Genomic DNA, 288,358 nt, shown 5'->3' on the forward strand with positions numbered 1-288,358 from the left:
TTATGCAAGATATCAAAAATTATTAGGTCAATTAATAGAACACTCCAATACCTCAGAAACCACCATGCAGCCCCTGCCACACTCTTTCCAGTACCAGCTCCCAAGAATATCCTGAATTAGTTTTGTCTATTTATGAACCTATAAAAATGAAATCACAGAGTATATGGTGTTTTGTGTCGGACTTTTTTTACTTGAGATCATTTTTATGAGATTGATCTACCTTTTGCTTTTGTAATTGCAACTCATTTATCTTCCTTGGTTTATGGCAACAAATGTGGTTCACAGTTTTGTCCCCAGGAGACATCTGGCATTGCTGGGAGACAGTTTGGATTGTCATAACTGGAGGTAGAGGGCACTACTGGTACCCAGTGGGTAAGGTGGGGGAGACTGGTCACAATCCTGCAGTGCATAACAAAGAATCATGTCAGCCTCAGTGTTAGTAGTGCTGAGGCCAAGAAACCCTGCTGTGGGGGCATCTGGCTGGCTCAGTTGGAAAAGCATGCCACTCCTGATTTCCAGGTTGTAAGTTCAAGCCCCATGGTGGGTGTAGAGATCACGTAAAAATAAAATCTTAAAAAAACAAAAACAAACCAAAACCCTGCTCTGTAGTATTCCAGTAGGTCACAATATATCCATTCCTCAAATGATGGGGACACAGAAAGGTTTACAATAGTTATGATTGTGAACAGCCTGAAATGTTCACAACTTAGGGTTTGTCCAAATGACAACGTATTATGCAGTTAAGAGATCTCACATTTACAAAGAGTTCTTTTTTTTTTTTTTTAAGATTTTATTATTTATTTATTTGACAGAAAGAGTTCACAAGGAGGCAGAGAGGCAGGCAGAGAGAGTGAGGGGGAAGCAGGCTCCCCGCTGAGCAAAGAGCCCGGCATGGGGCTCGATCCTAGGACCCGGGATCATGACCCGAGCTGAAGGCAGAGACTTAACCCACTGAGTCACCCAAGTGCCCCACAAAGAGTTTTTAACAGCATTTTGAACAGTTGTAATTGAATAAGAGCTGGATCCAAAAACTGTACGCACATAACATAAACGGGGAAGCCTTTCTGTCATGGTGTCATGCAAACAACACAGGATCTGAAGCAGAGTAGACACTGCCCACCCCCAGGGAACAACGATAGCCAAGAAGGAGCTGGAAAAAAATATATGGAGCTGTTGTAAGATGGGGAGGCATAGTGGTAGTGAAGCGAGGCCTATATTCTACAGTTCTCGTGTCTACCCTTTTATTTTCCAAGTGTTCCATTACAATAATGTAGAGTGATAGGAAAATACAGCAAAGAGTTAAAAAAACAACAATAACACAAAAACCCAGCTACTCACTTCTCCTGGACTCACTGTTGTCCGTGGGAGAGTTTGCCCATAGGGCACTGAGGCTTTCCAGCACTTTCTCCCATGGAGGGCCTTCCCTTGGGTGCCATCATGCTTCTGGGGCCTGGGTGGACTCAGGATCGCTCACACCTCCCCAGCCGCGTGTGCTGCTGTCAGCCTGCAGCGCCAGTCCTCCTTGGTTGAGACCGTGAACCGCAGTCATTTTTCAAACCAGAGTTTACGTGGCCTCCCCTTTCTCTCTAACAGGTACGGCTTCTTAAAAATTGCACTCAATGCTGTAATTGAATGTTATTTTCCACAGTAGCCTGTGAGCCACGTGAGGGGAGGATCGATGTCCTAACATCCCAGGATGGAGTCCGGTCCCTGTGAGAGTAAACCTCGGGGTTGTCTTTGAAAGTCTGAAGAATCTGGGGAGACCCTGCTCGCCATCGAGATGGTCCTGAAATCGTGACCACGATCTACCGCATGGGAAACAAAGCAAATATTGTACTCTTGTCGAAGGATGAGTGTGACTGAGATTTCTGGCTCCTAAAACAGTGCCCGGAATATAATATTTTGATGCCAGCTGGTGGACTAGAGTTCAATTTTGGCCGTAACCACGGAGAGTTAGTGCAGACCCCACTGTTTAAAGGGCGCGCCTCACAGCAATACCGCTATTTCCTACCGCCTGGTTGCAGACCCCGGGGGTTCTCTCGATCCCCCTCAGTTGTGCTAATTTTCTTTAACCAAGCACAGAACTCAGGAAAGCATTACACTTAATGATCACAATTTTATGATACAGGAGACAAATCAGGACCAGCTACACGGAGAGACATATAGGATGAGATCTGGAAAGGTCCCAAATGCATAGCTTCTGTGTGCTCTTTCCAAGGATTAGGGAACATCACTTCCCTAGCACATCACCGACCAGGAAGCTCACTAAGTTTTCATTGGGATTTCCTTAAGTAGGACAGATGGATTAAATCATTGGCCATCCAACTGAACCTAATCTACAGCCTTTTTTCCCTCCTTGGAGGTCAGGTGGGCTCGAAGTTCTGCCTCTCTAATTGTATGGTTGGTCCTTCTGGTGACCAGCTCCCTTCCTGAAGCTACCCAGGAGCCCTCCAAGAGTCACCTCACTAGCAAAACTCCGGTGTCATCTGGAAAGTTCATGAGTAACTACGACACTTCTATCACCTGGGAAATTTCAAGGCTTTTAGAAGCTCCATGCCAGGAACCTGGCACAAATTCTTTATTCTACAACACATAGTAGACACTCAATAAATATTTGCTAAGCGGAAAGAGACACTAAAAATGCCAGAAATTGGCAGGGGAGAGGAAGGCAGTTAGGCTCTTAGATTCTTCCACGTGACAAGTGTATATGCCTATTATGAAGACAGACACATTAGGTTACAAAAAACCAATACCGTCAAACATTCCAATCCTATGACAAACTCCTTCTGCTCTGGTTTATATTACCAAGCACCCTGATGATAATTTGACTTCCCATGTGGCTTGTGTATAGAAAGACAAGGCTAGACGGGCAGACATGAGCATGCCCGTCTGCCTGAGTCAGTTTCTTGTTGCAAATTAATAAAGTGGCATTCTGGCTTACGTGGATCTGTCTCTTTGTGCCTTCCACCTCTAGTGTGGTTGCTGAGCCAGATGCTGCCCAAGACCCAACCCCGGACTCTGGCAAGTTCGTCCAGGCTGATGCCTCCCAGGAAATCTCTAAGAGCCTGTGGGAGCCATCCAGCCGGCTCTCTGCCTCTACATTTCAGGGTGTGGGCTTCGGGGCATTCACAACATTCCTGCAACAGAAGAGTTTCGGGAACACCCCACATTGGATCTGGGTGACTTGAATATAATCTCAAGCAAGCAGGTATGTCTGAGATGTGGTTGTAAATGAGAAAGCTTAAGCCTAATTGATTTTATTCCACTTGACTTAAAGAAAGAGCATGTGAAAGAAGGGGATCTGAGGACATCTGTAAACTGGGCCTCGAGAACACAAGCCTCCAGAGGCTGGAGACACTGACTCTGGCATACACAGGCTTTGCAGTGACTGGAGAGGTTTACTCTTTGGAAGGAAATAGAGAACTCACTCTTCTAAAACCCGAATGAGGAAGATTAGCCCACCATGAGCTGCAATTCAATTTAGTGCTCAACAAGCAAACTTCTGGTTAATAATCAGATTGCTGAATCATCTTTGCTATAGCCTCTCCATTGCAAATTAGTAAGTAATGGTCTGGTTTATACATCTTCTTCTTATGAGTTTGCTTAATATGAGTCAGTCCCACAAATCTGATGCATTGACAGTAGTGAGTTTCAAGCTCAAGAAAGTTGAGGACCAGACTACAGAGGATAGTGACTCCCTCCAACATAAAATCAGCCTGTGACTAGTCAGCCAGCTCCTCTCTGGATGCATATATTTGCTTCACTGTATCTCTCAAACCACAGCACACCTAATTCAGGAAACTCTTCTTCAGTACTTTTAATTAAAAGTTTATTTATTTTTAGTCATCTCTACACCCCACATGGGGCTCGAACTAACACCCAGAGATCAAGAGTTGAGTGTGCTTCCAACTGAGCGAGCCAGGCACCCCTGCCCTACGGTGAATGATAGACATTCTCTTTGGATCCCCACTCTAGCTCCTGTTTTCCCAAGGAAGGATACTTTCCTTCAAAGCAGCTTGCTTTCTTGGAGATCTCGGCTATTAGAATATCTTTTCTTAAATTGGAATTAAACATGTCACCTTATAACTTATAACTGGTTCTTTCACAAAATATCTGCTTAGCCTCAGTTCCTGTGAAGGAACTCGGTGATGGAGCCAAGCCTTCTCACTCCCCTATTGTTCTCCAAGCTTTCCAGTGTCTTTTTTGAAAACATGATCCCCCCTGAATCTGGTCAGTCCACTAGCATTATTATTTTTGAGACACAAGATATTGCTGCAGCAGAAGTTTGTTATTTCTTTTAGCAGCTGCATCTCACTCTGGGCTCATATATTTCAGATAAAATGCCTTCACCTCAGTGCATTTCCCCTTCCTTTTGGGTTTGAGGCTGCTGAAATGAGATACATGTTGGTAAGGCTGTGGTGAGCTGATTTCCCCCCCTGGGTGAATGTTATTTCTGTTCAATCTCAGGAAAAGGGTCCTTTGCTCAGGACTCATATACAGAGTCATTTCAAGAATTCACACCTAAGGAGTGAATGAGTTTATTTTTCTTAGAAAGAAAGAGAGAGAGAGAGAGAAACAAAAGACCTACCTTTCTCTAGGAGAGGAGCCATCACGAGAGAGCCGGGGAGGTGTTTTTCTCATTTTTATCTTCTAGCACCTGGTTGGGTAGAAGGCACTCAGCATGGGCTTGATGAATCTAGCCAAAGAGATACTAATTTCAATTGAGAGAGGAAGGGAAAAAGAAGGAAAGAAAGAAAGGAAGGAAGGAGGAAAAAAGAAGAAAGAAAGAAAAAAAATGGAAAGGAGAAGAAGAGAGACTACTTTGCTCAAGGCTGTTTTTCCTTCTGGTTCTAGAATCTAAAAGTGGCATATATAGTAAAATAGCTTAACCAGACCTAGGCTTGGTTTCTCTCAGACCCCCTGACACATTCCCGGATGAATTTTCCTGTCATCTTGAATCCCTTCCACAAGCCCAAGTTGTCTTCAGCGCTAATCCGCCTATTTGTTGTTGACTTAATCTGGAAAAAACTTCCTATCACTCCTTCTCCCCCACCCTGTCCCTCAGCCCCTCAACACCCTTATTCTCTCCACTTGCCCCACCCTCCCCTCCCCCCGCCCCACTCCAGTCCGCAAACCCACACGGGTTTCAAGTTTAGGATTTGATGTTGTCACTGCCCACAGACATTCGCTGGGACAACTTCGAGAGGCCATGTGCTTGTCCCCCTTAGGAAGTGGGAGAAATCCCTGCAGCTCGGTTTTGTTCCAATGGTCTGTTCAGTGAGTGATTCCCGTTTCCCCAAAGGCTGCCCCTCATTAGCATGAACGGGGGTGGGGGTGTGGAGAAGGGGTGGGGGGAGAGAAAGAGCAAAAGCCCAGGCTCCGTTTTAGAGCCTGGGAACCGTGTCTACGAAAATGACAGCTAGAGCTTTCTGGCTCCTCTGTTTGATCGTTGGATCATCTCCCGAAGCCCCAGTGGCGGAGAGAAAAGGTAAGATCGGGGAAATGCTTGAGTCCTGGGAGAGGAGCAGGGGTGGGGTGGGGGGTTGGGGGGGGGGAAGGGGGAGAAGGCGCGCTGAAGGGCGGGACGAGAAAGGGGTCAGAGTGTGCAGGAGAGGGGTCCGTGTTCGTGTTCGAAAGGAGCAAACTGTGTCCCCAAAATTTTGTGTGTCCTGGCAGCCTTTTCGGAAAGAAGCCAGTTCAGCTACTGAAATGATCTCGAGCGAGCCGGGCAGGCTGGGGAAAACTTTGCATGTTAAGTAGTTGCTCCATCACAGAGGAGGGAAAGTGTCAAAAGGGGTCGCGGCATGCCTTTCGGGCGCCGTGCGGGCCGGGCTCGCAGGACGCGGCGGGCGCCGGGCACCGGGAGGAGCGCGGGGTCCGCCCTGCGCCGGAGCCGGGGTCCCGCGGGCGATCCGAAGCGCTGGGTGCGCCCGCCGCGTCTGAGGGCCAAGAGGAGCCCAAATCGGACATCTCTCCCCTCTGGCTGCAAGCCCCAGCGAATGGCCCGTGGGGGGCGGGGGGAGGGGCGAGTACCTGAGTCTTTAAAACACGCACACACAGTTTCACGCATGATATGAAAATAAGTTACTGAGGGAATGAAATAATGAAATCAGGGATTCTCTGCGGGGAGAGGTTTTTGTTTTGCTTTTCTTTGGATGTTCTTCTGATTCCCTATCTCTGGGAAAAACAGCTTCCGCACCTCACAGGGCAATTTACTTTGGGTTATTTTTCCACATGGAAATTGAATGACTTCAGTGGCATTTAACCCAAATATCAGACAATCTTTCCCATGACAACAGATGGTGATATCAATGGGGAAGCAGTTGTGAGGTCAACAGTTGTCAGGAATTGGATATCTACCAGAACTTTATTCAGCTGTGAATGGGACAACGTTGGACATAATGAGTCAGAATCAACCTCTCTGCAAAAACACGATCTAGAACCAGCTATTACTGCTGGGGGAAAGCTGATTTTAAAGGAGCTTGTCAATTGGGCAAGATAAATCCCTTTACATCAAGTGTTGCAAGAGCTGCACGTGGGCAGACCCAGCTCTTCCATGCAACAAGAGAGAAATGCGGAAAACCAGCCGTTGAGACCACAGAAAAAGAAAAAAGACAGGTTCTTGTGCCTCTTTGGAGGGCACTGGGACCCAGGCAAACGGGGAGGTGATATTGTGTAACTGGGCATGGAAAGTTGCCCAGCTTCCAAGCTGGCTGAAGTTTGCTCACCAACCTGTCTGCAGAGCTGGGGAAAATCATTAATAATTAAAAACAAAATTGTTTTCATGCCATATCATTTAAGAGATTTTTCGCCACCAGGGAAGGGGAAATCTAAGTGGTGCGCGTGTGCTTTTATACTCAACCAGGGGCCTCGGCCTCCCAGCCATGCTTTAAAAAATCTTTCTTAGCTGTAGTTTACTAGTAAGCGGTGTCCAAGAGGCCAGATAAAAATCCACTCACAGAGACCAAGATGACAGTGTAAACACGGATGGGAAAACCAAATAGTTCCGTTGTCAGGGGCGCTTAAACAATTAGGAGAACCTGTAATATGAGACCTTTCCCCCTGGGGTTTGCTCTTGGTACTTTCTCAACAAACTGTACATAGCAAAAAGGCGGATGTTTATATATATATTAAAGAAACGGCAAAAAAGAGTTTGTTATTTAACCACAGTTGACCGTTGTGTTTAGTCCTAGAACAAACAGGTTGTTGCAATTTTAAAAGCTATAGATTTTAAAAGGTTCCTTAACAAAATGAGATGGTCCCATGTGGTGAGAAAATTTTTCTTAGTTGGCCTCACTTTTAGAGGGCAAGACCCTCATCTCAGTCTTCCCCCGGGGCCTAGGAAACCTGTGCTCTACTCGGACCTGAAGCTGAGGCTTCCCTCCCCTTACCACAGGGGCGCCTTCCTCTCCCCCTCCCCTTCCCTGGCCTTCACTTCCAAGTCTCCGGCCCCCCCCCACCCCCCCCCCCCGCCCTCGCTCCTCTCGCAGGTGCTCGCTAAGTTTACATTGTCCCCATCTCCTCTCCCCTCCCAGGGCCTTTTCTTCTCCCGCCCCTCACCCCCCCCCCACCGGCGTCTCAGACCCTCCGCCCGCCTTCCCACCCCTCTCAACCTCTCCCGCTTCTCCTCTCCTCCCCACTCGGCCTCCCCTGCCCTCTCCACAGGGTCTCCCCTCCCCCGCGCCGCTGCGTTCCCACTTGGCTTCTCCCCTCCGCGCCTCTCCTTCCCTGACGGCCTCTCCTCTTTCTTCCCTACAGCGTCGCCGCCCCACAATAGGAAGCCCGACCCCGGCGGCGGCCCGAGTGCGGAGGAGACGCCGGGACCCCGGGCGCAGCCGGTCCCTGAGGTGCCGCGGCGGCCGCGCGCGGCCGAGGCCGCTCCCCGCGCTTGGTCCGACCCGCGACGCCGGAAGCCCCCGCCGCCCGCCGAGAACCGGGCCGGCTTCCGGGAGGCCGCGCGCGCGCCCGCCGGCCCGCCGAGCCCCCGCCTCGCGCAGGCCGAAAACCGCGCCTCGCCGCGCCGCGTGCCCGCGCTGGAGGACTCCCCGCGGCGCTCACGCGCCCGGGCCCTGCGCTTCCCGGCCGCGCGGTCGCTCGCGCGCGCCGCCGAGGCTCCCGCCGGCCCCGCCCACCCCAACCGGCCGCGCGCCGCCGCGCCGCCCCCGGGGCCCGAGCCCGCGCCCGCACCGCCCCCGCGCCTCAGCCCGCCGCAGAGGGACGCGGATCCCGGCGCCGAGCCCTGTGCGCGCGCCTGCAGGGTGGACCTGGACGAGCGCGAGTCCTACTGCGCGAGCGAATTCGGTGAGCCCCGCCCCGCAGCACCTCCCGGGTCCGGGCTGCAGAGCCCAGGCGGCGAGGCGAGCCTTTCCGAGCCCAGGCGCGTGCTGTGCTCGCAGACTGCCCTAGGGGAAACCCTAGAGAAACCCACTCACTCAATTCTGCGGTCCCCAGACCCCTGTGGACTATTTCGTGATGTGTGCAAAACTCGCTGGGGAAAGAGAGGAAATGAGCGTTCTGCATTTCTCCAAACTCTTTGTTTTTTGAAAGCAGCAGTGAACGGAATCGTGCATGACGTGGACGTGCTCGGCACAGGGATCCGGCTGGTGACTCTGCTGGTGGACCGGGATGGGCTGTACAAGATGAACCGCCTGTACATCACTCCGGACGGGTTTTTCTTCCGAGTCCACATACTAGTCCTAGACTCCTCCAGCTGCCATAAGCCATGCCCAGAGTTTAAACCTGGTATTGAAACTGATCTGAACACTTTATATACAGATTTTGTGCCACCACTTGTAACTTGGATGCCACAGCCCGGTCTTTTCGTTACCCCAGTACCGTTTCGGGCGGGGGGAGTAGTATTCTAAAATGGATAGAATTTAGACGACAGGTATTTCTGCCACTCCGATTTCCGCTCCGTCAGCCTCCCGTGCCTCTGGTTAAAGGTGGGAACGCATGGATTGGCACAAAGCGGGCACTCAGATATTTGTTGATACATGGAGTGACGAAAACAACGTTGCTAGAGGGGCACCGAAGAGGCTTTTAGAAAAAGTTTAGAATGTCTTTTTTGGGGGGGGGGTGGAATACCCACTCCCACATCTTTCTAGAGGTGTGCTCTGTTAGATCCTCCTGATTACATTGTGGTTAGGACCTTTGTACTGGGATGTTGGCTGGTAATAATAGGCTGATAAACTGATTATCTTCTAAAGGTCCCTAGACTGTTTCCACCTGTTGTTTGAGGGGGAAACGTCTGAGATTTAACAGGTGCAGCAAGATAACAGATTGAAGCTTAGGCCTTCCTTGACGGCCTTGCATGTTCTTACTGTTTCTTGGCATTTAAGACACTAGCGAATTTACATTTTGGTTACTTTTTTTCAGGAAGCAGGTATATTGTGATGGGCCACATCTACCATAAGAGACGCCAGCTCCCTACAGCTCTGCTCCAGGTCCTGAGAGGACGGCTCCGGCCAGGAGATGGATTGCTCAGGAGTGGCAGCAGCTACGTGAAGAGATTTAACCGAAAAAGGAACGGGCAAGTTCAAAGTGCCGTTCACGCCCAGTGCATTTGAAATGGACCACCCTCGCACTGCTGGATTATAAGAGACGTGTCGCATTCCGCAACAAGATAGGAGAGGTCTGTCTTCACGGAATGGGGTCTTCCTGTGAAGGAGGGCACACAGCTCCTTCTGGAACGGATTGTGGAGTTCCAACTCTAATCTCAAAGTCGCCACTTTCTTATTTGCAAAATGCCTCTTCAGTGGTATGCTTCTGAGGTCCCTGGCAAAGTTATTGGAGTCTAGTGGCATTTATTCACACAGCTCAGATAACTGACCTGTCCAGTTAGCAGATCACTGCTTCAGGTGGTTTATTTTTAATTATTTTAATTTAAATACATTCTTCAGTAGAAATAGTTCACAAAAAAGCATTTCCTTGATTTTAAATGTACAACTTTGAATAGGTTATATCACATTATCAAACCAAGTTTCATACTAAAACCATCACATTTTAAATTCTGTACATAACAGCGCACTAGTCAAAAGACATGTATGAAATGTCATTTAGATCAAAACACTAGGGTCAGAACTCAAGACAAGTATTCAAGTTTTACACTTAGAGTACTAACGGGCTTAATTCAAGCAAAATATTATTCAAACAAGTGTTCCTGATGTACCAAAATGTAAGAAATAGTTTATTCTCTTCCCTCCCTGCTCCTAAAAACAATTTGTGCCAAACTGGCAACTGTCCCAATGCTAAACGTATTCTGGGTGTATCTGATGTCATTTTTCTATTAAGACCGAGTATCCTGTTTGTGTTTGTAAAGTAGTAAATCTTGCCTTGAAATCAGATCTTGGATGCACCTGGTTTTTTTTTTTTTTTTTTAGCCTCATGGAGCTCTACAGGCTTAGGAAAAAGCCTTTCTCAAACTTACTCCAAAAACCCTGGAATGTATATTCAATGACAGCTTGCAAGTATGTGAATTTTAAACATTTTTCCAGTTGGTTTGGAAAAGGTTTAATCACTAGCTGAATTTAAGATTCATTTTATACTTGAGTCCACAAGCCATTTTAAGGTTTTTTTTTCAGAAGACCAAGCTGTACATCAGTTAATTTGGAACACGTGAAGAGAGACATGGATAATCCACAGCTGAAGATGACAGCCTAAGGAAAGATAAACAGGAACTGCACCAAAGAGAAAAAAACAAACCCAGCCTATCCTGGTCTCAGAGGAGAGGTGCTCAGGGAGCTCATGAGGTGTCTTTAGACAGTCTTTAATGGCCACATAGAACAGAAGCACAATACGTCCTAAAAGATGTTTAGGACAGTAGAGCATCCACAAGGAAGCAAGAGTGGAAGACATGACATCTGCCTGTGATGGGAGATACTCTTACCTTATTTGTTCCAGAGGGCAGACAGAAAATAACATGTGAGAGCTCCTGACTCTTCTGTGGTAAAGCATCACTGAGGGAGTTTTGGAGAATTTTCCAAAAGTGAGTTTTGCCCAAACTTACTAAAAATCATTCTAGGATTGCTTCTTGGGAATGAATCAACTGCATTGATTATAACGCGACCTACTGGCAATAGAGTAAGCGGAGATTGAAGAGCTTCTGGCTTGTGTGTGTGTGTGTGTTTAGGATAAACATTAACTGAGACATAAATAGCACCAGTCACAAAAACCAAAGATGAATTTTTAAATGTGAAAAGGCTAAGCGGTGATCTTGAATAACACAGTGATAAAAATTGCAAAATGGCCAAATAGATAAATTACTGGTTGGATGGTCGTGAGTTAGAATGTGAAGAGTTAAATCACTTTTACATAAGCCTGAGGATTAGGGTTTGATTAGACCACTTTGATGATACTAAGTTTCTGAAGAGTTTTGGGAGCACACCCGATGCCAGAATTGTGTAATCTGTATGATAGAGATAGGTCATACGGTTAGTGTGTACACACGGGGAGGGCAAACAAGCAGGCCAGTTTTATAGAAACTGCCCAGAACTATGGCCGTCATTCAAGACCAGGTCTCGATGAGAGACAGGTGAGGCTCAAACGAGGTAGAACAGTGCTGGGCAAGGGGGTCTGTGCCCTGGAGGGAGCGACCAAACCGATCATCCTAGGTTAGGTGAAAAAGGTTACAAAGAATCACCTTTTCAATATTCAATCAGTAGCTTGGATACAGTCTTAACTTTATGCAAAACTGTAAGTAGCAAGTTCATTGTAGTTCTTAATCCTTTTGTCCTACTGGAAGATTTTTCTTAGCACATGGATTTGTGCTCCAAAGACCATAAAAAGCTGTGTGCACGTGTAAGTCCCTCATCAGTAAAATACTCCACTGCCTTCAAGAGGAACCCAACAGCATCCCTCCTTTGAATTAAGCTCTTAGAACTCAAGAAAAAAAGTACTTGTTTTGCTTTTAGGCCTATAAAAATATATACTCTTATTTGGTACAAACTTTTAAGTTTTTTAAGATACCAATTGGCACTGTTTATATTTCCCTTCTATCAATTTTAAAGTTGATCAAACACACGTATGCACAAACACCTAAAAACTGACCCAGCAAATGCCGCCCCATTTCGGGTCCAGAACTTTATCATTTAAAGCTTTTCTTTAAATTTGAATTTGGTCCGAATTGGATCAAATGGGGGTGTGATCATATAAGAAATGTCTTTTCCGGTAGCTTACTCGAAGTATCCCAAAGTATCTCAGAATATTTCATATTATTAAACATACTCAGCTGGCTCTCTCCACACCACCCCCCGCCCCCCAGCCGCCACCCCTCTCCTCCCCTGCCCAAGCACACACAAGACACTGCTCTGTCCACAAGATCGCACCATTCTCACTTTCAGGACAAGAAATTGGAGGCTTCCAAGAGTGGCCTCAGTCACGAAGAGTGGGAGCTACGGTAACCGTGTAGCTAGCCCTGTCTAGCTCAGCCTGTCCGTATGTGCACGTTTAAAAGGTCACCACCAGGCTGGCTCTCTAATATCAGAAATACACACAGATGAATACAAATAAGGAAAGAACCTCAATTTACAGATTCTGGGAAAGTAGATTATGAACAACAGCACATCTCAGGGTCTCTAAATAACACTCCAGACCATTTGAAATATTAAAAGACAATTGTTTTACTTTGGAAAAGATCTCTGGAAGTTCACAATTTTTTTTTTTTTAAACCTATTGCAGGACATTAACTAAAATACAAATCCTGCAAACTCTGGGTGGGAGAAAAAAGCCTTACCAATATTATGAAAATACTGATTAGGAAAGGTTTTCAAGGATTGTGAACTTGGCAGATGAAACATAACAAGCACCGAAAATACTTTTAGCCAAGGAAATCTACTGATGCAAATTACATGTATTTACAAGCTTAAAGACTGGGTAGAAAATCCTAACCATGTATCACAAATGTACAGTCTACTACTTGGATTATTCAAAGTAAAAGAGCTGTGATATGTTTATCTTATTGGATAGCAGGAACTTGTCAAAGAATACTCCTAGAAAAACAGCTTTTGAAACCCATTATGTGTTATAAGAATGTTTTTCAAAAATTACTTCTGAAACAAGACTAAAGCTCTGTAGTTGATAAAACTATAAAATGTCTATATAGTGATAGAAATTGCAAAAGGCTTTATACTATTAAATACACATATGAAATTAGTATCTTCCTGGTCTGAGGATTCCCATAAAATTTATCTTTTTTGGTACAATTTGGCAATGCCAACGGCTCCAGAAAATATATCAACCAACCAAACCACTATTTCATTAGAAACTGCACCAAATCCAATGTCAAAAACATTACTTTATTTTTCTAGGATGAAATGTCCTATTACGTACAAAAGGAATTGCTGTTTAGAATTTGCCACAATCTGTTAAAAACATAGCAATCTATTGCCTACAGGTAGGAAAGTTCTTGCCGCAACAAGTTTTAAATGGTTAAGCCCATATATATCTATATCTCTCTCTATATATATGAATAAATAGTACAGAAATACTGTGACGTGACGAGATGCAGAATGATTTTATAATTCATTAAAATGTAGGATTCTTGCATCAGCACAGTGCATACAATAGGTAACATTTTTTTTTAAAGTAAAAGGACAAAATAACCTGTATTTGACTACTTCCGTGTTAGTTATTTTAAGCAAAACTTTGTTTCCATGTTTTCATATTGAGCAGTTAGTCTCTTTAAGTTTGTAAGCACAGGTTTGTAAGTGACATTTGTATGTACAAAAAGGAATGGGCTTCATGAGATAAAATTAACCCAGAATAACCTGCACACCTGAGTCTGTGATAAGGAAGAACTGGGAACTGGAGCAACATTGTTCGTTCTTTTAAGAAACGAAGGTCCGGGAAAGGTTTTGCATAGCAGGGTGATATTAAACAGAAGGAAACTTTTTAAAAACATGATTTGACAAGTTCCAGAAACTGGCAGGACAAAGCTAACATGAATTAGTGCAAAATCTAGTAAAACTTTTGCAAAGCTGCATAAACCAACTATGGCAGATCTTACAGAAGCTATTATTACAATGCGGTAGGTAATACAACGTGTAAGGTTAGAACACCGAAAGGAAAGACATGCAAAATACACCATCCTCTGCTGTTTCTCCATTTCCCCCCTACTGCTTACACTACTTTTTCTTATGTGGGAAAAAACCCACAAACAACTCAACCAACCAACAAAAAAATACAAAATGGATGAAGTAATTTAAAAAATGCCCCATATAAACTATAAGTAGCTGTCCGTAACTGCTAATTTGCCTGGTATTACGTAATGTACAGATGAAGGCAATGTGTATTTTGCCACATTACCCTTTAGTATGATTAACTGATGCAACAGGATTAGCACCCCTGAAGATTCTTCTCTGATGGATGACAGTGGGCTGGGAACTAGGAAACGAAGGGCCACGACTGCCCTGGGGAAACCCAGGTGCGATTAGATTCTCCAGCCTGTTATGTACCTTGCAGCCCTCCCTTTCCCCTCAAAGGCTGACAGATAATCATTAGCGCACATTCAAAGACACCATCTGTGGGAGAAAAATGATCTCCATTTATTTTGTTTCATATACATCCATAGTTGAATTTTAATACAAAAAGAAAAAAATTAGAATCTGACAAATGTTTACAAACAAGATACCTTCAAATAGATTTTACTCAGTTTAGCCTGGTGCAGAGTAAATGACAAATTGTACTGTTATATTCAAGGCAACAGAGTCTGTAGTCCAGGACCACTTAGCCCAACCTTTATGCAAGCTTAATTTTTATCTACCATGAACAATAAACTCATTGTTGATTCCCAGTTGTGTGTGTGTGTATGTGTGTGTGCACATGTGTACATAGCAGCTCCTTTCATAGAAAGAAAAGACATCTAGAGGTCGTCTTGTACTTTTACCTACAGGAATCATGATAAGATACAGAATGGATTACATGTAACCGGGGCTGGATTTTATAAGAAAAAATAATTAGCTGACAAATGAGGGCAGCAATAAAAAAGCGTCTTTTTTGCAACAATAAATAAATACAGTCAAAAGTTTTCTGTGAGACTCTAAACCAGCTTCTTCACTGAAGAGCAGACGTGGCATTTCCATGGAGTTACACTTGACCCCATATTATCTTTTTTTCTTGCTTTCTTTTTTCTTTTTTTTTTCAATAAACAAAGTTTTCCCGCTTCTGCCACAATAGTAAAACCATTTGATCTTGACAAGATAATGGTGTCGTTGACTTTGCTTTTCCCTTGTCCGTTGGACAAAATTGGCCAAGAATATAATTGGACTGTTATGACCAATAAAAACGAAGTTTAGGTCAAGTCTTGTCAGGATAACCTGACTAAAAACATCTGGCTCCTTAATTTAAAATAGTTCAGACAACCAGATTCTTGCTGTGTTTTATGTTAGGTTAACACGCTGAACTTTAAGAAGCTGTAGACTGCAGTTTGTTGTTATGAGACCTACAGAATACAGAAAAAAGGGAACAATTAAGCACCCTTCATTTTTTAAAACAATGATGCTTTATGTGGATGCCAAGGTCGGTTTGTCTGGGGGAAGCAGCCATGTTCTTTCATTCGCCCTTGGCAAGCAAATATATGAGAATGAGTAAGAAATTTTTAACCTAAAATAGAAATTTTCACTGTACAAAGAAACATGACAGTTCACTGGAAAAGGCCATTATTAAAATATATATATATGTGTGTGTATATATATATCTATATATATCTATATTCATCTAATAAGAGTACACATTTTTAGCCAGAGGGACAGATAGAAACACGTACAGAAGCATTACCATTGTGGCCAAGACATGTGTGTGTGGGTGTGTGTGTGTGTGTGTGGTACGCTTATTTACACTGATTTGGGGGAATATAAAGAAAAAATTATATTAAAAAAAGAAAAATAGCAGTATTAAAAATCACATTTGTCTATTAAAGTCCAGAAAGTCTCCTTTCTAGTTTCACAGTTTTATTCACAACTTTCGTTAGTAAAACCAAATTACTGTACAGTTACCAGGACTAAGTCAAAGTATGGTCTATTGCAATAGTGTATATAAATACAGTATTCCGGGAGTTTACAATTCTTAAATACATTGTTCAACATGGCTGCTAGAATAAACTGTTTACTACTATACATATATTTTTAACATTAAAAAATTATATTAACTAATATGAACTTTTAGGGGGCAATTTTGAATTAGGTAATCACGTGGTACAATAAAAGATAGAGTGACCCCAACATCCAGTTCTGATTCCAGTTAAAAATTCAGACTAAAGATATCAGAATCTGTAAGAAAAGAAAGAACATGGATGGTATAAATGATGAATTATAACAAAGTACAGTAATGAAAATAATGTGCAAACAATGCTGGAGATCATAAATTAAAAATGGGGAAAATATGGCAAAGAAAAAACCCATAAATCAATTAAATTTCAATGAATGGCTACATATTTGTCTCATTCTGCCTTTACCCTGGAAATCAACACAAATTCCCTAAAATTTCACATTTCATAAAATTGGGTAAACTTCTCAATTTGTTCCAATATTTCTTAATGAAAATGATGTAAACTCAAATAAAATAAAAATCTACAAGAAATAACCAGATGGCAGGCTCTCCTAAGTGGCCCCTCTACTGTGTAGAGACTCAGCCCCTGGGCCTCCTCTCCTTTCCCCAATTCCCTCGTTTTGTCACAGGCCTGAAGACGCTCTCCTCTCCGTCAGCTGCTGCCAACCCCACTCTGAGTTCTGCCTGCAAGCCTGGCAGCAGGATGGGATTCAAATTCCCCAATTTCCACCTCACAGTCACCACCAAGGGCTAAAGCTTTTCCAATTAAAAAAAAAAAAAAAAAGCGATTTTAGAAAGAAGAAACGCATGAGGCACAAATAAAAAAGACTTAAAATGAGTTGTGGTCCTCTACGCTACCCTTTACCCCACCTGAAGTCCAGGCTCCCTAGGACCAATTACTTTGAACTTCTTGGGTAGGTAGATTTCTTACACGCTATTTCTTTCTTTTTTTTTTTTTTTTTTTTATCAACTTTGTATTGCTTCAGTCCTGCTGTGGCAAAGGAGAACTAAGCTCACATAATCATTTTCCAACCTCCTTTCCTGAATTCAAGTTTTACTTCTAATTTTAAATTACATCTTTCTGTGCTTTGTCAATAGGTTGGTTCTAAAGGTTGAAAATCAATGTACTGTTTACACTATGAGGACTATGTAAATATTTTTCTCCTTGTGGCACCTACTCGGTTGCTAAGAGGGCATTCTTAGCATTCCTATTCAACTCGTAGTTTTTCATGGAATCTTGAACTGCCTTTCATTTTTCCTCTTACATTCTTAAGCTAATTATCTAATGTATGAATCATTTCTCCTCCCAGACACCTTCCTCTTGGGAGAGTTCCATTCTCCTGCTCCGGTCTGGATGGCTTGCTGCGTTGGCCTACTGCACAAATGACATCCTGGGTCAGAAGAACTCATAGTTTTCTTGAACCTCTTGTTTCTTGGATCTAAGACTTTTTGTTTTCTTGATTTGCTTCTTTATTTTGCTAGCGCACATCTTAAAATAACTTGCTAAGAAAGGACACATGGGAAGGAGGGCCTTTCTGAGCTCATGACTGAAGATGTGCTTTTTCTGCCTCTGCACTGGACTGTTTGGCTGGACACAGAATTCTAGGCCGAAAATCTTGTTTCTTCAGACTTTTAGATTTATTCCGCCAAAGTCCTCTAGCATTCCATGTCGTTAGAGAAAAGGGTGACACCAGTCTAGTTCTTGTTACTTTATAGGTTCTTCCACCTTCTTTAGAAATTCTGAGGGGGGCTTCTTTAAACCTCGGCATCTAGGAATTTTAACTGATTATATGCGGGATGGACTTTTTTCCCTTTGTCCAGCTGGCTTATTATGTTTATCAACTGTCCTCATCATTCCATTCCCCACTCCATCTCCTTACTCCACAAGAATGTAAGCTCCAGAGGAATTCAGTATCGCACACACAGCAGGGTCTCAACAACCATTTGCTGAACGAATGAATGTGTTTTCCTTGGGTTTGAAGTCTTGTGCCTCTCAGCTGCTCAGGGAGTTTTTTCCCTATTAGTCTTTTGATGGTTTCTTCTCCTCAGTCCTCTTTATTCTTCCTTTCTGGAATTTCCACTAAGTGAATACTGGATATGCTACAGTGTATTTTTTCCTTTCATATTTTTTCATCTACTTGTCTTTTTGTTCTTTACATTGAGAAAGTCCTCGATTTTAACTTTCGCTGCTTATAGTTTAGATTTTTTAGATTTGTTTTTCCTAGCCACTCTTTCTGATTTTCCTTTATTCCTAATATCCTGTTAGTCATGTTGTAGATTTAAGATCTTTTTCTTCTTTTTTTAAATAAACTCTACCCCCAATGTGGGCCTTGACCCCAAGATCAAGAATTGCAAGCTCTACAGACTGAGCCAGCCAGGCGCCCCTAAATTCAATTACCTTCTAAAATTTCTCTTGGGACATGATTTAGAGTCTTGCTTTGTCTTTTTCAAGTTCTCTTTTGTTTTCTCTGGAATTTATTTAAATCCTTCTGCTATCCCTTGACCTTTCGCTTTTACACTGCGAGCTTTCCTTATACATCTGGCCATCCCTTGCTGGCTGTTCACACTTAAGACGAGTAAGTTAAGAAGGGGTGGCTGGGTGGCTCAGTCGTTATGCATCTGCCTTCAGCTGAGGTCATGATACCAGGGTCCTGGGATCAAGCCCCACACTGGGCTCCCTGTTCAGTGGGGAGCCTGCTTCTCCCTCTCCCACTCCCCCTGCTTGTGTTCCCTCTCTCGCTGTGTCTCTCTCTGTCGAATAAATAAATTCTTAGAAAAAAAGAAAAGGGGGCACCTAGGTGGCTCAGTGGGTTAAAGGCTCTGCCTTCTGCTCAGGTCATGGTCCCAGGGTCTTGGGATCGAGCCCCACATCGGGCTCTCTGCTCAGCGGGGAGCCTGCTTCCCATCCTCTCTCTCTGCCTACTTGTGATCTGTCAAATAAATAAATAAAATCTTAAAAAAAAAAAAGGAAAAGTAAGTTAAGGGATCAGACAGGTGCCTGCAGAGCCCTACATATGTGTGCAGGGCTGACTGGCAGGTGTTGCCTTAGATGAGGGCTCCTCAGTCTCAACACTACTGACGTTCTGGGGCTGGGGAGTTCTTTGCTGCGGGGGCTGTCTTGTGCACTGAGGATGTTTAGTAGCATCTCTGACCTCTATCTATTAGATGCCAGCACTACTTTCCACCTCTCAGTATGACAAAAAAAAATGTCTCCAGGCACTGCTAAGTATCATGTGGGGGGTATGAGTATGGGCAAATTATCCCCATCGAGAGCCACATCTTTAGGGTGACAGGGCTGTGGACCTAAGCAACCTTAAAAAAAAAAAAAACTAATCGGCTAACCAACTTTTACTGTATTCTTTTCTTATTCTGAGTTCATCCTTTTTATTTCTTTTTTTTTTTTTAAGATTTTATTTTTTATTTGTCAGAGAGAGAGAGCACACATGCAGGCAGAGGCGGAGAGAGAAGCAGGATCCCCACCGAGCAAGGAGCCCGATGCGGGATTCCATCCCAGGACCCTAGGATCATGACCTGAGCCAAAGGCAGCAGCTTAACTGACTGAGCCACCCAGGCGTCCCGCATGCCTTTTTATTTATTATTATTTTACTAGGGGCTTCACCATATTGAGTAAATCCTCTTCCACCTTAGGTTTTACAGCTAATGGGTTAACAGGAGACGATACAAATGGGAAAGTATTACAGATTTTGTAAAATCTCTTCGTCCTTGATCTAGAGGCTGCCTACCTACCTGGTTTTCTACCTTCCTTGCCTACACTTTTTGATTCCTGAGCTTGTCCCTCATCTTTAGTTTATGTAAAGTGATGCTAAAACACAGCTGTTGATCTACCTTGCTGCAGGACAAGGACAGAGACAACACCCTATGGACCGTCCTGAGAGGAAAATAATGAAGCTGAGCACCGCCTCTTACACTTTGGTATGCAGAGCTCACCAGGTAAGAGAGATGGCCAGGTCCCAAACTAGCCAAGATCTACCCAGTCTGGCTATCTAGGGAGGGTCAAGCATGCGAGCTGGTGGATGGGGGATGGTGACCAGCGAATCTCAGGGCTTCGAGGGGTGGCAGTTATCACCAGAAGGAGAACGGGCTTCTGTTGGAAGGAAGGAAGTCATGGGCTTGAGAAGCATGGACTGAAAGTTCAGACACTAGAGGTTGAAAGGAAAGGCCTAGTTTTGCCCACAGAGAAATATCCACAGAAATAAACCATTTTATGACTTCAAAGATACAGCAAACATAAATTAAGAAGAAAGTACTTACATCCCTCTTCCAGGTCTTCCCCTTACTCTACCCTCTACAACAGTCATTTTTATCCTTTTGCAAACTCAATATGGGCAAGGGCTTGGGCTTACTACTACCTCTGTATGTGCCCCCACGGCATTTCCTTAAATAAATAAATAAATAAATAAATAAATAAATTGTATTAGGTAAACTCTATGCCCAATGTGGGGCTCAAATTCCTGACCCTGAGATCAAGAGTCGCAAGCTCCACTGACCGAGCCAGCCAGGCGCTCCTGCCCCACAGCACCTCACATTCCACACGCATCTGGTAAGTGTTTTATTTTAAAAAATAACTTTTAGGGGCGCCTGGGTGGCTCAGTGGGTTAAAGCCCCTGCCTTTGGCTCAGGTCATGATCCCAGGGTCCTGGGATCGAGCCCCACATCGGGCTCTCTGCTCAGCGGGGAGGCTGCTTCCCCCTCTCTCTCTGCCTGCCTGTCTGCCTACTTGTGATCTCTGTCTGTCAAATAAATAAATAAAATCTTAAAAACAAAAAAGAACTTTTAAATTTTAAGCAAATCACAAACTCAACAATGTCTCATGACTGAGTCTGTCTTCTTGTCCTTGGCGGTATGTCATAATGCTAGAGTCTTGATTTTTTTTTTTTCCTTCAAGATTCTTGATTTCAAGGTTCAAATTTACCATAAACAGCACTAATTCCCTAGACAAAACAGTACAGAATTTGAGGAACTGGCTTACTTCCGAACACTGAAGACACATGCTCACCTGCTAGCCTTGAACCCTTTCAATTTCTGTACAAAGAAGGACTCCAGAACTTCCGCACACTGGTAAAAAGGCGAGTCACTCGGATTGTAGTAACGACAGTTATCAAAAATTTTGGTCATATCTGCCACAAATTCCGTCAGCTTTTCATAGTATCGTCTTTGTACTCTTTCTTCCATGGTGGCAAGGTCTTAAAAACACAAAATGTAAAAACATTTTCAAAGCTTTAAGGTAGATCCAATGTGAATATTGCCCACAGTTCTGACTCACAAGAATACAGATTTCCTGCCCAAACAGTCCAGGACTGATACACCAATGGAAACTACTTAACAATTCACGAAGAAAAGAGGAGCGCTTCTCCAATTTTGTTTTTGATTGGGGATTCTAAAATATAAATCTTGGCTACTGTTAAGAAGGTACTTTTATTTTCAGTTAACTACAGAAAACAGTCCTTTATTCAGCTGGGTTGAAATAAAAGAAGCTACACCAACACCATCAATATACATCTAAGTACATTTTTACATGCGAACAATTACCTATATACGTTACATGTACAAAGAGAAAGAGGGAATCCAAAATTACAAACAAAAAATCTTTGTGGTTTTGTGGTATCTGTATATCTGTATTAGATTTTAATAACATAATTTATTATTTATTTTTATTGTTACTGTATATTGGTAACAAGTGATACTGACTTAACACTTAAGGTGGCAAGGATGTAAAATGTCTTTTTAAAGTAAAGGGAAAAATATTAGCTGATATGAATAAAAATAGTATGTTAATAGTAAAGGTAGTATGCTGAAATGACTAAAATAATTCAGGTGGCACACAGGTAAGTGCTTTTGAATATACTGAACTAAATCTACCTGAAATAACATTACATCCTAGGAGAAAGTTGTGGTTGAAGGAAAATTCCATATAGAATTTTTTTTTTTAAAGATTTACTCATTTGAAAGAGAGAGAGAGAGAGAGAGCATGAGAGGGGAGAAGGTCAGAGAGAGAAGCAGACTCCCGTAGAGCTGGGAGCCTGAGGTGGGACTCAATCCCGGAACTCGGGGATCCTGACCTGAGGTGAAGGGAGTTGCTTAACCAACTGAGCCACCCAGGCGCCCTCCATATACAATTTTACATAAAAAGCTGGTGATCTCAAATCAATCCAGGATTGACAAACTCATAGGTTAACAGTTCTAAACTAAATCTCAATAATTATTTTGGAATTTGAGAAAATGACTTTTTTAAAGATTTATTTGAGAGCGTGAGAGAGAGAGAAGAAGAGAGAGAGAGAGGGTGTCTGCAAGTTGGGGGAGGGGCAGGAGAGAGAATCTTCAAGCAGATTTGGTGCTGAGCACGCAGCCCGATGCAGGGCTCAATCTCACAGCCCTGAGATCTGGACCTGAGCCAAAACCAAGAGTCAACTGCCCAACCGACTGAGCCAGGTAGGTGTCCTGAGAAAATGATTTTCAAGTCTAAGTATATCTAAGAAACACTGAACTATAAAAGCAGTAGGAGAGAAGTTAATCTATCAGACATTAAACATATGAAGCTATGATAATGGACAGTGTGGCACGTACAGGACGACACCAACAGTAATGGAACCATACTCAAAACGGGAACAGACCTAACTGCATTCAGTATAAGAACTGTATGTATGTTGACGATGTCATTTCAAATAAGCAGCAGCAGAAAAAAAAATCCCTTAATAAAATGGGTTGAGGCAACCTTCTACATATCTGAAGAAAAAATTCTACCTCACACTAACGCCAAAATAATTCTAGGTGGATTAAAATTTAAGGACAACAACCTGAGGGTTTTGAAGGGGCGGGGGTGGGCGGTGGGAGGCTGGGGGAGCCAGGTGGTGGGCATTAAGGAGGGCACGTATTGCATGGAGCACTGGGTGTGGTGCAAAAACAATGAATACTGTTACGCTGAAAAGAAAAAAAAAAGTTCAAGTAGAGGTTATTATGGATTTTGTTGTATTGAACATCTCACTGTGATGGTAAACAGGTTTTAAAAAGTACATAAAAAATTTGAAAAGAATAAGAATAGTGGGAATGAATTAAAAATAAAAGTTGTATCTATGACATTAAAAAAAAAGAAAAAAAATTTAAGGACAATAGTGAAAATGGTTAAAAGGTACTAAAAGGGGCACCTGTGTGACTCAATGGGTTAAAGCCTCTGCCTTCAGCTCAGGTCATGATCCCAGGGTCCTGGGATCGAGCCCCGCATCGGGCGCTCTGCTCAGCGAGGAGCCTACTTCCCCCCTCTCTGCCTGCCTCTCTGCCTACTTGTGATTTCTCTCTCTCTGTCAAATAAATAAAATCTTTTAGAAAAGTAAAGAAAAATAAAAGGTACTAAAAGACAAACATTGTGAATGTGATTAATCATTGAACTGTGCATATTAAACAGTTGTTATATATATATATATAATATATATACATATATAATTTTTTTTAAAGATTTATTTATTTGAGAGAGGGAAAGAGAGAAAGTGCAAGCAGGAGGAGAGGCAGGGGGAGATGGAGGAGGAGGAACCAGACGCCTGCTGAACATAGAGCCTGACATGGGTCTCGATCTCACAACACTCAGATCATGACCCAGTATCAAGAGTTAGATGCCTAACCAACTGAGTCACCAAGGCTACCCCTGTTATATATATATATATACCCCTGTTATATATATCTTAACACATCCATGCACCCATCTTTGATAGTTCCAGTTTATGTAGATAAGGGAAAAAACATCTGCAAACATGCTCCTAGCCTGATGAAATTTCAAGCAAGGCTTGGGCACATCTGCTGTGTGCGGTAGGTCCAGTAAGCTGTACAGGAAAGAGTAAACACTTAACATAGCACTTAAGTTCTGCGTACTTACTGCCTGGCTAATTTTAATAATGTATGTGAACAGTGCTTGGACATTTTGTGATTCCAACTTAATGAGACAGCCATTAAAAAGAAATTACTAGAGGGGCACCTCAGTGGCACAGTCTGTTAAGTGTATGAATCTTGGTTTTGGCCCAGGTCATGATCTCAGGGCTGTGGTGCAGAGCCCTGCATCAGGCTCTGGGCTCGGTGCAGAGTCCGCTTGAGATGCTCTCTCCTTTTCCCTTCCCTCCCACTTGTGCACTTGCTCTCTCTCAAAGAAACAAAGAAACAATGAAAGAACAATCTAGGAGAACATATAACTGAGTATTTATAAATCTGGGGAAGGGCAGAGGACTAAAGCATGACTCCAGAAGTAGAATTTATAATAGTGAATAGATCTAAATCCAAAAGCGTTAAAAATGATCATATGCTGGGGCGGCTGGGTGGCTCAGTAGGTTAAGTGTCCGACTCTTGATTTCAGCTCACTTCATGATTTCAGGGTTATGGAATTGAGCCCAGTGTTGATTCTGCGCTCAGCAGAGTCTGCTTGTCCCTATCCCTCTGCCCCTCCCTGGGCTCACACATTCTCTCTCTCAAAAAAAGTCAGTATAGGACTTCATTTTGAAGCAGGCTTCAAACTGATCTCATGACCCTGAGACCAAGACTTGAGCTGAAATCAAGAATCCAATGCCCACTGACTGAGCCACCTAAGTCAGTCCTTGGTATATAAAAGAGCCCTTAAGGAACAGTGACAACAATATGAGTATCTAGAGAAAAAAACACAAAATACATAAATAGGAAACTCACATAAAATTCAGACAATAAGTACACATCACTAGTTACTGAAGTCATGCAAAGCCAAAGAACCACTTTCTTTATCCAAGTTAGCAGAAATGAAAAATAACACATCGGCCTCTCTTCAACAATTACCTCCAAGAAAGAGTATGAGTGGCAATACATTTTATACTTTACACTCTGCACCTCTATAACACCTGTACACTAAACATACTGTTTTGAAATAAATATTTTCAAAGAAAATTTTTGAAAAAATATTTTCAAAGAAAATATTTCCTCTCAAAAGTATAATAATACTCAGTGTTTTCAAGAGTAGAGAGGGAAGGATACGTATATATGCTATTACTGGAAACTGGTTCAATTTGCAGAAGTGATATTTGAAAATATTTATCAAAAGCCTAAAAAGTAAATATATATTCTTTTGACCCAGAAATTCTAATTCTAACTCTAGAAAATCTATTTCTAGGAATTTCTTCTCAGAAAACAAACAAGTGCAGGCAAATGCATAAACAAAGATGTTCGCAGAAGTGTTGCTTATAGCAGCAAAAACTGCACACAAGTGAAAAACCCATTAATTGGGGGCGATTAAATAAATTACTTTAATGGAATACGATTAACAACGATGTAGGTCTATACCACATATTTTCACGTGGTATGAAAAAATGTACTGACAAGCTTATAAAGTATGTTATAAAACATGGTCTAATCATATAACCCTATTTCTGTTCAAGAAAATTTATAAAAGCTGCTAATCTTGTTGGCTCCCTCATTCCCTGAAAAGAAACTACGATTTTCAAATTAGCCTCTATCTTTGTACATATCTTCTCTGCATTTCTAAATACATTTATGTGGCCTAGAAAATACAGAATTGTTTGCTGCTTGAAACCCAGGTATTTTTCTGTGACTTTGACTCTGCTTTCACTAGTATGTCCTGGAGATCTGTATTACCTTTGTGTACATACCTAACTACATAAGAGGCTGTTAACATTTTGGTGGTATTAAAAAAAAGAAGAAGGAGGAGGGGAAAAAAAGGACAGAAAATAACCCAGCTCTTAAAGAAAAGAATTATGGTTAAATAAGTTAAGGTATATTCAATTCACAAATTACTGAAAGCCCTTAAAGTCATGTTATTGAAGGTTAACAACACAGGAAGATGTTTGTTAGATGATTATACAAATATATTTTTAAGTTTATTTAATTATTTAAATAATCTCTACACCCAACATGGGGCTCGAACTCACAATGCTGAGATCAAGAGTCCCACGCTCCCCTTACTGATCCAGGTGCCCCTCAAACAAATCATATTGGTCTCAATTTTAATACACACACACACACACACACACACAGCACACCAAAATGGAATTCAGTGAGGAAAAAATAAAGGTACATTTTATCTTTTCTTACTTCTTTTATTTCCTAGATTTTCTATGTTATGTTTAGAAGCAGAATTATCTGTCTAAATAAATATCCCCAGATACTCTCTCAAAAGAGATTATACAAGTCTAAAATACGTACACAGATTAGCTGCCTCTACCTTCGACATCAGAACAGAGGTAATGGCTACTTGTTTATTTTTAGTTTTAACTAAGCTTCACTTATTTCCCCTCCACGTTTTTTCCCCCTCTTTGAAGTTGCGTCAAACACAAACCCTTCTTATTTAAAAAAATTGAGATATAATAGACATATAACATTGTATCAGTTTTAGGTGTACAACATAATTACTTGGTATATCAATATACTGCAAAGTGATTGATTACTCAATAAGTTTAATTAACACCTGTTCCCAACCACATACAGTAAAAAAGCCTTTTTTTTTCTTGTGATGAGAACTTTTCAGGTAACTCTCTTAGCAACTTTCAAATACACAGTAAAATCCTTCCCATTTAAAAAATGCTTAGCTGGCTTTTGAACTACTTCTCATCAGCTAGAGCTAATTCTTACTTTGGCAATTTCAGAAGCTTTTATCTACATTTTAATTTTTATAATTTCATTTGCAGATAAACTATTTTTAGCACAAGCACCTGAAACTGTTCATAACAATACAATCACTTGTGGCTGTTACTTATTACCATTTTTTTTTTTTTTTTTGTCCTGGGAAATAAGGGTATAGTCTCTTGGCTCTCTACTCAGGCCCACCGAACGTGCTTTCCTTCAGGAAAAGATGAGGAAAAGGTGACAGGGAGTGATGAGAGGCTCAGACAGACCCTGATCTGTGCACTGATTTCATTCATCTTTTATATAGCTGCATAGTACTCTGCTCACGTATCATCTGATTCAGCTGTTCCTCTACAGATTTACTGATGGCCCCTGATTTCATTTCTGGTTTTTCCGGACTTACAAACAGTCTGAGACGAACAACATACTTTTGCACATGTAAATCCTAAGAAATGAAATTGCTGGGTCCAAGGGAATGCAGATTTAAACTTTCATACACACTCCCCATTTATCCTACAAGTTACCATGCCAATTTATTCTTCCACCGGCCTTGCTCAACATATCCTCACAATGTATCAGTTTCATGGATGATAATTAACTACTGAGATATCTGAAAACACTCCATATTCAACTCAAGTACCTACCCATAGGTTCCTTAATAACACCGTAATAATCTGGTGCATCATTAGGATCCACTGGTTCAAGGAAAGGCCAGGCCATCTTATGGGCCTATAAGGGGGGGCAGAAAACAACATTATTGTCAGGTGGAAATATTCATTTCATTTAAGTTTCCCAATTGAGTTATTCTATCAATCAACCTCTAAACTCCAGAAGTCAGTTTTAAACCTGAGAGATGAAATTATTTTATAATTATTTTATACTAGAGTTTCACTCTAGTCATCAATCATCTCGGGTGAGCATACTCCGTACTAAGGGTTCTCGAAGGGTGGGCTGAGGACCTCAGCTGGGGTGGGTGGAGCACTAGCTTAGAAGTCAGAAGCTTGTACTCTCATCCCTATGTGATAACCTGTTACCTGTACAGCTAGAGGGAATAGGTTCCAAGTGTGGAATGGTTCCCACTGCTAATGAGGTGACAGAGACATGCTATTAAATAACTTCATCCACATACTGAGACCACTGTTCTCTTTTCAGCCCTTTTTAAAAAATCTGTATTTTCCTTTAAAGATTTTGATTTTGAGTAATCTCTACACCCAAGGCAGGCTCAGACTCACGACCCCAAGATCAAGAGTTGCATGCTCTTCTGACGGAGCTCGCCGGGTGCCCCCTCACTAGGATTTAATCAAATTGTTTTTCAATCTACAGTGGTGAGGTAAACTTGTCTTTAAAAATTAAATCTAGGTTAAAAAAGTGAGTCATTTGGGGCGCCGGGGTGGCTCAGTGGGTTGAGCCTCTGCCTTCGGCTCGGGTCATGATCCCAGGGTCCTGGGATCGAGCCCTGCATCGGGTTCTCTGCTCGGCAGGGAGCCTGCTTCCCCCTCTCTCTCTCTGCCTTCCTCTGCCTACTTGTGATCTCTGTCTGTCAAATAAATAAATAAAACCTTAAAAAAAAAAAGTGAGTCATTTTAAAACCAAGTGTTAAACAACTGTGTTCCTGTGTGGATATGGTTAACCTCATGATATCAGCATGTGAAGGACTGAAGTCTGGAGTACTTCACTAGGCTAGCCAGGAGTCAGGAAATAATCACAGACTCTGTGACTGGAAGGTTCGAACCCTAGAAACGTCTCCAAAGTCACGCTGGTTGACTTCCTCTTCAAACGCTGCGCATAGAGCGGTTTCTCACCTGTAAAGAACGAAGCACCCTTTTTAAACCCTCATAATCTTTCTCTGTCAGCGGCGTGAGCACTGTCATGGCATCCTCTGTTGACTGGCACTGTGGACAGACATACTCGTCAATGAGCTCTGCCTCACTCTGCAAGATGCCAACGCAGCGCCCATGGTACCAATTCTGACACCGATCACAGCCAATATAAAATCTGTAAGATCCGAAATGGAAATGTGAGTTCAAAACAGATGGGATCACATTACACAATTTATTTTAAAGAACACTAAAACATGCACCTGAAAAGATTCTAACTCTGGGTATAAAATAGTTTTAGTATTACAACTGTTTTAATACTTTTGCAGCTTGGCATTCAACTGTGTTAATTTAGTGTTTCTGATGTTAAGAACAAGCAATAAAAGTTTATTAAGAACACTGTGTAGGGGCGCCTGGGTGGCTCAGCTGTTAAGTGTCTGCCTTCGGCTCAGGTCTTGATCCCAGGGTCCTGGGATCAGGCCCGCATCAGGCACCCTGCTCGGCGGAAAGCATGCTTCTCCCTCTCCCACTCCCCCTCTCTCGCTGTGTCTCTCTCTGTCAAATAAATAAAATCTTTACCAAAAAAAAAGAAAAGAAAAAAGAAAGAAAGAAAGAAAGAAAAAAAGAACACTGTGTAATAGTGGAGAATTAATACGAAGAAAAATGCAAAATATTTAATTGACTTTAAAGCTCAAAACAAAATAAACCAAAAATCTTTCAACTAGTACTGTATCAAATGGGAAGCTGGTACTGGCCACCCAACCGGGAGTTCAAAATCCTATAAGCTAATAACAGAGTCTCAGAAATTATACCCAAATTAGTGTTTTTTTTTTCCCCTAACCTACAATAAAGCGCCATTTCAAACACTGATAAAGTCCAAACAAGTCAGGCTATTTTAATCTCATTAATTTCTATGTTACATATTGAAGAATCAAGTCGACCATTAAACCATATTTTCCCCCAATGCATCTCAAACATTCACTATGAAGCAACATAAATTTTGAAGGGGAGGTAAAGAGGGAAAAAAAGAGAAAAAAAATTGGAAAGGAATTTGTAATGTAAGTGTATAATATATGCAGAAAAAGATCTTGCTTTTTATTTTAAAATAAATAAGTAACCAGTCAGAGCAATTTGGCTTCCTAAATTATTAAATATGATGCTCTTATCAGAACTCACTGTGACTCATCATAAGGTGTTCTGCAGATACAGTACAATTCCTCACTGCTGCCCTCTTGTGCCCGTTTACAATCATTACAGATGTACACATCCATTTTCTTAGCCTCCTTTTCTGTGATGCCAACACATTCTCCATGATACCAGTTAGTACAAAGATCACAGCCAATATAGAACCTAAAAGTATTCACAATGAAAATGACAATGTAATTGTCATTTTGAGCTGCATGATACTTAAATCTGTCTTCCCTGTCCTGATTCACTTTCTTACAGGATTACTTTCTGCAATGAGTCAGCTAAACATCCTGCATCCGACCATTCTACGCCTGGCAAACTACAGCATCTGACACTGTATCAAGTGTAGAAACATAAAATCACTCACATCAATTTCAACAAATACACTGTTCAGTGAAATATGGGTCTTTAAAAACATACTGGAATTTGAAAAAATAAACAACACACTGATGGTAATGTCTCCCTCTTAATGAATGTGTATAAAACTGTACAGGCACAAAAACCAAAGCCAAAGAATCAAAGACTTACATCTGTCAAACCTATGCCACAGAAGCCATTTCAAATTCAGGGCTATTTCTTAGATAGGTTTGAAAATGTATCTCACAGATTAAATTTGAAAACAAAGCAAAGCGCAAACACCAAGAAGTTACACTACAAGGAACATGCAGGTCAGCCAGGTGTAGAAGATAAATGGTCAAAATGTGATATGAAGAAGAAATCCAAGAAAAGTATATGTGGTAATTCAATTTCTATTAAGTTTTCTAAATTAACATGGGAATTTAATTATAACAGATTACGACATGGGCCAGTTTTTCAATGTAATGTACGTGACAATGTGGAGAGTGACTAAGTTAATTACCTGGTAAGGAACTGCTTCAACTCAAAACGGGGGAGACACAGTGTGGAGTGTGGTATGAGAACAGGTAGCCAAGACAGCAAGTAATTGGCGAGCTGGGGCGCTATGGGTACGTAACTGAGGGTAATCACATGCAGTTAACCCTCAAGGCTTTTGTAATGTAAGATCCCAAATGACAGAATGAATGAAAAGCATCTCTACGACAAACAGAGTGTATCTAAAAGTGCTGGCAGCGCGATGTAGGAATGCCATGTAAAAATCACAGCAAGAATTAGTGTGGACCCTAAGGGACCTGACTGGCTTGCTGGTGGTGGTTCTACCCAAGTCTTTCTTGGTCGATTCACCTGGAGAAATGGAACTGGTCCTCAAACTAACCTGCCATCTGAACGTAAAGGAGTAATAATATAGGACTGTGTAGTTCATCCTAGTCCCACTAATTTTTTTATTTTGAGAAGTGAGACTCCTGCATGATTTTCACCAGGGGCTGGGCCTTCAGGGTGTTTCTGGATGTGGCCGTCACTGGATGGCGCGCAATGCGTTCTGCAAGTGAGCTCATGACTTGAATTTCAAGTGTTAGTCACTCTCACTAGATTCCCAAACCAGCCTAGTTTGGTACAAGAGATTACCAAGTACTCCTAAAGAACACTAACTCATCCCGACTACAACAGGGAGTGGATGAACTTGGTCTATTGAAATTTTAGTAACAACAAACTGAAAAATAGGAAATACCCACGAGACGATGAGGCGATCGCAGCAGAATGAGGACATGTTCATGCGTGCCTCATTTTAGGCAACGTAAGTATGACAAAACCGTGTGTGAGATGAATCTCTGTGATCTGAATATTTTAAATAAGCCAAAGAAGTCTAATTATTTAAATGAAGTCCATAAGCGGATATTTTTGTAAAGAAAGTAGATCATGTTCTGTTTTGTTCTGTAAATCGCTGAGTATTCTTGTGCTTAAAGGGAGGCATGCTTGTTGTAGACTAAGGGCAAAATCAGTTAGCAGGGCCCCACTTTCCACATTATCTGTCATTTCCAATAAAGACAATGAAAAGGGAAGATGCCAAAACTGAGGTGCTTAATTCAACACACAGCTAAATCTAGCAATAGAAAGTGTTGATCTAGCACCTGGTTATAATTTTAAATAGCACCGCCAAAGCAGCTTCAAAGTTGCAACTTAAAAAACGTCATTAAAAAGATCACTATTTTATTTTATAAATTGATTAGGCATCCACTGAAGGTAGATATTAAGCATGGCTAACTCTAAATAATCATGTATTTTTAGCACAAACTTCTTGGTACTGCAAAAAACACTAGTTAGCCTGACTTTAAAAAGCTGGCCTATATTTAAATACTCAAAATGAAAGCTAAATACTTTGTTGAATGATAATGATAAAAAAAAAGAAACTGCATTAATGGATTAGTGTTTTTAAAATCTTGTATAGATCACCAAATACAAGTCACAACAGCCAAAAACAGCTTCCAGCTGCCATGCTTTATTATCACATTTTTGAGTGTCATTCTTGAAGACTGAGTGAAAAGAACACTCCAGCTTTTGTCCCCAAAAAGAAAGTGGGAACTTTGACAAAAATAATATTGTCAGTATTACAATACCAAAAACATAGAATTGCTTAAAATTGAACAATAAAAAACCAGAACCACTCAAACTTGAAACCTTGTGCACCATTCATATCAGATAGTGGCTAAGATTTGATGTAATCATAAGGTTGTGAACAGGTTCCAGAAAGGCTGCTCTCAGCTTTGGGCAGCAGTAATAAGAGACCTCCTTCTCCAGACAACATTACTAATTGATTTGGAGTTAATCCAGAGAGAAGAGGAGAAAGCAAAAGAGCAACAGAAAGCTTGTTTTTGACAGAAAAGAATACGATGAAGAACAAACATGAATCATGAACACGTAAAATACAAAAATTTTTACTTCTCAAGTTTAAGAACATCAGCTACAAGACCACATATGAAACATCATTACCCTTACTTTCAACTACTTTCATTGACATTGCTACCAATACACTCATTTTCTTCGCAACTGGAAATTTAACAGCTAAACTTTTAAGAAAATAAACTAGAGCCCGAAAAGATCTACTCACTTAGATTCATCATAAGGCGTTTTACAGATACAGTAAAGCTTTGTGTCCTTCTTAGTTTCCTTTGAGGTAGTAGAGATCATTTTCTTCTTCTTGGACTTGGAGCTTGAGTCTCTTTCTTCTTCTCGCTTCCTCTTCTGGGAAGCCGCAGGCAGTGTGGCCGTGGCTGTGGCTGTGGCCGTGGCCAGGGGGCCTGTGTGCTGCGGGGGAGGCGGAGGCGGGGGTGAAGGCGGAGGGGCTGGAGGCGCAGGCGGCGCTGCAGGCGAGGTGGCCGCCACTGCTGTGGCCTGCACCATGTCTTTCTCTTTCTTAATTTTCAAGTCTCTCTTGAGTTCTTCCTGTTGTCAATTAAAGACAATACAAGACTGTCACTGGACTTAATGTAAATGCACAACGTGGTCAGAGGACTTTACATGATCTTCCTGGACTTACCTCCCTTGTCGGAGCCGCTCCACAGTTCAGCCTAGTGTGAGGGAGGTGAGTAACGAGTGTCCTAACCATACGCTGAACCCAATCAAATCCACGAGAAATATAAAGAGAAGATAATGCAACAACTGGAAAGCTGCTATCTTCAAAGAAGATCTGACAGAAAGATGACCAAGTTTCTGAAAACAATGCCCCTCCTGGCTTGCCTGTGTTGTGTCAGTTGTTGCTCAGAATGGGATTCAAGTGTCCTCACCCACCGGCTGCTTCCTTCTGGCTGCTCTCTGTCTGTGTCCTTGGAGCGAGACCCACCAAGAACTGAACATGACACTCAAGATGTGGTCTTTGACCAGCCCAAAAACTGAATGAGAGACAGACTTGCCTTGTTTATTATGCTCCTATGTCTAGAACTGAAGAATGCAGGGAAAGCGATTTTAGCAATACGCATTTTGACATAAATTAATATCCTTACTTCTCTTCATGTGAAATAATTCATAGACACACCTAGTGCTACAACTTATTCTTTGAAATGCTTATTTCCCTAGAGAAAGAAAAGCTATTGTCATTGGCATCCATGTATAAACTTGGTTTAATGAATTTTTTTTTCTATCTAACATCTAGATAGTCTTGTGAGAAGGTAAAGCTGTATGACTATTCAGCAACCCTTCTCTATTATTTTTTTTTTGAAGATTTTATTTATTTATTTATTTGACAGATAGAGATCACAAGTAGGCAGAGAGGCAGTCGGAGAGAGAGGAGAGAGGAGGAAGCAGGCCCCTCCCCGAGCAGAGAACCCGATGCGGGGCTCGATCCCAGGACCCTGGAATCATAACCTGAGCCGAAGGCAGAGGCTTAACCCACTGAGCCACCCAGGCACTCCTGATGTTGCTTTTTAAAAGAAATCCTTGATAATTTTTTTTTTAATTTTTAGGGATTTTATTTATTTGCAACAGAAAGATGCAGAGGGAGAGAGCATGAGCAGGGGGAGAGGCAGAGGCAGAGGGAGAGGGAGAAGCAGACTCCCTGCTGAGCCAGAAGCCTGATGTGGGGCTTGGTCCCAGGACCCCAGGATTAAGACCTGAGCCGAAGGCAGACGCTTAACCATCTGAGCCACCCAGGTGCCCCAACCCTTCTCTCTTTAAAAATGAAGCCTAAACTTCTTCTGAGGGAAGAAAGTAAATTGTGGGTGCCATTGTCCCAGTTAATATGATGTGTTTATAACATAATGAAATAGATTTTAGAAAGATCAAGATGGTGTAGTGGGGTGGGGTGCCTGGCTGGCTCAGTTGGTAGAGCATGCGTCTCTTGACCTCACGGCTGTGACTTTGAGCCCCATGCTGGACACAGAAGTCACTTAAAGAAAAAAAAGTTACAGTGCTTACACACTTTGATCCCCTGCTTCAGGAACATACCAATGATAGTAAAATACAAAACAGAGAAGACTGAAAAGACAGACCCATGCTTGAGTAAGATATAAACGTCTCTATGAAATGGAAACACAAAACTGTGCACAGGGCTGAAACTGCAGGCCTGCGGGATTCCAGATTCAGAACTAGGAGGTGGAAGCCCAACAACAACCCGCTTCTGCAGAGAGAAGGGGACTCGCATGCTTCGTGGGAGTGGGCCTCCAGAACAGGCTCCCGGCTTGATGGAAGGGTTGGCTGGTCTGCTGGGCCTCCAGAGAGGAAACAAAAAGAAAACTCACTTCAGTGCAGATGCTGTGCACCTGGGTGGCTCAGTCGGTTGAGTGTCTGACCCTTGACTGTGGCTCAGGTCATGATCTAGAGCTGTGAGATGGAGCCCCACATCGGGCTCTGTGCTGGGGGTGAAACCTGCTTAAGATTCTCTCTCTCCCTCTGCACCCCACTAACCTGCTCCCACTCTCTCGAAAAAAGAGAAGAAATAACTGAATCTGAATTCATTCCAAATGCAATTTTATAGAACAATTTGGCAAAAACTTTGTAATAATTATGTTTGAGACGTTCAAAGAGCTAAATGAAGGTTTAATTTAATAAGAAATTATTTTAACTTAATAAGAAATTATTTTGTCAATAAGAGAAGCAAAGGCGGATGGAAGAGAGATAAAAATGTGGAACACAGGATATTTTTAGGGCAGTGGAATTATTCTGTATGATACTATAATGGTAGAATTCTGTATTCTGTATGTAAGATGGCTAAATGACATGATACATTTGTCAAACTCCTAGAACTGCGTAACACAAAGAATGAAACAATGTAAACATGGACTTTATTTAATGATAATGTATCAATATTGGCTCATCAGCTGTAAAACATGGCCACACTAATGGTAATAGAGGAAACTGGGGTGTGTGTGTGGGTGGGTGGGGGAAACAGTATACAAGAACTCTTTCTGCATAATTTTTCTGTAAATTTACACTGCTCTAAAAAATAGTCTATTTAACAAGAGACAAACAAATCATACAAGAACACGGAAGACAAATCACATATATCGAAAATAAAAAATTAATTTATAATTAAAAATTACTTTAAAAATATGCTAGTACATATACATTTGAATATTGCCCTTCAAAGCAAATTATATTAGCCATAAATTCTATTAGTTAAAATAATGGTGAATGTCTTCTTTCTAAAAGTATAATAACTTTTCTTCCTTATTAGATTATGTAATATACTGTCAAGAAGACCACACTGTAGGATGTTTACAGCAGAAATATTTTTAGGGTACCTGGGTGGCTCAGTGGGTTAAGCCTCTGCCTACAGCTCAGGTCATGATCTCAGGGTCCTGGGATCGAGACCCATGTTGGGCTCTCTGCTTGGTGGGGAGCCTGCCTCCCCCCGCCCCGACTCTCTGCCTGCCTCTCTGCCACTTGTGATCTCTCTCTCTGTGTCAAATAGATAAATAAAATCTTAAAAAAAAAAAAAGAAATATTTTTAAATGGCTATAAAGTATAATGAATGCAGAAAAATGTTCAGTATATGTTGTCTCCAGTGTGATTCTATTTCTGTATAAATTACGTTTATATAAGAATATATCTATTAAAAATAATATATACAAGATATATTCTAAGAATTATTTTAAAATGGTCATCTTTGGAGGGGGGCACACTGACTTACACATTATTTTTACTTGTTGGCCAAGCTAATTACTTTGAAAGACATCTGAATGTACATGTCCAATTTATTTACTTATATGTAAAGAATACAGACTATTAGCAGAACATGGAGTGGGAATAGCGCATGACACACGTTAGATGTGAAATAAACGGCTACTGAGTGAACTGAATGGATAAGTCACGTTATATATACGATTCTGCAACCTGAATTTTTTATTTAGTCATTTATCACTGAGAATTTCCCCAAAGAATTAAAAACAAAAAGGACCAATCCTACACACACCCTTTTGTTAAAATGGGAGTCCACTGTGTGGACACTCCCAAATATATTTAATCCAGTGGTTCCCAGCTGAGGGTGGTGCTGGTGCCTCAAGTACGTGAGAATGTAGGTGGAGGAGACAAGGTCATTTCTTGGGTTGGAGGCGATGATAAAGAGCATTTAGTACCCAATCTTATACTTTCTACAATATGTAAAAATCTGGCCTGTAGAAAAGGCCTGAAGTACTTCTGTTGAGAAATACTGATTACCAATCTTTTCTCTGTGGATTTCAGACAGATTCCAAAATTTTGTTATAAAGATCGGCATTCATTATCCCCTTGCTCATGTATCTTGCCTGTTTCTTAGATGAGTTTCTAGAACTGAAATTACGGAGTATCAGAATATCCACATTTTAGAGTCTTTTGCTACACACTGATGTAATGTTTTCCAGAAATACATAATATTTTCTCTGGAAAAAGTCTTTTCATTTCACTCCTTAGTATTTAGATTGATTATCCTTTTTTAAAAAAATCTTTCGGGGCGCCTGGGTGGCTCAGTGGGTTAAAGCCTCTGCCTTCGGCTCAGGTCATGATCCCAGGGTCCTGGGATCGAGCCCCACATCGGGCTCTCTGCTCCATGGAGAGCCTGCTTTCTCCTCTCTCTCTCTGCCTGCCTCTCTGCCTACTTGTGATCTCTGTCAAATAAATAAATAAAATCTTAAAAAAAAAAAAAAATCTTTCCCCTCCAAGATTTTATTTGACAGAAAGAATGCACAAGCAGAAGGACAGGGAGAAGTAGGCCTCCCGTTGAGCAGGGAATCCAATGTGGGGCTCGATCCTAGGATCACCTGAGCTGAATCAGGCACTTAACCAACTGAGCCACCCACGCATCCCTAGGTTGACTATCTTTTTATATGTTTACTGGTATCTGGCATTTTTAAATTTGAAAACCGCTTATTTGTATGTCTTACACATTCTTGTACTAGAGTGTTCTTTTCTCTTATCTAGTTAAGTGATACTCATCGTTTTCTTACTGACCTTAAGTCGGTAAGGTCAGTAAGACCTTACTCTTTAAATTTTAGGAATACAAATTGTCATCAATGTCACAAAACTTTTTTCCTGTTTGTTACCTGTTTTTCAATATTGTTTATGGTATTTTCTTTCTTTCTATATAAAGCTTTTTCTTTTGTCATCAAATCTTTTTCCTTTGTGGCATCTGAAATCTGCAATGCGCAAAAGTGGTTTTCCCCACCCTGAGATCACAAAAATGACAATCTTGTTTTCTTCTATTATTTCTGTGGTTTTCTTTTGCACATTAGAATTTTTTATCTGAAGCAGATCTTAAGTTAAGATGAGGGGTAATATCTGCTACTATGAATTGGCTCTTTTGTTTGACACTTTTCGCAGCGCCTGTAGTCTCAACATGTGTAGTGTGTGACCACCTCACTGAAATCTCTAACAAAATTTTTCTTTTGGGGTTTTGATATAATAATCCTACCATATACAGTAAGAATTTTATCTCCTTTTTTTTTTCTTTTCTTGACTTAATGCACTAGAAATTTTTGGAGGTGATAAATAATGATGTTGGTTTTTGACAATGTCATCTGGTTTCTGACTTTAGTGGGAAGATACCTCATGTTTCAGAGTTGTGTAATGTTGGTTGGTGGGCTGATCAGCTTTCTAAAAATATTTCTCATCTTGTTACAATATACAAGGTGCTTCTAGGGATGCTTTAAATAGCCTACTTCTCTTTACGAAGCTGTTCAAATATATGTGAATAGATGTCTTCTTTCATTTTTCAATAAATCCTCTAAGGAAGCAGAGGATTAGCAATGCCTACACAATCAGTTACATATTAAGGAGGAAGTGTCTTATTTAATGGGCAACTCTTTATTTTCCATTCTTCCAACACTGGTTTGCAGTTCTTGGTCTACCTTTCTTATGAAACGTGGCTCCTGATAACTACTGGGGAGACTATGTCATAGAGCATAAAAGCTATCCCCAAGAGGGTTCCCAAAATGTTTTAAATCGATAGACCTCTTAGAGTGGCTACGTTAGAGATTACGATATACCTTCAGATATAAAACCTCTGTCCTGTTTCAAAAGACACACGTCCCACTGTTTTTAGTCTCTGTACAAAAATGTAAGTTCTAGACACAAGCTGACATTTAAAGGTTAACCAAAGTTGCAGGGGGAAGTAAGAAAATAAAGTTAAATGCTAAATGTTGGACACAGAAGGAAAGGAAATACCTTCTTACCTGCACTTCAATCTGTAGGTCTTTGTCCAGGAGCGCTCTCTTTTTTAGTATTTCAGCTTTGAGTTGCTCTTTGTGTTTGAAGAGCAGCGCAGAGAGCTTGGTGGCATTCTGCTTGCTACGTTTCTGTTCCACGCTCTCTTCACGCTTCCGTTTTTTTGCTGCCTGTTTTTCTTCTTTATCTATCTTATCCAAAATATACTTCATCACCTGGTTACACACAATCATTCTAGAGAGAAATATACAATCCATGTGATGCTGAGCATTTCATTCCGAAATGGCTTAAGAAATCATTTTTCTGTATCTCTATGGTTGATACACAAACTTTCTATGATTGGAAAGTTTCAAAGAGTGATTCAAACCAGTCATGAGCAGCTAGTAGTGCCAAGTGTTCTCATTTAACGAACTTCAGCCAAGATTAAAAAAAACAACAACTGCAAACTCAGACCTCCTGTGCATGTGCATGCTAAAGAGGAAAGGCTGGTATTCAACGAGTCCCTGTGTTCCTGGGTTTTAACATTTCTCCCTACCTTTGATTCTCTTCTCTTTCGGCTGGAGTCATGGTCTTTTTCTGCTTTAAATGTTCTATTACAGCATTATGCTTCATCACCACCTTCAGGACAGAACAAAATCCCAAAGTGCATATTTTATATAATGACTGCAAGTTGGTATACAGAAAACAACAGCAGAAATCTGAGCATGTGTATGTTTCCCAAAGAAGCTGTAAGAATTTTATATCCTAATACAAATAAGATTAGAGCTACAACAATATGGCCTGAGTGCTTACCGTGTACTGGGCATTGTGCTAAGTAAGCACTGGACATTACCTCAATTAGTCCTCCTAACAACACTGAAGGGGATCATTTTATAGAAGAGATTCTGAGACATGAAAAACCGAATTCACTTGTTTGAGATTAAGTACTATAAGCTGTAATTTTTACCCAGCTATCATTCTCCAACAGCCATTTTTTTTAAACATTACGCTCTCTTCCTTGGAATCAATTTCAGATTCTTTCCCCTCCTTCCCCGTCCCACTTTGTACAGAGATTAAGATAAAGACAGACATTGTAATAATTCTCAATTTACAGACTACACAATACTAAAAGCTGGGTAATGATGCATTTGAACATATACATGACATCAAGTTATAAGAATATTTCCATACATGTTTAAAATCCCTTTGCTGTTTAAAAAGTGCTTCTAACCATGTTGTATTAGAATCACCAAACGTGCTAAGAGACCAGGTCTGAACTATTCGCCACCTAAAACGAAATGATGCTCTTATGACGTGACAGAGGTGCTGACTATCGCCACAATGGCGATCATGTTCCAAGTAGCAGTCTATCAAATCAACATACTGTACACCTTAAATTTATACAATGCTACACGTTGAACATATCCCAATAAAGAATAAAAAATACTTCTACATACATGACCTCATTCAATCATTACAATAATCCTGTATGGCTGGAAAGAGAGGGAGTATTAATGAGGATATAGAGCTCAGAAGGGAGAGATGAGTTTCACAGACTGTGAATGGAAGACCCCGGAACCGAACGCAGGTCTCATTGACTTGGGAACACTTGAAATCCACACTCAAACTCCTCACATAAGGCTGTCGATGCAAAGACGGTTTTCTCCAGTGATGCTACAGGATCTTATACGTGTGACTTCACTTTAAGTAGAATAATTCTAACTCCTCTAAACGGCCTTACTTCACTAAGACGCTACTGGAGGATGACACTTTTTATTTAAGCTATGGAACAGAAGAACATCAACCTTTTACGAGGGTGTGGTTAGAAATGCAAATGAGCCCCCACTGTCTATAATTTGCTTGGCCTACATGCAAACTAAGGAGCGACAATTGCAAATAACTTCAAACAAAGGGCTATGGCGCCTAAAGTGGCTTTGAGCTGGGCAGACCTTCAAGTTTTGTATTCAGGGGTACTTAACCTCCTAACTCCATTCTTCCCATCTTAGTTCTCCTGGAATACAGGTAGTTCTTCTAATAAGCACTGATTGTTTACATCCAACCAAGAGTTTCAAGCCCCGGTAGTCTTTCGTTATACCTCGTCAATCCAGTGCTGCTTCTAAATTGAACCATCAATGCCTTTTGTCTCATGTCGGAAACCTAACACAGCCAACACTAGGTCTACTGCACAGCACAACCATTCAAGCTACTGAACATGCTGCTTTTACTTAATAACTTTACCTGTTTCTGAATGATTTCACTTTGATTAGAAGCTTGGAGGGTGTGTTCCCGCTTAATTTCTATCTGTTGCTGCTTCTTCTTTTGCTGCTGATCCCTGAGTTGCTGAACCCTTTGCAACTGCTCTTGCACACTGGCTGCCTGCACTGTAACCACATTCTGAATCGGGTGAGTCTGCACAGGACTGCTTTGCTGAATTTGAATAGGTAACTGGAGTTTGATTTGCTGGGGCACACCACCTTGCTGAGCCTGTATCTGAGCCACAACCTGCGACTGGATCTGAGAGAGAACCTGGACTTGTTGCAGCTGAGGCACAGCAATGACTTGGGGCTGTGGCTGCTGTATCTGGAGCTGAGGACGGGATGGGGATGAAACAGTAACTTGACTTAACGTCTGTCCTGATGAAAGAGTTTGAGTTGGAGACTGTACCTGGGGTTGTGATTGTGGCTGGCCCTGGGAAGGTATCGGAAGAGATGTATGTGGCTGAATTGGAATCGGTTGTGAGGTTGTAGTCTGAACCTGGGATTGCTGTCCAGGAGACACTTGGGATGGAGTCGATGGACGTATTCGAGTCTGTGGTGGACTTTGGACGCGAGCAGGAGACTGTCCTTGGACATGACTTTGAGGCTGACACTGTACTGCGACCTGGGGTTTGGATGACTGTGCTTGGGTGGGTTGTGCTTCAGAAGGGACATGGGATGCAACAGTTGTTTGGGTCTGAACTTCAGGCTGAGTCTGAACTTCAGGCTGAGCTGGGGACGGGGGCTGGGTTTGGGGCTGGGGCTGAGCTGAAGGCTGAGCAGTCTGTGGCTGGGCTTCTGGAGGACTCACACTTGATGACTGAGCTGGCGGCAGGGTTTTGGCTTGTTGCACCTGTGTCGGGGGTGATAATTTACTCTGTCTTTGTTGTTCACTTGTACCTGTGAAAAAGAAAGGCCAAATATTTCTATTACTCTAGAACACAGGACCTTGGTAAAGAAGAATTTGAAGGGGATTTTCTAAAGGTGAGAATTCTGAATTTCAGTATAGAAGACTGATGCCTTAGAAATGCGTTCCACAAACACACCTGAGTTAGGATTCTCCTAACTGGGGAGCCAGGTCTGCTTCAAGGCTGCCCTCTGCACATGCTGCTCACTCTCCAGAGCGCTGGGTTTTAAAGCAAAGTGCCATCTCTGGAAATCAGTCAGGACTTCTGGCACAGGCTAATGCTAAACCCTCATTTTTCTCCTATGGCATGGTGAGGGCGGCTTGTAGGAGGCGGCTAGCGAAGTGGTTCTGGACCTGCAGCTCTCAGATGTAGGCTATGAGGTGGACAGACAGACCCAGCTTCCCTGAGATTATCTGCAAGATTCAATCAGTGCCTACAAGGCTGGGCAAGAAGTAAGTGTGGGCATAGTTACCATGACAGCCACAATTTTTTTGCTCCGTACCCCAATTTTCTGTATTTTTTATGGGGGGATGGAGGGGACAGGGAGGAATAAGAGACACTGAGGGTGACCAGTCATCTCATAAGCTCACTGGCTTGAGGCATATCCCCCCAAAGATAAGCAGTGGGCCTCCCATCCCTCTATTAGCCCAGCCACTGGAGTAAGAACATGCAGCATTGCTGGTAACCCCAAGTTCTACCTGCTGCTGTCGTGGAGACGGTGGTGGTGGTGGTGCTGGCTGCTGTGGCTGTTGTTGCCAAAGGTGTAAAGAGGAACCGCTGAACGGTACCATTTGGCATGGCAGCTTGCATCAGCTGTTGTCCTGGACCCGGAAGTATAGTCACCCCCTGAGGTATCAACTGCAACTGTCCAGTCGTTTGACCTTGTCCTTGAATTACTACTGTCAAACCTTGATTGCCACCCTGTGGAGAAGAACAGACAACATATAAACAGTGTTCACTGGGACACCTGGGTGGCTCAGTTGGTTAAGCGGCTGCCTTCGGCTCAGGTCATGATCCCAGCGTCCTGGGATCAAGTCCCACATTGGGCTCCTTGCTCTGCAGGGAGCCTGCTTCTCCCTCTACTACTCTGTCTGCCTGTGCTTTTGCTCGCTTGCTCTCTCTCTCTCTCTCTGACAAATAAATAAATAAAATCTTTAAAAAAATAAAATAAATAGTGTTCCCGGCATCAATTTGTAAGTATACCACTTCTACGGTGGAAAGATCCTTTAACATAATGAAAACATATATGTGGATGTGTACTGAACTGCATCAGAAGGAATTCATCTAAGCTAAAATAAGAATATTTATGTGGAGGGCACGGATTGCATGGAGCACTGGGTGTGGTGAAAAAACAATGAATACTGTTATGCTGAAAATAAATTAAAAAAAAATAAGTAAAAAAAAAAAAAGAATATTTATGTGGAAAGACTGATGTTGTATAGTGGAAAAAACATGAACTAACAACCCAGAGTTCCAGTCCAACCTCTCCAAATGGACAGCCAGGTATCTGTCCACAAGTAACATTACTCTTCCAGACCTGAATTTCCCCAATCTATAAAATAAGGGCACTGAGATAAATGGCTAACGCCTCCACAAAATTCCGATTATTTATATCATGTTATTATATATTATATCATCATATTATTTTATAATTTTCAAAGCATCTTTATAGATACTGTCTTGTTTGATCTTCACGATCAACTTGTGACTTTGTGGAGTAGGAGAGAAAATATTACTATGATCTTATCATTAATTAGAAATTCAAGGTTACAAAGCTCAAGTCACTTGCCCAAAGTTAGAGACCAAGTTAAAGGTAAGATAAAATGAGGAGCCTAGGTCTCCTGGTTTCAGTTTTTCAGCATGTACCAGATGACCCATGGTGTGTGTCTGTGTGTGCTTGGGGTATAGACAGGAAATGCTAACACCAAGTTAGGAGGTTGCTAATGTCTACAGAGTTGTCAAAATGGGGACCAGGAAGTAAAAACTCTGTATGTACTACCTCCTGGACACGTGTGTGCACATATCCTCAACTTTGCTAGATAATGCTAGGAGTTTTCCAAATGACTAAACCAGTTTATACTATTAGCAGTTGTGCATGAAAGTTCTTTGTTTCACGTCTTTGCCAATTTTTGATCCTGACATTTTAATTTATACTAAGCTCTTATGTACTTTTTTTTTTTTTAATAATTTTATTTTATTTATTTGACAGACCAAGATCACAAGTAGGCAGAGAGTCAGGCAGAGGGAGAGGGAGAAGCAGGCTCCCCACTGAGCAGGGAGCCCGATGTGGGGCTCGATCCCAGGACCCTGAGATCATGACCTGAGCTGAAGGCAGAGGTTTAACCCACTGAGCCACCCAGGCGCCCCTGTACTTAGTTTTAATATGCATTTCCCTCATTACTAATAGAGTTCAGTACTTTTTTTCATTTTGAACATTTAGATTTCCACTTTCCTCTTCAAGTTTGTCTTTTTTTTACAACTGAACTTTCTTTTTGCCTCCTTGATTTTTAGTAATTCTTCATGTATTTTGTATAATAGTCTTTATTTGACTGTATTTGTATTTTCTCATTCTTTTCACTTTTATAATGTTCGCTGAACTGAAGTTCTTATTCTTGATGTAGATGAATTTATAAATCTTTTCCTTTACCATTAGTGTTTTTTTTTTTTGGTTGTTTTTTGGTTTTTTTTTTTTTTTTTAAGTAAGAAAGCCTTTCTTTTCCTACCTTAGGTTATGAAGGTTTTCTTCTATCATATCTTCTGAAAGTATTATAGCTTTACCTTTCACAGGTAGGGCTTTTATCCTCCTGGAATTGAGTTTATGCGTGAGGTAGTGGCCTAGTTTCACAGCTTCCCATATAAACTTAATTGTCCCAACACCACTTACTGAACAATCTATCCTTTTCTCAGTGACCTGCAATGACACCTCTATCATAGAAGAAGTGTCCACATATGTATGGGTCACTTTCTGTATTCTCTATTGGGCTACTGGTGTGTCTTTGTTGTCTGTACCTTTCTCTGTTAACGAGGAGGGAGCATAATAAGTTTTGCTACCAGGTTATCACATAGGGCAAAACCTCCTGTTCTTCAAAAGTGTTATAAGCTATTCCTTCTTCTTTGCACTTTCACATAAATTTTTAAACATCAGCCTGTCAAGTTCCACAAAAAAAAAATCTCCTGGGATTTTTATAGGAACTGCATTCAACTGATTACTACTAGAAGAACCGATAATGATAACAATCTTACAAGACAGCAACTTACGTAGTCAAATTTTATTTTTCCCATGGAAACTGGTCAACTAGTAATGTTTTGGGGGTTAAAAAGATTATCCATCTGGCTGTTTTAGTTTACAGTCTGAAGACTCTAGATAACTGAAATTTATTTTATCTCTCCTTTGAGAAGTATTTTTGTTCGACTCTAGGAAGCAGCCATTTCTTTAAAAAATGCATTACAAACTTCTGAGAATAAGTACATGGCTGTTTTTGTTTTAAATATATTTTAGAGAGGGGCACCTGGGTGGCTCAGTGGGTTAAGCCCCTGCCTTCGGCTCAGGTCATGATCTCAGGGTCCTGGGATCGAGCCCCACGTCGGGCTCTCTGCTCAGCGGGGAGCCTGCTTCTGCCTCTCTCTCTCTCTGCCTGCCTCCGCCTACTTGTGATCTCTGTCTTTCAAATAAATAAATAAAATCCCTCAAAAAATATATATATATATTTTAGAGAGAGAGAGAGAGAGAGAGAGAGAGGAAGCAGGGGGAGGGAAAGAGGGAGGAGAGAGAGAATCTCGAGCAGATTCCCCACTGAGTGCGGAGCCTGCCCCAAGGATCAATCTCACCATCCCTGAGATCATGACCTGAGCCAAAACCAAGAGTTGGATGCTTAAACAACTAAGTCACACAGACGCCCCAAGTACATGTTTTTAAACTTACTGCAAGAATAAATAAAGGATCACCTCTAAAATTAAAATGAATGTTAAATAAGTGGAATTAAAAACTTAAAGAAAAAAAAGTTAAAATGAAGCTGTGTTACTTACGTGGCCCTGTGTTAACTGAGTGAGCTGAGCCATGGTAAGCTTCACCTGTCCCTGCTGGGGACGAGGGGACTGTGAGGCTGAAGACTGCAGGTTTGTGCTGGGTGTTCCGGAGGTTAATCCCTTCTGCGCTGGCGTCGAGGAAACTGCACTCGGGGCAGAGATGGCGGTGGAGACAGGCTGCCCTCGAATGATCTGAGTCACCACCTGCTGAGGGGCACCTACGGGCACAGCAAAATGTTCTGAATGCTCAGATGCCCTGCGGCAGCATTCTGAGTTGAAATGTTGTTCAACATGTCAGATGAGTGTGTACTTTTCAATTTTCAGAAAGACCTATGTGCCGCTGTCAGCCCAAGGATGCACTCAGACATAAACCCACACCCAGAGTCCCACCTGGCTGTCAGTGAACCTGTTTTCGCTTGGCTCACTGACAACCGTTCCCCAGTTCTTGCTATCTGCAGTAGAGTAAAAACACAGTCAATATTCTTCCTGCAAGTCTAAAGCTAAAATGACAAATAGGGAAGACTGAAGAAAAAAATACATATTAAGAGCCATTTTATGAGGCTGCCTTTCCTTAGGAATATTTAAAATAAGAAGATAATCTAATATAGAATGAATGCATATGAATTTCATATGAATTTTAAATATAACAAACAGAACCTATTCTGAACCAATTATGTTTATAAATGAGCTTTTCTTATAGCTCTTCACCAGTTTGGGAGAACCATGAGGTCAAGGATCACTTTAGCTTCAGTATCAGGGCAAAATGCTCAAAGAATACTTCCAATGCTCACTGTTCAGCATCTACTGAATGAATGAATTTAAATTAGAATGGCTCTACAGCCTTCCAAAAAACTTCCACTTCTCATTTAACTTGCTGAAACTAGAAGAAAAAAAACAGGTGGAATTTTTCCCTTGTGGAACAACTGCAACGAGTAATTACTTGATAGCTAATTTTATATTTACAATGTCCTAATTCATTATTAGTGACTACCATCACATTTCTGAGGTTTTACATTCATTTCCTGTCTTTTTTTCATTGTTGAATATACATTCCTGTAAATATACACAGACATTTCTTTTAATAAATGGTGCTTATGTATCACATTGCACATGTATAACATTTGAAAGTCTGACATTCGGAATACCCTCCCTTTTTATTTTTTAAAAAATAATGCTATGGTGAAATCCCTGTTTATAAATTTTTATGCCCTTCTAGTTATTTCCTTAAAATAAACTCCCCCCTACATTACTGGGTTTCTAGCAGGAAAACAGTACTGAATTGAATTTTAGATAGGTTATACCAAAACACACTCTCACCATCACTGAGTTTCTATTTCACTGAACATTTGCCAACCCTAGGTACTATCACTAAAGTACAATATTCCAGCAACCAAAAATGGTATGACAGCATCGTAGTCTCTGAATTTCTTCAATTACTATAAAGGGTCAGCATTTAAATCCGTGTCAAGTCGTTATGCTTCATCTGTGAACTCTCTCTCCACATTCTTCCCATTTTCCTTTTTTCCTACTTATTTACAGGTGTTTTTTTATAGATTAAGATATAAATTACAACTATGTAGTCTTCCTACTTTGCATTCTGCCTTTTATTTCTTTTTAGATCTCAAATTTCCCCCCCCCCCAATATGTATGTGTGTGTGTTTTTCTTGTTCTGGCTGTAATTTTTTCAGGTTTTCCTGCATTCTCTAATCAGATATATCTTCCCGAGTATGTTCTCAGTCATGGTATGTGTTGGCAGAGGTCTAATGCCCCAACAAAACTATAAACTGATTATTTCAGTATCACTTGCTGTAAGTCCAGTCTTTCCTTCCTAATTCAAAATGACACCTTTGTGACACTGCAGATTCTCAGACATAATGCCTCTTTACTGGCTCTCATTGGTCTAGTTTCCTCTGGTGTCACAGTGCTAATTCTGTGGTGTGCAACGTGCTCTAACAACTAGCAGTGCATATTTTCCATCACTACTTTATCTTCTAAATTTTTCTTAATTAATCTCTCCCATTTATTCTTACGATGAACCAAAACACAGTACACCATCTAAAGTCAAGTGCTTTAATTTGAGAATTTCTGGACCCCACATTATGTCCTTATACTGCAGTTCAAGGAACAATGCATGAAAAATTGCTTTAGTCGATCGCCTGGTACAGGTATGATGCCATCATAAACACAGATGGATTAAAGGGTTGGTGCTGCTCATTCAGATGACCCCCAACATGTACATGTTAATTTGAGATTATCACCGAAATGTAAATAGAAAAATTTTAAAAATGTTATTATATCCAGGAAGTCTGTGGATTCCATTTTGGGAAAGGCTAGTGTGATAGCAGAACAGGGTAAGCTGTTCTACACATAATCAGAGACACACTACACACATCCACCCACCCTCCACCTCTCTGGCCACAACTCCTAGGATTCTTCCACATCTTCACTGGGCCCCACCAGACCCACTGGCCATCTTGCTTTTCTCTGACACATGAGACACACTCATATGTGTAACTACGGATTCACATACGCAAGTCAAACACATAACTGGAGCGACGTAAGGCAATACCGAACAAAGGCTCTATATATCTTGCGATCACCAAATTTTTTCAGTTTTATAAGTATATTATTATTTGTCATCTACAATTTTTTCTCCTTTACATTACTTTTATTGTTCCCTTTAGTTACCTGATAGCTATTTTTAAACAGTAATAGATACTAGACTCTATCAACTGCCCCTGCAGCATTAAGTGAAATAATGGATCTTACTTTCTTTTCCGGGGTAAATCCTGTTTAGACTTTAGAAAATTGCTTTTATTTAAAAAAAAAACCAGTGCTTTATTTCATTTTAGAACTGTGCTAAAATTATAAAATGAATGGAAAAGATTTAATCTTTTCTTTGCCCTGTGCCCTAGAACTTTTTCTTATAAGAAGGAAATTGCTTCCTAATCATTTCAAAGAATTTTACCCATAAAACCATGAGGTCTGGAATTTTCTGTAGGAAATACTATGGCAACTTTCCAAATTTCTTGATATGAGTCATTGAGACTTGAAATTTATAAGCACAGTATATGCTTATATATTTTATATATATATATGTATGTGTATGTATATATATATATGCTAAACTATATACATAGTATATGCCTCATTATTCAAATAGATTTAGTTCCTGAGTATGGGGAGTGAGAATCCTCCGAGGTCTTGCTACAAAGACTCCTATACACAATTCTCTTTTGATTAAAAAAAGTTCATTCTAGGCGCACCTGGAGAGCTCAGTCAGTTAAGCATCTGACTTTGGCTCAGATCATAATCTTGGGGTCCTGGGATCTGGCCCTGCATCAGGCTCCCTGCTCAGCTGGGAGCCTGCCTGTCCCTCTCTCTGTCCTTCCCTTTGCTTATGTTCTCTAATACATAAAGTCTTAAAAAGAAGTTCATTCTATTTTTATAGCACTTTCTCATTACTAATTCTGTAAACCAGCATTTTGTTCCCATTTCTTAAGACTAGACTTGCAAAAGAATGGTTTATTTTATTAACATTTGCCCTTTTCTCTTTTCTTTAAAGATTTTATTTTTTTAGAGCATTTTTTAAAAAAAATTTAAACATTTTTATTTATTTATTTGACAGAGAGAGCTCACATGTAGGGCAGAGAGGCAGGCAGAGAGAGAGAGAGAGAGAGAGAGGGAAGCAGGCTCCCTGCTGAACAGAGAGCCCGATGCGAGGCTCGATCCCAGGACCCTGAGATCACGACCTGAGCTGAAGGCAGAGGCCCAACCCACTGAGCCACCCAGGTGCCTCTAAGATTTTATTTTTAAGTCATCTCTACACCCAACACGGGGCTTGACTCTCAACTCCCAGATCAAGAGTCACATGCTCTACTGACCAAGTTAGCCAGGCACCCGCCCTTTTCTAATTATTACTTATATTTTTATTTTATTTCCTGTTTTCTTTAAGACTTGTTTTGTATATTTTTCTAACTACTGATTAAGACTTAAGAATATGGGTTTTTGGTCTGTTTTATCCTCCAGTGTATTTCAACTGCCTGGAGTAGGTGCTCAAGTAGTTACTGAACAGATATGCCTCTGAGTCCTGCTCTGGCAGAACGACTTAGTTACTACTCGATAATCTGCTTGAACCTACGCATTTGATGTTCCCTTAACTCAAAAGTTACTTATGAGAACATACTTTTTAAAATTTTCAAGCAAGTAAAAATTAGTAGAATAACTTAATTAACTTCTAGCTTTACTACACAGAATGTGGCCTACACACATTCTACTTTTTGGAAGGAATTCACCAGGTTTTACTTATGACTCATTATGTGACCGTTTTTGTACAGAGTCCATATGGACCTAAAACCAATGTGTACTCCTGCAGGTTTAATAGCTGACACAATCCGCTTCTGGTCTACCATGCTTCTGTTGATCCCTCCCTGATATCAAATAGTTCTTGCTTTAAACACACCAATGAAATCTTATTTTTTAAAAGGATTTTATTTTATTTTATTTAAGTTTTTTTTTAAATAAAAAAAGATTTTATTTGACAGAGAGAGACACAGTGAGAGAGGAAACACAAGCAGGGGGAATGAGAGAGGGAGAAGCAGGCCTCTGGCTGAGCAGGGAGCCTGACATGGGGCTTGATCCCAGAACTCTGGGATCATGACCTGAGCTGAAGGCAGATGCTTAATGACTGAGCCAGCCATGCGCCCCAAAGATTTTAAGTAATCTCTACAAATAATGTGGGGCTTGAACCTATAAGCCCAAGATCAAGAGTCATATGCTCCACCAACTAAGCCAGTCACGTGCCCCTTAACTGGTTCTTATCACGTGCCCCTTAACTGGTTCTTAAAGACTCCAAATGGCATCTTTACTTCAACTTTTTATCTTTAAGACAATGTAAAAATCATTGACTTTTGCTCTGTTCAATATTAGTAGGATAATTTTTGTCCTCCCCACCACACCCCATCTCCCTCCTTTCTTACTTGCTATTTTTGGTCTTTATTTCACGTACCTTTGCCCATCTTTTTATTAACCTTTTGTGGTAATTCAACTTTAGATATGTTTCTTATTAATATACAGTTGGATTTTTTCTTCTATCTTTACAGTATTCAACTTGTAAATATGGGAAGTTAAACCTGTTCATATTAACAAAGGGCTGATAATGCCTTTGTAATCTTTTTTTATGCTTTCTGTTTAAATTCTTCTTAGCTGTTTCCTTGATTTTGTCTGTCTTTTGCCACAGAGTATTGTCTTCACTCATTCTCTTTACTCCAGTGATTTGAATTAATGTATCTTCTATTTATTACAGGTTTTTAGAACATTTTTATTAAGCAGAGTTGGATCTATTTTTCCCTTACTGGCAATGCCAGAAATGAAATAATATGGATGTACCCCACAGTGGATTAGAAATTTAGTGTGCTTTTAAGTATTCATTCAAATCGGTATTTTTCAGTATGCAGAGTGGCCAGTACAGAGTATTACAGATTTCCTAGACTGGTTGTATAGGTGTAAAAGGAAAATGCTGTAGGGATGAATACCTGGCTGCACCATCACAGGTGTTCGAATAATTGCCTTTCCTAGTGTGGACTGTTGGAGCGGTGTTCTAATTACCGTCATACCAGGGCGGATCTGAGGCCCTGTGATTACCTATAAATGACACAAAGGACAATGAGTTAAAATGTTTTTAAAAGACTAAGAGCATGACGGACTTTGAACACAGATCTTTAAACATTCTCTATTGATAGGTCTACAGAAATGACAAAGGCTCTTGGACATTACATTTTAAGTTACATTAAGCATCAGAATAAAGATGGAATTCTGAGGGAAGAAAATTTAATTCAAATGAGATCATATGAAATTCCTTGTCACTGACACCAAGTACTGCTTTACAGGCTGGAAGGGAGGGACAAGACCCAGTGAAGCTTTGTTCTATAACCACCATGGTTGCTCACAGGAAAATGCTGAGTCCTATTTTCCCTGAGGTCCAATACGTATCTGTCACCCACAGAATATAACAGTAAGGGTGGAAACCCAATGTTCTTTCATAGTTTTAGAGGAGAGACTACAGAGAAAATTATTTTTAGGTCTATAAAACTTCAAACCTTTTCCATGATACTTAGAGCCAAAGAAACAGCTACACATATCTAATACGTATGCATATCAGCTGATAACAAACTAGTTATAATGCCATGGATTCTATTTTCATTCTACTCTTAGTTGCACAGCAAGTTTCCCTGGGGGCTCCAATGCTGCCCATTGTTTCGTATGAAGGAATTTTCTTTACAAAATCCTAGAAAGCATTTATTATGATTCATAACATATAAAAATATGCTACTAACTAAATGTTAAAAATTGACATTTTGCATATGATTTATGCTTAGAAATACAAAAGATTTTTTAGAAAATCAGTACTTTGTCACAGATTACATAAAAGGCAAAGGGAAATTAGAAGCTGGATTAATCCTGGAAGAGGTTGTTCTAAAAACTTCAACTCAGTGTGCTTAACACTTCAAAGCAAAATAAGCCTGTAAAGAATTCTTACTTGTGAAGTGCTTGTGGTTCCTCCAGAGCCTGAGGTATTGGGCCTAATTGTGACTGTTGCTGTCCTGGGCTGGAATGAAGTAAAGGTCTGCTGACTTGTACCTGTACTTGATGGAATGATACCCAGGACTTTCTGTTGTACTTGAACAACGCCTTAAAGAAAGATGGAGAAGTCATTAACAACTGCCCTTTCAATAAAAAGCATCAGGTGTTGCTGGGTTTCTGAGGAGAAACTACGTGTGGCAGGGTTTTATAGTGGGCTACATAGAATGTGAGATCCGAGGACTGAAATCAGTGAAAAGGAAATGAAAAATAATGGCGACAGTATGATCTGGCAAATGTGAATTAAAACTCTTCACATTTCCCTTACCTCCTTGCGTTGCTGGCACATTTACAGCGACAATCTTGCTGTTTGCAGGAAGTGGCAGTTTGGTAATTACTTTTCCTGCCATAGTGACTGGACTGCCTGTAATTTGGAACGTCTGACCTGTGCTGGCAATGGTTGTAGCAGATGTGGCAGCTGTGCTGGTGGCTAATGGGGTATAAGACATTTAATAAGCTTTAGATTTAAAATAACCAGCAACGTAGTGACTTATAGGAAGGGCACCAATGCATGAAATGTGGCTCATTTTGTATTTTTAAGACAAACATTCCTCTCCACTCAAAGTAAGTGAACTATGTAAATGTTGAAAGTGAAATAATGTAAGAGAGGAGTTTCGCTAATGTAATAATAATGAATACTATTTGTAACAAACCAACTGTTATAGCTTGTTTGCTCAATCAGCTGCAGAAGAAAAATAATTTTCTAAAGAAATGTTCCATTTCAGTAAAGGAATGAAATTTTTTTCCCTGAATGGAAGTAATCTTTTCTTTAATAACAGTTGTGTACCTGAATTTGACTGGCCTTGCTTAACCCACGTAGCAAAGGTCTGATGGAAGTTCTTGTTTTGCTGGAATGTTACTGTAGCTGGAGATCCAACTTTAGTAGTGAGTACCATTTTAGTTCCAGTTGTAACTGAGCCACTTATGGGGGCCACCATAACTTTTTGTGCTGGAGAAATGGTACTAGTTGTACTGTTTGTTGGGGAAGTGGTGGAAGCTGCAATTACTGTAGGCTTCTGCTGTTCCAATCGTTTCTAGAAAAGCCAGGGACAGAAAACATGAACCAAATAGTTCTCAATAAAAATGAGACCATTCTGCAAGAAGTCCAGCCATTTCTCCAAATTTAAGAAACTGGATCAAATTTCTAAAATATTTCTGAAAATATGTTCATATAAATTTGCCCTTAAACTTAATTTCCTGAAGAAGGCCATATTTTAAGGACTCTAAATCACAGCCTGTACAGATGTCCAAGCTTTCAGAATGCAAATAAACGAGACATCGATGATCTCACTGGAGACAGAAACACCTTTTTGCTTGGCGGCAGAACTTAGAGAACAGGGGCAAATGGTAGGAACTGTAAAAGGTTTCCGGTTTACTATAATGTTAACTTATCCAATTATAAAAAAAGTCAATATTTAAATGCTACTATTCAAGCTGACAAACAAGGTAAGCAAGCTGAAAATTATAGTAAAATATCTTCTCTAAACTTCTTACACTACTCACCTCACACATTCTTTTTTTTTTTTTTTTTAAAGATTTTATTTATTTATTTGACAGATCACAAGTAGGCAGAGAGGCAGGCAGAGAGAGAGAAGGGAGGAAGCAGGCTCCCTGCTGAGCAGAGAGCCCGATGCGGGGCTCGATCCCAGGACACTGGGATCATGACCCGAGCCGAAGGCAGCGGCTTTAACCCACTGAGCCACCCAGGCGCCCCCACCTCACACATTCTTATAGAAAAATATTTTAGACTATTTTATGCAGAGAGGTATAATCTGATCAGACTACAAGGTTTTTAAAGACGATCTGTATAGCTTTCATCATAGATTGCTAACACTTCCTGACCTTACCAACACAACGATATAAGCTTCCACAAGTAAGAACAAGGGCAGCACTCATTTCAAACCTGGTGGCAAATGGTTTATCATCATTATCTTATTTAATGCTCAGACCAACCCAAAAGAGTTACTGGTATTTTAACTTAAAGATGACAAAACTGAGACTCAGAGAGATTGTGTAACTGGCCTAGACAGAGCTAGTTAATGGTGGGGCTGAGATGTGTACGAAGATAAAACTGTAATGCTGAACAATCTCCTGCCATTGGAAACTGCTCACCAGTGACATCGTAGCCGAACAATACAGGACTGCTTTTGTAAACATCCTATATGCCTGAATATAATGTGAGGTATTTCACATAGTTTCTCATTGCTCAGAAGAAAAGGAGTTTAGTTTTGGATACTTTGGAGATGTCATCTGACTAAATCAGTTAAAAAAAAAAAAAAAAAAGGAGGCGGGGAAACAAAGAAACTGAACACCTATTTAGCAGTTATCTCCTGAGGGTATGTCTTCAAAATTGGAAATGTTGACTTTATTTGTAAATAAACATTTTAAATAAATATTTAAAAGCAAAACATTAGGTTTCACTATAGAGATGACAAAACATACCCATAAAATGAAAAACAAAACAACTAGCTATTTTTTCTCTGAATGGACAGACATGAAAAATCCAACAGTGTTGTTATCTAAAACTCTGATGTAAGGGAAGACTATGACCTACAGTATACAAAAGAAAAGACGCACAAAAATTTAAAGGAATGTTTTATAAAATGTAAGAGGAAAAAAGTAGCTTGAAATGAATCCTTCGGTTGATATAATACGTAATTTTTAAATATATATAACTAAGTTAGTGATATTGCAAATAGACCTTTATTGATTTCACCTATATCCTGAAAGTTTGCATATTTAAGTTGGCTAAAAACTCTAATAGTATTTTCTCAAGAGAAAATATGTGAGCCCATGATATTTAGGCACATATATTATTTATAGTGTGGAAAAGCAAAGAAACCATCGGTAGCTTAATTATCCTCAATTACAGCAAACTCTTCAAGAGTTTTAGTACAACTTAACTTTTTCATGGCCTACAATTAGAACTTGACAGGACAACATTATCTTTGAAAATTACCCACAAACACCTCAAGCTAATGTTAACACCGTGTGCCGACAATATGTTAATAACAAAAACTTACCCATTGAATTCTAGGGATAATAAATAAAACCACATGAATATATTACTGTGCTTTTGGTGTGCATGAATTTGGCTAAAAATGTCAATTTGCTGCCAGGTGGGACTAGTACCAACTCCCCCACCTGCTGGACAGCCAAGCGCTGCTGTCTGAGGTGAGCCTCCATTTGGGCCTTGAGGTCCTCTGCCTTCTTCTGTTCACTAACCTTAGCCTGTTGCTCAACTGCTTGTGCCTTTTCTTTCTCCACTCTGCAAGGGGAAAAAAAAGGGGGAATTTTATCAGAAACGATACTACTAGACACTGGTATCAAATATTAAGTGAAATCGGGTCGATTTTCAAATATTAAAAAGATACGAAATTATTTCCGTTTAAAAATAAACATTAAATGTAAGATAATCAGAAACTGACAAACAGATACAACACATTAAAATTAGAAACAGGACTTTAAGAAATGATCTATAGCTAGCACTTAAAATCAAGAGGTGAAATAAAATTAACTAGGATATACTGAAGTTAAGCTTCAAATATCTGCTTACATGTGAACCAACTCCTTACCTTTCAGCAAACGCCCTGATCTCCCATAATTCCAACTCTTCCTCGGCTACCCAAGTTTCGATAATAACAGGGCCAGTTTGCTTGGGCGTTTCTGGTCTCTTTGGCCGCAATGCACTTGATCGGAGGCCTTTCCTCTGAGGTGTAGGTGTTTCTTTGGAAAAGAAATCAGAGCATTTTAAGCAAATATAGCTTCTAAAATTACAGTACTTCTGGCATCTCCTCTTATGGCATAAGAAACAGGAGTTGGCAAACTTTTTCTTAAAGGGCCAGATGGTAAATACTTCACACTACGTGGGCCAGATGGTCTCTGTTACAACTATTCAACTGGGCCTTTGTATCATGAAGAGTCAGAAACAATACCTAAGTGAGTATGTATGGCTGTGTTCCAATCAAACTTTATTAACAAAACCAGGTGGTGGGTCAGAGCTCATGGGCCAGGTTTGTAAAGGCCTATGAGCCTTTTTGTAGCCTGTTCTATCTGGCTGTGACCCATTCCTAGCCTCCGTCCCCCTCACTTGACTAACGCCTATTTATCCTTCAGACACCGACATGGATACATGTCCTTCAAGAAGCCTACTGTATTCCTCCCACACCGTTGGGCCGGGTGTTCTTGGCATGTACTACTCTGGCAATGCGTATTTTCCATCACAGCACTGAGAAGGGGGATCTGAAAGTTGCCTGTGTGAAGAACGGATCTGAAACCATTTAGTAGAGGTAAAATCTAATGGTAAGATTTTAAAAATAAAAAGTAGAAAGAGGCAAGCACTGAACCATCCCATTTGTTCAGGGAACAAGGAAGCTGCCGAAGAAAGCAGAAACAGCAGTAGGACCAAGGTTATTCAAAGTGGTAAGAGGCAAAGAAATGTGATCCAAAGAGACTGCAGTGATTTGAAAGCTCTGGGGTCAAGACTGAAGACAGGTCAGAAACCACTTGTTCCATCTGTTTCTCTGCCCATCAATGGCTGTCTCAGTTCCATGACAACACTGTTTTACTTACGCTAATTTTCATCCTCTGCTAGGACCCGTACCCCTTATTGAGGTTCTTTTTAAAAAATCTATTCTCATTGATTCTGCAAGAGGAACTTTTGAATTTAATCAGATTTCAAAGTATAAACCACATACATTTGGAGACAATTAGCTTCTATTATTAAGTAGTACGTTTCTAAGGACAGCATTCTCTTTTTACCCATTTCATAACAGATTTTTTCCCTAGATGTTTTTCTGCACATATGAAATAAAATTATTCATTTTAATCTATCTATATCTCTTGAATCTGGTCACCTCACTGAACTCTTTTTAGCATTAACGGTTTTGATTCCCATGTTATAGAATTTTAATACTATAACCTTTTCTTCACTTCCGTGAGAACAGGGGCTCAATCCCATTCTTCCATGTATTTGCGGTCTAGTTCTTATCATGTAGTTGCTCTGTAACTGTTACGTTATAAATGAATCACTCTTTATGCCTCTTAGGTTGTTTCTACCTGAGAACTGAAGTATTTCACAACAGCTTTAACCCTTGAATCAACAGATGTTCAGTGACCACTCATGTGTCAGATTCTACAACGGGTGTCAGGACAAAAACAAACCAGACAGACTCAGCAGCTACCCTCTTAGGGCTGAAGGTCTGGTATCAGTCACTGTTCCACATCTTAATTATAAGAGGTATTACTATTTTTTTAAGATTTACTTGAGAGAGAGAGAGAGAGCTCTCGTGTGCGCAAGCATGAGCATGAGCAGATAGAGGGGCAGAGGAAGAGAATCTTTCAAGGAGACTTCTTCCTGAGCTACAGCCTGACATGGAGCTCGATCCCACAACCCAGGAGATCGTGGGAAACCAAGTCAGACACTCAACCAACTGAGCCACCCAGGTGCCCCTAGAAAAGGTATTACAGTTCTCTGCACCCTCCCTGTGCTTGGAACAATGCCTATAGATATGTTTGTCTAGTGAAATCCTGTTATGTTTATTACTTAAATACCATTTAAAAAAATGTAATATAAAGATATGTAATGAAAAGATTTTTTTTGTAATGTTATCGTTCATGTAATGAAAAGATATCTTTTTCATAAGTGGAATAAAGAGTTAAGGAAATGATTACAATCAAAAAAATTTTTAAAGATTTTATTTTATTTATTTGTCACAGAGAGAGAAGAGAGAGCACACACAAGCAGGGGCAGGAGCAGAGGCAGAGAGAGAAGCAGGCTCCCCACTGAGCGAGGAGCCCTATGTAGGACTCGATCCCAGGACCCAGGGATCATGAACTGAGCCGAAGGCAGACACTTAACCGACTGAGCCATCCAAATGTCCCTATAATCAAATTTTAATTGGTAAAAGATGTGGTTAACAGGTCAATAACAAAAGAACAGAATTATTTGTATTCCTTACCTTTTGGTGCTTCTGGAACTCCAATGGGGCAAATGATTTTCCGGATACAATATTCAGATCGAATGCCATACGGACCAACATCTCGCCTTTTAATTATCTCTGTTGTTGTGATTTCAGTTTCAGATGTTTCTATGGTGATTTAATCCACACAGTATTAATAACCACCTAAAATATTCAGAAACTAAAAAGGTACAACATCTGGTGCTTTAAAAAGGAGACACACATGGAATAAACTTTTGAAAACATTTGATTAATTAAGGACTTCAGGATCATTGCTAGAGTACAATAATACTGACTTTCTACCTCACTGAAAATTTCTAAACTGAGCAAAATACTATCTGGGGGCAGCTTAGCTTCTGGCAGTGAAACAGTCAAAATACTGTTTGAAAGAAGCAGCAAACACAGGATTCCAGACGTCCTAGTTTAACTGACTTATACTCTACAATAATAAAAATCTTTTTAGAAAAAAGATTTATATTTCAACTTTTTAGATGATTTTGCTGCTTTTGTCATCATGCACATCCACTCAATTTTTTAAATCATGTATGTCAATTTCTTAAAATCATGTATGTTTTCCAGTTCCATTTATCAACTAAAAAAGAGGAAGAAAGAACCAGGAGAAAGAGAAAAATATAAACACAAAGAACTCTCTAGAAAATATACACTAAATGTCAGTGAAAGAAGGCTGCTCAGTAGTTTCACGAGGACAGAAGGGGGAGTGATAACAAAGGGCCATGAGTGGCCTTTTTTTTTTTTTTTTAAAGATTTATTTATTTATTTGACAGAGAGAGAGAGAGAGAGAGAGAGAGAGAGAGAATGAAAGCAGAGAAAGAGGGAGAAGCAGGCTTCCCGCTGAGCAGAAAGCCTGATGCGGGGCCCAATCCTAGGACCCTGGGATCATAACCTGAGCGAAAGGCAGCCACTTAACGACTGAGCCACCCAGGCGCCCCCATGAGTCTGAAAACTTACCAGAATGTGTGTCTTATATATGTGTGCAGTTTGTTTTATGTAAATTATACCATAATAAATCTGTTAAAACTGTACTTATGAGAATACAAAGAAAATAAAGACCAGAATCTGGGGGGAAAAAAAAAAGATTTATATTGTGAGAGTGTGAGCGAGCACATGCATGCAAGTGATCGAGTATTGGGAGTTGGGAGGGCTAGGGGCTGGACGTGGAGGGAGAAACAGAATCTCAAGCAGATTCCCTGCTGAGAGTGGAGCCCAACACGGGGCTCGATCTCATGGCCCCAAGATCATGATCTGAGCTAAAATCAAGAGTCAAATGTTTTCTGACAGCCACCCAGGCACCCCAATAAAGATCTTTTTAAAAATCCAGACTGGTTCACATATAAAAGTGACTCACCTTTTAAATTGACCCCCCTCTTCCCTGCCTGCCCCCAGGATCTTACAACACGTGCTGCCCAACTTCAGCAAAGCTGTATTTTTATACACAAGTGTTATATTTTAATAAATAACAGAAATGCTTAAAATTAAGTGAACTGTCAAGTGATTTTTTTCTCTTTTCAACTTCAAACAGAAAATAAGTAACCCTTACCTGTCCGTGTAGTCCCTCCTCCTGGAGGAGCCTTGGCTGCCATGTCATCCCATCTCAGGCTTGCCCACAGTAACCGTAACATAAGGCTCACTCCAGCTAAGGACTTCACAGTCTGAAGCCTATACCTGAAAGAAAAACCCAAGAAAAACTACATATGTATTGTGTACGTACACGCGCAGGTGTGCACACACACAGACACTCATGTTCTATTATTAAACTGAATGGCTGGTTTCTTGTCTTCATTATGATTTTAATAATGATGATTTTATAAGTACTTTGGCTATTACATGTCCCTTAATAAAATAACCCTTTTGTTCCTACGTGTAACATGCATCTAACAACTTAAAAAGGGTCTGCAGTTGCTTCAAATGCCATATAAATTTGTAAAATGAGCATGTTTCATTTTAAGACTGACATGGCAAGAATTTATGAAGATTTTATACATTTAGCCTAATTTCAAAATATGTGCTGGAGAAATTACAAAGAACAAATACAGGGAAATAATTGTGTTACTAAAGGTGATAAAAGAGTTTTGAAAAAGGATAAAATCGTAACTGATTTATTTGTGCTGAAACAAATTTTCTCAAAACACAAAACAGGGGGAAAAAAAAAAAAAGACCCCCTGCAAATCCAATTAGGCCTTTCCAAATGGACAGAAATTCTGTATCCAAATGGTGGTTCTGCAAAACATGAACTACTGGATGATGAACACCTGCTAATACTAATAAACACTCTAGTCACATTAGTTAATAGTTTTAGAGTTCTGTAACACAATCAGTAATAAAAAAGGATAATACGAGATTAGTTACTGAAAAGGAGACACAGGAATCTCTGTATTCAGGTTTTTTCTAAGTTACTGAACATTCTAGATATTCTTTTAAAAATAATATTGAAGATATATTTCAAAATGAGTTTACAGCTGCAATGAGTATTATGTCCCAAGATGGAACCAACCATAAAATATTGTAAAGCAGCCCTAGAGTATCAATTCTCTGTTAGTGTGTAATTAAATGCTACACGTACTTAAATAAATATAATACTGGCTGACTGCAGTATACAGAAAAATCTATAAAACTAAAATAATTTCCTCCTCTAACAGACATAGAAGGTAAACCTTAAGACAATTTGTATTTGAGAGGCAATGCCTTCTGTTCTAAACATTAAACTGGGAAAATGAACAATGAGAGAAAGGGAATGCTCCAACCAAAAAGTTGCAGCAGCTTCTTAAATTCCCATCTCCACCTGTGACACCAAGATTTCCTTTCTTGTGCTTTCGCCCTGTGAATCCTCTAACCTGGACAGAACAATTCTTTTTTTTTTTTTTAAGATTTTATTTATTTGACAGAGAGAGAGAGAGAGACAGTGAGAGAGGGAACACAAGCAGAGGGGATAGGAGAGGGAGAAACAGGCCTCCCGCTGAGCAGGGAGCCCGATGCGGGGCTCGATCCCAGAAGTCTGGGATCATGACCTGAGCCAAAGGCAGACGCTTATTAACGACTGAGCCACCCAGGCGCCCCTAGACAGAACAATTCTTAAATGGGAGGGGGGAATGTTATCCAGTGCAGGGATGTCCCGAGAAGGGGGGAAAGTATGTGTCACTTTCAGACCATACCCTACAGAAATGCCTAGGGAACTCTGGACACAGCAAATGGGTAAGTATTTGGGAAAAGAAATGTTTCTTATTCACTCTCTTCTTCCTCAGCTCACTCTTTACTGTCAAATAGCAACTTCAGTGCACCCACATTTTGCAACGGAAACACCAGGAGGAGGAGAACACACCAAAAGCCTGTTCATTTACATATTCATTCAAAAAATACGTGAGTGCCTTCTATGTGTGTTAGACTGACTGAAAAGAGCTGGAGACGGAAATGAATCATGATCCGTCCTTGCTTCCTCAGGAGCTGTAACAGAGGGAAGTGTGAGTGGCACCTGACTCGGCTCTGGTTTGGGGATCAGAGCCTTGCCTGGGTCTCGAAGGACAAAGACGGGGAGGTGGCTACAGCTGGGCAAAGGGCACACATCCGCTCAGGAGGAAGGTGTACAACAGCACACTCTTCTTCCCAGCAACCACATCTGCTGTGCTCTGACTGGAGGGAAGGGGCTGGAGGCGTAGCAAGACATGAAGCCGGCAGGAGAGGACGGGAGAGCCAGAACGTGCGGCCACATGGGAGGAGAGAAGAGCATTAAAGGTGAGCTGCTGAAGGCTTCTGAAACGTATCCAGTATAGGATGGGTTGTAAAAGGGAAGTACTTCGCACAGACGTGGTGCACGGGTGACAAACGCTTTCCCCCTCCCAGCCCTGCAGTTGTAGTTAACACGTGGAAGGCTGCTCAGCTCCCACCGAATATTCACAGGATAGATCTGCCTTTCAGGAGAATCCTTTGTTCGGGAGGCACTGTGGAGACCACTACTGGTTCAAAGTGATAATGAAACAGAAGCAGGGCCCCGGAAACAGGAGGTGAGGGAATGGAGAGTGTGGAGGGGAAAAGAAGCCTGAGGAGTTGACAAGTTTCCCTTTTCACTACTGCTCAACCTTAACATGAATAAAGCTCAAACAAGCACCTCTTGGCATTCTTAATGTCTACTCTAAGCATCAGACATATCTTATTCAAGTGTGAATACAAAAATGCATTTCACATCCATGGTTTTTACAGCAATACACCTTTTAAAAATGCATTCTAAAGTCAAGAATATTTTACATATTTACCCATCCTTCTGTTAGATACAAGGGATTCTTGTTATCTTCCCTCAACTTCAGCAAACTGAGCCGTTAGCACATATTTGACAGCAATATCTGTTTAAAATGTACAGGATGGTATTTCCTTCCATTAACAGGTGAGAAATTAACTACACAGGTACCAACTGTGCCCACAGTGCATATTAAAACAATACAAGGCTCCTGAAACCCAGCCGTGCAGATAAGAGCCCTGGGCAACACTCGATAGGAACGGGTTCAGAGAAAAGTGCTTCCCAGTTGAGCCTACCTTCCACTTCGGAAAAGAAAAGAGCAGAAAGGTCGGCCTCCACAACTGCCAGGTCATTTTAATTAAAGTATTTGTACATAGTAACTTTTCCAGTGGGAAAGAAGTTACCTGCAGGACAGTCAAGGATACATTTTGGGACCGCTCTCAATGAAGAAAGCAGAAAAGTGCAGAGTAATCCTATAAATCCATGAACTGTAATGAAGAGTTCCTTGATTCCCTGCAGGATTCTGCAAATCCTTCATTGCAGGCCCTGCAGAGAAATTGTACTTTTCAGCTGTCTCTATTGAATGTGTAATGGAGTGATGATATTTTAATTCAAATCAAAAGATGAGTTATAAAAACCTTGGTTAAACCAACTATGACTGGCCATGTTAGTAAATTAATTCCTTTAGAGAGAATACTCATTTACACTTCGCCTTTTTTTGTTTGTTTGTTTTACAATACTAATTATAATATAAAAGAAACCAAAAAAGGTATGATTTTAACTTAAAGAAACTGGAACCATAATAAAGACACACAGAAATGAAGCCTAGAGTGAAATGAAGTCTGCTCATTTGTTGAAATAACTTCAGGTTCCTATCAAAATCTAGAGGCAATCAAGACTGTTCCTGACTTCCGAGCATGCCCCATAGAACTCTTACGTTTTCAGTCTTTATGTTCTGTCCTTTCCAGTTGTGAGGATGAAAAGATAAAAAGACAAGGACATGAAAAAGGACAAAGCAAGGACAGATGAGTGAAATGTGATAGGGCAGATATAGTACTGGACTGGAATTTAGGAAAACTGGGAACTATTCCTAACTCTGTCCCTCTGTGGCCAGAGGCAAATTATTACACATCTATAAAAGATAAGAATTTCTAAGATCCTTTCCCAATATAAAACTACACGATCTGACAATTGTCAACACTATGTACTATGACTCATCCCCAAAGCTTAATGCATAATGCCCAGAAAATTTTAAATTAAGACTATTTCTGGGTTTAAAAAAAATCCCTAAGGAATCTCAGAGACTACCTCTTCTCACATAAATAAAAGAGAACTCCAAAATAAATGTTTATCATGCAAATAAATTACATTAGGAAGATTTCCATGTTATGATGAACCTTGTGTGATTCACAGGCATGTTTCCTATGTCTTATGTTTCTATGAATTACCTAATAGAAATAAAATACAAACATTCCAGAAAGGTGATTATCCAAGTCTGTAATTCTCTCGTTCCCAAGGCAAACACATGGCAATAATTTGGAAAGTTAAAGCACAAAAACAACTATATTTGACATGTTTCTTCTGTCTTGTGATAAGTAAAACTGAATTTCATTTTAAAGAATTCCCTTACATTTTTTTCAGTTTTTAAACATTTTTCCTTAAGAAACTTGAGTACCTCCAAGCTGGCCAAATTCAAGATTCTATCTTATTTCCATTACTAACTTAGCCCATTAAACTTCTGCTCCCCTATCTCATCTCTTATTATCTCATTTTTTTCTGTAAAAAATGAGATATGCTTACTAGATAACGCTTTTTAAGGCTTTCTCCCTTCCCCAAATACATTTTAAAGTACATACCTCCAAGTGATACCAAACGTTGGTCTAGGAGAAGGATATGGCCATATATCCAAGGCAGGTTTTGCATTGTAATTAAAATAAGGGACTTCTCGAATTCCTCCTTTTCTGGCCAACTTTTTTAAGTCATCATTAGGCAAAACAAATATGCTCTTCTTGCTGCTCTTGGTGATAAACTTTCTATAGGATGGCAGAGCTGTACCTGAACGAGTCTTCTTGGGTCTCGAGAATTTCATGAGTTTCACTTTGTCTCTTGTGGAATATTCTTTGCTCACCGTCATAGATGTCACCAGAGTGCCCCCTGCAGTGGTCAGTGAGTCTGTCACTGTTGTGGTGACCACAGTCTTACTCTGCTCCTTCACGGAGATGATGTCCACACTGCTGCCTGTGGAGGGTGTGGAAAGCTTTGTTACAGTTGTAGTGGTGGTTTTAACAGTGGATTTGGCACAGTTTTCTGTGGAAGAGACCACAGTCTGCTTATCACCTTTTGCTACTTTGATTACGGTTTTTGATTCTGTGGCCACTGTGGATGTCATGGTGGTGACTTCTGTGATGACTGTTTTTCTCTTGGACTCTCCGTTGACATTTTCATCTTTGTGGGCAGGCAGACCATTTTCATCAACAAAATCATTACTGAGGTTAGATTCCTCTCCAGAAGGAACAGGTGAGGGAGTAACTTTCTTAACTTCTGAGGTTTCAACTTCCATATCTTCTACCTGATTCACTGAACTGCTTTCTGGACAAGACAGTGAAGGCATGGTAGCGTGTGCACTCTCACACTCTTTGGTTGATGGCAGGGTCTCCAGGCCATCTTGGTAGTCGCCTTCACCATCTGAAGATCTCCGTAAACATGATTTTGCTTCCGAGTTGTTTTTTTCATTGAAATCTTCCATGATGACATCACCGTTCATGAATGGCTTTACAGCAGATTCTTTAGCAGTCAAAGGCTTAATATCATTTTCAGGAATTATTTTATTTATATTATTAAGCTTTGGTTCAATGTCACCACTTACTACTTTACTCTCAGAGATTTCTTTCAAGCATTCCCCTTTTAAATATGTTTTGGGTTTATTATCTTTTCCATTTATTTGAAAGGTACTTGCTTTCTGTCCTTTCTTTTCAGACTCTCGATTTTCATTATTCTTTTTGTCAGCACTGCTTTTTAGACTGACTTGATCAATACATTTATTAACTGTTCTCTCCTCTAATTTCTGTTCTTGACTTGGCTTTCTACCATTTGCTTCAGTTACCTTACCCTGTGGTCTTTTATCACAGTTTCCAGGGGACCTCTCTGGAACAAACTCCCGTTTCAATGGCTCCAAGCCTTCAATACCTTGTTCTTGAGTTATGAACTGCTCAGAAAGACTTTCATTGCTATTCTGAACAATCATATCTTCTTCACTGCTGTCCTGAATAGACATAGTATCAGAACTATTTTCCAAAGTGCTGTTATATTCAGAGACACATCCTAGTTTTCCTTCAAAGTCCACTACTTTTGACAGCGACGAGAGATCTTTATCATCAGTACTTTTAGGTACTGATGGAAGTGAAGGGCTCTGGGAAGGAGAAACAATGGTGTCATTATCCTCCTGTATGAGTGGCTTTTTATTTTTATAGATCAAAGTACCAATTTCATCTGTGCAGGCTAGTTTGGAGTCACCAATGAGAAAGTCACTTCCTCTTGTTTTAATCTTACTAGGTTCCTGGCCTTGACTCGTAGGTTCAGAGAGACTCTCATCTATGTCATTTCCAACAGAATTTTGTTTCTGACAGTTTGTGTCTGGGCTCTGAATGGAGACATCATCTAACATTTGATCTTTTGGATAAAGTCTCTCTGTTGTACGATCAGGATCACCGATTCCAAGAACCGAGGAATCACTTTGTGAGCATCCCCGAATCACATCTTCAGATTTACCGTTACTTGCATTAGGGCTTTGTTCTTGTCTAAGTGAGTCACTTTGACACCCTTCTTTTGCTTTCATTGTTACTGGTGACTCAGAGAGGCTTTTCAAAGAACTTGCAGAGGTCTTTCCTATACCCTTAATTCCACCCTCCAACTTCATTTTCTCGAGGCGCTGTTTTTCTTCCAGTGTAAACTGTTTAATTCTCCTTTCAAGAAGTCCATCTAGCTTGGATGATTTAATTTTCTTTTTATAACTAGTCCTTAAATGGAAGCCCTCACTGACATTGACCACATCTACTTGAGAACCTTCGTGACAGTTTATACGTGGCTCTGTTTTCACATCATCGTCTATCTCCATTGGTTCTTCCTTAAAGGGTTTCTCATTGTCAGAATCTAAAATTTCTTGCACATCTGTGAAACAAAGACATTTATGTAAGTGTAACTTTTAGTCTCCAATGTGGAATTCACAATATTTTTATTTTAAAAACTAGCAATGTTTTTTATTTTCACTCAAGGGCTTCAATATAAATTAAACTTTATAAAAGGTTTAAAAACATCTAGTAAATATTTAAATATTCTGATTCTTAGTATCTGAAATTAGAATGTCACAGTGAAAAATTACTTAGCATGTGACAGTTACCCCATACACCATACCTTCATGAAGATTTTGTTTAGAATGTTTTGTGGTCATAAAATATCTTAGGGCTCATACATTATCTAGCTTATCTAGTTTTTAAAAAATGACTTTTCACAAAAGACAACGTAAGTTCCTCAGAAGGTTGGACCCAGTAATTCCACTACTAGGTGTTTACCCAAGAGGGATGAAAGCATATATCCATATAAGAACTTGTACACAAATGGCCTTATCAGTATTTGTAACAGCCAAAAAGTAGAAACCCAAACATCCACCAACTGATGACTGGATAAACAAAATGAGGCACAACCAAAAAATGGACTGTTATTCGGAAATAAAAATAAAAAAATGCTGACACATGCTACAACATGGGCGAACCTTGAAAACATTACACAAAGTCAAAGAAACCAGTCCCAAAGGACCACATATTACATGATTTCATTTATACAAAATGTCCAAAATAGGGCAAATTCACAGAGACAGAAAGTAGACTAGTAGGCTGAGGGGGAATTAGGGAGGACTGAAGACTAACTGCTAATGAGTATGAGGTTTCCTTTCGGGGTAATGAGAATGTTCTAAAACTGATAATGGTGATAGTTGAACAGCTCTGTGAAATACTAAAAACCACCGAACTATACATTTTAAATGGGTGAGTTATACAGCACATGAGTTATGATTCAATAAAGTTGCGATCAAAGAAAGACAAGGCAGTACCTCTTCTGCTGTGCGAGTCTGATCCAGTGCAATCTTATCACCCCCAGGCTGCCCTCCACACCGGATACTCTCCTTACCTTGGTCCTTCTTCTCAGTAATCTTGGAAACGTCCATTTCACTTTGGTCTGCTCCTTTGGCAGCATCTGAATCTTTTACCTCGCCTTTCTCAGAATCAGGCTCTGTTTTTATTTTTTTTGGACTCCGTGGACTTTTTCTTCTATCTGATTCATCCATATTTTCATCCACATTATTTTTGGCTAAAAAGAATTGAGTGTGTATATGCGTGTGTATATATATATACACACATACATATATATATAAAATTATGGGTATTCTGAATATTAGCAATTTACTTTAATAAATCTAGTTTAGTGGAAATTATCAAGTAATTTCCAGTATTTATACCATTTTTTTAAATAAAAAAACCACAAAAGTTGACAATAGTCTACACTTTCCTAATATGCTCAGCTGACCAAAAGCATAAAAGGAATGAGTGCATTTTAGAAGTTCTTTAGAATCCTTCACATATGAGACTATTTCAACTGCTCAATGACTCCACTAAGTCTACATCAGTGTTTCTAACATACTTCGTGTTAAAGAATCACATTAGAAGGATAAATACTTAAGTATTTTTCACCCAGAGTCCACGGATAGACTTCAAGGCTATCCAAGAGCCAGTGAAATTAATTACAGAAGTTTGTTTACGTACTTGTTTTTCCCCCTGGGTAGGGAATCAGCATTTATCACAGAATAAAAGAGACTTCAAAGAAATAACCAAATGCAATGTTTGGCCTTGTCTGAACCTAATTTATTGCCAACAGTAAAATGGTGTCTCTGGCACAACTGGGGTAATTGGAATAGGAACTGAGACTCTCAAGATGGATGTGTTAAATACTGTTAGTTCGCTGAACGGGTAATGTCATGATGGTTATGGAATGTCTACTCTAATTAGAGCTATATATGGAACTGGTAAATAGCATGATTTCTAGAATTTGCTCTAAATACATGGGAAAAAAGAACTCATGGAAAAAAGAAGGTAACTAACAGGAGAGTGACAGAAGTTGAATGATGGTTGCATGGGAGTTCATTTTTCTCTTCTCTTTCTACTCTCATGTAGTTTCAAATTTTCCATAAGGGAAAAGAAACAAACAAACAAACAAAAACCAGTCCATGATACAGAACTATTGTTCAGATGAATTTTCTTGGGCCTTACAGGCATTTTCTACCTTTTATTTTCTTCTTTACTTGATCCCAAATATCCCAAGGACTTCTTAATATATACCTACTTCTTATTTAAATAAATGATTCCTTCCAGAAAGATTTGGCTGAGGGAAGGGAAAAGAGTGTAAAATACAAACTCAGTATCTGTCAAGACAGTAGGATACTGGTGAAAGAAGAAAAAAAAAATCACAGAAAATAGTGACAAGATGTGTCTGGACCCCCAGGTACCACAGGACAAAAACTAAGCTGATACTCTCCTTACTCAATGCTTCTTTAAGTTATTTCAGAATAGCTGGGCAATATGTTTTCGATGATTTCAAGTTGCTCAAAGAGAGTTTTATATGATGGCAATAGCCCACTTAAAAGCTTTAAGAATCCAGATACTTAGACAATTGTAAAATATCTGCAATTTCCTCTCCATTAAAGGTCTTCTTGACATACAGACTACTAATTAAGATCCTGTTAATGCCTGCACATCAATACCTTTATTGACACTTATAAACTAATATGCAAAACAAATGCATCCAGTCTGAGTTAGAATGGAGGTTAGAGATAAGGGACGCACACAGTCAGCAGTCAAACAAGTTGAACACTCTAGTCTTCTGATGCTAAGTCAAGATCCCTGAACTGCATTTCTCTCTGGTTTTCTCCAACACATCTGCGCTTCTATCATATGATCAGACTAGATTAGCCATTCTTATAGGGACCAGTAGTTCTGAGACTATAAATTGGTGGTTACTAAGGCCTTCACTGTAATTCCTACTTTGTAGTTAAATTAAGCTAACAATGTGCACTGTGCACTTCTCCCACCTAAGAGGAAAGGCATAAAAGATGCTGGAAGACCAATTTGGTACCTGACTGGATAAAAGCCCAGCACTTGGACAACAGAAACTGTATGCTAAGGAAAGTGGTTATAAGATAAACCTAAAAAGCGTAAATGTTTTGCTTATTGATAATCTGGATTTTACTACACAACACAAACCAGGTCAGGCACAACTGAACAAAAATTCTCTGTAATTCTGAGTGCTATCTGGGTAACTGGAGCAACAAAATGGCAATAAAAAAGTTAACAATCTTTTAGAATTTATTATAAAGGACACTCAGCTTGAATATAATCAGATCAAAATAGAATTTAATGTTGAATAGTTCTATTTGGCAAACAAATACTCACTGAACATCTACTATGTGCAAGATACACAATAGTCCATATAAATTCCAGTGAGCCTTATGAAATACATATTTTTTCTGTTAAAGGGTATAATTCAAAATGATAACTTTACCACATTAACAGTTTCAAATATCTAGGCAGTCCAGGATTCACCAGAAACATTCACAAGAAGTCAAATTAGTTAGCTACGTACGCAAGCAGCAGTCACTATAGCACAGGTTTCATAGGAGAGAACACATCATCACACCACACACGACCAAAATATACCGCAGAGTGAGAACTGCTTTTGAAAACTGCTCAGGTAACAAAAGAGAGATGGCAACGTAGCATACAAAGAGGACGGTGGGAGCGAGGAGACATGGATTCTGGTCAGGGCTCTGTCCTCTGTATCTATGTGAAGTGTATGTAATGTCACATCTTCAGGAAATAATCTGCTCATGGAATGTGAGATTCAAAACAGATGGTCTCTTAATAGGGCAGTTCCCCTCTAGAGTTCTGTGATTCTGAATACCAAAGTTGTTAGTGAATAACACAAATGGAGTTAATACCTCCCTCATTTATGTGGAGGGGTCACGGAAGTCTCTATCATTTCCTTTCTGGCTTTGTCATGTGCTGTAACATTGAGGTTACCAGACAGGTGGTTCCTTAGGAAGTAAGGCAATACTGAATTTAAGATTTCAGAAAAACAAATAGGTGGCTCAGGCCTTTTCTCTCTCTCTTTTTTAAGTAAGTTCTATTCTATCATCTTTAACTGAAATCCTAGATATGAAAATCCCAAGAATAAAGCCAATTTAAAGTATTTTAGGGGGTGCCTGGGTGGCTCAGTGGGTTAAGCCTCTACCTTCAGCTCAGGTCATGATCTCAGGGTCCTGGGAACGAGCCCCACATCGGGCTCTCTGCTCAGCGGGAAGCCTGCTTCCCTTCTCTCTCTGCCTGCCTCTCTGCCTACTTGTGATCTCTGTCTGTCAAATAAATAAATAACATCTTTAAAAAAATATTTTAGAGTTTATTATTAATAAACTACATTGGCAGTTCTGTATGTTCTATTAAAAATTCCAGAAAAGGCACTTTTATCCAAAACATGGACAATGTTCTACAAATTTATAAGAAATAGTACAAAATCAGAAACTATAACAGAGAAAAAAATAACTTCAATTACTTACTTCCTTCTAATGACTTTCTGTAATTCACATTAGTATTGCCTGGCAATTTAGGAACAAACCTATAAACATGAGTTTTACTAATCCAGCTCCAACCACCATATCCTGTTACTCTGTATTCCTCTCCTTTTTGTTTCCAAACCTGGTATAAATGAAAACATTCTGATTAAATGAGAATGAGAATGCTTATAAAGCACATTTGCTTTTATATATTTTCACCAAACAAGATCAACAGTCAGGCAAATAAGTTTACTAATCAATTTTGTTTTCAACAGGAATCAAAAATTTATGAAAAAACTGATTACAGCTGACCCCTGAACAACATGCAGTCAAAAATCCACATATAACTTTTGATTCCCCCAAAACTTAACTACTGATAGCCTTCTGCTGACCAAAGTCTTACCAATAACATAAACGGCTAATTAATACATATTCTGTTGTTATACATATTACATACTGAATTCTTTACAACAAAGTAAGCTAGAGAGAAGAAAATGTCATTAAGAAAATCATAAGGAAGGGGGCACCTGGGTGGTGCAGTCTCTTACTTTTGGTTCAGGTCATGATCTCAGGGTCATGAGATCAAGCCCCGTGCTGGACTCCATGCTCAGAGTGGAGTCGGCTTAAGACTCTCTCTGCCCCTCCACCCCTACCCTTTCTCTAAAATAAATAAAATCTTAAAAAAAAAAGAAAAGAAAAATCAGAAGAAGAAAAATACACTTACAGTACTATACTATATTTACCAGAAAAAAAGTCCGTGCTTAAGTGGACCCATCCAGTTCAAACCCGTGTTTTCCCAAAGTCAATCGTACCCCTTTCTAATATGAAAAATGTAACACACTTTTACAATTTTCTAACAATTTCAACAGATTAGTCTAACGGCCCACCTATATTCTAATAAGATAAATTTATGCTTATAAAATTGCCAGAAAGATTTAGTCGTTCCAACTAGATTAAATAAAAGATTGTGTCAAAAGTAAAACACAATTTAGATATTCAAAGTTGTAGATTACAAGTCTCAGAAATGGCTAAACCTATTCTAAAAGACTATTAGAAAAATTACCTGATGTTTAACTGGAAACGTGTATTTCACCCATGTGGCTTGCTGCATCGTTTCTTCCTCTTCCTGTTTTTTCTCTTTTTTCTTGACTTTCTCCTTTTCTTCTCTTTCAATTGATGTCATCCTGTGCAACCTAAGAGCATATGAACGGAAAGATGAAGTGCATTTAACTTTGAAAAATAAATTAAAAAGACAAAAATACAGTACTCCAAATTAGGAAGACAGAACTGAAGGATGGTTAGCTATAGTCCCATGACCTAGACAACTCCAACTCACAAAAATAGATAGATATATACTTCCATAACAGGAAAAATCAAACAGTAGAAAGAAGCAAAAATATTCCATCCTTCCCGTATGGGTCCCTATAAGAAATACACTCACTTACGGCTTATTCCTGAAACTATTCATATATACACCAACATCATATTTACACAAAGGGGATACTACATTACAATCACAACCACACAGCTTTTAATCAATGATTAACAGCACTAGAAGATCTTTTCATACCAGAAGATACAGATCATTTTAAAGAATTAAATAATATACCCCACTGCATGGACATACTATAATTTATTGAACCAGTCCCCTGTTAAAGAATACATCATTTCCTTCCCACCAAAAAGACCAACAAATCCAAAACTTTTATTTTAACAACCAATATTTCTAATTCTATCTAGCACTGGGGGTTTTAAAGCCATCACGGGGCCCACTAATATAGAATTCAGGCTTTCTACATCCATAGAGAAAAAGGCCCACAAGTCTCCTGCTTTTGGGTGAGGGGAAGGGCTGGAGAAGAAGGACCCACACTGATTCGTGTCCGTCATTAAACACAGGGCATAGGCCACACTCCTTTTTAAGGACGGAAAATGGCTATCATTGCACCCAGCAGTAGGCAAACAGGTGGGCCTGTGGTGAGGCTCTACATTAAGATGATTCGACTGGATTCTTGTGAATGAGAGTATTTCCTATAAACAAGGACACTGACCAAAACCCAGGAAGAGAAGAGTCTGTCTCTAGGAGCTGCAGTGGTAGAAAAACTGCTTTATCACACCCTATCCAGATGTAGCCAATCTTGCATGCATAGCTATGTGAAAAAAAACAAGAGATCTTTTGTCAACTTGGGGGAGGCAGTGGTGCTGGAAAGATGTGCAAGGGGATTTAATTCTTTTTATCTCTATCCTCCCACTAAAAACTCCTTATTTATCTGCATTTTCATGAAAGCTTTGTGTATCTGTGAATATAGGACCCACAATCTAGCTTACCCCAGGCCAAGAGAGCTCATGCCTACTGGCTGCACAGCCACTAGTAGAGCAAAGGATCTTCATTCTCTCACAACTGATGGGAGGAGGGGAAAGGGAGTGGATTCTCACCAGGGACTAACTTAATACCAACCACCACCAATTTGCCACTACTCTTGGAACCAAGGAGTGGGGTAAGCTCTGTAGGTACAGCTTGGTGGATGACCTAAAAGCCTCAGCCAGCTTGAGAAAGGAAAGAGGGACTGAGCCAGGATCAAGTAGTATTTCTGAACACAGTTTTTGTGGGCCACGCTTTAAAACCCTCTGAAAGTTCAGGTCTGACACAGCAACTGAGCGATCTTCACTGACTGTGGCCGGGAACGGGGCACTGACACTCTGGGAGCTCACAGCTGGGCTGGGCGCTCGCACTCTTAGTGTTCACATGGGAAACAGAAATATTTCCATCATCAAATACAAAGGCTTCACTTTGCTGGGATGCCAGGCCAGTGAGTTAGTACTGTAGCTAATCCGTGATGTTTGCTACTCCAGAGTAAATTCTGTTGTTCTCACTGCCACCAAGATAATCCTTAGGTTTTGGCAGCAACAAAGCTCAGCTCCCATTTGCTTGGGAGGAAATCTTGGCTACTGCTGGCAGCCTGGAGGCCCCAGGAAGGAGGGCCGATCAGGCTGGTACTGCGCAGCTTTTGGCTGCCGCTCTACACCCGCAGGCGCACTGGGTGGCAAGTGTTCCTTCCACACCTTCACGGTTCAACTGAGAGCGTCACCAGGAGTAGGGACCAAGCTTCAACTCCACTCCTAATCTCCACATGACGCCCAGGGTCTTGTGCTTATTTTGCTGTTATAAACAAAGCTATAAGAAAAATGTTTTGTGTCTATCTTGGTAAACTTGGAGAGCACCTCCAGTGTCCCCCAGTGGTGGGGTAGCTAGGTCCAAAGGTTCTTGCACTTAAAACGCTGACAAGTAAAGCCACAAAGTTCTTCAGAATTGTACACTTCCCACCGCCATCAATTAAAAAGCCACCCTGCCTTCCCACACCTTCACTCAAGTTAGTACCAAACTTCTAAATTATTAGCCCAACTGAGAGGTAAGAAATTATAGCCCACTGTTTTGATTTACATTTCCTTAATTACGAGAAAAGTAAACATTTCTTTTTTATGTCCACTGGCCTTTCATATTTATTTTTCTGTAAAATGCCTGTTCAAATCCTTTGTCTTGTTTGTACTGGACTATTAGTCCTTTTCATTTATAAAAGATCTTTGTCAATTAAGGTAACTTCCCATTTGTGGTGCAAATATTTTTCCTCAGTTTGTCATCTGTCTTTTGAGTTTGATTATAATATTATTTTTCCACTCAGAATTTTAAATACATATATCCACTCTTTTCCTCTATGGCATCTGGGTTTTACATCTGTTTAAAAAGAAAGTATCACAACAAAAACATAATTAATCCATGGTTTCTTAGTGAAGCTTTTTTAATTTTTGTTGTTGTTGTTGTTTTTTTTTAAAATCTTATTGATCTGAATGTTTTTGCTGAGGCAGGGATCTAGGTAATATTTTCTCCAAAGTATGTCCTCTTTCCTTCTCTTACATGTAATGCTGTCATTGCTAGATGCTCACATGTGTTTAGGTCTATTTCTGGGTTCTTTCTTCTTTCCCGCTACCATAAATCTTATTTTTTAAAATGTTCTAATATCTATTCCCTTTTTTTCTCATATCCACTTCCCTTTTCTTGCAATTAATTTTTCTATCTGAAATGTTAGTATCATTTTGATCAAGCCTGTCTGCCCCCCAAGGAGGGAAAATCCTATTCATAATGCAAATGAACATGAATTTTGATAGATGAAATTAAAATAATTATCATAATGGACGGTTTTCCAAAATGTAGTATACATATCTAAACACATGATGCATCTTTACCTTTTCGGTTTTTTTTTTTTAAAGACTTTATTTATTTATTTATTTGAGAGCGCATAAGTGAGAGCAGAACCAGGGGGAACAGCTCCAATCCCAAAGGGATTGGGAGAAACAGACTCCCTGCTGAGCAGAGAACCCAATGTGGGGCTCGATCCCAGGACCCTGAGCTGAGATCATGACCTGAGCTGAAGGCAGACGCTCAACTGAGCCAGCCAGGTGTCCCTCTTCACCCTTTCATTTACTAAGTATCCCTTCTATCTTTAGTAAAGTTTTAATGATTTCTTTACATGGTCCTAAATATTTCTTGTTAAATTTATTCCTAGATATTTGAGAGTTTTTTGTTGTTATGGGCATCTTTTCTTTCATTATAATTTTTTAAAAAATATGTAAGAAAGAGAACTTTGTATCACTAACCAAATACATCAGAAGCTAGTATGTCATTATCCTGACTTTTGGGTTATCATCTCCATGCTTTTCTTTATAGTTTTATCACCATGTGTATATCCCAAACAGCATAAAGTTTGGCCTTTGAAAATTCAGTAACAAGAATAAAGCTAGCTGCATGAGCAAAAGAGCGATACTTTTACCATTAAAAGACGGTTCCCAGAAAAAATAAATTTGTCACTGGGTTACATTAGCCTCTTCTGGTGGAATCTGAGGGTAAGGGTCTGAGTGACGCCGGAAGACTCTGGGCTCACCATACTCACGGCCATCTGGCAGGACCGGGTGGAAGCAGGTACACTGCACAGATACGATCCAAAATGGACGGCAATGGACTTCCTGCTCCTATGCCTTCTACTGATTCTCTGGGGAGACTTGTGAAAATTCTCCCTTTTCCCTACTGACTTGGGCTTCTTGGGTAGGTTACTATTTGTCCACGGGTATTATTGCTTCCAGGGTTTTACTGCTGGTGTATTATCTGTTGTTCCCCTTTTCTCTGTGGGGTTTTGCTTTAAAAAAATCCCCTTGCCATAGTTTTCAGGGAGTTACGCAGGAAACAAAATTAAATGTATTTAGACAATTTGTTATTTTAACTCAGAACTCCCACAGTATTTTCCACACGGTTACTGTTACACAGAATATATTGCTCAGGAGACAGGGTGGACTAGTTGGTTAAGCGTCTGACTGCGGCTCTGGTCGCCCTGGGACTGAGCCCCACATTCAGTTCCCTGCTCAGCACGGAGTCTGCTTCTCCCTCTCTCTCTCCTCCCCCAACTCTTGCACATGTGCACGTTCTCTCTCTCAAATAAATAAATAAAAACTTTATTTAGTTTTCAGATTGTTTCTGGAAGTTTTTCTATTTTCTTGGGGGTTTCTAAGCATCTAATTAGGTCAACTGCATATAATAATTATGCCTTACCTGAAAACATACGTACACATACACACACTATGTGTGTGTTTTATTTCTCTTGACAAACTACATTAGGTATTACTTTTAAGAAAAGTTAAAAGACAGCATTGGTAGTGAGCATTTTTGTTTTGTTCCACTTGAATGTTAATGGGAACGTATCAAGAAAGCATGATGGTCCAATTTAGAATATATCTTTATGGGGGGAAAAAAAAAGACCATTCTCTATCTGTATTTAATAAGATTTTTTAAACTAAAATTAGTTAACGGACTTAGACCTTCTAGGTATCTAATGAGATGATCAAAGTTTTTGCTCTTTGGCTTCTTAAAACATCATGATATTGATAATCTTCTAAGAGTGGACAAGTCTTCCATGTCTAGGGAAAGCCAATTTAGCCATGGTTTATAATTAAAAAAAAATTTACTCCTGAATATATCTGCTAATGGTTTCAAGAGTACCTGAGTGCACATCTACTTGCCATTATTAACCAACAATAAACATTAATAAAGGAGACAAGGCCATGATTTTCTAGTTATCTTTTGTCCACTTCTATATATCAAGTTTTAGAACAGTGTTATACTAACAAATAACAATCTGCAAGATTTCCTTCTTTTTCCATTTTACAGGAAAGTTTGAAAAGAATTATCTATTACCTGAAATCTGAAGAACTTCCTTTATGAAGTCATCTGGTCCTGCCCACCTCCTTATGATAGGTACAGTGATATCCTTTAAACAGAACCAGAAATCCTTTCCCTGCTTGAGAAGAGAGCCTGGCCTATGCCCTATTGTCCAATAACTGAGATGGGGGTGGGGGACCCTCTTCGCAATCCTTTTACCCAAAACTAGAAGCCCAATGGGCCCTTCCTCTATGGATGTAGGAAGCCTGAATACTACGTTAGAAGACCCTCTCAAGGTTTAAAATCCCTAGTGCCAGCAAGACCAAATCAGAAATACTGATTGGCATAGCCCCTTTTCTATTTTTGATGGTTATTTGTGTATTCCCCCTTATTTTTTCCTTTCCTGATAATCTCATCAGAGATTAATAAATTATAATGGGATAAATTATAATGGGATCTAAGGTATGTTCTCTATTTCATTAAATATTAAATATTCAACAGTTCTTAATATTTCCAGTCTTCAGGGTGACTTCTTGAGATGTGCGCCTAGCTAATTAATCTGCACTTCTTTTCTAATGTAAGCACTGAAGACGACCAAGTTCCCCCAGGTGCTCTTTAGTGGCAACCTGCAAATTTCAATATTATGTAGGAGTCTCGTGAACATTCAATTCAAAGTGTTTTCTAGTCTCCATTACGATTTTTCTATGAACTTTTTTTTTAAAAGATTTTATTTATTTGATAGAGACACACAGTGAGATAGGGAACACAAGCAGGGGGAGTGGGAGAGGGAGAAGCAGGCTTTCTGCCGAGTAGGGAGCCCGACGCCGGGCTCGATCCCAGGACCCTGGGATCATGACCTGAGCCGAAGGCAGACACTTAATGACTGAGCCACCCAGGCGGCCCCGAACAATTGTTATTTATTTATAAGTGTATTTCTTAGGTTTCAAGCATATAGCTCTTACATTTCTTTAAACTTTTACCACAGATGTCTATCCACAAACAGTATTTTTAACGTACTAGAATATATGCTTTTAAACTTAAATAAACAGACTCATATACTACATGTATTTTTAAGAAAAGAACTGTTTTTACTCTATTGTACATTTATGAGATTCAATCTCGTTCACACTTGCTCTAGTTTCACAGCTGTGTAACAGCCCATTATAGAATCACACCATAACTTAAATGTGCCTAATTATGGACAGTTAGGGATTGTTACCAAATTTCACCATTATAAAATACTGTAAGAAACATCTTGGGGTGCCTTGGTGGCTCAGTCAGTTAAGCGGCTGACTCTTGATCTCAGCTCAGGTCTTGATCTCAGGGTTCTGAGTTCAAGCCCTGCACTGGGCTCACAATGGGTGTGGACCCTACTAAAAAAAAAAAAAAAAAAAAAAAAAAAACTACATGTCTTCTCATGTACACATGTAAGGTCTCTTTAAGGTACTGAGTTAGGAGTAGAACTGCATTTTCAACTTTTGTTTTTACCAAATGATTCTTTAACATGGTTGCAGCAACTGTTTCACTCCTTGTTCTATCAGCAGTGTGTCAGAATTCTCTTTCTATTATGTGACATATTTGCCTATATTTTTAAAATTTTTAATAATCCGATGGGTGTGAAATAGTAGTCCCTAGTTTTAATGTGCATTTACCTCACCTTACTGGGAAATTTTCATGTTTTTGGCTATTTGTGTCTCCTGTGTATTATATTTGTATCTTTGGTCTTTTCTCCTACTAAATGGTTTGATTTTTTTCTTACTGAACTATAGAAGTTTTTGAATATATTGTGAATACTAACACTCTTTTGGTTATAGTATGATAAAAAAAAAAAAAACCTTTAACCAGTCTATGACTTGATTTTTTAGGATGACACATTATTATAAAACTCAAATCCACCATTCACTGATCTGTATGTCATAAAACTACATAGTTAAAGAAAAGGTATAACAAAACACAAACTTAAAAATTATGGTTATCTCTCAGGGGAGGCAAGGTAATGTGAATGGAAAGTAGATCCAATAATGATAATGTTCTTATTTTTTAAACTGGTTGATGAATTCACAGGTGTTATTTTACTATGACCCATTCTTGCTTCATACTACAATCTTATGTATGTATCACAATATTAAATATGAAGAAGTAAAGTCACCTGTACTAACGGCAGACACACAGACACATATATGCACACTCATTCTTATCTGATAGATAACAGCTTATAAACAAAGAAATAATGCCACACTTTGGTATGTTCTGAAAGATAATGAATCAGGAAGGAAAGAAAAGAATCAAGAGTAAGAGAAAAGAACGAAGTATGGGAGGATGGAGAGGACGAAGAACAAAACACAGGAAGGAGAGGCAAGAGGAAAAGGGAAATGGGATAGAAAGAAGGAAGGACGGAAGTGGAGGAAATAGGAAGGGAGGAAAGAAGGGAACTTTCTTCATTCCAAAAACATAATCTCATATTTTCTTCCTGGGAGTTCTGCTTTTCACATTTAGGATTCACTCTACCTGGAACGGACTAACTGGGTCCAATTTTCCCCATATAGATAACTCAAATTGTGTCATCAGGCCTGCTACTGAAGAGTTCATCCTTTTTAAAATGCTACTCTGTCATCTATTACATGTCTATACATGGGCTGGTCTCTTCCTGGATGGCTTATTCTGTACCACTGGTCTATTAACCTTTGCATCTATACCACAGTATTATTACAGCTACTGAGTAAGTTTTGTTATGTAGTAGGACAAGTCTTTCTATCCTGTCCTTTTTTTTTTTTTTTTAAAGATTTTATTTGTCAGAGAGATAGAGAGAGATAGAGATAAAGCACAAGCAAGGGGAGTGGCAGGCAAAGGGAGAAGCAGACTTCCCTCCAAGCAGGAAGGCTGATGTGGGACTCAATCCCAGGACCCTGGGGTCATGACCTGAGCTGAAGGCAGACACTTAACTGACTGAGCCACCCAGGCATCCCTCTACCCTGTTCTTTAGATGTAAACCCTACTATTGCCTTTTCTATAAATTTTTTTTAAATCATCTTGTCAAATTCTGCAGAAAACCCAATGATAATTACTAATGCTACTGAAATTAATTTATGTAGTAACATGAGAAAAATTAATACTCTTAGGACACTGAACATTCCTATACATGAACATGAGATATATTTCTATTTACTTAGGTATTCTTCCATACCTAATGTTGTTTTTCAACAAAGACTTTATAATTTTCTCAAAAAAAAAATCTTAGCTTACTACTATTTTTAAAACGTTGTGTAACCGTTAGATATTTAGAAGGCTCTCAAAGCTTCATTGTTGACTATCATAATAAACTATCATTTAATGAATGAAGTAGCTGGCTGAATTTGTAAACAGTTCTTAGGGTCAAGTTTTAGAAGTCTGTCACCTGGAAGTTTTTGACCACAGTACTGACAGAAGTTAGAGTCCTATTATTAATCTCTAATTTTTCTGAATCTCAGTCTCTAATTTTTTAAAAATTCAGAGCATTTTATTTTACTTCATCATATTAAAAAAGACTTCTTTAATCTGTATCACCAGACATGTCATACTAATACAGTTCATGATATAATTTTATAACTCTTAACGAATGCGTTTAGAAGGCTAGTCATTATGACAAACCAGGAAGGAAAAAACCAAACTAGATTTAAAAAATAAAAGGTGAATTACATCTTCCATTGGAATGTTTAAAATTGAGAAATGGGGCGCCCGGGTGACTCAGTTGGTTGAGCAACTGCTTTCGGCTCAGGTCACGGTCCCGGGTCCCTGCTCCACCGGGAGTCTGCTTCTCCCTCTGACCTTCTCCCCTTTCATGCTCTCTCTCACTGTCTCTATCTCAAATAAGTAAATAAAGTCTTTTTTAAAAATTGAGAAATGAATTTATAAAAGGTATGATTTAGTTACTTTAAGTTATGTTTGAGTATTAGAGTTTATTTACCAACATTTAGCTAAGCTTCAGTTGTCGAAGTACTGATCTCTGTCACCAGAGACATGGCTTCTTGGTCCACCAACATTAGGTTCAGGATTATCACTGACATGTTTGGCATGTCTGGAGGTAAATGCAAGAAGGAGCAACAGAAACTCAAAGAGTATTGCTTCACAATTGCCTCTGACTCTCTCCTTGCTCTACACTGATAAAAGAGATCAGTAAGAAATAAAATAGAGGTATGCCAGCCATTCAGCTCTCCTCTCCTAGCATGCACTGTGTAGCACCTGAACTTAACCCTCCTTTCTTAATCCTAGGAAGAATTAAGTCCATGGGACACCTGGGTGGCTCAGTTGGTTAAATGGCTGCCTTCAGCTCAGGTCATGATTCCAGTGGCCTGGGATCGAGTCCCACATCGGGCTCCTTGCTCGGCAGGGAGCCTGCTTCTCCCTCTGCCTCTGCCTGCCACTTTGTCTGCCTGTGCTCGCTTGCTCTCTCTCCCCCTCTCAGTCTCTGATAAATAAATAAATAAAATCTTAAAAAAAAAAAATTAAGTCCATTCCACTTATGGAAGCCTCTATTGGTAGCAGCAATTACATTCAAAACAGGAGGTAGGAAAGAGAGAAAATAAAGTATCTATAAGATTTACATAAGGAGAACACACACACAAAAAACCCTGAGAGCAATCCTTAGCAGATGAAAATTTAGCAGGTGTAAATTACTTTTCTTTTAAAAAAACTTTTCATTATAAAATAAAACACAGATGTGGGAAGCAACACAAAATACATTTATATTAACAAAATAACAGTGTCATACCTTCAGAATGGGCTCCGTAGAGGGGCAGGGAAGGTAAAATGATTCTTTACACTTTGAATAGTAATTTACACTTTTTACCATAAGCTTCTATTAGTTTTTATAGTAACAACTTTTTAAAGACTAAATAAAGTTAAACAAATCCATTAGAATAAAAATGTAGATTCAAGTCACAAAATTTATCAATTTTTTTAACTGTCTGCTGAAGTCACACAACTCTGGGTCTACTCGGGAGCTGAATGATGTTTCGACATTCAAATCTAAGTAAATCAGATCCCTACTACAGTAACCGCAACATTTTAGAATATTCAAAAAATGTGAGTACTCTTTCTATTCAAGAAAATGCTTTTTACTTTAATAGGAAATATTTATTCATATTACATCTCATAGAGAAGGAAAGAAAAAGCCAGAAGAGTTTAATTTGATACATAATATGGCCTCTTAAATACATTAACTTTCATTATTAACGGGCTAATAATATTCGAAAAGGGAGTACAGTACAGCATTTATGAGGCTCAGAACTCACTTACCTGGTGTGTCCTAAAGATTCTCGCCATATTGGTAGCATCACAACAGGTTTGACTGCACACTCCAAAATCGCTAAAGCCAGGGCAAATTCTCTGGGTTTGCTACACATCTGAACTGCTTTGATCCAATTTGCCCTGTATTTCAGAAGGAGGGAAAAAAAGTTACTTCACTTGTTGGTCTTAAATTAAAAGCACAAGAACTATCATTTCTGTCTCCATCTCATAGGATCTATGTTTCTAGGCTAAGCAGGTTTGAATATATTGCTACTGGGTTCCTACCTCACAGAGTCAGATTTTTTCTCTTATTTATTCATCTTTTGGGGTGCAAAATGGTGCTTTTATTAAAGCACGGGGACAGGACCCATGAATCATAGATTTTCAACACTAGAGGAATCCCAGAGGTCAATTAGTCTTCCAACTCCTTAAACCTTCTACAGTGTTCTGGAACTTTGACTAGCCTCCTCCTGACTCCAGAGATGAAGACTCTGCTTTCCAAATGCTAATGCTGGCCCAGTAACTTAGAAGTATCCTCACATCCCTAATGTCCTTAGTGTTTTGCTAACTAAGGCGACTTCATTCAATTCATCGGTAATGAGTTTCAAGTGAGCACCTGCAATAATCATTTCGTACATATTTAGTATATTCATAGCAATAAATGAACCTAAGTTTCCTTTACCTGTGTGAAGCCCAATTTGGATGAAGAAAGGATGAAGGGATATTGTTTTCTAGTTGGGTGATAGTCAGTCTCAGAGTAGATATGGTAAGAACTTTGGACCCATGGACAGAACCATTCCATTTGAACTCTCCTGCTGGAGTCAGACAAAATTTGTGTGCGAGATGTCTTCTCTTATCATGATCTTCTCTGTGCTGGTGCTTATTCAAAGCAAAAGAATTGGTGGAGTACTGATTGTGGTAGACACGATACTTCCCTTCTTGACCCAACTTAAAATAATTGTTGATATTTCCTTTCATGACCACTTCCTTTTTGGTGCTCAACCGTGAAATTTCTCCTTGAGAGTTAACTACCAGTACCTGCTCAAGAAAATGAAAAGACTCATTATTCATATCACATATATAAACCTGATTAGCTGTCTTTCAATAATCTGTAACTTATCATTCCAAATAAAGTTCAGGTATATCTTATGACCAAACTTTTGAAATTTGTAAGTGAAGTTAAAACTGGTTATAATTAAACAACCAAGATTTTCCCATAAAAAGAAGCTTTACTAAATGCCTATTATATATCAGACATTATGAAGTATTTTTGTGTATCTCAAATATCGACACAAAACCACATGTGTACATCATTCACCAATCATTACTTCAAGCTTATAATATAAAGGTAGGGAAAAAAGAAGGCATTACATGTACTATTCCCCAAAAAATATATTCCTAAAAATCTTTTTTTCTGCTCCTTTTATCATTCCAGCTTTAGCATGAGAGTCCATGGATACTTTAAAAGCATGTTTTCAGGGACGCCTGGGTGGCTCAGTGGGTTGGGCCTCTGCCTTCGGCTCAGGTCATGATCCCAGGTCCTGGGATCGAGTTCCGCATAGGGCTCCTTGCTCGTCAGGGAACCTGCTTCTCTCGCTGCCTCTGCCTGCCTCTCGGCCTGCTTGTGTGTACTCCCTCTCTCTCTCTCTCTGGCAAATAAATAAAATCTTGGGAAAAAAAAAAAAAAGCATGTTTGCAAACAGCTGATCCCAATCCTTTTGTAAACCATGAGATCAACAGTGGGTCTTTTTCAACTTAAAAAACAAAGACACAAACAAAATATAACATAATCAACTATAAGAGAAAATACCAGAGTGCTTCCCACCTGGTAAGGCAAAATACTATTTCAGGAAACTTCTGAATGTGTGTACTGGGTTGCTATGAAAAATATCATACAAAAACCAGCTTAGAAGCTATTGCTTTCAAGAAATTCCCAAGAGGGGCACCTGGGTGGCTCAGTGGGTTAAAACCTCTGCCTTCTGCTCAGGTCATGATCTCAGGATCCTGGGATCGAGCCCCGCATCCGGCTCTCTGCTCAGCAGGGAGCCTGCTTCCTCCTCTCTCTCTGCCTGCTTCTCTGCCTACTTGTAATCTCTGTCTGTCAAATAAATAAATAAAATCTAAAAAAAAAAAAAAAAAAAAAAAAAGAAATTCCTAAGATGTTTAGAAAAGGACATTATACATTCTTATATATCTACCTTGCAAATAATTCTTAAATATGGGAGACACCATTGTGGCATTATTCTGCTACCCTGGCTAGCTGGGAAATAGAAATACTGAGTCCTAGCTGGGGTGCCTGGCTGGTTCAGTCAGTAAAGTGTATGACTCTTGATCTTTGGGTTGTGAGTTCGAGCCCCACACTGGGTGTAGAGATTACTTCTTAAGAAATAAAAAATAAAAATAAAAATACTAGGGGCGGCTGGGTGGCTCAGTCGGTTAAGTGTCCAACTCTTGATTTCAGCTCAGGTCATGATTTCAGGGTTGTAAGATCGAGTCCCTCATTGGGTTCCCTGCTCAGTGAGGAGTCTGCTTGAGATGCTCTCTCTTCCCTTCCCTCTGGCCCCCAAGTATGCATACTCTGTCCCTAAAATAATAAATAAAACTTTAAAAGCGGGGGGTGGGGGGGAGAGGGGCACGCCTGGGTGACTCAGTCAGTTAAATGTCTGCCTTCGGCTCCAGTTATGATCTCAGGGTCCAAGGATGCAGCCCTATGTCAGGCTTCCCTGCTCAGCAGGGAGTCTGCTTCACCCTCTCCCTCTGGCCCTTCTCCCTGCTCGTGCTCTCTTTCTCATAAATAAATAAAATCTTTAAAAAAATTATTATAGGAGTGCCTGGGTGGCTCCGTGGGTTAAGTCTCTGCCTTCATCTCTGGTCATGATTCCAGGGTCCTGGGATGGAGCCCTGAGCCAGGCTCTCCGCTCAGTGGGGATCCTGCTTCCCCCTCTCTCTCTGCCTGCCTCTCTGCCTACTTGTGATCTCTCTCTCTGTCAATAAAAAAATCTTAAAAAAAATTATTATAGCTAGAACCGAGCATTAAATTACCCATAACTCTTTACTAAAGCCTACAAATAGTGTACTTTTTATCATATGTGAAAAAGAAGCCTCTATCTCTTTAGAACTACATACAATAAAACTAACCATAGAGTAAGAAAGTAAACCACCCAATTACAGCATTTCCCTGCATGAACTGAAATTCGGGTACGCAACTCTACTTACTGTATAAAATACGTATTATAAACCTAACCACTTTTTTTTTTTAAGATTTTATTTATTTATTTGACAGAGATTACAAGCAAGCAGAGAGGCAGGCAGAGAGAGAGGAAGGGAAGCAGGCTCCCTGCTGAGCAGAGAGCCTGATGCAGGGCTCGATCCCAGGACCCTGGGATCATGACCTGAGCCGAAGGCAGAGGCTTTAACCCACTGAGCCACCCAGGCGCCCCGAAATCTAAGCACTTTTAATCTGCTACCCACTACACTCTTGGAAATAGAAAAATACAATTCAAAAGTAGGTCTACAAACTTCCTGCTCCTATTTCTCAGGTCTGATAAATAAAATTTCACATTCCAGAGATTTTTGTTTTAAACAGAAAGAACATACCTCTTTGCCCTCCTTAAATAATTTATTTGCTTCATGGGCTGCAGCTGCCACCTGTTGGCTCTTCAGCTGGCTAAGTTTGCTGTCTGGATTCCGTAATCTGGTGATAATTCGAGTTGACCCAGATGCCCCTCTTCCAGCTCCAGAAGACTCACTTATTTCCCCATTAGATTTCTCTGATTTGAAATCACCTGTTATCAGATGAAAAGTCAAAAGTAATTGCTAACAGTAAGTTATTTATAACATCTTATCCAAAACGCTTATCTCATTCACATCTAAAAACAAGAAGTCCTTGAATAGCCAAAGCAAATATATTAATTCTTAAAGGTTTTACTTAAAAGAACTTTACTGTGAATCACTCATTATTTTGCAGAAAATTCACACATGCCAGGTTATCTGTTTCAAAGCTCATCTCTGAGAAAACATGAAGGGCTACTACAAATGTATAAGCAACATCATAACTCAAAATGCACACTAATAAAACATTGCCTTATATATTCAATATGGATCCTGTACAAAAAGTAAAGGGTATAATTAATTTTTGAAAGATTTCCATTGAACCTGTTTAAATACCTAATGGTTTAAAGCTTATAAACATAAATGCCAAGTGAATTTTCACCTAAGAAACCTAGAATTGTCTGTGTATGCAAGTAATTATACATGTGAAATAAACTAAATTAGTTTTTTTATTATAATAAAGACCTCTCCTTTTCATAACAATTTTTTAAAGTGACAAACTGCACCACCAAGGGACAATTACTGCTTTGCCATGAATCTCACTTTGGCTGAAAATTTCTCTACATTCTTAAAACTGTCATATCACTATCTAATTTTCACTGGCCAGATAGTTGAACAAGATTTCTCTGTTTAATTTAAACTTCTTTAAAATGAAGAATAGTATGTCACTGTCAAATGAAAGGCCAAACATAAAATTTATTATATATTATAAAGATGATATTTTGAGTAGGGAGAAAAAATTAGATTGAGGAATCTGGCTATTTAAAAAAAAAAAGACAATTCAGGAAACATTTCTTAGTTTTATCTGACCAACACCCTTTCTTTCCTTTGGGAAGATGCTTTTCCTCCACTATAATCATGATTCAATGAGGGCTACAAATCAAGATATCCCACCATATTGGGTGCACAACGTGATCCAGTTTAGCCAGATGGAGCACATCACTGCCTGGCCACAGTGACTGTCCCAGATCTGGCCAAGCCATTCAGCATACTACTCTTAATTTTTAAAATCTGGAGATGGATAAAGGGTCTTGTTTTTTTCTTTTTAAAGTTAAGTTTATTTATTATTTATTTAAGTAATCTCTACACCCAACATGGGGCTTGAACTCACAACCCTGACACCAAGGGTTGTATGCTCTTCCAATTGCGCCAGCCAGGTGCCCTTTGGTTTTTGTGTTAGTGAACAAAAAGGGTATAAATTACAGGCTGTCTACTTTTTATCCCACAACATGGGAAAAAACATTTAATAATACAAGACAATAAGCTCATCATGGGGGCAAGTGGGGGTGAGGGCAGGGTATGGGTATAAGAGGAAGACCTGTGATAACCTCATTTGGCACCCAGGTCTAATAATGCACCTGAAGCTGTCTGTCACTAACTCTAAACTTCCCAATCTAGAATTCCCAAATGGACCAATAAAATTCCCTTTTTTATTTTGAGGGAGTCTGATAGATTTCCATCACTTACAACCAAAAAATTCTAAATAATCCATAGCATTTTAAGATTTCTGACCCCAAAATATGGCACTGACTGAATCAAGATAGGTATGGGATATCAGGGGTTTGTCCATCCCAACCCGGAAAGCTAGAAACCTTCAATGTGTGACAGAAAAGCAATTAATCAGACTATTGACAGTTTTTTCTTGGGTCTCAGATCATGAGTCTACCCATGCTTAAATTTTATGCCAAGATACTGAACTATGGTGGCTACTTCATGGGACCATATATACGGCCCTACAATAAAGACTTTTGGGACAGCATCTGACCTAAGCTGGACTTTCTAAAAGCAGAAAGAGAAGGCACAGTTTAAAAGCCCTTCAATTTAGAGCCAATCATCCAGTACAGCTGGGAGTCAATCCTTTGACACTTGCTAAGGTGTTTTATTTTTAAGTTTATTTATTTATTTAAATAATCTCTACCCTCAACGTGGGGCTCAAACTCATGACCCAGAGATCAAGAGTTGCATGCTCTTTTGACTGAGCCACTCAGGCACCCTGACACTTGCTAAGTTTAATAAAATAAGGGAAAGAGGCAGAAAATTCATCCTTAGAGGTAAGACCTAAAAGGGCCGGGAAAGGGAACAAGGCTTATCTAACACCCCCTGCCCAAAGGCCACATTCCTCCTATTATAAAGGAGTGAATCACTGCCATGCAGTCTGGAGGCAGAGTACAGAGCTGCTTTACTCCAGCCCCTACAGCTCATTGTTTAAGGATGGCAGGAGGCAAAATTCTGCCTAAGCAGGACTTTATTCACCTGAAGGCTAGGAAATTGGGTCTGCAAAGCAGACCAACAGAACAAGTAGAGGGGTTTTACCCTCAGAGACCCTAAGCAGAGTTTCTGGGTACTGGGGATTAGGCTGGGTACCCAGGCAATCTATTAAGGAGTCCTACAGCCCCCAGCAACCCATCCCTGACAACAGCCAGCAGGAACTAAGCTGCTAAAGCAGAATGGCCTTCAGAAGGGGGATCTTCCCATATACTTCTCACCATTTCACCCACAGCCATCCTCCCAAAAAAAAAAAGGGCAGCCAGACGTATCAAAAAACACCCTCCACTATCAAGATAACAAGTGTGACAGGCAGTTAAATTCATAATTTGGCTCGTGGATTGTGAGATTGAGAGAAGCTATATCCAGACCTAATCAGAAATAATACACAACACACAGAAATTCTAAAGTTATAAATACCAGAGGTAATTTTGGGAAGTTTTTGAAAAAACCTCCAGTTGTAGGTGAGATCTTTGCACTGTGTTAGGCAGAAGCATTTTTGAATTTAGGTAAATATGTTTGTGCTGAGCTACCAAAGGGTGTAACTATGGGGGTATTTGTTTCCTATCTCTGCAGCATTCCTCTTTCTTTGGAAAACCATTCCTACCCACTTCAATCATAAACTTTTGCTGGAGCCATCAATTATAATACCTTGCCTGCCCTGGCCACAGGGGTGGGAACAATATGTCCAAGATAGGCCACTCAAATTCCTTCCTCAAGGACTTTTGATTTGGAGCAGGAGTAGGGGCCTTGCCTTTGGGTCACAGACCTTGGAAAGATAGGAATACAAACCGCTGATGCCATCTTCCCTGCCACTTGGAAAAAGCCTGTCTGTATTAGGAGAGAATGAAGTTAACACACAAACATATGCACATCAAAAGGTGGAGAGAAAGAGAGGAAGACAGAAAAGCGCTGATACCTGGGGGTCCAGTTATGCCTCATGATGGTCTGGACTTCCCAATTACATGAGCTAGTTAATTCCCCTTTTCACTTAAGCTAGTTTAAGCTGGTTTGGTAGCTTGCAACTGAAAACAAGTTCTAATTAAAACAGATCTCCATCTCCTACCATACACAAAATTATACAGCAGAATTAAAAACAAAGTTACACAGTATCATGTGAAATTACTGCAAAACATATGTATGTGCTTGGGATAGGATCTTCCTTAGTAAGACACAAAATCCAGACAAACCCTAAAAAAAAGATTAATAAATTTAACTATATAAATATATTAAAATTTCTGTATAACAAGATAACAGGAAGAGTTAAAAACAAGGAATGACTGTATAAATATATACATAAAAACAAAAGATAACAGCCATAATACATAAAGCATTCCTAAGACTCATCAAGAAAAACTATCAAAACGCAACAGGAAAAAATGAGCAAAAGATATGAATAGGCAATTCAGTGAAAGTTCAACAAACACATAAAGAGAAACTAAACCACATTAGTAAGCAGAGATATGCAAATTTTTAAATGAAATACTTTTCATCATTAGCAAAAAAGAGACTGATGTTGAATTTAGGTGAGAGTATGAAAAAATAGGTATGTAAATTATTGGTATAAATCCTTTTTAATGTAAAACTAAGCAGCAGTCATTGCTATTTTAAAAATGTACCTACCATTTGACCCAGCAATTCCACTTACTGTTCCTACAGTGCCAGAAATACTTGCATAAGAAATACTTGCATAAGTACACAGTTATATGCTGAGGATGTTAAAAAAAAAAAAAAAGGCACCACTATAAAAACTGTTAACAGCCTGTATGTCCACTAACAGAGAAATGGTAATGAATTAATGGTCATCCATACTGTGGAGTACCATGCAGCAGTTTAAAAAAAAAAAAAAAAGAAAGAATGAATTCGATTTATATCATGAGAAGATCCCCTACATACATTACTGAGTGAAAAAAAGCAAGATGCAGAACAATGCATGCAGAATGATTCCATTTATGTTAAAAAAATTAAAAAAAAAAACACAAAAACTTTTGGTAAACATACATACATTAATGTAACCACATGGAGAAAGACAGAAAATGTTACACACCAAATTGTTGACAGTGGTTACCTTTGGGGAGGGGGCACTAAAAAGATTTGTTTCTTCCTGTGCATTTGCATTTTTTAAAATAAAAACAATGACAAGTGCTACTTGTGTTCAAAAAAAGGAAAAAAAGGAAAAGAAAATCTAAGTCTTCCCACCCCATCAAACTTTTATTTAAAAAATTAAAAATCAAAAAAATTAAAAAGTTCGCTTTAATGGATGAAGTGTATTCTTACCTATCTCTTCTTGAATAGAGACAGGTGTATGAGACTCTCTTTCTCCATTTTCAGGCTCATCAGCTGCCTTAGCAGATTCACTCTGGGAAGAATTTAGTTCACTGCTGCTGTTACTGTTTTCCAGATTAGGCTGGATGGAGGTAGTGGTAGCACTAGTGTTACTGCTGTCACATGTCTTGTTAGGTTCTTCTAGAAAAATAGAATATCTGATTTTTAGATTAGAAATCACATGAAAAATAACTACTTTGTCAAAAGACATTTAACTGTTTGAGGACTGCATTACAGAGCTAGAATTTAAAAAGAAAAGCTGCTGATGTATGAAGAGTGCAATGTCTGAGATCTATAAGCAACACCCTGTGAGTTATTTTTGAAGTCTCTCAGTCTACCAACTCAGACTCTTATCATCTTAGTCTCTACACAAGGCAGACAATCTTTCAGAAACGCCAGAGCTGAAGAAGAAGAATAAAGTGATATAATTATCCCACAAAATGCAGCAGTGGTTTTGAGACAATCCCTCAAAATCTGAAATTTATACTCTCCCTTCAAAAAAGTAGTCAAACAGTATTAGAAATAGCATTAAACTGGATTATTTATCTCTAAGATTTTCTGCTTGAATTCTGTGCTCCCAAATTAACTAGAAGGTAATGCTGAAGTCATTGTAAATTTTAAGAACAATTTAATAGTTATCACTAAGAAAACTTAGCAATAACTAAGTAATCACTAAGAATACTTAGTGATAGCTAAGTATATCCCTAAAAGTATATAAAAATGAACACGACCATTAACTGAAAGCCTAGGTTTTTCCATGGTAGTTCAGAAATTAAGGGCCTCCTTCCTTCTGTATTTCATTTTGTCACTAAAATATTCTTTAAATCACCTAAGTTAAAAAGTGGTTGGCGGTAAATCACAAAGGCTATCCCTAATGTATACTGAGCTCCTATTATTTTTTTAAGGAAAAAAGTCTCAATAACCTGATAGAAAAATCAAAAAATCTGTAAGAAGTCACAAAGAAATGAAAATGGTCTTTAAAGATTTAGGAAAATGCTCACTAATTCAAACCACAAGAAATGCAAAGTAGAACTATATGGAGCTTCCCAGCTATGTGGCTGGCAAAAATCTAAGACTCACAATACACTCAGGTAAAGAGGCAATTTGTTAATAGGCACTCCCACACAATACAGCAGGAGTGAAAAATGGGGCAAAGTGGATAAAAACAAACTGATAATATATCCACACATGCACTCCCAACCTACCAATCCCAAGTCCTAAAATCTATCCCAAAATACACTGGTAAAAATACTAAGTTTTTTATTTACAGAGCTATTCATCGCAGAATTATTTTTAAGGACAAAAGACCTACACAAAATGTCCATCAATGGGGGCACTCACTGAATAAAAGGTGATATACACAATGAGATATCATGCACCATAACAAGGACTAGGGAGATCACCAGATCCACACATGAATGACTAAATGTAAAAAGTGCAGAAGCAGTTACAGTATCCTAGCTTCTGTGTAAGAAGGGGAGAGAAATATAAATTTATAGGCACATTTTGATTTTATTAACAAAAATTTTAAAACACTGGAAATATAAGCAAAAATTAACAAATGTGGCTACCTATGAGGGAAGGAAAGGAAATGATTACCTAGAGGGAAAGGATGGATATGAAAACTCTCTGTATACAGTTACAGTGTGATTTTGGAATCATGTAGATGTTTTACATTTTTCTAAAAATTAAAATTAGAAATGTAATCCCTAAAAACTAAAAACTGAAACAAATTAACCTATTTGTATATCAAGTTGTTGGCATAACCACACAGAGAAAAAAATTATTTTAAGTGACTTTGGAACACAGTATTTTGACTGTATGTCCTTACTAGAAATATGGCATAAGGATGAATAAAGAACTATAAAAATCATCTTAAATGCTATTCAGTAGTCTTACTGTCAGCAGTAATATTGGTATTACAAAATTACTATAATACATAAGATCATTTCTTATTAATGTACACCACGATGTTAATAAGATATATATTAATGATATATTGTTATTAACGACATCTGTATCAGGACAAAGCAAATGTGTAATTAAGTTACTACATTGCTAGGGACTAAAGTTTTCAGTGTCAGGGAAGAGATACAAGTTTAAAACCAAGGGGGGGAAAAAAGAGAGAAAAAGACAAAACAGAACACCCAAGTATACAATCCTCAATCTGAATCTGAAATGTCAATATGAACTGATGATCTTTTTCTTTTCAAAAATACATTATTTCCTAATACCACCTACCAAAAAAGCCTAAAGGCAATGACAGCCCAACAGCAGTAAATACCTCGGCCCAGATTGTGGTCTCTAAATATCGTTCCTCACTAAAGAGAACCAGAACTTCTTGGGAGGAATGACTGATTCCAGGTCTGGGGTAGGAAATATGTAAGATAAGCCTCATACATCTTACTTTGTCAAAAAGCAGGGAAGCTATCTAAGACTACCAGGGTCATGGAAAAAGGACTCAAAAGTCAACATAAAGGGGCTTGTGCTGGTCAATATAAGCAAAATGAATACCACTGACTAAAACAAATTGAATACATAAAGACCCACAAATTCAAATGGATATTTAAAATGAGAAAGCCATGCTCCTGTATAGAAGTCCCTAACTCATGAATCAACACTGAAAGTAACTGGACACCAACTTCTGATTCTGAAAAATAATTCAACATTTATTCCTGCTCTAACTAGATTTCAAGTATTCAAACAGTCTCAGCTAACGAGGGAAAATTCTTCATGGAATTTCAGTTAAACAAATTCGGAAAAAAGACAGAATTAAAAACCACCACATTATAATCTCTAAACAAGTAACTGATCCTGAAATGATCATCAATGAATGAGAGGTTAACAGGAAACTTTACAATGTCACTACCTGAACTCACTGATCAACTTCAGCATTTGTAAAGGCAGACCATAAAAAGACATCACGAGCCTTTTGATGCTTTATAATATGAAGTACCCAGCACAAAGCTATGGAATATTCTTCCCAAAAATAGTTAAAAATGATTTTAATCAAGATTTTAGAATAAACTGAAGAACACTAAGAGGAAGGGAACAGACAAATCCCAAATGTAGGATATCCCATAGCAAGATACACTACGATTCTTCAACAAGTCAACAGTGTACAGAGGAAAAATGTCAGAGAAGGTGAGAATACTCTAGACTAATAGACTCAAGAGATATAAAATCAACTGTCATGTCATATGGGAACCTTATCTGGCGTTACTACAAACACAACAAATGTAAAAAAAAAAAAATTTTTTTAAGAGAGCAAATTTTAAATAACAGAACAGTAGATGATATTAAGGAATTGCTATCAATTTTATTAAAATGACAATGTAATTATGTAAGAAAATGTTCATATTTTTCATATTTTTTAGAGATGTATGTAAGATTGATAAAACCCAATGTCTGGGATTTGCTTTAAAATACTGCAGTAGGAAAAGAACCCAAAATCGTATTAACGAGAAAGGGGAAAAAAAAAAACCTGTGGTATAGTTGCACAGAGGAATATTACAATGCAATTAGCAACATACAATATTATATTACTATTATAATATAAAGTGAAAAACTGAAGTTCCAAAAAGTTACACTTAACACAATACACTGAAAAATACATATTTAACACTATACACTCATAATAAAGTTTAAAACTAAAAACAGAAATACATAGTTTTTAGCAAATTATGTAAATCAACTCAATGAAGCAAAAGCATGTGAATTACATATCACTTTGTCCAGTATCAACAGTCTTGATTCTACTGTGTATCCCTTATAAAAACAAAAGAAGATGTTAGTGAACACAGGATTCAGAGTGACAACTACTTCAGGTAGGGGAGAAGGAGGCAGGGGATGAACTTGGGAAGGTGATTAAAGATGCAGGTTAGTATCAAAGCAGGACTTAGCTTTTTGTCTGGGTGACAAGTTCCTAGGTGTTTAGTTTCATTATTAAGTAATTTAAAACCTGAATGAATAAATTAAGGGATACTATGCAATGACCAATGATGAGTACTATTAACTAAGGACTGTGATTTAAGTGACAATGTACACCTAGAATCAAAGAGGAAAGTATTTTTTGAGCCAAAAAAAGAAAAAACAAGGAGTTAAAAAAAACATGGGTGAAGCAAGTATGACAAATCTTGATAATTCTTTTTTATGTCAGTATTAGATATATGGTAATGTAGGTGTGGTCATTATACTATTCTCTTAACTTTTATGTATGTTTGAAAATGTCTCTAGTATAAAAAATTTTTATGTAGGATTTCAAAATGCCAAATTTAACATCTGACAGCTCTAAACCAGTAGTAAAATCAACTCAGAAAAATCTGAACAAAAGAAGTCTCTCACAAATAATATCAAATTCTTCACTAACCAATCTTTTCACAGCTGTAAGATCTGTATTTGTGAAGTGTAGTAGTCCTAATGTATAATGGTTTAAATATCATCTTCTCAATATATATAAACTAATATATATACATAAAATAATATAAAGATAATATATAAATAATAATATATAGAGATATCCCCTCATGACCTTAGAGTGCACTGTCCCACAGAATCATAAAAAAAATTCTAGACCAGCCCACCAAAACTTCTTTTAGTATATAATATACTCCAAGTATGGTAAACTAAGAAAATTCTGGGATAGGAACTTAAGAGATTCTGACTATACACATCTTAAAATACTTTAGAGAAAGTGTTTTCTGCTATTGGGGAGATAATGGTACTTCATACAAGAACAGGCAATCAATCCCTTACTAGGTATTCTCATCTAAAAAAGCCAATAACCCACTGAAAGCAAACTGAATTCAGAATGTATCCACTTAAACTCTCAAGGCAATAATAAACTAAAGACTACCACAAATTCATAAAACATAGCTTTTTTGTTAGTTCAGCCAAAGTTAATCTGTCTTAAGTGGAAAACAGTGTTTTCCTCCACTTCAGTTTTAGAATACTGATTTTGGTTGTTGGTTTCTGCTTTTTTTTCTAAAGTAGGCTCCACGCCCAGTGTGGAGCACAAGGCACAGCTCAAACCCATGAACTTGACATCAAGACCTGAGCTGAGATCCAAAGTTGAATGCTTAACCTACTGAGCCACCCAGACGCCCTGGCTATTGTTGTTGTTTTAAATAATTGTTCTAGGGGAGCCTGGCTGGCTCAGTCAGAAGAGCATGTGATTCCTGTTCTTGGGGCCATGGGATTGAGCCCCACATTGGGTGTAGAAATTACTATAAATAAATAAATAAACAAAAAAGCGAACTTTAAATAAACTGTTCTACAACTCTTCACTTCTTTAACTTCATTTGGCTACAGATTGAGGAAATCTGAAGCAGCTGCTTCAAAATATCATCAAGAAGGTATCACCTACCAAGATGTACATTTTAAACTTTGAAGTCCAAATTTCTAGCCATATGGCAATTATTATGGGTTTTGGCATTTATAATACTATTTTCATTAGATATGACAAACACTGTCAACGAATCAATTATAGGATAAGTTTTTCAGTTATCCCTCAAACCAAAATTACATGTAGATCTTGATCTTCAACTTCTGAACAGTAACACCAAAACCTAAAAAACAAAATTCCAAGCAAAAACTACAAAGAAAAAAAGTAATTTTTCTATCTGGTTAAAAGGGGAATTTTTTTAAAGGAAAAAACTGAGGTAAAATAGCTAATCAGAATGTATACAACTAGAAACTAAAACCAAACCTACTAAAAAGGGTAAGAAAGAAAAGATCATTTAACTGCAGAAGCTCAAAAGCTTACGGATCAACTCAGTGAGGCTAATACACTGGTTTAGCATTAACTTAAAACAAATGCTGTCTGCATTGTTTGAATATAAACTCTCAAGAGTGGATTTGACTTTAAGATGCTAGGAAGTCATGTGTCCTTTTCTCCACTTTTCAATTTAAAACTCGACATTCTGGTACAAAAAGGTTCTAATCTAAAATCCAGGAGAAAAGTGTAATTCTGAAACTAAGCCTCTTGTTAATTACAAAGAAGTAATACTAAACGGCATACTTGCTACATGGGGATGTTTTCAGCAACATAACCATTTTCATGAACTAAAGTGAAATGTCTGGAACACAGATGCAAGAAAAAAAATCTAAGGAATAGGTATATTAAAAGATTAGTATTTTTAAGTGATGGCTACTAACCTTCCCCCAAATATGGCCCAACTTTTCAGTTTGATCTTCAATCTTTGCCACATAAAAATCTTTCTGATCACTGATCATACCCAATATGAAATCACATCTGCATGTTTTTTCTCATGCTCTCACTCCCATAGATTTTTTGATGATGAATTTATAATTTTTCCTTTACATAATATCATTTATTGTATCACATAAAAATGACAGTGCTCTCTGATAAGACTTTATGTCAAAATATAGCTTGAAATAATATACATTTACTTTTTTTCTTCTGAAGATTTCTTTAAATTTTTAAACAATCTCTACACCCAACACAGGACTTGAACCCACAACCCCAAGATCAAGAGAGACACTCTTCACTTCATTGATAAATAAGACATTTATCAATATTAACCATATACTGAACCATAAAACCTCAACAATTACTCTGACTGCAGTAGGTTAAGCTAAAAATCAATAGCAAAAAAAAGATAACCAGAATGGGTTAAAAAGAAAACTATCTCATAATGAAAATCAGAAAACATTTTAAACTGAATGACAAAGACAATATATAAGTTTGCAGGATGCAGCTATGGCAGTACATAAAGGGAAAATCATAGCCCTGACAGACTAGAAAAAATAAATAAAAACTAAAAATTATTAAAGCATCCATCTTAAGGAGCCAGAGGAGAAATAATATTGCATCTAAATGTAAGTATCAACTAGGATACTCTTTTGGAGGAACTCTATTTTTTTTTAATAAAACCAAAAACAATGATAAAAATTAAAAATTTTAGGGGCACCTGGGTGGCTCAATCATTAAGTGTCTGCCATTGGCTCAGGTCATGATCTCAGGGTCCTGGGATCGAGCCCCACATCGGGCTCTTTACTCAGGAAGAAGCCTGGTTCCCCTCCCTGCTCCTACTTGTGATCTCTGTCTGTCAAATAAATAAATAAAATCTTAAAAAAAAAATAGGGATGACTTGGTGGCTCAGTTGTTAAACGTCTGCCTTCGGCTCAGGTCATGATCCCAGGGTCCTAGGATCAAGTCCCACATCAGGCTTCTTGCTCAGCAGAGAGCCTGCTTCTTCCTCTGCCTGCTGTTCCCCCTACTTGTGCTCGCTCTCTTGTTCTCTCTCTGACAAATAAATAAGTAAATTAAAAAATCAATGTAAGGGGGTGCCTGGGTGGCTCAGTGGGTTAAGGCCTCTGCCTTCAGCTCGGGTCATGACCCGGGAGTTCTGGGATGGAGGCCCGCATCGGGCTCTCTGCTCAGTGGGGAGCCTGCTTCCTCCTCTCTCTCTGGCTGCCTCTCTGCCTAGTTGTGATCTCTCTGTCAAATAAATAGATAAAATGTTAAAAAAAAAAAAAAATCAATGTAAGTACTTCTGCTTCCAGATGGAGCAGAGGGACTGGAATTAACCGTCTGTCATGGAAACAACCACAAACGAAAAAGACACCACAAAAGAGAAAACAAAGGAACTGACAGGTAGTTTACAAAAAAAGGTAGCCAAATGGCCTGTGGATACAAATATTTAACAAATATGTGCATATACACACAACATACACACACACACACACACAAAAAAGTGCTCAACATCCTTAGTCACAAGTTCAAACCAGATATCCCTACAATGCCATCAGAATGACTAAAATAAAGGAGAAAAAAACAAATGACACTAATGATACCAAGTGTTAGCAAGGATGCAGAGGAGCGAGAACTCTCACAGACCACTGATGAAGTGTGAACTTGTATAACCACTCTAGAAAGCTACCCATTTCTATTAAGATGAGCATGCACAACCCGAATGATCTGGGAAATCCACAGCTAGACTTATACCTCCAGAAAGGCACATATAGGAGCATAAAAAACATGTAAAAGAATATTCACTGTAGCATTATTCACAATGGTCCCCAAATGGGAAACCATTCAAATGCCTATCAACACAGAAAATGAGTAATTATAATTAATTAGTAATTGGTCACTATATATCTCTGTAATAGAATATCATACTGCAATAAAACAGAATGTCCTACTATTACAAGCAACATCTGGATGGCTCTCGTATATTGTTGAGGTAAAAAAGAAACTGGATATCAAAAAGTACATACTGTTTGATACCATTTACGATCTTTTTTAAAGGCAATCCTAACTGACTGTTGTAGAAGTCAAGACAGTAAATGCTTTTGTGGGGATGGGCATAGTGGTGGCTAGGGGGGACATGATGCGGTTATAGAGGTATGTCTTATCAAACTGTTTACTTAATACCTACGCACTTTACCATGTTATATTTTAATGAAAAAGTTTACCAAAAAACATCTTTCCATAAAAAACAACCTTCCAATCTGACAGTCTTCTATTGGTAAGCCTGAGTCATTAAATCAGGTGTCTGAATACATTCTGGAGGTTTGGGAAAGAAAGCCAATGAGATGCTTCCTATCACAGTTACTGTTTCTCATCTACCCAGAATAACCCCCGTCTCCAGTTCTTGTAATACCACATCTCATCTACTGCCCACAGAGAGTGGTCCAGGGATACCACAAAGCACCCAGCACACTGCCAGGCACCTGGCACTCAATAAATACTTGTTGAATAAATGAGTGCATGGAGAAAGAGACAGAAACAGAAGGAAGCAGAGAGTCTTCTATGTAACTACGTTACGGTCTTCCATGAGGATCAGGACTCTACCATTAGGCCCATCTACTGCCCACTAGAAAGGAGAATCCTCAAGGGCCTTGACTTTGTCTGTTTTGGTCACTGATACATTCCCACTAGTGTCATAAATTTTAAAGTCAGGGATCTACTAAAATGTTTGTCTACTTTAAATGTACCAAACTCCTCTTTTAAAACTGGTGTGGTGTGCTTAATATGTGTCTTTAAAAATGCTTTTCACATTGTTTTGGAAACAAGTATGAGACTACCAGGTTTTTAGGTTTAGTTTCATTTTCTAGTCTAGTCAAGGAGAGAGCTGTGATTTACTAAATAGTCAGGTTTTGAATTTATAGCCTCTTCAGCTCTCTGGCACTCTGATCCTGCTAATGAACCCAATCAATTCCAATTACAGCAACTGACAATTGCTATTTGCTCCCACTTCTTGTTCAGGTTCTCATCTAAATCGATTTTTTGTGACCTACACATGAAAAAACCAACTGAATGCAAAGTTTAAATACGAAATTTAAATACTACTACTGAAAAAACCAACTGAACGCAAAGTTTAAACACGAAGTTTAAATACTATTACTGAACCTTAAATGTATAATTCAACTCACCCACTTTGTTATTTTTTACTCGCTAGGCCTTCTCCCTCTTTCAAAGCCTTGACTGTATACAGCAATAACAACAATATCCAGCCTTTACTGAGCAATCAACACGTCAGGTACTACCCTAAGTCTTGTAGATATAGTATTTCATCTGGCAGCCCTTAAAAGTATACCAAGATAAGAGTTTCTCCCTTAAACCATTCTGGTAGCAAAAGAACACATGTCTCAGAGACATTAATAAACTGGCAATAAATAATGTAAAAGCAAATGTCTGCTAAAATCTGTGCACAGCTGTTACTCTACTGTGTTTGGTTTAAGAACCAAACAACTAACCAGTATATAAACCTACTAGTAAGAATAAGGTTTACAATAACTATCAATCTAAAAGCATAAAGAATATTTTAATAAGTATTTACTAAGGATGTAATCATAATTCCAATAAAAATGAAATCCTCTTCACAATTTTGGGGACCTAGTACTCTGCTTCCAAATTCTGACTCATAAAGATATTAAGTCGTAATACTGTAATATTTTAATTGGACAGGACCTAGAGATCTAACCACAGAATTATAGATCTCTGATTCTCCAGTCCATTCAATAAAGGACTTGTGCTGAAATCATCTCTGATAGGTCAGGTAGGTATCAACATTACTTATTCCTTCATGAAATGAAATTACCTCTGATAGGTATTTACTAAATTAATCTAGTAAAAGGGAATTTATTACTTCTATTTTCTAAACAGCTGTAATTTAAAGTGGTTAATATTTACTCATAATATTCCTATTATTTCTACTTATTTGACTTAATATCCTACATCTCAAAGAGAAGTCTAATCCCCCAGCCAACTTCTCAGTGGACAATTACATTATTTTCAATCTAGTTTGCTCTTGATACCAAGTCTATTCTTTTCTAGGCTCAAAATTTTGTTTTATTTCACCAGTTAGCACAGTTTCCAGACTTTTCTTCATCTTAATCAACAATCTCTCATTAGGATAAAATATGGTGACCTTATTATTGTGATTCTTTTGGACCCTACACATACATCTCTGCATGTAATCTAATGTTACATTTGTTACTAATTTAATGTTACTGGTGTTTTCAGCAATAGTTCACTGTTTATAAGTACTCAGTTGAAAGCAGTCATGCAAGAACCGTTAATCATCAAAATCCTTCAAATTATAAAACAGGGACATTGTGGCCTTGCGAGATTAAATATGACATTAACTTAATGGCAGAAGCGGATCTAGAATCAAGCCTTTCAACTGTTAACTAATGCTGTCGTTCTTCCCAACACATCAATATCCTACCCCCAAGAGCAATGACAGTACCACAAGTTGGAAAATACATGATATTCTTATAATATATAGAAAAAAATCATTAAGGACTTCCAGCAAGGTATTAGCTACGATTCTTAATTTGCCGTGGGATTACCAGTGTTTATTTTGTTTTGCTCACCTAAATTTTCTAGTTTGCTTTTTAAAAAATACATATAGCTCTTATAATAAAAATTATTTTTCATAAAAAAAGGCACAAGGAAAGGCATAATGACATTCTTTGCGTGTGATATAAATTACTTCAAGTATAATTTTAATTTTAAAAAGCTTAAAATATGGACTATCGATTAACTTTAACATTTTCAATGTCAAAATATATCTTGCAAAAAATGTTTTGTGACAATGGTTTTCTATCATAACATTATGGTTTGAAATGTTTAAAAAACTACACGAGCACATGCAAACATAAATTAATTTGTTAGTACATACAGAATTGGAATGGTCAAATCATTCAACACGGAGCCATTAGTATGTAAGTACTTAAAACCAAAATATCTGCCACTATGATCTGATGATAAAATATACAAATAAGTCTATTAGTCAAAACCAGCTAAATGAACTTTAAAAAGCATGAAGATTATGATGAGTTTCAAGCACTAACTGCAAGAACATGTGTCAAACTCCAAATGTTAGGTGACAATTTAGCAATCAGGGATGGCACTTAATGTAAGCAAGCAGCATGAATGAACACATACTTTAAAATTTCAGGTGACATTCAGCTTTTACTACAAAAGGGAACGATTCCCCCCATTACAGAGGCATTGATACACTGCCCTCTGTACCTGGCACATCCTGGGGGAGCTCAGATGCCACCTTCTTCTCTGCCATGTTGCTGCTATCGTGGGTTTCTGAGAGACACCCCACGGGACTCCTCCCTTCAGAGGGACTAGTCTCTTCTGAAGAAGCATTTGTTGTGTTGTCGCCAAGATTTGCTGACACAGAGTTACCTTTATCCCCAACTTCTGTTGGCTCTACAGTAAAATGCACAACAAAACTTTAAAGATATCCTTTAAAATTGCTTTAGGACAAATGGCCACATTCAACTACTAAAAATGAATGATCACCAAGAAAACGTGCTTTTATTTGATGGCCATTTTGAAGCAATTAGATTCTGGGATACTTCTGCAGTAAGTAATCCAAAGAGTATTTACGAATATTTAAAATATTAAGAATGTTTAATTAATATAAAAATGAACATATCACATACAAAAGTGAATATTTTGCTATAAAAACAGGGATTTTTCACCAACAAATCTCATAGGAAAAGGGTAGCTTATTAGGAAGTATAAACAGAGATATATATTCTAACCAATCCACCAATATGTAAAACTCATTACAATGATTATACATGTTACAAGGGGAAATGATATCCTCCTTTCTTTAGAAATATAAATTTAAGTAAGTATTAGTAATAAAAAGAGATTCATTTTGAAAGTAAAACTGAAGGTTTCATATATGACACTGATTAAATATCACTTTCTAGCCAAGTAATTTTTTTACCCTCAGATTTTCCTTGCTCAGGATCATCATCCGCTGTTTTGTCGTCACTGTCTTTTTCAAGGGACTGGTCTTCAAACTCCTCTCTGCTTTTCTCAACCTCTTTGGAGTTATTATTCTCAATCTCGTTCTTGTCCTTTTCTACTTCTTCTGGGCTTTTAACAATATCAATATCTCCTTTTTTGGCTCTTATGGATTCCAAAATTTCTTCTGTAATAAAAAACAAAAAGTTTTGCTTCCATGTATACCAGATATAAAAGTACTACAGATGCCACTTAAGAGTTTCAATATAAGTTATTAAAATTAAACATGTTCAAACATTAGAACTAGGAAATAAGGATAAAGATTACCAATACGATGTCAATGCTTATAGAACCCAACCAATTTGGTTATCTTCATTTCTAGAAAATATATGGTAATTACAACTACTTTCTTTTTTCAAAAAAGAAAATCAGTCTAACCTTTGAAGCTGACATGATAGAGATTACTGTCATCTCTTCTACCGTATGAGGAAAACTGTGAGCTGCACAGACCCACAGTTTCAGGCAGTCTGGTACAGCGGTCAAAACCAAGGTACCCATGACCCAGTGCACATCTGACTTGAACTAGCTGTTTAGGCTTACAGTTGCCAAGCTATCTAACCTTTAGGCTCTACTGAAAAACGAGAAAACGAAGTCCCATTTGGAAAAAACATTTCTCTCTGAAGTCCCGTAACTGTTTTGAATATTTCAATAAATCCCTAAGGGCTCTAATCCTCTTTCAATTTGGGTGGAATGATATTATAGTATGATGTAGACCACAAGTATATTGGCACAGACTCTCAGGTATTAATGACATTCTTTGGATTATGATCCAATACTATCATTTTTTATTTTGTTCCTCAAGTTTGTTCCAGCTTTGGCCACTGGAAGCTGAAAGTGAGGCCTGTGTTCTCTGAACACACTTCAATCATTCAGTTGTTCATTCGTTCATTCATTTAGCGTTCCCTTACTTTCTAGTACGACAAGACGCTCCAGGCTCACCTTGTCTTTTCCCTGTCCCAACCCTAGAATCCATGATCTCTGTAAGGACTCTTGGTTCTTTTTTTATTGGAGAATGATATCCAGAAGACATGATCTGGGCTCAGGTGTAATTGTTACTACTACAGTGTCACTATTTCGATACTCAGCCAACAGCTAGGAAATGTTAAGTATATGCATACTAAACAATGTATGTCATACATCTATATTTTTTCTCTATCTTTGTGCGGTGGTTTGTGTGGTCCATTCAAGCATTGCCTTGTTGCTTCTCTGTAACTTTTTTTTTTTAAAGATTTTATTTATTTATTCGACACAGAGAGAGAAATCACAAGTAGGAAGAGAGGCAGGCAGAGAGGGAGGAGGAAGCAGGCTCCCCGCTGAGCAGAGAGCCTGATGCGGGGCTTGATCCCAGGACCCTGGGACCATGACCTGAGCGGAAGGCAGAGGCTTTAACCTACTGAGCCACCCAGGCGCCCCGCTTCTCTGTAACTTCTAACAAGAGAAACCTTGTTCTCATTATCTATAATATATCTACTTATTTGGTCAACTCTAGTATACACAGTAATTTCAGAACTGCTAAACTGTACCCAGATGAGAAATAAATTTACCAACTAGAGTACAGTGTTTGTGAACAAGAAGAAACATTTTTAATGCCATGTAACATGGTAATTTTTTTTTTATTTTTGAATTTCCTTGTTTACATTTCCTTTGTTTAAATCTTCTGTACCTGCATTTTCAACCATGCTTCTTAAATTGTAGGTATCTAGAATGTTTCCTAGGATTAAAAAACCCTAAAAAGTCATCACTGGAAAACACTGATCTTTCTGGTAAAGTGATGACAGCTGAGCTGGCTGGAGTTAATTCCTCACACTCTCTATCACCTTCTCTATTCCGAATTCCTGTAAGAATTCAGAGCCAATCAATATATGAACATCTAAGATAGGTACAGGACAATTTCATATGGAAGAAATTCCAACTGGCACGTTTTCTGTCCTCCTCATCATCCAAGTCTTCCCAGGATCCTTTTGACCTATCTCTTCATATCCCTTTACCTGCCACTTTCAGTTCAATTCACCATAGCTGTGGTTACTCTTGCTAATAAGTACACTAAACTTATCAATGGAAGCATCTCATTTTTTTTTAAAGAACTTTTTATTTAGAAGCCTAGTTTCTAATCACTTGCTCTTCTTAGAGCCATAGTATTTCTCTTTCAAACATAGCTCCACCCTGATTTTCAACTGCCAGCTCTTCTTTTTCCTTTTTTCAAGGAATCTCTATGCCCAATGTGGGGCTTGAACTCATGACCCTGAGATCAAGAGTCACCAGCTCTACCGACTGAGCCAGCCAGGCGCCCCCAACTGCTAGCTTTTCTTCACCTAACTAGTTCAAGTTCCTCCCAACTTTCCTAGTGCCATTTAATGAGAATAAAACAACATTAAAAACAAGACAAAACAAAATAAAACAAAAACAACTACTACCAGGGTGATTGGGTGGCGCAGTCACCCAGTTAAGCATCTGACTCTTGATTTCGGCTCAGGTCATGATCTCACGGTCGTGAGATTAAGCCTTATGTGGGGTTCTGTTCTGGGCATGGAACCTGCTTAAGATTCTCTCTCTCCCTCGTTCTTTGCCCCTCCCCTCCGCACTTTCTCTCTCTCTCTCTCTAAAATAAAATAAAAACCATCTCTACTTAGAAAAATGTATTCCAAAAATAAGCTTCCTTCAAAAACACCAAAATAAAGAATTATAAAATACAATTACCATAAAGGTATATGATAAAGCAAATATAGCAAACTATTTACAACTAAAAATATACAGTAAATTGTATAATCATGATGGACATACAGGTGTTTACTGCACCATTTTTGATCTTTCCATATATTTGAAAATTTTCATAAACTATTAGAAAAAAACAGAAAAGGAAAACTGAACTACCAAAGTAGAATTAAACTCTCCCAAAGTATACATATAAGTATATAAAAACCAAAGGGCTTGGGCGCCTGGGTGGCTCAGTGGGTTAAAGCCTCTGCCTTCAGCTCAGGTCATGATCCCAGGGTCATGGGATCGAGCCCCGCATCAGGCTCTCTGCTCAGCAGGGAGCCTGCTTCCTCCTCTCTCCCTGCCTGCCTCTCTGCCTACTTGTGATCTCTGTCTGTCAAATAAATAAAATCTTTAAAAAAATAAAAAATAATAAAAAAAATAAAAACCAAAGGGCTAAACTTGAAAGGATTTATGCTATTTGCAAGGTTAAGAATGTCGAGTCATTAGAACACACTGTGATGCTGAAACTGATGCCATGATAATGCAAATTACTCCTGGCTATTTCAGAACCCAGTAGTTTCTTTCTGCTGTTTTCCTCTCATAAGATCCCAAGTTAAAGAACACCACAAGAAATTGTTCTAGGTTTTTACCTGGCCTGGATGCTCCTAAATGGACTACCTACCATAGCTCAGATTTTGGTTCCCAGGGAGAGCAAATAAACTTAACAGTGGCAGACCAGCATTTTAATGGGGAATTCTTCTGTCTGAATGTTTAATTCACTGCCAGTATACCCCTTACAAAGCTGTTGAGAGGATTAAAGGCTTGTAAAACATCTAGTTGAACACCAAAGCAGGTACTCAAAAATGCCAGTTTTCAGGATGCTTGGGTGGCTCAGCTGGTTAAACGTCTACCTTCAGCTCAGGTCATGATCCCAAGGTCCTGGGATCAAGTCCCGAACCAGGCTCCTTGCTCAGTGGGAGCACTGATTCTCCTTCTGCCTGCCACTCCCCATGCTTGTGCTCTCTTTCTCTCTGACAAAATCTTAAAAAAAAAAGTCAGTTTTCTCCCCTCTTCCCCATTAATTTTCAATTCTTTTGAGTAAGAGTACCGTGTTGGATGAACCTTAGCAAAGGAGGAGAAGAAGAGAAAAAAAAAAGTGTCACTTTTTATCTAGATCTCCCCATGAAATAAATCCAAGCCACAGTCACTCTTACTTAAATGAACTCCACACTGTATTAAGAGGTAACTACAGGATCAAGACAGTCCCACAGCACATAGGCATTAGCCCCCTAACTGTCTAAGAATATATTCTGGCCTGATGCCCAAAGCTTTCTCTGCTGTTCCTGATTACACAAAAAAGTTTAATTTTTAAAAGTACATTATATGCTGGGCGCCTGGGTGGCTCAGTTGGTTGAGCACCTGACTCTAGGTTTCAGCTTCAGGTCATGATCTCAGAGTTGTGGGACTGATCAAGCCCCTGTCAGGCTCCACACTCAGTGGGGAGTCTGCTTGAGATTCTGTTTCTCCTTCTCCTTCTGCCTCTCTCTCCCCCTAAAAATAAACGAATCTTTAAAAAACAAAAATAAAGCAAAAAAATGCTCATTGTAGGAAATTTGAAAAATATAAATAGGATACCAACTATAATCCTACTATGCTAATTGGTTATTTTTTTAATAAAAGCTGGTGTATTTACCGCGTTGTTTATTTAGAGAAAGAGAATTTAAGTACTTCAAAGACCCAGGTACTGTTCTGGCATGGTACCTTATGTAATTCTCCAAATCTCCAGTCTTCTATAGCATGATAATCCAATTCTTCTATATTGGGCATTTCTAGTTTTTCACATTCCCCTGTATCAGACCACTAAACATTTTGATTACCAATTCCTATTTTGGTTTTGTTCTTTAGTTAAGATGATACTGAGGTGCATGGGTGCCTCAGTTGGTGGAGCGTCTGACTTCGGCTCAGGTCATGACCTCAGGGTCCTGGGATGGAGCCCCATGTCAGACTCTGCACATCAGGCTCTGTGCTCAGCACGAAGTCTACTTGGCCCTCTCCCTCTGCCCTTTCCCCTGCTCAAGTGTACCTCCTAGTCTCTCTCTCATAAGTAAATTAATCTTGAAAAAAAAAAGATGATACCATCTCTACAATTTTGTACACAGGCAAGCTCACTCCAGAAAATACTTCTAATTCAACATACTTGATAAAAACATACATAATACTGCTTCTTAGGGGACTGGACATAGTTCTTTATTATTGTACTAAAAGCTGAGGATGCAAGAAAGTAAAAATAGATTTGTTAATTTTAATGCCATGATTCATGAAAGAAAACCAAGAGGAAAGTAACCTGTCTAAAATTAATAAACTTCCTATTATCTGTTCTATACCATGGAGAAAAAGAAATCAGAAGAGGATACAAACTCCCCCCCCAAATTCTAACAACTGAAATTATCTGATAAAAATGTTACCTATTTTTCTAAACAGATCTAACAGAAAAATACTTCCAACAACCAGATATGAAGAAACACAATCCTTGGTAATTAGTCTGCTAGTTTCTGAAGATGGAGTGCATGTGTATGCAACAGTATTTATACAGGACAATATGACTATCACCCTCAAAAAAACACAGGTGAATTCAAGTGAATGCTGATGTAGAGTATGTGAGAACAAGCTGGGAAATAGCTTAACTAAATATATTAAGTATAGACATTCTATTTTAAGCAAAAGGGAGAATGGGGAAATTTTTTCAGTAAATGGAGACTCGAGAACATTAAGAGGATTTTACGTACAGCAGATAATGTATAAAGAAAAGCAAAACCAGGCGGTTAAAGTGTACTTTCAGAGTCTTACCTAATCATTTTACCTAAGATTTAAGGAAAACACAGGTGATACTTATTAAATATAAAAAAGTGGGAAAAAGAGGTGAAACTGGAGATTACAAAGGAAGTTCACTTTTCATTCTACACCTTTTTGTACTATTTAAACTTTCTTTAAAAAATCATATTTATTCTGTTACACTGAAAAGAAATTAAGTTAAAAAAATCATATTTACTTATTATCTTTTTTTATAAAGCAAAAAGTTGAGCAACAAAGTAAATCAGGTACTACTGAAATATAATCCAAAGTATAAAATAGATATCCATGAGTCCACACTGATATAAATAAATAAACTAGGAGAACAGACAAATCTCCTATGCAGAAAAGTCCCAAATAATTTGTGTAGATAGCTGCTACCCCGGAGTGGAGCCTAAACCCTCCCCACCTGAGTGCAGGCAGTGCACAGTGACTTTCTTCCGAAAAGCCCAGCACAGGTGGGAGCAGTAATCTTACAGGGCAGAAACTCAACAAATGCCACCTGAACCAGATGAACATCATCAGTGACAAGTCACGTGACGGCATGTAGTGCTGGTAGGAGGAGAGTGGTGTGGTCTTCCTTCCAGAATCCGTATCTCAGTTCTGAGAAGAACATGAGACAAATCCATTTGAGGGCCTTCTATTAAATACCTGACCAGTACTCCTCAAAACCGTGAAAGTCATCAAAAATATGAAAAGTCTGAGAAAATGTGACAGTCTAGAGGAACCTAAACAGACGTAAGTAAATACAATGTGGTAGCCTGGATGGGATTGTGAGACAGAGAAAGGTTACCAGTAAAAATAAGAAAATCAGAATAAAGTATAGATTAAGGTATCATAATGTATCAATATAGGTTCACTACTTATGACAAATGTGCCACACCAATGTAAGATGCTAATAGGGGAAACCTGGTGAGGGAATCTGGAACCCTCTGTACTACCTCAGCAACCTTTCTATAACTATAAAACTATTCTTTTTTTTTTTTTTTAAAGATATTATTTATTTATTTGACAGAGAGAGATCACAAGTAGGCAGAGAGGCAGGCAGAGAGAGAGAGAGGGAAGCAAGCTCCCTGCCGAGCAGAGAGCCCGATGCGGGACTCGATCCCAGGACCCTGAGATCATGACCTGAGCCAAAGGCAGCGGCCCAACCCACTGAGCCACCCAGGCGCCCCAACTATAAAACTATTCTAAAATTAAAAGTTTTATTTAAAAAAAAAAGCAAAGACTATCTTTTAGAAGAATACTCTTTCTCATAATTTAAAGTAGGATTCACGGGGTGCCTGGGTCGCTCAGTAGGTTGAGCATCTGCCTTTGGCTCAGGTCACGATCCCAGAGTTCCCAGATTGAGCCCTGAGTCTGGCTCCCTGCTCAGTGGGGAGCCTGCGTCTCCCTCTCTGCTCCTCAACCCCACTCGTGCTCTCTCTCTCTCACTCTCTGCCTCTCTAATAAATAAATAAAATATTTAAATAAATAAATAAATAAAAGTAGGATTCTCAATAAGATACCTGAATTAAAGAAAAACAAAACAAAACAAAACAATTTAGTAATGACCAAGGCAAGATACTAAAGGCTAAAATGCATAAAAATCCCCTAATTTATGTTGCAATGAACAAGATTCCTTAAGAAAAAGAAAATAGAGAACTGAGGTGCCTGGGCGGCTTAGTCAGTTAAATGGCTGCCTTCGCTCAGGTCATCATCCCAGGGTCCTGAGATCGAGCCTCATGTTGGGTTCCCTGCTTAGTGGGGGTCTGCTTCTACATGTCCCTCTGCTGCTCCCCTGCTTGTGCTTTCTTGCTCACTTTCTCAAATAAATAAAATCTTTAAAAAGAAAAAACACAGGGCGCCTGGGTGGCTCAGTGGGTTAAGCCTCTGCCTTCAGCTCGGGTCATGATCTCGGGGTCCTGGGATCGAGTCCCGCATTGGGCTCTCTGCTGGGCAGGGAGCCTGCTTCCTCCTCTCTCTCTGCCTGCCTCTCTGCCTACTTGTGTTCTCTCTCTGTCAAATAAATAAATAAAATCTTTAAAAAAAAAAAAAAAGGAAAAAACACAGAGAATTAAAGTATATATAACTTGAAATTACTAAAATTTCAAGTTTTACAGTGATTTCATAGCAAGAGTTAATCCTAAATTTAATAACAAACAAATTGAGAAAATTTCCCTCTCACCATTAGCTGCCGCCAGAAAGGATTTGTTACTGCCCCGAGCCTTATTGGTCAAGTCTTCGGTTATGTCCATGTGCCGGTGGATTTCTTCCCGCATTTCTTCCAGGATTTTGCAAAGTTCTGCTTCCCAGTAATCTTTATCTAGACAGTCAATTAATTCTGCAAGTTGGACCTTTGTGCTGTAGTACCAAATTTTCTTCTCATTCTCATTTTCTGTATCTTCTTCTCTGTTTAAAAGAAGTACAAGAACACTCTCTGTGTTAGACATCACCGCACTGATCTGACAACTGCCATCTATCCAGTGAAGGTTAAAATATGTAACACAAAGTCTGCCCACTAAAGCTCAGGATATTTGCTTACAAGAAATCCCCTCAAGTCTCATTCAAACTCAAGTCACTTTTACTTTAATTGAGCAAGCTCTAATTATTTTGATTTCCTAGCCCACAGTAGCGTAAGATAAAATAATCCGTGAGAAATAGTGGAGAGAGAGGATGGAGCGCCTGGGATGCTCAGTCGGTTGAGCCTCCAACTCTTGATTTCATCTCAGGTCATGATGTCAGGGTCATGAGATGGAGCCCCACACCGGGTTCAGTGCTCAGTATGGAGTCTGCTTGGGATTCAGTCTCTTTCCCTCTCTCTCTCTGCCCCTCCCCGCTTGTTCTTGCAAAATAAAAATAAAAAGTAAATAAAACCTTTAAGAAACAAAAATAGTGGAAAGAGAGGAATTAGTATAGCAGCAAAGGAAGATTATCAATGGGCGCCTGGGTGGTTCAGTTGGTTTGGCAGTCAGTTCTTGATTTCAGCTCAGGACATGATCTCAGGGTCCTGGGACTGAGGCCTGCGTCAGGCTCCTTGCCCACTGGGGAGTTTGATGGAAGATTCTCTCTCCCCTCTCCCTCTGCTACTCCCCCCACTCGTGTGCGCTCTCCCTCTAAAATAAATAAATAAATCTTGAAAAAAGAAAGAAAGAGGGGCGCCTGGGTGGCGCAGTGGGTTAAGCCTCTGCCTTCGGCTCAGGTCATGGTCTCAGGGTCCTGGGATCCAGCCCCGTAAAGGGCTCTCTGCTCAGCAGGGAGCCTGCTTCCCACCCCACCCCTGCGCTCTGCCTGCCTCTCTGCCTACTTATAATCTCTCTCTCTGTGTCAAATAAATAAAATCTTGAAAGAAAGAGAAGAAAAGAAAGGTAGGTAGATAGATATGTAGAAACACACAGAAACAGGGCCTCACACTTCAGAGTGTGTAAGTACTTGCTGGAAGACAGTCTTGCTTATACATCAGTTGACTCTGAGATCATCAATGAACCACATGAATGGAATCTGAACCAGAAATATTTAAGTTATGGTCAGTGCATGGCAGGAACGGAGCAGGCTGATATTACAATCCAGTTTAGAACATTTCCATCAACATGATATACATGCTCTGCTAAATTCTGGTCCTTGAAGGAGTCAACTCTGTGAGTAATAATGTCTCCTCTCTCTTCCTTTCTTATGGACAAAGTTCAAACTGGAGAGAAGAGCAACTTCCTGTCCTGCCTGCATCTCTCCAAAGGTCCCAATCACTTGTAATGTAGCTGTGGATGTCAACTAAAAACACAAGGTAAATGCATGGCTAGGACCGGACTTTCAGAAATACGTGTGACAGTATTTCTTCTCACATTCAAAAGGAATTCAGGAGCATCTGTGAGCTACCAGATGAGAGAGTCTAACTTTCCTGCCTATTCAATAGCAAACTCACAGAACCCAAAGAACTGGGCTTTAAGAAAGATCTGGTTTCAGGGGCGCCTGGGTGGCTTAGTCCTTAAGCATGTGCCTTCCACTCAGGTCCCAGAACCCTGGGATGGAGCCCTGCAACAGGCTCGCTCAGCTGGAAGCCTGCCTCTCGCTTTCCCATTCTTCATTTGTGTTCCCTTTCTCCCGTGTCTCTCTCTGTCAAATAAATAAATAAAATCAGAAAGAAAGAAAGAAAGAAAGAGAAAGGAAAGAAAAAAGAAAAGAAAAAAAAGAAAAATTTGGCTTTAAAATACTCAGGCATTTGGGGCGCCTGGGTGGCTCAGTGGGTTAAAGCCTCTGCCTTCGGCTCAGGTCATGGTCTCAGGGTCCTGGGATCAAGCCCCGCATCAGGCTCTCTGCTCAGCGGGGAGCCTGCTTCCTCCTCTCTCTCTGCCTGCCTCTCTGACTACTTGTGATCTGACTGTCAAATAAATAAAAATTAAAAAAAAAAATAAAATACTCAGGCATTTATAAGATATGCAAAGGTGGACAAGACACAACTCTCTGGGTTTCTGAGCCATTTTATTTACCTTGCTGATAAAATGGGGATAATGGTAACTCTTTCAGGGCCACTGTAAGAATTAAAGGTATTATAATAAGGCACAGACTGTAAAAAAATAAAATAAAATAAGGCATAGATTGTAGCACCCAGGCACACTGTTAGTAATCAATAAAAATAAAATATTGTTACTATTACGGTAGTAAGTAAATAAAAATTAAGTAGAATTCCAGGAATCAGTAATTCTGAAGAAAGGAGGGACATATTAAGTCATGGATAAACAAATGGATATCAAAATTATCAAAAATGAAAAAAAGGATTAATGAATGTTATCTCACTTTGCTCTTTAAAAAAATTTTTTTTTAATTTATTTAAGTAATCTCTACCCCCAAGGTGGGGCTCGGGCTCAATCTCAAGATCAAGAGTCGCACGCACTCTCAAGCTAGCCCCTCATTTTCTGCTTTCAAATCAGCATCTGCTGACATATGAAATTAGCATATTGTTCTGTTAGAAGCTTTCTAAAAAAACTGCTGAAAATCATTTTTTTAAAAATCTGCTTTCAATTTCTCTCTATAATTGGTATTTCTGACTTACTATGACTGAGTGATGACAGCAGTCTTATTCCAACTTACAGTGTTAAAGATGTCAGAGTCCTCTAATCAAAGAGACTAATAAAATACTTTTAAAAGGCAATACTGTATCAAAAATGTAATTAAGTGAAAATATCAAATCAGAAGTACTTAAGTGAGCTTTGACTGAGTGTAAGAGTTACAGGACAGCCTGGTTATTTTCTAAAAAATTAATCTTAAGGATTCACTTGTTATAAAGATGTTGAATTCTTTCTTTTACTATTTCCTTTTTCCTTTTTACTCAGGAAAATCTACCAAATTTCAATGAAACAAGAAAAACATTCTTGGGGTAGAAAACATAACTTAAAAGTGTAAGATTTCAACACAAAAATGAGATGGTATGGGACCGAACTTATTTAAATGGACATTCCAGTTTTTCAAGTAACTCACATACTATTGAAAGGGTTCCTAACATAGCTGACTTAATCCATACCATCATTTGCATAATCTCTATCTAAACAGAGAATACAGGCACGTGGGTGGCTCAGTGGGTTAAAGCCTCTGCCTCTGGCTCGGGTCATGATCTCAGGGTCCTGGGATTGAGCCCTACATCGGGCTCTCTGCTCTGCGGGGAGCCTGCTTCTCCTTCTCTCTCTGCCTCCCTCTCTGCCTACTTGTAATCTATGTCAAATAAGTAAATAAAATCTTTTAAAAAATAAATAAATAAACAGAGAATACTTAATTTCATTTTTTTAAAAGATTTTATTTATTTATTTGAGAGAGGGGGAGAGAGTGAGCAAGTGAGAGAGTACGAGCCAGGAGGGTGAAGCAAAGGGAAAAGCAGATACCCTGCCTAGCAAGGAACCATGACCTAAGCCAAAGTCAGATGCCCAACCAACTGAGCCACCCAGGGACCCCTTAATTTCAATTTTAATCTTAATTTTCATCTTAAAAGATGAACTCATCTTAAAAGAGAACTCGCTACTTCATATAGCAGAAAGCTCTTCCTTTTTCTTTTTTTTAAAGGTCATGGGGCGTGAACCTCCAACCCTGAGGTCAAGACCTGAGATGAGATCAATAGTCAGACCCTTAACCTACTGAGCCGCCCAGGCACCCCGGAAAGTTCTTCCTTTTAACGAGATAACACAAACCTAGTGTTTCTATCAATTAGTCCTGATTCTGCCTGCTGGAGTTATGTGAAATAAACTTAACACCTCCTCCATACACAATCCTTCAAATTGTTCACAACACCTACAATTTTACTCTCTCTTTTCAGGCCAAACATGCTCAAATACTTTAATCATTTCTTATAGCACATTTTCCAGTCTTCACAAATCTGATATTCTTCACCTCAATGTCCCTCTGTAAGTGTGGCACCCGAAAACTATTTTTGATTCTGTTCAACAGTCACATACAACATTGACAACTTTTTTCTTCTTAAAGCTACAGAAGGATAAATTTGTTAAAAGCATAAAGTAACAAAACAGAGTGAACAACAACTGCTAATGTTTTCAAAGAAAAGCTGGTTTTTTTCTTTTTTTTTTTTTAAATAACATCTGTGCCCAACATGGGGTTCAAACTCATGACCCTGAGATCAAGAGTCGCATGCTCTAATGACTGAGCCAGTCAGGTACCCCATAAAAAGCTGTCCCAATCCTTATGGACTTAGGCACATTAACACAGTTTATATAATCAAAATTATTTGTTCTAATCATAAAAGTGACAAAAGGTTTCCTAAACAAATACACATTGATATGTATATATATTTGGTTTGGGGTTAGAATGTGATTTCTGTAGAAGCTCTGTTCCTACAGTGCCTACAATGTTCCTTCTGTACACCCAAACTGGCCTGGCTTTCAGAAAGACACTAACCAGCTCAAAGGAACTCACAGATGGCAGGAGAAGACAGGTTGGAATGAAAACGTTTGCCAAAAATATAATTAACAGCAAACATAAATATTAAAGGTCTCCATTTTAAAGTTTGTTTGGCTTTTACTTATGTAAGATAAGTAGGAAGTTAATGACTAACAGTAAGTTTCAAGTTTCATTTAAAAAAAAAAACACAAACTTCAGAGTAAGGAACACCAGTAGTGGGTTGAATAGTATCCGTCCAAAATTCATGTCCACCTGAACCTCAGAACCTGACCTTATTTGGAAAAAGGGTCTTTGCAAATATAACTAGCTAAAGATCTTAAAATGAAACCTGGTATCTTTGGGAAGCCTAGGTGGTTCAGCCAATTAAGCACTGGACTCGATTTCGGCTTGGGTCATGATCTCAGGGTCATGAGATCAAGCCCCACTGAGTCTGAATGAGATTCTCTCTCTCCCTCTCCCTCTGCCCTTCCCCCTTCTTGGGCATACACACTCTCTCTAAAATAAATCCTTAAAAACAAACAAACAAAAAAAAAACAGAGGGGACAACTGGGTGGCTCAGTCAGTTAGGCATTCAACTCTTAATTTTGGCTCACGTCATGATCTCAGGGTCATAAGATAGAGGCCCACGTGGGGCTCTGTACTCAACAAGGAGTCTGCTTGGGATTCTGTCTCCCTCTTCCTGTACCCCTCCCCCATTCTCTCTCTCTCTCTCTCTCTCAAATAAATAAATAAATAAATAATAAAAGAAAAATAAATAAATCCTGGAGCGCCTGGGTGGCTCAGTCAGTTAAGCCTCTGCCTTCAGCTCCGGTCATGGTCTCAGGGTCCTGGGACTGAGCCCCACATTGGGCTCTCTGCTTGGTGGGGAGTCTGCTTCTCCTTCTCCCGCTCTGTGAGTCTGCACATATGCTCTCTCTCTCAAATAAGTAAATAAAATCTTTTTTAAAAAGAAAGAAAGAAAATCCTTAAAAAAGAAAGAAAGAAAGAAATCAGGTATCCTTGTAAGTGGAAGAGAAGACACAGAGAAACACACAGGAAAGGTGACGTGAAGGTGCAGGCAGAGATTCATGTGATCCATCTGTCTACAAGCCAAGAAATGTCAAGGAGAGCCAGCGACCACTAGAGCTTGGAACAGTCTCCCTGAGAGTCTCCAGAAAGAACCAATCCTGCTGACACTGAGGTTTTTAAAATTCTGGCCTTCAAAACTGTGAGAGAACAAATTCCTGTTGTTTTTTAAGTGACTCCGTGTATGGTAGTTAGTTACGGCAGCCCTAGGAAACTCAGATTCGGGTGCCGGGGAAATGGGAGTGCTGTTCTAACAAGCACCTAAGAATGAGAAAGTGCCTTTCGAACCGGATGATGGGAAGAGGCTGGAAGAAACTGGAGGTACCAGAAAGAAAAGGCTCAGACCACCTCAAAGAGACAGAGGTAGGCAGAGATGGGAATTATGCTGCTAAGAAGCCGAGAAACACTTGGGCCCCTAGAAGCTGGAAAAGACAAGAGCGGATTCTTTCCTAGAACCTCCAGAAGGAACATGGCCCCACTGATGCCTTGATTTTAGACTTCCAGCCTCCACAACTGTGAGAGAATAAGTTTCTACCACATTGTCCGTGGTCCTTTGTTACTGCAGCCATAAGAAACTAATGCAGGTATCGATTTAGCAATGAAAGCAACAGCCAGGTCGGGCAGCCCGAGTGGGTTAGGACCATACATTCTGGAGCCAGAATCCCTGGGACTGAATCCTGACTCTCCTGCTTACTACTAATTGTGTGGTGCTGAATAAATTATTTAACCTCTCTATGCGTCAACTTCTCCATCTGAATAATGGGGTTACACTACATATATCAAAATGCTGTTGTGAGGATTAAGTAAATCTGAATACTTAAAGCATTTAAAACCCTGGCGGCACCTACGCCTATGGGATGCAATATGCAGAGTTGCTATTATTTTCCTCATCTTATGAAGTATGTGATAATCTACCTTAAAAAAATTAATTACAGGGCACCTGGGTGGCTCAGTCGGTTAAGTGTCTACCTTGCCTCAGGTCCTGATCCCAGGGTCCCTGGATGGACCACACATCAGGCTCCCTGCTCAGCAGGGAGTCAGTCTACTTCTCCCTCTGCCCCTCCCCCTGGCTCTCCCTCTAACCCCTCCCCCCCTCCCCGTGTGCAGTCTCTCTCTCTCTCACACAAAAATAAACTCTTAAAAATAATAATAATAATTACTAGTGGGATGGGGGGTTTTGTTTTTTGTTTTTTTAAAAAAGGAGAAGTCTTTTAGGGTGCAAGAGGGAAAGAGGTTCCGAGAGAGAAAGCCCTAGGAAATGGCATACATAGGCCAGGATGTGAAGGATAAGTGAGCCAAAAAAAGTTTTGAATGTTTTAGTTTGGTTTTTACTTATTGTGTTTTGAGCGGTGGAAAGCAAGAGAATTAAATGTACATACAGAATTAGGGAACTGTGAACTTTCTGTTAACAGCAAATGGAAGCAACTAAAAGGTTTTTCAACTTGAGGGGAAAAGAAACCTGATCAAAACTACTCCTTTAAAAAATCACCAAGAGGCGCCTGGGTGGCTCAGTCAGTTAAGCATCTGCCTTCAGCTCAAGTCATGATCCCGGGGTCCTGGGATCAAGGCCCGCAACCGGCTCTGCTCTCAGTGGGGCGTCTGCTTCTCCTTTTCACCTCCCCCTACCCTGCTCATGCTTGAGCACACTCTCGTTCTCTCTTTCATAAATAAATAAAATCTTAAAAAATAAAAACAGGGGCGCCTGGGTGGCTCAGTGGGTTAAAGCCTCTGCCTTCGGCTCGGGTCATGATCTCAGGGTCCTGGGATCGAGCCCCGAGTCGGGCTCTCTGCTCAGCAGGGAGCCTGCTTCCTCCTCTCTCTCTGCCTGCCTCTGCCTACTTGTGATCTCTGTCAAATAAATAAAATCTTTAAAAAAAAAAAAAAATAAATAAATAAATAAAAACAAATTTTTAAAAAAAATCATCCAGCTATGAAAAAGAGACTAGAACTGGGGAATGGGGAGTTACATATAGACCAGTTTGGAGGCTACTGAAGTAGTCTAATCAAGATCATGTTGGCTTGTATTATAGCAAGGATAGTGAGAATGGAGAAAAACAGATTCAATATTTAAGAGGTAATGAAAAGGTGGGGCGCCTTCGTGGCTCAGTAGGTTAAGCATCGGCCTTCGGCCCAGGTCATGATATCAGGATCCTGGGATGGAGTTCCTAGTCAGGCTCCCTGCTCAGCAGGAAGCCCACATCTCCCTCTCCCTCTGCAGCTCCCCCTGCTTGCGATCTCTCACTCTCTCTGTCAAATAAATAAATAAATCTTTAAAAAAAAAAAAAAAAAAGAGGTAATGAAAAGGTATAATAAACCATACTGGACAAAAGCCTATCCCCGAGTTTCTTGCTTGAACAGCTGGTACAATGGTGATCCCATCTACCATGATGGGATCCATGGATGAAAGGTAGGTAAGGGGTGGAAGTGATGAGTTCAGTTTTGGACAAGTTGTATTTGAGGTGCCTGCTCTGTGAACATGTCCGGAGACTTGGAATATACAGAACTGGACATGGGCAGAAGACTTACGGATATAGGTTTGAAGGCAACTAAGCCAGCAAGTAAACAGGTGGCTTACAGCTAGAATGGGGAGGTACAGGTGCAAAGAAGCATAGGTTTAAGAGTATAATTTAGTCTATTTGAAAAATGGGGAAAAAAAAAGTTTTAAAGTTTATTTATTTATTTAACTAATCTCTAACCCCAATGTGGGGCTCAAACTCATGACCCTGAGATCAAGAGTCACATGCGATGCAACTGAACCAGCCAGGTGCTCCCCTTCAAAACAGCTTTAAGTGTTGTGTTCAAGAAAATTTTATCCAGAATGAATAGTGACAAGAAAAGGTGCTAATCTAATTTGGCAATTCCTATTTTACTAATAGTCCTAATTTTAGAGCAAAGGATAGGATGGATGCCATAATTAAGAAAGACTGGCCTTCTGGGGTGCCTGGGTGGCCCAGTTGGTAAAGCATCTGCCTTCAGCTCAGGCCATGATCTCAGAGTCCTGGGATGGAGCCCTACATGGGGCTCTCTGCTCAACAGGGAATCTACTTCTCCTTCTGTGCTCTATCTCTCAAATAAATAAATAAAATCTTTAAAAAAAGAAAAAGGAAAGATTGGCCTTTTTATATATATTGGATTAAAATCGATCTCTAAATTGATTGCTCAGCGTTTTGGTTCCTTAGGTAGATTCACGTAAGAACCTTTCTTTTATTACATTCTTCACTAACCTATACAAATAACATATTTTTAAATGAGTATTAAACAAATAAAAGCAGTAGCAGAAAAACTTAGTTTGTATAAACTACTAGCATTGCAACTGAAAACTGTTCACCTCTGGGGCATGTGGGTGGCGTGGCTGGTTGAGCGTCCAACTCTTGGTTTCAGCTCAGGTTGTGATCTCAGGGCTGGGAGATCAAGCCCTGGGTTGGGCTCCGTGCTCAGCAGAGTCTGTAATGAGTTTCTCTCTCCCTTTCCCTCTGCCCCTCCCACCATGCATGCAAGTGGGCAACACGCTCCACGCTCTCTCAAATAAATAAATCAATCCTTTTAAAAATATTGTTCACACTCCACACTTTATTTTGGGTATGCCCCCCCTTGGGCAATAGGTCTGTTGACTCATCATTTTAAGCTTCCAGGGAGAGGAAACACCAAATCTCCACCCAGTCAACTGAACAATTTACATGACTTCAAGTTTCACCGGGAGTCCACATATAATCAACCACAAGAGGGCATCAAACTGAAATTGTTTTAATCTAACTTTGAAAAAAAGATGTAAAATCTTTCTGATTTACTTAGATTATTGACATTAATTACCACTAACAATGATATTTAAAGTTCTGTATTTGACTTTATAAAAATAATAGTCAAAAATCACAGCATGAAGAAAAGAAATCCTTATCCCCTAAAATCTTCACTAAATTTTGTGTACTTTATTATGCATCAAGAAAGGCAATTTCAGGGGCACCTGGCTGGCTCCGTAGGTAGAGCACCTAACTCTTGATCTTGGGATCATGAGTTCAAGCCCCATATTAGGCACAAAATATATATACATATTTTAAAGGCATTTTAGGGAATAAGTAAAGCTTTCAAAGAAAATAAATTAAGTGAATAGTTTCACTGCCAAATATAGAACTTAAAGAAGTTTACTGTTCAATTTAGAAATGCAGATTATTTCATCTCATCAGTAATGTACCAAAAATCCATCCACACGGGACACCTGACTCAGGTCATGATCCCAAGGTCCTGGGATTGAATCCAACATCGGGCTCCTTGCTTAGGAGGGAGACTGCTTCTGCCTCTGCCTGCTGTTTTCCCTGCTTGTGCTCACTCTCTTGTTCTGACAAATAAATGAGTAGAATCGTTTAAAAAAAAAAAAATCCATCCACAAGTAATTCAAACGTAACCTAAGTCCTTTGACTCATGTAATTATAAAGGTTTACACACATTTAACTACATTTAAAGAATCTTCTCTCCTACTTGCCTAAGTGTTGTTTTATTTATTTATTTAAGATTTTATTTATTTATTTGACAGACAGAAATCACAAGTAGGCAGAGAAGCAGGCAGAGAGAGAGGGGGAAGCAGGCTCCCCGCCGAGCAGAGAGCCCGATGCGGGGGCTCGATCCCATGACCCCGGGATCATGACCTGAGCCAAAGGCAGAGGCCTTAACCCACTGAGCCACCCAGGCGGCCCCCTGAGTGTTGTTTTAAATACTAATACTGATTTATCAGGGAACAGAACTTCTTTGGAATGCCACTTATATTTTCAAAAAATGCCTCTGTCTCAAATTTTTAAACGTCTCAGAAATACCCAGCCCAGGTATAGCAAAAGTCACTACACTATCTCCACGCACCCCAACCACAGTCATAAGCATTGATTTTAACAACTAAAACAATGTAAGTTGCAGACATCTCAAGAGGATGCCTTGGAAACTACGCAATAGTATACAATTAGTTAAATGAAAATATTTTAATAGGTTCTGAGAAAAAATTCCAGGTCCCACTTACTAACAGTCAGAGTGTCTTGGGCAAGCCCTAGAGCAAGTTATTTAACCTGTATGAGCTTTAGTCTCTTCATCTATAAAATGCAGACAAAAATAATACCTATATTATTGGGCTGTTGCAAGGATTAATGAAAGAAAAACATAAATATAATGCTTAGAACACTATGAGGCACATATTAGTACTCAATAAATGTTTCTGGCTATTCACTACTAGTTCAGCACCTACTGGTTCCACCTTTGGTCCCTAAAATCCTAGGTCTAGACCATACAATTATTTGTAATAAATCTTATAAATGTCAAGGCCAATCAATATTTGAACAAAGCTGAGGCACCTGGGTGGCTCAGAGGGTTAAGCCTCTGCCTTCGGCTCAGGTCATGATCTCAGGGTCCTGGGATCAAGCCCCGCACCGGGCTCTCTGCTTGGCAGGGAGCCTGCTTCCCCCTCTCTCTCTACCTTCCTGCTTGTGATCTCTCTCTCTCTCTCTGTCAAATAAATAAATAAAATCTTTTAAAAAAAATTTTTTTTGTACAAAGAACCCTTCGCATGTCTCTGGCCCAAAAGGGCAGGACAGAGAAGGAAGTGAGAAGCACGAAGAATGAACATCCAAGAGGATGAGGGAGGGCAGGATAGGAAAGAGAAGTATAAGGAGGGAAAACAGGACCACAGAATACATTTCACTTACTTCCTAATTTGTTCAAAGAGATTCCAAGGACTCTGAGGCCTTTTGAGAGGCTATTTGAGACAGAGTCTGAACATGGCCTGTTAACAACTGAATGTCTATAGAAAAGGACATGCACTAGGCTCCCTAATGGGCAGTGTCACTGACTTTTCGCTTAAAATGAAATATAGCATTAAACTTCAACCCAAAACATGGTTACAGTGATCTCACCAGCGGTAATGACCTTGCCAACAAAAAGCTTCCATGCTACTACCTCCACAGCAAGAGGTCAAAAAGATGGTACAATAACCACCATGACCAGGTATGTGGGAGGTAGGGGGAGCAAGACAAAAATATATACAAATTTTTTTAAATCATTAATCCAAATCAAAAGATGCAAAATAGGGGCGCCTGAGTGGCTCTGTGGGTTAGAGCCTCCGCCTTCTGCTCGGGTCATGATCTCAGGTCCTGGGATCGAGCCCCGCATCGAGCTCTCTGCTCGGCAGGGAGCCTGCTTCCCCCTCTCTCTCTGTCTGCCTTTCTGCCTGCTTGTGATCTCTCTCTCTCTCGCTCTCTGTTAAATAAATAAATAAATAAATAAATAAAATCTAAAAAAAAAAAAAAAGATGCAAAATACACATTTTAAAACTTCATATACTCTTTCTCTTACCAGTTTCTGAATTAAGGTAATAGACTAAATCCAAACATCTCATTTTGTTCCCTCTTGAAACCCTCTTAAAACTGCTAAAGAAATATTTGTTAAAACATTAAAGGCACTAGATGTCCATCAACAGATGAATGGATAAAGAAGATGTGGTATATATACACAATGGAATACTATGCAGCCATCAAAAGACATGAAATCTTGCCATTTGCGACGACGTGGATGGAACTAGAGGGTATCATGCTTAGCGAAATAAGTCAATCGGAGAAATATAACTATCGTATGATCTCTTTGATATGAGGAAGTGGAGATGCAAGGTGGGGGGGTTTGGGGGGAGGTAGGAAAAGAAAAAATGAAAAGATGGGATTGGGAGGGAGACAAACCATAAAAGACTCAATCTCAAGAAACAGACTGAGGGTTGCGGGGGGGAAGGGGGACGGGAGAGGGTGGTGGGGAAATGGACATTGGGGAGGGTATGTGCTATGATGAGTGCTGTGAAATGTGTAAACCAGACGATTCACAGACCTGTACCCCTGGGGATAAAAATACATTATATGTTTATTAAAATAAAAAAATTAAAAAAAAAAAACATTAAAGGCACAAGGATAGAGAAAATAGCAGAGACAACAAACAAAATTTGGAAGCAGGAGAAAGCAAATGAACGAGTGATAACTGCCGTTAGCAGAGCCAAGAAAGCCCAAGCCCAAACCAAAAGGGTGACACTGAGAACCAATAATCTCAATCCCCAAAAGACACTGAAAATGGAAAAGGGAGCATCTATAGCAAAGAACTGCTTGAAAGCTGCTTAACGAGCAGATCCCTAGACCATCTATATCCACCCTCTTCAGCCACTACATGCTTAGTCTCTAAAGGAGGGAACACTGAAGTTCTCTGGACTAGGGCTTACCAGTTCTCTGCTTAGGTGTGAACAAAGGTACTAACAGTAGAGAAAATCAAACACTGAGGGGCTATACCAGTCAGATCCTCATGCTCCAAGTAGGACGCCAGAAAGGCCTCTCTGGGCCATCTGTCCAGTTCAAGAAGGATTAAAATCAGTGAATGATATCAGTGATGCCCAATAAAATAGATTAAGAAAATCACCCAGTGGTTAAGCTCAAAATTGGTAAGGCCTACCCTCTTGCTCAGAGCCTCCAATCAGCTATATAACCCCACAATGTTAATTAGGATTAGAAAATTATGAATTAATAATCTGAGGATGGAAGAGACCAAAACAAATCCCAGCAAGAAGCAACTGAGAAGAAAGAGAGACTATGCACAGAGGGGGGAAAAACACACACACACTCATAGACACAAAAGTATCATTAATATCTTCAGGAAGAGAAAAAATTATTCTATCTATGAAACAAAAACAGAATTTTATTACTTTTTTAAAGGAAGAAGATTCTAAGAACAAAAGAGCTCTTAGAAAATAAAAATATGATAGCAAAAAAAAAAAACCCAAACAACCTAAATAGGACTGGAAGACTAAGATAAGGAAATCTAGAAAAACTGAGCAACACCCCCCCCCCACACACACACTCTCTCTCTCTCTCTCACCCCAAAGAACAAAGACAAAGAGGAAAACTGGAGAAAAAAGATAAGAAAATCAGAAGACCAAAATAGGAAGTCCAGTGTTCAATAAAATAATGGGACAAGCTAAAAACAACAGGGAGAAGGGGAGGAGGAAGTCCTCAAGAGAAGTTCTCAACTGAAGGACTCAACTGCCAGATTCAAAGTACCCACCAAACAACCAGTGGATGAGAAAAGACTCACACAACACCATACCACTCTAAAACTGCAAAACACTACAACTAAAGAGGAGGTTCCATAAGCTTCCAGATTAAGTCCAAACCAGTCACATACAATGAATGAACAGATTCAGATTTCTCAAGAGCAACACTGCAAGAAGACAACTGCAAAAAACTCGGAGGATCTCTGCTTACTCTGTACCATTTTTATAATCAAAAGCTCAGCCACCTAAGATTCTTCTCTCTAGCTGGCTTGGCCTGCCCAGGTATTGATGAAGCTCCCGCTCTCTGCTCCATGCCCTGCTCTAATGTTTCATTTCATCCCACCACAGATTTTCTGACTGGACCTAATTCTGAGAGCTGAAAGAAGGCTTTGAAGATTTCAGAAGCTGAAAATACAAAGTAGTCCAATAACTCTGATTATATTTCTACAAGATGTCAAAACCAAGTCCACACTACAAGCCTGCCCAACATCTGACTGAGGGACAAGCTGTGCTCTTCCAGACTACCTCCTGACCTTCCCACTGACCTGCCTGTAAGAGCCTCTTGAAAACCCTCAGAAAAGCAGAAGCCTATGACCGTGAGTCTGTTGAGCTTATCTTCTCCTGCAAGACTACAACCAATAATGAACTAATTGATCTTTCGTAAGACAGCTAGTTTATTCTTGTCAGCCCATTTTACGTATAGATATAGCAAAACTAAAAAGAGAATCAAGAAAATCCTAACATGAAAATTAGGGTGGAGATCACCTCAGGGTAGGCTGTAGGGAACATAACCAGGAAGGGCCCACAGTGGCATCTGCCTCGTAATATTCTAATTTTTCTTTTTTTTCATACATTTTTCATTCTTTGCAATTTAAGAAACTTGTTTTTAGAATTTTTTTAAAGATTTTATTTATTTGTCAGAGAGAGAGAAAGAGAACACACAAGCAGGCAAAGTGGCAGGCAGAGGCAGAGAGAGAAGCAGGCTCCCCGCTGAGCAAGGAACCCAATGTGGGACTCGATCCCAGGACCCTGGGATCAGACGCCAGCCGAAGGCAGCAGCTTAACCAACTAAGCCACCCAGGCGTCCCAATTTAGGAAACTTTTAATGAACGTATTCCTTCAAGTTAGACATTGTTTAACTAGGTAACTCATTATTAAATCACAAAGGTTTATGTTACATCAGCAGCACAGCTCTGTTTTATCAGTCATGAAGAAAACTGGCTTAATTCTAAATACATATAAAAAGTAAGACCAGATTTACTTACATTATGAGTCTTCGGTTTAAGAACCAGTATTTCCTCCGACTCCTGTCATATCCAATAGGTTCATGTCGAATATATGGTTTGTTTTTTTGGATTTCAGCAACACAGTCAGTCACACCAGGCACCTTATGTGCTACACAGACTTCACACTGCCACTCATCCTCCGGGACCTCCTCAAGAGGTGGTTTCACACATTCCAAATGGTATACTGCCGAACATGTCTCACAGCAAAGCAAATCCCCAAGTTTGTGACAAACCCGACAATGGTCGTCATATTGGATCACCCCCTCAGACATCAATTCCTCACGAGCAATATTTGTGGTAAGAAACTGATCAACTAAGAACTGCAGAACTTTGATTTTGTTCTCCACTGGTCCATAGGGATAGTCCTCTGCTTCTTGGTAAGGAAGAACATGATGGTACTCCTTATCACTCTCACAGTACACCCGCAGCACCTCTGGCCACGTCATCCCATCTATGAAATACAGCGTGGAATTAACGCTATCTTTCAGATCAGCAGGTCCAAAGGTAGTATTAGAAGTGTCTTCTTCACGCAAAACCGCTTTCAAAAGCACAACGTGCATCTCCGCCATCAGTGTGCACTGCTCTTGACTCACGAGAGCTGCACAAAAGTCCTCAAAGCGAAAAGGAGATAACCTTAAAACAGTGCCAAAGTTCCGCAGTACCTCATAGATAGCAATAACATTCATTATATGCTCATTAGGCACCATTAAATCCTCAGAGGACTTGGGAAATTCAAGGGGTGGGATGTCTTTTTCTTCTAATATCGGAGAACGAGGCCGATGTACTCTGGGTTTTCGCCTACCTGTTAAAAAAAGAAAAGGCATTATTACATCAGTACATTGGTTGTTTTTTTTTTTAATATTTATTTATTTAAGTAATCTTTACACCCAAAGAGGGGCTCAAACTCACAACTCCGAGGTCAAGTGTCACATGCCCCTCCCACTGAGCTAGCCAGGTGTGCCACAAAATCAGTACATGGTTTCTAAAAACAAGAGTTTTCTAGTTTTTCCTACCTGGACCTCAAAACATAGCTAAGCATACTTTTATGTTTCTAGTAACTGTCAAGTAAAAATAATACCAATGAGTAATGATTTAGTTCTAATTTTTACATCTATAAAAATCTGAATTCAAAGTTTTCCCATTACATTACAAACTACAAGTAAAAAAAATTGCAATTATAAATCAGTTTTCAACTATCTAGAGCGGTTAACTGGTGTAGAGGTAACCATGACAAGAAATAACTGTTTATGAAAGATCTCAAAGATCATAAATGAGAAAAAACGTCCCCCTGTAAGAGAAGAGACACAATAGAGCTCATACTGTTCCCACTGTGATTCACAAATGCCTCTCAACAACCAGACAGGAAGTCCTCTGGTGAAGCACCCCTTTTCCTCTGCCAGAAATGCTTCCTGAGAGCCACGTAGCAGGGGAGTTCCACAGTGAAACACAAAGTTAGGGCTGAAACAGAAAGGAAGGAGGAAGTAGGAGAGGAGGAGAGTCCCAGTGCTGGGAGAAGGAAAAAGGGAGGCTCGGGCAGGAAACAGACAACAGACTATGTACATTTTTTAGCAGTCAGTTGTAGTCAACTCTAGGTGCCTGTTCCCAATTTTTGAGATGTGATGTCCAAGAATATATATGTATACATATAAACATATCAATATACAGCACACTTGAGAACTTAGTTTGTACCAAGCATACAGTTCTCATTTAATTCTCTGAATGAGTCTATGAGGTTTTTTTTTTTTAAAGATTTTATTTATTGGGGCACCTGGGTGGCTCAGTGGGTTAAAGCCTCTGCCTTCGGCTCAGGTCATGATCCCAGGGTCCTGGGATCGAGCCCCGCATCGGGCTCTCTGCTCAGCAGGGAGCCTGCTTCTCCCTCTCTCTCTGCCTGCCTCTGCCTCCTTGTGATCTCCGTCTGTCAAATAAATAAAATCTTAAAAAAAAAAAGATTTTATTTATTTATCTGAGAGAGAGAGAGCATGAGAGAGAAGAAGGTTAGAAGGAGAAGCAGACTCCCCATGGAGCTGGGAGCCCGATGTGGGACTCGATCCTGGGATTCCAGGATCATGACCTGAGCCGAAGGCAGTTGCCTAACCAACTGAGCCACCCAGGCGCCCGCTATGAGGTATTTTAATAAGCCCTTCTATATAAATAAGAACACTTGTTTAAAGAAACTAGTTTCTGGGGCCCCTGGGTGGCTCTGTCAGTTGAGCGTCTGCCTTTGACTCAGGTCATGGTGCTGGGGTCCTAGAATTGAGCCAAGTCGGGTGGGGTCCATGCTCCGCAGGAGCCTGCTTCTCCCTCTCCTGCCTGCTTATGCTCTCTTGCTGTCACTATCTGTCTCTCTCAAATAAATAAATAAAATCTTTTTTTAAAAAAAGAAACAGGGGCACCTGAGTGGCTCAGTGGGCTAAGCCTCTGCTTTCAGCTCAGGTCATGATCTCAGGGTCCTGGGATCGAGCCCCGCATCATCCGACTCTCTGCTCAGCAGGGAGCCTGCTTCCCTCCCTCTCTCTCTCTGCCTGCCTCTCTGCCTACTTGTGATCTTTCTCTGTCAAATAAATAAATAAAATCTTTAAAAAAAAAAAAAAAAAGAGACAAGTTTCTGCTAAATTGCTATGCCTGAATTACTATTATTATTATACTTTCCAATGATGTTTACAGAACAGGAAATGTATCTTTTAAATATCAGAAAAAGGGATGCCTGGGTGGCTCAGTCGGTTAAGAGTCTGCCTTTGGCTCAGGTCATGGTCTCAAGGTCCTGGGATCAAGTCCAGCATTGGGCTCCTTGCTTAGTGGGGAGCCTGCTTCTCCCTCTACCTGCTTCTCCCTCTGTCTGTTGCTCCCCCTGCTTGTGAGTGCTCTGACAAATAAGTAAATAAAATATTTAAGAATAAAAAATAAGTATCAGAAATAATTCTAACAAAATCAATTAGCATTAAATTCATTTTTGTACAATTCACTTTTATCAATCATGATTTTGGGTTACTGGTAAACTCTTAACCGCCTGCTCCCTCCCCCACTCCTGAGCCCTCACTTCTGGCTTTGTCTCATTACCTGCAAACTAAAAGCGTGTATGGTATCAGGAGAAAAAAGTATACTAAAGAATCTAAAAGGTCAAGGTATTTTAATGTATACAATGCACACCCAATATGCATTCACTGAAAAAATTTTCCAAGTAAAAATATATCCATTACTTTCTGCAGAAAAATGTCCAAGAGATCACCCTGGGCCAGACATTGCTGGTAAGCCTATATAGTGAGAAAGGAGCCAACAGTTCAGCAAACTTCCCAAAAGTGACACCAGGTACACAGATGCAGTTTTCACAGATTCAATTAAATCACAGAATCACCATGACAGTAGGCATCATGGTGGGTAATTCAGTCCATTTTCCTGTCTCCCAGAAATTATTTGGGACTTATCTACATAAATATAAATGAGAAAGTAGTAAAAAGAAGACTAAACCTAAAGGAATTCCCTCAAATAAGAGAAGAAACAAAAGTCAGCAGAGACAAAAGTGCTTATAAAACAGTTCCTGCATTCCTCTCAGATGTTTATGCAAAAGGCTGTCAAAGAGCATCCAAGTAAAGAATCTCACAAGGAAAGGCTGGAAAAGCAGTTCTAGGACCGGAAGAATGTAGACATCCTTAAATGTCAGGGTTAGGAGTCCGTATAACACCTTATACTGGCAGTTATGAGGGTTGTTACAGGCTTTCTAAACAGGGCAGGGAAAAGGGTAGAATGTTCCAGAGAGGCTTCTCTGGCTTCACTGCATAGAATGAGACCAGAAGCAGGGCATCTTCTGCAATTAACCACAAGATGAAGACTGGGATTCAGAGTCTGGCGGTGAGAACAACAAAAAGACGGATACAAGTGACCTTATGAAGAAAGAAATCAACTGGTGTGGAATATACCACCATCACCTTGGGATGTAACTCCACATGTTATCATTTCATGCAAAAGCTTATTCTAACCTCCCCAGGCTCTTCTGAATTCCTGTAGCCTTCTTCAAACCATGTTACCTTGTATTATATTATATTACCTTAAAATATAAGGTAACATAATGGTGGAGGGAGCAGGCAGTTAAGAATTTACCAGTAACCCAAAATCATGATTGATAAAAGTGAATTGTACATGGTCACCTTTTCATGGTATCTACGCTATCTCCCCAGCTGAACATCTAACTCTTATTACAAAGAGAATCTGGCATATTTCTTTTACTAGTAAGTATTTGCCCAGCATCATTCCCTATAGAGAATGTCCCTTCCCCCACACCAAGTGATGCTGATGGGGCTCCCAATCAGTATTCCATCTTCTCATCACTGGCATGGAGATATGACCCAGGGCAGCCCAGCAAGACTCTTTGCCTAGGATCTTATATTGAGATGTTAAGTGAGAATGAAGCCCTTTCTTTCCATGAAGGAGGCCAGAGCTGTCCGTGGCTAACCCAACTCTACTTCCCTCATGGAAGAAGGGAATAAGGATGATAGACAGAAGCAGAAGTAAGATATGATCATTCTGGAGCCCCCGGTGGAATGTATCCTTTGATTTTCCCAGCTACAGAAACCAAAATCATTTCCCTTGTGCTTAAGTGAACACCTTGGTTTTCTATCACTTGCAAATAAGAGTACTCATTAAAAAGTATCTGACACTGTATCCAGTAGGCTTTTTATAAGAAACACAATTTACTATTTAAAGTCTATCAATGAAAGTAGTTAATGTTAAAAAAAAAATTGCTGATAGTAATCTATTTGTAAAGCAGTAACAGAAATATTGTCTAAATTAATTAATGTCTAATTTTACTTTTTAAATTATTTTTTTAGGAAGGGGGAGAATGGGAGAGGGAGAGAGAGAATCCTAAGCAGGGTCCACGCCCAGCATGGAGTCCAATGCAGGGCTTGATCTCACGACGCTGAAGTCATTACCTGAGCCAAAATCAAGAGTCCAAGAGCCACCCACACATCCCTAATATCTAAATTTAAAGCATCAGCTTTCACACATTCTGAAAGAGTTTGGATAACCATTGTACAGATCTGATCTTTAACAGTTCATTTAACTTTATATAATAAGCTAAAGCCTGTTCATTTTCTGTTGGTATTAGAGGTAAAAGGAAAAAAGCCAAAAAAGGTCGATAAATTCTACACTCTACACATCTAACTGGAAACCACAAAATACCTTCTATTCGATATATGACCATAGTTATATACATACTGAAAGTGTGAGCACTTTTGAAAGTTAACATTAAACATAGGTCAGTTCCCTCTGAAGCATTACTGGAAAAGTATAAATTGTTTCAATTTTTTACAAGGCAATTTGGCAAAATCTATCTGAATGTATAACCCTTCAGCCCAACAATTCAACCTCCTAGAATTTATCCTACAGATACACACACACACAAACACACATTTAAGTAAGTACAAAAAATGTAATGCAACAGCTTGTAGGAGTTGAAGTTGTGTTTTTTTTTTCTTTTTAACCTAAACAGACATCAATACTTATATGAATTATGAAAATCTACACAATGGAATCTAATCAGGCAGCTGAAAAGAACAATGTACAATTCATATAAGCTGAAATGAAAAATCTTAAAGATACATTATTAAGTGAAGGAAAAAACCAGCAATGGAGAAAACAGAACAATGAATAGAATGTCAATGAGGAACCCCTGGCTGGCTTAGTCCGTAGAGCATAAGGCTCTTGATCTCAGGGTTGTGAGTTCGAGCCCCACACTGGGCATAAAGCTTACTTAATTAAAAAAAAAAAAAAGGAGTGTCATTGAGAAAAGAAATTAGAAACAAAAAGAAAATTAAATAGAAGGGAACAAGGATAATATATTATTTATCTAAGAAGTCATTTAGGGGCACCTGGCCGGCTCAGTCAGTTAAGTATTGGACTCTGGGTTTCGGTTCAGGTTGTGAGATCCAGCTCTGCCACAGTCCCCACACTCAGCGGGGAGTATGCTTGAAGATGCTCTCCTTCTGCACCTCCTCCCTGCTCGCACATGCATATGCACACACACTCTCTAAAATAAATAAATCCTGGGGCGCTTGGGTGGCTCAGTGGGTTAAAGCCTCTGCCTTCGGCTCAGGTCATGATCTCAGGGTCCTGGGATTGAGCCCCGCATCAGACGCTCTGCTCAGCAGGGAGCCTGCTTCCTCCTCTCTCTCTCTGCCTGCTTCTCTGCCTACTTATGACCTCTGCCTGTCAAATAAATAAGTAAAATCTTTTAAAAAAATAAAAAAATAATAAAATAAAATAAAATAAATAAATCTTAAAAAAATCTTTTTAAAGTAGTAGTTTCTGAGAACTGGGGAGGGACAGAAAAAAACTATTGTTTTTCATTTTTTTGTAACTTTCAGTATCATGTGCATGTAATTTTATTTTAATAATTTAAAAAATATTGGGCAGGTATCTGTGCACATATATAAAACAATATTCAAATCAATAAAATGATGTTGCTACAAATGGCTTACTGATGGTCTTACATGAACACAAATATAACATCATTATGCCAAATTCAAAGATTTAGGTTTACAGGGCTGAGCACAGGTAAGAATATATAAAAAGAAAACTCAAAATTAAACCACATAAACCCCTCAACTATCAATCATTAGTATCAGTGAGTAATTTCAACTATTCATAAATATGTATTTATAATGTGCAATTGAAGATGACACTATCATTTTCAACACTGATCTAATATCTAGCAGATAAATTATATTGATGTTCCTATATTTAAAAAAAAAAGGATTGGGGCGCCTGGGTGGCTCAGTGGGTTAAAGCCTCTGCCTTCGGCTCAGGTCATGATCCCAGGGTCCTGGGATTGAGCCCCGCATCGGGCTCTCTGCTCTGTGGAGAGCCTGCTTCCTCCTCTCTCTGCCTGCCTCCCTGCCTACCTGTGATCTCTCTCTCTGTGTCAAATAAATAAATAAAATCTTAAAAAAAAAAAAAAAAAGGATTGACATCAGCCTCACTAGTTATCAGGACAAGGCGAAGTAAAACCACAGTGAAATATTGTTTCATATTCATTAATGCACAAAAATTTTAAAATCCAACTAAACTTTTCCGAAGAACGAAGTACAATGGAAACACCAGTATACCATTAGAGCACTATACACTGGTACTACCACTTTGGAGAGTCATTCAGTAATAGGTTAAGGTTATGCATATAACCACTAGAGAGCAGTTTGCAAATTCTATGCTTACATCCCAAAGTAAAAAATACATTTTACATCCCAATCCAGTATACACGATAACAAAAGTTCTACAAAATACTACTCTTTATGTATGCCTTTAACATCTTATTTTTTTTATTATTAACATATAATATATTGTTTTTTAAGATTTTATTTATTCATTTGACAGAGAGAGACAGTGAGAGAGGGTTCACAAGCAAGGAGAATGGGAGAGGGAGAAGCAGGCTTCCTGCTGAGCAGGGAGCCCGATGCGGGGCTCTCAATCCCAGGACCCGGGGACCATGACCCGAGCTGAAGGCAGATGCTAAACGATTGTGCCACCCAGGTACCCCTATTAATGTAGAATTAGAATTTGTTTCAGGGGTACAGTTCTGTGATTCATTAGTCTTACACAATACATAGCGCTTACCATAACACATACCCTCCCCAATGTCTATTACCCACCCACCCCATTCCCTAACCCCTTCCCCTCCAAAAACCCTCAGTTTATTTCCTGAGATTATGGTTTATCTCCCTCTCTGGTTTCGTCTTGTTTCATTTTTTCCTCTCTTACACTATGATCCTCTCTGCCTTGTTTCTTAAATTCCACATATCAGTGAGATCATATGCAACTGTTTTTTTTTCTGACTTATTTCATTTAGCATAATACCTTCTAGTTCCATCCATGTCGTTACAAATGGCAAGATTTCATTTTTTATGGCTGCTGAATGTTCCACCGTGTATCTGTGTACACACACAATATATGTGATATACATATATATACATGTATGTATGTCACACACACACACACACCCCACATCTTCTTTATCCACCCATCTGTTGATGGACATCTGGGCTCTTTCCACAGTTTGGCTATTGTGGGCATTACTGCTAAGAACATTGGGGTGCAGGTGCCCCTTTGGATCACTACATTTGTATTTCTGGGGTAAGTACCCAGTGGTGCAATTGCTGAGTCACAGGGTAGCTCTATTTTCAACTTTCTGAGGAACCTCCATGCTGTTTTCCAGAGTGGCTGTACCAGCTTGCATTCCCACCAACAGTGTAGGAGAGTCCCCCCTTCTCCACATCCTCATTTCCTGACTTGTTAATTTTAACCATTCTGACTGGTATGAGGTGGTATCTCATTGTAGTTTCGATTTTTATTTCCCTGATGCCGAGTGATGCTGAGCACTTTTTCATGTGTCTGTTGGCATTTGGATGTCTTCTGCCCATTTCTTGATCGGATTATTTATTCCTTGGGTGTTGAGTTTGATAAGTTCTTTATATGCTTTGGACACTAGCGCTTTATCTGATATGTCATTTGCAAATATCTTCTCCCATTCTGTTGGCTGTCTTTTGGTCTTGTTGCTGTGCAAAAGCTTTTTATCTTGATGAAGTCCCAATAGTTCTTTTTTGCCCTTCCTTCCCTTGCCTAGGAAGAAGCTGCTGTGGCTGAGGTCACAGATGGCTGCCTATACTCTCCTCAAGGATTTTGAGAGATTCCTGTCTAATATTGAGATCTTTCATCCATTTTTTAAAAAAGATTTTATTGGGGCGCCTGGGTGGTTCAGTGGGTTGATTCTCTGCCTTTGGCTCAGGTCATGATCGCAGGGCACTGGGATGGAGCCCCGTGTCGGTCTCTCTGCTCGGCTGGGAGCCTGCTTCCCCCCCTCTCTGCCTGCCTCTCTGCCTACTTGTGATCTCTCTCTGTGTCAAATAAATAGATAAAATCTTAAAAAAAAAAAAAAAAGGTTTTTATTTATTTGACAGAGAGAAACAGTGAGAGAGGGAATACTAGCAGGCGGAGTGGGAGAGGGAGAAGCAGGCTCCTTACAGAGCAAGGAACCCAGTGCAGGGCTCCATCCCAGGACCCTCATGACCTGAGTCGAAGGCAGACGTTTAGCAATTGAGCCACCCAGGCGCCCCTGAGGTCTTTCATCCATTTTGAGTCTATTTTTGTGTGTGGTGTAAGGAACTAGTCCAGTTTCATTCTTTTGCATGTGGCTGTCCGATTTTCCCAACACCATTTACTGAAGAGACTGTCTTTTTTTCCATTGGATATTCTTTCCTTCTTTGTCAAAGATTAGTTGACCACAGAGTTGAGGGTCCATTTCTGAGTTCTCTATTTAGTTCTATTGATCTATGCTTCTGTTTTTGTGCCAGTACCATACTGTCTTGATGATTACAGCTTTGTAACAGAGCCTAATCTATTCTGTCAGATTTTAAAACATGCTGCTTGCAGTCCAGTTTGAAAATCACTTCTCTAGAGAAACTTTACTCATGCCTATGCAGAATACTTGATATTGTTTAAAAAGCAAACTAGAAACAACCAACATGTGCATCAACGGGGGAAAATTACATTGTGGAACGTTCATTTGATAGGATTCTATAGAGCAGTCTTTAGTAATTAAAGGCTTCATAGGTCAGCATGAATCAATCTTTTAAAAAAAAAAACCATGAAGGGGCGCCTGGGTGGCTCAGTGGGTTAAGCCTCTGCCTTCGGCTCAGGTCATGATCTCAGGGTCCTAGGATCGAGCCCCACATCGGGCTCTCTGTTCAGCAGGGAGTCTGCTTCTCCCTCTCTCTCTCTCTCTCTATGCCTGCCTCTCTGCCTACTTGGGATCTCTGTCTAATAAATAAATAAAATCTTAAAAAAAAACCCAAAACACCATGAAACAAACAAAAAATTGCTACAAAAGGATAAACAACTTGAAACAATGCCATACAGTTTTACCTACTGCTTATGGGGAGATATATAAATACAAATACATACATACATACATATACCTACATGAAGTAATATTTAACATAACCACAAGAATGTAATCTCCTTAAAGGCAAGAAGTTTTCTTTATGTTGCTTGCTGCTGTGGATAGTGGCTGGCACCTAGTAAGATACCTAATATTTACTGAAAAAATTAGTAGTTTTTAAGTGCTAGCCCATACAATTATACAAGAAAATTGTGTCTCTACAATTATTTGCAGATGCTACAAATGTGCTTTTTTTTTTTTTTAAAGATTTTATTTATTTATTTGACAGAGATCACAAGTAGGCAGAAAGGCAGGCAGAGTGAGAGAGAGAGGAGGAAGCAGGCTCCCTGCCAAGCTGAGAGCCTGATGCGGGACTCGATCCCAGGATCCTGAGATCATGACCTGAGCCGAAGGCAGAGGCTTAACCCGCTGAACCACCCAGGCGCCCTAGAAATGTGCTTTTAATCCTCACTAAGTAAGTAAACAGAGGACTACAATGAGAACTCCTAAAAACAGTGCTCCTCAAACTCTGTACAGCAGAATCACCTAGAAAGCTGATTCTGATTAAAATAGTTTAATAGGTCTCAGAATATGCATTTCCCAGGTGGTGCTAACTGTGCTGGTCTGAGGCTACACTTTAAGAACCACTGCCCTAGAACTTAGAAAGGCTACCCCTCTGAGATCCAGACAAGCAATAATTAATACACATCAGATGAAATTCACTAATTCCAAAAAACCACCTTCAAGCCTTGCTTCTCAAAATGTGACTGGCATCATCTATGATGCTTGCACGAAATTCAGAAGCTCAGACCCCAGGTCTACTACAGAAGGATTTGCAGTTTCTCAAAATCTTCAGGTGATTCATATGTTCACTGAAGTTTGAGAAGCTGCCTGAAATAGACCGTCATAAAACTGGAGATGCAGCAAAGTCACATGTAAAAGTAGAGGGCTAGCATGCCAACCAAATTTACAGAACCCCAAGTTAAGCTCAGTAATCTGTATTTTTATCTTTATATCCAGGTAATTCCTTTGTGCAGTGAAGTTTGAAAATTACTGCTTTAAAGAAATTGGATATTTGAAAACCACTGCTTTACAGAAATTGGATATTTCTCATATCAAACAGAGAGTAAGGCTTTGTGGAAACTTAGGCAAGAAAATGAAGACATGACTAGAATAGGACTGATGTGAAAGAAAGCTGAAGCCTAATAATCAAAGACATCACTAAGCCTACAAAAAAGAAAATGCTAAAGGTAGAAAGTGGTCTTTGTGAATTCTAGGGGGGGAAAAAGAGAACCAAAGAGCAAGAATTTGTCCATGAATATCCAGCACAGACAAGGGAGAGAATCTCTCTCTCTCTTTTTTTTCTTAAGATTTTATTTATTTATTTATTTGACAGAAAGAGAGGGATCACAAGCAGGCAGAGAGGCAGGCAGAGAGAGAGGGGGGAGCAGACTCCCTGTTGAGCAGAGAGCCCGATGCGGGACTCGATCCCAGGACCCTGAGATCATGGCCTGAGCCAAAGGCAGAGGCTTAACCCACTGAGCTACCCAGGCGCCCCAGGAGAGAATCTCTTGACTGAATAACAAAGATTCTGGCCCATTAGATATGTTACTACTGTAACAGAAGAACTGTGTTACTATGTATAGATACTTAAAAAAAAAAAAAAAAAAAAAAAAAGACCTGGCACTTGCAAAACTTTCCACTCTCCTGTACTGCATAATAGAAGTCTAACTTACCAGGGTCCGTAGAGATGCTCTCTTCTTCTAACTCTTCAGAAGAACTGGTCAGCAGTACTCACCAAGTGTGAACTGTTGCTGAGGGGCCCTTTTCTACATACCTAGGCTTTTTAAATATGCATGTGGGCACCGTCTGCATTTGTTTGGCTAATTTCTCTCTCTTTTTAAAAAGATTTTAAGCCATCTCAGGGATGCCTGGGTGGCTCCGTTGGTTAAATATCTGCCTTTGGCTCAGGTCATGATCTCAGGGGATCATGTCCTGGGATCAAGTCCTACACTGGGCTCCTTGTTTAGCGGGAAGTCTGCTTCTCGCTCTGCCTGCTGCTCCCCCTGCCTGCTTGCTCTCTCTCTCTGACAAATAAATAAATGAAATTTAAAAAAAAAAAAAAAAAAAGATTTTAAGTAATCTCCACACCCAACATGGGGCTTGAATTTACAACCCCAACCTCGAGTCATATGCTCCACTGACTGAGCCAGACAGGCCCCCCTAATTTCTTTTTAAATTAAAAATAAAAACAAGGGCCAACCTGGGTGGCTCAGTGGGTTGAGCCTCTGCCTTAGGCCCAGGTCATGATCTCAGGGTCCTGGGATCGAGCCCTGCATCGGGCTCTCTGCTCAGCAGGGAGCCTGCTTCCCTTCCCCTCTCTCTTTCTGCCTCTCTGCCTACTTGTGATATCTGTCAAATAAATAAATAAAATCTTAAAAACAAACATACATACACACACACAACCTTCTCTATACATTCTAAATAGAAAATGCCTTAATTTGCTGAAGTTGTGAGAAATCCCCGACCTTTTCTAAGGGTCTGATCAAAAGTCACCATTTCTCCTCTGTGCCTGCTGGAACTGTGCTTCTCTGGCACTCTGTAGAGCTCTTCATTACAGCTGGCGTACATCTGTATTACAGGCAATCATTCATGCACCCCCAGCTCAGTTGTTAACTTCCTTAGAGCACAAACGTACTAAAACGTATTTGTTCAACTAATGAAACCCAGAAGCAACACTACTTGCAGAAGGTGGAGGTCCAGAGGCAAAGTCATGCCAAGATTAAAACCCTAATGCCACTGTAGATTTTTCAAAACTTGGTTTATAAATTTTTATCATATTAATTCTAAGAAGAACATTTACAGAGTGTTGTCAGACTTCTAGACCTCATAACTCTATACAATGTGTGTTTCTGGAGGAAGAAAATATAATACTGTCTCCCTATTTCTAATCAGCAAATCTGAGAGAAAGACGGACACTCAGTATTAGTATAGGGGGTGAAGGAAGATTGCTTTCATCAGAAGTTAATACTCTAGATCTAAAACAATCTAATTACACATATATAAACTACAAATGGCTTAACAAAAATAAGTCACCTATAATACATTCACTAGTCGTCTTTTAAAAACGATGAAATGTATTTGTCATAAGTAACAAGGATTCCCCCTTTCTTCTGGAATAGTGTCCCGTTCTGGTTTAGTCGGTTGAGCATGTGACTTTCCATCTCAAGGTCATGAGTTCAAGCCCCATACTGGGTACAGAGCTTACTTTAAAAAAAGGGGGGGGGGCACAACTAGCTAGTTCCAGTTGGAAGAGTGTCCCAACCCAGTTTCAAGGTTATTAGGCACAAGGTCATGCTCTTCCATCCAGTGAGTACATTCCATTTGTCTCCATCCCCTATTCTTTCGTGACGTTAATAATATGAAAAACAGCAGCTAGCTTTCAGAGGGCTTCCGATATGGCAGGAAATCGTGCTAATAAGCACATTTAAATGCATTATACCATTTTATCCTCAGATCACCTCCATGAAATAGGTACTAAATTTTATCCTTTTAAAGATGCATACAGGGAAGCCTGGGTGGCTCAGTCGGTTAAGCATCTGCCTTCAGGGCTGGTCATGGTCCCAGGGTCCTAGGATCGAATCCCACATCGGGCTCCTTGCTCAGCAGGGAGCCTGTCTCTCTCTCTCTGCCTGCTGTTCCCTCTGCTTGTGCTCTCTCTGACAGGTGAATAAATAAAATCTTTAAATAAATAAATAAAGTGCATACACGGGGCGCCTGGGTGGCTCAGTGGGTTAAAGCCTCTGCCTTCGGCTCAGGTCATGATCCCAGGGTCCTGGGATTGAGCCTCGCGTCAGGCTCTCTGCTCAGCGGGGAGCCTGCTTCCCCCTCTCTCTCTCTGCCTGCCTCTCTGCCTACTTGTGATCTCTGTCAAAGAAATAAATAAAATCTTTAATAAATAAATAAATAAAGTACACACAGAGGGGTGCCTGGCTGGCTTTTGGTGGAGCATGTGACTCTTGGTCTCAGGGCTGTGAGTCTGAACCCCACCTTGGGTGTAGAGATTACTTAAAATCTTAAAAAAAACTTAATATAAATAAAAATAATCAAAAAATTAAAAATAAAGATGCATACAGAAAAGCTAATCACTTGTCCAAGGTAACACAGCAAGTATCACTAAGAGATAAAACTAAAACAAATCCACCTCTGGGTGGCTGGTGCCTTGGTCAGTTAAGCATCCGACTTGATTTCAGCTCAGGTCATGATCAGGATCGTGGGATTGAGCCCCACCCACATCAGGCTCCATGCTCAGGAAGGAGTTTGCTTGTCCCTCTATCTCTGCCCCTCCCCCAGCCCCATCCCCCCTTCCACCTCACATGTGTGCACGCATATTCTCTCTCTCTCTCTCAGGTAAATAAATAAAATCTTTAAAAACAAACAAATAAACCACAAATCCACCTGTCTCCTAAGCTTGTACTCTTTACATTAGACTTTCTCTCTTGTTAAAAACCAACTGAGTTGGGGCACCTGGGTGGCTCAGTGGTTTAAGCCGCTGCCTTCGGCTCCGGTCGTGATCTCAGGGTCCAGGGATCAAGTCCCGCATCGGGCTCTCTGCTCAGCAGGGAGCCTGCTTCCCTCTCACTCTCTCTGCCTACTTGTGATCTCTCTCTGTCAAATAAATAAATAAAAATCTTAAAAACAAACAAACAAAAAAACACCTGAGTTGACCTCCCAGCAGAAGTGTATTTGAGAAGTAACAGATGTTCTTTGTGCAGGTGGGAGAAACAGCAGATAAAGGAGATCAATCACAAGGTTAGAAAGTATGAGCCCTGAGAGCAAAAGTTTTAACAAGAGCCAACATTTCGACTGCTTAATAGCCGCGGGTAGCTGGCGGCTACGACACTGGACAGCACAGATAAGGCACATTTCCATCATCACAGAAAGTTCTACTGGTCAGCCTTGGTCTAGAAATCCATCTAGTGACTACTGCACAATGACTGGAGTTCAAACAACGACCGCACCGGGTTATTAACACAAAGCTAGCATATATTTAGTGCCCTCTCTCTTTAAAACAACTGCAAAGTACTAAAAACACTTTCTATGGATTTCTAACAAAATAAGAATTCCATTAAAACTGATACAAAGGGGCGCCTGGGTGGCTCAGTGGGTTAAAGCCCCTGCCTTTGGCTCAGGTCATGATCCCAGGGTCCTGGGATTGAGCCCCACATCGGGCTCTCTGCTCAGCAGGGAGCCTGCTTCCTCCTCTCTCTCTGCCTACTTGTGATCTCTGTCTGTCAAATAAATAAATAAAATCTTAAAAAAAAATAAAATAAAACTGATATAAAAATGTAAGCATCATAAAAAGAAAGCCATATATTTACAGAGATGTATGAACTGATGCTCTGAAGAAGCCCCCATCAAAACTGGAAGTAACCTGGGGTGCTGGGTGGCTCAGTGGGTTAAAGCCTCTGCCTTCGGCTCAGGTCATGATCCCAGGGTCCTGGGATCGAGCCCCACATAGGGATCCCTGCTCTGCGGGAAGCCTGCTTCTCCCTCTCCTACTCCCCCTTGTATGTGTTCCCTCTCTCGCTGCTTTCTCTCTGCAAAATAAATAAACAAAATCTAATAAATAAATGTGATTGTTCCAGTTCCCAACTTTAAGCCTTTCAATGACTCCCCACCATACTTGCTTTAAAATCCAAATTCCCTTCTGAGACCTAACGGCCTTATATGATGTGGGCCCTGCCCACTGCTCCAACCTCAGCTCCTTGCCTCCCTTCTGCTTCAGCCACACTGGCTTCCTTGATCATGCAAAGCTCTCTGCATCCCCACAGCTCCACTGCCTCCCCGAGGCTGTTCTCTCTGCCCAGACTACTCTTTCACCCACTCTTTAAGGTGCCAGCTTGTAATTCATTCAGATCTAAAATTAAATGACATTTCCGCACAACTGAGAAAATGTACCCCTGGGGAGTGTGAGGTACAGCCTTCCAGCTATGGGATGAAAAAGCCACAGGAATGAAAGGTACAGCACAGGGAATATAGTCAATGGTATTATCATAGTGTTATATGGACAGATGGTAGCTACACTTGTGGTGAGCCCTGCAGAAAGTAGAGCTGTCCAATCACTATGCTGTACGCCTGAAACTAATGCAACATTTATGTCAACTGGACTTCAACTTTAAAAAGGTACCTGTCATAAATTTTCTTCCAAAGTACCTGTTCTTTTCCCTCATACAATTTTATCACATTTATAATACTTATATTATTCAATTAACATATGCTTCCGCTAGACTGCAGCTTCCACAACGGACAGAACAATTTACGTTTTGCTTATCAGGTCCTAGTACTTACTACGGTGCCTGGCATAAGGCAGATTACTGAATAAATAGTTGCTGCCACAGGGTGCCTGGCTGGTTCAGTCAGTGGAGTATGCAATTCTTGATCTTGGGGGTTGTAAGTTCGAGCCCCACACTGGGTGTAGAGATTACTTAAAATTAAAAAAAAAAAAAAAAAGGTTGCCGCATGAAGCAATAAACCAAACAAATTGGCATCAAAGTATGTAAAGCTAAACTGTAAGAAATCCAAGAAGTGGACAGAAACAGAAGGAGACTTAAGACATTTCTTTAAAAATAAAATAAAAATTTTTTAAAAAGCACTTTTTTATATCCTTAACGGATTTAGTAGACTGAGTAAACAGTTACATGGAATGCAGGTTGCAAATTCAGAAGTGTACAAAGAGGAAGTACAAGAGTGAGTAGAGAACAGAGATAATCCATACAGTCTATTTAAACTAGAACTAACCCGATCAAGAAAAAAGTAGGATATTATTCAGCCATAAAAAGGAATGAAATCTCGCCAATTGCAACAACATGGATGGATTTAGAGATTATAATGTAAGTGAAATGTCAGAGAAAGACAAATACCATGATTTCACTCATGTAGAATTTAAGAAACAAAACAAAAAAGGGGTACCTGGGTGGCTCGGTTGGTTAAGCGTCTGACTCCTGATTTTAGCTCAGGTCATGATCTCTGGGTTGTGAGATCAAGACCCCAGTCAGCTTGAAGCCCACCGTGGAGCCTGCTTAAGATTCTCTCTCTCACTCTACCTCTGCCCTCCTCTTTCTCTCTCTAATAAAAGATAATTAACTATTGAGAACAAACTGACGCTAACAAGAGGGGAGGTGAGGGGCACCTGGGTGACTCAGTGGGTGAAGCCTCTGCCTTCAGCTCAGGTCATGATCTCGGGGTCCTGAGATCAAGCCCCCCATCAGGCTCTCTGCTCAGCAGGAAGCCTGCTTCCCCCTCTCTCTCTGCCTGCCTCTCTGCCTACTTGTGATCTCTCTCTCTCTGTCAAATAAATAAAATCTTTAATAATAATAATACTAATGAAAGAATAAAAAAAGAAAAAAGAAGGACAGAGCACAATAAATTACACTGGTGATGACAAAGGGGAACTTGCCATGGGTACAAAGGCTATTAAAAAAATGCTAATAAAGTATAAATCCTGGATGAAGGAATGTTTGTTACAAAATTACTAATCACCAAAACTAAATAAAAAAATAGAAAATTAACCAATAATGAGAAATTACATGCCTATCTCAAAAGAAGCTAGGAAGACATCGAGAAAATACAACAGCTACATCTGATATTAAAAAAAAAAAAAAATCCCAGAGAGAAAGCAAAGAGAAATCGGTGAATATACGCAACACAAAGGTCTCAATGCAGCAGTCAGCATAACAATTAGAAGTATTAGTATCAGCCCATTAAGTTTGGAAAGCACAAAGATGCCCAGCATTACAACATTGTTTTGGAGGAAGCAGACAATGTGATTTGAAAAAGAAAAAGGGAGATATAAACATAAAAGATTTTTGCACAATTCATTTCTAGAAACTCCAACTCAATCAACAAATAAGTTATTATATACAAAAAAGAATAGGTGGGTAAATACAAAATTAATTTTTCAAGTGCATGGGTCTCTAAAAGCTCCATGGGAGCAGATATTTTTATACACAACTTTAATAGACAATTTAATTTAGATATCGAAGATTCCATAGTATAAGTGAAAAGATTTACAAAACCAACTACAGATACAACAATATGTATGTTTCTACACGTGGGTAGTCACTCATATATACACACACATTCAAAGATGATCACCAAAGGAGAGTGACCTTTGACGTAATCTTCTGAATTTTAAAATTTTCTCTATTTCTTTTCTAATACATGGGAAAAGCAAAAATAAAGTTCTTACTAGATTTTCAGAAGTATTACGTTAAAATTTAAAGCTTTCTTCCTGATTATCCAAATCACAGATCAATAAATGCCAAGAGCTAAAAAAAAGGGGATTGAAAAACCATGGCTAGTCACATCCTGTTTTTGTAAATAAAGTTTTATTCAAATACGGCCATGCTCATTTGTTTACTTTTGTGTGTGGCTGCTTTTGTGCTACAATAGCAGAGTTGAGTAGTTACAACACAGTCTGGCTCACAAAACGTAAAATATTTGCTATCTGACAATTTAAGAGAAAGTGTACCAATCCCCCACCCATTAGATTATCTAGTCCAGCCAATAGTTGACAGATGAATAAACTGAGGCCCACAGGAGGATGAATTTTCCAAGGTCAAACTCAAGCTAAGAAGCAATAAAGAGGGGTATCTGGGTGGCTCAGCCAATTAATCATCCTACTCGATTTTGGTTCAGGTCATGATCTCAGGATGTGGCTGGCCTCCTTGCTGGGCATGGAGCCTGCTTAAGATTCTCTCTCTCCAGGGTGCCTAGGTGGCTCAGGCAGGTAAGCCTCTGACTTTGGATCTGGTCATGATCTCAGGTTGTGGGATCAAGCCCCACACAGGGCCCCATACTCAGTAGGGAGTCTCCTTGTCCTTCTCCCTCTCCCTCCTCCCCTATCCTGCTTGTACTCTCTATCAAATAAATAAAATCTCTAAAAAAAAAAAAAAAAAAAGATTCTCTCTCCTATCCCTTTGCTCCTCCCCACCACTTCTTTCCCTCTCTTAAAAAAAAAGGGGGGGGACCTATAAAGAACTCATTCTAACCTAGCCCGAAAATTCTCAAAACAAACATCACCTCCAACCCCCCAGTCTGAAGCTCAACCTCAACTCAAATCACATTATATTTACCAACAAAATGATGAGAAGAGGATGTGGGGCCTAATCTATATTCAACACCGCCTACTAAAGATCTGAGTAAACTCTGGTACATCCTAGAAAAAAAACTTAAAAACCACATAAGCCTGGGGATGTAACATACAGCATGGTGACCTTACTCAATGATACCAAATTATACACTTAAAAGGTACTAAGAGAATAGATCTTAGAAGTTCTCATCACAAGGAAAAAAACTGAACTATGTGTACTGATAGATGTTAAACTTAACGTGGTATAATCATTTTGCAATATAAACATGTATCAAATAATTATGTTATATACCTGAAATCACTAAAATGTCACATCAATGATATCTTAGAAGTAAAAATAAATGATTAATTTTTAAGAACCATAAGCACAGATTAGGGAAAGTTTAAAAACAACTAGGTGATGGTAGTATAATCTAGTTCAGCCTATTAAAAATCTCACCCAACAAGGGGCACCTAGATGGCTCAGTCATCAAGCATCTGCTTTCAGCTCGGGTCATAATCCCTGGGGTCCTGGGGGTCCCTGCTTGGCAGGGAGCCTGCTTCTCCCTCTCCCTCTGCCCACCCCTACTCTCTCTGTCAAATACATAAAATCTTAAAAAAACAAACAAAAAAACCCCCCAACAATCCCACTCTTGGAATCTACCCTATAGAAACACTTACAGAATACCTACCCTATAGAAAGCCTGAGTGAGTACAGATACATCTCTAGCACATTTAGATAGCACTGTCTGTAAAAGCATAAAGGGGCTACAATTTCAATAGGGCTAGTTGTTTATTTTTTCATTTCATTTTATTTATTTTATTTATTTTTAAGTAAGCTCTACTCCCAATGTGGCCTTGAACTCACAACCCCAAGATCAAGAGTTGTATGTTCTACCAACTTCGCCAGCCAGGTGCCCATCAATATGGCTAACATTTTTGCGGGGTGGGGCAGAGAATGGGGGTTGACAGAGAAAGAAAGAGAGCGCATACCGGTGGGGAAGGGCAGAGGGAGAGGGAGGGAGAGACTCCCAGGCAGGGTGTCCAGCATAGGTCTCGAGCCCATGACCTTGGGTGCATGACCCACCCAAGCGTAAATCAAGAGTCAGACACTCAAATGACTGAGCCACCCAGGCACCCCTCAATATGGTTATTTCTTTAAGGCAAATAATATTAATAGCAAATGCAGTTATGCTTTAATAAAGAAAAAAAAAGGCTATCTCAAATCTTACATCCTTGAGTCCTGTAGGCATTTGAGGTTGTGACCCCTGCCATAATCTCCACCATTAGGTTTCTTCTAAGACACAGGGAAGATTCGTAATTCAAACAAGGATAATATATCTGGAAGGAGGTAATTTTCTAAGTTTACAGAAAATCGGAAATCGAAGGCATTTCACCTGGACAATTTCAGACCAAAAAGTTCAAATACATATCTGAAATTACAGTAAAACTGGTTTTTAAATTTATTATTTTTTTAAAGATTTTATTTATTTATTTGACAGAGATCACAAGTAGGCAGAGAGGCAGGCAGAGAGAGAGGGGGAAGCAGTGAGCTGAGCTCCCCGCTCAGCAGTGAGCCCGATGCGGGGCTCGATCCCAGGACCCTGGGACCATGACCTGAGCCGAAGGCAGAGGCTTTAACCCACTGAGCCACCCAGGTGCCCTAAATTTTTTATTATTTGCATAGCACTCTGAAAGCAGAATATGGTCAAGAGTCAGAAAAAGAGGTAATTTACTAAATAAGGCTTCAAGGAGTATATGAAATTATTTCACTGTCTAGAAGAACACTGAAAATTGCACTGATAGGAGGAGCTAAAATTTTACTAGCTATTTTAAATATCAGAATATTTCCTCAGAAAAGTCTTGATATCGCTGTGCAAGCATTAGAAGGAATAAGGACAAGAAGAGAAATTCCACACAGATTAATATGTGCATTTCTGAAATACTTTTTAAGTTCCATAAATAGAATATACTATAAACAGACAGACCTCAAAAGGAGGCAGTGTTAACATACTGAAATCAAGCAGGAAGCCATGACAGGAAAATATAGAAATTGAACCTACTGAACACTGCCATTTGGTATGAATCACTTGGCTGTGCAGTCTCCCAAGTATGTGCATTCTAGAAAACATCCGTGAGTAGAGAGGTCTAGGCATTCACTTTCTTAGCAAATCTCAGGTCTCACAGTTGCAATTTAACAACGATTAAGTAACAAAAGGATTCCACGCAAAAAAAGGGGGGGGTAATTTTCCTTGAAAACTATTAGTTAAATAATTTGGCCAGAGATTCCTGAGACGAGGTTTACTAGAGAACAGACACACTGGAACACACTAGTATCTCACAAGTCAGCCCATATACCAACTGTTAAACTTTTGTAACACTGGAATACTCTTTTTTTTTTTAAGATTTATTTTATTTTATTTATTTGAGAGAGAGAGAGATCATGAGAGGGTGGAGAGCAGAGGGAGAAGCAGACTCCCCGCTGAGCAGGGAGCACGATGAGGGACTCGATCTTGGGACACCAGGGTCATGACCCAAGCCGAAGACAGTCACCCAACCAACTAAGCCACCCAGGTGCCCAACACTGGAATACTCTTAAGTTACCAAATTAAATTTCCCAACCAAAAGCCTCTAAAATTGTAATCCTTCTTTCCCTTCTGACCCACATCTATGACTCTTAGCTTAATTTATTCAGGACCATGGCAGATTTTCTAGAACTACGTTATTAACTGGCTGCCTCCAACAACAAGCACCTCCATGTGCGTCTACCGGAGGTGCCCAAGGCTGACTCAGTCCGCACAGCATGCGACTCTTGATCTCGGGGTTATAAATACGAGCCCCATGTTGGGTGCAGAAATTACTTAAAAATAAAATCTTAAAAAAAAAAATTTTAGGGGCACCTGGGTGGCTCAGTTGTTTAAGCATCAGGGAATCTCAAGTATGTAAATAAAATCTTTTTTAAAAAATAAAAATAAAATAATTTTTAAATCAATCAATAAATAATACCACATGTGCCTAGTGGTTGCCACATTGGATCGCACAGAACTAAGAGTGAAAAGGATCCAGAGACTTTCTCTGACTCTTATACTCCTACACCTGTGCTGCCCACTACAAACCGGAAACTGAGCCAGGCACTAAGGAGACGGAGATGAATGACACCCTGCCCTAACGGTAGGGTCTCATGAAGGAAACAACCAGGTAATTAACAGCCCAATTCAGTACAGTATCTTAAATTTTTTAAGATTTTTTATTTATTTATTTGACAGACAGAGATCACAAGTAGGCAGAGAGGCAGGCAGAGAGAGAGGGAAGGAAGCAGGCTCTCTGCCAGGCAGAGAGCCCGATGTGGGGCTCGATCCCAGGACCCTGGGATCATGACCTGAGCCGAAGGCAGAGACTTTAACCCACTGAGCCACCCAGGTGCCCTCAGTACAGTATCTTAACAAATAAAGATTTCATGATAAAGGGGTCAAATAATCTAGAGGATAAAATAATCCCTCCTAAATATGTATGTACCTAATAACAGAGCCTCAAAATATATGAAGACTAACAAAACTCCCAGGAGAAATAGGCAAATCCATAACAGCAGTTGTAGATTTCAACACTCCTCTGTTAATCAATAAAACAAGTAGATGAAAAATCAGCAAGGATACAAAAGACCTTAACAGCCCTGTAACCAACTTAACCTAACTGGTATTCATGGAACATTCCAACCAATAACAGAATACACCTTCTTTCCAAGTACACTTGGAAACTTCACCAGGAAAGACAATATTTTAGAGCACAAAAAAAAAAAAATCCTCTAAAAATGTTTTACAAAATTAAAGTCATACAAAGTATATTTTCTGACCATAATGGAATTAAATTAAAATCAGTAACAGAAAGATCTCTAGAGGGGCACCGGGTGGGTCAGTCTGTTAAGCATCCGCTTGGGATTTTGTCATAGGTCATGGTATCAGGGTCGTGAGATCCAGCCCTGCATGAGGCTTCCCACTCGGGCGGTAGTCTGCTTGCAATTTTCTCTCTCCCTCTCCCTCTGCCCCTACCTCAGCTGCCCCTCTCTCTCAAATAAATAAATAAAACCTTAGAAAAAAAAGACATTAGAAATTTCCCAAACATCTGGAAACTAAACATGTAAGTGTACAAGGTTCTGCAGAGTGAAAGGAGAGGTAAAAGAACTGAGCATTACTTGGGGAAAAGAGATCAGTGATCAGAGAAGGTAAGCTGGACAAGGTGCTGGCTGGGTGACTAGGAGTTAATCATCACAGCAGTGAAGAACTATAAGGTATGTGAGGAGAACTACAAAGAATTCAGTATTACTTGATCAAACTCAAGGTGAAAAGTATGTTGTGAATAAATAGAAATAAGGGAGATTCAGAAGTCATCCTTGACCATTCTCTCCTACACCACACCCTACCTAATCAATATCACTAAGATAGGTCATTCTAAGTCCTAAATTATGTTTTTCAATTCTTTCTCTTCATTCCCATAGATACCAATCTAGTACAAGGTCTGTCAAGTGGTTTACTTCAACCATCGAACTCCCTTCATCCATTATCTTACCCCACTCCAATTCATTCTTCTTTCTATAGCCAGAGAAACCGCTTTAAAGGCAGTCTGATCACATTACTCCTTATAAAATCCTTCATGGTTTTCCCGCCAGTCCACTGCATGTGATGATCCTAGGGCCTACAATCCGCTTTCCCCCCTTTAATTCTGAGCTTAACTGTCATCTCATCAGGGAAGCTTTCTCTGACTCCTACAGACTAGACCATATTTACATGCCCCCTTCAAAACACTCCTCTCTTACTGATACACTCGCTGCCTTCCCGCCACATGAGGGCAGGGGCCTTATCTGACTTATTCCCGGCTCCATTCCAGATAGTGCCTGGAACATGACAGGTACTCAAGAGCTTTTTTAAAAATAGATACATAATAAATGAACAAATCAATGAAGCAACAGAAGATAAGGCTGGGCATAAATGAAAGAAGCCAGGCAGGCAAGCTGGTTTCTTCAAGACGCCAAATGAGGGATGAAGAGGGCCCGGTTTAGGGAACAATTAGCATAAATGAGCAAAATGAATAGGACCTGGTTAACAATCCTGTATATGCAGGGTGAGGCATAAGGAGGAGTGTCTTACTTCCTCACTTATGACTTGGGCAATTCAGTGTGCAATGCCATTATTCGCTGAGCAAGGAAATGGGAGGTTGGGAGTGGTCAGTAAAGTATGAATTTTATCTGGAACATGCTCAATACGATGTGCCTATAGGACATCTACGTGGAGGGCTTCAAAGTATTCCTCCATTACTAAGTTAAAACACAGGAAAGAAATCATGACTACAAACAGAGATTTGGACATCAGAGGTCATAATAGTATTAAAATTTTATTAGCAAAGAAATGCAAATTTAAACAAAAGTACTTTTAACCCACTGAATGAAAGATGCTTTATAAAAGTGTTGGCAAAATGGAAGCTGGTGAAATATGTATTTGTATACTGCTGGTGAAAATATATTTACTGTACTTTTAATACAATGGTATATCATGTTATATTATAATACACATACTGTTATATATATTATGTATGTTATATATTACATATGTATGTATATTAGTGTGACACGTAGTGAAGCCTTAAAAAAAAATCAGGGATGTGAACCAAGACTGACCTAAAAGAACAGTCACTAAATGTAATCACAGCAAACAGAGTACAGCTTAACTATTTTGTAAAGCCTTAGGATGGAACCTTACATAGCTATTAAAAGTCATATTCTAGGAGCACCTGAGTGGCTCAGTCAGTTAAGTGTCTGACTCTTGATCTTAGCTCAGGCTTGATTTCAGGGCTGTGAGTTCAAGTCCCACATCTGGCTCCATGCTGGTAGTGGAGCCTACTTAAAAAAAAAAAAAAAAAGTCCTGGGGGCACCTGGGTGGCTCAGTGGGTTAAAGCCTCTGCCTTTGGCTCAGGTCATGATCTCAGCGTCCTGGGATGGAGCCCCGCATCCGGCTCTCTGCTCAGCAGGGAGCCTGCTTCCCCTCCTTCTCTCTGCCTGCTTGTGATCTCTCTCTCTCTCTGTCAAATAAATAAATAAAATCTTAAAAAAAAAAAAAGTCCTATTCTATCAGCCTTCTCCTATTACAATAAATCCTATACACTAAAGCCAACTATTTTTTTAAATCAGCTTTATCATGACATGTTCCAGTTTTAAAACATTCAATAAAACTGTCAACTAAGTACAAATTTCTCAGACTGGCATTCATTCAAATTGGTCCAAAATACAATCTCCCTTTCTTTGCAGTCTTATCTCAACACTCAAACCACAAAAATGTACCCCCCAAACACGCATCTTTCTGTCCATCATTACAGTTCGCATCCTCCATTTTCTTCCTATTCAACCTCCACTTGGAGAAATCTACCCAACTTACAAAGCATATCAAAAATTCAGGGGCGCCTGGGTGGCTCAGTGGGTTAAAGCCTCTGCCTTCGGCTCGGGTCATGATCCTGGGGTCCTGGGATCGAGCCCTGCGTCGGGCTCTCTGCTCAGCAGGGAGCCTGCTTCCCCCTCCCTCTCTCTCTGCCTGCCTCTCTGCCTGCTTGTGATCTCTGCCTGTCATATAAGTAAATAAGTAAATAAAAGTAATAAGTAAATAAGTAAATAAGTAATAAGTCAATAAGTAAATAAATAAAGTAAATAAAATCTTAGAAAAAAAAAATTCAACCTTCTTGACACTGCTTCTGGTCTTCTAATAGAATGCAGCATCTCTAATTTCTCTCTTCCCATTCAGCACTTACCATAGTCTGCCCTATGTTAGAGTTATTCATGCACTATGCTATTACTCCATCTTCAAAAGAACAGACACTGAAAGCAAGGACCATTTCTTTTTTTTTTAAATATTTATTTATTTATTTGAGAGAGACTGTACATATGCACAGTGCAGGGGAGGGGTGGGCAGCGAGCAGAGGGAGAGAGAGAAAATCCCAGACTCCCTGTTGAGCGCAGAGCCCAACAGCGGAACTCGATCTCATGACCTGGAGATCCTGACCTGAGATGAACCTAGAGTTGGACACCTCACTGAATGCATCACCCAGGCCCACCAGCAGGTACCATTTCTTACCCATCTCTGTATCTCTCTGAAGGTTGTTTTTTTTTTTTTAAAGATTTATTTATTTATTTATTTATTTATTTTAGAGAGAGCAAGAGCACACAAGCAGACGGGGCAGGGGGAGAGAGAATCTCAGGCAAGACACCGCGCTCAGCAAAGAGCCCGATACCGGGCTTGATCTCATGATCCCAAGATCACCACCCCAGCCAAAGACAAGAGTCAGAAGTGTAATGGACTATGCCACCCAGGCACCACTATCTCTTTAAAGCTTTTAACACAGTACCCTACACACTAAGTAAGTATTAGATAAATTATTTTTGAATTTTTTAATCAAACTGTAAATAAATAGAGACTTCAGTATAATTTTTTTTTTAAAGATTTTATTTACTTATTTGAGAGAGAGGGAGAGAGCACAAGCTGGGGAGAGAGGCAAAGGAAGAGGGAAAAGCAGACTCCCCCACTGGGCAGGAAGCCAGATGTGTAAGACCCTGGGATCATGACCTGAGCCAAAGGCAAATGCTTAACTGACTGAGCCACCAAGGCACCCCGAGACTTCAGTTTAGTTTGATTTTTTAAAAAGATTTTATTTATTTATTTGAGAGAGAGAGAGCACAAGCAGGGGAAGCAGCAGAGGGAGGGGGAGAAGCAGGCAGGGAGCCTGATGTGCAGGGAGCCTGATGCGGGGGCTCAATGTCAGGAACCTGGGATCATGACCCAAGCCGAAGGCAGACGCCTAACTGACCAAGCCACCCAGGCACCCCAAGACTTCAGTTATATATGACAAAATCATAGCACAAATTAATATGCTTTTCCTCCTAACACCTGGAAAACTGACAGGGAAAAAATACGAAAGGCAAAAACATACTAGAACAAAGACAAAAAAACCCACAATGAGACACCACCTCACACCTGTAGAATGGCCATTATTAAAAAGGGAAGAAATAACAAACGTTGGCAAGAGTGTGGAGAAAGGGGAGGGGCACCTGGGTGGCTCAGTGGGTTAAAGCCTCTGCCTTCGGCTCAGGTCATGATCTCAGGGTCCTGGGATCGAGCCCCGCATCGGGCTCTCCGCTCAGCCTGGAGCCTGCTTCCTCCTCTCTGTCTGCCTTTCAGAGATGGAGGTACATTATTCATCCATGGTAATACAGGTGCATAAAACCAGAATGACCATTTACTCCCTGCCGAGAAGAAATGTAACAGTCATCCAAGAAAATACACAATCAACCCTCCCTCCTGGTTTGCAGACATATATGATGTCAGAAATGTATTTAAAACTTGGAAATGGGATGAAAAAACCCTTGGAAATGAGTAAAAGAGATCACTGGGTTTTCTTTCAGTGCAGTGCTGAGCATGACTTTTTACTGTCGGGGCTATTTAAAAGTTTTGTAGAAGCAGAGATTAATTTACAGACTTTTGTCTGCTAAAGATGCAAGTAATACCCATCTGGCAAAAAATAGCCTCAACACTTTACAGTGTGTGGCCCTGTCAGGTGTCAACGAATTTTGTATCACTCGTAATTTTATTTTATTTTATTTTATTTTATTTTATTTTTTGAGAAAGAGAGAGCAGGCGTGGACTGAGGAGGGGCAGAGGGAGACGGAGAGTCTTCTCTCTGGAGCTTGATGAAGGGCTGGATCTCACGACCCTGAGATCATGACCTGAGTGAAAATCAAGAATCAGATGCTCGGGGCGCCTGGGTGGCTCAGTGGGTTAAGCCTCTGCCTTTGGCTCAGGTCATGATCCCAGGGTCCCGGGACTGAGCCCCGGATCGGGCTCTCTGCTCAGCGGGAAGCCTGCTTCTCCCCCTCTCTCTCTGCCTACTTGTGATCTCCGTCTGTCAAATAATTAAATAAAATCTTAAAAAAAAAAAAGTGTGGAGGGTGGTGGGGAAATGGACATTGGGGAGGGTATGGGCTATGATGAGTGCTGTGAAATGTGTAAACCTGACGATTCGCAGATCTGTACCCCTGGGGATAAAAATACATTATATGTTTATTAAAATAAAAAAAAATTAAAAAAAAAAGATTAAAAAAAAAAGTGTGGAGAAAGGGGAAAGTTTGTGCACTGTTACTAGAAATGTAAATCAGTGAAGCCACTATGGGAAACAATATGGAGGTTCCTCAAAAAAGTAAAAACAAAATTACCACGTGATCCAGCAATTCCATTTCTGGGTCTTAACCCAAAGGAAAAGAAATCACTGTCTCAAAGAGATATCTACATCCCCATGTTCATTGAACATTATTTATACTAGCCAAAACATGCAAATAATCATCGACAAGTGAATAAAGAAAATGTAATGTTTACATGTATGTGTGCACACAGACACATGAAAGAAAATACAGATTATTATTAAACCATAAAAGAGAAAATCCTACGACAACATGGATAAACCCTGGGGACACCATGCCAAGTGGAGTAAGTCAAGGAGAGAAAGACAAATATTGTAGGATCTCACTTACATTTGGAATCTAAAAAAAAACAAACTCAAAGGCACAGAAAACAGATGGGGGTGGGGAAAATGAGTGAAGAGAGTAAAAAAGCAAAAACTTCCAGTTATAAGGTAAATAAGTTCTGGGGATATAATATATAGTATGCAAGTATAGTTAATAATATTGCATATTTGGAAGTTGCTAAAAGAGTAGATCTTAGGGGCCCTTGGATGGCTCAGAAGCACCTGCCTTCAGCTCAGGTCATGACCCCACAGTCCTAGAACTGAGCGTGAAGTAGGGCTCCCTGCTCAACAGAGTCTGTTTCTCCCTCTCCTTCTGTACCTCTGCCCGCTCATATGCACATGCACGATCTCTCTCTCAATAAATAAAAATCTTTTTAAAAAAGCATATCTTAAAAGAAAAAGAAGCTTTAATTGTATTAAATGATGGATATTAACTTGCTGCAGATATCACTTTGCAATATGTATCAAATCATTATGTTGTACACAACTAATATAATGTGTCAATTTTATCTCAAAATGGTGGGAAGAAGAGATTTAAAAAAAGAGAGAGAGAGAGAGAGACAGAAAGAAAGAGAAAAGGGGCACCTGGGTGACTCAGTTGGTTAAGTGTCTGCATTCAGCTAAAGTCATGGTCTCCAGATCCTGGGATGAGCCCCGCATCAGAATCCCTGCTCAGCGAGGAATCTGCTTCTCTCTCTTGCGCCTCCCCGCCCCCCCCCCCCCCGGACCCTCCCTACTGCTAGTTCTCTCTCAAATAAGAAACATCTTTAAAAAAGAGAGGAGGGGGGCGCCTGGGTGGCTCAGTGGGTTAAAGCCTCTGCCTTCGGCTCAGGTCATGATCCCGGGGTCCTGGGATCGAGCCCTGCATCGGGCTCTCCGCTCAGCGGGGAGCCTGCTTCCCTTCCTCTTTCTCTGCCTGCCTCTCTGTCTACTTGTGACCTCTATCAAATAAATTAATACAATTTAAAAAAATAAAATAAAAAAAATAAAAAAGAGAGAGGGAAGAGGAGACATAAGCAATCAAGCAATTACAGTGACTTTGTACAATGTGGAAACTGGGAAGAGGTATCTGACCTTGCAGAGAGAACTCTCCATTCTAAGAACTTTCAGAGGCAGAGGGGAAGAACAAGAAAACTAATGACCTGGAGGCCCCAGGACTCCTGGACCATCAGGCTTAGAAGGCTCAGGGTTCCTGATGGGAAATTCAGTGATGTGTGCATACTGTAAGGTATGAGCCCTAGCTACCTTCCTTTATTTAATTTCCTAAAATACTGGGCATACACTCTCTCTCAGACCCCTAAATCCCAGCCACAGGCAAAAAATTAAAGAAATCTTCCCTTAAGACACCAAACAGACTCACAGGAGAAAAATAAAAGAGTGAGAGACAAAAACAAAAATACACAAAAATAACAAATACTGATATCTGGCATTCCACCAAAGACAAGGTCGGCTCACTGCCCAATCACCTCACGGTGAAACCTACCAGTTGGGAAACCACTGCCACCCACTATCCAGCACCTCATTCCATGAACAACTAAGGATCATGATGTATTAAAAAAAAAAGCCTCCACTGTTAGTACTAAAACAGAAAAATAGAATCTGGGGGAGCCTGGCTGGCTCAGTCAGTAGAGCATGCAACTCTTGATCAAAGGGTTGTGATTTCAAGCCACACACTGCGTGTGAAGCCTACTTAAAAAACACAATAAAAACAAAAAACAAAAACCAAAAAAAGAACAGAACCTGAGGTAACAAAGAAAAGTTTTAAAAAACGAATAAATATCCTCGGAGAAATAAAGAAAGGTATTACATCCAAGAAGAGGATGGTTTGAGAAAGGAAAAGAGAAAAGAGCTCTGGGAAATTATGTAACATAATTACTGTAAGCTAAACTTTCCAAATTCAAGAATAAGAAAACAAACACACCCAATTAAAAATTGGGCAGAATATTTCGACAGATACTTCACCAAGAATTTGCTTCAGAGACAAGCAAATAAGCACATAAAAAAGATGCTCAGCATCATTAATCATTAGGGAAATCAAAATTAAAGTAATAATGAAATATACCACTAGGGGCACCTGGGTGGCTCTGGGGGTTGAGTCTGCCTTTGGCTCAGGTCATCATCCAGAGTCCCGGGATGGAGCCCTATATTGGGCTCCCTGCGCAGGCAGAGTCTGCTTCTCCCTCTCCCTCTGCTCCTCACTCTCTCTCTCAAATAAATAAATAAAATTTTTAAAAATTTTTCAAAAAAAGATAAGAAACATACCACTATACACCTATTATAATCGTCAGAATCCTCATCCATTATGGGTGGGAATGCAAAATGGTAAAACCACTTTGAAAAACAGTTTGGCAGTTTCTTTTTTTCCTAATTTTTTAAAAAAGATTTTATTTATTTATCTGAGAGGCTGAGAATGAGTGGGGCGGCGGGGAAGGCAAGAGACGGGGAGAGAGAAGCAGACTCCCCACTGAGCAGAAGCCCAACTTGGGGCCCAAGTTGGGCTCAATCCCAGGACACCAGGATCATGACCTGAGCCTAAGGCAGATGCTTAACCGACTGAGACACTCTGGTGCCTGTGGCAGTTTCTTATAAGGTTAAAATATACATGGCATAAACCCCACCAATTCCACCTCTAGGTATTTTCCCAACAGAAATAAAAACTTGTGTTCACACAAAAACCTGTAAGTAAATGTTTACATCAACTTTATTTATAACCTCCAAAACCTGGAAACAATTCAAATGTTCTTGAACTGGCGAGTGGATAAGCCAGCTATGGTACGTCCATATAATGGACTATCTACTCCATGATAAAAAGCAATGAACTATTAATAAAAACAGTATTTTGAATGAATCTCAAATTCACTATGCTAGGTAAAAGAAGCCAGACTCAAAAAGCTAAATAGCCTACCTATATGATACTCAGAAAAAGACAAAACTACAGGAACAGCAAATACATCCATCGTGGCCTGACTAAAAGAACACCAGTGAATTTGGGGCAGATAATGGGACTGTTCTGTACTCATGGTGGTGGTGGTTACATGGCTATGTGTGCATGCGAAAACATAAGAGTCAAAATTGGGTGAATTTTACTGTATACGTAAGGTGCACTTCAATAATTCTTTTAATTAGCGTTAATAAGAAATATAAAAAGATATTACATCATTAAATAGGATGCTATGCAAAGAAACAAAGAAAGCAGCTTTTAGACATTAAGTATCTGGGGCACATGCACCCGAATGTTTATGGCAGCAATGTCCACAATAGCCAAACTATGGAAAGAACCTAGATGCCCATCCACAGATGAATGGATAAAGAAGAGGTGGTGTATATATACAATGGAATACTATGCAGCCATCAAAAGAAATGAAATCTTGTCATTTGTGAAGACGTGGACAGAATTAGAGGGTATTATGCTTAGCGAAATAAGTCAATCGGAGAAAGACAACTATCATATGATCTCCCTGATATGAGGAAGTGGAGATGCAACGTGGGGGCTTTGGGGGGATAGGAAAAGAAAAAATGAAACAAGATGGGATCGGGAGGGAGACAAACCATAAAAGACACAAGCTCACAAAACAGACAGGGTTGCTGGGGGGAGGGAGGTTGGGAGAGGGTGGTGGGGTTATGGACATTGGGGAGCGTATGTGCTATGGTGAGTGCTGTGAAATGTGTAACCCTGGCGATTCACAGACCTGTACCCCGGGGATAAAAATACATTATATGTTTATAAAAAATTTTAAAAATTCATTTAAAAAAAGAAATTAAGTATCGGATACCTGATACAAAAACAGAAGACTTAGAAGAGAAAAAGAAAGAAATCTCCCAGAAGGCAGACTAAAAGGACAAGACAACAAGAATTTAAAATGACAAAAAACTCAGTAAGGTCAGTCAATAAGACCCAACATCTAAGTTCAAGAAGAGAACTGAACAAATTTGGGAAAAAATGAGCAAATAATTAAAAAAAAATTTCCCAGAACTAAAGAACACAAATGTCCATATTAAAAGGGTCCACCAAGGGGCACCTGGTGGCTGGCTCAGTTGGTGGAATGTGAGACTCCTGATCTGGAGGTTGTGCCCCACATGTAGCATTTTTACTTAAAATTTTTTTAAAAATTTTAGTTAGGAAAAAAGGGAGGGGGGAGCCACCCAGCACCCAGCATGATGAATGAAAAAAAAGGGCCACGTCAAGGGATATGATATCACTGCAAAACTTCACAATACTGGAGACCATAAAAAGAGCCTAAATGCTTTAGAAAGGAAAAAAACAGGTCACACGTGAAGGAAGTAATCAGAATGGCCCTAAACTTCTCAACTGCAACACTAGATGCTGGAACACGATACAACAAATCTTTCAAGTGAAACTGATTTTTAAATTTAGGATCCTATACCCAGCCAAACTATCTATTAATATTAGGGTCACAAAGAGCATTTTCTTTTCTTCTTTTATTAATTTCTTTTAAGATTTCTTATTTATTTGACAGAGAGTGATCATAAGTAGGCAGGCAGGCAGAGAGGCGGGGGGAAGCAGGCTCCCAGCTGAAAAGAGAGCCCGATGTGGGGCTCGATCCCAGGACCCTGAGATCATGACCCGAGCCAAAAGCAGACGCTCAACCCACTGAGCCACCCAGGCGCCCCTATTATTTTTATTATTAACATATAATGCATTATTTGTTTCAGGGGTAGAGGCCTGTAATTCATCAGCCTTACACAATACACAGTGCTCACTAGCTCAGAGCATTTCCAAACTTTTTTTTTTTTAAGTTTATTTCCAATGCACCCACTCTTAGGAAGCAACTAGAGGTTGGTTTTGCTGAAAAAGATGAGTAAATCAGGAAAAATGTAGAACTCAAGGAAGAGAATATACATGGGGAAGCAGCAAAAAGATGTTCCAGTGTGATGACCAACAGACCTACCGAGCAATCAGTTCAGGTGAAAGCAGAAATGGGGAGGGATGCAGAAGGGAAACCAACAAGAAAAAAATGGAACTGTTACATTTAAGAGTTTGGAAAAGAGTAAGTGATAAGGTATTCTACAGACTTGACAGTGCACTGGGCTAGATACATAGAACATTAAGCAAGTGAAAAACTAAGGCAATAAATCCAGAAAAAGTATTAGTTATAATAATCGTATAAATAAATCATATTTACAGTTATGAACATGTAACCAATCCCTCAACATTTACCCAAAAATCATGCTGTAACTATAATGAAAGGATAAGAAAGAAAGTAATTATAAAAAGTCTAACTCTTCATCTACCATAAAGTCAAAAGAATGTCTAAAACTGATAAAGCAAATATAAGCATATTATTTTAAAATACTGTGGTAAATGCCAAGGGGAGAAAGCCGGGCTCCTGGGTGGCTCAGTGGGTTAAGCCTCTGCCTTCAGCTCAGGTCATGATCTCAGGGTCCCGGGATCGAGCCCCACATCGGGCTCTCTGCTCAGCAGAGAGCCTGCTTCCCCTTCTCTCTCTGCCTGCCTCTCTACTTGTGATCTCTCTGTCAAATAAATAAATAAAATCTTAAAAAAAAAAAAAAAGATTAACTTATTTCAGAGAGAGAGAGCAAGCACACATGCACAAGCAGGGAGAGGGAGAGAGAGAATCCCTAAGCAGACTGCCTGCTGAGCACAGAGCCAGATGTAGGGCTCGATCCCAGGACCCTGAGATCATGACCTGAGCTGAAACCAAGAGCCAGATGCTCAACCAACTGAGCCACCCAGGCACACCTAGTTATACCTTTTTAAAAATACACAGGTAAAAACATGTTATAGGAATGAAAACATCCCCAAGAGTTATCTTTGGTTGGTGAGATTACAGACTTTCATTTTCATCTTTGTATTATGAGTATTTTTCCAAAACAGTAAATCCCCACTATTTTTATTATTTTTCATTGCAATTCTTAAAAACAACTTGAAAATAGATGAGCTTTCTGAGAAAGGAGGAAGACAGTGAGAGGGCCATGTACAGGCAGTTTTGAAAACCTGGAAAACTGGTGTTGAAGGAACAGGGAGAGAAAGACAGCATGAACTACCAAGAGTTAAAAGTGTCACAAGTGCTTTCTCTAATTGACCACTGTGAATAACTGAAGTAAATTTATTATTTACCATAGTTCTGGAATAAGTCAGATGGTAGCTAAACTAAACCTTTTAAGTGGATAAGTTAAATATTTAGTATTTCTTTCAAAGGGGGAAAATAAAGCTCTGGGTTTTTTTAAAAGATTTTATTTATTTGGGGCACCTGGGTGGCTCAGTGGGTTAAGCCTCTGCCTTCCGCTCAGGTCATGGTCTCAGGGTCCTGGGATCGAGCCCCGCATCGGGCTCTCTGCTCAGCAGGGAGCCTGCTTCCCCCCCCTCCCCCGCCTGCCTCTCTGCCTACTTGTGATCTCTCTCTCTCTGTCAAATAAATAAATAAAATCTTTTTTTAAAAAAAGATTTTATTTATTTATTTATTTATTTGACAGAGAGAGAGAGAGAGACATGGAGAAAGGGAGTGGGAGAGGGAGAAGCAGGCTTCCCGCTGAGCAGGGAGCCCGATGCAGGCTTGATTCCAGGACCCTGAAACCACAACCTGAGCCGAAGGCAGACGCTTAACCAACTAAGCCACCCAGGCGCCCCTAAAGCTCTGTTTTAACACGTATTTTTACTTAAATATGGTCCTTAAAATATGCTTATACCTTATGAATCATATGACATCTTTTTTTTTTTTGAAGGCTCCATGCCCAGTGTGGAACCCAATGTGGGGCTTGAACTCACGACTCTGAGATCAAGACCTGAGCTGAGAACAAGAGCCGAACATTTAACAACTAAGACACGCCAGCGCCCCTAGATGACATTTTCTCACTACACTAGAAGTAAGGTCCCTATATCTTCATAGAATCTCCATCTTCAGGGGAGATTCCCCTAGGAATCCTGGGATCAAGGGTCCTGAGATCAAGTCCTGCATCGGGCTCCTTGCTCAACGGGGAGCCTGCTTTTCCCTCTCTCACTGCCTATCACTCCCCTTGCTGTGCTCTCCCCTCTCTGTCATATAAATAAAATCTCAAGAAAAAAGAAGAATCTCCATCTTCAGGAGCAAATCAACAGGTAATAATAGCCTAATATTTGTTGAATCTTCACCATGTGCCAGGCACTGTTCTAGGCATTTCGTGTATATTAACCATTTAACCCTCATACCTTGGATTGAGTACTAAGATATCTCCATTTTACAAATGAGGAAAGTGAGACACCAAGTGTTAAGCAAACAGCCCATCATCACAGAGCCCAGATTCAAACTCACGAAGTCTGGTCCAGATTCTCCACTTTAAATCTCTAGGCTACATGCTATCCCCCTAGATTCTTGACGCACACAAAAGATGTATATAGACTCCTCAGATTCTCATACATCATGATAATCTCAAATGCTGTAGTGGGCTTACATATGCAGGTGCCTCCAATACCTGCCACAAGTCCCCACTCTGACAGGGTGGAAATCAATGGTAGGACTCCACTTACACTAGTCCTTCTTTGACACATCCTTCTGGAATAAATTCTCCAAACTGGCCTAAGGCAATCCAAAAATCAGAGATAATTTGGGGAGACTTACAACCCAGCTCTCATTCATCCTAAGAAAACTGTTGTTTAAAAAAAAAAAAAAAAAAAAAGATTTTATTTATTTATTTGAGAGAGAGAGAGAGAGACAGAGATAGTGACAGAGATAGCACAAGCAGGGAGAAGAGGGAGAAACAAGCTCCTCACTGAGCAGGGAGCCCCACACATGGCTCAATCCCAGGACCCTGAGCTGAAATGAGACGCTTAATTGACTGAGCCACCCAGGTGCCCCTCAATAAAGCTATTCTTTAAATGGAATTATTAAATATTACTTGAGATTGATTGTTGATTGATTTCTATTTAGTAGGCTCCCTGCTCAGTGGGGAGCCTGCTTCTCCCTCTCCCTCTGCCACTCCCCCTCCTCATGCTCCTCTTTCACTCTCTCAAATAAAATCTTTTTAAAAAGGGGGGGGGGGCACCTGGCTGGCTCAGTGGGTTAAAGCCTCTGCCTTCAGCTCAGATCATGTTCCCAGGGTCCTGGGATCGAGCCCCACATCAGGCTCTCTGCTCAGCAGGGAGCCTGCTTCCTCCCCTCTCTCTCTCTGCCTGCCTCTCTGCCTACTTGTGATCTCTGTCAAATAAATAAATAAAATCTTTTAAAAAAATTTAAATTTAAATTTAAATTTAAAAAAAGGCATTCAAATAGAAAAAAGACCAAGAAGGGAGGAAGGGAGTAATCTATTCAATGCAAGGAGGGCACCTGCTAGGATTGGCTCCTGTCCATGTCACCCAGATTATCAGTCTCCCACCACAACCACCACCTTCTCATCCCCTACACGCTCCCTCCAAGGATCTGCAGTAACAGGGAGGACACAGGGTAATAAGGAAGAAAAGAATCTAACAGAAGAAATCAGAGTTCCTGGCCTCAACATCCCCAGTGCTGCTGTGCCTACATATTTCAACACAGAGCTCCAACCCCAAGTACACATGGACAAGGAGACGAACATGAACCATACACAGACTACTTTTCACCACACGTATCAGACGTACTTCTCTACCACTCACAGAGCATGTTGCCCAACTTCTTAATAACTCTTCGGGGCCTTCATTTTCTTTCTTCCAATTCTCATGTTTAACCTCTTCAGATACAGATACCCGAAAACAGATCTCACTCATTTCCTTATAATCCTGAATTCCAATTGCCACTCAAAGCACTACCATTCCTACAGAAGATCATGGGATGCATTCTTCTCTCCATCTACACTCCTGATGTTGTCAAGGCCTGGGGAACCTGAAGTACCTCCTGAATTGATCTGCCACTCAGGGCTTCAAAACCCATCCAGGGGCGCCTGGGTGGCTCAGTCGTTAAGCGTCTGCCTTCAGCTTGGGTCATGATCCCAGGGTCCTGGGAATGAGCCCCGCATCGGGCTCCCTGCTCAGCGGGAAGTCTGCTTCTCCCTCTCCCAGTCCCCCTGCTTGTGTTCCCCCTCTCGCTGTGTCGCTCTCTGTCAAATAAATAAATAAATAAATCTTTAAAAAAAAACCCAAAACCCATCCAGATACCTATCTCATCTTCCAATCCATCCTCAGAACAGAAGCTATGCTAAACCTGCTAACATCCCACTGAAATCATAGTCCACTTGTTCCCCAATCTTCCGATTGATCATCAATACCCACAAATGAAATAGATTTGAAATAGACTGGGGGGGGGACCCTTCAGAAACCACCTCCTCCAGCTCCTCCAGTAATCCTCTCAATCTGGGGGGAACGAGCGGTCTGCAACAGTGGCCTAACTGTATCTCCATGAGTTGATTTGGTTTTGTTTCACTCTCCCGCATGCTGCTGATGGGAATACTGCATATCCCTTGGGTGCTGAAGAGTGAAAAATGAGGATCACTGATCTAGCACAGTATTTACCTACAGACGAGAAGCAGAAAGTTACAGCTTGGTTCTCTAGATACAGCCCAACAAACAGACCTTTACAGCTTATTTTTTATTCACATACTCAGGTTCTTGCTAAACCAGGACACTCAAGACTGTCCACACTTTAAAATCAGTACCTTAGGGGCATGTGACTCTTCATCTCAGGGTTTGGGGTTCAAGCCCCACACTGGGTATAGAGATTATGTAAAAAATAAAACCTTAAAAAAAAAACCAGGGCTTCAGTTCATGCTGCTCCCTCCCTTGAACTACTCATCTTCATCCTGCACATGCCCATCCACGAAACATACAGCCACACCAACTCCCCCAAACAGGGTATAAACTTGTCCTTCTCTAAATCTCTACTGCACTTTGCCCTTCACTTGTAGCAATCCGGAATTACACAAATACCAAAAAGACATTTGGTTGACACTGGTGGCAATAAATACTGCCAAACCAATAACAAATTCTGCTTCAGATAAATCTACAGTTCATGGCATCTATGCCACTGTTCTCCTCTGTCATAATCCTTAGAGGACATAAATCACTAACTCTACCAAGAAAACATCAGGGCTTTGGCTTTCTGAAGCCATCAGAGGTTCCAAATTTCAAAATTCCAGCTAAGTATAATACGTCCGAAGTCCCACACAAGTTAAAAGCAAAAACTAGGGGTGCCTGGGTGGCTCAGTGGGTTAGGGCCTCTGCCTTCGGCTCGGGTCGTGATCCCAGGGTCCTGGGATCGAGCCCCGCATCGGGCTCTCTGCTCCATGGAGAGCCTGCTTTCTCCTCTCTCTCTGCCTGCCTGCCTCTCTGCCTACTTGTGATCGCTGTCTGTCAAATAAATAAAATCTTTAAAAAAAGAAAAAAAAAAAAGAAAAAACTATCCAGTTTCTTGAGCATCTGGGTGGCTCAGTCATTAAGCGTCTGCCTTTGGCTCAGGTCATGATCCCTGGGTCCTGGGATCGAGGCCCACAACGGGCTCCCTGCTCAGCAAGACTACTTCTCCCTCTCCCTCTGCCTGCTGTTCCCCCTTCTGTTCTTTCTGTCAAACAAACAAACAAACAAATAAATAAAATCTTTACAAAATTTAAAAAAAAAAAACTATCCAGTTTCAGGTATGATTTGTTTTTATTTAGCAAATGCTTGATTTCAAGGTGCTGTCAGAACACCAAACACCTATTCAAAACAGATTTTCTGTATGATCTCTCTCAAAGCATTGACAATACATGCCATAAAACCGGGGCGCCTGGGTGGCTCAGTCGGCTAAGTGCCCAACTCTGGGTTTCGGCTCAGGTCATGATCTCAGGGTCCTGGGATCCAGCCCTGTGGAATCTGCCTGAGATTCTCTCCCTATCCCTCCGCCCCTTCCCCAGTTCACACATCCATGTGCACTCTCTCCCTCAAATAAATAAATTAATAAATCTAAAAAATATGTCACAAAGGGGTGTGGGGTGTCTCAGTCAGTTAAGCATCTGCCTTGGCTCAGGTCATAATCTCAGGGTCCTGGGATCAAGCCCAAGTCAGGCTCTCTGGTCAGTAGGGAATCTGCTTCTCCCTCTACCTCTATGCTCCTATTCTCTCTCTCCCAAATAAATAGAATCTTTTTAAAAAAATATGTCACAGGATGCCTGGGTGGCTCAATCGATTGAGGGATTGCCTTTGGCTCAGGTCATGATCCCAGGCCCTGGGATCGAGTCCTACACTGGGCTCCTTGCTCAGTGGAGAGCCTGCTTCTCCCTCTGCCTGTTCTACCGGCTATGCCTGCCTGCTTGGGTTCTCTCTCTGATGAATAAACAATCTTAAAAATATATATATATATATATGTCATAAAACCTATAGGCTGAAATAACTCTAAATAATAAAAATAAATAAAACCCTTTTTCAGCCAAATGCCTCTAGCTGAAGCAAAACTAGTTGATTTCAATTTTGAATTTAAATAAACTGTCATTTCTATTGTATTATTTGTAATGTGAATGTCTTATGCACCCATTTAAAATTTTTCTCCTTAAAAGGAAAACTTTTAATCTCCAATGAAAATACTTTTTAAAATCTATGATTTTAAGGATGCCTGGCTGGCTCAGTCGGAGGAACGTGTGACTCTTGATCTTGGGGTCATGACTTTGAGCCCCATAATGGGTGTAAAGATTACTAAAAAAACAGGGGCGCCTGGGTGGCTCAGTGGGTTGAGTGTCTGCCTTTGGCTCTGATCGTGATCCCACGGTACTGGGATCGAGTCCCATTTTGGGCTCACTGCTCAGCGGGAAGTCTGCTTCTCTCTCTCCTGCAGCTGCTCCCCCTGCTTGTGCTTACTGTCTCTCTCAAGTTAATAAATAAAAATCTTAAAAAAAGTTAGTAAAAAAATAAAATTTTTCTTAAAACTATGATTTTAGAAAAGCTCATAATATCAACCAACATCTCTGCATCATGAACAGTCATATTACCTACAAACCACTCAACAGATGAAGAGAAGAACGAATAATTTTTTATGGTAGGAATTTAATGTTAGTACTTAAGCCAACGGTAGTACTGCCTACAAAATTAATCAAATTATTCTAAATTCCCAATAAAGCATAATCCTTTTTTAGCCTTGAAAGTACAGGATTCAAATCCACCAATCATATTTCTTTCTGTGCTCTTGGGTTATCAGTCCCAGAATATTTTTTCTCCCCAAGCATACACACACATACACATTTACCTGACAGCCTTCTCCCTAGCCTTTATTGTCTGGAAATACAGACAATACCACCAATGACACTGGTGCTTAGCCTCAACAACTCACTGTCATGCACTGTTACTCATTCTAGCCAAGTGGACATATTCTCAAAGTTCAGAACACAAGATGCATGATCCGTTTTACCATAATCTTGAGAAACAATGTGTTTCAAAAAGTAAAACATCCGACAAGTTAACACAACATCCAACAAAGAAAGGCAAATGCCTGGCAAGTAATAGGAAAGAGCACCTTAAAACACACTAACTCTGCTCCTAAAAACACTCACTGGTCAAACCACCAAAATCTAATTAAATCAATTTTTAGTTTCCCAAATCCAAAATATTTAGGAGCTAAGGCAACCACTGCAGAATTATCAAAACTTCATCTATTACAAGCTCTCACCTAACTAACAATCATTTATCCAAACAATCTTTGATGAGCAGCTGCTATGTGCAAGGCACTGTACTAGCAACTGCAGGAGACAGAATATTAACATAAGGATATAATCCTTAACTTCATATAAAGAGAGGACAAGTATCCACACGGTAGTCTACAAGTATCATTAATAAAAACAAAATGTCATGGAAGTACATAAATATACAAGTATTTTTTTTTAAAGGGAAACCTAAGCACAAATTGTAATTTAACTCAGCATATACACAGCTATCAATCCTAAGTATTATTTGCTAGTCCCTCAAAGAGGTTTAAGTTAGCTGAACTGCCCTGCCAAAATGCCTCAGCTCTGTCTAGTCCAAAAAAACTTCCTCAGATAGTGTGTATCAGTCTCTATGGGTCTTTCAGTTGTGGGTAAAAAGAACCATGTATTATTTCTTAACATAAAAACTATTACAATAAAAGATACTAAATCGGCTAAGAAATGAAAAGTGGTGTGCAGTTCCTTCTACACACAAGACATAAATACTTGACACTTGATTCATTCCCTTTACTCTCCTGCCACCATCCTCTCCCCACACCCCCCCCACCCACCCCCACCCCCGCCACTGGGCAAAGGCAGACAGATATTGTCAGGCAAAAGAAAATTACCTTTTGCATTTGTTAGGACAACATAAATGAGTCTTCATTTGGCTTAATACTCAAACTCCTCCATAAATAGGTAAGCATTTATAAAAAATGGAAACACCTAAATTTAACCCCTTCTTCAACACTAGCCTCTATCAAAAACAAGTGACACATCTTAATTACTTTTCTAAGATCCTATTTCCTCATAAACTTCACTTTGTAAATGCTCTTAAAATTGGAATCTAGGGGCGCCTGAGTAGCTCAGTGGTTAAGCCTCTGCCTTTGGCTCAGGTCAAGATCTCAGGGTCCTGGGACCGAGCCCCACATCCGCCTCCTGCTCAGCTGAGAGCCTGCTACCCCTCTCTCTGGGCCTGCCTCTCTGCCTACTTGTGATCTCTCTGTCAAATAAATAAATAAAATCTTCAAAAAAACCTGGAATCTAATTTAGTTAATCCAGATCAACAAAAATATAAAGGAAAAATCTTGTAGGTTATTGCTACAAGTTACTTTCTTTGCCCACAATTTAGTAATCTGTAACTACGTATTAATAAAAAGCAGCAATTGTGTGTTAAAAAAAAAAAAAAAAAAAAAAAAAAGCATCTCAGTACCAGCCTAGAGAAACTTTCTGTGAGAAAACAGGAGAAAAGTCACCCTGGAGAAATTCATTACAAATCCAGAGAAGACTTTCATCCTTAGAATCAAGAAAAAAAGTCATTTTGTAATAAATCCCCATGTACTTCTGCCATGTGACTAAGAAGCTGGTCCAAAAGTTCACCTTCAGCAATCCTGTCTGCATGATCAACTATATACATCTTCTGCAACAGGTGACACGAAACTGCATTTCTCAGGCGAAGCAAAGGGATCGAATTAGTTAAGACGCATGTTGCTGCGGTTTCTTGTTTTTTCCCCCCTTTGGATTTTACCAAAATGATTTGGAATCGAATGAATTGCCAAATTTGTTTTGGTTTTGTTTGATTTTCTACTTTGGTTTTTAATCAGCCATTTACCAGCAACTGTTGCACGAGCCCATTAGCACTCAAGAGTAAAAACAAACACACAGGACCAGATAAGGCTCTCCGACTAACCCAACTGATCCATTTCCTTAACACAATTTTTAAAAACCACACTGCTAGGGGTGTGAAGAGAAGGATGTTTTTGCGTGTTTGTGTGCCACAATCTGTCTAAATCCTCAATTCCCTTTTAAGGAACAGATATATAATAAAAATCTAAAAGAAACCACATTAGAAATGCAAAGAGGTTTGCAAAACAAGAGGCTTCTTTCATTCCAAAAACCAAACCAAAACAAGGGGAGAAAAATGAATGCAATGGATATGCGTGTGCCAAAGTTTCAATCCTGCCCGGTGGAGACACTGCACTGGCACAAATTTTGAAGAGGAAAAAGAGGGGGTTGGGGGGAGAGAAAGAGAGCGAGTGTGTGGCCTGCAAACTGCAACAATGCAATCTCCATTTTGAACAATGCGCCTCTTTCCTCTGGTAAATCTAGTTTTTTGCCACTTGATGTGCCGTCGCGTTTCCCCTCTGTCTGGGGGGAAGGTGGGGGTGGGGGGAGACCAGAGAGGGAGTGAGCAAGGGGGGAGGGCAGAGGAGGTGGGGAAGGAGTCTGCAGCGACTGGGCTGGGTGGGTACCTGGAGTGCTGCTATAGGTGCTATGGCTCCTGAAGCTGCTTTCCGTGCAATAACTGGCGTCGTCGTCGTCGTCTTCCATCTCCTCCGGATAATCGGAATCATCGTCGTCCTCCTCCATCTCATCCTCCTCGTCGTCCTCGGAATCTTGGGTCTCCTCGGCGTCGCCGTCCTCCTCCTCCTCCTCCTCCTCCTCCTCGGAGACCATGTCCTCCTCCTCCTCCTCCTCCTCCTCGCTCTCGTGGTCATCGTACACCACTTTGTTGACGGCCCTCCGGGCCGGGGTGGTCCGGGCCAGGTGGCCGCCGCCGCCCCCGCCCCCCGTCCTGCCGCCCCCGCCTCCTCGCCCCCCCCGGCCCGGGGCGCTGGTGCTGGGGGGGGCCGGCGGCGGCGGCGGCGGCGGCGGCGGCTTCCTCCGGCTACTGCTGCCCCCCCTGGGCGAGCTCAGCCGCGTCTTGGGCGCCACCTCAGCCTGGGCGGCGGCCCACCTGCCCCGGCTGCTGCCGCGGTGCCGCGAGCGGAGCCCCCCGATGGGTCCGGACGTGGGCGGAGGCGGCGGCGGCGGCGGCGGGGCCGGGGTGCAGCGCTCCGCAGCGGGAGCCGCGGGCTGCTTGGGCGGCCTGCCCCGCCGGCCCCTCATGTCGGAGCCGAGGCGGGGGGGAGAAGGGAAAGCGGAGGGGGGAGGGGCGGGCGGAGGGGTGGCGGTGGGGGGCGCCGGGGCCGGGTGGGGAGGCCCGCGGGGCCGGGCGGGAGGGGCCCGGCCGGCGGAAGCGGGTGGAGGGAGAAGGCTCAATCCGAATTGCTGGGGCCCCACTCCGGATCGCCTTCAGCCGCCATCTTGTTTCTTCCCTCTCGCTCGGTGACTGGGGGAACCGACAGCGGCCGCAGGCCCGGAGCGCGGTCACGTGAGCTGCGCCGCCGACGAGCCTGGGACGGAGCGAGGCCGCGCGGCGCCCGCTAGGGGGAGCGCGGGAGCGCCGGGTCGGGGGCGGGGAGCCCGGGGCGCCTCCGCGCGGCGCGGCTGGACCGCGGCGACGCGCGGGAGAGGGGCGCTCTGCGCGCGGAGTGCCGCGGGCCACAGGCCTCGGGAGCCAGCTGCTTCCGCAGAGCGCCCGCTGAAGCCCCGACTCGGCAGGTCCTGCCGCCCGCGTCTCCTCTTACGCGGCTTGGAGAGAAGGGCAGAAGCGGCCCCATACTTGTCCCCCTCCCGGCCCCTTGGAGGAAACTGATGCTGAAAGAGCCGAGGATGTCGCCGAGGGGGACCGCCTGCACCAGCGCGGGAGGGAAATTAACTAGGGTCGGGGAGACGAGCTCCCAGAAACGTGAAACTCCGAAGGCTTGGTTCTAGAGAGTCCTAAAATTGATCCCAATGACAACTGCTTGGGGGGCTGTGCCAGGAGCTACACTCTGGGCTGCCAGACCCCGAGGGAAAGTCACTCTCAGACTCCTTGGATAAAATCCCCATACGAAAAGCCTCAGATAAACTCCAGAACGCACCTACATTCCAGTCCTCCCCCACCTTTCCCAGTGTCCCAACTAGAAACTCGACCACCTCAGCAAGAACTTTTCCCCAGTTTCTCATAAGTAGTAGAAAGATGACTCTCTAAAACCTACTTCGAAATGTTGTGTGTTCGTGTTATCTTATGGGGAAACTATTTTAATTTCTTTACCTGACAAGTCACCAGGTCTCAGTGCAGCCCAGGGAACCAATCATGATGATAAAATGTCAGGCACCGCCAGAGCAAATCAGGTATTCAGCTCACAGGGGTCAAGGTCAGCTCGAGATTTGAGAAAAGTTTTATAAACGCATGAATATTTATCGAGTATGTGACAACTAAAAAGTGATTTTAAAAAAGACAGTAAGCGGGATTCTGTACACCAAGTGGCTTATTATAATCTAGGTAGAAGGAGAGAACCCGGGGCCCCTGGGTGGCTCAGTGGGTTAAAGCCTCTGCGTCCGGCTTGGGTCATGGTCCCAGGGTCCTGGAATCCAGGCTCGCACTGGGCTCTCTGCTCAGCGGGGAGCCTGCTTCTTCCTCTCTTTCTGCCTACTTGCGATCTGTCTGTCAAATAAATAAATAAATCTTAAAAAAAAAAAAAAAAGGAGAGAACCCAAGTGAAATGAAAATACAAGCGTTAATTGCCAAGTAAACTCCGTATAATCCGATTGTATCAAGAGTGGCAAATATACATGCCTTCAAGGACCATGTTAGTAAGAAAAGTAAATAAAGTGGGCAAGGCGAATATTGAAGGGCCTGTGTTTTGCTTAGGGAGGGCAGTGGTGGGAATATGGGTGTGAAATAACCAGATCTTCAAATTCTTCAAGAGAAGGTGGAGATGTGCATTTCACTTGAAATCTCTTGGTTTCTATATGGCAACCAAGTCGATTTAAAAACAAACAAAACTTCAGATGGGCCCAAATAAATGCAGTTCGATTACAGCCCAGAGTCTACAAGTTTGCAACCTGTTTCCTGCAGTATTTACAGCCCGGTGTTCTGGTGTTCTGGGGCCCCTGACGCCTGAGTGGGAAAAGCCACTCCTGATCTCTGGGTTGTGAGTTCCAGCCCCATGTTGGGTGTAGAGATTGCCTAAAGACAAAATCTTTTCAGAAAAATAAATAAATAAAAGCCTTAAAAAAAATTTTTTTTTAAATAAAAGCACAGGCACCTGGGTGTCTCAGTCAGTTAAGCATCTGCCTTCAGCTGGAGTCATGATCCCAGGGTCCTGGAATGGAGCCCCACCTTGGGCTCTCTGGTTAACGGGGAGCCTGCTTCCTCCTCTCCTCCCCGCTTGTGCTCTCTGTCGCCATCTTCATCTCTCTCAAATAAATAAAATCTTAAAAAAATAAAATAAAAACACAGTTCTATATACCATAGAGAATACAAAGATACTGGTGACAGCCTCTGGAGTTTGCAAGCTAGTAGTGGAGGAAGACATTTTAGGGAGGTTTCATAAACGCATTAATTTTATTAAAATTTAATAAAAGTTAATAAAAATTTAAAATTTATTATTTTATTAAGAACAAAAAAGGGGGGGGGCCTGGGTGGCTCGGTCATTGAGTGTCTGCCTTCGGTTCGGTCATAATCCCAGGGTCCTGGGATCAAGCCCCGCATCGGGCTCTCTGCTCAGCAGAAAGCCTGCTTCTCCCTCTCCCACTCCCCCTGTTTGTGTTCCCCCTCTCACTGTCTCTTTCTCTGTCAAATAGATAAATAAAATATTTTTTAAAAATACAATAGATGGCACAAAGAGAGGTGTTTGTTTTTTCTATGTAGGCTCTGTGCCCAATGTGGGGCTTGAACTCACAACCTTGAGATGAAGAGTCACATGCTTTACCAGCTGAGCCAGCTAGGCAGCCAAAAGAGATATCTTTGTATTACTTGGAGTTTTTAGTTGCAAGCAACAGAAACTGACTCTGGCTCATGTAAACAGAAAAGGAACTCATGAGAAAGATACAGACACCTCCAGAATCACTAGGTCCAAGTATAAATGGAATCCAAGCTCTCAAGATGTTGTCTTCCAGCTGGTCCAGTAGCTGTCTTCCATGGGCCATTCTGCTACAAAGCCAGCTGCTTCCAGTTGTTGGGGTCCACAATAGGGCTAGTGAATCTGATAGGACTGCCAGTTCCTTTACTCCTTCCACTGTAAAGTTAGTTCCTTAATCAGATGCTGTTATGGACTCAGTGTTTGCATACCCAGGAAATTCATATGTTGAAACCCTACGTCCTAATGTGATATCGGGAGGTGGAGTCTTTGGGAGGTAATTAGGATTAGACAGGGTCATGACGGTGAAGCTCTCAAGGGTAGGATTAGTGCCCTTATAAAGTCATGAGAGAGCGTGCTTCCCTTTCTGCTCCCCACCATGTGAGGATATAATGAGAAGTTAAAAGCCTCCAACCCAGAAGAGGTGTCTCACTAGAACCTAATATGCTGGCACCTGATCCTAGACTTCCAGTTTCCAGAACTATGAGAAATAAGTTTCTGTTGTTTAAAAGCTATCCAGCCTATGGTAATCTGTTCTAACAGCCCAAATTGACTAAGAACAGGTGCCATAATGTGTGTATAAGATACTGTGATGGTGAGAGGCACCTGGGTGGCTCAGTCGGCTAAGTGTCTGACTTGGGCTCAGGTCCTGAACTCAGGATCCTGAGATAGAGCCCCAAGTCAGGCTCTGCACTCAGCGTGGAGTCTACATCTTCCTCTGCCTCTGCCCCTCATCCTCTGCGCTCCTTCCCTGCGCTCATCCACCTTTCTCTCTCCCTCAAATAAATAAATAAAATCTTTAAAAAAGAAGATACTGTGAAGTCAAATAAGGTCTTCATTAAAGCCACGTAGGAGGATGGTGATGGCAAAAGCATCACTGGTTGGGAAAAAGAAATACAAATTTGGGCGCCTGGGTGACTCAGATGGTTGGGTGTCTTCCTTCGGCTCAGGTCATGATCTCTAGGTCCTGGGATCAAATCCCACGTCTGAGCTCCTCAGCTCAGTGGGGAGTCTGCTTCTTCTTCTCCCTCTGCCTCTCCCCTTGCTTGGGATCTCTCTCTCTCTCTCTCTCTCTGTCTCTCAGATGAATGAATAAAATCTTAAAAAGAAAAAAGAAAATCCAAATTCAGTATAAACCTCTTCCCAAAGAGATTGACTCACTGTATCCACCACGGTAGATAGAATCCATTATAATGATTCCTTCCAACATGGGCACCCAGCAATAGCCAGGTCAGCCTCTCCTTGGAGAAGCCCACGCTGAGCATATGATCCCAAATTAAACAGACACTGGCTTGACTAGGGGAAGAGCTTGACCTACATTCACAAGGTAGGGCTTCTTCTGTAACTTAAATCTTCTTTCACAGAGGGGGCATTTTGGTAAGTACTCGTTTAGGACACGAATAGTCTTACTTTCTTGGTCTGAGGTTCATCTATTGTCCTCTCTCCCAAACCTTGTCACCAGTCGAAGTCCCTGACCACTTGGCCCATGAACTGGTAATAGAGTCTTTCTCAAGGCAAAGAGAACCATAAGAATACAACTCAAAACTCTACCCCCTGGGAGATTTCCTCTTGCCATTGTCCATTCAAGATCATTTGCAAGTGCAACTATAACAGCTCCTCCCCGCTGATACCATTTGTAAACCAAGCTCAAATGTTCTCCTTAGTCACCTGGTCATGGGAGTTTTCCAGAAAGCCCGGCTGTGAACTAAGGGAGGGATGGTAGTGAAATGCGAGGAAACATACCGGGAGTTGCGTGGCGGTGTCTTCTCCAAGAAATGCTCAGGCCTGCTCTTATATATTCCATGCCCTCTTGAGGAACCAGGCATGACTGGGCCCTTTATGGCCAAGCGGGACAGATACTCACTGATGATAAGCCACATAGGTCATGTGGTCACTGGTACTCCACGGCCAGGCTCTCGATCTTGCCAGGGCCTGGGAGAAATTTAAGAATAGTTTCTAAAAAAGAGAAGAGTTGTTCGCCAAAGAGAGCAAAGCTTTGCTCCAAACCTGTAAACACGATGTGGGGATGCTCTCTTGGGGGCTTGCCACCGGCTCTGTTCAGCATCCCAGCAGGTGGCTGTGCGCACAGCCCCACCAGATCCCCTGGGGCATGGGGACCATTTAGCAGAAATCCTTGCACTGGAGCCTGGACCTTTGCTGAGGAACCTTTGCCTGCTCTGTGCTGTTGCTCAATGTTAGCAAGCTTTTGGGTCATTTGGAAAATGCGTTAAAGCAGCATATATACAAATGTGGTACATATTTGCATATATGTAGTCTTGTAAATCTAAGAGAGCTGCCAAGGATCCGGCACTGTTGGAAGAAGCACCACACCCCACAGTCAAATTTCTCACATCCTTTACATGTTCAATGGCTACAGCCATTCACTCTTCAGAAGACTTGCCTTTCATTCCAGGTGACATGTATCTGGTTGAATTATTTTGCCACTAGTTGCCGTGGCGTTTCCCAATCTCCAACCTCAGTCTTAGATGCATTTTCTCTGCCATCCACCTCAAAAGACTATACAGTCACAACCACCATCACCCCATTTCCCTGAGAGTCTACAGCCTACAACCAGCTTGGTTCCGACTCTTTTAGCAGTTGGGTTCTTGGTTGTAAGCGACAGAAACCAACTTTGCCTGCTTTAAGCGCACGGAATCTTTGGGAGCGCCCCAGAACCAGGCTCTGATTCTGAAGCCAGAAAGTGCTACAAAATCAAGCTCCTAAACCCGTGAAGACAGCACGGCTGTCGCTGCCTGGCACAAGGCCCAGCTTGTCCTGGTAACACACCAACGCTAGGCGCTGGGCACCGCTCCATCGCCCTGCCAGCTTCCGGTTCCAAGGTTGAGGTGTGGGAGCCTGAGTGCAGAGTCCTAGCCGCCGGGAAGGCCAGGATGGGAGGACCTGGGTTTCACTCCCATTATGTGGAGGGTTCCTCCACCCTGGGAGGGGACAGAGGTTGAGTGACATATGACACACAGAGAAAGAAGTCACCGTGAGTTGACTTGGACTTGAGTGACTCAGAGAGTGAAGGGTCACAGACCCACAGTGAAGACTAAGAAAGCCAGCCCAGGAGCTGGGTTAGGAAGGAAGTGATTAGCTCTGTGACCTTGACCCTGATAGATCCTCAGGTTCCTTAAAAATAAAGGAAGGGGGCTGGGGTAGATCTATACTTTCCACACTTTTGAAATTATAACATCTAATGGAAACTAGAGAATAGGGGCATGTGGGTGGCTCAGTCCGTTCACTGTCTGACTTGATTTTGGCTCAGGTCGTGATCTCAAAGTCGTGAGATCCAGCCCTGTCAGGCTCCTTGCTGGGTGTGGAACCTGCTTAGGATTCTCTCTCTCCCTCTGGCCCTCCCCCCACCGCTTGCATGCGTGCTCATGTGCTCTCTCTCTCTCAAATAACTTTCCTGACTCTAAAATCGAAAAAAGAAAATGACCATGATTAAAAAACAACAACAACAACAACAAAAATGAGGGGCACCTGGGTGGGTGGCTCAGTCAGTTAAGCATCTGCCTTTGGCTCAGGTCATGATCCCAGAGTTCTGGGATCAAGTCCCCTATCAGGTTCCCTGCTGAGCAGGGAGCCTGCTTCTCCCTCTCCCTCTGCCTGTTACCCTGAGAAACCTGCTTGGATCTCTCTCTCTCTCTCTCAAGTAAATAAATAAAATATTTACTTGAGATAGAGAGAGAGTTAGCAGGAAATAGAGCACAAGTCGGCGGGGGGGCAAGGGGGGAGGGAGAATCAGTCTCCCGCTGAGCAGGGAGCCCGATGTGGGGCTCCATGCCAGGACCCTGGGATCAGGACCTGAGCCGAAGGCAGCTGCTTAACTGACTGAGCCACCCAGGCACCCCAGCTCTTTTTTACTGAATGAGAAACTTGGACTTGAATACCCAATTTTATATCCTCAGCTTTGTGTCTTAAATAGCTCATGCAATTCCTGATCCAGACTCTTTAGCAGCGATCTCTTTAAATGACAAGAAACTGTTTGCAGTCGTAGGTGAAAAAAAAAAAATTGAAAGGACTTTTATAACCACTGGAACATTTACAACAGTAGAGATTATATTTAAGTTATATTTAAAGCTCTTCTTTTTCTTTCATTGACAAATGTGCTTAAAAAATTTCTTGTGGATTTTAGATCCAATCAAACATTTTCATAGCTCATCATTCAAAATAACGATGAGGCTCTAATTTGCGGAACACACAGGCGTGTTTAGAAGGGTCACCTCAGGGCGCCTGGTTGGCTCAGTGGGTTAAGCCTCTGCCTTCGGCTCAGGTCATGATCTCAGAGTCCTGGGATCGAGTCCCGCATCGGGCTCTCTGCTCTGCGGGGAGCCTGCTTCCTCCTCTCTCTCTCTGCCTGCCTCTCTGCCTACTTGTGATCTCTGTCTGTCAAATAAATTTAAAAATATATATATTTTAGAAGGGTCACCTCAGGGGTGCCTGGGTGGCTCAGGGGTTAAGCTCTGAGGGGTGGCTCAGGTTATGATCTCAGGGTCCGGGGATCGAGCCCCACATGGGGCTCTCTGCTCATTGGGGAGACTGCTTCTTCCTCTCCCTCTGCCTGCTTGTGCACTCTCTTTCTCTCTGTGTCAAATAAATTAACTAATTTTTAAAAATTTTAAAAATACAATGGTCACCTCAGTTCTTAGACATCATTTGTGGCACACCAGTCACAGACAAAATTTTCTAATATAAAATATGCAAGGACTGAGTTTCTGAGTGGCCTGCACCAGAACCCCCATTCTCTACCCCGTCCAAACACACACACACTCACTCATCCCTCCCTCTCCACTGGATTGCTCCTCTTGACCCTTGGCCACCTGGGACACAAATTCCACCAGCATCTCTACACAGGCAGTGACGTGCCCTGCAGCTGACTGCCAATGGCGGCCTTTCGCTCACTACCAGACCCCACTCTCATAGGGCCATCAGAGGATGAGGCCGTAGTGGACAGAGCTAAAAGGCCCAGAGACCCCAGCCACTCTGAGGGCTGGGAGGATGACTGTCTGCACCCACCCAGATCTCATTCACTGTGCGCCAGAGAGGTCACCTCTCTGGTTCCTTCCAAGGCTAATGTCTATGATTATGATCCTGCCCTGTTTCATCCTGGGCAGGCTGAATTTGGCTTGTTGGTGGGGAAACGAAGTGGAAATGTCCAGAAGACAGTTTGAAATGTGGACAAGCTCTGGAGAAATTGATGCTAGAGGAACAATCTGAGAACCAGCCTCTTTGAGAGGAAAGTGGGTGCTACGTGGACGAATTATACTGTTGTGGAAGGAGCGGCACCTGAGTGGCGCAGTCGGTTAAGTGGCCGACTCTTGGTTTTGGCTAGGGTTATGATCTTAGGGTGCTGGGATCGAGCCCCGAGTCAGCACACAGTCGGCTTCAGGATTCTCGCTCTCCCTCTGCCCCTCCCGCAGCTCACTTGTGCTCTCTCGCGCTCTCTCTCTAAAATAAATAAATAAACCTCAAAAAAAAGGGGGTGGGGAGAAAACTGTCATGGAAGAGAGTTCAGAGAGAAAAAAGTACCTCGTACAGAACTTGGGGGATCACTTCCACTTCAGGAACTGGAAGAAAAGAAAGAGAAGTCTAGGGAAAGATGATCAGACAGCACTCACCCTGGCTCCCTACCCACCCCCTCACCCCCGCCGACTTGTGCTCTATCTCCTGATAACTCTCTCTCTCTCTCTCTCAAGTAAATATTTTATTTATTTACTTGAGAGACAGAGAGATCCAAATTGAAAATTTCCAATTTTCAAATGGAAACCAAGGACTGGTGGTGGAAACTGTGCCCCAAAGCTGGAAACCTCGAATCCTACTTTTCTTCCTATCTCTTTAGCCACTCACCTCATTTCTTCTGTGGACTTGTGTCCCTCTACCTATTGGCTCAGACGTCATGATTTTCAAGCTTTTGTCCTACTTAACAAATCTCCTGGATCCTCTAGTCCCTCCCAGGACCTCAGCTGCCACCATGAGTTCATGTTCCCCAGACCAGCATCTCTTGTCCAGACCTGCACTCTGATCACTTGTTTCTCAAGCAATCTTTTTTTTTTTTTAAGATTTTTATTTATTTATTTGACAAAGTGAGAGAGAGATCACAGGTAGGCAGATCAGCAGGCAGAGAGAGAGGGAAGCAGGCTCCCTGCTGAGCATAGAGATAGAGCCCGATGTGGGGCTCGATCCCAGGATCATGACCTGAGCAGAAGACAGTGGCTTAACCCACTGAGCCACCCAGGCACCCCTCAAGCAACCTTTTGATTAGTTGTCTCACTTCCCCGGCACCAGGGATAAAAGTCCCCTGAATTCAAGCCTGAATATTCTGCTCACCCCATCCTCTGTGCAATCCATCAGTCTTTATCTTGGGGGAAACAGAGCCTGGCTCCTGCTGAGAAAACAAACCCCATTTGGGGACCTAAAGACTTTGCAACTTTTGAAGTCCCCTGCCCAGTGAGCTAGGGTGGCCAATCGATCCCAGTTGTAAGGACTTTCCCAGTTTGGGCACGAAAAGGCTGGCACTCCAGAGAACGTCTCAGGTGCAGGCAAACCAGATGGTTCGTCCCCCTAGAGGGAGGTGTCCTTGTGAGGTTGGCAAGGGCAAAGGCCTGGAAAAAGAGTAGCGATGCCTACTAAGAACCTACATTTTGAATACTGTGGTGGTGGGACAAGGAGCAAATATGTTCTAGCTACTCCCTAGGGCCCCTAAGGCCTTTGCAGAGGTCTGCAGGAGCAGGTGGGGGCACTGAGGCGGAGAAATTTGAATACAAGGTGAATGTAGCCTCATGTAAACCCACAGGCTGGAGAGGCCCAGGGACTTTGGGGATGTAGTTACATAGCCAAGATGACACCATATACAGCATTTTTGTCCCGTATCTATGACTCTACAATACATGCTCTCAAGTTAATGGTTGCAGAATGTTCCATCAAGAAGATTTTGCTCACTTCAAAATTTTTCCTGTGATCAACAGCACTTCACGAACAACTTTGTACTAAAAGCCTTTTTTTAAAAAGATTTTATTTATTTATTGGAGAGAGAGAGAGAGCATGAGTGGGGAGAGGGGCAGAGGGGCAGAGAGAAGCAGAATCCCCACTGGGCAGGGAGCCCCATGTGGGAGTCGATCCCAGGACCCCGGGATCACGAGCCAAGCCAAAGGCAGACGCTTAACCAACTGACCCACCTAGGTGCCCCCATGCTAAAAGCCTTTTTCGCTGTATTTAAAATGTTTATTGGGGCAGCTGCCTGGCTCAGTTGGTAGGCCATGCAACTCTTGATCTCCGGGTCATGAGTTTGAGCTCCACATTGGGGGTAGAGTTACATAAAAAACAAATTAAAATGTTTATCGGCAGTAACTTTAAAGTATCACTGATTAAATGGGTACATTACGAAATGTTATCTCATTTAATCCTCACAGCTCTGCTCTGGACTAGGTATTATTTTCCCAAGGTAGAAACGAGATCCCAGAGGTTACATAATTTGCCAAGTTCACCTAGCTAGTGCATGGAGCCAGGATGTATGTATTTTAAAACATGTTGACGGTGAATTTTCATTTGTTCAGAGCCGCATACCTCTTGCCTATATTTCCTCTACTCAGCCTCCCTCGAGCCTTACATTTGCATCTCTTTGTTTTATTTTATTTTTGAGAGGGAGAGCATGAGCGGGGGGGGGGGGGGGGGGCGGTGGAGAAGGGGACAGATGGAGAGGAGGAGAGAGAATCTTAAGCAGGCTCCATGCTCAGCACGGTGTCTGATGCAGGGCTGGATTTTCTGACCTTGAGATCATCGCCTGAGCTGAAATTGAGAGTCAGACGCTTAACTGACTGAGCCACCCAGGCGCCCGGCATCTCCTTATTTTTGATTACCATCACCATCGACATGTTTTAAAGTACATGGGGTGGGGGTACCTGGGTGGCTCAGTCGTTGGGCGTCTGCCTTTGGCTCAGGTCATGATCCCAGGGTCCTGAGATCGAGCCCCACGTCGGGCTTCCTGCTCGGTGGGAAGCCTGCTTCTCCCCTCCCACGCACCCTGCTTGTGTTTCCTCTCTCGTTGTGTCTCTCTCTGTCAAATAAATAAATAAAATATTAAAAAAAAATACATAGGGTGCTGCTGGTTTCAAATCCTGCCTCCATGCACTAGCTGTGTGAACTTGGCAAATTATGTAACCTCTGGGATCTCGTTTCTACTTTGGGAAACTACTACCTAGTCCAAAGCAGCGCCTCTGTTCTGCAGTTTTCCCACTGTGTTGTATTCGCTGGTTCACACATCTGTTCTGCCTCCAAGTAGAGAAAGCTCCTTGAGGGTAGAACTGCATGTCACTGGTCCCCTTCCGGCGCATCTAGCATGATGGAGGAGAGAGACTGAGGGAGACTCGTTGTGGAATGTGCACAAAGAGACATCAACTGGTTGCTTGGCAGTGAAGGGAAGGACTATTTCAGGGTTGAAGGGCCTGGAACCGTGAGGGCTGGCAGTTTTGTACGTGCTCAGAGAAGGAGGTATCGTTGCGGGGAAGGACTTGAGCCAGGCAGGCAAGCTATCCTGGCCTCTGGGAATGGGGGAAGCAAACCCAGGGGGCTGGGAATGTCCTTGGGGTGCCTTCACTTATTCAGTGGATATCTATTAAGCACCTACTGTATACAGGTAATACCTACAATGCTACTTTGGATAGGGTGAGGAGGGAAGGCCTCTGTGAAGAGGTGACATTCTAGCTCAAATCTGAACATTACAGAAACCCTCTAGGTGAAGATCTGGGAAAGAACATTCTGGACATAGTGGACCCAGCATATGTGGGAAATAAGAAGAAGACTAAGTGTATGGGGGGGCAATTCTGTGGTTTTGGGCAGGTTTCTTGACTTCTGTTTCATCATACGTGAAATGGGAACGATTATAGTACCCCCCCTCATTGGGCTGTTATGAGTATTAAATAAAAGAATGCACAGAAGGAGCTCAGTACAGTACCTGAAACTCAGCTGACACTTAATAAAGCTTAGTGATAATGACACGGTCATGATTTTATTATTATTTATGATTTTCTAATAGGAGAACACTGAGAAGTGTGTGGAAAGTAACACAAAATAGCCCAATGTTAATACTCAGCCCCAGGGCTTGGGTGGTTCCGTTCGTTAAGCAACCAGCTCTTGATTCTGGCTTAGGTCATGATCTCAGGGTCATGAGATCAAGCCCGCTCTGTGCTCAGGGGGGATTCTGCTTCTCTCCTCCCCCTGTGCCTCCCCCCACTTGCTCTCTCTCTCAAATAAATAAATCTCAAAAAAACCCAAAAACCAAAACAAAACAAAAAACCAAAACCCCCAAAGGGTTAAAGAATGCCTGGGTGGTTTAGTCGGTTAGCTTCTAACTTTGGCTCAGGCTGTGATCTCAGGGTCCTGGGTTTGAGCCCTGCTTCGGGCTCCCTGATCAGGGGGGAGTTTGCTTCTCCTTCTCCTTCTGCCCCTTGCCCTGAGTGTGTGTTTTCTCTCTTTCAAATAAATAAATAAAATCTAAAAGAAAAAAAGGAAAAGGGAGGGGGGGATAAAAAGTATTGGTAAATATAGGGAAACTGGAACACTTACACATTTTTGTATAAAACGGTGCAGCACTGCTGAAGACACTTTGGCAATTTCTTAAAAGGTTCAACATGACTTACCAAATGATGCAGCAATTCTTCTCCTAGGTACACAGCCAAGAGACCTGAAAATATATGTTCATGCAAAAACTTGTACACAGATGTTCAAGGTAGCATTACAATCGCCAGCAAATGAGAACAACCCCATGCCCATCAACTGATGAATGGACAGCTGAAATGTAATATATCCATACAATGCAATATTATTCAGTCTTTAAAAAAAAAAAAGGAAATTATGACACAGGCTACAGCATGGACAGACCTTGAAGACATCATGCCAAGTGAAATGAACAGACACAAAAGGACAAATACTGTATGAATCTGTTTATATGACATCCCTAGAGTAGTCAAATTTATAGAGACAGGACGTAGAGGGGTGGTTGTCAGGGGCCGGGGGAAGGGATAATGGAGAGCTAGTTTTTAAATGGGTACAGGGTTTCAGTTGTGGAAGATGAAAAAGTTCTGGAGACGGATGGTGGTGATGCTTGCACCACAATGAATGTACTGAATGCAACTGAACTGTACACTTTTTTTTTTTTAAGATTTTATTTTTAAGTAATCTCTTTCCCCAACGTGGGGCTCGAACTCAATAACCCGAGATCAAGAGTCACATGCTCCACTAACTGAGCCAGCCAGGTGCTCCTGAACTAGACACTTTAAAATGCCTAAAATGGGGGCGCCTGGGTGGCTCAGTGGGTTAAAGCCTCTGTCTTCGGCTCAGGTCATGATCCCAGGGTCCTGGGATCGAGCCCTGCATCAGGCTCTCTGCTCAGCAGGGAGCCTGCTTCTCACTCTCTGCCTGCCTCTCTGCCTACCTGTGATCTCTGTCTGTCAAATAAATAAATAAAATCTTAAAAATAAATAAATAAATAAAATGCCTGAAGTTGGGGTGGAGGGGGGAGGACGTGCCTGGGTGGCTTAGTTGGTTAGGCATCCAGCTCTTGATTTTGGCTCAGATCATGATCTCAGGGCCATGAGATCAAGCCCCGAGTCAGGCTCTGTGCTCTGAGGGGAGTCTGCTTGAGATTCTCTCTCTCTCCCTCTCCCAGCTCCTCCCCACCATGGTCTCTCTCTCTCTCTCTCAAATAAATAAATCTTGAAAAATAAATAAAATTTCTAAAACAGTATATGGATTTTATGTTCCATATATTTCTCCACAATTAAAAAACTTATCCTTAGTGAAAGAAGCCAATCACATAAAGCCACATATAACATGATTGCATTTATATGAAATGTCCACGATAGGCAAATTCACGGAAACAGAAAGTAGATTAGTGGTTGCCAGGAAGTAAGAGCGGGGAGAATGGGGAGTGACTGCTAGTGGTCATGAGGCTTCTTCTTGCGGTGCTGAAAAATGTTCTGGAACAAGATGGCAGTGATGGTTGCACACCCTTGTGACTACACACAAATCCACTAACTTGTACACTTATTTAAAAGGGCGAATTTCATGGTATGCAAATCATATCAATAAAAATTAGTAAGTGGTATAAGGAATGGAGAAAAAATTATAAATATACCATAACACTTCTTTTTAAAAATTTTTATTTATTATTATCTTTACTGTATTTTTGAGTGGCCTCTATATCCAGAGTAGGGCTCAACCTTAAAACTGAGATCAAGGGTTGTGTGCTCTGCTGACTGAGCCAGCCAGTCACTATGCCTTCAGCCTTCCTTAATCAGTTTGTCTTACCCTTTCAGCAATAAAGTTACCCTCAGGGGTGCCTGGGTGGCTCAGTCCATTAAGCGTCTGTCTTCAGCTCAGGTCATGATCTCAGGGTCCTGGGATCGAGCCCCACATCAGGCTTTCTGCTCAGCGGGGAGCCGGCTTCCCCCTCTCTCTGCCTGCCTCTCTGCCTACTTGTGATCTCTCTCTGTCAAATAAATAAAGTCTTTTTAAAAAAATAAATAAGTTACCCTCAGCTGATAGTTGTTTTATTTTTGGGGTTTCTTTCTTTCTTTTTTTTTTTTAAGTAAACTCTACCCCCAACTTGGGGCTTGAAGTTACCACCCAGAGATCAAGAGTCACATGCTCTTCTAAGCCAGCTAGGCACCCATGATACTATTATTATCCAGTAGTAAGGTTTCTAGGCCCTTTTCTAACATTTAGAGACAAACACAGACATAGAGAGACAGAGGAAAAATATGCAAGGTGATTTGTGGATTTTTCTTTGTGATTTTCACACTTTTCAATTTTTTTCTTTTACTGTGTCTATGATTTCATGCCTTCCTCCCACCCCCATCCCCCCCTACCCCCCCAACCCCCCACCCCCACCTATGGGCTTTCTTTCTGACACCTTTGGACCTGGCTTAAATTGACCTAGTTTTGTCTTTAATCAAATCTTCCGGAACCAACTCATTACCATTAGAAATGATCTAACCAGTTTTATTTTGATCATTGTTAAAAATCCTCTTTTATTTTTGGATAACGCAATCACAAAGTGAAAACTGTTACCATTTCTTTGACCAGTAAAAGACAACGCTTCTGAATAAAATTTGAAAAAACAGACGCCAGCAGGTTTACCTTGATGATAAAAACGATCGCGGCTGAAAGCGGGGCCGCCAGACAATGGTTTTAGATTCGCAGGGCGCTCTGAAAGCCATGAAAAATGTATCTCCCAGCATCTTGATAAGGAAATCAATTACCTACCTCATTCTGAGGGAAGGGAATGAAAAGATTAGAAAAAAAAATAATAATAATAACCCAAAGGGCAAGAATGAAACAAACTGGAAAGAGACACACATTTCAAGCTCTAGGCTTTGCCTGGAAATAGTCTTTAGGCTCCCAACTCTTCGTGGTGGTTTCTGTTCCCTCATTCCTGAGTCCTCCGAAGACACTGGGAACACCATCCTGGAGGAGCCAGCTGCCAGCCTTCAGCCACACCCAGTGCCATTCCTCGCAGCTTGTCGGGACAGTGACAGGGTGGTCTCCCAACCTCCCCAGCCCAGGCGCACCATTCAAGAATTCACAGCCCCTGCTGGCCTGGCAGCAGAGAACAAATTTCATTTCCAGGGGACAGTTACACACAAGCTTATTTTCTGAACAGGGTTTCCTCATGCACTTTTTTTTTTTAAAGATTTTATTTATTTATCTGACATGCAGAGATCACAAGTAGGCAGAGAGGCAGGCAGAGAGAGAGAGTAGGAAGCAGGCTCCCCGCAGAGCAGAGAGCCCAACTAGGGGCTCGATCGCAGGACCCTGAGATCATGACCTGAGCCAAAGTCAGAGGCTCTAACTCACTGAGCCACCCAGGAGCCCCTCCTCATACACTTTTGGCCCTCCCTGCTCCCTGGAAAGTGCTGGCAAATAGGAAGTGAAGCAAGAACACTATAGCAAAGCCCCAGGGGATCCTTCTAACTGGTCATTTTCACGGAGCCAGACCAGGACAGAATAGTTCTATTTCCTGACCGTGGAAAGCCCACCCCGAGTTATTGTAGCCTTCATTATCTCCTCACTCGTACAAATGCCGCTTTTCTCAGCCAGGAAGCTGTCGGGCCAACGTCTTAGGAGATTCCAAATTTTATTAAACAGTTATTTGCTTTACTCAAAAGTGACTATATGTTAGCTTGATCATAAAACGAATGACCTTTTTTTTAGGGGAAGGGAAGTGGTAAATGAAACATGGGATTCGTTTGTCAGCTGATGCTGAAGGCATAGAATAAATAAGGTTTCTGGAAAGCTTCCCACACCTCGGCTGGATGGTGTATCCACGGATTCAGAGTGGAAGGAAAGGCTCTGCTTTGCCCTGCCCTGGGAATGCACGCGCGCATGCGCACATACCCTGGATTGGCCCGAGGGCAGTCACACTCACGGCCCGGATGGACCTCGTTTCACAGGCTCTGCCCTGAGCTGGGACCACGGTCATCTAAAAGCAGTCACCACCCAGGACCGTGCCTTGCTTTGCTGATTCTCCACTCTGTGTCCTGTTCAGAAACTAGAAGCAGATCACAGAGGTAAGGAATGGAAAGCAGTCTTACAGACATGCCTCAGCCTGTTTGCGGAGATCGGATCCCTCGGCCAGAACAGGGACCCAGAGCTGAAGAAACTGAACCCCGTCTAGCAAGGCGCCTCGGACTTCCTGTAGCTCTGCCTCCTTCCTGACCCTTCTGCTAGGGGAGCCTGGGCTCAACATAACTGAGGAAGGGGTTGGCCAGGCTGTCACTGGCTTCTCAGTCTAGCCCTGCTTGCAATCCCTTTCTTAAGGAGGTCTCGTTTATCTTTGCTCTTTAAACAATTCAGAGTGCGTTTTGGTCAGGAGAATTTTTTTTTTTTAAAGATTTATTTATTTATTTATTTGACACACAGAGATCACAAGTAGGCAAAGAGGCAGGCAGAGAGAGAGAGAGGGGAAGCAGGTTCCCTGCTGAGCAGAGAGCCCGATGCGGGGCTCGAACCCAGGACATTGGGATCATGACCTGAGCCGAAAGCAGAGGCTTTAACCCACTGAGCCACCCAGGCGCCCCGAGAATTTTTTTTGTTTTTAAGTTATATTTATTTAAGTAGTCTCTACACCTGATGTGGGACTTGAACTCATGACCCCCAATCAAGAGTCACATGTTCTTCCAACTAAGCTGGCCAGTTGCCCCTTGATCAGAATTTTTAAGGTGTGTCATGGAAGAATTCATGGTTAGGCTAGATTTGAAATAGTTTACAAAGAAATCGGATTGTAGTATTTAAAACCTAGATCACTCTGGATCTGAGGGGGTGGGATTTAAAAACAGATTTCAAGTTAAGTCTTGAGCGGTTGGAAGGTATGGCAGTGCTCTTAGGCTTAGGCAATGTCCCTGTTCTTCTCCAGGAGCTGATGAAAGGCACCAGCCTTGGAGAGCCTGGGATGTCCAGTCAGTTAAGCGTGGGACTCTTGACTTCGGCTCAGGTCGTGATCTCAGGGTCATGAGATCGAGCCCTGCTTCCATGGACCTCTTGGGATTCTCTCTTTCCCTTTGTGCCTCTCCCCCTCTACCGCCCCCAACCTCCCTTCTCTCTTTCTCTCAAAAGAAAGAAAGGAAGAAAGGAAGGAAGGAAGAAAAAGAAAAGGACTAACCTGGGCATCTTCCACTGGGTAAGAACCTCATCTCTTTGCCAGACCCGCCTGAGTCTTGGGTCCAGTGGCTCCAGACCAACAGCAGGGGCGCCACCTCCAGGCCAATCCTGAGAAGTGTAGTTTTGTGAGCCAGACCGCTATTCCTGGACACGTTCATCCCAGGCAATGTGTATCTGCAAATGAAGGGGAAAGGGTCTGGGCTCTTGGGTTAGGAACACCTTAACCCAGGCAATTCTAGAATGCAGTTTCTTAGGGATCAAGAATCTGAGCAGTCCATGCCCTACTTTCCCACCCTGATTGCCCCAAGTGACCCCAGAAAAGAGATGGGACTCCTCCTGTACCAGCCTCACTGTGTGTTTTCTTTCAGGGATTATTCTTTATTTCTAATTTGTCCTTGACCTTCTTCCAAATCAGTCTTCTAACTTACTTCCTTAAAGCCAACTCCTCCAGCCTGTTTCAGGAAGTCCCCAGACTAAGTGACGTCTGCTGTGACACTATATGAAAAAACCTGTGATGGCTAATGTATGTGACTTTGGTGGGGGAAACGTTGCTACTGACCTAAGCGGTTTGCAGGGAGGGGAGTTCCCATCACCCGACAGCCAGCAGTGCCTGGAGCGCACTTGGTTCAGCTCCCACCTGCTCACAGTCTTCCAAGAGCTGGATATTCACCTTTGCCAGTTAAGCAGCCCGAAGTGTCCAGCAGATAGCCTGTCACATTAGCTGAGGATGGCAGGAGGGCCCCCCCCCCAAAAGCCCCATGGCCTGAGAACTTTGCAGTCATGCCAGCTTTGTTGCTGCTGGTCTAAGCAATTCTGCAAGACCATCACCGAGTTGCCAGAAATTCATGTCCACCCAAAGGTAAGGAATGAACAGGATCCAATTCCCCCTGAACAGCCATCCATTCCCTGGCAGCTTGATACCGCAAACCAGTGTTGAGATCAGACATGGCATCACTGGGTGTGTCATCGAGGATCATTCAAAATCCTGAACATTATCATTCAAGGGGACTTTTGGTGACCCTGTGGTCTGGAAACTGCCCCTTAAGTCCATCAGCCCTTGAGTCACAAGTACTCTGTCAATGCTCCTAAGGATTAATGGCCGCCTTGATGCCCATGGCCATCACATCGTCATGGTAGGAAGCGGGTACGCTGACTAAGGTGGCACTGTTCACCCTCTAAACTGGACCTTACCACCGGATTCCTGGTGGAACACCTCAATCAAGCTCCAAGGAACTCTCTCTGCTGCTCCCTGCTCACCAGGAAACACAGTTGCACCACCCACCTTAACTCTGCAAAATTTGCATACGGCCCACTACATTCCCATGTTCACAATACACTGACACACACAACCTGTTAAATCACCAGCCACCTCACCCACAAATGGCCAGGACCCCAAGAGTCTGTACCCTAAGGACGTGCACCAGAATCACTTGAGGAGCTTTTAAAAAACAGAGGTCCCACCAGAAAGAGACACTTCTACGGCAACTTGGTTTTCAACAATGGTGTGAAAGCAAACCAGTGGGAAGAGGAAAGTGCCTTCAGCAAATATTGCCTGGAAACTGGATATCCATAAGGAGGTAAGGAAACAAACAAACCCCAACCTCTTTACCTCACATCACGTATAAACATCAATCCACAATAGACCCTAGACCTAAATAGAAAAGCTAAAACTTTAGGGCAGCTCCATCAATTAAGTGTCTGACTCTTGCTTTCTGCTCAGGTTGTGATCTCAGGGTCACGATCTCAGGGTCATGGGACTGAACCCCATGTTGGGGTCCATGTTCAGCGGGGAGCCGACTTGAGATTCTCCATCTCCCCCTCCCTCTGCCCCTCCCTCCCCACGTGCATGTGTTCTCTCTCTCTCTGTCAAATAAATAAATAAAATCTTTTTTAAAAAAGATTTATTTATTTATTTGACAGAGAGAGAGAGAGAGATCACAAGTAGGCAGAGAGAGAGGGGGAAGCAAGCTCCCCGCCGAGAAGAGAGCCTGATGCCGGGCTTGATCCCAGGACCCTGAGATCATGACCTGAGCCAAAGGCAGAGGCTTTAACCCACTGAGCCACCCAGGCGCCCCAATAAATAAATAAATCTTAAAAAAAAAAAAGCTAAAACTTTTAAAGTTTTTAGAAGAAAACATAGAGGGGTACCTGGGTGGCTCAATGGGTTAAGTGTCTGCCTTTGGCTCAGGTCATGATCCCAGGGTCCTGGGACTGACCACCGCATCAGGCTCCCTGCTCAGCAGGGCATCTGCTTTTCCCTCTCCCTCTCCCACTCCCCCTGCTTGTGTTCTCTCTCTCTCTCAAATAAATAAACAAAATCATAAAAAAAAAAGAAAATATAGACTTATATTCATCACTCAGATATAGGTAAAGGTTTCTAGGACACAAATAAACAACCATAAAAGAAAGAATTAATAAATTGGACTTAATCAAAATTAAAACTTAATCAAAATAAAAACTTTTGGGGTGCCTGGGTGGCTCAGTGGTTTAAAGTCTCTGCCTTCGGCTCAGGTCATGATCCCAGGGTTCTGGGATCAAGCCCCACATCGGGCTCTCTACTCCACAGGGAGCCTGCTTCCTCCTCTCTCTCTCTACCTGCCTCTCTGCCTACTTGTCATCTCTGTCTGTCAAATGAATAAATAAAATCTTTAAAAAAAATTAAAGGGCACATGGGTGGCTCAGCGGGTTAAGCCTCTGCCTTCAGCTCAGGTCGTGATCTCGGGGTCCTGGGATCGAGCCCCGCATAGGGCTCTCTGTTCAGCAGGGAGCCTGCTTCCCCCACTCTCTCTGCCTACTTGTGATCTCTCTCTCCGTCAAATAAATAAATAAAATCTTTAAAAAAAATTAAAAACTTACGCTTATCAAAAAGACATCATTAAGAAAATAAATAGACGAAGGGCACCTGGGTTGTTCAGTGGGTTAAACATCTGCCTTCAATTCAGGTCATGATCTCAGGGTCCTGGGATTGAGCTCCCTGTTGGGCTCCACGACTCAGTGGGGAGACTGCTTCTCCCTCTCCCCTCCCCTCACAAGTGCGCTCTTGCTCTCTCTCAAGTAAATAAATAAAATCCAAGAAAGGAAGAAAGAAAGGAAGGAAGAGAGAAAGAAAGAAAGACAGACAGATGGGGGGAGGGAAAGAAGGGAGGAAATGAATAGATGAGCCACGGACTAAGTAAAAGCATTCTCAAGATATAATATCTGACAAAGGAAAGGCATCCAGGATATAAAAAGCAATAATGAAAACAATCCAATTTTTAAAACAGGCAAGGGATTTGAAAAGACGCTTCACAGAGACAGATGGATAGTCAACAGGCATATGGAAACACCATCTCCATCACTTGGTCATCAGGGACATGCAAACTGAAATCCCAGTGAAATACTTCTGCCCTGCCACCAAAATGGCTAAAATTCAAGACTGAAAATACCAAACATTGAAGGGTTTGGGCAAAAGTTTAAAATGGCACAACACACTTGGCAGGCTCAGTCGGAAGAGCATGTGATTATCGATCTTGGGAGTCATGAGTTTGAACCCCACGTTGGATGTAGAGATTATCTGAAATTGATCAATCAATCAATCAAATTTTTTAGAAATGGCATAGCTTGGGCCACCTTGGTGGTGGCTCTGTCAGTTAAGCGTCTACCTTTGGCTCAGCTCATGATCCTGGAGTCCAGGGATCGAGCCCCGTATGTGGCTCCCTGCTCAGAGTGGAGCCTGCTTCTCCCTCTCCCTCTCCCTCTCCTCCCTGCTCTCTCTCTCTCACTTGCTTGCTCGCTCTCTCAAGTGAATAAATAAAATCTTTTAAAAAAAGAAAGAAAGAAAGAAAAGGAATGGCACAACTTCGGGAAAATGTGTGACAGTTCCTCATAAAATTAAACATACATCTTCCTTATGACCCGGCACATCATTTCCTGTGTAGTCACCCAAGAGAAATGAAAACGGATGATCACACGCATACTCAACGTTGCCCAGAAATGCTTATGGAGGCTTTGTTTTTTGTATGCTTTCCTTTAAGTCGGCTCCACCCAGTGTGGGGCTGGCCTGAGCTCACGACCCCCAGAGACCAAGAGTTGCACGTCCTACTGACTGAACCAGTCAGGGGCCCCTAGAAAGACAGGTCTTTAGGCTCCTGCTTGAAACCAACCACTTCAGCAAACTGCTGGCCTGGACTCAGGGCCAGTGTAATTTACTTTGAAATGCTTGAAAAATGAGATGGGTTGAGGGATGGAGGCACGGATGAAGGAATGAACCCTTGCGCGATCAAACAAATAGTAAAATGTACATTATAGACTCTTGCGGTGGGTTCATCAGTCATTGCCACGCCATTTTTTTTCAGTTTTTCTGAGGCCACAGGAACAGTAAATTAAATTGCCGGTGGCAAACATACGTGAATGTTTGTTATACGTCTGTCATGTTCCTGTTATGAACATATTCCATAATAAAGACATTAATTAACGAATAAATCAATGAATGTCACCTGGTGATTATGACAGCCACCCCAGGGGGCTCCGACAGCTTGTGAGTTTCAGGGCATGCCGAGGGGCTACACAACACTTATCTGAAAAGCTAGAGAGGAGGCTACTAGATCAAGACGTCACGAACGTGGTTTACAGTCACACACATTTACCATCTTCCGGTTCTGAGGTCCAGAGTCAGAAATGGGTCTCATCGGGACACCTGGGTGGCTCAGTTGGTTAAGCGGCTGCCTTCGGCTCAGGTCATGATCCCAGCGTCCTGGGATCGAGTCCCACATCGGGCTCCTTGCTTGGTGGGGAGCCTGCTTCTCCCTCTGCCTTGCCTACCACTCTGTCTGCCTGTGCTCGCTCGCTCTCTCTCTCTAACAAATAAATAAATTTAAAAAAAATTAAAAAAAAAAAAAGAAAGAAAGAAATGGGTCTCACCGAATTCAACCCAAGGCGTTGGCAAGGCGGCTTCCTTCCAGAGACTCTAGAGAATCAATTTCCTTGCCCTTTCCGGCTTCTAGAGGCCGCCCGCGTTTTCTGGACTCACGGGGACTCCCTCCACCTTCAAAGCCAGCAGCAGAGCACCTTCAGATCTCTCCCTGACTCTGACGTTTCTGCCCCCCTCCTTCACATGGAGGGACCCCTTGTGATTCCACGGAGCCCATCCAGATCATCCAGAATGATGTTTTATTTTAAGGGCATCTGACTAGCAACCTTGCTTCCATTTGCAACTTTCATTCTCCCTGGCTCTGTAACGTGGCATAATCACAGACGCAGACATCTCTGGGAGCCAATGTTCTGCCACCCACAGGCTCTGCCCCACGTGGAGGTGGCTCCCCGAGTAAGGGAAGTACTGTGATTCCTGACAGATGTATCTGCTACCCAGCCTCGATGGAAATGGATATGTCAGGTCTTGCAAAGCCATGGCATTGCCCTCCATTGCTCCCCACTACCCCCAGACTAACCTCCGCACCCCCACAACCAGCCTGGACAAGTCAGAAGGGGCAAGTGTGACCTGGGGGTCCAGGAAACACTGAATCGCCACTGGCCTGGGGACCGACTCCCACATTTGGTGCTAAGAAAAGGCTGTGAGTTGGTAGATTCTTGGCTCCCATCTCAAGATGTCAAGAACTTATCTGAAGAAGTTAAGACCTTCTACCAGGCAAGTGAAGAGATGCCGTGCCCTGCCTAGGGGACTTGGAAGGGTCTGGTCACTGCCTCAGTTCTGGCCCTTTACTCGGCTAGCCTAGCCACCCCCAAGGCCAGCCCTGATCCTCTGACATCTACAGGATGCCTGCCTCCACTTTCCCAGCTTGAGCCTCATCTGTTCCAACTCTTCCTTCCTCTTCCTAGTCTGGAACCTTGGACCCATGTTCCTTCCTAAGTGTCTTCTCACAAATGCGAACCCCAGTCCTCCTGTAGAAGTTTTGGCTCCTCCTGCTCCTCCTGCTTCAGTGAGGACTCCTTGATTCAAGCTACCAGTCCTGAGGACTCTACTCTGCAATCTGGGGCCAGGGAAGATCCAAGCCCCAGCACCCCTGTAAGGAACATGGAATTAAATCCTCTTGCGCTGGACATTTGTCATCTTAAAGACTTTATTTATTTATTTATTTATTTATTATTTGACAGACAGAGATCACAAGTAGGCAGAGAGGCAGGCAGAGAGAGAGGAAGGGAGAGAGAGAGAGAGGAAGGGAAGCAGGCTCCCCACTGAGCAGAGAGCCCGATGCGGGGGTCGATCCCAGGACCCTGGGATCATGACCCGAGCCGAAGGCAGAGGCTTTAACCCACTGAGCCACCCAGGTGCCCCAAGATTTTATTTTTAAGTAATCTCTACACCCAACATGGGGGTCAAACTCACAACCCCTAGATCAAGAGTCACATGCCCTACCAGTTAAGCCAGCCAAGAGCCGTGACATTTGTCATTTAACATTATTTCCTATACACAGTTCCATGTGTCAATGGGTCCATTCTATTGATAGATCATATTTTGCTTTGTTGCATCTATGTTTTAAGCTTTTGGGACATTGCCAATCTATCGCTATTATAAATATCTCTGCAATGAACATCCTTATTCAAATTACTTCAGTTTCCTTTTCGGTTATTTCCTTGGGACTAATTTGCAACCAAAAGATAATTGGGTTGAGGTATTCTTTGTCTGATGCACATCCCTTCCCACTGGGAACATCCATTTCCACTTTATGGTTCTGATGTGCTTTCAAGCAGAAGTCCTCACCTGTCCTGTCCCAAGGGTTAGTATTTGAGCCAATGTGTTCATGGTAGATTAGTAACAACAAACCACAAGTCTCAGTGGTAAAGGTTTTGGGGAGGTGGAGGGGGCAAGACATGGGGAGGCCCTTTTATAAGCAGAAATTCAGATATAAGCTCCTTCCTTTTAGTGTTTTCAGTGTTCTCTAGGGCGTCATTGGGGCCCTCCCATTAGACCTATACGTGTGTCAACCATTAATGAGCAGAGAGTAGGAAGACTGGGAGGGGGGACTCTTTAGGAGCGAGCTCTGAAGCTGTGCACCTCACTCACTTCCACCAGATTTCTTTGGCCAGAATTAGTCACATGCTTCCACTAGATGTGAGAGCACGTGAGAAGTATAGTCTTCTGGGCCAGGGAGAAATGAAACAGTGGTCAACACACAGCATTGTCTTTGCCGATTAGAGTACTCCATACTTGAACATGAGACTGCTCGATAATGGGCATATGGCCTAGGTAGGTCTATCAGAGTCATTCTGGGGGATTGTTATGGATCCGGAGTCCAAGGACGAGAGCTACGCAGCTCTTGCTAACATGGGGTGGAAGGTCTTCTTTCCAGCAGAGTAAGGGAGGAAGTCTGCAGGAAAACCAAAGCTGGGGGCAGAGAGAACCAAGGAGCTCAGATCCCTGAGAGCTTTGAGCTCTTGGATCCAGGTCAACTCTTCTGGATAAATTCCCTTTGCTTGAGCCAGTCTACATTGGGTTTCTGTCACCTACAGCCAAAGGAGTGACTAATAATACATAGGTCGAGGCATAAGAAGATTTAATAATGCTTGAAATATATTTCTAGAATGTTCTCTAAAACATCCTAGCCTTCGTGTAGGGCAGCTTGTTTCCCCAACTTTTCTTTTTATAACTTACAGTTTTTAAGTGAACCTTAATGTTGTTGTATTCAAATGTTTTATTGCTGGAAGAGCCGAGTGTTTTGTTTTTTTTTTTTTTTCACAGTTTACATGCTGTGTTTCTTGGGTTTATCTCTTCTAACCATATGTTAAAGATATTGACTCTGTAAGTCTGGATAAAAGCAGTTTTATGAGTCTTACCTTCCTTATATATTTTGAAGAGTGACCTGTTATTGGTTACATTCATCATATAGAAATGTACACAAAGGCTTGTAGCAGGAATGCCTTTACTCTCTCAACAGAAATCTACTTCTTATTACGAGAGTTAGTATAGCACAAAGGTTGAGAGCAGAGGTCCTGAGGCCAGACTTCCTGGGTCCAAAATCTGGTCTATGTACTCCCCAGCTATGTAACCTTAGCAATAACGTTAACCTCCTCTTCATCTCAGAAACACAGATAACACCTACCTTGCAAGTTTGGTTGTTGGTCTTTTTTTTTTTTTTAATTCCCCTATGAGGTTTTTTTTATGAGGATTGGATGAAGTAATGCATATAGAATGATCAGAACAATAACTAGCTTCAAGAAGCACGCATTAAGATGCTGTTTTGGGGGACGCCTGGGGGGTTCAGTCATTAAGCATCTGCCTTTGGCTCTGGTCATGATCCCAGGGTCATGGGATTGAGCCCCACATCAGGCACCCTGCTCCATGGGAAGCCTGTTCTCTCTCTCCCCCCTGCTTGTGTTCCCTCTCTCACTGTGTCTCTCTTTGTCAAATAAATAAATAAGTAAAATATTTTTTTAAAAAAAGAATCATGCATTAAGAGGCTGTTTTGGGGAGCTTCTGAGGGGATCAGTTGGTTAAGCATCTACCTTTGGTTCAGGTCATGATCCCAGAGTCCTGGGATCGAACCCCACATTGGGCTCCCTCCTCAGTGAGGAGACCGCTTCCCCCTCTGCCTCTCCCCCTGCTTGTGCTCTCTCTTGTTCTTTCTCTCTCTCAAATAAATAAAGTCTTTTCAAAATAAAGATGCTGTTTTGGGGGCACCTGGACAATTCAGTAAGTTACATGTCTGCCTTCTGCTCAGGTCATAGTCCCAGCAACCTGGGATGGAGTCCCATGTTGGACTCCCTGCTCAGCGGAGAGCCATATCTTCCCTTTGCTTCCCCCCTTCCCCCTTCATTCTCGTTCCTTCTCAAATAAATAAATAAATAAATAAATAAATACATTTTTATTTTTTATTTTTTTTAAAGATTTTATTTATTTATTTGTCAGAGAGAGAGAGAGCGAGCACAGGCAGACACAGTGGCAGAGGGAGAAGCAGGCTCCCTGCGGAGCAAGGAGCCTGATGCGGGACTCGATCCCAGGACGCTGGGATCATGACCTGAGCCGAAGGCAGCCGCTTAACCAACTGAGCCACCCAGGCGTCCCATAAATACATTTTTAAAAGATGCTGTTTTATTATTATTATTACTGAGCACCTTGACTATGCCAGACACTGGTCTGGGCACCTGGGATAGAGCAGCAAAGAAACCAGATAAAACTCCTGATTGCCCTTATGGAGGTTACATTCATTTCCTTTTTCACTTTTTTTTTTTTTAAAGATTTTATTTATTTGACAGACAGAAATCACAAGCAGGCAGAGAGGCAGGCAGAGAGAGAGGAGGAAGCAGGCTCCCCGCCAAGCAGAGAGCCCGATGTGGGGCTCGATCGTAGGACCCTGGGATCATGACCTGAGCCGAAGGCAGAGGCTTTAACCCACTGAGCCACCCAGGCGCCCCTTCATTTTTCTTTCTTTTTTTTTTTTTTCATTTTTCTTTTTTAAAAGACTTTTATTTATTTATTTGACAGAGAGAGGACACAAGTAGGCAGAGAGCCAGGCGGGGGAGGTGGGGAGAAGCAGGCTCCCCACCGAGCAGAGAGCCCGAAGTGGGGCTCAATCCCAGGACCCTGAGATTATGACCTGAGCCAGAGGCAGAGGCTTAACCCACGGAGCCACCCAGGCACCCCTTCATTTTTCTTTTTTTAAAATAGGCTCCATGCCCAATGTGGGACTTGAATTCACAACCCAGAAATCAAGAGCCACATGCCCTACAATGCTGTGCCATCCAGGTGCCCCTGGAGCTTACCTTCTCAAGAGACTAATTAAATAAGGGAAATCTAGCTGGTTCAGGTAGTGGAGGGAAATAAAGCAGGGAAAGGAGATACAGAGTAATGGGGAGAGACGGAATTTGAAAGAGGATGTTCTGACAAAGGCATTGCTGAGAAGGCAACATTCAAGAACACACCTGAAAAAGGGGAGGAAATGAACCTCATGGTTATCTGGGAGAACAGTGCTCCAGGCAGAGAGAGATGCAAACACAGAGACACTAAGGAAGGAACAGACCTAGAAACACCCACCTCCATGTTGGTTGGAGCTGAGCGAGTGGTGGGAGAAGCCAAGGCAAGGGCGAGGGATGGGGCCAGATCATATGGGGCCTTGACGGCTTTCTTAGTAACGCCTTGGATTTTGCTCAGAATAAGACGGGAGCCACTGGAGGGTTTTGAGCCAGGGAGGGGCCTGAGATGGCACATTTTAAGGGCGCCCCTCTGGCAAAAGCAGAGAGCTGAGCTAGGAGGCTGCTCAGTAATCCAACTGGTAAAGAATGGTGACAGTCTGGAACAAGCCGCCAGCCATGAAACCGAGAGTGGAGTCAGGGTCTACACGTACAACACAGATAAAGAGGACAGGATTTGCAGGTGGATAAGACACAGGGACAAAGAGAAAGAGAGTCTTCAAGGTTAACTCCAAGAGGTGCCCAGGTGGCTCACCCAGTTAAGTATCTGACTCTTGATCTCAGGGTTGCAAGTTCAAGCCCTGTGTTGGGTCCCACACTGGGCAAGGAGCCTACTTAAAAAAAAAAAAAAAAAAGAATGAAAGTTTCTTTAAAAAAAAGAAATACAAATGGACGGCTCCAAGGTTTTGACCTGAACAACTAGGAGAGTTACCATGAGCTGATGTGGGGAAGGCTGGGGGAGGAACAGGCTAGCGAAAAAGATCAGAGTTCAGTTTCAGAGTTAGTTGAGGTTACTACTAATTTTGTGTCTATTCTTTGCTACATTTGTGCCAAATTTCACATAGTATGAGTGATAACTATTTCTGATTAGTTATATTTGTTGTAAATAAAACCTTTGTCTCAGTATTTTCCCTATGATTTTTCAGAAGGCAGAGGACTGAGAACCTTCACAACACTGTGCTAGGTCCCAGTGATTTTTCTTGGAGGGCTTTGAAGTTCTCTCATTCTGTGTCTTTTTCCTGTTACCCACTAAGGGAAGTTTTTTTTTTAAAGTAATCTCTACACCCAATGGGGGGTTTGAACTCACAGACCCAAGATCAAGAATCACATGTTCTATTGACGAAGCCAGCCAGGTACTACAGAGAATCTTTTATCTGTGCAAACAGGGTAAGTTTTGCGCTAGTCTAGCCACTCCTCTTTTTTTTTTTTTTTTAAGATTTTATTTATATGTCAAAGAGAGCGCACAGACAGTGGGAGCAGCAGGCAGAGGGAGAAGCAGGCTCCTTGCTCAAGGAGACTGATGTGGGACTCAATCCCAGGACCATGGGATTATGATCCGGGCCAAAGTCAGACTCTCAACTGACTGAGCCATCATGTAGACTTGTGTCTCCTAAGTACTGTGCATTGTAAGATACATCAGAGAGGGGCGCCTGGCTGACTCAGTTGGTAGAGCATGTGGTGCTTGATCTTGGGGTAGTGAGTTTGAGCCCCACATTGGGTGGAGAGATTAAGTTAAAAAAGTAAATAAAGCAAGATGCACCAGAGGATGATGGAAAAGAGCGCATTATTACAATTGAAATAAAGCTCTAGAAACTTTTGGCTTTGCCTTCGCTATAAAACTGCAAAGGTAAATGGGACTGATGGTAGATCTGACCTTTTCAGTTTAATCTCAGTGCAGCTTTAAAGCCCCATGAATAGGAGGTCAAATATGTCAGATAGTATTTATTGCTGGCTTTTAACCAGTGTTCCACAGAGATGTTTTAAGGTCACTCTGTGTCCAAGGATGGGGTGGGATGGGACTCCGGGGTTACTCTGTGTCCAAGGGAAGCTCACTCTTATATTACATGGACACTGTCTTATATATAAAGCTTCTGAATATGAAGGACCTCATATGAAACAAGTTCCTGTCATTTGGAAAAAATTGTGAAAATAATGTGGCTCCATATTATTATTTTTTAAAAGATTTTATTTATTTATTTGACAGAGAGGGACACAGTGAAAAAGGGAACACAAGCAGGGGGAGTGGGAGAGGAAGAAGCAGGCTTCCTGCTGGGCAGGGAGCCCAATGTGGGGCTCGATCCCAGGATCCTGGGATCATGACCTGAGCTGAAGGCAGACGCTTAACAACTGAGCCACCCAGGAGCCCCTGTGGCTCCATATTACTTCAAGAGTTAGGGTCACAGTGGGGTGCCATTGAGCATCTGATTCTTGATGTTGGCTCAGAGCATGATCTCAGGGTCGTGGGATCAAGCCCTGCATTAGGCTCCACACTCAGCGCAGAATCTGCTTGTCTCCCTCGTCCGTTCCTCCCCCTTTGCTCACATGCTCTCTCTCTCAAATAAGTAAATAAATAAAATCTTAAAAAAAAAAAAAGAATTAGGGTCGTAGTCACATGACCTATCTCCCCAACCAGTGTTGGTTTATAATGGCTAAATTTGAGAAAAATTGAGTGGCTCTTATATGTCCAAAGTGAAATTAATTCCTAAATGTTTGCCGGTTGATTTGCATTTACTATTGCCTATGGGACGTTTTCCTCCCCACTGAATATTCCAGCTGTTTTTCCAGCATGGATTCTTACAACCTAAAATCTTGCTGAATCCACTACTGAATTCCAGCAGTGTTTGGGACGATTTTCCTAAATATAAACATCTTGACTGCCCAAAGTGACACATGTACTCCTTTCTTCTCAATTCTTATGTATCGTACTTTTCCTTCTTGGAGAATTATGACAAGCGTTTCTCATATAGTGACTCCTAAACTAAATCACGCCAGGTACATTAATTAAACTACATTATGTTAGGGTATCTTGGTTTTGCACTTTGAGAAATTCAATGTCTATACAGGTTTGAAAATTCAAAGTCTACAGATAATATAGTTAAGTGAAACATAGTCTTTCTTCCTTCCCACCTGTCTTTCTCCCTAAAGGCGAATGATTTCTTGAGCTCCCTCCAGAAAAGCAAATCATTGTGTATGTGAGAATGTGATGTGAGTGTGTATGTAGGCACAAGTTCTTTTTTTTTTCTTTTTAAAATACTTTATTTATTTATTTATCACAAGTAGGCAGGGAGAGAGGGGGAAGCAGTCTCCCCGATGAGCAGAGAGCCCGACGCAGGGCTTGATCCCAGGACCCTGAGATCACGACCCGAGCTAAAGGCAGAGGCTTAACCCACTGAGCCGCCCAGGTGCCCCTAGGCACAAGTTCTTTTTTTTTTTTTTTTAAAAAGATTTATTTATTTATTTATTTATTTGTCAGAGAGAGAGAGAGAGAGGAGCGAGAGTGAGCGCAAGCAGACAGAGTGGCAGGCAGAGGGAGAAGCAGGCTCCCTGCCGAGCAAGGAGCCCGATGTGGGACTCGATCCCAGGATGCTGGGATCATGACCTGAGCCGAAGGCAGCTGCTTAACCAACTGAGCCACCCAGGTGCCCCTAGGCACAAGTTCTTAATCATACTTCCTTTTACACCTGTCTTTAAGCGTAATGATTCTACTGCTTAGCAGTTACCTGAGGATTCCAGGTATGAGAGCATCTAGCCTCTTCAGCCAGGAAGCAGATGGGAAAGAATACATTCACCTTGTGAGAGGTGGGATGCTTGGGTGGGGTGGGGGGGCACATCCCAAAAGGACCCTACTTGAGCCAGGAGGACCTTTGAATGGGTTAACACTATTGATTCATGGACAATTTTGCAAGAATTCTGCTCTTTCCTTCTAGCTATGAGTTTTAAGACCTCTTTCGCATTTGCCATCTTGTCAAGAAATTCTTTCTAGATTGTTGCATGGCCTCTCTTGTCATCCTTAGTATTTCTTTTCTGATTAAAAATACTCTGGGGGCGCCTGGGTGGCTCAGTGGTTTAAGCCTCTGCCTTCGGCTCAGGTCATGATTCCGGGGTCCTGGGATCGAGCCCTGCATCAGGCTCTCTGCTCAGCAGGGAGCCTGCTTCCCTTCCTCTCTCTCTGCCTACTTGTGATCTCTGTCTGTCAAATACATAAATAAAATCTTTAAAAAAAATACTCTGGTTAATGCTTTTTTTACATCTTTCCATTTTTGAGATGCTTTCATTGGGAGTTCCTTGTCAGCTTCCCTTCCCTTTTGTGGGGGGCTTATACTGGGGCTCCAGGGGGTGTGCAAACCCCTGAGGTCTTGAAATGTGAGCAGGAAGTCCCGTCATGAGTCTAGGTGCCTCGAGTTATCTCCTGGGGAAGAACACATCCTGAGGGAAAGCAGCTTCACTCAGACAGACAAACCTGGCCTCAAGAATAAGCCTTGGGGGGCACCTGGGTGGCTCAGTGGGTTAAAGCCTCTGCCTTCGGCTCACGTCATGATCCCAGGGTCCTGGGATCGAGCCCCGAGTCAGGCTCTCTGCTCAGTAGGAAGCCAGTTCCCCCCCGTCCCCCATCTGCCTCTCTGCCTATTTGTGATCTCTGTCTGTCAAATAAGTAAATAAAATCTTAAAAAAAAAAAAAAAAAGAATAAGCCTCGGGTGACAGGGTAGAGGGGGTGTTTGTCACTCTTAGCTGTCTCGTCCCCAACCCAACCAACCAGAACCAGCATCCCTGGTCCAAGCTGTCTCAGTCTCTAGGCTACACATGTAAGCTAAATCCGGAAGAGCTGTTTCCAGTACCAAGTCTATACAGGACCAGAAGGAATGATGTTCCCCTTCATTCTGTCCACGTGACAAAGTACGTTGGTAAAGGGAGGGAGGGCGGCCTTGCTCCCCGCTTCTCCACGGACGCGTCACAGAAGACAGCACCCCTGAATTTGCCAGAGAACATGAGACAGCTTTGCCTCCGGCTCTTCAATTTGGCTAAGCTTTAACATCCAGTGATTCAATCAAATACGAATCAAAGTGTTGCAGTGAAGGTATCTTGGAGATGTGATTAATACCTACAATCAACTGAGTTTTAAGTAAAGGAGATTATCCTTGATAATCTGAGTGGGTTTTATTCAATCCACCAAAAGGCCTTATGAACAGAATTGAGATTTGCCTGAGGAAGAAGAAATTTCCCTATGGATTATAGCATCAGCCATGAAGTTTCTTGCTCAAGAATTTCCAGCCTATGTTTTTTTCACAAACTTGCCCTAATAAAAGATGAAATGTTAAAAAAAAAAAAAAAAAAAAGAAAGAAAGAGTTTCCAGCCTGGCCTACCCTAGAAGTTTCAGACTTGCCAGCCCCCACCATGCCATAAACCAATTCCTTGCAATAAATCTTTTTCATTTTTTCTTTTTTAAGTAATCTCCACACTCAATGTGGGACTCAAACTCATGACCCCAAGATCAAGAGTCACATCCTCTTTCCACTGAACCAGCCAGGCTGCCCAACAATAAATCTTTTAAAATCTGTCCATCTGGGGGCGCCTGGGTGGCTCAGTGGGTTAAAGCCTCTGCCTTTGGCTCAGGTCATGATCCTAGGGTCCTGGGATCGAGCCCCGCATCGGGCTCTCTGCTCAGCAGGGAGCCTGCTTCCCTTCCTCTTTCTCTGCCTGCCTCTCTGCCTGCTTGTGATCTCTGTCTGTCAAATAAATAAATAAATAAATCTTAAAAAAAAAAATCTACCCATCAGTCCATCCATCCATGCATCCACCTTACTGGTACTGTTTCTCTGGTAGAAGCTTGACGGGGATATCACACACACGGCAGCGCCCCAGAAAGGCGGGGGTGAAGCATTTTGTGATAATGGCAGTGCCTGAGCGCCTGGGTGGCTCAGTCGTGTGAACATCTGCTTTTGGCTCAGGTCATGATCCCAGAGTTCCAGGATCGAGTCCTGCATCTGGCTCCCTGCTCAGCGGGAGTCTGCTCCTTCCCCAACTCATGCTCTCTCTCTCTCTCTCTGTCACTTTGTCTCTCAAATAAATGAAGAAAAAAATTTTAAAACATGGTCATGCCTATGTGACATTGTCCTGACTGTGGTTGTCAGACAAAATGCCAAGAGGAGCTCCCACACCTTCTCCACGGTTAGCGAGTATCACTGAGAAAAGCCCGGGTAGGAGAAACAGCAGATGCCTCCAGGAAGAAGTCAGACGTGTTATCGGTGAACATGTTCAGACATATCTTGGGAAGACTTGGAGGTGGCTGGAGGTCCTTCCTCATCAACAGATATAAGTGGGAGCCCAAATAATACAGTTAATCCTCATGTGACCCCATTTGTAGTTCCAGAAGAATGTGGTGCAGAGAAACACAGGGCTTGAGTTCCAGCAGGAAGCAGATGGCATACTCAAGTTTATGATCATGCCGGGGGTGGGGGATGGTGTTGGCAAACGGAGTATTCACTCAAGGGCAGGCATGGCGTAAGGATACCACAGAGACAGTTCAGTACTTCTGGGGCTGGTAACAGCCCAACTGTTACTTCTCCTGGGCTGAATGGCCAAGAGGAGGGAAGGATTCCCAGAACTGGAAACAGAGTCCTAGCCTTGCAAAGACCTGTCAGTGGCAGGGAGAGCCAGAGTCTCACCTCAGGAAGGGAGCTGATCTTACTTTCCTTCTTTCTCTGATGTCTTGCCTGGGCTCCTCCCAACCAGAAGCTAGGGACACGAGGGGCCCTTTAGGGGATCCATATAGGTCAGCCTCTAGTTGGAAAGGCAGATAGAGAATGACGGAGAATCATCTGGAAGGGCAGAGAAATGCTGTCTGGCCTACACAGGTTACACTGGAACACTGAACTTAGCTACATCTGTCTCCTCTCTGGAAGATGTTTCTTAGTGTTACGCTCTATTTAGAGTTTCTCTTCATTCTGGCAATTCTCAAGCAGGGGCAGCAGTGTTCCCCTAGAGGGCAAGGGAAATGCAAATGTGGGGGCTTTTCTTGGCTTGTCTCAATGACTTAGGGGCACAGTCGGCATTTGGGGGGCAGAGGCCAAGAATACTAAATGTTTTGCAAAACCAAGAAAGAGTGCTGAAGAATGAAGAACTTGTGGAAAGCCCGGAGGGCAGGAGGGGCTCAACCAGGTGAGAGGAGCAGGGGCATTAGGGCTGGAAGTGGGGCATCTGGAAGAAGGCTGGTTGTACCCAAGGGTCAGAGTCTTGGGTTGCTTTCGGCTGCATGGGCAGCTGGAAGGGGCAAGGATTACCAGGAGATCGGGAGCTGGGACAGACACACACTGAACTTGCAGAGAAATGATCCATGGGCTCGATAAGCCAAGACATTCGAAGTATAAAATCAAGTTAGCAGATACGTCCAGAACATCTGTAGGCCCACGGGGAGGCCCATGGGTTCAAGGGGGAGGCAGCTGTCATAACTGGAACGTCAGAGCCAGGGTAAGGAGTGCCCCCCACCGAGGCTCATGTGGTACCAGCATGGATGGATGCTGTCGTGGGCTTCCACGGGGACCAACCAGCAGTTCATCTTCCCTGGTGTTCCTGTGGGGTTGTGTCCCCCTTGTCCCATGAGTTCAGGTGAGAAGAGTGTGAGCGCTGGTCTGCTGTAGCCGGTAGAGTCACAGGTGGCTCTGGAAATGGGGGTGCGGGGGGGCATGGTGGAGTGTGTCCGTGGGGGCAGCAGGGGGTGCTGCTGGCCCTTCCAGAGGTGGGAAGTCAGGGAACTAGAAGAAAAGGGTTTCATTATGTATGTATGTGTAAGACGCCACGGATGGTAAAGCACATCCCAATTTCGGAGATAATATATGAAGAAAGTGTCTTAGACTCAGTGAAATAGTTGTTTTACTCCTTTCTCGCAGTAACTCTAAAAAATATAGGTGACACTATCTCCATCGAGGCTCAGAGAGAGTAGGTAACTTCCCAAATGTAAGGTTTTAGTTCCAACAGGAACTTTCTTTCTTTCCTTCCTTTCTCTCTTTCTTTCTTTTCTTTTCTTTTCTTTCTTTCTTTCTTTCTTTCTTTCTTTCTTTCTTTCTTTCTTTCTTTCTTTCTTTCTTTCTTTCTCTCTCTCTCTTTCATTCTTTCTTTCTTCCAGATTTTATTTCTTTATTTGGCAGAGAGCGAGCACAAGTAGGGAGAGCAGCAGACAAAGGGAGAGGGAGAAGCAGGCTCCCCACTGAGCAGGGAGCCCGATGCAGGGCCCCAACCCAGGACCCCGGGATCATGACCTGAGTTTGAAGGCAGACGCTTACTCGACTGAGTCACCCAGGTGCCCCAGGAACTTATTTCTTCCAGAGCTTTCTCTGGGGCCAGAGATGCTCTGAAACGTCCATTTATCAGGGATTTGGGAACAGCAAGTAGATTTGAAGGGGCTGGAGGCTAGCTTGTCTTGAAACCCATCTGGGAAAAGTCACAGGTTTCTTGGGGTGTGCTGGGGGGACTCAAGAGATTTTGGCGGGGATTCAAATCTCCCCCAAGGCCCTCCCTTGGGGCTGCGGCTGCTCAGAGATGTGAACGGTGCTAGCAAGGCTTGTCTTATCTGTCAGACACCACCCGTCCTGGCTGGGGACTCCGCCGTGGCCAGGCCCTCTGGGGACACCGACTCCGCCCTGCACACTGCCCCTGGGTTGACCCCAGCTTGTCTGACGCCACTGTGCATGTCTGCTTTCCCGGGACCAGGGCTGCCTCTAAAATGCTGAGGGTCTGTGGGGCCTCCACATAGGGCCACACAACCCAGCCCAGGCCTACTCTCTGCCTGGGGGGTCCTCTGATTCCAGGCAGGTCCCACTCTCCCTTGAGACTCCCTGTCTCCTCCAGACCCAGTCCAAAGTGTCTCAGTAGCAAGGCCGGGCCTCTGGGCCCTGACCCCGGAAGCTCCATCATCTCTTGCTCAAAGGAAAGATGATCGCTCCAGGCTCTTGCCCTGACCCCGCATGTTAGAGAAGCTTCTGCTTGGATATAGAGCATACCTGAGAGAAAAACGGAGGCCGAAGTGCGCCTCCCAATATGGCCGCCTGTGTTTCTGAAGAGATGTGCTGGTGTCGCTTCTTTATGGATGAAGAGAAGACGTTAATCCCCCATCGGCTTATATTTTCAGCTAAGAATCTCGTTTCAAGAGGCTAATGTATTAAGAATCCTAGCGAATTGGCCGTTAGTAGGGGTCTTGTGGTTTCTTCATGGTTTGGGAAGCCAGCGTAACATTAAAGCAAATTTCAGGGCGCCTGGTTGGCCCAGTCAGCTAAGTGTCTGCCTTTGGCTCCAGGTCATGATCCCAGGTCCTGGGATCGAGCCCCACATCCCTGCTAAGCAGGGAGCCTGCTTCTCCCTCTGCCTAGGCCACTCCACCCCCATCCCCCCACTCCTGCTCACTCCCTCTCTCTGTCTCTCAAATCAATACATAAAATATATTTTTTAAGATTTTATTTATTTGAGAAAGAGACAGAAGGAGAGAAAGAATGAGTGGGGGGTGGGGCAGAGAGAGAAGTAGACTCCCCGCAGAGCAGGAAGCCAAACACAGGACTTGATCCCTGGACCCCGAGATCATAACCTGAGCCGAAGGCAGATGCTTCACGGATTAAGTCACCCAGGCGCCCCAATAAATAAAATCTTAAAAAAAAAATAAAGCAAATTTCAAACAAAGAAAAAACTTAATCCCTAACTGTACAACCTCAGCACCGTTTCCATAGTCACACTTCCCTCCCATTACTTATTGATCGAGCATATACTATGTACCAAGTACTGTTCAGACGTCATGCTACATGGTGTCCTTAATTACAACCATCCTGATTCCATTATACATTCTGCTAAAGATAACAGGCTCATAACTGATTCATAAATATGATTCACATTTTCATATAACCTTCATGATTTTTTCATAATAATTTAAAAAGTAGAATACATTATAAAAATTTTGAAATCTAATTTGGAAAAATATCCCATTTTGGAAAGGGATTTTGGAATGGAATTTGGAAAAATATCCCAAAAATATCCCAGTTGGCACCTAACAACTGATTGCCTTTCCCATATACTTCTCTCTGCACATCTGTCTCAAACAGTAATCCTATGTGCTGATTTTCCTAACGCTGGGTCATAAGCGTTTCTCCATCTTGTTACCCAGTCCTCTTGCAAAATAGCCTTTGCTTATAGAAATTTCCAGCTTACTGGCATTTTCCTGCAGCTGACTTCCTAAGCACCACTGGAAAGGTGCCAAAACGATTGTCTGAGTTGGGATTTGTTCTAAGTGGTTTCTTATGTCAGGAACTGTCTGGCTCTGTGGGAGTCAGTCCTGTCCGCATGTGAGCAAGGGCTCTCCTCCCTGAGCCTCTTTCAGAAAGAGGTGGCAGGGGCGAGATTCAGCATCGCTTTGCAGCTTTTCCCTCTGTACCCCCCTCACCCTCTCTCTCCATCTCTGATGCCCATTTCTTCTGGTATTGGAGTCAGACAGTGCTGGGCTCAGCCACTCAGCAGAGTGACCACATCTCTAAACCCCTCTGTTCCCTTGGCTGTGAGATGGTGCGCTGCCTTCACTGGAGATGTCTGTACTGGAGATGATGCATGTAAAATGTGGAGCAGGATAGTTGCTATTATCTGTGCTCAGCAGTCATTCCGTGCCGGGCGTTTGATCTTCACCACGGAGTCCCTCTCTCTGGACCTGACCTGCAGACTCCCGACCGTGGGAGCCAATTGTGGGGGAGTCTGGCTCTCATGAACCAGGTCCTCTGGGTCTGAGATTCTACAACTTTGTTACCCCGACCTTCGACGTCCCGGCCTCTACCTTCAAGACTTGTCCCTTGTTTTGACGTCCTTACTAGAACGGTACTGCTCTTTTTTTTTTTTTTAATTTTTCTTAAAGATTTTTTTTTATTATTGTTTATTCATTTGACAGACAGAGATCACAAGTAGGCAGAGAGGCAGGCAGAAGGAGAGAGGAGGAGGAAGCAGGCTCCCCGCAGAGCAGAGAGCCCGATGCGGGGCTCGATCCCAGGACCCTGGGATCATGACCTGAGCCGAAGGCAGAGGCTTTAACCCACTGAGCCACCCACGCGCCCATAGAACGGTACTGCTCTTACTGATCACCAGAAATGTTCCCAAGCTCCCAATTTTAACAGTCCTGTTACGTCTCTGCTGCCCAATTCCTTCTCCTCTGCTTTGGATCCCCGGACACAAGCTCCCATCCATACACCCAAAGCGTTGTGACCAATTGATGTCCTCTGCTTTGAACCTTACTCCTTCTCTACCTAGATCACTTGTCACATGGCTGCAGACAGCTAAGTGTCTTCTACACGCACTCTGCTGTGTTAAAAAGCAGTCTGATTAAGTGAGTTACTGAGATAAACAAGTTAAAACAAAACCTTGCCTATGTGTGGCATTGAACACTACATATAACGCACTGGCTGGCAAGTTACCACCTTTGATGATCACAACAGTCCCATGAACGAAATAAGAATGGTTTCACTCACTCCGAAGATGGACGGTCAAGGCACAGAGACGTGAATTGCCCAAGTTTGTAGACTTAGTGATGGCGCTGAAATGAGTATCCTCTATCTTCAAGTTATTGTTTTTCTCCCATTCCACTCCACTTCCAGAAATGATGACGAGCCCCTGTCTCTCCCCAAGGTATATGGCACGGAGAGGAAGATACTCATTAAGGAATCCAAACGCGTTTGTCTTTGCTGGCTGGCCACCAGAAAAAAGAACTTGAAACGGAGCAAGTTCTATAATATGGAAGATGCGTTCCTGTGGCTACACTGAAGGCTGCAGAAGTTAGCCGTCTCTACCACTTCAGTTTTAAAAGGAGGAGGAATGAGAGGAGAGTGACTTTGAAGGCAGCAAAGAGAGACCTAGGGCAGGAAAGAGAACTTTGGTCCCAAGGGTAGGGGCCCCCAAGCTTATACTTTGGCATGCTTTGGGGAAATGACAAGTGTTCAGAGAGGAATGGCCTACTGGTGTCCCCAGGAGTCTAGATCCTTGGTTTGGGGTCCCCACCTTCACCGTGGTGAGAATTCCTGGATTCCAGACATGGCACAAAAAACAGAGATCTGCCAGGCTTCAGGGGACCTCAGGGTTTTGCACAAAAACCATGGTGGACTGACTAGCCCCCATAATTTTTAAATTTTATTTTATTTATTTATTTTTTTACCAACAAATTTTTTATTTATGTCTAGCATGTGTCTTTTTTTTTTTTTTTAAGATTTTATGTATTTGAGAGGTAGAGAGAGAGAGGACAAGCAGAAAGAAGGGGAGAAGGGAGAGGCAGACTCCCTGGTGAGCGGGATGCCTTATACAGGGCTCGATCCCAGGACCCCAAGATTAATGGCTTAATAGACTGAGCCACTCAGGTGCCCCTGACCATCCCCCCATCTTTGGCATCATATAAACCCTCTAGTAGCTATGAAAGGTGAGGGAAACCCAGTCATGATTGAGACTGAATTTCCTATAAATCTGTTGAAATAAGGACTCGAAGTAGGATTTAAGTCGATTGGATTTAAAGAATATCATTAGGATGTTTCTTGGACCCCTGTGGCTGTAGATGCATAGCCACCATTCCTCATTCATTCATTCATTAAGAATTTAGCTAATATTTACTGAGCTCTTACTAGGTACCGGGCATTGTGTCAGGTACTAAAAATACCTTTCATGTTGGTATTATTGCTACCCAATGAAGCAAATAAATAATGGTACATAGTTGGGGCATCTGGCTGGCTCAGCTGGTAGAGCATGTGGCTCTTGATCTTGAGGTTATGAGTTTGAGCCCCACATTGGGTGTAGGTTGTTTAAACAAACTTAAAAAATGATAAATAGCGATGCATAGTAAAAAGAGAATTGAAGATGATGTTAAATTGACAAAATATAAGGTGAGGAAAGGCAAACCAACCCTACTGGGGCAGCTGGGTGACTCAGTGGGTTAAAGCCTCTGCCTTCAGCTCAGGTCACAATCCCAGGGTCCTGGGATCGAGCCCCACATTGGGCTCTCTGCTCAGCAGGGAGCCTGCTTCCCTTCTCTCTCTCTCTCTCTCTCTGCCTGCCTCTCTGCCTACTTGTGATCTCTGTCTGTCAAATAAATAAATAACATCTTAAAAAAAAAAAAAAAAAACCAACCCTACCAACACAAGGAGGTCAAGGCACGCCTGGCTGGCTCAGTCCATGAAGGGTGAGACTCTTAATCTGGGGGTTGTGATTTTAGGCCCTACATTGGATATAGAGCTTACTTTTAAAAAAAAGAAGAAGAAGAAGAAGAGAAGAAGAAGAAGAAGAAGAAGAAGAAGAAGAGGAGGAGGAGGAAGAAGAAGAAATAATAAGGTGGTTAGGACAAGCTTTTCTGAGGAGGTGACAGCAAAGCTGAGATCTGAAAGAGAAGAAGGAGCCAGTCATGCTCAGGCAGAGGGAAGTGCTTTGTGCAAATGCCCTGTGGTGGGAAAAAACTTGATAGGTTCCAGGGGCTGAAAGAAGACCTGGATGCTCGGAGCACTGTGGGATGGTGAGAGAAATGCAATGAAGCTGGAGGTAGATCATTTGGTTTTGTGGGCCACCACCTCTACTCTCAGTGCAGTCTGATTTGACTTTTAAAAACACGGTGGTATGGGGCGCCTGGGTGGCTCAGTGGGTTAAAGCCGCTGCCTTCGGCTCAGGTCATGATCCCGGCGTCCTGGGATCGAGCCCCGCATCGGGCTCTCTGCTCAGCGGGGAGCCTGCTTCCTCCCTTCTCTCTCTGCCTGCCTCTCTGCCTACTTGTGATCTGTCTGTCAAATAAATAAATAAAATCTTTAAAAAAAAAAAACAAACAAACACGGTGGTATATGCATTGGTGGAAACAAGTGTGGCTCCAGAGAGGCCGGAAGGACCATGTGGGAGATTCTAGAGGCTGGCTTACTCAATCACTTCTCCTTTGTCTTCCCTTGCCATTCAGGCGGGAGAGCCAAACCTCACTTCCCCAGGTTCCCTTGCAGCAGGGTGTGCCCATGTCATGTGACACATACTTGGGGAAGGGCTTCCCTCCCAGAATAAAGAGACAAAGCCCAAGCGAGGAGGCTTTTATCCTTGACCCGTTCTTTGCCTTCCCCTTCCTTCCTTTGGAGCACAGATGTGGCTCTCAGAGCCAAGCAGCTATCCTGTGACGCATTGCAGATTACGGAACAGGAAGATAACCCTGGGCCCCTTTTCTCCATAGTTATTGTCACATTAGTAAAATACACTTTCCTTATTTAATCTTTTTTTTTTTAAGATTTTATTTATTTATTTGACAGAGAGAGATCACAAGTAGGCAGAGAGGCAGGCAGAGAGAGAGGGGGAAGCAGGCTCCCTGCTGAGCAGAGAGCCCGATACGGGGCTCTATCCCAGGACCCTGAGCCCATGACCTGAGCCGAAGGCAGAGGCTTTAACCCACTGAGCCACCCAGGCGCCCCTCCTTATTTAATCTTCTATGGCAGGTTTTTTTTTTTGTTTTTTTTTTTGTTTTTTTAAGATTTATTTACTTGAGAGAGAAAGAGAGCACAAAAGCAGGGGAGGGGGCAGAGGAAGTGGGAGAGGCAGGCTCCCCGCTGAACAGGGACCTGAACTTGGAGCTCCATCCCAGAACACCGGGATCGTGACCTGAGTCGAAGGCAGATGCTTAACCAACTGAGCCACCCTGGTGCCCCTATTTGTTTCTTTTTAAAGATTCTAAGTCATCTTCACACCCAGCATGGGGCTTGAACTCACAATCCCGAGATCAAGAGTTGCGTGCTCTACTGAATGAGCCAGCCGGGCGCCCCTGTGATAGGGCTTTTGGATACTTCTAGTCGGTTCTGACATGGATGCCTTCGCCGTTGTCCAGGAGAGAGGTCACGGTGGCTTGGACTATGGTGGTGATAGATTTGAGATATACTGTGGAGGAGGGCCACCAGGCCTTGCTGGGGAACTGGACATGGGGAGTGAGGGAAGGGGTAAGCTGTTTCCCCAAATAGACAGCTAGCAAGTGGCAGAGATGAAAGTCAAATCTAGCTCTGCCTTGTCTCTTTTGTACATGAGTCATTTGACAAATGCTGTTAATAGTGACCTCCCAGGGCTCCAGGTCTTTTCTCCAATGCCAAACCCATGCCCATTGGGTTTCCTCTGACCTTGGGTTGCCTTTGGGAGCTGCCGTGGGTTTAGGGAAGTTGAACTGTCAGTGCTGGCTAAGAACTGATGAACAATGTAGAGGCAAGGGCTCCTCAGAAAGCGGTCTTGAGGAGGAAAGGGTGGTATTCCTAAGACCCTGAATCCCTTAGGCTCCCTCAGATGCCCCCTCTCCATCTAGAGCCCAGAGTTTATTACACCCATGAGTCTACTTGGACTTGCCTGGATCTGGTCTTCCATCCAGTCTTTGTGAAGATGAGGTCTAAACTCATCAACATGAAGATCGCAGAGTCAAGAGATTTTCTTCTAGCCCATAGAACAAGTGATTCTCAATTGTACATCCTACTGGGAAAATTGGATAATGGAAGAGGATTTTATTCTTCTTCAGTACACGGATCTAGTGGTTTCCTAGGGTTGCCATATCAAAGTACCACAAACTGGGGGCTTAAAACAACAGAAACGTATTATCTCACAACTCTGGGGGCCAGAAGTCTGATATCAAGGTGCTGACAGGCCTATGATCTCTCTGAATGTCCCAGAGGAAGATCCTTCCTGGCCTCTCCCAGCACCTACTGGTGGCTGGCAATCCTTGGCTTGTAGACCAGTCACTCTGAATCTGCCTCCATCTTCACTTGGCCTCTCAGTGAATGTCTGTGCCCACATCTCTTCTTATGAGGACACCTGTGGATTTAGGACCCACTCTAATGCAGTATGACCTCATCTTCACCTGGTTATACCTGCAAAGACCTTTATGCCAAATAAGGTCACATTCACAGGTACTGGAGGCTAAGGTTTCGACAAAACTTTTTTTTCAACCCACAGCAACATCACCATATCTAAATAATGGCAGGAAATTGACAAACTATCCACAGGGGACATTTTATCATTTTCTTTTGTTTCCTTGTAAATTACACTCCTTCCTCTCACCTTTTACGTTTTTAAAAGAGAAGAGTTCTTTTCTTTTTACTTAAGATTTTGTTTTTAAGTAATCTCCAAACCCAACATGGGGCTTGAACTCACAACCCTGAGATCACAAGTCACAGGCTCCACCGACTGAGCCAGCTGGGGGGGCCCCCAAAATAGTTGTTTTCTTAATTATAATAGGAAACAACTGCTCACTGTGTAACATGTAGAAAAGAGAAAAGCACAAAGAAAACCACCCATAATCCTACCTATCAAAGATAATCATTATTTTTCCATGCATATGCAGTTTTTCTTTGTATAAACAGTATCACCCTCCATAAACTGTTTGAAGCCTATTTATTTTTACCCAATATATTGTGTATATTTTTCTGTGCTAAGAAATATTCTTTTTTCCCTAAGTAATATTCTTTTTTTTTTTTAAAGATTTTATTTATTCATTTCACAGAGATCACAAGTAGGCAGAGAGGCAGGCAGAGAGAGAGGAGGAAGCAGGCTCCCCGCTGAGCAGAGAGCCGGATGTGGGGCTCGATCCCAGGACCCTGGGATCATGACCTGAGTCGAAGGCAGAGGCTTTAACCCACTGAGCCACCCAGGCACCCCTCCCTAAGTAATATTCTTATACAATGTGCTTTTCAATGGTCGCATAGAACTTTTTTTTTTTTTTTTTAAGATTTTGCTTATTTGAGACAGAGAGCACGAGCAGGGGTTGGGGGGAAGGAGGCAGAGGAAGTGGGACAAGCAGACTCCCTGCCGAGCAGGGAGCCTGATGCACAACCCTAAGGTCATGACCTGAGCCAAAGTCATGGAGAAACTCAACCAACTGAGCCACCCAGAGACCTGGGTGACCTATGTAAGTAGCATTATGATGAACTTTTCACAGGTCTTCGTACATATCTATGATAAAGTCCTAGGAATATAACTGTTGGATTAACGGTTATGCACATTTTAAGCTTTTTTTAAAAGCTTTATTTATTTCTTTCTTTTCAGAGAGAGAGAGAGAAAGAAAGCGTGAGCAGGAAGGGCAGAGGGAGAGAGAGAATCTCAATGTGGGGCTCGATCTCATGACCCTGAGATCACAACCTGAGCTAAAACCAAAAATCAGATGCTTAACCGACTGCATCACCCAGGTGCCCCAATGCAATGTAAGGTTTTTGATGCATATTGATAAACTGCCTTCCAGAAAGACTATACAACCACAGCATATGGAAATGCCAACACCAGAAAAAGGGCTGGGGTGGGAGCGAGAGACAAAAAAGAAAAAAACAAAACCAAAATGGGCAGGAGAGAATCTCAAGCACCCACCGCGCTGAGTGAAGAGCCTGACATGGGGCTTGATCTCACCAACCATGAGATCATGACCTGAGCAGAAACCAAGAGCTGGATGTTTAACCAACTGAGCCACCCCCACCCCCACCCCATTAGTCCTTTAGATACACCTCACCTTCCAAGGTTCTTTCTTTCTTGCATCTGACTCCATCTTCGTCCTGATCTTTACATCTAGGCTGATTCCCTGGTTTTCAACCATAGTTTGAGAACACAAAATTGTGTCTTCCTTAAAGAGCTACAACGGTCTTGCCCTCATTCCTGTCCCAGTCCTTGGCCCAGCTCAGCTCCTTCACATTGAGTATCTTCTGAGCATCTACCTGGACCTGCTTTAAGTCCTTACCTACATCAGTTACACCTGCAGGTCCTCTCCCCTGGCCCAACCTCCAGCTTCTCCTACTCAGTGAAAGCTGGAGTTGTTGGCAATGAGAAGGAAGTATGTTTTCAACAGGAAAGTAACTCCAGCAAAAATGATTGACTTTCAGAGACTCCGTATCACGTGTTCTATGATTCCTTCCAGTTTAAGGGTCTGGGAGTGAAGGCCCCCGGGGAAGTCCTCCATGCAGAACACTTTGGGACTGCTTGATCCTTAATTCCACCAGCAGCTCACTAAGGTTGTCCTGTGCGCCTAGGAAAGAAAACCCTGTGTGGAATATCTCCAGGAGCTCCAGGACCATCTGGGAGGACCTGGGGAGAAGCAGAATTCAGAGAGGGCCGGGGCATGACAGTGGGCTCCCCAGTACCTATGACACCTTTGTGACAGCTGATATCCATTGACGACATTGCCAATCACCCTCTGGGTCTCACTGATGACAGGAATGACACCCAGAATAATTCTAAGGACATTCCAAGAACAGTGGTTCAAGGGATCACTGCTCCCTCTGATTCCTTGAGAACTGTGAGATGTGACTATCTTGATTTTACCTCTGACCCACCCACTAGCCACATTGGGGTGAGCCTGTTTTCAAGATGGAGGATTCTTTCCCAAACCAAGTTCCTTCCAACTATTCAACATAGAGGAGTATCCATCAATCTGCCTAGTGTGCCCCACCCAACTTCCTTTGCCCTGATTCTGACACCCTCTACTTGTCCTAAGTCCTCTGTGGATCTCCTGACCATCTTACCATCACAGGAGCCAAGTGACAGCCCCAGCAGTTCAAGGTGAGGTGAGAGCTGGTCGTGTCACAGAAGTAGGAATGGGGCCTGAATATTCTCACACAACTATGAAGACAAGGGAGAAATGAGGTAACAATTCTATCCTATCAATACTCTATTTCAGGGGCACCTGGGTGGCTCAGTCATTAAGTGTCTGAGTTGGGCCCCGGTCATGATCCCAGGGTCCTGGGTTCGAGCCCCGCATCAGGCTCCCTGTTCTGCGGGAAGCCTGCTTCTCCCTCTCCCACTCCCCCTGCTTGTGTTCCCTCTCTCACGGTCTTTCTGTCAAATAAATAAATAAAATCTTAAAAAAAAATACTCTATTTCAGGGGCTCTTGTGATATGGAAGCCTCTGTGGGTGGGTCTCTCTCGTCTGTAAGCTGTGTTCGAGCCAGGGGCTACATCTGTTTTGTTCAATGTTTGTATCCATCGAACCCGGAACTATGCCTGGCACAAGCAGGCATTCACTTAATACGTGTTAAATGAGAAAGAGTCTGGGGTCAAAACTACTGTTTAAAACATTGACTGTGGTCTAAATTCCAAACACCTAGTCACATCCCTGGTGACAGCTGGCCCTCTCATAGAGCCCACGGCGCCCTGGGCACTCATTCACTAGATGGCTCCTAAGCAACCTGCAAGGCAAGTCTTGTTATCCCACTTTCTAGATGTGCCAACCAGCTCTTAGAGGTTAAGTTCCTAAAGTTCACAGAGACTAGGAACTGGGGTTTGCAAAGAAAGGCTACGGCATCCCATAATGCCTTCCTGTTCACACACGCTCCCTGGGATACAACCTGGGTCCAGTTCCTACAGGTACATCCTTTTACTAATTTTTTTTTAAAGTATTTATTTATTTATTTACTAATTTATTTTTATTTATTCGGTTCTCTGAGTCTGAAGGCAGATGCTTAACGACAGAGCCACCCAGGCACCCTAACACACTTTAGAAGTAGACTAGAATGAGCTAAAAACACCAAATACTTAGAAAGTATTTTGGGGCTCCTGGCTGGCTCAGTCTGTAGGGCATGCAACTCTCGATCTCGGGGTCCTAAGTTCAAGCCCCATGATGGGCGAAGAGCCTATTTCAAAAAAAAAATGCAAGTAGGATGTATTTTATATTGATTGACAATGTATGTGTATGAGTGTACTTAATTTCTTCTTTAAGTCATTGTGGAACATTAATTTCAAATGTAAACAAATGTAGAGACTAGTACAATGAATCCCATGAATTTATTTGTAGAAGTAACAATCATCAAACTCATGGCTAAGGACATTTCATCTAAGCCTCCTCTTCCCCCTCTCTCTATATTATTTTGAAGCAAATACTAGAAATGACATACTTTCTTGTATATTTTAGTATATCTCTGAAAGAGGGACTTCCTCTTGAGAAACATAAAACAGCTAAAATGAAAATTTAAAAATCGCTCTTACCATCAGGAATCTAATCAGAAACCCGCCCTGTTTGTTCATACTTAGCATGCATTTTTTAGATTCATTCAAACTGAGATCCAAATAAGGTTCCCATATTGCAATCGACTGATGTCTTTTAAGTCTCTTTATTTTTTTAAAAGATTTTATTTATTTATTTGACAGAGAGAGAAAGATCACAAGTAGACAGAGAGGCAGAGGGTCGGGCGGAAGCAGGCTCCCCACTGAGCAGAGAGCCCGATGTGGGGCTGGATCCCAGGACCCTGAGATCATGACCTGAGCCGAAGGCAGAGGCTTAACCCACTGAGCCACCCAGGCGCCCCTAAGTCTCTTTAAATGTATAAGTTACCCTTCCCCTTTTTTATTACACTCTTGCAATTTGTTTTGTATTAGAAAACCTACTGTATTTTAAAGACTCTAAATTAAAAGTTGTGAGATCATACGTTGGTCTTAAAGAAAAACAGTATCAATCAGAAGACAAGCATATACTTACTATCTCCCTTTGGTAGTCCAACATGGATTCATTCACAAGGTGATAATCAGTAAAAAGACAGCAGCACATTGTAATATTAACGTACACAGGAATACCTATTTAAGATAGTTTTTAAATTTAATAAACCAGTTTTTAAGCAATCTCAACTCTCTAGAGCTACTCCTTTCATTCGTGGTCTCTAGAAGGAAGAATAATGTCACTGAGCACATTTTAGGTGAAAGAACGCGGTATTTCGTTACTGCAAGGGCAAACACCTGGAGCACGGGGCAGCGAGTGTTCTGCATGGATAAGAGCTTGAAAGTGCATAAAGATCAGCTGCTCCTCATTAAGGGGCTCAAGGCTTCCAGAAACATGAAAGTTTAAAGATACCTGGTTGCTATGGCTGCACAAAGTAGGCACAGAGATAATCCTCGTTCACCTACACTGTAAAGAGGAGTTTAAGGGACAGCTTTTATCTCCATAATTGCTTATATTTCCCATTATCCTTTGCAGGAGTAGAATGAACTGAGTTTCTGCCCCCAAAGGGCCTTGGCGGAAGCACTGTGGTCCCCGGGATTAGCCGGTGGGGGCGGGGGAGGGGGTAGGGAGGGAGCTCGCCTTCTTTCCCTCATCTCTTCTCTGGGCCCTTTCACCCTCCACCCTTTGAGTCTTGCCAATGCACACCCCACCCTGAGAGGGTGGTTCCGGGAGAGCAGCAGAGCAGCTGGGCTGGGCGCTTGGTCAGAAGTGACTGGGTGTGGACTCTGGTCTGGACGACACGAGGGACGCCTGGCCCTGGGAATGGGGCCAGGCTGAATTATTTTTCTGGCTATTGTGGGCCTCGATATACATTCCTTTCTCCCTGTCCAAGCTGGAAATTCCACTGCACGGAGCATCTGTGTGTGTGCGCACGTGTGCGGTATGAAGAGCACGTAGGGAGAGGCTGGAAGGACCCAGGCTTGTGGCTTTCCCCGGCCCTGAGATCCCGGCTCACGCAGCTCCAGCGCCAGGAGCCCCAGCGTTTCAGGAAACTTGCAGGTAGAGCAGAGAGAAGAGGCCCATCCCTCCAGGGTAACGTCAACATGGAAGAACGACAACAACACAACTTGATTAAAGGCTTATGACCACAGCCAGGCATGCTCCCTGCATTTCTGATTCTCACTGTAATTTCCCCGGGGTAGATGGGAAAGCACTGGACGGACACAGGAAAGGGAGTTTGGTGAGGCCATGTCCCTTGCTCAAAGTGGGAGGATGAACACAGCTGGCTCTAGAGCGGCCGAGCTGCGACTCTAGCCAAGTCATTTGGCCTCTCTGAGCCCCAGCTCCCACAGCTCCAAAGGAGAAATAACAGAAATACCCACCTGAAGAACTTCATCCAAAGAAAAGATGAGCTAATGCACGGACAGTCGCATGAGGAACTAAAGCACTCTCCAAAAATAAGGTCAGGAGGTCAGAAAGGAGCTGGCTCAGCACAGAGCCAGGCGCTCTGCTAGTAACAAAGCCCAGTTTCTTTGGTGAAATACTTCCAGTCAATTAGGTTATCTCATGGTAAGAACATCTTGTCTCTTTTCGTAACATTCAAAAGATTTATTATTTTTATTATTATTTTCTTTTAAGGAGGCTCTCCGCCTAACATGGGGCCTGAACTCATGACCCTGGGGTCAAGGGTCACACGCTCTCCTCCGACGCAGCCAGCCGGGCGCCCCTCATTCCATACATTTTGAGGCCCATCTGGACTACCAGGTGCCGTCTAGATTCTGGCAAGACTGGGTCTTGCCCTCAGAGTCTAACGGGGACAACAGAAAACCCAAGCAAACAAGTAAGGGAATAATGCTGGCGATCAGCACTGGGAAGAAGTGAGGAGCCGAGGCAGAGCCAGAATAGTCAGCAAAGATGTCCCCTAGACTAGTAAGAAGCCAACCACTGGTAAGAAGCCAAGTGGTGGGGCACCTGGGTGGCTCAGTGGGTTAAAGCCTCTGCCTTCGGCTCAGGTCATGATCCCAGGGTTCTGGGATCGAGCCCCACATTGGGCTCTCTGCTCAGCAGGGGGCCTGCTTCCTCCTGTCTCTCTGCCTGCCTCTCTGCCTACTTGTGATCTCTGTCTTTCAAATAAATAAATAAAATCTTTAAAAAAAAAAAAAAAAAAGAAGCCAAGTGGTAGGGCTGGAGACAGAAGAGCAGGCAGAGGGGACAGCCTGAACAAGGGCTGGGGTGGGCTGGCCATGTTGCGCAGGGCGAGCCTGCAAGGGGCTGGACTCTGGTAGTAAGGACTATGATATACATTTTTTTTTTTTTTTTTTTACTCTAAGCCCAACATGGGGCTCGGACTCATGACCTCGAGATCAAGAACTGTATCTTCTACTGACCAAGCTTTTTAATTTATTTTTTGTAAGCTCTATGCCCAAGGTGGGGCTTGAACTCATGACCCCCATGATCAAGTGTCGCATACAGGGCTCTACTGACTGAGCTAGCCAGCCGCCCCGACTGCAAACTTTTTAAAAAACACTGTGGTCAAATTCACATAACATAAAATTCATCACTGTACCATGTACTCCTATCCCTCCCTCCACCCATCCTGCCCCCGGCCTTTGGAAACTACTGATCTGCTCTGGACATTTCATATAAATGGAATCACATACTAACTGGCCTTTTGTGACGAGCTTCCTTCACTCAACATAATGTTTCTGAGGTTCCTTTGCATTGCGACATGTGTTAGTGCAACAGTACAGGCTTCTCGTTTTTGTTTTTTTTTAGGCAATCTCTACACCCAATGGGGGGCTCGAACTTACAACCCTGTGTTCAAGAGTTGCACACTCCACTGACTGAGCCAGCCCAGTAGTTTTGAGTCTTTTTTTTTTTTAAAGATTTTATTTATTTATTTGACAGACAGATCACAAGTAGGCAGAGAGGCAGTCAGAGAGAGAGAGAGAAAGAGAGAGAGGAGGAAGCAGGCTCCCTGCTGAGCAGAGAGCCCGACGTGGGGCTCGATCCCAGGACCCTGGGATCATGACCTGAGCGGAAGGCAGAGGCTTTAACCCACTGAGCCACCCAGGTGCCCCAGTTTTGGGTCTTCTAGGGGGGATTTTTTTTTTTTTTTAAGATTTTATTTGTTCATTTGAGAGAGAGAGATACAGAGAGAGAGCATGAGTGGGGGAGAGGCAGAGGGAGAAGCAGACTCCCTGCTGAGCAGGGAGCCCGATGAGGGGCTCGATCCCAGGACCCCGAGTTCACGACCCAAGCCCAAGGCAGACGCCCACCCAGGCACCCCCTCTTTCCATTTCTATTGCCTCTCCCGTCAGCCAGCCCCAACCACCAGTAGTAACTCACTGAGGGTGTTAAGCGGAAGGATTCTAGCCTTTCAATAAGAAAACCAACCGAGTGCGATCAGTGTCTTGGCTTGAGTAGAAAATGAATGTTTTGTTCATCAAGGTCACTTACACTGAAGAAATCAAATTTGTCCTTTCACTTCTGTCTAATAGAAGGGAAACACAGAACAGTTGAACCCTGAACAAGAGAGGTCTGAACTGCACAGGTCCACTTACATGTGGGGTTTTTTGCGATAAATACAGTAGAATACTTTGAATGTATTTTCTCTTCCTTATGCTTTTTTTTTTTTAAGGTTTTATTTTCAAGTAAGCTCTATGCCCAACATGAGGCTCGAACTCACAACCCACTGATCTAGAGTCACATGCTCCAACTCTTGATCTCAGGGTGATAAGTTTAAGTCCCATGTTGGGCCTAGAGCTTACTTGAAAAAAAAAAAGTCGCATGCTCTACTGACTAAGCCAGCCAGGTGCATCATTTTTTCTTTTTTTTAAAGATTCTACTTACTTATTAGAGAATGCAAGAGAGAGGCAGAAAGCACAGAGGGAGGGTGACAAGGTGATGCAGGCTCCCCACTGAGCAGAGAGCCCAACACGGGGCTCGATCCCAGGACCCTGAGATTGTGACCTGAGCCAAAGGCAGACACTCAACCAACTGAGCCACCCAGGTGCCCCTTACGATTTTAATAACATTTTCTTTTCTCTAGCTTACTATTTTAAGAATACAGTATACAACACACACAACACAAAAAATGTCAATGGATGGTTCATGTTATCAGTAAAGTTTCCAGTCAACAGTAGGCTATTAGTAAAGTTTGGGGGGAGTCAAAACGGATACACGGATTTTCAACTGCAAGGCGGTTTGGCACCCTACCCCTCATGTTGTTCAAGGGCCAACCAAATTCATAAAGCACGTCCGCATGGTTATGTTTTCAAGTGGTTTGAGCCTCCCTGGCCAAGCCACACTCCCAGGTGGGTGGTTATCCTAACTGCTGACAAAAAGTCTCTGGGAGAAGTCTTACAACCAAACACCTTCCCAAAAGGGTCCACTGTGGCTCAAATAGCAGCGACTTGGCCCCATCCCAGCCTTTGGGAGGGCAGCACAGGGAAGGAAGGGAAGATGTCGACTTCCCACAATTGTCCTCCTTCTGTTGCCCCCCATGTTTACTTCAACCGCTGTAAAACCCAGGTTCAGGAACTTGAGAGGTTCAGGAGGAAGTGTACTTGAACTCTCAACATCAGAAAAAGTTCTCCCGTTAGCTAGCAGGGGCACCCTCCGTCCGGCCAGGCTGCTTACAGATGAGATCGCCTCGAGAGGGCGCCCTGGCGGCGCACTGTCTGCGATGTCAGGGTTGAGGGCATTCGTTTCTTCATCTTGTGGCCTTGGCTGCTCTCCTCACTCATTCAACAGATAAATGCCTGCCCTGTGCCAGGCGCTGACCCAGTGCTTGGAGTAAAGCAGAGAACAAGACAAGTTTTCTATCCCATGGATAGACAGCCCCCCCCCACACACACACAACAGATGAATAAGTAAAATCTAGGGCAGATTGTTGGATACTGCACAGTTTTCTGGGGGAAGTGAATAAGAGAAAGATTATTAGAGTGCCATTCTGTGCCATTGTGGGCACAGAAGGGGGATAAGCAGGGAGGTCAGGGAAGGCTTCACTGAGGTGACATCTGAGGACAAATCCCAAGAAGGTGAGGAAAGCAAGCCTCCAGGAAGAAAGAATGATGGATACAATTGCAGGAGCAAGACAGGGCAGGAGAGCAGTAGGTGATGGGGAGGAGGGAAGTGATACATGGACGCAGGTTTGAAAAGACTGATTTGTGTGCGTGTGTGTGTGTGTGTGTGTGTGTGTGTGTATAATAGGATCGCTCCATCTGCTATGTGGGGAGCGGATCGCAGGGGACAAGGACAGAAGCTGGGGACTCCGTAGGAGGCTTCTGTAGTAATCTGACCGAGGGAGCACTGTAGCAGGGGCTAGTTGGGGAGCTGCCCTGGGATGAGAGCTCAAACAGCCATGCCTTTCAGATCAAACCCACAATGAGCTATCACCTTGTACCTATCAGAATGGCTACCATCAAAACCCCACCCAAACCCAACCCAGAAAACAACAAGTGCTGGCAAGGACGTGGGGAAACTGGCACCCTCGTGTCCTGCTGGTAGGAACGTAACACAGCGTGGCAGTCCCTCAAAATATTAAAAGTAGAATTACCGTATGATCTAGCAATTCCACTTTGGGGTATAAATCAGAACCGAAAGCAGGGTCTTGAAGAAATATTTGTACACTGATGTTCACAGTGAAGGGGTACAGAGTACACAGTGTATAATGTGCTTCCCTGGCACAAGAGTTTTTGTTGTTTATTTATTTTTAGTAATGTCTACACCCAACACGGGGCTTGAACTCAAAACCCTGAGATCAAGAGTCACATGCTGCACATACCGAGCCAGCCAGGAGTCCCTGGCATGAAGGCAATTGAAAAAGGAAAAAAGCAGACACAGGAAAAACTTCCTGCCCTCCCCGCCTCTACAGGCAGGAGGGTGGGCAATTCTTCGTCATCAGAGACAATGCTAGACTCCAGCTCAGGAACAGTACCAGAGGACTCCACGACTCCACGTGACAAACACTACCAAGGAGCCCTTATCTTCCACTGCCTCTCCCCAGACGGTAACCTTCCCATACTTTGCTGCCCCTAGAAGCACACAGTCCTGGTGCTTTGTCTTGTTGCTGCTCTATAAAATTTACTGTTCTTTTGTTAAGATGCTTCTAATCACCCCTTTGAGTCCCTCATCACTGAGTTCTCCTGTTTGTACACACTCATTAAGGAACCATTTTTCTCCTATTCGTCGATCCTGAGTCAATCCAATTTGCAGGGCCCCAGCCAGAGAAGCTCAGGGGGGCAGAGGAAGAAAGTTAAGTTGTTCCTCCCTTACAATAGTAGCATTAGTCCCAAGAGCCAAGCACGAAAGCAACACGAGTGTGACAGCGACAGAATGGATAAACAAAACGTGGTACGTACCTGCAGTGGAATATTATTTGACCTTAAAAAAAGGGCAGTCTGACACAGGCTACAGCACGGATGAAACTTAGAGATATTGTGCCAAGTGAAAGAAGCCAGTCACAAAAAGACAAATATTGTATGATTCCACAGTTATGAGTTATCTATAGGAGTCAAACTCAGAGACAGAAAGTAGAATGGTGGTTGCCAGGGGCAGGGGGCGGAGAGGGGGGAAGGGAAGTTGTTTAATGGGTACAGTTTCAGTTTTGCAAGATGAAAAAGCTCTGGAGATGGGTTGCACAACAATGTGAATATACTTAACCTTACTGAACTGCACACTTAACAGTAGTTAAGACGCTTAGTTTCACGGTATGTGTATTTTATCACAATTTTTTTTAAAAAAGTAATACTTTTGGGGTATCTGGGTGGCTTAGTTGTTAAGCGTCTGCCTGGCTCAGGTCATGATCCCAGGGTTCTGGGATTGAGCCCCGCATGGGGCTGCTCGGCAGGAAACCTGCTTCTCCTTCTCCCACTCCCCTTGCTTGGGTTCCCTCTCTGTCAAATAAATAAATAAAACCTTGAAAAAAAAAAAAAAAGAGGCAGGGCACCTGGGTGGCTCAGTGGGTTAAGCCTCTGCCTTCAGCTCAGGTCATGATCTCAGGGTCCTGGGATCGAGCCCCGCATAGGGCTCTCAGCTCAGCAGGGAGCCTGCTTCCCCCTTCCCCTTTCTGCCTGCCTCTCTGCCTACTTGTGATCTCTGTCTAATAATAAATAAAATCTTTAAAAAAAATTTATTTCTAAGTAATCTCTACACCCAACGCTGGGCTTGAACTCACAACCACAAGACCAAGAGTCTCATGGTCGACCAACTGAGCCAACTAGGCACCCATTTGTTTTCTGTGTTTTTGTTTTTTTGTTTGTTTGTTTCAAGATTTTATTTATTTGACAGACAGAGATCACGAGTAGGCAGAGAGGCAGGCAGAGAGGGGGAAGCAGGCTCCCCATTGAGCAGAGAAGCTGATGTGGGGCTCGATCCCAGGATCCTGGGATCATGACCCGAGCCGAAGGCAGAGGCTTCAACCCACTGAGCCACCCAGGCTCCCCGCACCCATTTGTTTTTAAAGTAAGCTCTACACCCAACATGGGGCTTGAATTCAGGCCCCTAGAGCAAGAGTCACATGCTCCACTGACCGAGCCAATCAGGCACCCAGGGATCTTGGTTTTGACTCTTCTTTTGGAAGTGTCCACTCTCAATTCCGTATTTCCAGTCTTCACCCATCTTATAAAATGGACTTCAAATGCCACCTCCTCCACAAAGCCTTCCATGATTCCCTAACTGCGAGCAAGCTTCACCCTCCTCAAAACTCCCCAAGCACTTAGGACATTTAATGTTTTGCTTACAATGTTTCTGGGCCTCCCCATAGGACTGGGAGACACTTGAAGATGGGGATAGCATTTTATTCATCTTTATACTCTGCACTACCCACGTGGGTTACTTAAGTCATAGGCTCCTGGGTAACCTAGCATAATTTACTAGCACGTCCTGTTTCATGCTGATCCCATAGAAAACTACTTGCACTGGTGTCACAATGCCCTCATCAAGCTGTGGGTTCTGCTGGCGAAATGAAACCTCTGAACAGACTCCTGGCACTACTTGTACTACCTGCATCTGGGCTTGTCTCTGTAGCCTTCCTGGGCCCTGCTCTTCTCAGCCATGTCTACACAACCCATCTCACCCTTCCGTACACAGCAACGGAGTCACCGTACTAGAAATTACATGTAAACTCTCAAGTGCTGTACAAAAGCCAGTCTAGGCAGAATGTGATCTTTCATCTTAAGTTATTTCATTTCATTTCCACAGCAATCCCAGAAGGCAGGTATTATTGTCCTCCCTCTGAATAAGGAAAGTATAGGCAGGGCCAGTTACATAATTTTCAAAGTCTAGGACAAACTGAAAATGAGGGGCTCCTCGCTCAAAAGCAGGTGAGAAGTGTCATTAAAGGTAATACAGACAAACCCTTTTCCTTTCTTCTGCAGTGTCTCTCTCAACCTGTCATGGTGCCTTTCACTTGCTATTTAATGCTGTGGTCCCTTGGGCACGGGTTCTCCTTACCTTACAGGGCCTCACCCTACAACGTGATACATGCCCAACCCACCAGCCACCAGGTATATTACAGACACTAAAATCTGAATTCCATATAATTTTCATGTGTCAAGAATTATTACTGCTCTTTTGATTTTCTTTCCTGACCATTAAAAAATAAAAAGCCATCCTTAGTTTGTGAGCCATACAGCAGTCAGGTAGGTATGCCCCATAGCCCCATAGCTTATGGTTTCCCCACCTCCAAACTAGATGATCCTTCTAGGAACTGAACATTTAAAACTTGCCTACGCTGACAGAAAAGCTTTTGTGCAAAATAAAGGGAAAATGTTGTCATGGCCACCTACGGAAATGAAAAGTTCGTGACAGTTCAATGAGAAAAATGGTAGGAGACGTGAATCATCACATGACTTTCAGTAGATTAAACTCAAAGCAGTATCATACTCATCTTGTAAGCAGCAAATTAATTTCAGAAAAATGTAATTCATCACAGCAAAATTAAAGATGCTAATTTCAATTTTCTTGACTGTAGTTCTGAATTATTTTTGGTGCTTACTTCTGCGTATATAAATCTTGTCCACTGAAAGCCTAGGTCTAACCTTTCTCTGACCATACTCTAAACCTGTGGCTCCAAACAGAAGTCCATGGGTTGATGCCTGGTGGCTGTTAGCACACGTAGGAGGTGATTTGAGAAGAATTAGGGCAAAATAGAGTACGTTTTAGAGGTTAATTAGCAAAACAGGGGCACCTGGGTGGCTCACGGGCACCTGAAGCCTCTGCCTTCAGCTCAGGTCAGGATCTCAGGGTCCTGGGATTGAGCTCCGCATCGAGCTCTTTGCTTAGCAGGGAGCCTGCTTCCCCCTTCTCTCTGCCTGCCTCTCTGCCTACTTGTGATCTCTCTGTCAAATAAATAAATAAAATCTTAAAAAAAAAAAAAAAAGAGGTTAATTAGCAAAACAAAGCCTTGGTAACCTTATGTCAGAATCCAGAATCTTTTGGAAACTGTACTCATCTATGATCCTAAAAGTTCAGGAAACACTGCTGTAGATTTTTCTTTACGGAGCACTCCAGAAGACTTAACTGGTCAGACTCGTTGGGCATAGAAAGGTGAGCTTGTATCACTATTGATTTTGTTTTGTTGTCTCCTCTTCTAGACAGGAATAAGCACATAAAAGGCAGGAATTCTGCTTCTGTGTCTAACCAATCCCTTGGTTCCTTATTAGCTTCATGTTTGTAGGAACTTTCCTTCATCTTGTAGTTATTTGCCATCCAGGCTGTCTTACTAATTGCCATTCTGTAATTATTTAATCATATTTAATCTTCAAATTTCATCTGCTAACAGCTCCTAACAGAGGTTGAGCCCTTGCCTCTTCTCGAACCACAGTCCAATCTGCCTGGGCACAGGGTTTCAGCAAGAAAGGCTTAAGTGCGTTAGCCCAATACCTATGGTCCTAAGTGATGTTCTCCTGAGGATTTTAGTGTATTTGCACAAAATTTAAAATATTAATACTTACTTTTATTTTTAATAAGAAATTTTAAGTCTTTTTTTAAAAAGTAGCCTCTGTGCCCAATTTTTAAAAATATTGTATTTATTTAGTTGTCAGAGAGAGAAAGAGAGCACACACAGTGGGAGCAGCAGGCAGAGAAGCAGGTTCCCTGATGAGCAAGGAGCCTGATGTGGGACCCAATCCCAAGACCCTGGGACCATGACCTGAGCGAAACACAGACGCTTAACCCACTGAGCCATCCAGTCGTTCCCCCCAGTACTTATTTTTAAAAAAGAGCTTGAGTTTGAGCCCAAACACTGCCACTGAGTAGTAAGCAATCTTGAGCAAATCTCTCAGCTTCTTGGAGTGCCCGGCTGGCTCAGTTGGCAGACCATGTGACTCTTAATCTCGGGATCATGAGTTCAGGCCCCCCGTTAGGCATAGGACTGACTTAAAATAAATTGTATTAAAAAAATAAATTGTGGGGTACCTGGGTGGCTCAGTCGGGTAAGCGTCTGCCTTTAGCTCAGGTCATGATCTCAGGGTCCTGGGATCCAGCCCCTCATTGGGCTCCCTGCTCAGCAGGGAGTCTGCTTTTCCCTCTCGCTCATGCTTGCTAGTTCTCTCTCAAATGAACAAAATCTTTTTTTTTTTTTTTTTTTTTAAATTATTTTTTTTTTTTTTTTTAAAGATTTTATTTATTTATTTGACAGACAGATCACAAGTAGGCAGAGAGGCAGGCAGAGAGAGAAGGGAGGAAGCAGGCTCCCTGCTGAGCAGAGAGCCCGATGCGGGGCTCGATCCCAGGACGCTGGGATCATGACCTGAGCCGAAGGCAGCGGCTTTAACCACTGAGCCACCCAGGCGCCCCTCAAATGAACAAAATCTTTAAAAAAATAAATTATTTTAAAAAATTAAGAAAAAATCTCCCAGCTTCTCTTTTAAGAGAGACAGTGTGCGTGTCAGTGTGAGTTGGGGGAGTAGAGGCAGAGGGAAAGAGAACTTTAAGCAGGCTCCACCTCCAGGACAAGCCAGACGCAGGGCTTAATTTCACGATCCTGAGATCATGACCTGAGCCAAAGTCAAGTTGGATGCTTAACCGACAAAGCCACGCAGGCTTTTCTTTTTTTTTTGAAGATTTATTTATCTTCGAGAAAGCAAGTGACAGACTGCGAGCAGGAGGGGGTAGAGGGAGAAAGAGAATCTCAAGTGGAATCTATCAGAGAATCTTTTGAGGATTATACGGATGGAACCCATTTATTGTCATGAGGTGTTCCTATAAACTACATCCCAAGAAGGACTACTGTGAAGCAGGTCTTACACAAACAAAATTTTTCCTACACAAAATTATATAGTAATTTGGGGTTATACTCCTAAGATGAAACACCAAATTACAGTATCCTAAGTATGAAAATGAGCATAAAGTAGTGGAGCAACTGGGATCTGGATTGTATTAGAAATGAAATATCTAATACACAAAAACCACAACTCTATCTGGGGTGCCTGAGTGGCTCAGTCAGTTAAGTGTCTGACCCTTGATTTCAACAGGTCGTGAGAGTGAGCCCCACATCAGGCTTCACACTCAGCACGGAGTCTGCTTCAGTTTCTCTCCCCTCCCTCACCCCCCTCCCCCTGGTTGTACTCTCTGAAATAATAAATAAATAAATACTTAAAAAAAAAAACCCACAACTCTAATTACTGGCTTTGTTAATCTAGGTAATAGTATGTGACCTAAAAGCAACAGGAAAACCTTAACAGACATTTATTTAAAACCACTTTAAGGGTACCTAAATGGCTTAGTCAGTAGAGGATGCAACTCTTCATCTCAGAGTTGTGAGTTACAGCCCCATGTTGGGTGTGGAGCCTACTTAAAGGAAATTAAAATAGAAGAAAATAAAACCACTTTAGTAATAGTACACTGCTTTCTTAAGTGAAGAAAAGGTTGGGGCACCTGGGTGGCTCAGTGGGTTAAAGCCTCTGCCTTTGGCTCCGGTCATGAGCCCAGGGTGCTGCAATCGAGCCCCTCATGGGGCTCTCTGCTCAGTGGGGAGCCTGCTTCCTCCTTTCTCTCTATCTGCCTCTCTGCCTACTTGTGATCTCTGTCTGTCAAAAAAATAAATAATTTTTAAAAAGATCTTGAAAAAAAAAAAAAGGAAAGAAAAGGTTCCAGGAGGAGGTAATTTAAAATGATGACTCTTCAAAAGAGTTGTCCAGAATTTTTACTATTTTTTTACTTAAGATATTTGTCTATAGCAAACAGAAGAATTCCAAATATTCTGGTAATTTGGGTATGCTGTTAAGTGTCCCAAAATTATAATGATGATGATTTACAGAAGTGGAATGGTATAGTCTAAAGTCACACTTCAGTTCTGCTAAGTACAAAGCTGTGGAAACTGCATGAGACACTTAACATTTAGGAATAAATTACTGGTAAGCCTTTTCAGGTCTACAGTTTTCTGAGTTTTCTGAGTCTGAAATTTCTAAGAATCGAACTAACTATGTTAGTATGTTTCCTCTACTACTATGTTAGTAGTATCCTCTACTACTATAAAAATATATTTTTATGAAAATATTAAATGACAATAATAGACCACATGGTGTATGCTCAATGTGGTAACTATTTAAATCTGTGAAACAGGTCCATCCACTCATCTGGCCAGCCACATGCAGATTAGAAAGCAGACAGCAGAGATGAGAATGGTGTAGCTATAGAGCAGTGTTCAGTTTTAAAGTGAAATTTATGCCAAAACAATTTTATAATTTCCAATCATATCCACCAAAGTAAAAACTGACTGAGGCAAAAATTACTAAGAGATCTAAAACCACTGTTAGGGAAGAATATTCCAGAATAAGATATTCGCAGTCTCAAAGATATATACAGGATACTTAGGGGTTACAAAGAGAAAAGGCAGAGGCAATGTGGTAAGCCCTACCTTAACTAAGTTACCCAGTTTAACATCACCAATGATGGGGTAAGTTGCATCAATGCCTCGTCCTGCTGTGTTATCTCTGCAGCATCCCCTGTCAAAATGTTTAATCTGAATCTGATCAAGTGAAAATAAGACAAATCCAAATTGAGGGACATTCAGCAAAATAAATGGCCTAGATTTCTCAAGAAGGCAATATCTAGGGAGGTTAAGGAAATATGAAAACTAAATACAACACAATATCCTTGAAAAGGATTTTAGGAGGAAAAAGTCCAGCTCTAGGTACATTACTGAGGCAATTATGGAAATCTGAAGGACTGTCATCATTCCAAACAGTACTGTATTACTATTAATTACCTGACTTTGATAATTGCATTATAGTCATGTAAAATAATGCTCTTGTTTTAGAGGATTAAACTGATGTATTTATGGGCTTAAACTGAACTAGGGGATTAATCTGGATGTTTGCAAATAACTCTCAAATGATTCATTAAAGAAAGGAAAAATACATGGACAGTGGTGAAAGGAACATGGCAGAATGTTACCAATAGGTAAATTTAAGTCAAGAATAAATAGGTGTTCACTGTTTTTTCTTAAAACTATTTTGAGGGGCGCCTGGGTGGCTCAGTGGGTTAATCCTCTGCCTTCGGCTCAGGTCATGATCCCAGGGTCCTGGGATCGAGCCCCACATCTGGCTCCCTGCTCAGCAGAGAGCCTGCTTCCCCCTCTCTCTCTGCCTGCTTGTGACCTTTCTCTCTCTCTCTGTGTCAAAAAAAAAAAAAATTAAAATTAAAAAAAAAAAAAAAACTATTTTGGGACTAGGGGTGCCTACGTGGCTCAGTCATTAAGTGTCTGCCTTCAGGTCAGGTCATGATCCTAGGGTATTGGAATAGAGCCCCGCATAGGGCTCCCTGGTGGGCAAGGAGTCTGCTTCTCCCTCTGCCCCATCCCTCCATGCTCGCTCTCTCTCAAATAAATAAAATCTTAAAAAAAAAAAAAGGATAGAGGAAAAAGGTACAGTGCCTACATGTAGTGAACACAGATAGATTTATTTTCCAGAAAGATTACTGCAAACCCTCAGAACTGTTACCCTATAGCTGGACAGATAAGATCCATTATTCAATAACTTTATTCAATAACCATTTACTGAACACTAATTATGTGCCTATGGTCCTGTGTTTAGAGTGCAGAAAGGGTAAGACACAATCCTTGGCTTGAAGGACTCAGCCTATAAGAGTCTGCTGTCAACTGTACTTCAATAAAAAAGTTTTCTATATGTCCTTATAAAGTCCTTATTTCTAAATTTAGTGACTCAGACCGTAGGCAACCTAATTTTGTACTTATATTGGGCATCAGCAATGTTTCCATATTTACAACCAAATTACTAAACTTCACAATAAAGACTGTAAAAGAACCAATATTTATTTTTATAAGGACATATACAGAAACTACTATGAAAGCCTGCATTTTTTACTTCTGCTGAGAAGTAACTGTATCACTTTAAAATGAGCAAGAAGTCCTAATATACGAAGTGAACATGACAATTAATATACGGGGTTACCCTTGTGAATCTTTTCTCTCAGGATTAAAGACAGATTAAGCAGACTGAGAAGCAGCAGCTGTCTGTTATCTGCCATAGTTGTAACTAAAGTTTACAGAGAATGTCAGCCTAAAATGAAGCCTTTCTCTGATGCAAATTATGTTAAAGAGCTGGGATTCTGTAACTCTGATCTCTACAATCACACTTGAACTTGCATTTCTGCACTAGAATTTACAGAAATTTTTGTTTTTAACATATTCTTTTTTTTTTTTTTTAAAAGATTTTATTTATTTATTTGACAGAGATCACAAGTAGGCAGAGAGGCAGGCAGAGAGAGAGGGGAGAAGCAGGCTCCCTGCTGAGCAGAGAGCCCGATGCGGGGCTCGATCCCAGGACGCTGAGATCGTGACCTGAGCTGAAGGCAGAGGCTTAACCCACTGAGCCACCCAGGCACCCCGTTTTTAACATATTCTAACCCTTCAAGTTCAAACAGGTTTCAAAATGATTTACTTAACAGAGACTTGCACAGCTCAGAAATGTTTCAAGTTATTTATAGAGATCTTATTCATCACCTGAAAGAATTATTTCACTTTTACCAGAGATAAATTTGAGTTTCTTCTCAAGAAACAAAATGCCATTTTGTCTACATAAAGTCCCTCACTTGCCCTAAATCCAAAGAGTTAAAACGGGAAATTCTATGGTCAACCTACACAACTATTTTCAGAAGAGAAACCTAAATTACCAACTAATCATGAAGATAATCTGAGAGATAATAAATAGAAAGAGATATTGTTCAACCCCTGAGCATGTAAAGAAGGTAAGTGGAAGCAGGTAAAGGACAGAAGAAAGTGGCAGAAGAGCATATGTCTGTATGAAGACCCTTCCCCACCCTGCTTACAGAATTCACCTCCTCTGTCACCCAAGAGCTTAGACGCACTGGGACAGCTTCTGACTCTGATAAAACTACATTCTTCTTAAAATCACCATTTTTATGGTGATTTTTTTTTTCTTTAACTAAATGAAGAACTAATCAAAAAACATGGTAAGAAATTAGATTTTTATCAATACACAAATAAGTTTACTTAAAATCAGCTCAGTTACATATTTAAAAAAAGCTTCAGAACCTCTCCCCACCAATGTCTATAAACTAAAATAGGTTCACATGAAACCTACAGTCCAACCCAGGAGCATCAGTAAGTGACGGCCCAGGTACTAGCTGACACATTTCTCTTGTCACTGACAGCGAGAGTCACAAACAAAACACATCCCTTGCCTGGATGAGCAGGAAGAAATCAGATAAAAGAGGCTCATAAAACGTCTGTGAAGGAGAACTGGTTATATCAGAAGAGTTCCAGCACTTCAATCGAGTATAATTCTCTATTGTTCTTTTCTTGATTTAATTTCTGCAGCTCACGAAAACTTACTTCAATCTTGTTGAGCTCGGAACAAATGCAAATCTAAAGAAAAAAGTTTCAGAGTAACTTTTACCATAACTTTTACAAGTACAAATCCTCCATGACCACTTATAACTATTCCAAGATAAAAATTTTAAGAATAAATTATAATTTAAGCGATAATTTGGGTACTAATGAAACTCGGTATATATCAAATAATCACACACCTGGGATTTCACAAACTTGTAAAGACTCAACAGTAGCCTTTTTGCTTCTGGTATCATTACAACAACAGTAAAGTTAGCATCCAGCAGTAGACATATCCAATCCATAATCTGAAGACAAACAGGAAAAGGAAAATTAAGATTTTAAATTTAATTTTAGCTTAATTCATTTTACAAAGTCCAGAATTATATCAGTTATAAAAATTAGTCTTGTTTACTAAAATCTAAACATTTAAGTTTAGAAATGGAGTAATTTCTAACCAATATAAAAAACACTCTTCTTCGATTTACACTTATTTCACGAGCATAACTCAATCTTTTTCACATGATTTCACCCATGTAGGGAATTTACAAAACATATGAACAAAGAAAAAAGAGACAAACCAAAAAAACAGCCTCTTAACTAGAGAGAACAACTGTTGATTACCAGAGGGTAGGCAGGTGGAGGGATGGGGTAAACAGGCGAAGGGGAATAAGAGAATTCACTGATCATGAAGAGCACTGGATGTTGTATGAAAGGCTAAATCACTATACTGTATACCTGAAACTAGTATAATACTGTATGTTATCTATACTTGAGTTAAACTAAAAAGTAAAACAATAAATTGAAAAAAAGATGATCTTACTTGGTTCAGGGTTGGAGGGTGTAGCCCAGGAAGAGTCATAGTAGCATTTTCACTACACTTCAGATAAAGGAAATACAAATACTGGAGAAATAGCTGGGTAAGGGAAAAAAGGACAATTTATCGCCTTGATAGAAAAATGTTCTCTCTATATAAAGCTAACAAAGAAACAAAAAAATTTAAGAAGGCACTGAGTTTAGTTATACATCAAACAAATATGCTAGACACCTGGGGACACAAAAATGAATAAAATGCAGTCTTTGCCATCAACGAGGAATTCATCTGGTTTGGGAGGGGTGGCTTACTCTGTTTTTAAGTAGTAAGTAGTAAAGAAAATCCATCTCTCAGCAACTTTTAGTTTCTACTTAAAGTAAAACAATAACAACAACTAAACACCCAAAACGTGTATGTATATATGTATTTTAAAAGTAATCTCTACACCCAACATGGGCTCGAACTCATAACCCCGAGATCAAGCGTCACATGCTCTACCAACTGAGCCAGCCAGACACTTGCTTTTAACTTAGATGGATTAACCTGGCCTTCAGGCTTGGCACCAGGAATATGCTAAGATCTGCCACCCAAAAGTTACTCGTCTCCTAGGCACTATTTTTCAGGATGGGGCTGGGAAACCTCTTATTCATATGAAAGAACCTGATAACCTTTCAAAAATGCCCTAAAGCTGGTTAGAGTTAAGCAGGAAAATTTACACCAGAAATAAGGGGTGCCTGGGTGGCTCAGTCAGTTAAGTGTCTGCCTTCAGCTCAGGTCATGATCGTAGGGTCCAACGATCAAGCCTCCCCAACTCCACCCACCCCATGAAGCTCCCTGGACAATGGAAAGTTTGCTTCTCCCTCTGACCCTCCCCCATCTGATGCACGCTCTCTCTCTCAAATAAATAAATAAAGTCTTTTAAAAAATAAATAAAGCAGAAATAAAATTGTATAGGATGCTAAGAACACTTACAGTGACATGTTGTGCTGGAATGTCTTTCAAGTGAGGCAGAAGAAACATTTCGCTGTAAGCTGAATGAAGAATTGCATTTCTACTTAGGACTAAAGGAAAACCTTGTTTCAATAAATAAAGGCTTTTCCACTGAAATTATGAGTAACTCCTTTCCCCAGTGATATCTCTTCTAAATTTGTAAGAAGTTTTACTTTTCTCGGGGCGCCTGGGTGGCTCAGTGGGTTAAAGCCTCTGCCTTGGGCTCAGGTCATGATCCCGGGGTCCTGGAATTGAGCCTTGCGTCGTGCTCTCTGCTCAGCAGGGAGCCTGCTTCCCTTCATCTCTCTCTGCCTGCCTCTCTGTGTACTTGTGATCTCTGTCTGTCAAATGAATAAATAAAATCTTAAAAAAAAAAAGAAGTTTTACGTTTCTCAAAGAGCTCTATCACTGAACTTTCTCATAAATACCAGAGGCCATTTGGAATACTTCACTCCTGTAATTGGTATTTATCCAGAATACTAATTTTTAAAATCAATAAAGTTTCTGCCTTCACAAAGCTTCTTAAATCAGGTTTAAGAAAGCTGTTTGCATAGAGCACTGACTGTACTCCATTTTCTAGCAGAAACTGAAAAAAACTGAAATGATCTATTTACTCCCTAGCTGCTGCTCAGCACTTGAGTGTAGGGAAAGAGACAATGTGGGGGAAATTATTTCAAAGGATACAGCAGAGCTGCTCTCTTTGGTATCACAGGGCACGACGTGGTCTCCTCTGCTGAATCCTGAGGCTTTCTGTTTAACTCCCGATCCCAGTTACCACAGTTTTCTTCTTCAGCATTGAAGCCATTGTGAAGAACTTCCGTTTGCTCTTCCATTTTCTCCTCTTGCACAGAATCACTATAGTCCGAAACTGATTCCATATTGATTTCTGCTTCTTGAAGACTGCCATCACTAATGCTATCGTGTTAATTGAAAGCGAGAAATGAATTCTAATCACTGCATGATCTCACTGGAAAAATGTTCATTTTGTAGGCATTCAAAGTTTCAGAAATCAAGTAATGTTTGAAAGATTAAAAATGCAGTAATGAAAAAGGACCTTCAGCTTCTAACTTACCTCAAGAAAATTTTTAAGCAAGCACAGGTGACTGATTCGGGAATGTCAGGGAACTGTTGTAGACAGAGCTGTAACATCTGTACATCTGCCTTTTCCAAGGCAGCCTCCATCAAGCCAGGGCATAAGCTAAGACAAAAAAAAAAAAAACATGAATCATTCTTGTGTATTAAGAAAAATCTCAACTGCAAATACTGTATAAGCTTTTTCAGAGTATGAAAATTAGTAAAAAACAAGGTCAAAGAAGTTATTGCACGTCAAGTTTGGTATACAGAAACACTTACCTATGAGAAAGTACATGTGTTTGGATAAGCTGCATCAAAGAGTTCCGGGGATAAAATGATGGTTCTGCTTTGTGTCTTCCCAGGAGTTCTGATACTATGTCCCCAATAATAGTATTAAAGTCAGGTGTCGGCTTAATAGCCAAAAATTTACATAGTTCTACTTCAATGTGTTTTTCTGAATCTTTCTGAAAGGGCAGAAGTAAGACAGTTCAGTCTGGTACATTAATGTCACTCTGAACTTAAAAGTCGCTAGCTCAACATTTTCTTAAATCATTAACAGTATTCATGCAATCCTGTGAAATTGGAGTTGATGCTGCAATCCACTGCCCAAAGACAAACTACAAAACACAAAACAAAACACAATGCCAGAGTTTAGAAACCAAATTCTTTAAGAGGCTAAGTTACAAACATATTCAATGCAAAGGGAAAGAGATAGTGATGAGGCTGCCACCATCACACTGACCTCACAAAATACTTAGTAAAAGTCAAATAAGCCGAAGTACTGGATAGCTCTGACAACCTTAACGTACTACACAACTGTTAGCTACAGATACAAAAAAAAAAGGTCATGAAAATAAGAATGAATGAAAGTAGATGGGATTTCTTTTAACCACTTGAGCTGATTTTTGGTATTTTTAATACTGTATTTACCTTTATAGCAGATAGAAGTTGTGTGAATGCTGGATTCTGTACACTCACTTCAGTTTTTCTTCTTCTTAACTGGAATTAAGTATATTAATGAGGATCTCAAAACAATGCCAAAGATCCAAAATACATTTAGGAGAATATAAGGTGTCCTAAAGAGTCTAGAATAGCATACATATGCTCTAATCAAAAACTTTTTAAAATATTTTAATTTGGTTATAGTGGAAAGTAGATTTATTGTAACTAATTTAAATACCTTTAAGACTTTTAATGTATTTGTTTATCTTAAACACAAAATCTCTATTCTCAGGAAGGCATTATTACTAATTGCAAACTGCCCATTTTCATATCTGCGTCTTTTTAAATTTTTTTTTTTTTAAGATTTTATTTATTTGCCAGAGAGAGAGAGAGAGAGAGACTACACACAAGCAGGCAGAGAGGCAGGCAGAGGCAACGAGAGAAGCAGGCTCCCTGCCAAGCAAGGAACCCGATGCGGGACTCGATCCCAGGACCCTGGGATCATGACCTGAGCCAAAGGCAGCAGCTTAACCAACTGAGCCACCCAGGCATCCCTCATATCTGCGTCTTAAACATACACATGCCCATAAAAATTTACTACTACACTACACATGTCATTTCTGGATAAAAGATGTCAGGTTAGTGGGTTCAAGATTCAAATTGCTCTGTCATTAAGATCAAAGCTATAGGGGTGCCTGGGTGGCTCAGTCGTTGAGCGTCTGCCTTTGGCTCAGGCCATTATCTCAGGGTCCTGGGATCGAGTCCTACATTGGGCTCCCTGCTCAGCAGGGAGTCTGCTTCTCCCTCTCCCACAGCCCCCTCCCGAGGGTCACATGCACACACGTGAGCGCTCTCTCTCTCAATAAAATCTTTTTTAAAAAAGATCAAGGGCGCCTGGGTGACTCAGTGGGTTAAGCCTCTGCCTAAGGCTGAGGTCATGGTCTCAGGGTCCTGGGATCAAGCCCCGCATCGGGTTCTCTGTTTAGCAGGGAGCCTGCTTCGCCCTCTCTAGCTGCTTCTCTACCTATTTGTGATCTCTCTCTCTGTCAAATAAATAAATAAAATCTTTAAAACAATAATAAGAAAGATCAAAGCTGGGGAGCCTGGGTAGCTCAGTGGGTTAAGCCTCTGCTTTCAGCTCAGGTGATGGACTCAGGGTCCTGGGATCGAGCCCAGCATCAGGCTCTCTGCTCAGCAGGGAGCCTGCTTCCCCCGCTCTCTCTGCCTGCCTCTCTGCCTACTTGTGATCTCTGTCAAAAAAATAAAAATAAAAAAAAAAAAGAAAGATCAAAGCTATAAGCATTGTACAGATGTGAATCCTTAAGGTAATTCGACCTTTTCTCCCCCGCCCCCACCCATTTGCATTAATATTTCTATTTCAACTACAAAACTTACAATTCTCTTCGACTGCTCTGAGTTCTGGGATCCAAGTCTATATCCCCGAGATGTTTCCCAATTTACAAAGTGAGGCGCAGTCTGAGTGCCTAAGAAAACACAAAGCATACAATTTCTGGAATTTTTTGACCTACTCTATTTAGCCAACCAATCAAAGAACAACAAAAACATGACCATTTGTGCACAGTTTACAAGAGGCTTTAAAGATCACTGAATTCCCCTGAGAACCCCAGATCAGTACGTCATAACACAGTATAAAGCTACGTGCCAGTAACATTAAGCCAAGAGAGGGGACCACTGATAAGCCTGGAAGGGTAAAACTATTAATCATTTTGTCTGGACTCTCCCACTGCCCTGATGTCAGAAGACTGGTGTTTAGATCTTCAGTCTGCAGCAGCATCTGCAATGGAGACTGTTCTCAAGGTAGATACCTGGGTCAAGGAAACTTCAATGAATCATGGCAAATTTCAACATCAAAATCAGCTTCTGTAAACTGATGGTTGTAGACACCTACATCAAACTGGAAGTTAATAAAATGGCTTATATTAATAAAAAAACAGAAGGTCCTGGGGCACCTGACTGGCTCAGTCAGTAGAGCATGCAACTCTTGATCTCAGGTTCAAGACCCACAATGGATATAGAGGTTACTTAAAAAACAAAAACAAAAACAAACCACAAATGGAAGTTCCTACCTGGATCTTGACTATGTTTGAGTTTTCCAAGAGCACCTGCTAATGAAGATACTTCACACTTGTATGGAATCACCGTAAGAAATTTTCCATGTAGCACAAATAAATTTTCCCCGTAATACCAGAGCTACAAAAAAATGTTATAAAAAATGTAAGCAGGGGCGCCTGGGTGGCTCAGTCGGTGAAGCATCTGCCTTCGGCTCAGGTCATGATCCCAGGGTCCTGGGACTGAGCCCCGTATCAGGCTCCCTGCTCAGCAGGAAGCCTGCTTCTCCCTCTCCCACTTCCCCTGCTTGTATCCCCTCTCTCACTGTTTCTCTCTATCTCTGTCAAATAAATAAATAAAATCTTAAAAAGAAAAAAAAGTAAGCAATTTTTTTTCCACTTCTAAGATCTGAGTTGCATTTATAACAATAACTTACAGTATGAGGAATCTTACTATAACAAAAAAAAAATGGCAAAACAAAGTTAAGCAACTTTCCAGAATAATCTCACATGTACAACCTATTAACTGGGTAGGTTTACACAGCTCTTATTTTTGCCCACGTCTAAATAAAGCATAATTTGAAGGATTCTCTTTACTTCTAAAAATCTGATAAACATATTCATTTAAAATAATTACTTAAAAGTAATATTGCCACTGTTATACACCTATTAATGTAGTAATTACCAAGAGTACTATAACAGGGCACTCTGTTAATGACGTGTTAGATGATAAAAGCAGAATTTAATGTTTTTGTTTTTGTTTTGGTGCAGAAAGGTGATTTTTAAAGCATGGGGACAGGACCCATGGGGAGAAAGGGCTGCTGCTAACGTTGTTTCTATCTTATCACTCCACTTTTTAAAACAGTAAAATGTAAGATGGATATATGAACAAAAAGCTTAAAGGAACATGGAAATCAAACAAGTTTGTTAGAGTGGTAGAACTGTTAAGTGGTTAATTTTATTATTTGTTTCAATATAAAATCATATTGTATGCTGTGAAGTCTACTCTCCTTATGCTCTAATTACAACTATCTTAACATCACATTATCTTGATTATATTTTATTTATATATGAAAATGCATCCACTAAACAACCAATCCTTATGGGCACCTTTGATAGACACCGAAGAAAAAACAGGTAACAAAATAGACAATGGCCCCTGCCTCAGAACTTTGGTCTGGCTGGCTAACATTTAAACTCTTCAATAATTCTTATGTAAGCAAAGCCTGAATGGCTCAGTCAGTTAAGCATCCAGCTCTTCATTTCAGCTCAGGTCATGATCTCAGGATCCCAGGATGGAGCCCTGTAGTGGCCTCTACACTCAGCGGGGGAGTCTACTTGAGATTCTCTCTCTCCTCTCCCTTTGCCCCTCCCCGTGATTGTGCCTGCCCTCCCTCTCTTTGTCTCTGTCTCTCAAACAAATACAGAAATAAATCTTAAAAAAAAAATCCTTATGTAACTCCATGATAATATTTCCCGTGTAACCTAAAAGACTAATTTCTTAAGAAAAGTAACAGCCCTGGTGTATGGTTCAAAATACAAGTGGAATTGGAATGGGGCTCCTGGCTGGCTTAGTCAGTAGAGCATGTGACTCTTGGTCTCGAAGTTGTGAGTTCAAGCCCCACACTGGATATAGAGAATACTTAAAAAAAAATAATAATAAAGGGGCACCTGGGTGGCTCAGTAGGTTAAGCCTCTGCCCTCAACTCAGGTCATGATCTCAGGGTCCTGGGATCGAGCCCCACATCAGGCTCTCTGCTCAGCGGGGAGCCTGCTTCCCCCTCCACCCGCCTGCCTCTCTGCCTACTTGTGATCTCTCCCTCCGACAAACAAATAAATAAAATCTTTAAAAAATAATAATAATAAAAAATAGAAATATTTATAAAGAAATACAGAAGTAAAAACTTCAAACCAAAGAGCAGCTACCTTTTTTTGCTCATTGTTCTTCCTTGATCTAAAATTGCCTATAATTGAAAGTGACAAACTTAACAAAAATTGAAACAATAACCAAATTAAATATAATCTTGCAAGTAAAAAATATTTTCTCAATTTAATCAAAAACTGCCAAATTATTAAAATATGAAGTCTCTTCCTTTATACTGTATTTATCATGCACAAAAGTAACTAAATTTGGAAATCCCCAAAACCAAAAACTTACTTGACCGCTGGTCCCCTGTGGTAGCTCTTTGGAAGTCTGTAGTGTTTGAAATTTTGTGTTCCATATGGAGACGCATTCTACAAAGTAAGACAAACAAATTCAGAGCTGTACCACATATAAACATGTGACGCTGAGGGTGATGGGGAAAGAAGTGAGGAGATTAGGGAGACTCACAGTTAAACACATAAGTCTTGTTTTGTTAGGTATAAAATGAATAATGAAGACAGTGATTGCTGCAGAAACTCAAGGAAATGAGATCTTATGACAAGAAGTGGACATGGGTGAGGGCAGTGGGCATATGGGATATCTACATACCTTCCCCTCAATTTTGCTGTGAACCTTAAACTGCTCTAAAAAAATAAAGTGTTAATAATAACAATAATAAGAAATTAGTAATAAATGTTGATATGGAAAGGGCTCTACGATCCCTCAGTAAGTGAATAAGTAAGGTGCCCAAGTGTGAATGGTATGCTACTATACAAGTAAAAAGAAGAGGAAAGAAAAATTAGTAGTATTTGCTTGTACACATGTGAAAAGACTCTAGAAAGAGACACAGGAAAGAGACACAGGAAGAAACTACTCTAACAGTAGTTACCGGGCTTTGGGGGTTAGAGCAGGACCCAGAAGAGGGATGACGGTAGGGGCGAGAGAAGCACAGCATGGTACAGTGACAAAGCGCCAGGACTGGAGATCAGTAAGGTCTGTGGCCTAGGTAAAAAGGGTCACCCTACTTAGTTATCTGTCTGCTATCTGCTATCTGCTGTCAATACCTGTCTGCTGACTTATAAAACAGGACTGCAGTCAGTAACTACTTTCTTTCCTAGTGTTGCTGAAAGATTAAATGATACAAACAAGATAATATACATAAAATGCCCTGCGCAGGATAGTTATGCTGTAACTAGTAGCTCCTATCTTAAGAGGGAGAAACGTAAGAACAAAGTACACAGACTAGGATGCGCAAGTTAAGAGTACAGTCAGTAGGAAGCCTGGGATGAATAAATCAAAGGATTCTTGCTCAGAAACTGAGAAAAGAGACTGGAAAAAGTGGATGAGGGCTAGACTATGGAGAGACCTGAATACTAGACAAAAGATTCTGAGTTTCATAGTGTTGCCTGAAAGACCCTAATCTCACACTGGCCAGAACAAATGTATTTTTGGTGATAGTAAGTCTGTGTGTGTGTGGAGGGGTTCTCTGGGGGAAAGGTGAGGTGGGAATGAGAATGATGCTCTGATGTCAGAGATGAAAAAGCCTATTAGCAGTCCCTGAATATCAGGTTATCCAAATCCAGTGGATTTCCTTTCTGCTGAAAGGCTATGAATTCGAATCCCTACCACAAGGCTTACCAATGATCAAATGCCTATGGGCTGGCACAGATATTGGCAGTTTTTACTCCTTTAAGACATTAGTCACAAGCAAGGTAGTGATACAAGGAATATTTCTAAAAGACGGGGCACCTGGCTGACTCAGTCAACAGAGTATGTGACTCTTGATCTCAGGGTTTTAAGTTTGAGTGTTGGGTATAGAAATAAGTAAAAATAAATAAATAGGTAAATAAGTAAATACACAAATAAATAAAATAAACAAACTTTAAAAAAGTAACTAATGTAAGCTGAAATCAAAGACCTATTCAAGGAGAGTTAGGAAGCTACAAAAATAATTTGATTATGATGCTAAAGAAAATTAATGGGTGATAATCAGTAAAAAAGAAAAAGACTAAAAGGTACACTTTGAAGGAAAAATCCAAAGGACTTCTTAATGGATCAGATTTCAGTCACCCTTGGAAGATGGCAGCGGTGGTCCTAGGACCGCTACATGATCTTGATCCAGGACGGTGAGTGCAACACCATTTCGAGTATCACCAGACACCACAGTCTTGAGCAACAGTGATCTAACCACCCTCTGATCTTTCTCTGGGTCACTTGGATGTATTGGTACCAAGGTTTCATATATACATCCATCAGAGCCTGTTGGAAACAAGTATTTGTTATTATCAGATAAAGGACAGCTCTGTATCTGTTACAGTTCAAGGTACTAGGCTGTTTATAAGTTGTATCAATTTCATATAGAATACAACTAGAAAAATAAACAGATTCAAAATCATACCACTCAATGCTTTCCCTTAAATTGTACTACAAACCTAAACTTGAGGGAGGAGTATTATTATTAAATCTCTCAGTAAGAAATGTCACAACAGCTAAATACTCATAATAATTAGAATATGTGAGGGAACTGTAGGAATACAGATAATCTAGTCACTAAAAGGATGTACCGCACATTCGACATTAATTAGCCTTCTGTTCTATACATGACATTTCTCATTACTGCATCACCCCGAAAACCATATGAAATTGCTGTTTTTTGGCATGTCAATTGAATTTTGGCAATTTTATTGTGGTTCTAGTTATGCTACAGGAAGATTTTATGACCTCTGGTTCAGACTCCCTTATTACAGTGTTTATTCAGTAAGCTAAAACTTAACTTATAAACTTTCATTCAGCAATAAGTGTATCTGGGGCACCAGGCTGGCTCAGTCTGTAGAGTATGCAACTCTTAATCTCAGGGTTGTGAGGTCAAGCCCCATGCTGGGCATGAAGCCTACTTAAAAAACCAAACTAAACCAAACCAAACCAAATCACTAAGTATATCTTACAGATTAAACTATAAGAAAACCAGTCCCTCTTAAGCAAAGGCATTAAAGGAATTCCAAAGACCTTCTAGATAAAATAAATGATGGGAACTTTTTCTTAATAGTCATTGCAAACATTTGCACATTAAAAAACCTCACAGATATTTTAATTGGGGTGGGAGGAAGGGATAATTCGGTGATGGGCATTAAGGAGGGTACTTGATGTAATGTGCACTAGGTGTTATATGCAACTAACGAATCACTAAATTCTACCTCTGAAACCAATAAAAAAAAAGATATTAAGATTTTTAAATTGCCACACTATGAAAATATTGTCCTTGTTCTTTCCTTCCTTAATTCTCTCAAAACAACTTCAAAAGGATCCATAAAGGGCAGGATAAAGAGGACACCACAAAGGCATTTTTCTTTTTCCTAGTCACCTAAGATTAGGGTTATACTTTAGACCATTAGATACAGATAATCTACAAGGGATCGACAAATCTATAAAATGCTTGCTGGCACAGGCCACGAATGCTTTGTTAGATTCCGTTAACTCACCTGTCTCCACCATTGTTCAAAGGATACCCTAAATCTTAAGGCTAGAAAAGAGAACTAGAAGGGTCACTCAATACCAACCTTCGTTATTTTATTATTTATTTACTTATTTTTAAAGTTTTTATTTATTTATTTGACAGAGAGAGTGTGTGCGTGTGTGTGTGAGCATAAGTAGACAGAGCAGCAGGCAGAGGGAGAAGCAAGTGAGCAGAGATCCCAAGTGGGACGCGATCCCAGAACCCCAGGACCACAACCTGAGCTGAAGGCAGACGCTTAACAGACTAAGCCAACCAGGGCCACCTTAGTTATTTTATGCTTCACTACTTACAGTATCAAAGAACCTAGACTTATGATGATAAAGATAAAAAAGGATTTTTCCCTTTTTTATTGGTATTATGTTACTACTGCTTTTCATATATATGTGTGTGTATATATGTATATATATATATTTTTTAAAGATTTTATTTATTTATTTGACAGACAAGAGATCACAAGTAGGCAGAGAGGCAGGCAGAGAGAGAGGAGTAAGCAGGCTCTCCACGGAGCAGAGAGCCCGATGCGGGGCTCAATCCCAGGACTCTGGGATCATGACCTGAGCCGAAGGCAGAGGCTTTAACCCACTGAGCCACCCAGGCGCCCCTATTTTTTTTTTTTTTTAACAGATTTTATTTATTTGAAAGAGAGAGACAGCAAACATAGGCGGGGGAGAGGAAGAGGGAGAGAGAAAGGGAGAAGGAGACTCTCTGCTGAGGAGGAGCCCAGGACCGGGAGGTCCCAGGACCTCAGGATCATGACCTGAACTGAAGGCAGACACAATAGACTGAGCACTCAGGCGCCCTGATAAATCTTAAGATATAAAAATTAGCTGCAGAGAACCAGTGACATAATGCATGACAGATATGGCAAAGTGCAAAAAGTGAAGGCACAAATGCTTGGAAGGAAGCACGGGAAGGGAAGTGCTACAATAGAAAACTGCAAAAAACCTCAGATGCTAACTCAGAAAACCCACCATCCTTTATTTATAATCTCTGTAAGTTTGAAGAAAAATACTTACTTAATGACATCAAAGAGATGAATTTCCGATCCACAGATGCAGTGAAACTCTGTATAACAGAATTTTCTTCTTGTCCAAGTAAGAGCATGTATTTGCTTAAGGTATGTGAGTTGAACTTTTGTATGTAAGCAAAGTAATTCCCATGCTGCACATAAAAAGGTTATTTTATTTAAAAATATTCCCATTTGAACCAATTATATTTAAATGTTAAAGCCAGTTGTCACCCTCCTAATTACTTTAATGAGTGCTTAAAAACCTCTTGTCCAATTAAAATAAAATTGTTCTAAAAAATATTTTGTTGTAACTAGAAGATTTTTTAGTATTTAAAAAAGATACACAATAAAAAAAATCTTCTGAGAGAAATACTAAAGCCCATTTTTAGTTTAAAAATAACATATGTGAATTTGAAATGTCACAAAATAGGCCAGGAATTAAAGATACCACTTACTTTTTCAGTAATAAAAATTAGAACAGGATGCTTAAATACCATGAAAATCTTTGTCCACCTAAAAAAAAATGGGAAGAAAATTTATAAAATGCCAAATCACCAGCTGAGAGAAACCTATCAAGCTAAATTTCAGAGAATATCTTCTATTATTTTTTTAGAGTCAAAGAGACGTCAGAGTTTTCTTTATTCAGTGTTTCAAAATACATTTCACAGAGAATTAGTAGGTATTTCTCTGCCACATGAATCTCTGGATTAAATGCAAGTTGCTTAACTTCCCAGAGCTTTAAAGACAATGTGAATTGTAAAGCCCCAAAGGGGTGGGTATGTGACAGTAGGCAACGTTATTCAACTTATTTGACTCCTCCCCTTCCCCTTCCCTTTCAGTCACTTTTAGGACTAGCGCTCTGAGGAAAACATTAGGATCTCACCTGCCTGGAGAGGAGGCACAGGGAAGATAAAGGGCTTGTAACTGAGGCTACATAGCCAAATTCTGGCGAAGTGGCCACTAGAACTCATATCCTCTACCTATATCCCTTTTTCCTGAAGATTTCCTCCAAACACAGTTGCTCACACATTAGAGCCATTCAACAGAGCAGTCCAAGATACACCTGGTCATTGTCTACATTGTTCACTAAGTACAAGGCTTCCTTCTGACTTTTAGAAATTTAGCTTGCATCAAGTGGACCAGGAGAGGCAGCAAGTTAACTAAATAGGAAATGTGATAAAATAATGGGAACTGGAGGGGCGCCTGAGTGGTTCAGTCGGTTAGGTGTCTACCTTCGGCTCAAGTCATGATCCTAGGGTCAGGGGATCGAGCCCTGAATCGGGCTCCCTGCTCAGCAGGGAGTCTGCTTCTCCCTCTGCCTGCCACTCCCCCTGTTTGTACAAAATCTCTCTCTCTGACAAATAAGTAAAATCTTAAAAAAAAAAAAATGGGGACTGGAGAAATGTGAAATCATGAAATTTCCTTCTATCATTTGAGAGTCATTTTCCCAGTTTTATACCAGAATCTGGGAAAGCAGGGTGCTCAAAGCACTATCATCATGGCACTAACATCAAACTATACTTGTCTTCAGGGGTAAGGGTTCTGACCTTGGCAGTCAGGGCAATGTAACAGGGAGAGATTTGGGGCTCATGGCACTACCCACGTCATCTTCAAATAACTCCTATACAGTCTTCTGTCATCAAAACAGGACTCAAATGCCTATACAGTCTCCCCAATCACCTATCACTCCAGAGGCTTTTGGAGGATGCTAATTTGGTCAATGGCATATAAATGGTTTTTATTTTATTTTTTTAAAAGAATTTTTTAAGGTTTTATTTATTCATTTAACAGAGAAGGAGAGTACAAAGCAGGGAGAGCAGCAGGCAGAGTGGTAGGGAGAAGCAAGCTCTCCGCTGAGCCAGGAGCCAGATGCGGGACTCGATCCCCAGACCCTAGGATCACGACCTGAACTGAAGGCAGCTGCTTAACAAACTGAGCCACCCAGGTGTCCCTATATAAATGGTTTTTAATTACGCTTTTACTATATTTATAACCAAAAGACTTTTGAACAAAGCAAAGAACGGTATAAAAAATATGCACAGTATATCTTTATTATGGAAAAAATTCACTTACAAGTATTGGAACTTACTTAATCACTTCTTCATCAGAGATAACAGTTTCAATTTTCTGCTGGGGCTCTGCAAGCAAGGCCTCTAAGCCACGAACAGCACCTTCTTTGAATAGCACTAAGGGTTCTGTCCCTTGTATCGAATGTATCCTGTATATCTCAGCAGACAACTAGAAGAAAGTAAGAATGCATTAGTTTTTATTCTAAAACAAGTGCTACCTAAGAGAATAAGGACATTTACAGAAAGCTTATTTTTAAGAACTGACTTGTTTTCATTTTGATTCAGCTTTATATGGGTCCATAGTCAAATGCACAACATAAAATACATACAGAAGCCTTTTGCTCCTATACCATTTACCCTGTCCCCTGCTCTACCCTTAAGTCATCACTTTATAAGATATTTATTTATTTGAAGATTTTATTTATTTATTTATTTATTTAGAGAGAGCATGGGTGAACAGAGGGAGGGGCACAGGGAGAAGGAAAGAGAACTCAAGCAGGCTCTGTACTGAGCACAGAGTCCAATGTGGGGCTTGATCCCACAACCCTGAGATCATGACATGAGCCTAAATCAAAAGTCAGACACTTAGCTGACTGAGCCAACCATAAGTCATCATTTTTATGCATTTTTGGTTTATCCTTCTATTTTGACTACTAGAGGTAGGTACAACCTGGTTCTCCAAAACCTGAAGATTGGGAGAGGTATAAATGACGCCACTAATGCAGTTTTAAGCAGTTCTGGGGCTCGATAAAGACTGATGCCATAATTACAACTACAGCCTGTAAGCCCAAGAAAAGAAGTTAACTCCACTGTAAAATTAAGGATCATGTTACTGCAAGGTAAATAAAAAGACTGGGGCCAGAAAACAACACAGTTAGCCAGCTAGAAGTATCAGGGGTCCAAGTGACAACTGTCATTACATCTCAATCAGTTCTATCATGTGCCACTTCTAAAATTTGCCAATTATATTTAGTTAGACATTTAGAACTGGAAGGAACTTTCAAGGTTACCCTAGTTTGAGACCCTCATTTTTAAGTAAGAAAAGTTAATTAGCACACTTTAGGTCAGGGGTGCTTGGGTGGCTCGGTCTGTTAAGCTTATGACTCTTGATTTCGGCTTGAGCCATGGTCTCAGGGTTGTGAAATCCAGCCCTGTCTCTGGCTCCACGCTCAGAGAGGTCTGCTTGAGATTCTCTCTCTCCCTTCCACCACCCCTGACCACTTGTACATGCTCTCTCTCTCAAATAAATAAATAGATCCTTAAACACACACACTCTTTAGGTCATTAGTAGAAAAGGCACAGTTACTCAAGGTTCTTTCTTACTGCATTCTATACACTCTTAAGATATATAATAAAATCAGCAGGGTCTGTTCTACCTATTTTAAGAAAGGGCACAGTATGGGGTGCCTGGGTGGCTCAGCAGGTTAAGCCTCTGCCTTCGGCCCAGGTCATGATCTCAGGGTCCTGGGATCGAGCCCCGCATCGGGCTCTCTGCTTGGCAGGAAGCCTGCTTCCTCCTCTCTCTCTCTGCCTGCCTCTCTGCCTACTTGTGATCTCTCTCTCTCTGTCAAATAAATAAATAAATAATCTTAAAAAAAAAAAAAAAAAAGAAAGGGCACAGTAAAGTTCTCACAAGGGACACTTCATAAACATCTAAACTCATGGAAATAACTGAAAATGTACAATTCAGGAATTATTTAAATCCTTAATCTCATGTAATAATACAGTTTCTATTTTCTAACACATTAATGAACTAAGATGTGTTCCAAGATACACTACAAAATAACTAGAATGAAAAGCTGATATAACTTTTATGCTCACTTTCACAGATATACTAAGATAAACAAAAGACTACATTACAAATTATTCCATCTCACCAATAAACTAATAGACACACTAGAAAATCCAAAGACTAATATGTGAGCCTGGATGGCTCAGTTAGTTAAGTGTCTCCTTTGAGCTCAGGTCACGATTGTGGGGTCCTAGGATTGAGCCCCACATCAGACTCCCTGCTCAGCCGGGAGCTGCTTCTCCTTCTCCCCACTTGTGCTCTTTCTTTCTCTCAAATAAATAAAAATCTTAAAAAAAAAAAAAAAATCCAAAGACTTACTGTAGCTTTAAATACTTTATCCAGGTTTACGTCTTCATTACTCCATATTCTCAAAACCTTCAATCAATACACACAAATTAAAAAAGCATTTCAATTTCCACTTATATTTAACACAAATAGTTAATAAATCGATATTTGATCTGTTGCATATATTATATAAAAAGTTTTAAAACCCACCTTATTATCATGTACAACAATATACTCTCCAGTTTGAAAGTTGCATACAGCTGGACATGTTATAATTTGACCTTGTTTCACCGACCAGCTTCCCAAGGGTTTCTGATCAGAAACCTAGTAAAATCAAGGCAACATACAATATTCAAAAACTCAATTTCAGATATTAGAGCAATTAAATTTACAATCAAGACAAAGAAAATAATAATTAAGATAATAACATTTAATACACTTCCTAAAGTAAAAAAGTAAATAATTACAAAAAAGGCAAACACTGTACGATTCCACTTAAGACAGAAAGAATGGTGGTGTCGGGGCTGGGGGAATGGGGAGTTACTGCTTACTTCAGTTTTTCAAGATGAAGAGTTTGGGAGACGGATGGTGTGATGGCTGCACGACATAAACATACTTAATACACTGTACAGTATACTAAAAAAATAGTTAACAGTAAACTGCATGTTGTATTTTACTACAAATATAAAAAGCTTGGGGTGCCAGGGCGCCCGGGTGGCTCAGTCGTTAAGAGTCTGCCTTCGGCTCTGGCCATGATCCCGGGACCCTGGGATCTGGGCCCTGCATCAGGCTTGCTCAGCAGGAAGCCTGCTTCTCCCTCTCCCACTCCCGTTTGTTCCCTCTCTCACGGTTTCTCTCTGCTGTCTCTCTCTGCGTCAAATAAATAAATAAAATGTTAAAAAAAACAACCACCGCAACAAAAACCTTGGGGTGCCTGGGTGGCTCAATTGGTTAAGCCTCTGCCTTTGGCTAGGGTCATGATCTCTGAGTCCTGGGATGACCCCCCCCCACACCCCCCAATCAGCCTCCCAGCTCAGCAGGAGTCTGCTTCTCCCTCTTTCTCAAATAAATATTTCTTTAAAAGATAAAAAAATAAACACTTTTAAAAATTAATCAAAATGAAAATGTAACTAAGTTACTAAAAGAAAAAAGTAAATTAACAACACTTTTTAGTAAAGAGTACATTTTAAAAAATGGGATTCCACTGTGCCTTTGAACGGGGCATGGGAAACTGAGCAGGTATACCTGGTATCATGCCAATTCCAGTCACTGTATTTTTATGCAGGAACTGCAAAACTTTAAGTCTACGTGACGGTGGAGGTAAAAACCAACAGTGTCATCAGAAAGAGTCAACACCAGCAAACACTACAGGGAATGTTGGCAACCTGTTCCCCAAACTTCAAAGTAGAGAGCTAGCTTCTTAAAGACACGGGAAACTATGTTCAGCAGTCCAGATAAGAATAATTCCTTTCTACGAGACTACAAAAAGCAAAACTGCTCAGGAGTCTTGAGTGAAGAGTTTGGATAAAAAGGGGGCGGGACCTATAGAGCCTGCCCAGGACTCAACTCCAGGATTTACAGCGGGTAGTTAGTTGGCAACTGACAGCTCACTCGGAATCAGGATTGCATCAAGCTACTAAAAAATCAAACGAGCAAAACAATGCGCAAAACTTTTCCCCCAAAGAGAGGGGAAAAGTGTATGGGCACAAAGTTAAATCACTGTTCCCAGGCTGCCAGTCACTCTCTCCCGCCCAATCTCCGTTCAACCCTTCTGCGGGCAGCTAGAGTAACTGAAAACCCGGGAGGGGATCTTAAGGCCATCACCGGGAGATGCGAAGCGAAAGCCCAGGTTTTCCTTTCCTTTCCACGTGCACTCAGACGCTCCGCCGCCTGGAAGTCGGAATGATGTCTCTCTCTCTCCAGAAAAACAACCGAGTCCTACGCTAGACCTCATTCAGCGTCCCGGAGGGGCCAAGCCAGCTCTCCAATAAGCCGCTCGACGATCTCTCTCGGAAGCTGTGAGAAACCTGCAGCTCTGGCTCCGTGCTCAGAAAGGGGCGAGACCTCAGCGGGCGCTCTCCGACCACATCACCCTCACCTTATAGAGGATGACGGTCCTGCCGCCGTCCGTCACTAAAAACTGGTCTGCTTTGTCGCTCTGCTCCACGCCTAGGAGTCCGTGAGGCCCGGCACCCAAGGGTACCGCAGACAACGTGAACCCCTCCTCCAAGGCTGCCATTTTGGGCAAACCTACGGACTGCAGCACATCCCTCCCGGCAGGCTTTGCGCTTTCTCTCGCGAGAACTAGAAGCCCGACTGGCCAGATAAGAAACCTGCCAAATAAGAACCCTGTTTGCTGAGCGGGCGACCTCTGGCGGGCGTGGATGGCGCGGCCGGCGTGCCTGGCTGTGGGCGCCGCCGGGTGGGCGGAGCCGGGACGTTGCCTCTAAACTCCGCCTCCTAGCCACGCCCCTCGGAGTCCCGGATGTACTCCTCTGGAGACGGGAAGGGTGGGCCGGGGAATGTCTTACCTTTCACGTGCAGTCGCTTCAGCCGCGGCGCACTTTTCAGGTCAGGATTTGAGAGGCTGAAGGGTGGGCGTGGCAAGCACCTTTTTGTTTTGTTCTATTTTGTCACTTTAAGTGGGCTCTTTGGGAATTCTTGCCACGGCCCCAAGAAACACTGGTAAAGAAAAGAAATGCCCCTCTTCAGATAAACTCTTGATAAAGTGCTGTACCTACGTGAAAAGCCTCATCCCCCTGCTTCTCAGAACCTTCCATTGAGCTCTAGAATCCGTGGCCCTTCGGACCTCCCAGCTTGTCTCAGGCCCCTTTTGTTCCCGATCCCGCCGGCCAAGCGCTCTCCCCCTTATCAGAACTTGTCGGGTGGAAGGCGAAGTCAAAGGGTCGGTCCCCTCAGGCAATTTTTAGGGGGACAGCATTTCTGGGAGAGGTTTCTTCCCCCACGCTGGGAGAGATTTCTAACTTCACGTGATTGATTTCACTTGTAAAAATTTTTAAAAAGATGAATAGTTCATGTTCTTAGGGAGAAACCATCTAAACAGGCAATTACTAAACAAACCTGTACCCTGTGTTACATCACATGGCAAGATTTAAGCATCCACGCAGATCGGATCCCCTTGTGTGTGGAGTTTCTTCATGGCTACAACACTGGAGAAAAGAATATTTAGTTATTGAAAAGAAACCAAATGCCATATATACATTTAAAAAAAATTTTTTTTTTAATTAGGTGCCACACCCAGCATGAAGCCCAACACTGGGCTTGAACTCACAACCTGAGATGGAGACCTGGGATGAAGAGTCAGACACTTAACTCACTGAGCCACCCAGGTGTGCCAAATACTGAATGGGTTTTTTTTTGTTCTTTTTTTTTTTTTTTAAAGATTTTGTTTATTTGGGGGGCGCCTGGGTGGCTCAGTGGGTTGGGCCTCTGCCTTTGGCTTGGGTCGTGATCTCAGGGTCCTGGGATCGAGCCCCACATCAGCTCACTGCTCAGCAGGGAGCCTGCTTCCCCACCTCTCTCTGCCTGCCTCCTGCCTGCTTGTGATCTCTGCCTGCTTGTGATCTCTGTCAAATAAATAAATAAATAAATATTTTTAAAAATTTTTTTTGTTTATTTGGGGCACCTCGGTGGCTCAGTCCTTAAGCGTCTGCCTTTGGCTCAGGTCATGATCCCAGCATTGTGGAATGGAGCCCCATGTCCGGCTCCCTGCTCAGCGGGAAGCCTGCTTCTCCCCCTCTGCCTGCTGCTCTCCCTGCTTGTGTTTTCTCTCTCACTCTCTCTCTCTCTGTCATAAGTAAATAAAATTTAAAAAATAAGATTTTGTTTATTTGAGAAAGAGAATGAGAGCGAGCATGAGAGGGGCAGGGTCAGAGGGAGAAGGAGACTCCCCACTGAGCAGGGAGCTCAATGTGGGACTCAATCTTGAGACTCCAGGATCATGACCTGAAGAGAAGGCAGTTGCTTAACCAGCTGAGTGGCCCAGGTGCCCCAATACTGTACATTTTTTGTTTTTTTTGTTTGTTTGTTTAAAGATTTTAATTTTCTGACAGAGACAGCGAGAGAGAAAACACAACAAGCAAGGGGAGTGGAAGAGGGAGAACAGGCATCCTGCTGAGCAGGGAGCCTGATGTAGGGCTCCACCCCAGGGCGCTGGGATCAGGACCCAAGCCCAAGGCAGACGCTTAACGACTGAGCCACCTAGGCGCCTGAATACTGTATGTTTTTAATAAGGCTAACACGTCTGTTACTTTTCAGAGTTGCCAAAGAATTTGACTCTGAATTTGTGGCCCCTTTCTTGGTTAGAAGAGAAACACTGAGATTCAGCCCATCTTGGCCTCTGTCAAACCTTCCTTTTTCTCCCTGGAGGATTAATCAGCCTCTCTACTGAAAGTTGTTTGGTACATGTTGCCCGCGGTTTGATCCCAGCCTACACATTTTCTCCTCCTCCAGGAAGTCTTCCCCAACTCTCTGGGATTGGATTAAATGATTCAGTGCTCCCATATTATTGTAACAGGTGTTATCCAGTACCGGGATGGCCTAGTTACTCATATATCTGCCCCACTGTGGTTTTGTTATTTATTTATCTATTTATTTAAGAGAAAGCAAGAGACAGAGGGAGCACAAGGAGGGGGAGAGGCGATGGGAGAGGGAGAAGCAGACTCCCCACTGAGCAGGGAGTCAGACATGGGGGACTCAATCCCAGGTCCCTGGGATCATGACCTGAGCTGAAGGCAGACACATAACCAACTGAGCCACCCAGGTGCCCCTAGAGATAGATTTTAAATTTTCTGTTTTTTCTTTTGATAGGTGTTATGGGCTGAACCATCCCTCAACCCCAACCAAATCAATATGTTGAAAACCCAGCCTCCAGTCCCTTAGAATGTGACTGTATTTGGAGATGGGGCTTTCAAAGAGGTCATTAAGGTAAAATTAGGTCATTAAGGTGGGTCCTGATCCAATATGACTGGTTTTATTATAACAAGGGTAGATTTAAAAGGAGGAGAAGTAGGTGAAGAAGGAGGGGGAGTGGGGGAGAAGAAGAGATTAGGACACAGACCCACAGAGAGGAGGTCATGTGAAGATATGGGGAGAAGTTGGCCATCCACAAGCCAAGGAGAGAGGCCAGAAGAAACCAACCCTGATGACACCTTGATCTCAGATTTCTAGGATCCATTGCAAGAAAATAAATTTCTGATGTTTAAATCACCCACTCTGTGGTACTTTGTTGTGGCAGCCCTTGTAAATGAAGACAATAGGTTACATGTTCACAGAATTCCAAACATAAAAAGGGTATACAGTGTAAAAAGTCTCCCCTCCCCATCTCCAGCTATCTTGGTCTCCTTCCCGGAGATGATCAATGTCAACAACTCTTATGTACCATTTCAGATAGATTTTCTACTGACACAAGTCATGTATGTATACATGTTTTCTCCTCCAACTTTTACATAAATGATGGCATGGTGATTCCAGTGTTCTGCCCTTTTCTTTTTCCACTTAAGTAATATGTCTTGTAAATCATTCCTTATCAGTGCACAAAGAAATTTCTCATTCTTTTTTACTCTTCCATAACTGGTAATAGATTTTTTTTATAGTTTTGGGATTTTATGAAATATGCAGCCATCTATAGAGTAGATATTGAAACATTCTATTTCTTAGGTTGGGTGGTGGGTTCAGGAATATGTGTTTTATTACACACATATCATGTTTCATAACTTAAATTATTATAAATGGAAAAAAAAAGCTTAGAAGGGGGAAATGAAAAGGAAGGGAGGAAACAGATGATATGTATGTATATGTGAAATTTTAGTAAGGATGAGACCATAGAAAGCTGTCTGAAAGGATGCCTTTGAGTAAATGATGTGAAGGAGGAGAGGGCGCTAATTATGGAGTTAGCTGGGACAAGAGTATTTTCAGCAGCAAGTGCAAATGTCCTGTGCCACAAGCAGGGAGGGTCATTAGCACTTACTCTTACTCTCTGTCAAATAAATAAATAAAATCTTTAAAAAAATTTGTTTTTTTCAGCCAACTAGGCTCACCAACTACATTGTAAACTTCTTGAGGGTAGGTGTCCCTGTCTGTCATATTCACGTACAGGTCCCCATTTTCTAGCACTTAGTAGGCACTCAGTAAAAATGTGCCATTTGAGTGAGTGAATCAATCACTTTAGATTCCTGGTGCCAGCATATTTGATCCATACAGAGATGCCTGACTGGCTCAGTCAGTAGAGCATGTGACTCTTGATCTCAGGAGTCATGGATCTGAGCCCCATGTTGGGCGTAGAGTTTACTTTACAGGGATGTCTGGGTGGCTCAGTTGGCTAAGGACCCAACTATTGATTTTGGCTTGGGTTATGATCTCAGGGTCCTGAGATCCAAGCCCTGCATCAGGCTCCCCACTCAGCAGGGAGTCTGCTTCTTCCCTCTCTCCCCCTCTCTAAAATAAATAAGTAGATCTTTGGGGAAAAAATCTTAAAAAAAAAAAAAAAAAAGTTTGGAGTGCCCAGGTAGCTCAGTTGGTTAAGCATCTAATTCTTGATTTTGGCTCAGGTCATGATCTCAGGGTTGTGAGATTGAGCCCCTTGTTTGGCTGCATGCTGGGCACAAAACCTGCTTAAGATTTTCTCTGACCCTCTCCCTGTGCTTCTCCCCCTGCTCTCTAGAAACTAGATAAATAAGGGCGCCCAAGTGGCTCAGTTGTTTAAGGGTCTGCCTTCAGCTTGTGTCATGACCTTAGGGTCCTAGGATGGAGTCTCACATTCAGCTCCCTGCTCAGCAGGGAGTCTGCTTCTCTATCTCCCTCTGCCTGCCACTCCCCCTGCTTGTGCTCTCTCTCTCCCCTTCACTCTCTCTGACAGATAAATAAATAAAATCTTAAAAATAAATAAATCAATAAAAATTTAAAAAATTGTTTAGGAGTGCCTGAGTGGCTCAGTCAGTCATGTATCCAACTTTGATCTCAGCTCGGGTCTTGATTTCAGGGTTGTGAGTTTAAGCCCCATTTTGTTAAAAAAAGAAAAAAGTTGGGGCGCCTGGGTGGTTCAGTGGGTTAAAGCCTCTGCTTTCGGCTCAGGTCATGATCCCAGGGTCCTGGGATCGAGCTCCTCATCGGGCTCTCTGCTCAGCGGGGAGCCTGCTTCCCTTCCTCTCTCTCTCTGCCTGCCTCTCTGCCTGCTTGTGATCTCTGTCTGTCAAATAAATAAATAAAATCTTTTAAAAAAAAAGAAAAAAAGTTTAATATATGTTTGTTGAATAGATAAGACTTACATGGCAAGCCACTGTAATAAGTGGGATATGGGTCTGATCCATTAGGATAAAGAAAGTAAGACTTACCGGTTGAAGAAGCTGAAACCACACTTGCATGTTCCTTTGTAAATTTGAGTCCAAGTTTGGTAAACTATTAAAGGAGATCGCAATCCTTTCTGGAAGGACACCGGCTGTAACAAGGGAACTAGGAGTCTTCAGCAACCTTTCTTGAGATAAGAGCGGGCCAAAGTGTTCCACTTCCAAGATGCATCAGTCAAGGTTGATGAACAAGAACAGAGCCTGGGGTGCCTGGGTGCCTCGGCTGAGTGACTGCCTTCAGCCCAGGTCATGATCCTGGAGTCCTGGGATCCAGTCCCACATCAGGCTCCCCGCTCAGCAGGGGGTCTGCTTCTCCCTCTGACGTTCCTCCTCTCGTGCTCCCTCTCTCTCATTCTCTCTCTTTCTCAAATAAATAAATAAAATATTAAAAAAAAAGAAAACAACAGAGCCTGGATATGCATCGACAGTTAGAAACACATGAGGGCCAGTCTTCAAAGGCAGCTGTGACCCTGTACATTTTACTGTGAGCCGGGGATGTTCCGTCTGAATTGTTTGTCATGTTTATGCTGCTTGGCTGCCTAGCTGTGAAGACTGGGGGAAGATATCGCCTCTCACATTCAATTCCTAGAATAGAATTAGGTGATAAATATACAATGAACAAGTCTAATTATATAACGGGTAGGAAGGAATGCCTGCCCATATTCAAAAGGGAGAATGTTACCCATTATGGATTTTTCATGGAAGGTTGACAGTTGGTGGTATGCACATTGCATGAGTGGGATATAGTAAGAGCTTTGCCAAAGGAACATTTCTAGAAGAACCATTCTGTAAAGAGGATAGATGGTATATATATATATATGTGTGTGTGTGTGTGTGTGTGTGTGTATATATATATATATATATATATACTTTCACCAAATCTCCATATTATATGGAAGTTGTGGTAGTTCTTAAATAGGGTTTAAGATGCTCTGAGATATGTTTTCTGGTGTTAGAATCTCAAATACCTTTGAGGAAAATATTGAGAAGACCACAATGAATTGAAAAATATTACTGAAACTCAGATAGACACTGAAGATGTTTCCCACAGTAAATATCAGAGATAAAGGACCTAAGCTCTTTTGTTGTAATTTAGGGCACACATTTGAATCTAACACTAGTGCTCTGCCAGTGAATGTCCAAACTCAATAAGTGTGTTTGGAATTTTTATTTAGGATTTTATTTATTCATTTGACAGAGAGGCACAGCGAGAGAGGGAACACAAGCAGAGGGAGCGGCTGAGGGAGAAGCAGACTCCCCGCTGAGCAGATAGCCCAATGAGGGCCTTGATCCCAGGACTCTGGGATCATGACCTGAGCCGAAGGCAGAGGCTTAATGACTGAGCCACCCAAGTGCCCCTGTATTTGGAATTTGAGGTCAAGCAAACACTTGTGACTTAATTTAACGGGATGGGGAAGTGAGAGAAAAATCTTGGACTGAGGAGGGTTTTGTTTTAATTTTTAATTTTATTTTTAAGTAATCTCTATACCGAACATGGGGCTTGAACTCACAACCCTGAGATCAAGGGTCGCATAGTCCGTGGACTCAGCCCGCCAGGCAGGTGGGCAGAGCACTGTGCCCACAGAACCCAACAATCTTCAGGAAGAGTTTGGGCAACTTGTTGTCACTAAGGGTCCAAGCAGAAGTCAGAGCAGTGACCAGAGCTATGGAAAAGTAAGGACTTGCAGGTGGACAAAGGAACAACTAGCACCAGAAGTGGTTTCCAGTTGCCAGGCTGAGGATTAGATGTGGCCAGAAATCACTGATACTTCCTCTCCCTTGTCTCCCAGATCCAAACTATTCCTATGCACTCGTTTTTCTCACAAACGTCAATGAGTGCCTCAGAGCTGTGAATTTGGCAGAGAATGAGACAGTTGAGGCTCCTGTTCCCGGAGAGCTCTGAACCCCATGGGAAGTGGGGGAGACGGTCTGCTCAAGAAAAGTCTCTCTGAAGATGGGACCTTCCCACTGGGATTTGGAGAACCACAAAAGGGTCAGATGAGGGGGACAATGTACAGTGAAGAAGCTGAGAAAGGCAGCTACCTTGATCTTGTAGGACCCTCTGTCAGCCAGGGTGAGGAGTTGGCATCTTCTAAAACCAGTAAGAAGAGACTGAGGGGTTTTAAGCTAAGGTCTGATTTTTGTTCTGAAAAGATCACCCTAGCTCCCAAGGGGAAGAATGAGTTAAAGGTGAAAAAGAGTAGAAAAAGAAAGACCAATCTTGGAGCGCCAGCGTTCATCTGGATGCAATAGATGGTGGCTTGTGGTCGGTGGTAATAATGGAAATAGAAAAAGGTAGACTGATTCAGGATAGAATATGGGGGCCAAGTCGGAGGGATGGTAGCTGGATGGCGTGTGGCCGTGAGAGGAGGAAAGGAATCAAGGGCCAGTCCTGAACTTCTGCCATGAGTGACCAGGTGGATTGGGGTGTTCTTTACTGACACGGGAGGTCGGCACAGGGGAGGGGACATTTGTAGGCAGTGGTTTGGAAAGGGTTTATTTTGGCTGTGCCTAAAAAGCCCACAACCTGGAGTTCCTGGCAGAAGTTCAGGTTGAAATCCCAGACGTGAGCACCATGGACAAGCAAACGGTACCTAAAGCGATGGGACCAGAGTGGATACCAAGTGCTGTTGATTTGATCTTCTAAACCTTGCTTAGCTTGTCCACCTCTCTCCTCCACTACTGCCTCTCAAGTCCAATCTGCTGCTCTTCCCTGGACCTTTGTAATTTCTTCCTTGTCTCCCTGCTTCTCTACTTTCTCCCTTTTAATCGGTAGCCTGTGTGATCTGTTCAAAATTTAATCAGATTATGTCACTCCCAGTTTAAACCCCTTTAATACCTTGTTCTCAGGATGAACAAAATCAAATCCTTACCTGACCCACCAAGAGGGTTGCCAAAGAAAATACAGGATGCCCAGTTAAATTAGAACTTCAGATAACCATTTTTAGTATGAATATCATCACTTACCTTAAATTAAATTCAACCTGGCATCTTGTACTTTTATTTGCTAAATTTGGCAATCCTACCCACAAGGGCTTTGCAAGATTTGGCCCCTACCACTCTCTTCTGGCTCATCTCTCACCAGATATCCCTTGTTCTCTGACTTAAGCCGTAGTCTTTTTCTTCAGAACTTGGAACAGGCTGTGGCCTCTCCCATGCCAGGCCTTTGCACATGCCGTTTCCTTTGCTGGGAATGCTTTTAGCTCCTCCTGAATTAACTGACTGTGATCCATGTTTCAGATCTCAGTGTCCAACAAGCAGCCTTTTTTCCCTTGTGTTCTATACTCTCCTAGCATGACGTAATTTTCCTTCATTGACCCTGTGTCAGACTTTAATTACGCATTTATTTGCATGACTATGTAAGTATCATGTATCTCTTCCAATAAACTATAAGGTGAGAGACCTGATTTATTTTTGCTCACTCTTGGGTCCTCTGTGCCTCTTGTAGCGTCTGGTACATGGTAGGCACTGTAAAGAGAGAAAAGAAAGGAGGTAAAGGAAGAAGGAAGGAAAGAAGGGAGGGAGGGAGGGAAAAAGATGAAAGATAGTACTAGATTATAGAATAAATTATATCAGGACCAGTGTGAGGAATGAAGATTCAAGCGGAGATTGGTCCTATGAACTAGCTCGCAGGGAGGGCAGGAAAGTGATCCAGGGTCACAATAAAATACCCACATCAGCCTGGGAAGAAGGTGACACTATTTTGTCCCAATATTTTGGGACTGAGGAATGAGGTTCGAGGCTGTTTAAACATATTCTACCTCTAGGGGTGCCTGGGTGGCTCAGTGGGTTAAGCGTTGGACTCGATTTCAGCTCAAGTCATGATCTCAGGTTGTAGGATTGAGCCCCAGGTCAGGCCCCTCCCTGAGTGTGGAGCCTGCTTGGGATTCTCTCTCTCTCTCTCTCTCCCTCTCCTGCTCCCTCTGCCCCTCCCCACTTGTGTGTTCTCTCACTCTCTAAAAACAAAATAAAATCTTTTAAAAAAAAACAACCCAAACCCAAAACATATTCTACCCTGAAACTCGATTAGGTATGGCAAATGGGGCAGCATGGTTGTGGGTACAGGTGAGCTTTTTTGTTTAATTGCGGCCTCAAGGGAAAGGTCAAGTGGGCCTGGGCTTAGACCCTGTTCAACTCTGTGGGGATTTTCCCCTCCCCTCTGAAGTCCCCGACTTCTTTCTTTGTAAGCTTAGCATGAGTAAGTATAAAGGTGTGTGTAGACTAAAGACAAGCAGTAAACTCAGTCCCTCCTTCTCAATCAGTTCTCCAAATAAATTGGTTCTATCCTTTTTTTTTTTTTTTTAAGATTTTATTTATTTATTTCATCCCAGGAGTCTGGGATCATGACTTGAGTAGAAGGCAGATGCCAACTGACTGAGCCACCCAGGTGTCCCAATTCATTCTATTCTTAACCTAAATGTCTAGTTAGACTAATTTTGGGGGTATAAATATAGATCTATGAATTGTTTAAGTTTTGTCTTAGTTACAGAATAGGAAAGAAGGAAGACAGTTGGTGCCATTGATATGAACATCTCCATTTCTTTGCTAAATCGTTTATTTATTTATTGGTTGTCTTCATAGCAAATGTTAGCTATACCTAGCTTTTTATTTTCTTCATTATTTTTAAAAAAGATTTATTTATTTATTTATTTATTTGACAGAGAGATCACAAGTAGACAGAGAGGGGGCGCCTGGGTGGCTCAGTGGGTTAAAGCCTCTGCCTTCGGCTCAGGTCATGATCCCAGAGTCCTGGGATCGAGCCCCGCATCGGGCTCTCTGCTCAGCAGGGAGCCTGCTTCCTCCTCTCTCTCTGCCTGCCTCTCTGCCTGCTTGTGATCTCTGTCTGTCAAATAAATAAATAAAATTCTTTAAAAAAAAAAAAAAATAAATAAAACAAGTAGACAGAGAGGCAGACAGAAAGAGAAGGGGAAGCAGGCTCCCCGCTGAGCAGAGAGCCTGATGCAGGCTCGATCCCAGGACCCTGAGACCATGACCTGAGCTGAAGGCAGAGGCTTAACCCACTGAGCCACCCAGGTGCCCCTATACCTAGCTTTTTAAATCTAAATTTTAGTTTGGAATTTTATTTGGACATAAGGAGAATGGCAACTTATGTTTAGAACGTTGTACTTTAAACTGTTTTATCAAGAAATTATTTTTATGGAATTAAACTAGATTTAATTCCAATAGAATTAAATTCATTATCTCAAAAAAGTGACTTCTTCCCTGAAGTACATCAAATTCATATCTATAAGCGTAATTTAAAAAAATATGCACACAGAAGGAATCCCCCAAATCTGGAAAAGGCTAATTGGGGAGTTGGTTGTTTTGAACTCAGACCGTATTTCTTCATGCGGTGTAGGAAAACAAGGTTCTCTCTTGGTCCAGGGAACCTACTTAGTGCAGCTGAAGGACCACGAATCTCTCTTGATGTTAGCGTTGGAAATGCCAGCAGCCAGCAGCCAAGGTTCAAAAGGAAACATTTTAGAGTTCCAGCATATGATGTCAGGAAGACATCTTTATCTGCTGGAACCAAGATAAGGGGGGAGGTGGCATTCACCATCTTCATGGGGGCGGGTAAGGGAGGTGAACTTCAGGGGAGGTGTTGGGGACCCAGTGGCAGGCATTATGGTGGCTGGGTCTGGGGTTGAGGAGCCTTTGTGTGTACAGGTCATTGATCACTCGGATGTTTGAGCTGCCACTCCCTTGTAGAGAAAAGTAAAATTAACAAATGCTTCAGAATGGAAGAGAAGAGAATATCACGCGAAGTTTTAGGTTCTATTGCTCCCTCTGGAAAGAAAGACTCTCAGATTGTCTCCTCGGGAGACTTTGAGATAGTCTAGTTTTTTGTTTTTTTTTTTTAAGATTTTATTTACTTATTTGAGAGAGAGACAGAGATAGCAGGAGTGGGGAGGAGAGGGAGAAGCAAGGCTCCATCCCAGCACTCGGGAATCATGACCTGAGCTGAAGGCAGATGCTCAACCAACTGAGCCACCCAGGGGCCTTGAAATAGTCTTTTTTCTTAAAAAGATGTTATTTATTTATTTGACAGACAGGTCACGAGTAAGCAGAGAGACAGGCAGAGAGAGAGAGAGAAGGGGAAGCAAGCTCCCTGCCGAGCAGAGAGCCCGATGCTGGCTTGATCCCAGGACCCTGGGATCATGACCTCAGCCGAAGGCAGAGGCTTTAATCCACAGAGCCACCCAGGCACCCCCGAGATAGTCTTTTTAATCCATCTTTGTTTGGTTTTCATCTGAAGCATCAAGAAAGATTTGGTGGGGTGAGGGAAAGAGGAACTCACCAAAAACACTTAAAATAATTGATTCATATTTGGATCCAGATCTGAAGAGGTTCATGCGTAAGATATGTACGCTTCTTTGAGTACACTTGTTTTAATTTTACTTAAAAGGAATCGCTGAAGAGTTTCAGCTGAGGCAGTGGTATTGCTTAGCAAATCCAATTAACAAAATGTTGGTTTTCCTAGTCAAACGTCTGTGTATTAATCAGATCTGTCTCAAAAGCCATTCATCAGGTTGGGGAGGGAGCCTTTTTATGCAAAGAAGCTTTCTCATTTAGATGTCAATGAGACAGTGTATCAGGAAAAAAGACAAGTTTTTGACATTTTTATATTCTGACAACAACAAGGTCATGTTGATCGAAAGAATCTGGATATACATACTCTTGACCCCCGGATAATATGAATTAGCCAGTTTTTTTTTTTTCTTTAAATGACCCAAGCATCCTCATTTAATCATCTTTATAGGAGTAAAACATCATTATTTTATAACCTGCATGAATAAAAATAGAGTAGGTTTTGCAGGTCTGGCTTTGTCTCTACGGTTCTTTTCCAGCAGAAACATATTTCACATTATTCTTGAAACATCATTATTTCTACTTGGGATATTATTAATATTTGTTGGAGTCCTAGGAAGGGATTGAAAAGTTGCATTTCTTCTCTTTGTTTCCTCCGGCAAACTTGTTTCTAGAAAGGACATTTTAATGTACTTTGAACTGCTTTTAGTTACCTATTGGGTCTGAAAGGAAGAGACTCACTCAAAATGAAAGGAGCTTTGTGTCATCATGGAGTTGGAGGGCCTGGCCATGCTCTCGGCTTTTCTCATGAGCTACCCGCTGGTCATCATGGAGATTCTGTTTCAATTTGCCTCTACCCTCTTATTTTAAAAGATTTTATTTATTTATTTATTTGACAGAGAGAGAGAGAGATCACAAGTAGGCAGAGAGAGAGAGAGGAGGAGAAGCAGGCTCCCCGCCAAGCAGAGAGCCTGATGCGGGGCTCGATCCCAGGACCCTGAGATCATGACCTGAGCTGAAGGCAGAGGCTTAACCCACTGAGCCACCCAGGCGCCCCTCCCCCACCCCGTCTTTTGTTTTTCTAATGATTCTTCAGCAGCAGCTTCCACCACCAACTGGCCATCTTATTTTCACGTACTTGCCATTGAAATAGAACATATGTCACCTGTTGTTACTGGTGTTGTTAAATTTGGAGGAATAAGACTTGGAAAGATAAAATGAGTTGCCCAACATCCCACAGCATCAGAAGACATTTGTGTCTATGGTTATCAGCTTATCAGATTTTTCTATCATAATATAAGCCTTTAAAAATGTCTGATATTAACATAAATGGACCTGGAAAAACATTACGCTAAGTGATATAAGCCAGACACAAAAGGACAAATATTGTATGATTCCATTTGTATGAAGTGACCAGAATAGGCAGTCATAGAGGCTGGAAAGGAGACTAAAGGCTACCAGGACCTGGCAGGAGCAAAGGATAGGGATTACCGCTAGATGGGTTGAGTTTCTGTTTGGGATGATGAAAAAAGTTCTGGAAACGGACAGTGGTGATTGTTGCATTCATAAGTACACTTTGAATATACTTACTACCACTGAACTGTATACTTAAAAATGGTTAAAATGAAAAAAAAAAGGGGGGGGCGCCTGGGTGGCTCATTGGGTTAAAGCCTCTGCCTTCGGCTCAGGTCATGATCCCAAGGTCCTGGGATCGAGCCCCACACCAGGCTCTCTGCTCAGCGGGGAGCCTGCCTACCCCCCCAACCCCATCTGCCTCTCTGCCTATTTGTGATCTCTGTCTGTCAAATAAATAAATTTTTAAAAATCTTTAAAAAATGATGTAAATTGAGCTAGAATAAAGAACTAAACTTAAAAAAATGGTTAAAATGGTGAATTTTATGTTATGTGTATTTTGCCACAATTTAAAAATAGCCAAAACATGTTTAAGAGCAGTGATGAGTATGTTATAGCGGAAAATAAAATGATATAGCCCTTTGCCTTAGTGAAATACTTTGTTTTTATTTTTATTTTTTTAAAGATTTTATTTATTTTTTTGAGAGAGAAAGAGCACAAGAGTGAAAGAGAGAACATGAGGAGGGGGTAGGCAGAGGGAGAGGGAGAAGCCAACTCCCTACTAAGCAGAGAGCCCGATGCGAGGCTTGATCCCAGGACCCCGGGACCATGACCTGAGCCAAAGGCAGACGCTTCACAGACTGAGTCACCCAAGTTCCCCAATACTTTGTTCTTTAAAAATAAAAGTTTTTTCGGAGGCAGAGCCAGAGGCTGTGTCTATGAAGGGGGCAGTATGAGAGGGTCCTCTGGTGATGGAGCAGTTCTATAGCTTGAATACGGTGGTGATTGCATGAAGCTGTCCAGGTGACAAAATTACATAGAACTACACTCACACAGGTATGCCTGGGTGGCTCAGTTGGTTAAGCACCTGCCTTTGGCTCAGGTCATGATCTCGGGGTCCTGGGATCGAGCCTCGCCTCTTGGTTGTAGGGCTCCCTGATCAGCAGAGAATCTGCTTCTCCCTCTGCCCTGCCTCCTAGCTCATGTGTGTGCTCTCTCACTCTCTCAAATAAATAAAAATTTAAAAGAATCTTAAAAACACTAACCATGTGCACACACACACACACACACACACACACACACGTGCATGCAGAATTGGTGAAATTTGAATCAGCTTTATGGTTCGTATCAATTTCTTGGTTGTCATATTGAAGGATACTATATGAGCTGTTATCAGTGGGGCCAGATTAAGGGTATACCAGGACATCCGTATACATTTCTTTGTAACTTCCTGTGGATCCATAATTATTTCAAAATAAAACGTTGACACAAACACACAACACCAACAACCAAAAAGTAAAGACTGCCATCAGATGGGAAACTAACTGGAGGGTAATTTTATACCGTGTCCTTATAATGTGCGAGGAATGACCACTCTCCTTGAGAATTCTCTGTTCTCCAGGAATGGCTCTCACGTGGCTTCAGTAAGAGAGAATGACGCACAGACTATTATGGTCCTTTTTTGGAGCACATATGCAATTCGTCATCACATTCTTTCCAAGAAGTTACATGAAAGATTTAAGAACGATTCTGCTCTGTCCTCACCAAGGTTCTGTTAGAATCAGGAAAACATTGATTGGAAAATAACAGGGAGCTTGGGTTTTTACTTTCATTCTGTCTTGGTTAAAAACAAAAAAACCCTGAAAAATCTTGTTGGTATGTACACGGCAGTTTTCAGGAAGTCCTCAAGTAAGGATGCATTCAGTGTTTGCTATCACTGAAAGCGTGAAAACAAAATGATGGAGAAATGATGTTGGTTTGTTCAATTAAATGTAGTTCCTTATGTTTTGGTTTCTGCGGGAGCCAGCCAACGTTTCTGAGGCAGTAGACTAGCGAAGGCACTGAACATCTAAATAAATCAGAGAACTTCTCTAAGTTTGCCCTTCATCCCACGAACACCCAAAAAGAAGAGTATTAATACCTTAAAGGAGCAAAGAACTTACATGGGAATTGGATGCTGGCAATTGCTTAACAAGTTGAGAATAATAAACTTTTAAAACTGTAAATACTTGTTCAAAAAGATGAATGTTCTCACTCCTATGTTGTCAGTGGAATTGTAAATTGGTACAATTTTCTTTGGAGGAGACGTTGGCAATAGATACTCCAAGTCATAAAAATATTCATATCCTTTGACCCAGTAATTTAATTTCTGGGAATTTACCCAAAACAAATAATTAAAGAGATGACACAGACTACATTATAAAGATGTTCCTAACAAAACTCTATATGATAACAAAATCCAGAAAATAACCTCAAAGTCAAATAATAAAGGAATGTTTAATTATGCATTTCCAACCCAAGGGAATATTACATAGCTACAAAAACTGATAAACTTGCTATGTACCATATATAAAGGTGGTTATAAAACAATTCAAAGCTCTCAAAGCACTTTGAGGAAAGATATGCATTTATGAATTATCTTCTGCAGAAGAAAGTGCAAATTCTAAAGTAGTTGATGCAGGTGGAAAGAAAATTCACTTCCTTGGGTGTATAGAACAGATTTTAACAAAATGCAAGTAAGTAGAATAAATTTAAAATAAGTGCGGGAAAATTCAAATTTGTAGAAATATTTCTCAATTTTCAAGTTATGTCCTGAGAAGAGGCACTGCACACATTAGGACTGATGACTGGATTTTAATGATTGTGCATAGAGGACAGCACACTATCTTTGGAATGCTCTAGATGTAATCACCAGTGTGCTTAAGATCACAAAATGATTCTCAAGGGTTGCTAACAAGCAGCAGAATGCCAGCATCTTGCATGTAGACTCCCTTAGGAGCAGGAAAGTTATTTTGGAAGATTAAGATTTTTAAAAAAAAAATCACAAAGGTCCAGATTATGCTGCCCTCAAGTACCCTCCAGTGACAGAATGGCCACTCCCTTCTGTAAGCTAAAGGAGGGGAAATGATGATCTCCAGTATTTTATGTCTGCCTTCAGAGCAGATGGGTGGTCATTCTAGCTAAACATAATCATCCTCTAAATTCCAGGTGTTTAATTCAGCTCAATAATATTGCTGTACTGAACAGCCACATTTGATAGGATTTGAAGGCATGTCCAGTTTCTTTGGCTATATCTTACCTTGAGTCCTCCCTGCTGGGACCAGAGCCAGAGCATTAAGGCAAAGTACCAGACTGTTTCCAATTTTCCTGGGAGCAGAAGTATTTAAATGTCTGGACTTGGATGGGATCTCCTACAAGGTTGCATGTTACAGAAAGGAGGAATAGAGGGCTAAAAATTAAGTGGAGAAAGTCAATACAACAAACGTGAAACCAAGGCTTGCTTGGGTCAACCACATGGAGTTAAACACACACACACACACACACACACACACACACACACACACACACACGTCCGCACACAGGTTGATTGTTGTTCCAAAGCCATCAAAGCTTCAGGTTTGAGAGGAACATTTTCATAGAGGGTTATTTCAGAGCAGGGCTTGGAGGACGGATATGTGATTTATCCCAAACTTGAAAAGTCAAGGAACAGTTGGAGGTTGGAGGCAAAAACCCCCCAAGTGGAATATACTAAAGCCAACACGGAATTTTAGAAAATACTGTGGGCGTTTGGAAGCCCGAGAGTAATACTCAAACGAGAAACGCCGGGATTAAAAACATTACGAGTACACTGGTAAACTACCAACATCTATATACTCACCATTAAGCATCCAAACGTTTAACCACCTATCTAGTTTGGCTCCAGGAATCGACAGCCAGCCTGTTTGGAGGCTCCAGTTTGCTGGCTCCAAGTCACCCTGCGACTACTCGTGTGAAGGTCATGTGTTTGGAAGAGAATTATAAGGCTGGGTGGGGGCTGGTCCTGGCGAAGTCAGAGCTACACAAGCAAGCATATTTTAGTTCACTGGCTCAGTTACACGATTTCGGAAAGGTTTTCAGTGTAGAAAGCTTCCTTATGGTGCAATGTTACATGAATCAGAGGTGAATGCATGGGATATGGAAGGTGACATGAGTTTCAGGTTTGAAGAGAACATCGAGGGTACAGCAGAAGACTACAGGAGAAGGGGCAATAAAGCATTGCTGTCCTCACTCTACCCACCCCCAGAAGACCCTTCTGTGAACAGGAGCTTCTGAAGGTGGAGAAACTAGATCAGAATGACCGCAGTTCACCTTGGACTGGGCCATCTTACGATGAATAGAATCTAGTGTCCCACTGGGTGCTGTTCCTATGGTTTCCTTCGGGGAGATTTTTCTTGGTTGTCATTCAGACTGTAGCCTCACATTTAACGAGGGGGAATCAAACATCTGTTAATGGATAGATGAATCCACCCGTGTATCCCATTGGGTTTGTAAGGGCCTATTTAGCCAGAGGGATTCCATCTTGGGTTAAACAGTCATCTTGTTGATTATGCAGTAAAACTTAAACTGACCCTGCCCCCACCTCAGGGACTTACTTAAAAGCAAGCCCGGGGAAACCAGTCCCAGGTAACAGAGCCCAAATACAAGGGTGGGTCAGGCCAGGTGGAGGTATCCAATCAGTGGGGGTGCATACTGTCTCCCTACCTACCAAGGACTGTGGGTCCCGCCTTTTGGGCGCCAATTCTGACCAAGGTGATAGACTAGTTCAAGTATCTACTAGGGTAAATTGTAGTTCAATTGGCCACCTGTGTGTGACCTAGCATGACTGTGCAGCTTTCTCTGTGTGTTACAATTTCATTGGCCACCTGTGCGTGGCCAGGCCCAACCACATGGCTTTTGCCCTTAAAAGCTAGTCTGTAAAGCAGAGAGGGGTCGCCCCCTCTGTAAGAGGCGTGGCCCCGAATGTTCGGTTTGATTCTCGATGCTTGGCGTGAAATAAAGCTTTGCTTGACCTTCGCTTTGTATCAGTCTCGCTCCTTTAATCACGGACCCATTATTGGGGGACCTTTCAGGTTACAGATTCTCCTTGGGTATTTTTTGGCTGGACAGTTAGACCCAAGCTTTTCCTGTCCATGACCTGGGCCCCGAAGGCACCACAGGCCTATCAGCAGGCCAGCCTTCTTTGTATACAAGAGCCCTAGACCTGGGGTTCACCATTAGCTTCTTCCTTCTTCCTTGACACCTTCCTTCCCATCAACCCGCAAGTTCCCGGTTGCTAACATTCCCTTGAGAATGGCTGAGAGAGAGAAGGAAGCTACGCTTGGAAAGAAGATTGTTTTGTAGTTTATTTACACCAGAATGTAAGAAAAAGTAAGTTATTAACAATAATAAATAACTGGGGGGGAAAAACACACAAAACAGCCATAAAATGACACAAAAGGATGGCATGTGTGAGGATCAACTCTTGTTTGCTTGTAGTCGGTAACACTGTGCATTCCAAAACTTGGTCCTTCAGCAGTGGTAGTGTTATTTTGACTCAATATGTGTAACTAATTAAGATCCCAGCTTGAAATGTAAACCCTAAGAGTGACACTTTGAAGCTACATTTAAGCGGCATAGGCATTAACAACAACTCAAAGAACCTCTTCTTGGTGATACATAGAAACTGAAGGGAGACTTGCAATGCAACAGACATGCTTTCAACTTGAAGCAAAAACATTGAGGTTTATCCTAAAGCACTTGTTAACAACAAAAGTATAATTAGTAACGGCATCTGAAGAGTTCCTAGCATATTCACATTCTCTTATTGCACTAACTCTTAAAAAGCTCAAACACTTCTATTTCAAACGCAAACAGATTGTTTTGAAGGTAGAATTCAGAAGAAACCGGTACGTGTTGCCTCCGCATGTCAGCTCGGTGCTCTTGTTACACTTCAGTTTCAGCAAGAATGAATGGTTTTAAATGATCTATTTATGATCAATTGCAGTCACTAAACAGACTTTTTTTTTTCTTTTTTTTAAATTTCAAGAATTATGGCTCCGATGGCAGGTTGCCTCTCACCTAGTCTGCTGAGTCAGATAATCAGAAAGGGACTAAAACTATTCGGACAATTTTTCTCTATTGGATTATTTGAGTACACATTGTATGTGACTAAATTATACTCTGGCCCTTGGGAAAAGTAAAATTCCTCCTGATCAAAGCCAGCCAGTGACCTTGCTGTTCCTGAGCCACGATGAGATGCTAAATAAAGCAAAATTGAAAAATCCACATACATACATTATCAGCCTTGACATTTTCGCGGAAAAATGACTTCTGAGAAGTGTCAGAATCTTTTCACTTAGGTCACCGTTTATTACAGTGTCTTGAAAGAAAATCACATCTTTCCCTTGGGCATCTCATGTTTTTTAAGCGTCTGTGTTCATTATCCACCCCCTACTGCACTCTTTAGAAATTTATTTTCACAGTCCAAAACATGCCTAATAAATACTCCCAAATTAAAACCATGTTCCCTACACACACGGACGCAAACCCAAAGCAGAAGGGTTTATAAATGAGTTTGCCAATGAACGCCTATTGTTTTGGTTATTACGGTGGTAACTGAAAAAAGTGTCACAGGCTCCTTGGTTGTCATGCTTTTCCTTTGCTTTGTTTTATTTCAGTCCAATAAAATGAAATGGCCTCCAGAGCTCACCTCAGATAAAGTTTATGCAGTAAAAACACCAAGACCTTCTTATCCTGGGAAAGCACACAGCCAAAGTAACGACGCTGTATTACACTCAATGGAAAACACGGGGCCATTTCATAATTTGAAATCCATCCAAAGTAATGACATCTACGGTCACTTTGATGGTCTCCACTAACACCAGAGATGAAGATGGGATGAATGTATGTGTTATTCTATGGATTATTTATTTTAATTTGGCTACCAGAAACTTAAAACTGGTGGCATCAGATTCACTATACTTATATATATATATATATACAGGTATAATACAATTTTGGTGAACAAAGTTGTAAGTTTCCACATTGCAGACAGAGGCACTGAGTTAAAGTTTCTATTTTTTCCCCCAACATGCTTAATGAATTCAATTTTCTGCTTTTTTTTTTCTTCTAAGTTTCCATCATGCAACCATTTAATTTCCATCCTTATGGGAATTATTAATGTTCTACATACACATTCATCGCAGGCTTCTATCCCACAATAAACAAACTCATGTATGGAGAATATGAAAAGAGACTTGAAAATCAAGACAGATAAAATATCGAAGTCATTTATGCCTTGTGGTGACTGGATTAAATATTCAAAGCAGCTAAAGGAATATTTGCACACACCCCCCCCCGCCCCGTTTAAATGCACACAACCACGTGTAGACAGGAAAAACTGAACATACTTTAAGAGTACACACATTTGTTGGCTAAGAATCACACTATCATCGGCAGCTTTGAAATTGATGTCTGTGGTATCGAATCGGCTACAAGAGAAAGAAAACTCACAGAAGGAAATCAGAAATTAGCTTTCAAAATCATACAGCATCGTTGACCTCGATAGCAGAAGCTACTTTACAAAAAAGAAAAACGGCAATGGTGTTTAATGGGAAAACTAGGTGCCAGATGTGTTTACAACCTGCACAAAATAAATCTGTCCTATGCAAAAAATAACAACCCCACCCCACCCTGATTTCAGCGGGCAAATGGTAAGCAAAGACGCATACTATGTCAGTGTCTTCTGAGAGGAGAATTTTGTCTTCTAAAGCCCAACATTCTCATTAAGTACTACTGTGTGGGGAGGGGACCATTGAGAAGTCCAAGGGATCTGAGAAGATGAAGATTTCCCACAAGCAGAGATCATGCTATTATTCCATGCAAAGATCGCTTACTGCAGAGCCGTCGTTCTTAGGGAAGAGAGATGCACTGTCGACCTAAACTATTTGCAACTGGTTTCCTTTGAGTTCTGGATTTATTTATTTATGAAGCGACATGTCAACCTGTAGATAAAGAAATGATCTTGACAGTCTGACGTATGACTTAGAATAGTCGGTGCTGGGTTCGTGGGACCAGCGCCTGCACCACGGGAGAGTTTATCAATTTCAAAGACACTATGTAGCATGTGCTGAGCACTGAGAGAGAGAAGCAGGCAGGGTCCACTGGCTGAGAGGCTGTGTGGGAAGGAGGACATACTCCTTGGTTTATGTTGTTTCCTTTGGAATCTGTGTTTTGGGAAGGTCCCTTTCCTGAGGTTGGAGATTATGGTCAGGAAGGTTAGCTGGGGCCTTGGAGTTGCCCAACTACCTTGTTGTCTTCCTCTCTTGAAGGACAGAGAGTAAATGCTAGATTCTGCTTGCCCTTCCTTCTGCGTTTAAAGGCAGTGAGGCGCGATGGTGGCAGTTTTCTCTTTAGATCAAAGGAGAGTTCGTTTTCTGCCACTTGGGTTGAATGATCTTGCTTCCTGTCAACCTGGATTCTCATCTTGCATTATCACCACTTGCAGGAAAGAAAGCTAGACAGAGGGCATCTCTTCCGGCTCCTCCTTCTTACTCTACAAATAGGAGTCAGCAATTTTGCTCCTTCTCTCCTCCCACTCGACAGTCTTTACTCCGCTTCCGCGACATTCCCAATATTTGGGGTTCAAGTAAGGGCAAGAGAATGACAGTCTTTTTTAAGGTCCAGTGATGGGCACTCTGTTCCAGGGAAATCTGGATGTTATTAAAAGTAAAAGCAAGGAGGGGGATGGGAGACAGTTCTCTTTTTCAGGGTTCCCAAACCAGAAATTTGACAGTGTTAAAAGTCCTGTGAGCTTAGTCTACCCTTGAACGTCTTTGAATGGGCAAATAGTCAACGAGTTCTACTCAATTAATTGCAAATACCAAGAATCTTAATGGATGATGGAAGTTGACAATTCAAGGTTTGTTGGTACCTGTAGAGAAAAATGACGTTTGCCTCACCTGGGCCTCTTGGTTCCTAAACCAAACCATCCCCAAATCAGTCAGTCATGGTCACATTTATCCGTGCAATTCTGAAAGATTTCTTAGGCCACAAGGGCACAAGGGGGAAAGTTATTAAAAGACAGAAACAAGTGGAATCTTTATTAAATTCTGTGAAAGGTATAAATCAGTTACTGTTAATTGCACTTGGAGCCACTATAGGTTGATAATTAAAATTCTCAAAAAATTTAAAGAGTTAATTAGGCCCCAAATCCTGAGTCAGACTAACCAAAATAGGAATCTCAATTAACTACTAGTATTCAAGTATTGGTGATGAACAGTTTGAAATTTAACAATTACTTATGTTACGCCTGAGAGTATTTTTGATAATTTCAGGTTTGATGAGAAGAGACTGACTTCGCTATTTTACCACACCTTCTAACACAGGGGCACAACATTTTCACTTATGTACTCTTGACATCCACACCGACCTCATCAAACGCTCAACAAGGCTTCCTCCCTGGTTTCCAGCTGCGGCTACTAAGATTTCTTCTGTCCTTTGCAAGTCTTACAATTTACATCTAGCAGGATTCAGGGGCATCCTTGGGGAATCCTATATGGGAAGATACTTAACCACATGCACACTCAGAGATCGAAGGAACATGTTTGAGGGACAAAGCAGTCTTTTTCTCTATCAGAAGATTCTTGAAAAAAAAAAAAAAAAACCCAAATGAAAATATAAAACCCCATGAAATATTCATAGGAAGTTACTCTAATTTGGGCCGACATGGCTTTTCTGAAGAGTGTGTGCCAGGTAAATTCAGGGTGGCTCTTTTCTCAGGGTCTGGAAGCGTGAGAGTTTCTGGGGCTGACTTTTTCCGGGGTCGATCTTTGGGCACAGAAAGAAAGTCTGGGGCGTCGGTGGAGAGAGGTGTGGATGGGGCACTAGAAGGGGCGCTGCGGACCGAGGAAGGCAGCAGGGGGATACTCGAGATAGAAATCGCAGGTGGGAAAACGCCAATTTTCCTGTTCGTGGCTTCCTGAGTGGCTCGTTCAAATTCTCGGACTTCATCCATTGTCATGTCTTCAAAGAAAAAAAAAAAAAGAAAGAAAGAAAGAAAAATGACCAGTTATTTAGGAGGGATGCAAATGGATATACCTCCATGCCTGATTTTAAGGGAACTACGGGAATCCTATTATAAAGAGGCCTGTCCAGACTAGAAACCCAAATTATCACTGAAATGCTAAACCCTGAATTTTTTCTTTTTAAAGGCACAAACTTCTGGGGAAAAAATTTTTTCCTTTTATGAATATCCATCCAAGATTTTCCAAAGCACTCTTTGGGGAGTAGTGTAAGTATTCCGAATAAGGATGGGTCAGGAGAGTACAGAACCAGCCCAGGGATGTATCTGGGTGTGTATGCACACACGTGTGCATGTGTGTGTGTGAGCTGTGGGATGGTGATATATGGAGCTATTTGTTAGAACTTGTCATATTTTCCATAAAGGGAGGCTAGTTCAAGCAATGGATGGCCCAGAAATGATACATATTATTACCTACTTCAGGGTATGCAAGTACAAGTACACCTTTAAAGGGGAAATAGGCAAATCATCAGAATTTCTTCCTATTCAGTAAATACATTTTTTGTATTCTGGGGGGTTACTGGTTTCCAGACTGTGTAACCACCCTGTGATTGTTTAAATGTTGTATTTTAATTAATTCAGCTTAAAAAACAAAGAAGATAATGACTACAACCACAAACCCTGCAAATTATCCCAAAGCCAAGAAAAATAAAACTATCTTTTTAAAGAAACATTTAAAAAAACCCTAAAAACCATTATTTGGCATTCAGGAAACAAATTCAGTGATGCCTCATTAAGAGAAATTGTCGGGTGATGTAGATTTTCTAAATATCTAAAAATGTTTTTATTCAGTGAGAAAGCAAAAAATAGACACTTTTTAAAATGTAAATCTTTCCCTAACTTCTTTATTTTTAAAAAAGATTTTATTTTTAAGTAATGTCTACACCCCACGTGGGGCTTGAACTCATGACCCTGAGATCAAGAGTCTCATGCTCTTCCCACTGAACCAGCAAGGAACCCCTCTAATGTACTGAATGTACTATATACACTTGCTACCCTTTAGACGTAATATACTGAAAATATATTAACACTGCAATGACTCCTCTACCAGGGCCTATTTGGTTTTTTTATAGTTTGAGATCTCTTCTCTCATTCTCAGAAACTCTATTACTGTGACTGTCCTTACTATTGTTATGGTTCTTAATCACTCTCTGGCTAACCCCGGTATCCTTTGTCATTTTTATGTACTGGTAATAGAGAAAACAGGTAACTGGGCTTATTGGAAAAAGCACTGAGTGAAAGCCAAAGAGCCTGTCCTTGAGTAAAAGGACCATGGATTTTTCTACATGAATTTTAGCTTCCCACAGACCCATTTTTCATTCTCGTCCTCTCCCACGAACCTAGTGGTGGAACCTTCATGAGATGATATTGCAGAAGCTAACATGAAACAATATATCCACTTTGGAAATATTAACTATGGAATGAATATTCATAACATGATTTTAATCATTAGGATACATATAATACCTATAAGGTCATATTATAACATAAGCAAGCCAGATATATTTTTCTTTTTTTAAATTTTCAATTTAAATTCAATTTAGTTAACATATAGTGTTTTATTAATTTCAGGGGTAGAATTTAGTGATTCATCAGTTGCAAACTGAACACTGAAACTGAAACTCGGTGTTCATTACATCAAGTACCTTCCTTAATGCCCAACACCCAGCTACCCCATCCCCTCCCACCCCCCCCATCTTCCCTCTAGCGACCCTTGGTTTGTTCCCTGTAGTTAAGAGTCTCTTATGCTTTGCCTCCCTTCTCTGTTTTTACCTTAATTTATTTTTCCTTTCCTTCCCTGATGTTCATCTGTCAGAAATATTTTTAAAAAACGAAATCCTTAAGAGGAGTTCTTGGAGCAATTGTTAAAATTTTGTGAGAGGAAAAATTTTTCTCACAAAGGAAATAAAATATGATTGTACTGATATCGTATACGATTTAGAATGTAACAAGAAAAATTGCACCTATAAATTTGCCACTTTAAAAATACTAAGACTCTTAACAAGCTAAGAAATGAAATTAGGTTTTTAAAAAAGAAGTATGCACTTTAAAGTAAAATTGAGACTCTCAGAAAAATTTCAGTGAATGGGATATGTTTCTGCTATAATAAATAAACATCTTTGAAAAATTAGACTTTCTACGCAAGTGGCAGAGTATAATGCTCTACTCCACATATCCAGCAGGGGGCAGAAATCATCCAAAATACTGAATTTCCATTTTACATTCCCAGAGTCTCTTAGAAGTTCCCTTCCTTGAAGGCATGGAAACTGCTCAATGGAAAAGGAGACTTACTTTCTTACTGCTAAATTCATGGGTGTTAATTTTGCATAATTTCAATCTAGTGTGTCCCTACTCAGGTTGAGGATTTAAATTTTATTGAACACCCACGCAGTTTGCATTTGTGATGGACAGCAGTCTCCTGATTCCAACTGTTTTTCATTACGATAGCAAAGAAAGACAATGGAAAAATAAATGATCTCCAATTTGATGGAATTCCAAAGAATAAGGGAAATGTCGTAAGCACTCAAAATAACCACTTTGTGTAACTTCTAAGGAGATAGGCATCTCTTACACTGAAGTCATGGGAACGACAGTGAATTGCAGCCAGAGAATGCATGGGGCTTTCCCATGGGAGAACCACTCTAGGTACCACTGTCTACATAGTAAATTGACTTTCTAATGGTAATAATGGCAGGAGAAAAACCAAACAAAGAGCACAAAGCTAAAAACCGTAAGAGCTTAGAATGAGAAAAGCTGGGCGCTTAGAATCTTTTGGAATGTGGCATCTCCCCCTTTCCTCTGGCTTCCTTTGTCTGATCACACTTCTAAGCAAGCAGCTTTCAGAGGGCGGCTGATGGAGAACTAGAGTCTAATATTCCAAAAAGAAAGGGAATTGAAAATGATGGACTTCCAAGGACAGTTTCCTTAGGGAGCATTTCTAACATTAGAACACGGATAGAGGGAGAAGGGAAGTCCTTTTGGCACGGGCCTGTGCACATAGAGAAAAAACACCCCAGGTAAGTTGACTCTATAGCTTTCCGCAAATCCAATCACTACATGCACATGGGGAGGAAACGTCAGGGCCATATGAGCCTCAAGGGTAAGTAAGCCACATGCACTTGAGCCTTGCAGGGCACACTCCAAATACATGCTCTAAAAACCGAACTGAAAACTTCCAAAGTGCAACCAAAAAGATGGTCACAATTCTAAAGCCCCAATTTACAACCATAGCCCTTGATCAATTGTCTTTACCTACATTATCAACTTCTTAAAAATCTAATAGGTTCTGTTCTGGGACGTGGGCTAGCAGGACATGCGGGCTCAAGCTGATACCCAAAGAGGCCAGAGCACTGGCCAAAGACACATACAAATGACTTGATGCCCCATTTTCTCTGCTATCTTAGTTCTTCTTCATTGGCATGAATGATTGAGAGATAACTATATTTAAAATGCTGGCATGCACCATACAGTCAGCTCTCAATTTCCAACGTGCCACTACATAACCGGTGGCTCTCTCAGTCTCCTGCTGAGTCTCAGGCTGGAGATGCTACGTGGCCCAGCACATTCGCAGCTCACTGCCCCCTCACTGCTCAGCCACTCAGCGCACCCTTGGGCTGCAGCCGCGTCTTGAGATTAACCAAAGCAAAAAGGATCAGATTGGCTAGAACAGCTATAAAGAGCCATAGAAAGCATTTCAAAGCAAATGTAAAGAAATCTAAAACACCAGATGAGCCACAAGCTGTCCCTTGAATGAATAACTCGAGCTTTAACTGTATTTTTAAAAAGTTATGGTCACGATAACTAGTTTTCAGATGACACCTGTTTTGTCTCCTCCTCTCTTCTTTCCCGGTGCAGGTCATTCACCAGCCACAAATGTTTCCACTCTCCACGTTCTTGGGTTTTATGAGCGAAAAACCAACCCCGAAATCAAGCAGCTCCTTTAAGCATCGAAAAATCTAGAAGCAAGAGGTGGCACTGTCCTGTTTAGACCTAGCTCAGGCTCTTCACCAACAGCCCCTGGGTGACATGATCTTGTGTGGCATGTTGAGAAATGAACGTCTGCAGTATTTCAAAGATCAGTTTTAAGTGTACGTTTGGTAAAGGGTGGGCAACATGTTTTAAAAATTCTACATACACTTGTTTGGGCATGGCTCTCTATGTCATCCACAGTGGAGGAATGCTGATTGCAAACTTTTATGTTGGTTTGTTCATGCATGTTTTTCTCGTATTCCCGAACATCATCCATTGTCATATCTGCAAAAAGGTCAAGACGTTGGCAACTACTGTTATTAAATGCAAAATTTCAACAGGGAGACTTTAGGGAAAGACGGTAGCAGAAGCCAAAGAGAGGTTTCAAAAAGCAGGGAATTACACTAACTTTATGAAGAGGACGTCATAAAGTTAGCTAAACCAGCCAAAGGGGGGAGTGAGTGCAAGGAAGTTAGGTTGAAACAGTCTCGGAACAGCGAAGAGTGGAAATTATTTAGGGGCGGGGCTTGTAAAGTGAGCTAGATGGATGGAGAGTATTAGCACGTGGGCAGTGCCATAGCCCGAGATCTCCTAAAACATTCTTAGAAGATCCCGTCGAGGACAGGGTCAGGTTTGTTTGCTTTCATACTTACCTTCCGGATACCTTTCAAAATAGATTTGGAGATTCTTTAAACCAACGCACTCGACAAGAGAAAGGACACTTTCATTGCTAGTGCTCGAGACATGACAGAAGGTAGACCCGTGATGTTTACCGGTACAAGGGATATTTGGTTGCAAAGCTCACACGGAGATGGATTTCTGCACAGGATTCTAGTGTCAGAGAGTGCGGGTCTATATCGAACTTCAAGTCTAGTCTAACAGCTTGGAGATGGCTGGCACTACTTCCACCCACACTGATCTATAAATAAAATGGCACATGACATTATGATTTTGGGCGTTGAGTCTGTAGTTTTTCAGCATTTCGGGATAATGATGCCTTCATCCAGTGGTTCCCAACGGGGAACTATTTTGTGACACCACTGGTGTGGTAGAGCTCCTGGCATCCAGTAGGTAGGGGCCCCGTGAGGCCTTGGAATAACCTACCTATGCCCATTCTCAACAGGGAGGTAGCGGGTCCAAAATGTCAATGGTGCCAAGGTTGAGAAACCCTGTCTAAACCCAACTGATGAAAAACTGTGTTCAAAAAGAACCCATCCATCTTCAGTATACGAAATGCATACAAATAATAATGATTCTCCCTTGAACTACGTCTGCTGATTTATCCTCCACTCCCCACCCGCCCTTTGGTTATTTACAACATTCTATCAGCAATCTTCCCAGACAGGCATTCCTCTGTTGTGGTCATGGCAGAATCGAACGTCATGCCTCTCTACAAGGAAGGGATGCTTGAATAATTGGTTATTTGACCACCCTGATCGCGAATTAGCTTGGCGGGGATTTAGAGCGGGTATTCACAGCTGGAAATTTTTCCTTAGGTATTTCCTGCGTCATGTGGTTTGGTGTCTTTTTATATCAATCTATGTATGTCATGTGAGCGTCTCTTCACTTCTACAGGGCACACGAGCCAGAACTTGATGACTCAGTTCAGTGTGGTCTGGGGCCAAGAGGGAGGGCGGCTCTAAATCCAGACCTGGACTATTTTATTTAGCCAATGATCCCCCCCCTCACCACCCCCGAATCCCCAAAACCGTTGATCACAAACGTTGTCCATAAGCAATGTAAGTATCAAGGGTGCTAAGCAGCGGTCTAGCCAAGCAAAGAGCATGCTTTTTGTCGAGGTAACTGGAAAGCAACAAACACATGCTGCTTTGTAATTAAGATAAATGTATCTTAGTTAACAATAAGAGCATATTCGTTCAATGCAATCACTTTAATTCCAAAGGCTGATTATCAAAATTTCCTAAACACAAATATACCTGGAAAGAATACTGAAGTCATTTTTAAGCCAAAAGTTTAAGAACTAGAGAAATTTCTCTCTCTCTATGTTCATTAGACACTTTCTCCCTCTCCGTTTCTCCCCCCTGCCCCCCCCAACTGGCATGACAATAATTTGGAAAATGAAAACAAAGGCATTTTAGTTTCTTTGTTCTAGTGAATCTAGTGAATCCCAATAGAAATCATTCTTTATCTTTAAGTAGCTCAATGTTAAGAGAAGGGCTTAAGATGTCTCAGTTTTGTAAATGTGAAGAAGGATTTAACAACAAAGATAGTCATTACTGCCTTGTTCATAACAGTGAGAAACAGGAAAGAACCAGGAGACGGACAGTACTATGAAACCATTAAAAAATGATATAGAAGAATACTTAACACTACAGAGAAATGTGCTTGGCATATTATTAAAAATAGGAGGTAAAACAACCATACACATTATATGAAACCATCTCTGCCAGAAAATAATTTTATACATTTAATAAAGACTAAAAGGATACACTGTAAAATATTAACAGTGATTGTTTCGAGGAGTTGGAAATATAGATAATTTTCATTTTCTTCCTTTCGTGTTTTCTACATCAAATATGTTGTACTTGTTTAAGAATGAAAAAAAAATTATTTAAAAATCTATTATTTGGGGGGTGCCTGGCTGGCTCAGTGGGTTAAAGCCTTTGCCTTCGGCTTGGGTCATGATCCCAGGGACTAGGATGGAGCCCCGCATCGCATCGGGCTCTCTGCTCGGCAGGGAGCCTGCGTCCCCCCGCCTCCCTCTGCCTGCTTCTCTGCCTACTTGTGATCTCTGTCTGTCAAATAAATAAAACAAATCTTAAAAAAAAAATCTATTATTTGGGGCGCCTGGGTGGCTCAGTGGGTTAAGCCTCTGCCTTCGGCTCAGGTCACGGTCTCAGGGTCCTAGGATGGAGCCCCACATCTGGCTTTCTGCTCAGCGGGGAGCCTGCATCACCCCCCCCCCACCCCCGCTCTCCCTGCCTCTCTGTCTACTTGTGATCTCTCTCTCTCTCTGTCAAATAAATAAATAAATAAATAAAATCTTAAAAAAAAAATCCTTTAAAAAATCTATTATTTGGGGGTACAATAACAATAGTTTGGAATTGGTAAAGAGAAAATATAGTTTTCTAGAATCTTGGCTCATTCCAGAAACATGACTTTTTTGGGGGGTTAAAATGGGAGAGTTATGAAACAGTTTCAGAAATTTGTATCTAAAAGAAAAAATCTCCCAATTAGACCACATAAGAATGAACATTTCTAGTAAGCTGATTCTCTAAAAGATGGTGATAATCTGGTCCCTACTAAGGAAGGAAACTATGTTGATCTGAATCCTCAGTTCTCCCCATATATCATCATGCTTATGGAAATGATGGAAATATTTTCAAAATTTCTTAGTCATTCATGGAAAGTTTAATCAAGTGAAAATATTCCTGTTCAGATGATCAGGTAAGACACATTATGTCTTGCTTCTGCAAAGTACATTACCTGAAATCCATATAGGAACCAATTTTTTAGTAAATTCAATTGCCCTGCCCAATGACAGACTATACTTTCAGAGATGATTCATCTTCATTATGGATTGATTTTCAATGACCAGAGAGTGACTTCTGACAGTTTTGGTCCAGACCTCTCTGCTCCCAGCAAACAACTACTTATGTGCCATCAAAGAAACTCTTCAAGGAAACTTATGACCATTATTTTGCGAAGAAACTAATAAATAATCACCCCTTAGTATACAGATTTGAAAGGTCATAATTTACCTTTCAGAAAGAAGGTTTCTCAGATAAAAGCTTTTAAACAAGGAACTCCAGGCTAATTTGCTGATTTAAGAGAACATTATAATTAGTATGATAGGTCTACATCATAGGATCTTTGACACTGGGCTGTTGGAGGCTACTGCATCTTTATTTCTGTATCTATAACCAACACGCTCAGCACTGGAAAATATGTTGGGGGCAGGGATGCTCTCCTCATTACACTTCAGTGGCACAAGACTGCCTTTCTTTACCCTCTTGTTGAGCCCGTTTCTTTCCTTCTCTTTCTTTTTTTTTTTAAAGATTTTTATTTATTTATTTGACAGAGAGATCACAAGTAGGCAGAGAGGCAGGCAGAGAGAGACAGAGAGAGGAAGGGAAGCAGGCTCCCTGCTGAGCAGAGAGCCTAATGCGGGGCTCGATCGCAGGACCCTGGGATTATGACCCGAGCCGAAGGCAGAGGCTTTAACCCACTGAGCCATCCAGGCGCCCCTCCTTCTCTTTCTTACCCTCCTTCAGATGAGGGGAGAGCCGATCCTAGTTCTCCTGCTCCAGCCAAGTGCAGGTCACGTGGCCTGAGGAGCCCCTCCTTGGACAGGTGACTGGGCTGAGATGGGCACCTCCACCTCTAATCCCAGTCCAGCCTTGTCCAAGAAACCCCCGGGGGATTTGTTGAGGAATCTGCTTTGATTTGATTTCCTCAACCATGAAAAAGTTCTTTTCTTTTCTTTTTCCTTCCCTTCCTTCCTTCCTATCTATCTATGCATCTATCTATTTATCAGAGAGAGAGTGTACAAGCAGGGGGAGAAGCAGGCAGAGGGAGAAGCAAGCTCCCTGCTGAGCAACGAGCCCAATGCAGGACTCGATCCCAGGACCCCAGGATCATAACCTAAAGCCAAAGGCAGATGCTTAAGAAGACTGAGCCACTCAGGCATCCCTAAAAGCTTTCATTTAAGAACAAAATACACTTCCACTCTATGAGTCTTAGTCGGCTTCCCCCTTTTGCTGCCTTTTTCTTTTTTTAAATAAAATACAGGTTTCAGTGATTATTTATTGAATCCCTCAAGTAATGCATACATTATGTTCCAGAGAAAGAATTCAAATAGTACTGATTTTTACTGAGAAAAGAGTTTAATTCCTTTCAACGTCTCCCACTAATCCTATTCTTTCTGGATGTAACCACTGTTAAGAGTTTGATTTACAGACGCCAGATTTTTTTCCTATGAATTTACATGTATATTACTGCATACACATACAGTCTCATTTATTTTTAAATTTATGGAACCATACATACTATGGTATACTATCCCATTTTTACTACTGTATGTATTATATTATTATATATTATATGTCTTTTTTAATTTTTTATTTCTCAGTTTTTAAATATATTTTTAAAGTTTTATTTAAGTAATCTCTACTTAACGTGGGGCTTGAACTCATGACCCTTAGATCAAGACTCACATGCTCTACTCACTGAGCCAGCGGGGTGCCCCTAGAACTACCTTCTTCTTTTTTTTTTTTTAAAGATTTCTAAAATTTATTTGACAGACAGAGATTACAAGTAGGCAGAGAGAGACAGAGAAGCAGGCTCCCTGCTGAGCAGAGAGCCCGACAGGGGGCTCGATCCCAGGACCCTGGGATCATGACCTGAGCCGAAGGCAGAGGCTTTAACCCACTGAGCCACCCAGGTGCCCCGTGTGTTTATCCTTTTTATAGAAACTGTTTTTTTGTTCTCTCACCTTATCCAAAACTGGATATTATCACTATCTTAAATTTTTGCTATCAGATGAACAAAGTCACATATCATTTTCATTATATTTCTTGGGATTAGTACCAAGGTTATTAGGCATTTGTGGTTTTCCTATGGTTTACCTATTCATGTTCTTTACCTTCTTTCCTATTGAGTTGCTGGATTTTTTTTTTTTTTTAATTTATAGGACCTCTTATACATTATAGATATTCATTGTCTGTTGGCTACCTATGTTACAAAGATGTTGTCTTAGTCTTTCAACTTTGTCTATGGTGGCAATTTTCTTTCAATCACTTCATTTTTTAAAAGAAGGCAGGTTGATTTCACAGTCTGTGGAGACAAGATCATATATTTGAAAGGACAGAGGTCAGTTAGGACATACAGAGAAACTACAGATGGCGTGAAACAGAGTCTGCAAGGAAGAATTTTCCTTCATTGTATTACATAGCTACAGCAGCTAAAATTTTAATAAAAGAGTTATATACTTTAACTCAATGACCTGCCCCATGCCACATGTTACTTCCTTCTACAAACATTTTCTCTCCACTTCTAGGATCCTCAGCCTAAATAGAAGTAATTTTTCCTTATACTAAGTCAAAATGGAAGTCTTGAGCAAGCAGGTGGGTTGGGGTGGGGGAAGGCTCTGGCAGCCGTGAATGAGATTTGATACTCCTTTGGCTCTGAAAAATATGGAAGTCATCCTTTGGAATGTGCCTTTTTTCCCTTTAAGCTCTTTATAATGATTATAAATTCAACACATGATTGTTATAAATAGCTTAGGGGTGGCTCCACTTTTTTGCAGTGAAAGTAGCCAACCCTCAAGTCTTGGTGAATACCCTCTCCACGTAATTTAAGCCAGTAAGATGTAGAAGTGCAACGTACAGTTACGATTTTTTTCATAGTTCTTAATTCGGGGAGGTAGAGGAGAGTCACAGATCCCTTTAAAACTCTGATGAGAAGCTACACGTTCTCTCCCCAGAAAAATGAACATTAAGCACACACACATAAAATGTTGCCTAAGAGCCACGGCACTGAAATTCCTATTTCAGAAATCAGAGGCCATTGGAAAATGGTGGCCTGGTGAACTCAACCAGCTAATGCTAGTCCTTAAGTAAGCTTCTTTCCTCATCTTGAGCTCGCTTCGTTTGTTATTAGGCCTGCTCTAGGGACTCCAGAATAATTTCTAAGCCACTTTCATGAGGGACTTTCATCTATACCCGCCAGAACTAGCCCCTATACTTTTTTTGGAAGGGTCTGGATTTCAAAGACATTCATGAGGTTCCACTCAATCACAGCCTTCCTCTGGCAATCCTTTGTTCCTCTCTCAAAATACTGTCAGATTTGTGAAGCAAAACTATGCTTTTGTGAAGCTGGGCTGCCTATTTTTATCCGCCCCCTTATCACCCCATCTTCTGAAATGTGTTGTTTCTTCTCTGATTAGTGTTCCAGTCATGCAGGAGAGACCCAAGGCTCATGGATAAAGACCAATCAAGGCTTGGGGGGGGGGGGGAAGCAAAACCCTCAACTTCTCCAACAATAGACATGGTTATACTTTATAAGGAACATGAGCAGAATAAAATTTGTTTAGGGAATTAGTTATGTGACAGCCATATGCTCAAACTCAGACATGCTACAAATTAATCCTTGGGTAAGAGAAGATCAGCCACCATCTACCATGCCCCCCCTTCTCCCCCCCCCCCCCGCTTCTTTTTAATTAAGCACTAGAGATGGCTAGCTTAATTAGGGAGAAAGACTTCCAGGGGTGCCTCTACTCATGGTGTAGGTTGTGTACCACACAAACACACAGCCAGGATGTCACTGGGACTAAAATTCAGCCCTAAGGCAAGAGCACAGCCTGAATCTGCCCAGAGGGATGTCTTCCTGATTCTGACAGGGCACCAGGGCTTACCAGTTGGCCCAGAAGACATCTACCATTCTTTAATCTGTCTGGACTGAATTTATTCAAGTGTCCATACAACCTAATCTGATTTAAAGTTGTTCTTAAACTTTAGCCAGAATCATCTGGAAGGCTTGTTAAAACACACATTGGGGGGGCGCCTGGGTGGCTCAGTGGGTTAAAGCCTCTGCCTTCGGCTCAGGTCATGATCCCAGGGTCCTGGGATCGAGCCCCACATCGGGCTCTCTGCTCAGCGAGGAGCCTGCTTCTCCTTCTCTCTCTGCCTGCCTCTCTGCCTACTTGCGATCTCTCTCTCTGTCAAATAAATAAATAAAATCTTAAAAAAAAAAAACAACAAAAAACACATTGGTAGGCTAGAACCCCAGAGTTCTTGATTCAGTAGGTTTGGAGCAGAGCCTGGGAATTTGAATTTCTAACAAGTACCCAAGTGGGAGCTGATGTTACAGTCCTGGGGACATCACTTTGCACCAGCGCTGGAAGCTACAGGCAAAGGTTTTGTTTTGTTTTTGTTTTTTAACTTTGGACCTTTCCCATGTTTACTAATGCGAGAGCCTCACTGAGCCTATACAGACCAAAGAAAAATACGCCACTTCAGGTAGGCAGAACTCAAGGCGAACAGTGACACACCCATTTCCCTGAAAGGCCCCCAGCCCCTCACATGACCTCCAATAAGGGGCTGAGAAGGCAGTCTGTGGGCAGGGTTATCTCCATGCATTTGATTGACTGAGTGTCTGCATCTGTGTAAGGAAGGACCCCCCCCCCCCAAACTCCTTTCCCTGGCAAGCAGCTCAGCGGGGGGCAAGGAGGCTAGTAATTTACATGGAGTTGATGGCATGGTTCTTAGATCCCTTGCTCAGTGAAAAGGCTGCTTGTTTGGGTTGGAGCTAAGATTGTGTACACAGGGGTGGGGGAGTGGAGACCTTCTCTGGGGAATACAGGGCTGCCCCATGATCTAGACCCACTAAACCACACACGATTTTTCTGCACTCAGATACAGAAAGGCTTTTTGTCGATAGCCTCCTTGAGTTGTTAATGGGTCCACCTAAGCCATCCTGAGTAAATAGGTAGTTCTCCTCTGAGAGCTCTTCAGGACTGGAGGCCTCTATTTTCCTCTGATGCATTAGTCTAGCTTTGGGCCCCTGTAATAGTCTCAGAATCACCCCCCACCCCGCCCTGCCACCCCGGACTAAAAGTCTTTAAGTCTCTTCATTGCCCCTGGTGTGAGAGAAGAGTTGGTCTCCATTTTCTGTACTGAGATGTTCACTTACTGGATACTCACCCACATTTTTTTTTTTTTCTATACCCTGCCTCTGCTCAAACCCTCTTTTCTGATCAACAGGCCTGCAGTGTTTTGTCCTCTTAATCAGGAATCAGCAACCCTCTCTGATGCTGCCTTTTCTGGAAGGTCCTCTATGGCATTCTGGCACTACTGAGAAATCCATCCAAGTGCCCCATCTCTTGGCCCCTGAGGACCCCATTCATTTGCCAATTTATGCTTTGACTATCCTTTTGATATTCCCTTAGTGTTGGTGGCAAGGACACCAATGAGCTTAGAGGAGCCCCGGTTGGGAGAGACCAGCAGTTCTTAAGGGTTTTTCTATCTCTGCTCCCTTTCTAAAAATCTGAGGAAAGTTACCCTGGGGAAAAAACAAACAAACAAAGAAAAACAACCAAAAAGCTTTGTTTCATAACCAGGGTAAGTCATCACAGCAGACTCTCCCT

At 41.5% G+C, this 288,358-nt stretch overlaps 4 protein-coding genes across 10 annotated transcripts in view; 1 reads left to right on the top strand and 3 right to left on the bottom strand.

Moving 5' to 3' along the window:
* The first annotated feature begins 5,352 nt into the window (after window positions 1-5,352).
* LOC308357744 (UPF0450 protein C17orf58) lies at window positions 5,353-10,341 on the top strand. Its single transcript, XM_080827496.1, has 4 exons — window positions 5,353-5,488; window positions 7,759-8,301; window positions 8,551-8,742; window positions 9,376-10,341. Exons 1-4 carry the CDS (start codon window positions 5,413-5,415, stop codon window positions 9,564-9,566), a joined length of 1,002 nt encoding a protein of 333 aa, XP_080683622.1. The 5' UTR covers window positions 5,353-5,412; the 3' UTR covers window positions 9,567-10,341.
* A 4,176-nt stretch (window positions 10,342-14,517) lies between these two features.
* BPTF (bromodomain PHD finger transcription factor) lies at window positions 14,518-170,394 on the bottom strand (the record flags this gene model as incomplete). 6 transcript variants are annotated; one of them, XM_080825938.1, is made up of 32 exons in its annotated part: window positions 14,518-15,436; window positions 21,059-21,245; window positions 27,291-27,375; window positions 28,449-28,641; window positions 29,640-29,813; window positions 32,614-32,948; window positions 38,645-38,870; window positions 39,172-39,254; window positions 40,854-41,770; window positions 42,477-42,699; window positions 45,805-46,022; window positions 51,339-51,447; window positions 52,343-52,494; window positions 52,712-52,873; window positions 53,231-53,477; window positions 55,669-55,711; window positions 56,019-56,169; window positions 58,404-58,532; window positions 59,962-60,086; window positions 64,506-66,816; window positions 67,831-68,010; window positions 71,306-71,444; window positions 72,366-72,495; window positions 82,779-82,910; window positions 83,452-83,807; window positions 86,367-86,554; window positions 91,143-91,331; window positions 102,697-102,885; window positions 103,415-103,621; window positions 111,209-111,432; window positions 126,301-127,123; window positions 169,758-170,394. In XM_080825938.1, the coding sequence occupies 32 exons, from the start codon at window positions 170,392-170,394 to the stop codon at window positions 15,400-15,402; spliced, it is 9,501 nt and encodes a 3,166-aa protein (XP_080682064.1). In that variant the 3' UTR covers window positions 14,518-15,399. The 6 variants fall into 6 exon arrangements, with proteins under 6 accessions (XP_080682064.1, XP_080682065.1, XP_080682066.1 ...); XM_080825939.1 differs by lacking the exon at window positions 52,712-52,873; XM_080825940.1 differs by lacking the exon at window positions 29,640-29,813.
* Window positions 170,395-233,353: 62,959 nt separating this feature from the next.
* Window positions 233,354-252,432, bottom strand: NOL11 (nucleolar protein 11). The gene is made up of 18 exons (XM_080825937.1): window positions 252,257-252,432; window positions 250,369-250,482; window positions 250,192-250,248; window positions 248,102-248,250; window positions 246,468-246,525; window positions 246,020-246,164; window positions 243,560-243,748; window positions 241,784-241,860; window positions 239,644-239,767; window positions 238,952-239,040; window positions 237,545-237,613; window positions 236,894-237,078; window positions 236,613-236,738; window positions 236,225-236,455; window positions 235,523-235,601; window positions 234,560-234,652; window positions 233,937-234,044; window positions 233,354-233,772 (listed from the first exon to the last, which is right to left on the bottom strand). The coding sequence occupies exons 1-18, from the start codon at window positions 252,395-252,397 to the stop codon at window positions 233,656-233,658; spliced, it is 2,151 nt and encodes a 716-aa protein (XP_080682063.1). The 5' UTR covers window positions 252,398-252,432; the 3' UTR covers window positions 233,354-233,655.
* Window positions 252,433-274,278: 21,846 nt separating this feature from the next.
* The window catches only part of PITPNC1 (phosphatidylinositol transfer protein cytoplasmic 1), a 249,114-nt gene continuing 235,034 nt past the window's right edge, over window positions 274,279-288,358 (bottom strand). Inside the window, exons 9-10 of one of the 2 annotated variants that reach the window (XM_080825997.1) lie at window positions 279,419-279,537; window positions 274,279-275,225 (exon numbers count right to left, since the gene is read on the bottom strand). In XM_080825997.1, the coding sequence (XP_080682123.1) occupies window positions 275,220-275,225; window positions 279,419-279,537 (125 nt within the window). In that variant the 3' untranslated portion in view covers window positions 274,279-275,219. The remainder of the gene's footprint in view (window positions 275,226-279,418; window positions 279,538-288,358) is intronic. The other variant, XM_080825996.1, reaches the window with a different exon arrangement.

The sequence above is a fragment of the Martes martes genome (assembly GCF_963455335.1).
Source record: "Martes martes genome assembly, chromosome: 16".
Lineage (NCBI taxonomy): Eukaryota > Metazoa > Chordata > Mammalia > Carnivora > Mustelidae > Martes > Martes martes.

Bases quoted from the DNA above. Each gene is read 5' to 3' on its own strand.
- NOL11 (XM_080825937.1), bottom strand. From the start codon at position 252,397: ATGGCAGCCTTGGAGGAGGGGTTCACGTTGTCTGCGGTACCCTTGGGT. The intron at 248,251-250,191 runs GTAAGTCTTTGG...ACTTTCTTCTAG, and splicing joins ATAAAGTATTTAAAGCTACA to TTGTCTGCTGAGATATACAG. The intron at 233,773-233,936 runs GTGTGTGATTAT...TTTTTTCTTTAG, and splicing joins ACAAGTTTGTGAAATCCCAG to ATTTGCATTTGTTCCGAGCT.
- LOC308357744 (XM_080827496.1), top strand. From the start codon at position 5,413: ATGACAGCTAGAGCTTTCTGGCTCCTCTGTTTGATCGTTGGATCATCT. The intron at 5,489-7,758 runs GTAAGATCGGGG...TCTTCCCTACAG, and splicing joins CCCAGTGGCGGAGAGAAAAG to CGTCGCCGCCCCACAATAGG. The intron at 8,743-9,375 runs GTATTGAAACTG...ACTTTTTTTCAG, and splicing joins ATGCCCAGAGTTTAAACCTG to GAAGCAGGTATATTGTGATG.